This window comes from Sphaerodactylus townsendi, linkage group LG09, assembly GCF_021028975.2.
Source record: "Sphaerodactylus townsendi isolate TG3544 linkage group LG09, MPM_Stown_v2.3, whole genome shotgun sequence".
Lineage (NCBI taxonomy): Eukaryota > Metazoa > Chordata > Lepidosauria > Squamata > Sphaerodactylidae > Sphaerodactylus > Sphaerodactylus townsendi.
This window is the reverse complement of record NC_059433.1, coordinates 89,901,454-90,160,534: the sequence shown is the minus strand read 5'-3', so window position 1 is coordinate 90,160,534 and position 259,081 is coordinate 89,901,454. Positions and strand designations below refer to the sequence as shown.

The following is a 259,081-nucleotide window of genomic DNA, read 5'->3' as shown; positions in this document are numbered from 1 at the left end:
CTACAAATCTTTTTGAGAGAACGGTATGCTCCTTTATATACTAGGCTGCTAGCTAATCTCCTACTTCCACTAAACTCTAGCCACTTCAAAGAAAAAGTTTCCACTATTGGATTGCCTGTAATGGATGTATAAATCGATTCACTTTTGTAATAGAAGAACGTTATTTGTTCCAGAATGTCTAGCATTCTGAGCACCTTGTCCAATTCCAGTTCTTGTTTGGTCTTCAAAATGATCTTGTTTCTATATCTATTCCAAAGTGAAATAGCTTTCATTTATTCCCAGCCATAAAAGCAAAAGGCTGGTTCAGGCCTGCGTACACCATTAAGGCCATTCCTTGCGCGCAGGTACAACCATACCCCAGAAAGATGTATCAAGTGTCCCACTTGCCTCTATATTATCTAGTGGATAATATATAATTTATTTGTGGAGAATCGGTCTGAGATGATTGGAGCATGTAGCTCATTATTGTCTACTGTGACTGAGTGCTGCTGTCCGGATTCTCAAGCAAAAAATGGCTTTCCCAGTAATTGCTACCTCTAATCCTTCGACTGGAGGGACTGAACCTATGATCTTTTGTAAGCAAAGTCAAAACCTGCATTTTTGAAACAGTACAATAAACAACACTGTCAATAATGTGCAGTGTACAAACAGATATTAAAACAAGCATCAGAACATTTATTATCTTATTATCCACCTTCTTGGAATAGGACTTTGTCCACAGAGTCCCCACCTCCCAAACACAACATGAAGGCATTCTGAAAATAACAGCAAAAGGTTGTGTGCTTATTTCAAACAGTGCCATTGCTCTCCGAAATATTGTCATATATTGTGTTCGGTTAGAAATGCATGTCCATGCAGCAGGACACTATTTCAGCATTAGCAGAAATCAGCTTGCTTCTAGCTTACAGATGTTCTGACAGGCTTTTATGAATTCAGAAAAGGAATGAAGCATAATCTGTTTTAGAAATAAAACTCTGCAGTGAACATATCTTTCTAGTGATCTGCCCCGTACTTCTGAAGACTCCTGTTAGAGAGTTACTGTGCAATCCGAAGCATGTATACTCAGAAGGAAATCCCTTTGAGTTCCATGGGACCTACTCTCCGGTAAGCATGTTTAGGATTGCAGCCTTAAGGTATTTTCATACAGCATGAGGTGAGGTGAGGTGAGAAACTGAGATGTTGAAATGGACCTTCATAGATCACAGCACAGGTTCAGACACAGAATGGGTCCAGACTGATCCCCTGCAATATTTTGACAAAGTTGCCCAGAAATCAGTGGATCTTATTCCCAAGTCACTGTGCACAGGATTTATTTATTTAATGCCTTTGTGCTTCACTTTTCTCCCATTTGGGGGCCCAAAGTAGTTTACATTGTTCTCCTGTCTTTCATTTTATCCTCAGAACAACCTTGTGTGATGTGTCAGGCTGGCAGGGTATGACTGGCCCAAGGTCATACCCAGCAAGTGTTGGGAGTTTGTACCCAAGCCTCCAACACTCTAAACCACTACAGCGCTGGCATTATTGGTTCAGGCTGTTTACACTAACCTAGGTGTAAGTTTTATTTAATTCAGTGGGACTTGTTTTCCCAGGCAGAGGACTGTGCTGTCAGTTCTATATAATTCCTGGACAAAAATAACGCCATCGGAAGGATGGAGAAATACAGATTTTAACGTTTTTTATTACACAGTAAAGAATACAACAATACCTGAATCATACTTTTAAAGATTCACAGGTTGACAGACCATACATTACAGTCCAACTAAAGAAAAAAACAGGATAAACAAGAAACCACAGTTCAGACATAGTAGACTTAAAAGCTCAAGAGAATGCTGACAGAAGCATGATGCCTAGCCCCCACCCCCAACCCCAGTGTTAGTCTACCAGTAACTTGTGGTACATGTCTGAATTAAGTATTGCACAACAACTTTTTTCTTTTTTTCCCACAATAATGTCGCAGAACCCAGAATAAAAGTCCAAAATAAAACAAACAAAAAAGGAAATCCGAAGTACTTAAAAAAATCTGCATTTCAACAGTCTCCAATTTATTTATTTTTCCTGTCCCTTGAGGAATTCAGACAACATGGAGTCACTTTCCCCCCTAAATGTTTTCCAGACGTTGGCATGCTTTGCATAAGTAATCCAGCCTTGTAAATTTCAAATCCCCAAGACATGCACCTACACACACACGCACACACACAGAAAAATAAAAGGATAAAAGAAATTGTTAAAAAAGAAGACAGGCAGCCCCTGCCACACACACAGTTTCATGACCAAGAAAAAGAGAAAGAGGAGAGGAAGAGACAGAGAAAAAGAGGACGCCCTAGTCCTATTAGAAATCACCACTCAGATATAATCCAATGAATTAGCTTTTTAATGTGTTATTCCTACAAATTATACTCTCGCATAGCCTGTATAAGAAGTGACAAGCAAAAAAGGAAAGTAACAAAAGGTTTTTTTTCTTTCTCTTCTTTAGGTTTATGAGGTCTGCATTGTTACCAAGAAGTGATATGGTTTGCAGCTGTATGAGCTTAACTTTTGGTATCCTGGTTCTTTTGTGCCCATTTGGTTTGACTAGACCAGTTTTTTGATAGCTACTGGTGCAATATACATGCTGTCAGAGGTAGAGTGAAACTTTTTGCCACTGAGGAGACTGTAGCAAAACAGGAGGAGAGGAGGAAGAGGAGGAGGAAGAGGAGGAGAAAGAGCTCAGAGTTAGGGGGTTATCTCTCTCTTTTTTTTTGTATTTGTTTTTTTCACTCCGGGTGCCCTGAATTATAAAGTAATGAGACAAACTGTACTAATCCTTCTTTCACACACTAATGTTCAAGAGCAACAGTGCTGTTTCACATACATCACAGCTTTTTGAGACATATGGGTTATTATAAGAGAATACCTCTTTTTTTGGATTATTAAACCATTCATAGTCTAGAACACAGACTAGTTCTAGAGGAAAAGACTGTCCAGAGTCGCAAGCAGAACAGAAACCAGAGTGAGGTTGAATGAGTTTGGGAGCACCACAATAAGATAGGACCCATCTGAGAAGGTGGTCATGTGCTTTTGATTTCCATGTAAGGCAAGAAAGCTGGCAAGAATCTATTGTCAGGACATGGAAAAACCAAGTTACCCAGCAGTTCAATAACACTATCTACCCCACAAAAAGGGATATTTGTTTTCTCTGATGATGCTCTGTGTCATCCTCTCTGATTCCAATGTTACACTTCATTGGAAATCTAAGAATTTGAAAAGGACTGCCAGATATGAAAGGTAAAATGTGGCAACACAGTATCCTGCCTTGGCTTGTACAGACAGTAGAATCCATATTCAAATGATAGTTCCTGCTTATATTCATAATTGATATGCATTATTCTTAGGCCATTTGTATTTTGCCCTTCCTTCAAAAATCAGAATAGCACTTAAATAAAATATTATTTAATAATGTAAAACCCCTGCTGGATCAGACCAGTGGTCTGTCTCATCCATCAAACACACATCAGTTATTAAGTTGCAGCTGACTTCTGGTGATCCTGAAGGATTTTCAAGGCAAAAGATAAACAGAGGTGGTTTGCCATTGCCTGCCTCTGCATAGCAATCCTGGACTTCCTTGGTGGTTTCCCATCCAAGTACTACCCAGGTAGGACCCCGTTTAGCTTCTGAGATCTGATGAAATCAGGCTAGCTTGGGCCAGGGCTTGGTTATTTGTTGAGCACCTAAAGCAGGTAGGCACTTTACAATGGTAAGCCTCACTTGCAATCTTGTGAGGTAGGTTTGACTGACAGTGGCTTGTCCATGGCCACTAATGACCCTCCTAGCTGATGTGCGATCTAAACATTAGGTTCCCCATATCAAAGCCAACGAACCAATTTTATGTAAACCTTGCAAAACCAGCCCTTTTTTTTCTTTGAGAATGCTTCGATTGAGACTACAGAACAAAATTTAGAAAAGCCTTCCGCAGTGGCATTCAATGAAAATCTGCATTATGCTTACATGGCTGAAAAGCACACAACCATTTCTTGGGCGATTGACAACTAACAAGTACTTCTGGCCTGGACCCTGGACAATGAAGGGTTAAGTGATAGTACACTATGCCGTTGCTGGACATGTTTAACCAGCTGATCATTTGGAAAGTAGAAATGGTGCTTTTCAGAATTCAGATTTTGGTCCATCAGATCAGTCTTTGGCTGACTTCCCTTTTTTGTAATAGTAATACTGTAATATAACCTGGCATTCAGCAGTGTTAAAGCTGTCAATCTACACCTCAGCATATGGAGCTCTTATCATCATCATCATTATTTCTCTTTTGTAAAATCAGAAATACCTAACAACCTTACAGTGATATTCATGCACTGCTTTTTTTTCTTAAAAAGTTATGATAGCCTGTTTTATTTTTTTTATAAAAACATCCCTATTAGTGAATTTTGCAAAAACAAAAAAACCCAAAAAACAAAACAAAAAAGGAAAATAAGAAAATAACCCACCACTATTCTATCCTACAGATAAACTCGGTGAAATGGCTCTAGCATCTTTAAAAAGAGTTTGCCCAATAATTAAAAAAAAGCATGCCTAGGGAGTCATTGTGACAGTGCAAAATACATTTATGTACATCCCTCTTACAAAAACACCAATATGTTAGCATTCCGGGAAGCATGCTAGTTTTTTTTTTAAAAAAATCCCCTATAACAGAGTGAAATAGCAGCTCCGAAAGATAGCTTTTTTCCCTTTTCTTTTCTTGAGGACAAACAAATTAAAAAAAGGGGGATTTTCTCTCTCTCTTTTTTGAACTACTAGAGAAATATCACTACTACATACAGATATAAAAGCAGCATAGAAAGTTACAGGTCTCTCACCTACTACTAATAAAGAAGACTAAATGTGAGCATGGTTAACTACAATGCATCTTCACATTTGTCCAACACATTTACAAGAAAAAACACCATTGGGAAACCTCACAGGACAGAAGTGTTTTAACACCAATAGAACTACTAGATTTTTTCCCCCCATTTTTAATTTTCTTCTTAATTAAAAACCCAGACAGGATGGGATGGAAAGAATTTGGAAGGGTTCTGGAGCTGGAGTCACCGTATTATCAGCATCATCGATACAAAAATGAATGAGGTGGAAAACAGACCAGATTGTCTTACTCTGTGGAACCTTGAAAAAAAAGTAAATTTTGAAGCTTTTTTTCTTTGAGAGGGGGAAGGCAGCTGGTTGATGTGGCTGCTGCCAAAATGCTAATTAACTGCAGGCTCTGTCCTTATTTCTGTACTAAAAGGAAAAAACCCCACAACCAAACAAAGAACAGAAAAGAAGAGGAGCCGTTTGTACGATGGCGATTCCCCCCCCCCTTTGCTGCTGTTTTATGTCCTACATCCCACTGCAAATCATCTTCCATTTTTCATTCTGTTGACCTGGATATTATTATATTTCATTCAGAAACAAGAAAAAAAATGAACATCTGTGTCTCTTTCCAATCTGCTGCACATCTGCGTGTTTTGATGCAGGTCTTCAGAGTTCAGTCAGTAACCCATGGACGCTATTCATCTTCTTATTAAAATGTCTGCTGCTTTATCCAATGCTCATGCCCTTGAGGGTTTTTTCCCCTTTATTTCTTTCTCTCTCTCTCTCATGTTTCTAAAAAAACTTCCATTATTGTTATAAAGAACATTGTGACTTTATTATTAGCATTTTTGCTTTCAACAGCAATTAGCAATCTCTTGGTTTGCTGTTTGGTAAAGCATCTGTTAATGAGGTCATCTAGTTTAAAATCCCAGCTACTGGAAAATAACAGGGAGGAGGTCAAATCTACCATTTTTGTGTTAAATTATCTGCTCTTTTCAGTTTCCTAAAGAAAAGATATCTTTGTTATCCAGAAGAAGTCACTATGACCCGTTACTGGCCTTCTGTATTTTACTTCTACCTCAAGATACAGTATATAAGTTCTTTTCAAAGTATTGAAATATGACAGTTCAGTAAAAATTTTTGAGCATCTGAGGATGAGGAATCTTTTTTTGTTTTGTATTTTTAAGAAGTTCTGAGTTCAGTCTTAACGAGGAGTCGCTTCTATGGTGGATGGGGTTCCAGGGGTGGTTGACCGAGGAGTAGCTGCTGGTGGTGTATCAATAGGGCTCCCGGCTCCACCACAGCAGGTTATGAGGAGCTGCTGACGGTTGCGTGTCTCTCCTTTTGCTGCTGTTGGCTTTGAAGCGGTCTGTCCACAGATGTGATGGTGCTTCTCCTCGTGTCCTTATGGCAGCTAAGTAAAACGAGCCACAGTGACGCGCAAGTTGTAAATTCATACTGCAGGCTTCACGGCTTAGCGGCCATTAGTTCCAGCAGAATCTGTAGAGGGTAAGTGACAGAAAGTTAGAGAACAATATTGACGAGATTAAAAGTCAATCATTTGGCTCAAATTTTAACATCATGAGTATTTGCGTAACGTAGCTTCATTTACTTAAAAATGTTAACGTCTTAGTTAAAATCCAGAGTAAAAAGTCGTGAAACTCTATGCTAAAAGAAAGTCTTTCCACTTTCGCAGCTTCCCCTGGTTTCTGACAAGCAGTTCTTACAACTCCAAAGCTGTGGTGTAGTGGAGGAAAATGGGGGGAAAGAGTTCAATCCTCAGCCACCTGTGCAAAGGTTTTCTCAAACAACTAAAGGGGTGCAAGCGTGGCTACAGAATATGGTATATAATGGACCATACTCCATAAATACAAATACTTGATGAAATACAAGGGCTTGTAAGACAGTGGTGTTCTGGGCAGCATCTGTTTTTCTATCTTGCTGGTGTCCCTTTTCTCCCTTCTACCTGCCCCCCTCCCAATATGGCTGATGTAAATGCTGGTGAAGGGAGATAATGTTGGTGGAGTGAGATATTGGTTTGGATTATTTTTATCCCCGAACTCATGGCACCAAGTTTTAAGTATAAGGAATTTTATAGTAATTTTATGGTTTTTATTGCATGATGTTGGGTAAGATGTACAAATTCTTCAATGTATGCTGCCCTGAGCCAGCCCGGGGAAGGGTGGCATAGAAGATAAACAAACTAATAAATAAATACATGAGATTCAGCACTGTCATTTGTAATGGAGTAATAATTTCAGAGCAAGGTAAGTCCATAAAAGAGATGAGTATATGAACAGAGTCAATTTGTATTGCAGGTCCATTATTTTAGCATTTTCCAGTACAATTAATCTTAGATGGGTATCTCCTTTTAAACTGTTTTCTGCTCTGAGTTCCTGAAAAGAGCTGAATAGAAATGAACCTAAAGTAAAGGCCTGTCCCAAAAGTTTTTGCAGCGGCACCTGACCATTCCAACTGATCTGAGAGACCCATCCTAGAATGCTTTACATTGTCAGTGTGCTGGGATAGAATTCTTAAATCACATATACATGAGCCAACATTCTCAGAGATGTGAGAATGGTTGCACTGGTACCCCAAAAATAGTGCCACACCAAGCAAAATTAGGCCAGTCTCTAAAGATAAATAAATTAATCAGACATACTAATAACAACATGCTACAAAGCCTGAAAGTACAACTAACTTCCTATGATGGCAGTAGACCAAACATATAACCCTACGTTGTTTGAAAGACCCAGGATTGTAATCCCAACATTTTGATTTTTTAGCTGTGAAGGGTTCCTGTATTTCATCTTGCCAGATGAACAACAGCTTCTATGGAGACAGATGTGGCTTGTCCCCTTGGTAACTCTAAAGGAGTCATGCTGGATCAGACAGCTTGTCTAGTTTGTCTAGCATTCCGATTCACACAGTGACAATCAGAGGGACTGTATGTAGGGCATAAAGCATGGAGGCATCCTCTGCAATTGCTATCCAGTGCTAACAATGCAGATGTTTACCGTCTTTGAACATTCAGGGGCCTGTTAGTCATCATGGATGACTGTGACTGATGGCATTTGTCTCACCACCTTGTAAAATCACCTCAGTCTGAGGCTGTCAATACATACTATGGTAATGAATTCCACAAGTTAATAACTTGTGCTATTGGCATGAGACATCTAATAAGAAATGCAACAAATGCAAAAACAACAACAACAATCCCTGCATATGTAAATCGGATACATATAAACAGAACCAGGATTATCAAATTAGAAACAATGCAAAAAGTATCAGACATGTCAACCAAAGAATTACAGAAGTAGAAAACAATGTAATAGCGTCAGGATTTTAAATACAATAAACAGATGATACATACTGTAAACAGTGGCACAGACTACAGTCCTGATCCCCTTTATTCATAAAAGCCCATTTTCTTTTATAAAAAGGCACTCCTTAACCATTCTGTAGTAGGCAAATGGTGAAGGAAAGGCACTTGGCCTACCCTCTATAATTACTGGCTTCAAGACCAATTCCTGGCATTGGATACAGGTTCTGAAGCTAAACCATTGATTGAGTTGGCCCAGTAAAGTCCACTTCCCACACGCACCCTACTGTCAGTGATCACTGCTAGTTTACCTATTCTGGGGAATGGATGCTTGCTTCTCTCTCAAAGGAAAGGTGCAAGGAACTTGGCTTTGGACAACTACGTGACTGCATTGGATTTTCCAGAATCGGTGAAAATGAACCCAAAAGTGATGGTTCCACTGCAAGGAAAGGCAAGCAAAGCAGCACTGCTGAGACCTAATTTCTTTCTAATAAATCAGGATTTCCTGATTTCATTCCCCATTTCACTTTCATTCCCAATAACAAATTCCCTGTCAAGAATATAGCCAGATGATGGCATCCTCAGTTTCTGCTGCCTTTCACTCTCTGCCAAGTGGGAAGCCACCAGAAAGGATGCCTGCTGCTCACTTCCCTCCAGCTTTGCAATGCCAGCTGGATGGCTGGAGCAAAGCCAGCCGATAAGTGAGATTCCTAAACTACAACAGAAATCCCAATTACCAGGAAAGAACGAAGACCTAAATCCAAAACACTGTTTTAAGGAAATTAAACATTTAATCGGAGTCAAGTGGCTTCTTTCAAAAACAGTCCCTGCGTTAGATTTACTCTCTCTCTCTCTTTTGGCACAGGAATGTTTTGGCAGATGCGAGAGTAGTTAAGTGTCCAATACTCCGTGTTCTCTCTTTCCTTGCTAGATTGAAATCAGATGTATGCAGCATTTCTAACTCAACACAAACCGATTAAGCATGCAGACTAAACCAGGTAATTACAAATGCATGAACTGGGAATTTTTTGGGGTGGGGAAGTGGGGAGTATTGCAAAATTATTCCCATCTTTGAAAAACTCTTCTTAAAAGGTGGAATTACTAGCACAGCAAAACAGATGTTTTGTGGTGGTTAAAATGGTTGAGAATACAGGCTCCTTGTCTATCATCAGCTGGCTTTGATTCATTGTCCATGGTTTCAGGTTTATTCTGCTTACATTTCAGCAGCCGAGACTGAACTAGTATGGGTTCACTATAGTTTGATTTTGAAAAGATTATGATCATCACAAAGGGGGAAAATGCTGTCAAAATCAGAGATAAAGAAACAAAGGTTCACCTTGAGTTTAACCTTAATGGTGTGTGGTGTGTATTCACGTTGCAACTGCACAACCTGTGTCTATCCTGGACCCAGCATTATTGCTAGAAGCCCAGGTCACCTGGATGGCCCAGGCGGCTTTTCACCATCTGCGGCAGGTATGGCAACTGGCCTCAAAGCTCTCCCGTTCTGACCTGGCCATAGCGATTCATGCAATGGTCATGTCCAGGCTGGATTACGGTAACTCGCTCTATGCTGGGCTGCCTTTGACTATGACGTAGAAACTTAAGCTTGTTCAACATGTGGCAGCCAGGCTCCTTATTGGAGCATCCAGCCGGGACTGGACTACACCAGTCCTGTATCATCTTCACTGGCTGCCGATCGAGTTCTGGATCATGTTCAAAGTGTTGGTTTTGACCTTCAAGGCTGTGAGTGGTCTCGGCCCTGCATATCTGAAGGACCGTGTCTTCCCATATTTCCCTACCAGGTCCCTTCGTTCCTTGGAGGAGTACTTGTTGGAAGTCCCTGGCCCAAAAGACATCTGGCTGGCCTCCACAAGGGCCAGTGCCTTTACGGCCCTGGCCCCCATTTGGTGGAACAGGCTTTCTAAGGAAGTTAGGGCCCTGCGAATCTTACTAGGTTTTTGCAAGGCATGCAAAACAGCTCTATTCACCCCAAGCATTCCTATCTGGCCAGCTGGAGTGATTGTCTGTATTCCATCTATGCCTCAGCCTCTCATGGGTGTGGTGGGTTTGTTGCTGTCATCATCTGTTTTTATCTGAGTTGCTTAATTTATTTTTTACTGAGTTGCTTAATTTACTGTTTACTGTTTTAAGTGAGTTGGACTGTGACTATGTTGTTGGTGTTGATTGTTATACACCGCCCTGAAATAATGTGGCTTAGCTACAATATGGATAAACTCTCAAAAATCTCCATGTAGTAGTCATTTTGTGGAAGGTAGACTTGAGCTAAGGTGTGGTATAGATCCAGACCAGCAAATACCTACTGGACCTACTATCTGACAATGGTGGCCCCCTGTGTCCTTGACATTATCCTGTAGAGCTTAGCACAGTAATAAAATCACTTATCACTCATAGATTTAGCTGGTTACTTTGATTTCTAAAGCTTTTACTGGAACCTTGTCTGTTGCATTCAGAGTGTGTTCAGCAAACTGGAAAAAACATCTTAATAGCTTGAGTGACAAATCAGCTTTTTCAAGAAGTTTTTAGATGTCTCTACATTGTCTGAAACACATTTCCCCCTAAGGTTTATTACTACCTTCGTATGATTGGTAGTATAAAAGCATGCAACATTTGTGTTTAAATTTGTGCATCTTGTCACTTATGTTAATGTAGTAAGGCATTGTGTTTAAAAGAACAAGCACAACATTTTTCAACGCACATTAGCATAACAAGTGTGTTGTAGTATGTATCTTCCTTGTGCTGCTGTATTAGCTTTCTTTTATAACTGCCAATATAATGTGAGTCAAGGGCTTCTTTTGCAGTACGAAAAAAGCTACAGCATTATTACTATTAGCCAATTTATTTTGAGGACCTTGGAATGCATACTCTAAAACATTACAGTTCTGATCTAGCAGGCAGGCTAATTCCGTGTGTGAGGAGCAGGGAGACCACATAGAAGGGGAGGCAGCTGAGGCACAGGAAAAGAACGAGAAACAAGGGGAAAGAGATAATCTGTCCTCTGCCTTCACCCACCTGCATTTCATGCTTCTTCCCTGGACTCATAACCAAACTAGAACATGCAGGTATGACTCCATTTGTTAGCCAAAAGAAAGACTGTGATTATACTCAGTTTCTGTAAGACTGTGGGCACTTTCACACATGTAGAATAATGCACTTTCAGTCCACTTTCACAATTGTTTGCAAACGGGTTTTTGCTATTTTGCACAGCAAAATCCAGCTGCAAAGTGCATTGAAAATGAACTGAAAGAGCATTATTCTGCATGTGCAAAAGTGCCCTAGGAGTTGCAGCACAATGGTGTGTACCAATCTGAACAATGGTGAAATAAATACTATACTACTGAATGGCAAGAGAGGGAGTGGGTAAAAAGGGTGACAAGCCATATACCAATCAGATGTTTTTCTGTGACATAGCAAACTATGGGAAAGTCTAGTATGTGTACCGCGGCAGCACGGCTTGGCTGCAGTTTATGCCTTCTTGAATATGGGGCCTTGGGATGCAATACAGCAGAAGTTTGGAACATTTAAGTTCCATCAGTTTCAACTGGAGCAAGATAAAATCCTGCTCCAAATGAAGTTGATGGGAATAATCCATGATTGCTTCAAAGGACATGCAAAAAAGTGGGACGACAAACTATCAATTCCAAAGGTACAGGTAATGATCCCAGAAAAAAAATGACAGTTAAAAAAGAAGGTTATTAAGAAAAGGAGAAAAAGGCCTTTATGAAGATTTATGCATCTGTTCTGACAAATATGTTCATAAAGTACATTTGCTGTGTTTTTATCCATAATTGTACAGAACAGCCACCAAGTTCTATAAGAAATAATCTGTGTGATTTCATGGCCAGACTGATGTGGAAGGAGTTCAATGAAACTTGGCTGGTTTGCATAACTTAAGCTCCTGGATGAAAGATGAAAACACAAAGTTTGTGTGTTGTCCTTCCTAAATGCTATCTCTTTCTCCAAAAAAATGGCAAACAGTTAGCCAAAGGTTTTGCAACAATTCCTTTGGTCCAAAATCTAACTTTTTTGTCAAGATTAAAAATCTTTAAAGAGAAAATAAGGCTGGAGACAGTACATTTACACCACCCTAACCCTCCCTTTAAAATATCATCCCATTGATTCAAAGCTTGCCAACAATTCTTTAAGTCTTGTAGCTCTCTGATGGCCATCATGCATTTCTGTTATTACCACTGCTTAACTACCATGGCCTCCTCCAGCTTGTGAGACTCCAAAAGCTCAGCTGGAAGAGTTATATCAGCTTTTGTTGGCTGGAAATAGTTGTGTTACTGGTGTGCTTCAAATGGCAGTTAAGTCACTGGTGATGATTTGTGATGATTCATGCTGAAAACAGATCTGGATCATATATGAAGCAAGAGCTTTGAGCTCTCCTATGATCTGTCTTCAGCTCAAGAATAGTTTCAGGAGGATAACTGTCTGCAGGAGAACAGCTATAGTCACGTCTAGTAGCATTTCAGATGAAGAGAGTTCTAACAGTCAAAAGCTTATACCCCAAAAATCGTCTTTAAGCTGCTATTTGACTACAACAAGTAAATGCCATATTGGCCTTGGCGTATACAAAACATAATCCACTGGTGTTATCAGAAATTAAACCCTTAGAGGCTTATCTGGTGAACCAGATGTGTTTCCGCACTCCTACATTCCTGCTGGGTGACCTTGGGCTGGTCACAGTTCTTCAGAGCTCTCTCAGCCCCACCTACCTCACAAGGTGTCTGCTGTGGGGAGAGGCATGTAAGCCACTTTGAGTCTCCTTACAGGAGAGAAAGGTGAGGTATAATTCCAAATCTTCCTCCTCTTCTTTAAACTTTGGTGTCAACAATTATAACGGCCTGGCCAGTTTGATCACATCCTTTCTCTTAAATTGCCTCACTGCAGATGTCAAGCTGGGAAATGATGATTACATCTTTAATTGCCATGGAATCCAGCAAACTAAGCTAATAAAATAGGCTGCTTGACTTTTTGGAAGGCACAGAGACATGTGACTGCTAGGTAAATGGGTCACACAATTGATGACAGATATAGCAGTCAAGCTATGCTGGTGAACATCTCTGGGGCATCAGGATGGCTGTTACTGGAAAACAGAATGGTGAGCTGCATGGACCATTGATATGACTCACCATGATAATTAAGAGTTCTTATTAAAAACAACAATTTAAAATGAGAAAAAGTGAGAAAAAACCCATCCATGGACTACAAGGTAAGCTCGACACACATATTCGCTCTCAATAACAGTATAATGTACATGTACATTATATTATTAAGAAGTTAAACATTTATGCAACTTACAAGACATTCTAGGAGACAAGTTGCTCTGTTGTTCCTGAACAGCAATATAATCTCTTAACTTCATCCCACTTCACAGATACACAACACACAAGGAGTATTATTTGTCCCATTTTACAGCCAAGAACAGCCAAGAAACACTAAGGGACAGAGGTAAGTAATTTGTTTAAGGACAACCTGGGGATTAATGAAGACAACTGCAACTCCTTCTGCATCACAATTAGTGTTCAACACAAACAGACATTTCCCTTGAACCCAGAAACCACAGTAGTCTATGTTCTTATACATTTCCATTGGATAGGTGAACCCTAACTACAGACTTAATAACCATATTTTAAAAACAAATCGAGTATGAGAGGTTACTTTTTCATAGCTCTAAATATTGTATGTATTTTTATTATTTAAAAAGCATCTTTTTGAGAATAAAAAAAAACCTTTTGGCCCCAGATCTCCCTATACAATTCATTTTTGTCAATGAATAATCCGATTCAGTTAGGAACATTATTTTTAAAACATTTCACATCCTTAAAAGGCTTTCAAGATAATATCCAGTTAAAATGTGAAAAAGTATTAAAACAATTAAACAACATTTTTTTAAACCGAGGATGGTAAAAACAGCAGCCTAGTCCTAGTATATCAAGCATGGAAATCTAAAGTAATAAAAAGCAGTGATTATATGTACAAACAGAGCAAATATAATCATTGGTTGCATTAAGATGCTACAATAAATATTTGTTTGTTATAAGGGACACAGACATGATTTGTTCTCATGGTTGACTATTCCCCTTACCTTCTCCTCTTATACACCTTGGTTCTAGAACTCTTCAACAAACTAATTTTGATTCCCAGACTGTAACACCAGGAAACTGTCAATCATACTCTATGCGTGAGAAAGTACATAAGCACAGCCATCAAAAGTTTGTGCCTGGCTAAATTAAACGACTGAGACAATAAAAAAGGGGGGGGGGAGTCAACAAAACATCTGACCAATACTAAACAAAAGCTGAGCAGATCTTTGAAGGAAGAGAGTTCTGAAGATGATGCACCTCGACAGAAATTGAATTATCTATGGTAGCCAGCCACCTTGGTTTTTAAGTTGGGGCAATACAGAGAAGTATTCCTCCAAAATATCTTATCCGACAGGGATTTATGTAAGACTGCAGGCAATCATTTAAATATTTGGGCTCTCCAGAAGTGAACAGGTAGCCAGTGAAGGCCAAGGTGGCCTCAGTGATTCTGGGTCTCTGAGCAAAGTCAAAGAGGGGCTTGGGGGCTCTGAACCATTAGGTGGGGTAGGGCAGCAGCAAACACTGAACTGCTCCCCTCTAGATCTTCTAGAGCAGATGGGATGGGTAGTTGGCAAGACATGCATGGGAGGAAGGGTCCTACTGACCACCCTTTACTGCCACTGCCTTTGAACTGCTCCTCCTGGAGGGTGGTTGAACAGCCACAGGGTGGCTAGCCCAGGTACAAGGCAGAGCCTGGTGGTTCACGGCTGGCCTTGGGAGCTGGTGAGTCAGGCAGCGACCATCTTGCAAAATAAGGCACCTGCCTGGCATGGCAGAGATTGCTGAGAGTGAATCAAGATACTGTTGCTGTGACTCAAGATGCTGTACAGCCCAGGCAGAGGCTGGAGTGGGAGCCAGTTGGACAAAATATGGGAAACTCAGAACCCTCCCAGTCTTCAACCACTGCCCTCATCATCTCCCTCTTAGACAAGGCTCAGGGCAGAAGTGACCAATATGCTTTCTCTGTGGTGGTTGGGGAAAAAGTCTTCAACCTCCATACAGTGATTGCCACCGGGGTCACTGCTGCCATGTTTTGAGAGGCACCTGGTGGCAGTGGCAAGCTCCCTCCCTTATCTTCCCTCCCATGTATGCACAACCAGCCACCCATCTCTTCCACTCTATAAGAGTTGCTGGGATGGTACATCAGCAAACAACAATGCAGACGGCAGGAAGAGCAAGCTAGACATATGAAGTCCAGGGCTTCTACCTTGGTTGCTCTGTGCCCCTGGAGAGAAGGTCCTTTCATACTGCAAAGATATGCTTTTCTCAATTTTACGCCAGCCAACAATTTCACTGATGTCTTTTGCAATAATTAAATCTTTGGAACAGGGTTCATGCGCAGGCCCATATAATGGCACAGCAGTAGCCTAGTCAGGATGTGGTAAGAGCATACCTATTAATGGCTTATCAAGGAAAGGCTGCAGCTGACACACTACAAGCCATAAATGAGACTCCATCTGTAAAACCAAACCCTACAATATTCTCAAGCTGTGATCCTGCACCCCATTCAGCAGTGCACCCCTTTCAGAACAGACTGACATTATAGTTCACAATTAACTCTATTACCAGACCACTGCACCTTAGTTTTGTCTGGACCTGTCTTCAATTGTCTGGGCCTTATATTGACACATATTCATATCTAATATTGCCTCACCTGACTCAGATGAAAAAGATGGGCAGATCACCAGCATACTGATGATACATACCTCAAATCTCCAAAAAAACTTCTCCCAGTGATTTCATGTAGATGGCACACAGCACAGGGGACATGGTGGATCGTAGAATCCATAGAACCAAGTGCCATGGGCTGAGCATATGCCCTTTAGCACCATCTTCTGGAACCAATCTAACAAACAAGATTAGAATCACTACAGCATGGTTCTCTTCATTTCCACCTGATCCAGCTGGACCACATTTAATTGTATACAGAGCTGTGGAAATATCCAGGCGAATATTCCATAGAACAGCCAGTGAGGTGTAGTGGTTAAAAGTATCAAACTGCTAGGTTCAAATCTCTACCTGTGCCACCAAAGCTCACTAGGTGACCTTGGGCCAGTCACAATTTCTCAGCCTAATCAATCTCATAGGGCTGAAGTGAAGATGAGTAGAGGACAATGATGTAAGCAGCTTTGGTTCCCACTGGGGAGAAAGGCAGGGTATACATGATAAAATAAAAATCCCTCATCTCTTCCACACTAAGGTAGTATCTGTTCCTAAGCCAGACTAAATAGGCAGTATCTGTTCCTAAGCCATATGGGAGATGGTCCTTTAGATATAGGAGCTCTGGGCCATGAAGGGCTTTAAAGATCATAACCAGTGCCATGAACTGGACTCAAACAAATTGACAGTCAATGCAGCTGTTTCAAGACCAGCCTCTGACTATCGACTACTTTCTGAACCAGCTGCAGTTTCCAAGTGGTCTCCAACATACAGCCCATTGCAGTAATGCTAAGTGTGAGGCCGCAGACATGAGATGCAATATAGTTCCAAAGAGTTATATCATTCACACACTGATGAGGAGGCATCGGTGTTTTGGCCATGATTTCTATAACCTGCTAATGGGTGGGGTGGTGAATGGTAGACATGGTATTTTTTCAGAATAGACAAAACCAAGCACTGCTGCAAGACAGATAAACCTACGTCATATTTTTGGATCAGCTGCACTTTTTATCTAAGCAGATGCTTGAAGGATAGCATCTGTTCTAGCTAAGCAGGAACCCAACAATCGACGCGATCAATGCAGAACATAGTATGTACAAGATTCTCAAATGTTATTAAATGTAGGTACCGGAAGACAGATGTTTTAACTTTTTCAATAGCTTGGCAGTAAGCTCACTAAGCTGTTCACCCTCACTATTCATCTGCACAAAAGTCAAAAGGCAAGCTAAGCACAGCAAGTCACTAAAGGGAAGCCTGTTCACACATGGTTTGGTCTCCAGCCAAACAGTCTTCTGATGAGTAAATTATCTTTTGCCTAGATTCATTTTTTAAAAAGTCTATAGCTGTAAGGAAGTAGTAAAGGAATACTACAAAGACAGTCCTGCTGACAGGTCATACTACGCTTTATTCAAAAGTGTGTTTCTCCCTCAGAGAAATCTTTGCATACCGAAGGCCCCAGATTCAGTTCTCAGTATCTCCAGTCAAAAAGACCAGGTAGCAGATGATATGAAAGATCTCTGCCTCACACCCTGGAAAGCCACTGAGATAGGATATATCTATTTGATAATTGTCTAACTCAGCATAAGAAAGTTAAGTTAACAGAGACATTAAGTTAACAGAGCCCCCGACTTTCCAGTTTTTCCAGCCGAAAAAGTCCACAACTGCTTCATGCTTTGAGCGACTGAAACTTTGTTTTAGAAAGCATTTTGCTCATTTCAAAGAGGTAACATTTCATCTAATTTTGTGTGTTGTGTTTGTGAGACTCTCTCAATTTTTCCTTTGGGCCAATTTGGAAAAAAGGTCAGGCGAGGTAGGAAAAAGTTGCCCCCCCCCCCCATTTCCCATGCTTTCTTGGACTTCTGCATTTTTAACAAAGCCCTTTAATAAAACAATGAACCAGGCAGGGGAGAAGGGCAGAGGCGTTGCACGCCATTTGCTGCCTAAATTTGGTGTGTGTGTCAGTGCAGAACATGCACTGTATATAGAATAAACTATCTAAACATCATGCAAACACACATATACAAGATACAAACAATAACTTGTGAAACAAACGTGATAAACTATACTCTAATCGTGTTTGTTTCACATGTTTGCTTCTATATGCAGTGTGTGTTTTGCATTGACACACATGTTGAATTGGCAGCGGTTGGCGTGCAGCGCCTCTGCTTTCTTCCTTTGCTTTCGCCTTTTTAGTCTGGAGCTTCTGGAAAACAAGGCTAATGCTCCTTAACCACTCTAGATCAGAGGTCTGCAACCTGTGGCTCTCCAGATATTCATGGACTACAAATCCCAGGGGCTGGTGGGATTTGGTGCAAAGATTGTCATGCCCTTATATAAAGCAGTGGTGCGACTGCACTTGGAGTGCCGTGTTCAGTTCTGGCCGCCGCATCTCGGGAAGGATGTTGAGGAGGTGGAGGGAGTGCAGAGAGGGGCGACGGGGATGATTGAGGGACTGGAGCACCTGCCTTATGAGGAGAGGCTGCAGAGTTTGGGACTCTTTAGTTTGGAGAGGAGACGGCTGAGGGGGGTATGATTGAAGTGTATAAAATTATGCATGGGATAGAAAATGTTGACAGAGAGAAATTTTCTCTCTTTCTCATAATACTAGAACCAGGGGGCATCCATTGAAAATGCTGGGGGGAAGAATTAGAACTAATAAAAGGAAACACTTCTTCACGCAACGTGTGATTGATGTTTGGAATATGCTGCCACAGGAGGTGGTGATGGCCACTAACCTGGATAGCTTTAAAAGGGGCTTGGCCAGATTTATGGAGGAGAAGTTGATCTATGGCTACCAATATTGATCCTCTTTGATCTGAGATTGCAAATGCCTTAGCAGACCAGGTGCTCGGGAGCAGCAGCAGCAGCAGCAGCAGGCCATTGCTTTTACATCCTGCACGTGAGCTCCCAAAGGCACCTGGTGGGCCACTGCGAGTAGCAGAGAGCTGGACTAGATGGACTCTGGTCTGATCCAGCTGGCTTGTTCTTATGTTCTAAAGTCTGATGTGTACATGTACTAATCTAAAAAGTTTCAGAGATTTACAGAATGATATAATCCTTACAACATACACATTGTGAGATAGGTGGGGCAAGAGTTCTGAATGAACTTTGACTAGCCCAAGGTCACCAAGTAGGAGTGGGGATTCAAACCTGGTTCTCCAGATTAGAGTCCACCGGCTGTTAGTCACAACTGGCTCTCCCTGTCTAACCATTTCATCAGTATTAATGGGCTCAGTCAGGTTGCCACTAGAACTGCAGTGGATCTGACTTGAAAGGTACGCATTAAGTTGCATCATGAGTCACAGCAGCCTCTTATCAATCATACGTCACAGCTTTTCCCACAGTTTTGTCCTAAGGATGGTGTCAAAATCCCCCTCACGATCAATAAATCCTATGCAAAGGGAGCAGTTTGGGAAATGAGTGTATTTTTCTATCTGGTGGTAGAAAGCTAGACAATTGTCCAAAGTTGAACTCCAAAATCATACTCAATAGTGCTCCCTTTGTAAGGCCTTGCTCCCCAAGAATTCAGGCACATGATTTGATAACTAATGCAAACTTCTTGAATGAGAACTGCACCAAAACATAAGGAAGTGAAGACCAATAATACCTTACTTGTTCCTCTGTGGGAATTCTTGGCTCTTAAGAGATACTACAGACACCTAATAAAGCTTGAGAAGAAAAAGTACTTATTTAGGAACTGGGGATACTTAATGCTGGCTGCAAAAAACAACAATTTGGCATTTTGGACAATTAACAAAATGACCACTAGAACTCAGGGCGGTATTCCCTTTTGTATTCATTCAGAAGTCTGTAAGTCATACCTTCTTGCCCCTGAGATATCTTAAACAGATAACCCCTGTGAGCTGCCGCCTTGCCTGCCTTCTCCTATTGGGTGGATTCCTTTCCTCCGTTCCCTTCACGGTGGATCTTACTACCGTCCTCGCCCTGGGTGGTAGCAGGGAGGCTGGCTGCCTTCAGTTGCTGGAGCCACAGGGTGGACCTCTGTTCTGTCCCTGCCAGCTATAGCCTCCTCGCCCCCTCTTCCAGTTGAGCCTCTTCACCTGGTCTCTCCCTGAGGTCACCCTCTGGCATGGGCAGCCTCCACTAGCTTGCTTCTCCCTCCCTCCTCCCTCCAATCTTGTTCTCCTTCCTTCTTCCCCGTTCTCCTTGACTTTCCTTGCTTTCTCTCTTCCTCCTGTCCCCCACCCTTGCCATTTAAACCTCCAGCCCTTCTGAGATCCCACCCCTTTCCTCTTGCTGCCCCAATCGGTTGTTGCTGTCGGGGCTGACCCCTGGCTGCCAATTCGCACCCTGCTCTTTAAGGCAGAAGCAGGACTGCCGGCTGTCCTCTTCTGGTAAACCAGCTGCTGAGCTCTGCGTCGGCGGACCAGCCGGCCCGTCGCCAGAGGTCCTCATTAGGACAGGGGCAGGCTGGATTGGCCAGGTCTCATCCAGCCAGGATGCTGCCTCCTGCCAGGCTGGTAAATCTAGGGGTGTGTGTGTTTCCTTTGGCTGTCTCTCCATCCCCTTCTGTGGCTGAGGCCTGGGCCAGTCACTCGACGCCATGCCAGGGCCAGCTCTGGGGGTGTGGGGCTAGCTCTGTGGTGCCTGTGGGGGGTGGGGGCAAGGATGGGTTTTGGTGGGAGCTTTGTCTGCCACCCCTGGACAGCACCCTTCCAGACTTGCCTGAGGTGGTCCCTTATCAAGTTGATCCATTGTCTCCACTCAGTAAAAGCCTCTGGAGCAGACATTGTCCCAAATAAATTACTCAAAGGAAATATTTTAGGGGACAGAGATCCTTGCTCTACTGTTTTCACAAATAAATAGGTTTGGGGCCATCCCACGATTTGAGGCCCACAATTAAAAAAAATAAGTTTGCTACACTGGAATCTTCACTGGAAGCATTGCAAAAGATCATAAAAGTAGCTGTGCTGGACCAATAGTTTATTTAATTCAGAATCCTGTTTCACAGTGTCCAATGAGAGGCCCTTGGGGGGCTTATGCATAGGGCATGGATGCCAAAGCTTCCTTCTGCTGTTGCCTCTTAAAACTGGTATTCAGCAAGCTATTGTCTCTTAAATGGCGTCTTTGTTTAGTCATAATTCCAGACTAGCTCTGGAACTGTCACTTGCTGATGCGCTGTGGCTCTAGAAATAAACAGAAGTCTCTGGTTGGGCAAATATGGTTTGGTTTTCCTCCTCCAAGTAGAGGTCTAGTGAGAATCCCCCTGTCAATGTTCTGTGGGAGTGAAAGACAATTTCATTGTAGCACAGCAGCATGAGAATGACCAAGTTCAGGATGAGACTAGTACCTTCATCTAGCCCTGAAACACAGCTGCCTAGACTACTGAGATTTGTGCTGAGGTTGCAAGGAAGTATTCACACAAACCTCCATTCCAGGATGCTATAAAAAGGCTAGCTGCTTACAGTTCTTGTAGGCGGGAATTAATTAGGATCACAGGAAGCACATTTCCTCTAATTTTAATTAACTCTCCATCCCAGATCCTTTTAAAATGGTCAGAGTCTTTAAAAGCTTATAGCATCCTGGATTAATTTTTTTACTACCCCCTAGCCCAGGGGGTTATGAAAAGGTACTTAGGATTGACCTAAATGAACAGAACTGAGATGCAGTCTTTCATGTTATAATTCAATGTAATATACAAGTCCAAGCTGGGGGGAACCTGCTCCCAAACCTCAACCCTCCACAGTGAGCTGATATTCTTATTATTATATGTAAAGTGGGGCGGGGGAGAGAAAGGGTTGAAACAGAATCAGAATAATTAAAATGAGATTTCAAAAGGGAATGATTTTCCACAGGTTTCAATCAATATTATTGTTCAAGCTCTTGAATACTATACATCCGTTAATCCAACACAAATCATAACTGGCTTTTTGGTTTGTTTCTACCAGTTTGGTGCGAAGTTGCTGATTTGTGATGTATATCCTCCTCAGCTGTTCAATCCTCCTCCTGTCCCTTTAGCATTTATAGATTTGGATGTATGTTTTGTGTTTAGAGTTCAGTGTGCAAATTTTCATGCTTGTTGTTTTATTGCCCAGTGCTCCAATTCATCAAGGTCATTTCTACAGCATTGCATAACTTGAAATATGAAACGCATCTCTGCCACTCTTTCTTTCATTCATTGATGGAAACAGGAATAATGCACAATGGGGATGCGCAAGAGCCACTTCAAAAGGCAGATAAAGCTAAAAAGGGTTCTATGTGTTCTACGCAAGCAGCAATGAAGATACCACAGATTGTAAAAGCAGCACCTGCTAAAACCCAATTTATTCTGAGTTCCATTTTCTGCAATTACAATTTATGACTGGATCTTTACCACCCCCTAAAGAAACAATAACTTTGGTAGGAACAGCCTAGGGCTGAGTTTCAATGGCTCCGATCCTTCTCCTTTGCTCCACAGCTGCTCTTAAAGATTAATCTATGCATTCTGGGATCTGATTTTGGATGCCTACCACAATGTGTTATTTGAGCATGAGATTTAACACATTGCTTAACTATGTTTGCAGTGAAAACTACAGACATGAGATACCAGGCTACTAATTGCATCAGCTTGCCAACATTGCTGGGATCCAGTCACATTGACACAAACTGTCATTCAGTTACAGTTCTCCAAAATGTTAATAAAGACCTGTTCAACTGGCTCCATAAAGTTAAGGTGACCTTGGACTATTGTTTCTATATCTCCATGCTACACAGAAATGATTTCTGAAGCAAAAAGTTTCTAAACCAGTCTATGGAAGTCCGGAATGGGTGGGTGGTGCTCCTATTCGAATATGAACCAAATCAGAAATGTCATTGGGTATGCCAAAGCCCTTGAAGCAGCTTTCCCTGGATCCTAATGGCAGGTTATAAAAACATACCCAGATTAATCATTCTGAATCCCATATAAATGACTCTGGGTTGCAAAATGCATTCCTGTAAGCTGTCCTGATGGTCATCAAGAGCTGAGCGTTGCAACCCATGGCCACTAATGACTGACAGGGTAAATTTTGGGGTACATTAACAGATCAGAGGCCCTCTCAAGTTGCACACATGGCAACAAAATAAAGTCCAAACAAAATATATTTAGAATTGATCATTCCAATCTTGATCCATCTTGAAAATCCTCCTAATACAGCCTTCCACATCTGCTTTAGGTTTCTCGATTTAGATTTGACTCCTGTTCTTAAAAAAAATTCTTTGCACATGTTACAGAAAAAGCTAGATTAGAGCGGGTGTGGGACGACGATATGGGAGATGTAGGTTCAAATCCCCACTCTGCCAAGGAAACTTGCTGGGTGACTTTGCCCCAGTCATGCTCTCTCAGCAGAAAATACCAGACAGAGTTGTTGTGAGGATAAAATGTAGGGGGTGGTGGGAACAACACTCTTCTAAGCCACTGTAGGGACCCATGGGGAAAATTAACAGGGTGTAAACACCTCAATAAATAAATAAAAGAGTTATCCTTCTCTTCGGAAGTCAAGTTTTCAGTGAAGGGTGCCTTTCTGGCATGAAAGTGTATTCAGTCAAGCAATTTCCCACCTGCACCTTCAGTGCAGACACCATGTCAGTGAGAATTAGGCCTCCACCACACCCCATAGGGGAGGTGATTTTTTGCAATAACAGTCCCATGCAAGCTTGTACGTCAGTGATGCAGCCATGTGAGTACAACAGAATACAGCGCACGCCCTCTGTGAAATACTCATCTAATGGGCACTCACCATGTGCATGCTGCCGCAGCTATGTGAGATGACACTGCTCCCACACAGCTGGGGTTGAAGGAAAACCTCTTTTCCAGATGTGTGCAGGTTAGGGCAACATCACACAGACAAAAGAAGTGGGTATTCTTCTGCCTGAACAAGTCCAAGAAAGACTTTGTGTCTACCTACTGAGGTACTATGCACTATATGTACCCACATCATCTAAACTTGCCCTTTCCTATTAGAGATTTCATTTTCCAGTGTCCAACTTCCATGGCCACAGGGTGAAGACAATGACCATAACAATCATTATCTATGAAGACAATGCATCTAAGACAGTGTATCTAAGTTACATGCTGTTATTTTTTTTAAAAAAAGGTTGCATTTAATTCTGCAGTGGAACAGTCAAGCACTAAAAAAAATTACACGCACTTCTCTTCTACTCTTCCTGAGAAAACTTTCAGATGTTGAAAATCAATTCCTTTTGTCTCCTCCTCGTTCATCTGCTACACATTAAGTTGAAACTCTGGGCAGCCAGTGATTCCACAACAGCCTTTCATCTCTGGAGATGTCTGGGACCAATTAAAATCTTACTCTTCCTTAAATAATGGATATGTATTGCAGCATGCCTCTGATTTATCTGCCTGTGATTTTTGCCAGTTCTTTCATGATGGGGCAAGGATCTCATTTGAATCTTTTTAACCCAAGTCAGTCGAACGTTATCAGCTCACTGAATACATTAGGCAAAGCATTCCCAAGAACAAAGATGTGGACATGTTCACAGCACAAAAATATTTCAGATGCATAAACACCCCAGACTCTCCTCACAAACAACTGCAGATATTAATTAAAGCTATGCTCTCGGAAAGACTTTATGATGTGCAAACGGCCTTTGACAACATCAAAACAGGCCATCTAAAATGAAAGACCATGAACAGAATCTCTCATTAGCGTTAAACTGAAAAGAATTATACTTAGCATCTGTTTATTGGGGCAGGTTTAATCAAGACTTCCCTTTTCTCATGGATTTTAACTATTCTTTTTCCTCCAAAAGACACAAGAATTCATTTTATCCAAAACACTTCAGGCCTGGCAACAGAATGTATTGCTCTCTCACTCCTGATTTCCTGTAATATAGGGTACCATATGCCCTATACCATAAAATCCAAAGCTTCCCCTGACATGCTGAATTGAGGTTTTTAAGCTTCATATCTAATTTAGCCTTTGTTGGTTTCCCATTCTACTCCCCCGCCCTTTCTGCCAGATGCTGTTTGTCCCATCCTTCCATTTACACATAATCCTGAAACAATAAATTCTAATTAAGGAAACATTCTCACAACTCTGCTAATGCTTCCCCTACCCCCTCAGAGAACCCCAAGGCCTATGCTATCATATGTACAGGGACTCTTCCCCCTTCTGGAAGATCAATTCACTTGCTTCCAATACATAATTATTTCTATAATGCCAGAAGCTATTTTCACTGGCTGAACACTATTCTGAAAAAAATCACATTTTGACTGCTTATATTTCTTTTAAAAATTGCATGCTATATAAATTTTCAGTTGAAAATTAACAAAGACTATGCCTCACCAGACATGTGTTTTAAGAGTGACATTATAAGGTCAATGTTACAGGGAAATGTCATCACAAAGTGATATTGCCTTTCATTTTTTGTGGTTACCTATACTGTGGGTATTCATAATGTGCTCACTCTCCTCCTGAAAAATTGGGTAAAAGCATGAAAGTTCAACAGTGCTGGATTTCCTGTTAACAGTATCTTATCACCTTGGCATGTGTGTATGGATATATTTCCAGAAAAGAAAAAACTTGGGTCATATGAGTTCAACCTATGCTTCAATAAAACCAAGGAGGTTTACTTCCAAATCAATGTGTTACATATCTAAATACATAGTTAAACTGCAAATAGCCACTTAAACCATCCTCTACTCACCCAACCAGTCAAGACGTTGCTTGTCCAAATTAATTTATTTACCCTATCTTTTTCTAGAATATTTATTTATTTATTTATTTTATTGTTTCATTTATATACCGCCCTCCCCCCGAGGGCTCAGGGCGGTTCACAACAATAACAACAGTGGAAAACAAAATACATAAAAAGTTAAAATACAGCACACAATTATCATACAAGAATATGGGAATGATGTAAGCTACATTCAGATTGCATGACAAACAGTTTTGTAAACCACAGCTAGATTATGTTCCAGTTTCATGTAATATCTAAATGTGATGCGGAAATCCCAGTTTGTTGAGTAGTACTGTCTCTGTTAGCTTCCCCCAGGTGGCGAAGAAAGCACCAGCCAACAGCAAACCATGATACATCAGCTATGTTCAACAACCAATGGCACTTTCTAAGGATATACCCTTCTTCTACTTTCTCTTATATAATGATATAATTTGTATACACTCCTCCTTCTCTACAAAAAGGCAGGAAAGGAATGCGTGGGAAGGGGATGAACCACCCTCAAGCATTTTGAGCTTCAAAAAGCTTCTTTGTGACTGCACAAGTACCCCAGTGATTAAAAGCTGGTTGAATCTAGCCTTGTTACTTTTAACTTTAGGAGTAAGCTCATGGTAAATTACAGATCATCTAAAAGATATTAGCAGAGCTTGAATACACCTCTGCTTGAGGCCTGAAGTCTTGAGGACTGGACTTTGTGGACGAATGACATAACAATATTTGTCCATGCCTCCATTCTTAGTCCTTTCAACAATTTAAGACATTTTCCAAAGTTCATTTTGTAAACAACTGCTTGCCAACACAAGCAAATAAAATGCCTATGAGAAGAAGAGGTCACATTTTGCAAGGGAAACTCAAAACAGAGATAGTTTTTACTGAGGTTTATACTGGAAGTGAGTCTGGAAAAAATATCTCACCTCACTAGAATCCTCTTGCTGGTTGATCACAGATAGTGCATCTTCTGCAGCCTGTCGCTTGGCCTCAGCTACTGTCCGCTCCATTTTAGCTCTCTCTGTAGTGATCATGTCATGGGCTTTCCGTTCTGCCTCCGACACTGCTTTCTGCAATTCCGTCATCGCTTGACGTTTTACTTCATTGACTGCTTCCTCTGAAAAGAAGGCCAGAAAATATCATTGGCTCCAACTGTTCCATTAAGGGACTGGATCTAAGGGTCACAATATGAAACATAATTCTGAAGGTTCTTGCATAGCAGACTATGAATGTGAGTCCAGTCCTGCTCAGTTGGGTCAGTATCCATAGTATTTGAGATACCAAACTACTAAATAATTAAAAGTACAATTCTGCTTATATTTACTTATTTCCTGCCCTCCATTGTACTTAATCAGACATGTAGATGTTGGCATTACACAATCCTCCTACTATAGGACCATACCACCTTAGAGAGCTCAAGAGAATTACTCATTTAAAAGCATCTTCCTCTGCATTGAAAATAGAAGGAAGCGTCCAACACAGACTTTCTGAAATGTAGACTTCTGCATAGAGACACATTCTGACATGCATGTAGATCAAACAAACAATCCAGAAATATGTAAGTACCAAGAAACACTATTCAGGATGGTGAAAATGAAGGATGACTGTGAAGAACTCCAGGAGGATCTTCTCAACTTCAAGTGTAGGCTGGCAGGATCTGAGTTGCTGAGACGGAGCGGGGAAAGGATCTTGGGTCATGGTAGATAGCTCAATGAAAGTGTCAAACCAGTGTGATGTAGCAGTGAAAAACCATTAGTAGGAAAGAGATTGAAAACAAAATGGATGAGTTATAATGCACATCTACAGTGCAGCTTCATTTGGAATACAATGTACGGTTCCGGTCACATTATCTCAAAAAGTACATGCCAAAGCTTGAAAAAGCACAGGGCAATCAAGTTTACTGGGGGGTTGGGGCATTTTTTTTTAATGAAGAAAGCTGAAGAAATTGGAACTTTTCAGTGTAAAAGAAGATGACTAAGAGGGGAGATGAGAGAACTTTATAAAATTATCCAGGGTGGAGAGAGTTGACAAGAAAAACTGTTTTTCCCTTTCCCAAAATACTAGAACTCAACAGCATCCAAGGAAATTGATGGGCATTTGATTAACAACCGACAAAAGGAACTACTTCTTTACACATAAAGTAATTAAAATGTGGAATTCACTGCCAGTGAATATAGTGATGGGAAGCTCCATATTCAGAGGCAATAAACCTCTGAATTGCAGTGCCAGGAGGCAATATCAGGAGAAGGCCTCCATCTATGAGATAGGAAGTGGGAGCAGAAGAACCAGAGGTCAGATCCAGCAGGACTCTTCTTAAACATATATTCTTGAATGTTTGAACTAAATCTAAGAAGTAGTTTTGGACAGCTTGGTTTAACACATCAGTCCTCATAAGGAGATTGGAAAGATAACCTTTATCACTTTTAGCGGAGGTGGCCACCTTAGAAATTCTAGAAGTGATAACTTCGTGCAAATTATCTTCATTTTTTAAAGATTCCACAGACTGGAGATTAGAGGTTTTGCTACTGTGTGCCACACATCATTTCCTTGCTTCTTTTGTCCACAGTATCCAACTTGATGGACAGACTGCAGATTGCAGTGGCTCTTACAATTGTGCCCCTGATGGACCCCCCTTGTGCCAGCAGAGACAAACTGAAGGCTTTCAGGGGAAGGTACCATTGTTAGAAATCATTCCCTGCCTTCTATTGGTAAGAAAAAAGGTTAGGATCCAAGCCACTATGTTTAGCAGTTGTAATGCTCACCATGCATGAATCACTTCAAGGAGAGATTTCGTTATCTCTGACCAATGTCAAGGAACAGAAACCTCACTTATGAAGATTTATTCTTGTGGATCACAGTATCAAACACTGAATCCAGATGCTTGTGTGTCAGTGGGGAGATACCACAACTCAAATACTATATCATCACTATCACAACTCTTTGACATTTGATTACCATAAGGTCCCTCACTCATCTTGTTAATGTGAACTTTTGCTAATGTAAAGTATGCATATTAAACACACACTGATTTTTTAAAAAAGAAGATTTGTAAAGAACTGCCCTCTATTCAAATCGTTTTCAGGTTGTGTTAAATGACAGAAATGCAGTGTTCTAAATAAGCATACACACAAGTATAGTTATAATTTGTCGAAGGCTTTCACGGCCGGAATCACTTGGGTGCTGTGTGGTTTCCGGGCTGTATGGCCGTGTTCTAGCAGCATTCTCTCCTGACGTTTCGCCTGCATCTGTGGCTGGCATCTTCAGAGGATCCACTGAAGATGCCAGCCACAGATGCAGGCGAAACATCAGGAGAGAATGCTGCTAGAACACGGCCATACAGCCCGGAAACCACACAGCACCCAAATAGTTATAATTTGTTAGAGAGAAATTAATGTAACACATTATGCTTTTTTCACATTGGAAAACATGACTTGCCATAAATGAGCCAGCCTTTTAAAAAAAAAGTATGAGGAGGAGTGCAAAGATTTCACTTGTTCGATTGACAAGTAAAACAAGTGATTTCTTTTTTTTAAAAAAACTGCTCTAATTAACAAGGAAACTATCCTCCCCTGGTTTAGTGTATCTAATTTTCATCTTTATTCAAAGCAAAATGACAATGATTAATTGAAAATTTAATAAGCAGCAATTATTAACTTGGCAAAACTAGTACCAATTAACACTCTATTAAAACTAATTATGACATGTTTCATTCAAGTGTTTTGCACCTAATTGTTTCACCCACTTAAGAAGCACCTTAATTAAATGTTCTGTTTAATTAAAAACATAAGATTCCTAATAAAAATGTTTTACTGTAGAATAAAAATATTAGAGCTACAAATGTTCTGAGGTTACAGTGGGATATGCAGTATTCCGTGGGACTATAAATCTATTTCTCTTTAACAAAGGACACCAAATCCTCTAACCCATGAAATTGCTGCACTTAAATTAAACATATAGACTAGACTCCCAAGGGCTACTTTAGGCATGCCCAAAGGCTTCCTTAGTACTACTGCTGTCTTTTCCTCCCTGTAAAATCCAAAGCCCCGTGTCATATCACAACAGCTTTTGAAAGCCTGAGTTTCACAACTAGTTTCACCTATGTGTGTCGGGGGAAAGGTGAGGAAGACTTTTGCAGAAAGTTCAAAGCCACTTTGGTATACTTCGTAATAGCTGCATGGTTGTTTGGATTGCGGTCAGAATCTTGGCATTTGATGCCCTACATTATAGAACAGCATCATCTGAAGTCTCTCCCAGTTCTGCCTCTCCCATTATAAAAACCCCAGTTTAACTGATGTACACCAACTGCTATGTCATTAATAAAAGCCCAAAATATTTAAAAAAATATGCTCAGGCAATGTGATGTGCAAAAAGTCACCTGTTTTCTCAGATACGTTTCATTTCAAAGTCTGAAGAGAAAATAATACTATTTCACTGAAACAATTGTTTCAGAGAAAGAAAGAGATGCATGTCCTAATTTTTATGAGAGTTTAAAAAAATGTGCCCTCCCATTACCCTCTCATGAATGTTTGTGGGAGCGGGAAATCAGACCATTCAGCTATGCAAGTGTGGGACTAATTTACTTTGAATATTCAAGGTGAATTACAATTCTATCTAAGTGGCAAAAGGACAATAATTTTTGCTTACGATCAAAGCTGCAGCTTGACTAATTGTATATGCAAATAAGGCAATTTATATTTAAATTATGCATTCTTATTCTAGTCCCACCGGCACACACAGATCAGCAAAGAGAATTGGTAGGACATTTGCAAGGTGCTTGAATATTTATTACCAACTGCAAACATTCCCTGATCCCTCGAAAAGATATATATGGAGACAAGCCCACAGATGCAGTTTTATTATTTATAAAAAGTCATCACTGCAACACAGGACTTTTGTATCTTATGAACTGGATTCTAATAAGCATATTTTTGTTTAGTACACCCTGAAATTCTCTGTTATGAAACTGCCAACATGAACGGGACAAAAATTAATACGTGCTAGCCATTAGTGCTTACCCTCAGAATCTTCTGATTTTTCCATATGTGGGCAGGGAATCACATTCTCAAGTCTTCAATGTTTTATTTATGAAAAAAAAATGTCAGTTCTACTTTAAGAATCCTGTCACCATTCTATTATCCACAGACCAGGAACAGTATCAACACTTTATAACAGTTTTCTTATATGTGCATAAGCATATTTGTGCGCATATCAAAGCATACAAATACACAGGCACTAAATGTTTCCCAAGCTTTGATCCAAACTTAGATGGCTATAAATAAAATATTTTTCCCCCTGGGGGAATTTATATATTTTGATATCTGTAGTTATGGTTATTAATATGTATACCAGCTAACAGAGCAAGGTAGAAATTATCTGAAATTTCAGTATACACGCAACATTAATATTTATATGGCATCTGTATTCTTTATTGAAAAAGAACAGCCCATGCACTAGTTCAGGTTCAAGTAGACCAGCATAAACTATGAATAGTTGGGTCCTGTAAAAGATTCCTTTCCTGCCATCAGCTTTCTTTGGGGTGTGTATGTTGAGGATAGGGAAGCAGGGAACAGCATTCAGGATTCCTGGAACATTTATCACCTCTGTAAACTGAAACTGTAATGAAGACCTGCTTGAGGTTCAATACAAATGCGGGCTTGTGGAGGCAGTTTTTTTTTTAAAAAAAACAACTCCTAAGAAGCTGTACCTGCAGAGCAGATGTGGGGAAAGCCTGTCAATTTCATTTTTATTAAAACATAAGAAGTAAGGTTCACAGTCTTATTCCAACACTGATCCATGTTTGATTACACTCCCTCCAATCCTTCTCTGTTTAAGGGGCAGAAATGTGAATATTCCATGAGGTCTCCCCTGGAAAACGATGAGCAGACAAGGATCTCTTAGTGCAGTGGTTCTCAACCTGTGGGTCGTGACCCCTTTGGGGGTCGAATGACCCTATCACAGGGGTCGCCTAAGACTCTGCATCACTGTTCTCCATCTGTAAAATGGATAAATGTTAGGGTTGGGGGTCACCACAACATGAGGAACTATATTAAAGGGTCGTGGCATTAGGAAGGTTGAGAACCACTGCCTTAGCGGCAGATGCCAATGGGAACTCTTGTGACAGACAGAATAACTTTTCCCCTTCCAGCAGCAGTAGCGGCAATAAAGGGTGTTCATAGAGTTGCCAGCTGAAGTTCTTCCCAGCAGCAACAAATGCTTCAGTTAACAGAGGATAAGCAGGCAGACAAGTTTAATTTATTTACAATATGTATATTTCAAGGCTGCTATCAAAGAAACCTGAAAAAAGCCATAAAAGCTGTCTTACAAAACAAAACAAAACCTGCACAATATGCTACCAGCCTGAACTATTTTCAGAAAAATCAGAAGCAACTAAAACTAAGAGCTGGCCAGAAACCCCAGCAACCAGCTCAGTGAACAGCCCATCCCAAGCAAAAAGACCCAAAGAAACCAATACCCTATAAACTTAGTGGAAAATAGACAGTAAAGGTGCATCTTCCCCCTCTTCAGACCAGCCATTAAGAAGGCCGGGGAAGCAGATATGAGGCCTCAAGCCATGAAGGGCTTCAAAGGTAAGAACCATGCACTGAAATGAACACAGAAGCATACAGGTAAACAGCCCAAGTGTTTTTAAACCACTATCATATTGAAACATACCCATAAGCAAACAGGTGGTCACATTTCCCCCCAGATAAAACTTCCTAGTTCTCTTCAACCATGTACAGCATGTTTCGGTAATCTAGCCTAGGAACCAATATGGTCAAGTCAGTGAAGATGGTGATATTTCCCCAATATAGTTCCCTTTCTAAAGAAGGCAATTTATTCTATGAAGATAGCATATTGTGTAATAGTCTGTCCTCAAGAACTGTGGCTATTTTTCTAAAATATATCTCACTATGTCATGTCTCTGAAGATGCCAGTCATACATGTGGGTGAAACATCAGGAGCAAAAACTACCAGACTATGGGCACATAACTCAGAAAACCCTCAGAAAACTTTCAACAGCAGCAACATAGTAAACTTGGTAACTGAGCAGGAATTAGAATCAAGTTGTCTCCACTCTGATTCCAGCTCTCTATCAATTACACCATAGTCTTACACAGAAAGCAGATAGATTGATTAGCAGAATCCTCTAATGCTATCACTATGTTAGGGTTCAGGTGTTGGACCTCCCACTGATCCATAAATTCAATCCTACCAAAAAGGTAATGCATAATCCCACCAAGTACATTTCACAGAAGCAGTTAAGCATGCGATATTCCTTCCAGGCTGACCTTGGCTTAAACCCCTTCCACATTTTGTGTAAGACTTTGTAAGCGAAGATTTTCTCTGTCGATCTCTTTTTCCAAATTAGGTATTCTACCTTCTAAATGTAAGCAGTCCAACTAATAAGTATACAATCTTCCTCCCGCTTTTCAGTTTGCAGATGGGAAAAGACAGATCCAAACATTTATTGGACCTCTTCACCAACCACATATTTAGGAGAAAAAGATTTCCCATGTGATTTGTGTGGACACAAGGTGATGTTTAAACTGTGCTATAACCCATGCAAAACTTAGATTAATTCCCAAAATTCTTGGGAATATCAGCCCAACGTGCTGAGCACGCAGAGCTGCCATGAATGAATTGCAGCACAATATGAACAAGAGTCCAAGCCAGTGGAAAGTTACATAGGAACGTTCTTCACCTAGTCTTTCTCTCGTGTTGAAACTGAGCCTCAAGTGAAATTTCAGATTGGCTTGGGATAAAAGGGATTTTCCCTTGATCCTCAAAAGAACCTGATGGATTTGCTAATTAGTTTTCCTTTACTCTAGATGTGTGCTCAAGCACATGTGTTCTAGAAAGAAATGCAATGTAACTTCTGAAAATTATCTATTTGTTTTGTTACCCTATTGATATGCTGTCCTCTACAGAGGGAGATGTTGCTATCACTATTTTCTATTCTGATCCGTTTCAGCTTATTAGCTGAAACTTTGGTTTGTTGCTAGTATGCCTTTCCCCCTCATTCCTAATATGAACACATTAACAAATGCACACAGCTGCCCAAATGCTACATTCATGTTTTTAAACAATTCTTACCAGCTTTCTTCCAGATCTCTTCTGGCACATATCCAGAAGCAGGCCTGTGAAGGAATTCACGATGTGAATCTTTAAGGAAAGGGAAGAGAATGGGAGAAGAAAAAAATACCTTGAGAAATGCTGAAATACAACTTTTTAAAATGCTGTTTAATGTTTCAGACAAAAAAGCAAATCTTTAAATAAAATGAAAAAAATAGCCGTTATTTTTAAATATGCTACTTTATGGAAGAAATCCGGAGTTTTATCCTATGTTCATCTGATTCTATGCCACCATAAACTACTATGGGCTATTTATCTCTTGGAGTCGCCCACATGAGCAAGATGCTTCATACTTTCCCTCCAAATGTTGATTATAGTCAGGTTTTAGGAAAAAAAGTAAAGAAAACAATATAATACATCTGAACAACTTTTTTTTTCTGACAGCAAGGTGACAAATTACACTGGTAGTATAAGACATACAATGCTTAGTTTTCCATGTTTTCTTTTCCTGTAATTTCTTGGGAACAAAACTTGAACCTTTGGCAATTTTCCAGTTTAGGCTAACAGCTTGTCATGTGGGAAGTCAGTTTCAGGACTGTATCACATGTGGAGTATTTACTGATTCAATGTTCCTTTCTATATAAAAAACTTCCTGCACATAGAACATTAAGTGATAACGATAAAGGTTGTGGTTTAATGCTCTTCTTAACAGCTCAGTTTTATATGTATAGGAATGCTTTTTATGCAGTTAAGTCTTTAAATGTGTTCACATACCTGTAGTTTGAAGGAGCATGGGCCAAATCCTGTAAAATGTTTTGTCTGGATTGGATAAAAGTTCCACTTTCTATCCTTAAATGTGTGTCCTAGTCCCCCAAAGTCTCTGCCATTCATTTTTTTTAAATAAATAAATTTAGCATTTGGTTAGTGAGTAAATAAATGAATGTATTAGGTCTACGAATGTTAAGCCATTACAACCCCAATTATAAATGTTCACACTGACAAATACTACAGCAACGTGACAATGCCACATTTTGGGGTAGGGCAGAATATCATTAATCTCTGCTTCCCATATTGCACACTTACTGCACAATCCAGTCTTAGGAAAGACACGTCAAACAAGACACTGTACAACACGTATAATATTGTTTGCAGAGATGCTTATGATCTTTCCAATAACATTAAAACCAAATTATATTTCATTAAATTTAATTTGGAATGAAACCACTAATGAGATGGAAATATCCAGCAACTTAAACAAATGTCAGGTTCCTTAGATCTTGTTTTTTAAGTACCCAGGAAAAAGTGATTCATAGCTGAATGCATATCACAGACAGCGTAGCAAGCACACTGATAAATCACATCTGTTGAATATGGCAAGTTTAACAATAAAGCCCATAGTAAGTATCACATGGCATTCATAGAAGAGACCTCACAATTCCACTAATTATGGAGTGTGAAAATGATACTCCATTGAAGTCAATATTGAAGCCATTAACTTCAGTAGATTCTGGACTGTACCATCAAAGAAGGGAAATTAAAGCAAAAACATTTCTATTGAGGTTCACCAGAAACAGCACTCGTCAGTGTAAAAGATTCTACTTTACTTTTAACAACAGGTTACACAGTTATCCTTTCCACTCATGAGTTTCCCTCTTGTGGTTTTGATATATTGTGGGTCAGTATAAGAAATTAAATGGGAATTTGGGAGGGAGTTTTGTAGAAGCTGCAGACAGCACATGAAGGTCAGCAGACAACACAGAAAAAGTTTAGAAACTCAGAAATGCATAAAAATATGCGTGCAGTATTGTATAATATCAACATATTTTATATTTCAATACCATAAATATACAGGAATTCTTTTTTAAAGTTAAAAGAAAAAAAGAAAAAAGTCAGACTATTTTCTGGTACGAAGGGAGGTTAAAATTTTTTTAATGCAGATTTCCAGATTGCAGGGGATGCTGCACCCCTAACCTCAGCAATGTGGAAGGGATAATTGTACACAAAAGTTTGATGACCAATATTTATAATTGGATGCCAGGCATAAAGACAATAATGGAAGTCACGAAACTACAAGCACACATTTGTGTTTGGTATGCACGAGTTCCCTAGCTGCATCTTCTATCAAACCCCACATGGGAGAAGCTTTTCAATAAAATCTTAATGTTTACTAAGGTCTTTGGACATAATGCCATTGTTCATAATACAGATATAATGAGAAATGCTGTGTCGGCTTATTTAGCTATGCAAGAGTCAAACATAAATGGAATTCAATGACATCATTGACTGAATTACCAGCTAATTGGTGCAATTTCCAAGTACAAAGATCAATGAAGCTCATATTTCAACCACAATTCACATAGATATTGAAGCCAGGGCTCTTTAAGAAGAATTGAATCAAGATCTTATAAAAGATTTTCATAGTCCTTTTAAAAATTGTTAGGGAGGGGAAAGCTTTACAAATAATGATGAAAATAATAAGAAACATGTTTTTGAATATTTTTTAAAAAAATATATGAGTATGGATATAATGAAGTTGATTTGGCTGGCTTTGTGAATACAGACAAATGTCTCCCTAGAACTGGTACAGGATTTGAGCAGAAGCAGAAGAATGCTGCATCATCATTCTTTGAACCCAAAGATTTATGAGTTTTGAAAATCTGTGAGCAAACACGTGCAGTGAGTGTCCTGACAAAATGCTTAGTGTTGCGAATGTCACCAAATGTTGTGGAGTTCCCTGGTCATCTTGGGTTATTCAAGAGAGCAGAAGCTGCTGGCTGAAATAGCAAACACGTCCCTCAGGAAGGGGACAGAAGCTCCCTGTTTTATTCCAGGAAGTGGTCATCCACAAAATGGAAAAAATCTTCAGATCAGAATGATTTCACCAGTTACAGAACAATCTAAAACCTTTTCCTAGGTTTTAGGAAAGGACAGCTGAAAATGGAGGAACTATGTCAGGATGTTGATGGAGAATTCTTTCCTATTGACATTTTAGCCTTCTCAGCATGCTGTGATTCAACAAATCACATCAATGCAGCCTGAACTGCTAAGTAGCAGTACTGGAATTGGCTAGAGTTTTCTGAAGTTGCCTGTTGAGCCATTACTAGATCAATCAGACCAGGTGCTCAGGAGCAGCAGCAGCAGAAGGCCATTGCTTTCACATTCTGCATGTGAGCTCCCAAAGGCACCTGGTGGGCCACTGCGAGTAGCAGAATGCTGGACTAGATGGACTCTGGTCTGATCCAGCAGGCTAGTTCTTATGTTCTTATGTTCTAATCCTTCCTATAACTGCTATATGGTCTTCCACAGGACTAATTATATATAACTCTAACTCGCTAACTAAATTACACACACACACGATAATTACATATATACATACAAACATAGACATACATATAACTCTCTCTATATATAAAACTAGACACATATTCATACACATACACGTAAATCAGCTGGGGAAACTGATCTGGAGCACTGAAGGAGTATCATCATGAAGACATCCAGATCTATACTGCATAAACTAAACATGTAGAAGCAACTGTATCTTTTCAGACTTGGTTTAGTAACAAGGTTAAACAAGTTGAACTTAATACAGAGAAGATGGAAGGAATATTTACAGGTAATCCAAATACTCTAGAGGGTGTTTGGGTATTTGACAGATGGTTTTTCTGCCTGATTAGGTGAAGAGCTGGCAAAAGACAGACCCTCTTATATTTTAACTAGTTAAATGCAAGATAAATGTAGTTAGGAGTAACTGGAGGACGGTAAGCTTGTGGCACTGAAATTTTGGAACTTCCTCCCCAGGGAGATTCATTTGTCTCTCCTAGGGTTGCCAAGCCAGATTGGGATTCCTCCAATCTGGGTCCCCTCTCCCAGCACCATTCAGCCTCAGTGGAATCAGCATGTTGACATCACTACCAGAAGTGAACAAGGCTTTGATATTTGGGCAAAAACTCTATGGTAGAAGTTGTTTTACCCTAGACTTTTGCCCATAGAATTATCCATTACTCCTGGATGATGTCAACATCCACAGCCACCAAAGTCTAGGCCTCAATTCATGGCTGGTAAGACATGCCCCCATGGTGGATGGCAGGGGGTACCTAGCAACCCTACTCCTTTGCCACTATCTTCCACCAATGAATGGAGACATTTTTTGTTTCATTCAGTGTATCCCAATTAACTCTTTTTGGCCCTCTTCTCTGCTTGTGTTGTATCTATATATTTTTATTGCATTGTTTAGTATTTTACATACACATTTTTAAATGCTGTTTTAATGTCTTGATGTTTGTCACCCCAATCTGGGTTGAAAGATAACACCGGAATGTTTTCATGAAATACATCATAAATAGTGAAGTCCTTCTAAAATCTGTATTGTCAAGTTTTATTTAATTTGCTCTTAAATGATCTAGAAGCAGGGTTGAGCAATAAACTGGCCAGGTCTGATATAAAATTATCCAGGACAGTGACAATGGATTGCAACATTCAAAAAGATCTCTGGACCCCACATTAATAGTATTACTTGTTAAAACAGAGGATCCCATACAGCGTATCATGTTAAACATCATCTTAGAAAAGGGCCTGAATAAAACTGGTAGAATATTTTTATGACTATCTATTGTTTCCCTTCAAGTGGACTGCAAATGTGAAGAACGTTTGATGTGAAGTAGGAATGAAAAAAATGTAGTCTCCCATCTTCCATACTTATTGTATTCTATATCACTAAACCAACCTAAACCAACTGTGGCTGACAGAAAAATATGAGTAGTGTTTTAGTACTAAATATATAGAAGCGTACTGTTTTCCGAGCTTTTTTTTTTTTGTAGACGTCAATATATAAAGCTATTTGCTATTTTTTAATAGCAACATTTGGATCTTTCATGTAACCTTGTGCTGAATCACCTTATTGGTCCAACTAGAAGTAGAGTTGGAAAGTGTCTTATATGCCATCTAGTTCAATCTCCTGCTCAATCCAGGAAATCTACTCCTAGAGCAAACCTATCAGATGGCGATTTACCTTTTCACTGAAGACCTTCAGGGATGGAAAGTCTCCTTGCCTAGATAATTGGTTCCACTATCAAACAGCTCTTACTGTTAGAACCTTCCTCCTATCATAACGGATCTACCTGCAAGTCCATCCTAAAAAGAAAGTCAGTTGATACTCAATTACACCTCTCTGAGTCCGCTGATGTCAATGGACATAGAAGACTGTAACTGCTTAGGATTGCACTGTAATCCTATTTGATCTAGCCTTGTCCTTGGGAGCAGTAGCAAATAGAGATCTAGCCTGGTGTTATCTGACCTGACCAACAGCATGTTTCCAGATCTCTGACAGAAGTGCTTCATGTGCCTAATATCTAAGATACTTGGAAATGAAGGTGCCAAGCACTGAATTCAATACCTTCTACATGCATACTATATAGTCCTTCACCTCAAAAACCTTTTTGATTATAAATGTCAAAATCCAGAAAAATTCTGCATACACAATAGACAATAACAGAACACAGACATACATGCACAGTAACACTTCTATATTAGAAACAGTATTTTTTTATACAGGCAACTTGGAGCAGAACCTTGTACAAAGAAAATCAAACTGTATCCATTCCACATACATGTTTCACTAAAGAGATATTTGCATCTATGTACAGAGTTGTATAAATAAGGTTTTCTGGGTTTAGCCATTATAACAAGCCTGAAAACAGGCAGGCTATAATAGATTGTGAAAACTGTCCTGTAGCATGGACACTACTATAAACCACAAAGGCACAACAGATGGCTTTCCCCCCCCTCCACCCAGAGATACTTGAAATGACAAGCTGGTAATTTTTACAGGATGGATTAGCTCATTAAAAATGACAAAGGGGAATATCTGGCATTTTGCAGCACACTTAACAAAAAGCAATATTTGTACTTCATGATGGCCTTACTACTTTTTTGTCTTCTTTTTTAAAACATACAGATATTTTACCAGTTCCAAGAAAAAGCGCACCCAGGACTCACCTGGAGCGCTGTTGCGGCAGGGGAGGAGGGAGTGGTTGGCTCGCCTTCCCTGCTCTGCCGATTGGATGGTCACGTGACAGGGGAACCGTCACATGTCGAGGGAGCCGGGCAGGCTATTTAAGCCATTGCCCAGCTCAGCCCAGCCTCCACACAAGGCTGCCTACAAGTGGAACCCACCCTCCCTCCTACAAGTGGAACCGACCGCCCTGAGCCCTCCGGGGGAGGGCAGTCTATAAACCCAATGAAGAATAATAATAATAATAATAATAATAATAATAATAATAATAATAATAATAATAATAATAATAATAATAATAATAATAATAATAATAATAATATTTTGGGCTGCTGTTTTGCTGAATGTTATTTATTGTTAGACATTTGTTGCAGTCTGGGCAGTTTTTCAGGGCATAGGGGCACATCTTTTGGAGGAGGCAGGCTTGCATGCCTGACCTTCCCACGGCGGGGGCCTCAATAAGAGGTCTGGGGTAGTGGAGGGCTTGAAGGTGCAGGCCTGGAACCCCTGTCTCAAGCTCGCTACCCTGGCAGGAGGGGGTGTGACAAATGGGTAGGCGCCCAAGTGGCATCTAGTAACCTCCTGTCCTGATCCTCATGGGGGGACGGTGCCGGGTTCAGTGGTGTGCTGCCCAAAGGGCCAGGGGTCAGCTGTTTAGCTGACCGTGACTAGGTTCAGCGGTGCGCTGCCTGGTAGCCAGGATGTGCCCCGGTATGCTCGCCCAGCTTCCAAAAAGAGTTATGTGTTATTGTTAATAAACTGGGCTGTGGCCATTTCTATTCCAATGAATACAAGTATATACGTGTGGTTAATGAGGGAAGCAGACTCCATACATCTGCACGCAAAAAAGTACCTACTACCACAACAATGTACCATGATGTTTGGCTTCTTACCTCTGACTAAATAGAACTGACTTGGCTGCACTTCTCCATACAATTTATAAAGCAATACAGGACAAATATATTTATTGCTTTCTTGGTAAATATTAAAAAAAACTGTCCCTTTTCCACTCAAGACAACTATAGAGTGGCTCCACTGAACTGTAAATGGAATGAGTTAATGAAATGGATCTTCTTCCCTTTTCAGGATAGGCCCCTGCACTCCCCTGAAAACAGTGACTCTGAGGAATAGAGTGGGGTTTGGCACTAGGAGTTAGAGTAAGAAGGAAGTTAATTTCTTCTTGAGTGCCACCCCAATAAGTCACTGAAGGTCCTCCAACCATTATGAGCAGCTTTTGCGTTGTACAGGAGGATGCAGAGAAAAGAAGGAAAGATCCCATTCTATGAACTTATTCCTTTTATAGTCAATTGGATTAAACCCAGTCATCCGAAGACTGTTTCATTTCCCCCCGCCCCAAGATAAACAAGCAGAAGAAAAAAAATCCACACTGTAAACTGTTCCTGTCCAAATTTCTCACAGATACGACTGAGTAAAACTTGGCAAAATTTCCATCGACGTGTAAGTAGAAAGAGTGAGACTTTGGTGGCACCAGGCAAGATCATCCTTTAAACTGATGGTAATTTTTTAATATCTTATATTAACACAATCAGGATAGATAGATTTAATATGTTAAATATCTTCAGTAACTGCTGATATGCCTAATTCAGATGAATACATGGAACGGCCAAATTTCTTTTTATGGGGGATTTTGGATGAAACTGAGACACAGCAAAATGCAGCAGGAAAAAAGAGAGAACGAGAATAATGAAAGGAAGGAGACATAGACATAGGCAAAATCTATGGAACATGGCATAAAAGGAAAAAAAATCACCTGACATGTTAATACATTTCCAGTTTAAAGTAGAAACAGTACCTAATGGGACTGGATCTGGATTCACTGGACTCTGCTGCCTGGAATGATTACTGCCACTGCCTTTTTTTAAATCTTCTGCGTCACTGTACCGTCGTATCCAGTAATTAAGTTCCTCTCGATCCGCTTCCTGACATCGCCGTAGCACAGTGAGAGATCGCCTTGTTTTTTCTACCATGTCCATGATGCAGTTTAAGAGCTAGATGTCAGAATGGGAAAGCAAAAGATTAAGACCATCATTTATTTCCAATCTAACAAAATGCTGAGAACTTCACTTTCTGAATAACTGGAAACCTGTGAAGTAACAGTGCAAACTCTTAGGGGTTTTTTTTTCTAATACAAAAGTTTCCCCCGGAACACCATGATTTGAGAGCTTATACATTTTAGAGAAGCTAACATGAGAAGTCCAAAGTCCCACAGAAGGTGCCAAAGCTGTGGTTCTCCTGGTTGTTGTGGGTTTTCTGGGCTGTGTAGTCATGGTCTGGTAGATCTTGGTGGAAAAGAGAATTCCACATTCTCTGGTAGAACAAGATCTACCAGACCATGGCCACACAGCCTGGAAAACCCACAACAACCAGTTGTATCTGGCTGTGAAAGCCTTCGTAGTTCTCCCTTCAAGCTAGCATTGGCTTAGTTCCCAGAGATGAACAAAAGCATAAAAATGTAAGAACAGACCTTAGTCAAGACAACTTCCATGAATGTTATTCTTAACTGAATAGAAATGTCTAGGTAAGTTGCATATTGTTCACACAAAACATTTTTAAAACAATATTTAGAAATTGTACAGGAGTATTGCATTTGTATGTATATATGTAATTCATACATATATATACACACACAGTAATACTTACAACAATAGAAGGCAGGACAGTATTCTGGTCTCCATATTGTAGATGGGGAGACAATTGCTTGACTATCCTAACACAGTTAAGACCTCTAGTAGGCTTAGAACTCCATTCTAAGTCCATTGACTTCACCGGACTTAGAAAGCTGTACCTCTGCTAAGGACTACACAGTAAATCAATTTATCATGGCAGAAAAACAGCCTGATCTGGAACTTTTCTCTTTGCAGCTTCATGCATATGTCAAACCCAACTTCCTATCTTTATTTCTGTGGATTGCTTACATGTTAAAATAATGAAATCATATAACCAACTGACCAGTCCATGAGTTATCATATCCATGTGTGAACCTGGACTGGAAGAAAATTACAATTTTTTCATGCTCTCTCTGTGTGTGTAGATCTGAGCAAATTAAAGAATGTCATGTGCCTTACATGGTCAAGGTGTTTCCATTCTTCTGCCCATTCTCTGTCTGTTAGCCTATGGTCAATCATTTCTTCTTGACGCGTGCCATGCAACCCTGCCAAGAACAATATTTTCATCTTCTGCATATCTTTATAAGTTACAGGCATGCACAGAGTTGCCTGGTTATGCCACACAGCCATTATGCAATACATTAACAAAATGCAGACCGGCTTCAGCTGGGGCCTACAGAGCCAGAGGCATACAAATTTTCAAAGTTTCCAATTGGAAAAGGAGAAAGCCCATAAAAGACGATGACAAGACGACAACAGAACTGGTTTGTGCAAGTCACTACAGTTTTGGGAATGTCTTCAGTGCAAGTCGAATGAACTAAACAGAATTCATCACCACAGCTACATACTTCTTTGCACTTTCTTTTTGTTTCAGTGGGTCATGCATAAGTACATTTTGCCTGCACCCGGGTGGGACTTATCTGATTTTTTTTTGAAGAAAAGCTTCATAAAACATGATATACATTTGATATAACAGACTCTGACCCATAAAACCTGGGTACAATAAATGTGTTTGTTTTTTTACAGACCTTTATTTACACCAGGGGTAGGGAACCTGCGGCTCTCCAGATGTTCAGGAACTACAATTCCCATCAGCCCCTACCAGCATGGCCAATTGACCATGCTGACAGAGGCTGATGGGAAATGTAGTTCGTGAACATCTGGAGAGCCGCAGGTTCCCTACCCCTGATTTACACGGTTCTGTGTCCTTCATACTTAAAAAATCTGAAATTCTTTAAATTATGTTCAGAAGGGAGGGGAAGGAAGGGTACAGAACCTATAACTAGGAGCATTTTTCATTTTTGCTTTGAGGAGAAGGGAAGAATGCACTGTATATGTGGAATTCTCTTTTCCACCATACTACAGATCTGAATAGGCATCAATCTTAGGGTTCTCCGATGCTTCAGGTGCCTCTCTAATAATGAAACAGTAACTAAAGTATGAAGTTTAACTCATTTATGGATCTGGAAGAGCTCTGCTTACCCATAGGTCTGTTTCTGTCCCTGAGGTCCCTGTGGTTGGGGTGTCTGTATGAGTCCCTGTAGTGGTGGGCAATGGCCATATCATCCAAACGGTAATGTTGAGGTGGAGGCGGGGTAGGGTGAGGCAGACCATTGGGCTGGTAAGACAAGCCATTATTTGGACTGTACCGCTGGCCTGGGCTAATAGTGCAGGGCCGCTTGCTTGGATGCTCTGAGTGCAAAGGCTCTCTGTCAAAGCCATTTTCTTTGGTTCTGAAAAAGAATGGGGAACAACACATTTACTCACTTGTCATACCTCTTGTTCAGGTCAAAAGGGCAGAGAAGAATAATTGTTATTATGAACAGACTAACAGTACAATCCCAAATACTGAAGTTAGTGGCGTTAGAAGTATGTACCTCTGCTAAGGGTTGCACTGCAAACATGTTTATTCACTGCAGACATTTACTTTCAGTTTAAAAAAAAGGCAAAACAATATTTATTCATACCTATATCCTGGTATCGCATTCTGTATTAAAGATGGTACAAACCTATGTCCATAAACTGGCAGAAATCCTTTGTATATTTCTTAGGGCACTTTTGCACATGCAGAATAATGCACATTTAATCCACTTTCAATGCAGTTTGCAGCTGGATTTTCTGTGTGAAATAGCAAAATCCACTTGCAAACAATTGTGAAAGTGGATTAAAAGTGCATTGTTCTGCATGAGCGAAAGTGCCCACAATCTTACAGAAACTGAGCATAATCACTGTCTTTCTCTTGGCTAACAAATGGAGCCATACTTGCATATCTTTTGAATCACTGCCTCTCGGTAATATTGTGATGCACTTACATCAGATTACAACATAATGTTCATTGTAGCAAAGGGTCACAACATGGTCTGTTGGAATAAGCAATAAATTTCTCAAATCAGATAAAACTGCAGAAAAACTAGTTTGCTTTGGTTGTCAGTAACAGCTTTTCACATACAAACACATAATATTTGTTAAGAAAACTGTACATATTTCTTAGCAGAAATGCTAATAGCACTTCTGTGTGTGCAAAAACCCTTAAGACTGATCTTATACTTGATGAAGTGCTTAGCAGCAAAGGAAGAAAAAGTTACAGTGAAGGAAAGGCTCTACAGTGGCGGGAGAGAAGAATGAGGAAATGACATCACAGGATCCAAGCCTATGTGTTTAGATTTCAAAAACTTTACAGATGCATTGCAGAAGTCCCATATACAAATGTTATTCCTTGTCAACATCTGTACAATAGCAGCAACAGTAGCAAAGATGGGAAAATAATCCCACTACTGTTGATATGTCTACTACTTAAGAACACATACAAGAAGCAAATCACTGGGTGGAAATAAAGCATCACCATAACCTGTTTACACATTGGAATTTTTAAGATGGTCAAGCTACTACTTGAAAGTGAATCCTTTTCAATAAGAATGATCAATGTCCTCTTATTACACAGGCACAAAGCTATGCTACTTACAAAACTGTCTCATGCGCCCTCATTTTCCTGTATTAATTATCTTGTAATTAATTAATTACAAGGCAGCAGTAGGTAATTCTTTCATCAATGAACCTGAGAATGACGAAAGATGCCCCTTGGAAAATATTTCTTCCCCTTTTGTGATAAATTATACAAAGAAGATAAAAATGCATATTGTATTGGATGGAAGTAGGTTATAACTGACTGAAAAGTCTGCATTGCACATTTGTGTGTGTGTATTCAATGCATTCATATACAATAATTTATGAGAAAGAATCACGCAGTTCTTCCCACACACAAGGGCCTCTGGTGAAAGAAATTATTATTGTCAACAGAAAAATGCAATTGATGTCAGTTCTCCATTTCTGAAGTGAAAATTGCATAATCATGCGTGGACCAAAACTTTCAAAAGAAGTATACTGATAAACTTCGATGTTGCACAATTCAATGAACTTCATTCAACATTAGCTGGAAACAGTGCAACAAAATCTGGGTCTTCAAAAATGTTATTGTGCCTTCCACACCTCCCCAGGGGACTGGTTTGGTCTCTCCAATACTGATTACCATGAAAGAGTGGCTGTTTGTAGAGTTGGTCAATACCAGAAAAATTTGGGCTGATTCGGATTAGGATTTTTCTTGGACTAATAGATTTGGATTGGCCAAGGTCCGAATCTCTGGGAATATCTGAGAAATTCGGATGCGTTTTTATTTTTAGGTGTTTTTGCACATTTCGGCCTGCAGGGGCACATTCTTCAGACGAATCAGCACCAAACTCTCAGGAGACTGTCCAGATCAGGGGTAGGGAACCTGCGGCTCTCCAGATGTTCAGGAACTACAATTCCCATCAGCCCCTACCAGCATGGCCAATTGGCTGCGAATATGATCTAGCGCCCTCTCCTGGCTCTACGTGGATGCTGCAGCAGCCTGTAGAGTACTCAACTATTCTGCTACATGGACACTATATATATACTATCATCTATGGCCCAATTGCGAGAGCTCGGCATTTACATTCATACCCATCTTAGGCCCACCGGTGGTATTTTGGGCAATTATATCACATAGTGGAACCCGGACACATATGCTCCCTTCTAATAGTTTAACCACCGCCCATAAATTGCTATTGTAATTGTTATTTCAGGACTGCTGCTTCGTGGGGCTGTAATAGTGGTTAATGTTAGTATACTGTGGGTATTGAGTGAGTTTGCTCAGCCATTACATTGTAAAAATAAAATTGATTTAATTTGGTTAGATTAGGAATAGGACTGAGTCCAATTATAGTGGAGGAGTCTAGTAGGTTTAGATTAGAAATGGGTTAGTTTATTGGGAGTGGGAATTGGGCACCATGGTTAATGAGGGATCCCAGTACCAATGGGACGGGTGGGTATAGCGTAGCGGCGGCCATATGATAGACAGCGGACGAAGTAGATGTGCTCGCTGTTTCTGACCCCAATCTATCCCCAGGGAACCAGGATGGTTGGGTTCAGGGATACCTGCTTCGCCTCCCTGGTGCTGATTAATGCTGTGGTCCATAAACAATAAGACCGCAGTAACCGGGATTTTCTCGAGATCTGTAAATGGATCTATTTGTGTCACCGAAACCTGGGTACCTGAGGGCGTAGACCGTAGGGCCTTAGGCTTAGGTCGCGGCCCCCCAGGTTCGCTGCCTCCACCAGCGCCCCGAACCCAGGGTCAGGTGGTGGTGTAGCAATGTTCATCCGCAATTCCATTCCCTTCAGGGCAGTCCCCGTCCGGAGATCAATTGGCATGGAGTGTAGTCGGCCTGAGGGTTGGTCATGGAGAGGTTGGCGGTCCTTCTGGTAAAAAATCGTCGCCTACGCACCGGGGACGGCCTTCATGGGTTGTTAGAGGTGGTGGGTCGACTGGCTTGAGGTTTCCAGGCTTATTGTCCTGGGTGACGCAATGTCCATGCTCATTAATCGGGCTCAGCGGCGATGGCTGGGCGGACCTAGTGTCATCCATGGCGACTCTAGCCCTCTCCCATTAAATTCTGGCCCCAACCTTAAGGAGGCCGGCACACGCTTGACGGTATTCTTGTCGCCAATCTGGTCGTGATTCCCCATTGGATAGAGTGCCATGGTCCCACCACTATGCCCTGAAGCACATGCTCTGTCTAGGCTTAATGGCTGATTTATGCCCACAGAGACTTATGGATCCAATTGGTTTCCTGAATGCCTATGGACCCCTGAACCCGCCGCACACACCGAAGGAGCAAGGGAGGATTAATTCCCGCCTCTGATGCCATCGACCAGCACCAAGGCCCTTCATACCACTCAATGCAGAATCGGCTGCCAGAGGGAGCTGCGCCCAGATGAAACGGGTGCTCAGGACGCCTTAGGAGCGAAAGTGTGGAGGAAAGTCAGGACGAAGCTGGGCGCCGAACATCCCATAGGATCGCTATGAAAGCCTATGAGATGGCTAATGGCGGGAGGCTTAAGAGGGCTTCTCTCTCTTCCTCGCGATCTGCTGGGGCTCTCGCCCGCTCAATTGTTTCCGGATAATTCGATCTTTGACCCTTATCAGAGGGTTCTACAAATCGTGAATTGGCTATTAGCTGAGGCATTTATGGTTTTTTTGCAGACAAAGTCGTCAGCCCATTTACAGGACCTTCCTGCCACCTTAACTACAATTAGTGAACTGGAGGCTCCCTCGTCAGCCTTCTGGCCCTTTGTTTGGCCCCGGCTTTTCCTGCTCTCCTCGGAGCTGCTGTTGACAGGATGCCGGGGAGAGATTGGGAATTCCACCTGGAGAGCCGCAGGTTCCCTACCCCTGGTCCAGATGATATCCCATAAGTTTGGTGCAGTTTGGTTCGGGGGGCAAAGTTAAGGACTCCCAAAGGGGGTGCCCCCAAGCCCCATTGTTTCCAATGGGAGCTAAGGAGATGGGAGTCCGCCCAAATCAATGCGGCTCAGTCTGAACTGCAGATTCGGACCATCCGCATCTCCAACTCTAGCTGATTGTTTCCTGTCAGTCATGATATGCCCATCTGCTGGCGTGAGCAAGTGATGTGCCTGGAGAAAGCGGGACCATGGCCTATTATGGACAGGCAAGGCCATTCCATGCTCTTCTCACCCAAATGATGATGGCTTCTCCCACCCAGCCGCGTGGTTCTGATTTTTTTGCTGTTGGCATTCCGTTTATGGTGGTGGTTGTTGTTATCTGCATTTCATCTGTCACAACGTGGTAGGTTGTGCATGGGGACTGATCTGTTCAGGGGAGGACAGCCTGAATGCTGGTCCTCCCCATTTGGTGGGAGCTTCCATAAGAGGCCTGGGGGTGATGGAGCAAGCCTAGGTGGGGGCTGCTGGTGGCTCATGCCCCTTGGCAGCAAGGGGAATTCATCCAAAGGCCAACATCCAGATGGCTCCCACTATCTTGCTGCTTCAGGAATTGGTGTTTTCTGCCATGCATGAAGCTGGGGAAAAGTTATTAATGGGGGACAGCAGACATGCTGCCCAGTGGTCACTGGGGGACAGCAGACTGCTTCCTTTTGCCAGCACACCAATAAAACAGCTGTGGCCAAATTTTCTGCACCCTCGGATTACTTCCTCTCCTCCACGGGCAGCATATATCTGCAAAATGAGTGGAGGAAGGTCATGTGATCTCTTGCACAAAAGGCATGCCCACCAAACAAGTGACCCACACAGCAAACCTATAACCAGTCCCAGGATGCTTAGAAATGAAATACACACAGGGACTTTTATATCTGCCATATAATTATCCCATATCCACAATAAACACACATATACCAGTGACTGATTTGGCATCAACAGAAGACGATTCATTATTTTCTTTTTGCCTGAACAAGGAGCGACTGTATACTGTTATGTTATTTAAAACCATACATAGAATTATAATAAAAGACAGTGAGCATTTTGTCTCTGACATGCCATGCACAATTACCAAAAATGTGTTGTCTCCTCAGGTGTCACTCTCCTCTCTTTTAGTGACTGATGACTCCCAGTGTTATTACAGAAACAGATTGATCTTTTTAATGAGCTAGTTTAATAGACTCCAAAATCTCACCGTGGCTGCTCATCCATGTCATACCATATGCACCAAGAAAACATTCAGTCACACACAGAACTCTGCTGTTAGGCTGCTTCATAAACCCCACTTACAATAGAAACTGGTGAGAAACAGAACATGAATATGATAAAAGGATGGATGAACTGCATGATGAAATATATATTTCTGCAAATGGGTACTTTTTCTTAGGCTGCATTCAAATTCCCACCACATGTCTATGCACCAAGCAAAGATCTGGCCTTTTAGGCCTCTGATAAAGATCATTTTAAGGGTGTGTGAAACACACAAAGGACCAATTGGCATTTTATTTTATTTCAATAATTTCTCCCCTGCTTTTATGTATTTACTTGAAAGGCAGCTGTAATGCCGTCCATTTATTAAAAATGCAAAATTGTTCATGGAAATTAAAACCAGAACAAAGCTCACAGCCAAATATCTGTGAGCGTCAATAAAAGCTTTTTAAAAAATACCGAAAGAAAAAGAAAGGTTTTGAAGAAAGTATCTTCAAAAGGAAGCAACCAAATAAACTTCCTAAAAGGGCATTTCAGAATTCTGAGGGCTCAACAAAAACACCTCTTCTTTTTGTGGATGTCTATCTTGATCCCATCTAAGATGGAAGGTGGGACGTCCTTGAGCAGACCTTAACCGTCAGGAAGGTTCAAATAGTGAGAGGCAGGATCAGGACCTCATGTCATGTAATCCTTTTTAAAGGATAAAAGCAAAACCTTGAATTGTGATGATAAATGAATTGCAAATTACTGTGTCAAAATAGGTGCAAAATGTACTGGCAGCAACTGGGTAGAAGAACTTTGCACCAGCTGAAGTTTCTGGGCAGTGCTCATAGACAGCACTTCAGTAACCCAATCTCATAGCCACCAATGCATAAATGACAATGACCATGCCTTTTAGTAATGGGTAAAGCTGAAAATTAATGGAATTAATTAATTTCAAGGAGCAATAGGTAATTCTAATTTTTATGTACGCACACACACACACAGAGGGGGGGCATCATCCATGAAAGCACTCCACACCCAGCAGTCACCTGACTTTCTAGTTATAAAGCCATTTCCCAGAAGTATGCCCAAGCTAATCTTTTCATGGAGTAATTCCTAATCAGCAGTTCCTTACCATCATCCACTCTGATTTATTAAGTTTATTCACCCTCTTCTAACCTATTACTACTTCTTGGCATCTACCACTCCTCCTGGGTTCTAGAAAAACAGAAACACGACAACACCTGCCTGAGACTGGATGACCATCCCTAGCAGTGCTGCATGAGGGCAAATTGGAGACCAGAACAACACAACACTCAGTTCGCATTGGAGAGAGCACTGACTTCAAGAGCCTACCTTCTAGTAAGAAATGGAACCAGTGAAGTGCAGTGACTCTCACTATCAACTGTGGAAGATAGCCCAGAAACAGAAGGCCCTACACAGGCCCAACCTCACACCCTTTCTTTATCTCAGTATAGGTAGTTCACCAACAGCTTGCTTAAAAAAGCAGATTCCAGATTAGATTACAGTGTTTTGATTCCACTGCCTGGCCAGTTAATCCAATCACCGATACTGAATGATGTTTAAAAGGTGACTAGTTAAATGTCTTATATATCAATTAAAAACAGTTTTTTCCTTCCACTTACTCCATGCAGATATACCAACTATCTCTCAGATATCTGCATCATTTTCTTCTCCACATGAAACAGCACTAAAAGTCAGTGTCCAAAAAATTAGAAGCAAACTGTGGCGACCAAGTGATTATCTAGCAGTAGTAAGCACTACTATCTGGTAGTACTAAGGACAAGAAAAAATTAGAACCATAGGAAAATCAATTGCCCTGACCAGGACAGCCCAACCTCATCAGATTTTGGAAGATAAGGAGGGTTGACCCTTTCAGAATTTGGGTCCGAGATCACAGGTGGACACCAGGGTTGCAATGCAGAGGCAGGCAATGGCAAACCATCTTTGAATGCTCTTTGCCTTGAACACCCTATTAAGTTGCCATAAATCAACTGCGACTTGATAGCACAAGAAAAGAAAAAAGGAAAGTCAATTATTCATACAGATATATCCAGTCATTCAGTTAAACGAAATCCTTCCATAATTAAAAAAAAATCCTACAGATCTAATCCACTATGGGTGATACGTTTACATGCAGAGGATTCCTATCAACTCATTTTTTTCTTCTGTGCATAAACATACATACACACATTGCTGAGTTCAAAAAGTGTGTCCTTTTTAAGTTACTGTGGAGCAACTTGGGCCCTTTCCTGTATCCCTCCTTTTTCATAAAGGAACACATCAAAATACTACCCTTGGAATTTCTCAATACACTGTTCAAAATTCTTGACGTCTTCAATGGTCATAGCAGCATTTTTCTTTTAAATTTAAAGAATGCAAGGGACTACCTGCTGAGCATCAACCCGATAAAACCAATTTCCATAGATGTTCTAAAGTTGTTTGAACACAACATCTAAACTACAGTTTTGACTTTTTAAAATTAATTATTTCAAATCAAGTATTTGCTGATATTTCAATTCAAGTATTTGCTAAAAAAATGTCAGTTTTATTTATTTATTTTTACTAAGTGTAAGTCAAAAGAAACATGCTAAATCAGCTCATGCTTGATTTAGGACATGAGATCATTTTCTGATTGTAATTCTTCCCACACAACTGCCTGCAAAGAATCATTCATTCATTCATTCATTCATTCATTCATTCATTCATTCATTCATTCATTCAGTCAGTCAGTCAGTCAGTCAGTCAGTCAGTCAGTCAGTCAGTCAGTCAGTCAGTCAGTCTTATGTATTGAAATATTTATACCCTGATTTTCCTCATGCTTCAAGGCAGCCTACAACAATAGATAAAACATTTCCAGGATAAAATAGCAAACCCCAAGCTCCCCTTATAACCACTGGCAAACAAGTAGTCCTTACAGTGCCTCTAGAAGACCCCAAAGGAGGCTTCCCCCATCTTTTCAAGCAGCCCATTCCATAGAATAGAGGCCATCATGGAAATAGCATGGTCTCAGGCTGATGCCAAAAGGGCCATCATAAGTTAGCCAACAGATAGCTGCCTGAAGACCTCTGATGGTGCACTGGGACATATGGAAACATATGGAAAAAAGTGGTCTTTCAAATCTGTGAATCCCAGGTCTTTAACAGCCATAACCAACACCTTGAACTGAACTTGAACTGGCAGACAATGTAGCTATTTCAAGAACAGTCAACCTGTGTTCCCAGCAATTGGCCCCGAACAACAATCAGGCTGCCACTGTCTGGACAGGTTGTAGTTTCCAAGTTGTCTTCAACAGTGTCCCCACATAGAGTATGTTGCAGTTATCCAACTGTGAGATTATAAATACGCAGATCACCATAGCTGAGTCTAGGTGAGGATGGAATTGGCAACTCAGATAGAAGGTGCTCCTGGCCACCATGCCAACTTACTTTTCAAACAGAAAGGCAGGGTGCATGAGCATTACTAAGCATTTAACTTGCTCTTTAAAAAGCCAACTTCACTTAGATTCAATTTCTCTAGAACAACCACCTTTCCAACCAGCATCACCTCTATTTTGTCTGAATTCCACTTCACCTTGTTCTACTTTAGCCACCTGACCACAGACTCAAAGAACCAGTTCAGAATAAAGAGGGATGCATCTGAAGGATTGGATAATGACATGTAGATCTAGGTGTCACCTACCCATTGATTACATCCAACCGCAAAGCTCTAGGCCAGTGGTGGCAAACCTTTGGCACTCCATGCTGGCAGGGGCTGATGGGAATTGTAGTCCATAACATCTGGAGTGCCAAAGGTTCGCCACCACGGCTCTAGGCAGTCCCATTTAGGAGCCCCTTCCTTCCTTCCTTCCTTCCTTCCTTCCTTCCTTCCTTCCTTCCTTCCTTCCTTCCTTCCTTCCTTCCTTCCTTCCTTCCTTCCTTCCTTCCTTCCTTCCTTCCTTCCTTCCTTCCTTCCTTCCTTCCTTCCTTCCTTCCTTCCTCCCTCCCTCCCTCCCTCCCTCCCTCCCTCCCTCCCTCCCTCCCTCCCTCCCTCCATTGAAAGCAACATGTAGGACGCAGACCGCTCAACACGCTCTCTGCCTATGCCTTACCCTCCTTCCCCAACTGGAATTTTCTCCTTGCCCTTTCTAGCTATAACACTGGAAATGAGCTGGGAATGGACCAAAGTTTCTCGACCAATGGATTACGCATGTCTAAAATGTATGGGAGGGTAGGGATCAAAGAGTGGATCAGTGACATATCCCATATCCTGAGCAGTTACAGAGTGGAAGAGATCAGTGATAAAATATCATTATCAGTTAAAATAGGCTCAACCATTTTGGAATGATCTTTGCCTGAACCTCCTGCCACTCACAACTGACTGTACTGTGCCAATGGATCAAAGAAGACAGCACCTAATCTCAGTAGAGGTTATCTTTAAATTTGTTATGCATGAAATGGTTATTCATGTAAGAATCACACCTTAAAAAGAAAAGACAAGGAACACCTCAACACATTTCACACCATTTAAACACAGGAAGAGTCTTTTGGACCTCTGAAGAAGAATTTGATTAGCAGACCATGGCCCTTGAACAAAAATACAAGAACAATTGTCCATGTCATGCAGAATCCTTTTTCACACAGCACTTAGTATTAGTATTAGAATATACAAAAATAAAAAAACAATTATACAATTGTCTTCTGTAACAGAAAGAGTGAACATTACAAAGTTGAATTTATTGTTTATTATTATTATTATTATTATTATTATTATTATTATTATTATTATTATTATTATTATTATTTGCTATGGCATCAAAGAAGATGCCTGAAATCTTCACCTGTCTGGAGTTCGCCTCTTCCCGTTTTCGTTCACATCGAGAAGCAGCTCTGAGGAGTCAACAGGTGAGGTGGTGCTGGCATCCAGAAGCAGCTGCTCATGTTGAGCGAGGTACTGGGCGGGGTTCTGCTTGGCCAGCCTTGCACAGTGCAGGAGCTCCCGCTGCAGCAGGGGCAGATTGGCCTGAAAGAACAGACAAGCAACAGACATCCCCATTAGTGAGTGTCCTTAGAGCATCCCAGGAAGAAAGCTGTCAAAACAAAAAAGCCAAACCCAGACACACATGGAGCAGATTAACAATTCCTTCTCTCTCTTTAAACAGATGGTTCAGTGACAGTTACTCATTTTCTCATCCGGGCCTAACATTTGTAGCAGTACTATCTACCAGCAATTCTTGCATCGTATCAGGGCTGTAACTCTGGCTTGGTGCATCAAAAAGAATGGATTTACTACTACTCCTGATCTTCAGACTGGACTCTTTGGGTTCAAAACAGGGCTGCTGAAAATAGGGGTGGCATAGCTAAATAAAACCACGATGTGCTTGGCGTCATTCAACAACAACAATCTCCTCTGTGACCATCTGGCACTTCTCCAGTTGCTATGTATTGCCTCAGGCATAAATAGGTTAAAGCATTGGAAGGGGGAATTTTTTTTAAAAAAATGCAGGATTCTCTGGGGGGTATGAAGGTCTAAAGCAGGAAGGCAGAAGATAGAGAACACACACAAACACATTTCCCAGCCTTTTCCTCTTCATCTGGAAAGACCAGCAGTGATTCTGTCTTTTAAAGTCTACTTAGCACAAACACAAGACAGACATTTTATTTCAAAATACAGCTAGCCAATATAAACAAAATTATCTTCCTTTTTACAAATTTCTGTCCAGGAGTCCACAAGTCATATAAATCCAGATGAATTGCAGTTACTACCTCCCCCACGTCCTACTTCCCTTTATCGTCATTTTAGAAGTTATCCTGTGGTGTGAGCTTGCTAGTCAGCATGCAAGTTTCTGACAGTTTGGCAAATGTGCATAGTCTGGTGCCATTCAGGCTACCAAGCTGTGTAAAGTGTCCGCTCTTTGGCGGTAACAACAGAGAGCCCCACGTGTTGTGGGAAAGTGTGCGCCTCCACTCAGCATCAAAGTGGGCTTCTTTCTTTAGGACAACCAAAGAGCTTCGGGCTGCAAACCAAATGCAATCTTTTCAGACTCTACAAGAGAACAAGAGTGCCATTCAATACATGCTTACTCAAGAGTAAGCCCTACTGACTATAGTGAAATTTGCCTCTGAGTAAACATGCAAAAGTCTGCAGTGAAATTCCTGAATGACTCTTAGGAAAATGAAGTCACATGTTGGACATCTTGAGCACAGATGTCTTTTGACAGAGGGCTTCCTGGCTCAAGGCCAGAAGTGAGTTTTAATATGTGTCTTAAAAAACAACAACCTGATGAACAGAATATAAACACACTCTGCACAGGAGTGATGTAATCCATAGGTTTCTAACCTTTTATTAAATTAGAATTAGTGGCTCATATTCAGTGGAAATGATGAAAACTTGGTTTAGATTAGTGTTTGCTTATAGAAATAACAGCAACAACAAAGCACTGAAGTTCTCTTTTGGAAGTCTTGACAGGAAATATCTATTGGGATTAGGGGTCGGCGGTGGTGGTGGGGGGAACGACCCTCAGTAGGTAGCTGTGCATGTTTAACCCACCCTTTTGTTATGTAGCAGAGTAAATAATGAGAAACATGTACATGACCATTTACAAATGTAGATATGCAGAATGACACAATTCATGAGTCTTTCACTTGGTACTCTGCTTAATTTAGCGATTCCATAAACATCTTCTGCCAATTAAAAAAAAATATGGTAATACAAAGCAATGTTGTTTGCTCTAATTCTGGTGCCAGATTAGGTAATTAGAATGGTGTCTAATATCCTTCCAGTAAATGTTTCTCCATAAATGCAAAATGGAATCGTGGGTCTGCGGGTTACATTAGCTTAATGAAAACAAGACTTTAATGCATATTGTTACAGCAGCATTTCAATGCACTTATTAAGGCCCATGTTCCCACAACCATATGGTTTTTGTCATTAATGTCTCCTTTGAGGAAAAGCACTAAAATTAGAAAAACGAAGAAGTTGCATCTTTGATTCCAGTGATCCCAACTAAACGATATGGCAACCATATGGTGTGAAGCTCTGATGGAAGGGTCTAGAAATGTCCTTGCAGCTTTTTTCCTTTCTTCTTTTCTTAAAACTGTCAACTCCAGGATGATGACATTCAGGTGATAATATTCATTGTAAAAAAAATTCTCTCTTAAAAAAGTTCCCCCAACAGCTAATGAAAGAAATTAATCCTATAGTAGGTAAGCTTCTTTCTCTGTGAATGGCCTTATGAATGACTTTTTCATTTTTGTATAGAGCTGTATAAAAGCATCCAGGTCAGCAATCCAGATTTGTCCTGTGTATATTTCACAAAACAGTAACATAAATTTGGTTTTTTTTCCTATCTATAACAAATGAAGAATTCCATGGCACAAAAGCCACTTATTAACAATTAATTTTGAATGAAAAATAAGACAGGACACATTTTTAAAAATAATATTCATTTGTAATTTTAAAATGCAGAAAGTGGCTCACCGTGCCTTCTCCATTTTCAGTTTCTGCTCATTCTGCATCCAAAAAGCATTACAGAGATGTACTTTGAAAACTCATGAACTATATTTTGGCCACTTGTTACCTAATGCATTTATAAATTGAACATAATCAGATTTCATTGCATAGGTTAATTAAAAATCTTCTTTTAATAGCCCAAGGCATAAATTGAACTTAAAAGTGCAAAGGACTATACACAATTAAACATATTTGGAACCAATTTATGAAATGAGCCTACTAAACAGCTTTTAATTATTTTTGTTTACGCTATTGTCTTGGGTTTCTCATCTTTGCAAGAAATCTGAGTGGCCACTAGAGATCAGACTTTTTCTGTAGCAGCTCCTTCCTCAAGGAACTATTTCCTTACATCTATCTACCTGGAGCCAGATCTTCCAGCCTGGCAACCGGTAATAGGGTTGCACATGGGATGGAGGAAGGACACAATGTCCTTGGAGAAAATGTTGTTTTTTTAAAAGCCTCGTCTACTTATAGGAAGTTCTTACCATAGAGCTCCCAGTAATTCCTAGAGCTATCCAGAAGTGACAGAAGAAATACTATGTTAAAACCAGTAGCAGGTTGGACAGTCCAACTTCCTGTAATTCACAGGTGTCAGGGGATGATGGGAACTGTAGTCTATAACATCTGGAGAGCCGTGAGTTTGACACCTGTGCTGTAATGAATCAAATCACTTTATTTATCCAGAATGTTTATGTTTAACTGTTTGATTCCCCCTCTCCATTTTCTAACAGGTTCATAATTTTACAATTATACTTTTACTATCATTATTGGTTTGAACATGTTGCTTTTGTAATTTAATTGTGTTGTGAACGATATATTTAAATTATGGTTTTTATATTTGTTTTATGTAGGGTTGTCAGTTAGCTTGTGCCAACAGTTTGGCAACTGGTAGGAGAAATATGAAGTAAAAAATTGTCATCAGTCCAACGGCATTACATCTGGAGAAAACCAAGAAATGATGTCATGTCACTCTAGGAATCACAGGAAACTCTGTGATTACCATAGAGTTTATGGCCATTCCTGGAGTGGCATGATGTCACAATTAGAGATTTTCCCTGGAAGTTACACAATGCCATTGCACTACCCATGACTCCTTCCCCATGGCCCCCTGGTCTCCTGCTGTTCGATGTCACATGGGTGTGATTTTGGGGAGGGAACCCTGAATTTAAATTAATAATAACCTTTAAATTAGTTTATTTTGAGGTAAGAGTGTGAGCTTCCAACAATAATTATATCCTACAATACAAGTAGAGGATTTTTGAGCGGAGTTACCCAGAGATGAAGCTTCACCTATCACTTGCCTTCTGCACCAACTTACTAACCAGGGGTTAGATGAAATTGTGGTTGACACTGCAGTACTTTAACCAGGGTTCCAACTAACGGCCCTGGTTTCATACTGCACCAGAAAGGAACATTGGTGACATGAGAAAGTCCTGCCATCCCCATGGGGAGTAGAGTTTTAAATTAGGGTGGGGCGCCTTTTATTATATATTATTATGGTTTTGCTGTTTTATGAGTTTTAAGCTATTTTATGGGATGGAACCTATGTGTTTTATATTTATGCGACAGCTCCTGTTGATGTTGCTTGAGTGAATGTTGTTCCTACACCTGGAGCCAGCATAGGGGATCGAGTAGGTATACAAATTAAATAAATAATAATAATAATAATAATAAATCCTTTCTGACCATCTCTTACCTCAAAAACCCTATGATGAGACAATAAAAAAGATATCATGGTGGAAGGTGGAAACTCCAGGTTGGATGGTACTCAATCAGCTACTGGGAAAGAGCTATTGGAGCTATTCTCTTAATTATGTAACTGAACTAAAGCTGAAAGTACAGTTATTGATGTGAACAAGTGCAAACATGGATTCCAAAGTTGCTCAATGTGTTTAACAGAAATGTGGAACATAAGAAATATGAATTAAAGAGAGTTTGAAGTAGTAAAGCAAGTAATGGAATGTTTAAACACTGCAGTCTTGGAAGTGATTAAACTGAAGTAGACAGTATTAAGACATTTTTATTTCAAAAATTACTAAGTGTTTTACTTAGGGAATGGCAAACGTTCAAATACTGAAGTTGCCCTAATAGTGGGGCGCAATGTAGCACAGGCAAAATCTGACCAAATCATATCAGACTTCATGAAAAGCCTATCCACACAACTATCATTCAAGTTTATTCCCCAACTACAGATGCTGATGAGGAAGAAATTGAAAGCTTTTGTGCAAATATCCAAGAAGAAATTGATCACACCCCCAAACAAGATGTGTTGATAATCGCAGGTAACTGGTACACGAAAGGAGGAAACAAAGCAGAATCAAATATTGTTGGAAGATTTGGGCTAGGAGCACGAAACGAAGCAGGAAAGCGACTCATACAACTCTGAAGACAACAGTGTGCAAACTAGTTTCAGACAACCAAACACATCATTGTATACATAGCCATCACTGGATGGCCAATGCAGAAATCAAATAGATTCCATCACTGAAATCAGAGGACAGAGAAGCTCTATTTCTTCTGCTAAAACAAGCCCAAGAACGGATTGTGGTTGAGACCATGAATTGTTAGCGAAATAGTGAAAATTAGAATAAAGCTGAAGAAAAACATCAAAACTTTCATAGTGCCAAACTATAATCTAAGGCCCTTTCCGCACAGGCTAAAAGCGACGGCGGCGGGCTGGTAAAGCAGCATTTTGGCGGGGACTGCTTGCACAGGCACCGCTGCCAAATCGCTGCAGCGGCTCCCAGCTCCCGCCAAAACGGTGTTTTTGAATCTCGCTCAGGAGCGAGGTATTTTGGAAACGCCAGCTTCCATTCGGTGCCATGCGAACGGCACCAGGTGGAAGCCGGCGTTTCTCTCCCAGCCCTCCTAAACGCTCCTTACCTCCAGTCACCTTCTGTCGCGTTGTGCAGGCCAGGAGACACGCCCCCGGCCTCATTCTCCAGCGTCGTCGCTCTGGCAAGGGGGCCGTGTCCCCTGGCCTCCACAACGCGAAAGAAGGCGACCGGAGGTAGGAAGCGTCTAAAACTTGCCGCAACTTTACTGTTAATGGAGGGCTTGCTTGCGCTGCCGCCGCTTCCAGCAGGACCATCCATGCGAACAGTCCCACAGGGGTGCGCCGGTATAAACTATGCCGATGCACCCCCACTCAGTGCCCGTGCAGAAAGGGCCTAAGGAACATTCCTAAAAAGTTGAAAGACTGTGTAAGGAACAGATCTGTATTACTAAGTCCAAGCCTAGAAGAAGACAGAGCTTGCAGAGGAGAGGAACCTCTGTGGATTATAATGCCAGGGAGTCCATCCTCTAAAGTATCCATTTACTTAAAAGAAACTGATCTCTGTTGTGGAGATAAGTTATAACTCTGGAAAATCTCCAGTCCCCACCTGGAGGTTGGCAACCCTAACAGAACTACATGGTAAATGAAAACATGTTCTCGGCATAAGATCTCCACTGAAAGCCACCTTATTACACTGCATGTATACCTTATGATGACATGGTTGAGATGCAACATCAACAGTTTGGTGTAAGCCTCTCAGTCGCACAGTTCTTCTTTATTGCCATTTTGTGCTCACCCACAATTTCCTATCTTTCCTTCCTCTTTCAAGTAAAACGAGAATTTGATATTATCTATGCACTGAAAACTATGCTTTGCACATTCCCAGCAAGCCAGTTTGGAAACTACGTTCTAAATAAGCAAGTTAACATTATAATCCAAATGCATTCATGGTTAAATTTGCAGCTTTAAGAACAGAACAGAAAAAGCTGTACAGTCACTCACAGTACAATGCTGTATCAAGCTACTCCAGTCTAACACCACTGAAAACAATGAGATTAGACTGGAATACGTCTGTATCGGGTTATACTATTAACATCTCTTCCAACTGCTCAACACTATATAGATGACATACATTACAGCTCTCTGCACATAGTCTGAGGCACTCTTCATCTCTGTTGTATCTTCAACTGTTCTGGAGTTCATCTCTGGCACTAAAAAGATGTTCTGGGACTGAGCCATGGTCCAAATTAAGCCTTGGATCCCAACTGACTTTGAAGCTTTCCCAGGAAAACATCACAATTCTTAAATTTGCACACCTTCATCTAAATTACTAGGCAAATGTGATCAATAAACTGGAAGGAAATAAGACAAACCAAACTATATCAATTTAATCTATATATATAAAAATCAAACTGTGAGTTTGTCCCTGATGGTCTCCCTCAGAAGCTGCTGGACAGATCACCCCCAAATTTTCACAGGACATACCTCCCTGTTGCGGGCAGGTAATCGGACCTTCACATCGCTGAAAGTCTAAACCTGAGCCAGGTAAAACGTCTTTTTCCTGGTGCACCAGGCCATGAAGCTGGCTGTGTTCAACTGTCACTCTTAGAATGTCTGTGGCCTGAGGGCTTGGTATGCCCTTAGAATGTTTGCGCAGATGGCCAGAGATGAGCAGTTAAAACAATAAATAGGTAATACTGTTAGGTTATACGAGTGGAAGTGAAACACATGCACACTTTGCCATGTGAGACATCAGGTGGGATTCCCCCCCTCACACGCAGGTAACTTTCACTCTCTGTGCCTCACCCACTGCCTCTGCTGCCTGACTGGGATAGCCTCCTTGCGCCAGTTCTGCCTTACCCAAGCCAGGACTGTGCGTGTCAACCACCTTCATGGACAGCAGGATTTACACTCTGGACAGTTCCGCTGTGGAATGGAAAGGGTTACCTTATACTAAAAAAAACAAGACAGCACCATATAATGATGTGCATTGAAAAGGGAAAGAGGGATTCCATTTGACCACCCCAAAAGGCTATGTTGGGGATCATTGGACCTGCATGGACATCTGTGTGGGTTGCGGACTGTGATGAGAAGGACAATTGCCACAGCAACGCGTGGCCGGGCCTGCTAGTTTTACACACACACACACGCACACATGCACGCACCCACACACACAATCTGCCGAAGAGTGTTTGTTTCATGAACAAATTATATAAATCACAGGAAAGGGCCAATCTGTGGAAAGGAAACCAAGAATGAATGTGTTTCTTCAAACGTACCATAATAATCAGGAACAACTTTTGTACATACAAAGGAAAAGTCCAACACATCCAACTGTTCGACACAGAAGGCTTTCCAGAATTCCAGATGTAAGATTTTGGGGGAGAATCTACCTCCCCAGGTGAGCAGGAAAGTGTTTCAGCATCAAGAAGTGATCAAAAGATTTTAAAGAAGCTTTTAAATTGCTATCTTAATCCTATAAACTTGAGCTCCAAAATTTAACTTAAGAGCACTTTCATCACAAGCCATGTTTTCCAATGCTGGATGAAAAGATATTTTTCTAAGAATCATTACTTGAAAGCACTTATCTGGCCATACAAGCATTAAAAGGTTTAAGTAATCTATGGGCCTGCTAATTGGAAAGAAAAGGTCTTTTCTCTAGGGATGTATTTTAGGATTCTGTGCCAATGTTTTGCACTGTTTTTGAACTTCAATACTGGGCCTGATCCTTAAGTATCAAATTTTCTTAGAGGTCAGCTCTGCATTACTAACAGCATAAAAATATGCCTTTAAACGTGGTCTAAATATAAAATGCTCCACTGAAATCAATGATGAATTCCAAAGATTGTCTTCTACTCTTCTAACTGTGCTCCCATACCCACAAAGGAAGAAATGATTCTGATTAGCTCTACAGCAACAATACAGTTAGCTCTACAGTACAATAAGTCTGATATAGCCAAGGAACACACATCTATTGCATTAAGATGCTCTGCCTGGAGCTACATCATTCTGTCCCACAAACCTACACATCTATGGGCACAAAAGTAGGACATTCGGTTATATGACCTCAAACAGACATTTGGTTATAAGACCTCAACAAATACATGTATGTGTACTTATAGAAAAACAGAAGACTTTAAAACAAATCGAATAGCCCCAGTTAAAATAATACAAAACCTTAAAACTATAGCAGTAGTAACTGTCAGTAAGTAATTAATAATAAGAGAAGTCTGGTATCAGACCCCAGTGGTCAAACCCTGGGAGGGAGGGGGTTGGCGGATGGTCAAATATATAGCCAATGCGCAGGGCAACAAGAGATGAACACTACCATGGCTTCCACCAATAGATGAATCTCTGTGTCCTGTTGTTGGATCTCCAGACGAATTGGATGGACACTGTGTGAGATAAGATGTTGGGCTATGTTATGATTGGGGTTCCTGAGCTCAAGGCAAACTATTTATTTTCCCAAGAGGGGGAGAGCCATGAGAACAGGAACATTGGATCAGCAGGAAACCCAGCTATTTGGCCTACCTGCCAGGGGAGTCAAATGGATGGACATTGTAAAAGGTGATGAGGGAGACAGATATGAAGGCAACAATCCCTGGTGTCCCACTGCAAGAAGAGCAACTCCACGAGGAACAGGATTCCTAACTCTGGATGGGGGAGGGGGTTATACCTAAGATGGCAGTAGTGTTAAAAGGTGAACCCTCCCTTTGTTTGGAGTTCAAACACTTCACCCAGGACCATTACCAGGGATGTGACTCATCCAACTGAAGGTAACCAGCATGATGTAACTCAGATATATGTTCCCTTTTATTTCCTTCAATTCTGTATTCTCCTACATTGGTGGTTACTTCCATGTATGTGTTCAAGTTTAATCTTTAATAATAGTTTCTTTCCTGCTTAAAAGAACAAACTATGCCTGAAATTTCGTCCACATGCTAAGACCACTCACGCACATTATGAACACACACCTACGAATGGAGAAGGGAACATTATCCACCCCAATGAAACACTGACAATACACAAGGCCTGCAGCAAAACTAACATAATCCCCTTCTAGGGATTGTCACCTATTTGTGCCTCTCAAGGGTACATGATGGATTGTAATGTAATAGGTACCTAGTGTTGAGATGTAGTGAGAGAACTTGGCATCACTCCTCTGCTTTTAGAATCTCAGTGGTATTGCTTGAACTGTTGCTAGAACTTAGTCAACCAACAAAGCCTACAAGCTTTGCTGCCACGTATATTGTTTTCTCTATACCAAGCATCATCCCTCAGAGGCCAGATTTAACTCAGGTTGCTCACAGTTTTTAACTCCTATGTGATCAACTGATGAATTTAAACATAACAAATGGTATAAAGCTTTGCACGTAAGGTTAGAATACTGACAGATTCCATGTCTAGTTAGTAGTGGAGAAACGTCACTTCAACAGAGCCTCAGACACTTAAGCAAAGAAAGGAAGCCTTTAAATGCTAGATGTATTCTACTCAGGTCTCTTTAAAAAGACGAGGGAGGGGGAAACCTGTAATACACATCTGTGACCTAGCAACAGTAAGGTTTAAAATAGTTTCCAGATCAGTGATCAGTACAATACCTTCAAAAATGGGATGACAAAAGGTCGCAGTGGGAAGTTAGTAGCTTCTTGCAATTTGGAATGAAATTCTTCAATTGTCAAAGTAGAGTTCTGTCAAATGAAAAGGGAAAAAAATCTGTAAAATGAATAACAGAAATGCTTTGCAAGAGAAGAAAGACCTAAGAATACTTCTACAGAAGAATGTCCTCAGTTGTTGCATGTTATTAATACTGCAGTGCAAAATACATGAAATGTGTACTGTACTGGAAATATTAGTACCATAGCTATTCTATGTCATTGTACTTTACCATGTCTTTCTTTCCCTTCTCTAGATAATATGACTACCTTACCAGGCAAAATTGTAGAGTATCCTTGATGTTATTGTGTGATTGTGTCAAGATCATCTTTGTGCAAAAAAAAAAAGAAAAGAAAAAAAGAATTTGGTTTCAGACTGGGACATGAAAAACCTGAACTCAAATCCCTACACAGCCACAAAGCTCCATGGGCCAGTCAATCATTCTCAGTTGCTATTTTTCAGTCTAACCTACCTTTGCAGGGGAACTGAAGCTAAAACATCACTGTGAACTCTCTGCAAAAAACAGTGGCAAATGGCATAAAAGCACTGAAGTTAACAGTAAGCATCACCCAAATGACAACATTTCAAGGAAGGCAGCAAAACCCACAGTCAGCAATTCACCTCTCTTTGCTTACCACAAGTCCTAGCACGAGGGTGCGCACTCTCTCCCCAATCTCTGGTGAAATGTCATTGCCAAACTGCTGCAAAGTTGTAAGAAATCTCTTCAGTTTGCTCAGCTGCCGAGCTCCACAAGCTGGTGGTAACTGCTGATTGGCCAAAGAGGATGAGGATGATGATGAGGGCCCGTTGCTAAAGCCATTAGGCGGAGAGGGAGCCCCATTCAGTGCTGTTGGTGAATGGCTTGTGCCATTGGTTACTGAAAAGGGGAAAACACAGCATGTTAAAGAAGCTTTATAAAATATGTATAATCTTGTATCAGAATATTTTTAGAAACAGCATCACAACCAGTTAAAAAATAAAAAGAATCAGTACCATTTCAGTTTTTCTGCATTTTGAGCATAAAACCATAAACATTTTGAGCATAATCAAATTCTGCATTTTGAGCAGAATGCATTGTGAGCATGATCCCCATAAACATTTTAAGTCTAGGAAAATCACTGTTTCTTTCCGGTGCTGCTGCTATCTTCCATTAGTCTACACCAAGTATTCATTCGAATTTATGCATTTATTTGGTTGTTTGTTTATTTGTTAAACTTATTATATCACCCATCCCCAAAGGGGGTGTTTCTGAATATTTCTCCCTGACTTTTAAACACGCAATGCCGTCTTGTGGCAGTTTTAAACACACAATGTTGTCCTGTGGCAGTTCTCTTCAATATAGTGCATAATTAATTTCAATGAGAAAAAAAAATCCTAGAACAGAGTAAAACTTCTGTTTCACTCAGAAATGACAATTCTTGTTTTGAATAAAGAGGTTCTCTTGTGATTGATTTATAATGTGGACAGGAAAGAAATTCATCTCTTTTCACTTCCCGCATAAGATTCCATTAGTCTAACTGAAATAACAGCCCTTTCTTTCTCCAAACTTGGGCAATTCTCCTTTGATATCAAGCTCTAGGAGGCAAAAATTATGACATTAACAACCAAGCCAACAAATTCCCAAATATGACTGGCAATGATTTATAAGCAAAAAGCCAAAGTGTAAGTAGGGCACTTCACTTATGGTATTGGCCACAGTAATATTGACTGTTTAAACGAAACTTTTTGCAGTGGAGAACATGCAAAAGCATTAGTCAAAAATAATCTGAGCAAATGCACAGGTCTGCCTTCTCATACTATCCTCCAACAATAGGGAATAAAACAAAGCTGATACAAGAAATGGGAGTAGAGAATAACAGCTCCGTCATTTTAAAATGGGTTTCCAACATGGTGCCCATCAACACCCTCCTGGTGCCTGCCAAGTGTTTTTAGAAAGCTGGCAGAGCCAAGTGGGGGTTTTGCCCAGCAGGCCTTCTGATTGGCTGGGCAGATTAAAAGGCATCCTGTTAAGCAGAGCTTATGCCTGAAATATGAAGTTGCAACAAGACATATGCATAACTTCACTCCCTGATATTTTGTGGATGGCTCCTCCTCTTGCAGCAGCCTCTTTGTGGATATGCTCCCCATTCTGTGTCAGAATTCCAAAGGTGTCCTCAGGGTTGGAAAGGTAAGGAGGTCCCACCTTTAAACCTTTAAGAGCCGGAAGTTATTCGGAAAACTGGACTTTTAAAAAATATAAATGCTTTCTTCCACCATCACTAGTAACTAAAGACACCAGTGTGTAATACTTCAAGTTAATGGATAGCCTTATTCAAACTTGGCAGCAGGCCACAGCGCTGATGTGGTGCCACCCAACCGTTCCCATAGAGCCGTGGTGGCGAACCTTTGGCACTCCAGATGTTATGAACTACAATTGTAGTCCATAACATCTGGAGTGCCAAAGGTTCGCCACCACTGCCATAGAGGCTCTCCAGTGGCGTGGAGAAGTTGAACAGTAAAAAGCATCTCTGCTGCCCAGAAGCCCTCATAGGACTCATGGACTTACACCACCTTTGGGAACTGTAAGTCCGAGAGGGCAGGGCCCTGGGGCACTGGTGTGGCATCCAGTGTGGCGTCCTAGTGCCAGGGAGGGTGGAACTGCCAGCATAGCTGCATGTTGCTTCTACAAGTAGATTTGCCATCCCCTTTGTATGGGGCCATTAAGAACTAAGATCTACTATATAAGCAGACAACACCGTACCAGAGAATTAGAAGCAGAAGAGGACTGGAAAAAGCTAAATCCGTGATCTAGAGAGTTCAATATTTCTGCCTTGGTTACAACAGAGTTGCTTAGGAAGTTGTTGGCCACAGCTGGAGCTCAACCTATTGGTTTTATTTTTGTGGATACAGACTCTGGAGCTGTGAAGGTTTAGAGTTGGCAACGGCCAAAGTCACTTCAAGACAAGCCTTCGACAATAGGTCACTTCAAGAATTTAGTTAAATTCTTGGAACAATTAAAAACCCTTGCTAGATTATTTGAATAAAACAGAAAAAAATAAATGGATGATTAGGGGATTTTGAAGGTTAGGGGATTGTTAAGATCTAATAGAGAAAAGTGTAATGTTTACCAGTAGTAACTTTAAAGATCCACTTTTACTCCGCTACTGTTATGTTTGCCTTGATCAAAGTTTTCATGATTCACTTAAGCAACCTAAGGATTAAACCTTTAAGACAAGAGTGCAAAGGGAAGAGAACAATAATTGTTCCTTTATAGTACACAGAATCTATCAGAGTAACACAATTTCTGAGCTTAATAACCATTAACACATCAAAATTATTAGTAATCCCTTCTCATCTTGGGACCGTTCAGCATATGAATTGCTTCTTTCATGGAGTGGTCCAGATTTCATTTGTCATCCTTTTCTGCTGTTTGCCTCTAGCAAGAATCTAACCTTTTTATGCAGAAGAATCTATAAAATAAATGGTATAATTACATGTTGTTGGTGTGAAAGAACTAGTTCTTGGGGCTCCTTGGGTAGTGGGAGGAGGTGGCATCGTTGGGGGTGTCAGCCTGGATTGTGTCTTCACATCCACAGGTGAGTCTGGCATTGTGGAATGCTTCTCAATGCGATCTGAAACAAACATGAACAATATTAATTCTATTTGTTTCCTTTACACACAGCCAAAGAAATAAGAACAAGAAACTAATACAGCAAAAAACAACAACCCTCAATGCCTTCAGGATCGAGTAGCTTCCCTCGCCCCCCAAGAGCTTTCAACATATCAAACACAGACGGGAAAGCCTCATTTATTACTGTGCTGTATTTCTAATTTCTGTTCTAGCAGAGTTCAGATGCAGCATTCCAGGGAGCCCTGGAGCTAGAAAAATGAACCTTTATTTGAAGGGTGAGTAACCCTAACAAATAGGGGACAACAACGAAGAAGCAGAATGGTAATAAAATGTCATGATGGTTCCTCAAGAATTAGAACCTGATTGTCTGCAGATGAGTATTGGTCATACACCTGACACTGGCTATGCATTAGTAGCCTTCACCTGCTGCTTATCTTTTTTCTTCTAAGGCTACAATACTTATCTGCTTCACAGAACTCAATCAATCACTTTCAAGTAAGAAGGTAGTCTTCCAGTTCAATCCTATGTGATTCTATATTTGGTTCAAACAAAACTAATGGTAATTCTCTCCAAGTAAATGGGTTTAGAATTGGAGTGTTAAGACTGTTGGATACTAGTTCAAATGCTCATGATCATGGTTGACATTTTAACTTCTGGTTTCACATGAAAAATCAAATAATATGTCCTATACAGATTAATGGGTTTTTTTCTAAGTATGTGGATTCATATTAAGGGGGAAAGCAGGGTTGGAAACATCTTCCAGCTTTTGCAACATCAACCATAAGACTATCTTCTCCTAATGTGTGATAAAGTACCAATGGTCATGACTTTCCACCCAGTCTACTGGGTGTCCCTACCCTGATAAACTAGGGTTGCCAGACTTTAGGTAGTACTGAAGATCTTCCACAGTTACAGCTGAGCTCCACGGGCCAGAGATTCACTCACGTGGAGAAAATGACCACTTTGGAAGGTGGACTCTATGGTCTTATATCCCACTGAAGTCTGTCCCCTCCCCAAATCCCATCCTCCTCAGGCTCCTCCCCCCAATAGTCCAAGTATTTCCCAACCCAGAACTGGCAACTCTACTGATCAACATTTATTTAAGGACACAATATTTTCACAGGGGATACACAGAAATTTATGTATATACAGATGAATAGTACATTTAATATTTCACATACTATCTGGGAATCAAACTGAATGATTTGGGCATGTGTTGGATGTTATATATTCCAGTGGTTTTAGAGATGATAAAGGCATGATCTCCATCAGTAAGGTACAGGAAGCAGATAGGGAAGAAGACAATGGGATTAGGGCCTGTTACATTTTATATCATAATGCAATATGATTTCGCCTGTGGATTTCGCCTGTCTTACAAGTCTTGAACTATATATTATTTTAGATTACCTGCATTAGAATTAAAACATGGCTATCAACTCAAAATCAAACTATAATGGACTATTCATATGAGCAGTTCGGTGGAATTTCCTTTGAGAATGAAAGGCAAGTATTTGGTGACTTTAATCAAGCCCAAATGACAATATGGCAAAATGATACTGTGACTTTTCTACAGAAATGCTGCTTTATAGTTTCCAATTTTCTCCATTTACACCTTGATAAACATTTGTACTTACAATTGCTTAGCCATACTACCCTCAGGCATCATGATATACTGTTAGTGATATAACATTTTATAGCAATAAATAGAAAACCTAAATAATTTGGCCCAACACTGAATGCTTAAAAATATAGCTAACCAGTTTGAGCTGCTATATGATTTCACAGTTCAAGGGAGGAGAGAAATTGGACAATCATAAGATTCTGTAAAAAGTAATGCTGAGACCCAGCACATATATGGATGAAAATCAAATTTAAGGAAAACATTTAAGCACAATCCACAGAGAAGAATTCTTGTGTGAATCTCACTGAAATAAGGAGCCACAGGTACCTTGTTCCAATGTGCCAATTCTAAGAAACTATGAGGTCCATTCCTTGCTATTTCAACTTCAAAAAAGTCTACAATCAAACTAATTTTTTTAAAAAAAGTTTTAGGAAGAAAAAAGACATAGAATGAAAATAGAATGGCAATCTCAATTTTATTACCATTCCATCAAAGTACATTTTCACAAACTTAAATATTTGCACTTTTGGGGATTGGGGGAAGGAGCATTAAGACATCTACAAATATAAGAGACAATGGGTGTTGTAAACTGAACAAACAAAAGCAATAAAGCAATTTGCTGGACTGAGCTGTGATCAAATATTTAACAAGCAAGGATGACAAATTCAAAAGAGGAGGAGGAAGGGGGAGGAAATGTGTCTCAAAATGTTAATTGTTTCTTGCACTCACCTCCACCAACCTCAGCAACAAGGCAATAAACAGCTTTCAGTTTTAAGTTGCACCACAGGAAGAGAGACATGGAAAAGGAATACTGGCTCCCCTAAATAAAGGCAAATATTTCTGCCATGCCAAGAAAGGAGAAAGAAAGAGAGGCTTGCCAGAGCTGGCCAGGAGATAACATTGGCAACTGCTGGCCCATCTGGTTTTCATTCTGCTAACACTCACACTGAAGTGTTGGAAAATGTATTCCAGGTATACAAATCTGAAGCAGCATAGCATAAGCACAGTCGTGAGCAGCAAGGGAGTAGTGAATGGTGGAGGAGAAAGTCATACTCCACTAACTTCGTCTGTTACTCATGAAATAATAGGCACAGTGAATATCCTATAACAGCTCTTTATCGCCTAAAAAGCAATTCCTTTCCATGCACACAATCACAGCTTTCTGCGTCTATCTTTTTGGAGTTCGCTGGTGAATGAGTTGACACCAGGACACAGCCAAGAAACAGAATCAAGGAAAGGCAGGCTTTGGAAAAGGCCAAGACCCCAAATAGTTCACATTACATTACATAAACAGATGTATTATTTGTTTGATTTTTTTTACTGAGTTAACTGCCTAACTTTTTAATATTCCCAGATGCTGTTTAAGTTATTCTGAAGAATAAATAGATCCTCAATCCAAAACTTTTCAGAAACTTGTAGGGTTAACAATAGGTGTTATGACTGATCATTCTGAATTATCTTCTATTTAACAAGAAACAATACAGTTTAACTCCGATGGGCAACTCAAAAGTAAATACTTATCAAGAATTGATCCCATCAAAGATGTAATTCTATAATGCTTGTGACATTATCAAGGCTTTTAAAATACAAAATAACTGTCACACTGACACGCTGGAGATGGGAAACAAATTCATTTATCCTTTTCACATCTCATAACTTCACATTCCAAAGAACTCTTGGAGACATGCACAGTGGTTTGTGTGATATATTCCTTTGATTTTTAAACCAAAGACCACTGTCCACTAGGTAAAATAAAATGGTGGCTTAGATGTGCACCCCAGATTGTATATCCTAGAAGGCCAAGTGCAGACCATAAACAAAATACTTCATTTATTTAAAGTAAGTGATTATTGCATATGCTTACAAGTTTTCTGTGACCACCTAATAGTGCTGATGATCACAATTACAAGGCAAGAATTCCAGAGCAGACCTTAGCAGAGTTATACCCTTCTGAGTCCATTTACTTCCATGCCTGTAACTTTGCTTAAAATTATAATATTAAGTAGAGATAAACCCAGTCAAGTCAGGTATATACGGTAATACACAAAAACCCAAGCAATTACAAAGGAATCTGAAGACCTTCTATAAACGTTTACCAGGTTTACATCCAACCAGCTGGTGTAGAAGTAAGCCAAATTCCCCTTTGACTACTAAAGACTACACTGGGTATGATGGGATCTATACATACAACAACCATGAGAAACAGAACCTGTAGCAAGGAGGGGAAACTGGATAAGAAACAGCTGTCTGGATTCAATCCAATTAATCTTTAGTAATGGAAATTTGTCCACGGAAAAATAAAGCACAGGAGATTTTTCTACCCCACATCTCTGTTTATGGAAGGGGAGTTACTCAGATTGTGAAATTACTTGATCAAGCAAACTAGTGGTAAGAATACTCAAGTGTCTCCACCTCGAAAGCAAACTAAAGTTAGATACATACAGAGAGTTAATGAAGCACCAGGTAGAGATGGAACAGAGAGAAAAGAATAGATCCAGGACAGAGAGAAACAGTGAAGGCACAAAATACTCATTGCATCATACATACTAACAGTAAGAAAATGAACATGGGAAGAACCCAAGACTGGAGATACTTAAAGTGATTCACTGCTGTTTCTCCCAGCCTATGGAGGAACTTCTCTTAATAAGCCCACCACCATCAAGACTGACTATTATTTGCTCTAATCCACCTTTGAACATTGCTATATGCTAGGGCGAACAAGATGACCTGTGGGGAGCAAGGAAAATCTCAAGGCAGCAAGTTACCATGAGTAAAGTTTCCAAATGCCTGGATGCAAAGAGCCCCATCCATCTAAACAGAGGTTTAAAAGCATGTTATTCATCAGATGGAATTTACTTCCATGCCATGAAAAACGTTTGCTGCCCATTTTCACACAGTAAACCCTGATTAAACAGACAGGGAGTTTTTTTTCTCCAGGTTTGTTGGAAACACTAGCCATTGGTGCCATACCAGCTGCTTTGCTTTAATCAGAGCTGACTGGAACTTACCTTCATTCAGATCTCAGCTTTCACTGCCAAGTCATTTCAGTGCCTGTGCCACTGTCAAGAAACCAAATCTCAGAGGCTAGGAAACTTATTGGAGGTCATTTTTAAAGTTTAACAAGAGCTAATCCAGTGTATATATATACACATAAGTCTCTGAACTCATGACTTTGGCACCCTCAAGCAGCAAAGTATAAAAGGATGCCCTACAATCAGTGTTCCAAGCAGAAAAGCTGCGATCAGAACTAATATTGGCAGGACAGCTGTGTTCAATCTGAAACCACCACAGCTTCTATCAGCTGATCGTGATTAACATGCTCTCCATGGGGGCGAGGAGCATTTAGAGAAGCTATGGGGGTGTGGAAGGTGTATTGCTTGCTTCTTTAGAAACCATAAGCACTGTACTCCACAATTACTCGGCAGTGAAATCCTGTGGACTAATTTCTGCTCCATGACAAACATCACAAACTAAGACACAAGGATCTTCCTTCATTATCAACAACTCAGAGTGGGCAAGTAACTTAATTATATAATTAGGATTTGCCAGACCATGAAAACAAGCGCACATTAAGGGGTCAAAGTTAAAGACCTCTCTTTACCTACTGGCCCTTCTGAATCAAAGGTCCTCCACCTTGGAGGCCAATGAAATACCTGATATAGGTAGAGGGCTCTAGCTAATCATAAGCAGGTTAGACTTTGCTTGGTGCCTTTAAGAGTTCAGTCATAACATACTGCCTTTTATGGAAATTATTTAAGCTTGACAAAGCATTGTGTGCTCTGTTTAAAAAAAATAAAGTTGAGAATACTTCTTCAAACTGTGTTTAAGCCCAATAAGTAGCAAAGCTAAAGCACAGACTACCTGAAACCGACTTCCATCAAGATCAAACTAAGGTCATGAGAAGATTTGACTGCAGTACTGCAGCTCACCACAATGCCCCACAGGGCTCAATAGCTTCTCAAAATTCAAGGGAGATATGGCTGGAACTTATTCTTTTCTGTTTTCTGCAATAAATTCATGATGAGGGCAGATGGTACTAGAACAGTCCAAACCCAACCTATATGAAAACATGTCTCTGGTAACAGGAGAGTTTTAAGATAAATTCATAAAATATGTTTCAAGCATGCAAATATCTCTTCCATTTGTTCTGGGTTACATTTTAAAAATGAACTATACATTCCTGAATCTCTTTTAGCAAGCAAAGAGCTAGAAGCTGTGATTTAATCACAGAAACATTTTGCCCTACTCTAAATTAAAGAATGCTGTAAAACCAACTCTAAATTATGACGTTTCTTCTGAGGATTGTTTTGGTTTCTGACACTGAACTGCTCTTTGTCATACATTTGGTTCTTATTACGGGAATTATTTTTAACTCTGTATTTAACTTTTAGGTGAACTGTGATATGTATTGCAAGTGTTTCCAACATTATAAAAAATAAATACGAAGACAGAAGAAGACCACTAAGAAAAACATGTGCGCAGCAGAGGAAGGGAAAAAAGAAATCTCTCTCTAGTCAGGAGCATTTACTTCACTTCCCGTATCTTAATGGTTTAATCCATTTTAAAAACAATATGGCCTTTCATATATGGTAAAATTTCAGCTTACATGGAAAACATCCAAGTGAGCACATAAAGGAACACTGATGTATGGAACAAACTACGGAATATGTAAATACACAACTGATGCTTCCCTCAATAGCCAGTTCAATGTCAGGCAGTTCTGCTAGTGGTATGTTTTCAATTTCCTTTTGAAAATAGAAAACGTAGGATATAATAAGCAGTGGCATTTATTTTACTGTTAGCTAGTATAAAGAGTTCCAGATGTATGTCCAGGGCTGAAAGATGCTTAAAAAATACTTTTCATTGATTGTGACCAGTATTCTTCTGCAAACCCATAGAAACTTCTAACACTGGTTGAATTTACCAATGCTAGTTTTCCTGCCATGTTGTTCTCTTTAAACTGCTGTCTAGCAACTAACAATAAGGATTGTTCATGCTTATTGAGCATAAAAGGGAACACACCAGATATATCCTAACAAGCTGACATGTGTGGGACCACTGTGTACACATGTCTCTTCAGTGTCATAACCATACCATTTGTTTTGCATGATGTTACTAAGTGAAACATTGTGATGGTGTTAATATATATATATCATTAAGTCAGAGTTATGTTATTTTCCTGATCATATAGCATGGTGACATAGGGAGCAGGAGAAAGAGAAGATACAAATGTACTAAAATTGGATTAAAGGATTAAACATCTTGTAAAAATGGAAGCAACATGTAATTAACAATTTAGGATGATGAGTAATTAATACAGTTCTTGCATGGATCTGTCTATATATTGTGTACATTTTTATTCTGCCCCTCCTGCTAGTAGCCATGGTGACTGAAGGAGCTATGGTGATTGAAGGGCAATAAACCTCTAAGGTTAGGAGGCAGCATCAGGGGAAGGCCCTGCTCTCTAGGCTCTTCATTACTCCCCCAGAGGAACTAGTTGGCTGCTGTGTAAAACAGGATGTTGAATCAGATGGACCACGCATGTCTGATCGAGAAGGGCTCTCCTTATGTTCTCCCAATTATTTGACAGTGTCATGTACAATTACCTTTTCCCCTACCTTATCTTAATAACAAACCTGTGAGGCAGGTTAGGCTGAGAATGAGAGAGAATTGATTGGCCCAGGGTTAAAAAAAGGTAAAGTTTCCCCTTCAGTTGTGTTCGGCCCCGGGGTACCAGTGCACTTTCCCCGGCTATTCTTTACCCTTACCGACCAAGGAATGGATGGATGCCTAGGTTGACCATAAGCCATCTGCCAGGATATCTTACCCACAGGGGTCTCGAACTCCTGACCATGTGAGTGGCAGTGCAAGCACTTAACCACTATACCACGCGGCTCCTCCAGGGTTATACAATGAGTTTAATATAGGGATGCTAGTTCTGGGTTTGGAAAACCTGAAGATTTCGGGGGTAGAGCCTGGGGAGATTGGGCCTTGGGAAGGGACTTCAGCAGGATATAATGCTGTGGTGTTGTCTTGGTCATCTGGAGATCAACTGTAATAGTGGGAAACCTCCAAGCCTCACATGGAGGTTGGCAACCCTACCTGAATAGAAAAACAGGGATAGCAACCCAGTTTCCCTCATTCGAATTTCATATTTTGACTATTACAATATCAAGGCTGCAATGTTAAGTTTGGGCTTTCTTATGCTAAAGCAGAAGAATACCAAGTAGTTATGATCTTTAAGTTGGCAGTTTCTCTGAAGGCTGAAGGGAAGAACTTCCTTTTTACCTGCTACTGATAATGACTGATTTTTCAAAAACAGGTTTTCCCCATATTTACTGGGAGAACAAATTACTGGTTTATGCAATTATCAGTTAATACCATACTGAAAATTATCTATTTTAAAAATTACTGAAATACATTTTCCATCTGATAATTGCTTTCCTGCAATATGCAAGCAAAATAAACAAAAAAACCCCATCCTGCACCAATTCATTTTTTTCTTAGTTAAGTCAAACAAAAACTGTAAAACTAATTTCTGACTTGGTAAATTGTTTGTTTTGCAAGGCAAGTTTAGCAAACAATAACACAACTCCTGTATTCCAAAAAGATTCTGAGTTTTCCCTTGCTTTTCAAGCCCCTTCATAATACTTGTAAATACAATCCCAAAGTCGTGAAACTAGCCAGTGACACATTTCATTACATCTCAACCCATACATTGGTATATCCATTTGACTTCATTTTTTGTTACCACAACCCAATTATGGCTTGACTATGACCTTTTCCACACAAATTGTTCACAATGTATCTTGCCACCAAATCTACATATTCTTTTAATTTTGCAATTATTTTCCACAGTTTTGAGATCCACCATTTGGTTCTGGAAATGCTTTCCCCTCATTTTCCCTCAATTATTTCCCCAAGCATCTTTTCGACAATGTTTTTCTCAATTCATTTCCAAGCCAGCTTCCCTTGAGCATGCTATCATGTTGGAACAAGCGTTATTTCTCCACACCACCAAACACCTGACCCTTATCTACATCCTTGTGTAATTGTCCAACCTCCCCTTCAGCATTTTCTCCTCCCCATCATCATCTGTTTTAAAAGGAATACATTGTTTTTCTGTCACAGTAACCATGGTACACTACTGAGCATTAATCTGCAAAAAATGTTCTTTGAGGGAACACGGGCAATATGTTTCTGTTCCTTCAGGTGTGGCACCTGCTCCAGGAATTGTTCTGGTTCCCATTTTGGGTTGATAGTTCTCAATAATACAAATGGAGGCTGAGAAATTTATAAATTGCCACTTTTGTAACTGTGCAGTAACACTAGAGTGCCTGTGCAAAAGAAAAAAAGAGGGGAAGATTGCTCTGAATGTTGGATGATATCCCACCACCATCTGGGGTAATAATTTTTTTGCAATAGATGTAGAGGGTAGAATAACTACTGAAAAGGCCAGAGGGAAAAAAAACCCAAAACCATGAGCAGAAGGGACATGTGCGGAACAATTTTACAGCAAACATTTCCAAGATCCAAGATTTGACTCCTGGGAAAATATGTGGTAAGTCATGCGTGCAGAAAAGCCCTATTTCACAAAGCTAATCCACTGTAATATAGTATGTACTGATACAGGGGTTTCACAAGAAATGCTAGTGCCTTGGACACATAGGATTTTCTCAGGGTTGTTTTAAAAATCCAAGATTTAAAACCCACTATATAGCACACCATCCTTCCTGGAACTTATTGGGAGAACCCAATCCCTGGCCTGGACTAAGAGTAAGCATTTGGATTTATACGCTGCTTTTATCTACTGACTCAAGGCAGCTTACAAGCTCTTTTCCCTTCCACTCCCCACAACAGACACCCTGTGAGGAAGGTGGGGTTGATAGAGTTCAAAAGAACTGTGACTAGCCCAAGATCACCCAGCTGGCATGTAGGAGTGCAAAAGCAAATCTGGTTCACCAGCTAAGACTCCACTACTTTTCCCTATATAGATGAAAGCTGCTTCTAATTTCAGAACAATGAGGGTAAGAAGAAATCAAATTGTCATACATGAAATATTTCATGTGGTAGATGATTTTTTTCACCTTCAGTGAGAAACTTAACCACAGATGATCCAGAATCAACTAGCAGTTTCCACCAGTTTCTCCTTCCTGTGCACACATTTCACTTGATGTTCCCCTATTCCTCCAGTGCTGGGGGACGGTGGTGGGAGGAGGAAGGAAGTTCCATTTTACTGACATAAAAATTTAGTCTGGATCCAACCCAGAGTAGCACCACAGTTCCATATAACTCATGAGCTATTCAGGGTGAATGCAATCCACAAGCTACGTACCATGGACAGCCAGATGGCATTACAATTCTTCTATTTTTGCAGTGCCTTGCAGGTAGCCAATAATTCATTGCTGGTGGGCTTTAATCAGTTTGACAGGTCACAAGTTGTGCAGGCCTCTTTTAGCATAAGAATGTAAGAACTGCCTTGCTACATCAGACAAAATGTCTATGACCCTGCAGATTTATGATGCTCATAAATTAGAAACTGATAATATAGATCCATTCTCCATAAATTTAACTCACCATTTTAAACACAACATATGTATTCTAATGTCTGATATAATATACAGTTAGCAATTAATTCCATAAATGTTTTGCTTTGTGCAAAGTACTAAGTGTCAATTCCCCATGATGATCTTGTGTTCTAACAATTTATTGACAGAAAATAATTTGATTCTATTCACTGGTTTAAATACAAAGAAGTGAAAGGATTCTAATGCGAAACAGATTATTTCTGCATCTCCCTTCCTGCTATAGGTGCCTACAATCCAATTAAAAAAACCCTCAAGCATCAGATTAGTCTCACAGTTTGAGATTCAACTTGGACATCTACTATGAGAAAGAAACAGGTGAAAATTACCCTCAGTCTTGCACAACCAGAAATGCCCTGCCACACATGGATGAGAGAATCTGAATTGCATTAATTTTCTCCACATTAGTCATTATTTCATGTATTCTACCATATATATTGTACAATATTTTCTAATTGAAAACAAATCCAATGTGTTAATCATTTATTTATAAGTGCACAAAAACTCAGAAGGTCTTTTATGAAATGAAATCACTAGAAATGAACATATTTACACATAGCTTTATAGTTTTTTTAACACTTATGATGATATTTTCAGTGAATAATGATTCCTACTGGACTTAGGCAATTAAATTAATGTATTTATTGTACTGAATCATATTCTGCCATTGTTTTGCCCGCTCACATTCTCTGAAGAGATACTGAATAATTAGCTGATACCTCTAATGTAAATACTTTAGTCCTTAGATCAGGGGTAGGGAACCTGCGGCTCTCCAGATGTTCAGGAACTACAATTCCCATCAGCCTGGGGGGGGGGGTGGGGGGGGGGGGGGGTGGGGGGGGGGGGGGGTGGGGGGGGGGGGGGGTGGGGGGGGGGGGGGGTGGGGGGGGGGGGGGGTGGGGGGGGGGGGGGGTGGGGGGGGGGGGGGGTGGGGGGGGGGGGGGGTGGGGGGGGGGGGGGGTGGGGGGGGGGGGGGGTGGGGGGGGGGGGGGGTGGGGGGGGGGGGGGGTGGGGGGGGGGGGGGGTGGGGGGGGGGGGGGGTGGGGGGGGGGGGGGGTGGGGGGGGGGGGGGGTGGGGGGGGGGGGGGGTGGGGGGGGGGGGGGGTGGGGGGGGGGGGGGGTGGGGGGGGGGGGGGGTGGGGGGGGGGGGGGGTGGGGGGGGGGGGGGGTGGGGGGGGGGGGGGGTGGGGGGGGGGGGGGGTGGGGGGGGGGGGGGGTGGGGGGGGGGGGGGGTGGGGGGGGGGGGGGGTGGGGGGGGGGGGGGGTGGGGGGGGGGGGGGGTGGGGGGGGGGGGGGGTGGGGGGGGGGGGGGGTGGGGGGGGGGGGGGGTGGGGGGGGGGGGGGGTGGGGGGGGGGGGGGGTGGGGGGGGGGGGGGGTGGGGGGGGGGGGGGGTGGGGGGGGGGGGGGGTGGGGGGGGGGGGGGGTGGGGGGGGGGGGGGGTGGGGGGGGGGGGGGGTGGGGGGGGGGGGGGGTGGGGGGGGGGGGGGGTGGGGGGGGGGGGGGGTGGGGGGGGGGGGGGGTGGGGGGGGGGGGGGGTGGGGGGGGGGGGGGGTGGGGGGGGGGGGGGGTGGGGGGGGGGGGGGGTGGGGGGGGGGGGGGGTGGGGGGGGGGGGGGGTGGGGGGGGGGGGGGGTGGGGGGGGGGGGGGGTGGGGGGGGGGGGGGGTGGGGGGGGGGGGGGGTGGGGGGGGGGGGGGGTGGGGGGGGGGGGGGGTGGGGGGGGGGGGGGGTGGGGGGGGGGGGGGGTGGGGGGGGGGGGGGGTGGGGGGGGGGGGGGGTGGGGGGGGGGGGGGGTGGGGGGGGGGGGGGGTGGGGGGGGGGGGGGGTGGGGGGGGGGGGGGGTGGGGGGGGGGGGGGGTGGGGGGGGGGGGGGGTGGGGGGGGGGGGGGGTGGGGGGGGGGGGGGGTGGGGGGGGGGGGGGGTGGGGGGGGGGGGGGGTGGGGGGGGGGGGGGGTGGGGGGGGGGGGGGGTGGGGGGGGGGGGGGGTGGGGGGGGGGGGGGGTGGGGGGGGGGGGGGGTGGGGGGGGGGGGGGGTGGGGGGGGGGGGGGGTGGGGGGGGGGGGGGGTGGGGGGGGGGGGGGGTGGGGGGGGGGGGGGGTGGGGGGGGGGGGGGGTGGGGGGGGGGGGGGGTGGGGGGGGGGGGGGGTGGGGGGGGGGGGGGGTGGGGGGGGGGGGGGGTGGGGGGGGGGGGGGGTGGGGGGGGGGGGGGGTGGGGGGGGGGGGGGGTGGGGGGGGGGGGGGGTGGGGGGGGGGGGGGGTGGGGGGGGGGGGGGGTGGGGGGGGGGGGGGGTGGGGGGGGGGGGGGGTGGGGGGGGGGGGGGGTGGGGGGGGGGGGGGGTGGGGGGGGGGGGGGGTGGGGGGGGGGGGGGGTGGGGGGGGGGGGGGGTGGGGGGGGGGGGGGGTGGGGGGGGGGGGGGGTGGGGGGGGGGGGGGGTGGGGGGGGGGGGGGGTGGGGGGGGGGGGGGGTGGGGGGGGGGGGGGGTGGGGGGGGGGGGGGGTGGGGGGGGGGGGGGGTGGGGGGGGGGGGGGGTGGGGGGGGGGGGGGGTGGGGGGGGGGGGGGGTGGGGGGGGGGGGGGGTGGGGGGGGGGGGGGGTGGGGGGGGGGGGGGGTGGGGGGGGGGGGGGGTGGGGGGGGGGGGGGGTGGGGGGGGGGGGGGGTGGGGGGGGGGGGGGGTGGGGGGGGGGGGGGGTGGGGGGGGGGGGGGGTGGGGGGGGGGGGGGGTGGGGGGGGGGGGGGGTGGGGGGGGGGGGGGGTGGGGGGGGGGGGGGGTGGGGGGGGGGGGGGGTGGGGGGGGGGGGGGGTGGGGGGGGGGGGGGGTGGGGGGGGGGGGGGGTGGGGGGGGGGGGGGGTGGGGGGGGGGGGGGGTGGGGGGGGGGGGGGGTGGGGGGGGGGGGGGGTGGGGGGGGGGGGGGGTGGGGGGGGGGGGGGGTGGGGGGGGGGGGGGGTGGGGGGGGGGGGGGGTGGGGGGGGGGGGGGGTGGGGGGGGGGGGGGGTGGGGGGGGGGGGGGGTGGGGGGGGGGGGGGGTGGGGGGGGGGGGGGGTGGGGGGGGGGGGGGGTGGGGGGGGGGGGGGGTGGGGGGGGGGGGGGGTGGGGGGGGGGGGGGGTGGGGGGGGGGGGGGGTGGGGGGGGGGGGGGGTGGGGGGGGGGGGGGGTGGGGGGGGGGGGGGGTGGGGGGGGGGGGGGGTGGGGGGGGGGGGGGGTGGGGGGGGGGGGGGGTGGGGGGGGGGGGGGGTGGGGGGGGGGGGGGGTGGGGGGGGGGGGGGGTGGGGGGGGGGGGGGGTGGGGGGGGGGGGGGGTGGGGGGGGGGGGGGGTGGGGGGGGGGGGGGGTGGGGGGGGGGGGGGGTGGGGGGGGGGGGGGGTGGGGGGGGGGGGGGGTGGGGGGGGGGGGGGGTGGGGGGGGGGGGGGGTGGGGGGGGGGGGGGGTGGGGGGGGGGGGGGGTGGGGGGGGGGGGGGGTGGGGGGGGGGGGGGGTGGGGGGGGGGGGGGGTGGGGGGGGGGGGGGGTGGGGGGGGGGGGGGGTGGGGGGGGGGGGGGGTGGGGGGGGGGGGGGGTGGGGGGGGGGGGGGGTGGGGGGGGGGGGGGGTGGGGGGGGGGGGGGGTGGGGGGGGGGGGGGGTGGGGGGGGGGGGGGGTGGGGGGGGGGGGGGGTGGGGGGGGGGGGGGGTGGGGGGGGGGGGGGGTGGGGGGGGGGGGGGGTGGGGGGGGGGGGGGGTGGGGGGGGGGGGGGGTGGGGGGGGGGGGGGGTGGGGGGGGGGGGGGGTGGGGGGGGGGGGGGGTGGGGGGGGGGGGGGGTGGGGGGGGGGGGGGGTGGGGGGGGGGGGGGGTGGGGGGGGGGGGGGGTGGGGGGGGGGGGGGGTGGGGGGGGGGGGGGGTGGGGGGGGGGGGGGGTGGGGGGGGGGGGGGGTGGGGGGGGGGGGGGGTGGGGGGGGGGGGGGGTGGGGGGGGGGGGGGGTGGGGGGGGGGGGGGGTGGGGGGGGGGGGGGGTGGGGGGGGGGGGGGGTGGGGGGGGGGGGGGGTGGGGGGGGGGGGGGGTGGGGGGGGGGGGGGGTGGGGGGGGGGGGGGGTGGGGGGGGGGGGGGGTGGGGGGGGGGGGGGGTGGGGGGGGGGGGGGGTGGGGGGGGGGGGGGGTGGGGGGGGGGGGGGGTGGGGGGGGGGGGGGGTGGGGGGGGGGGGGGGTGGGGGGGGGGGGGGGTGGGGGGGGGGGGGGGTGGGGGGGGGGGGGGGTGGGGGGGGGGGGGGGTGGGGGGGGGGGGGGGTGGGGGGGGGGGGGGGTGGGGGGGGGGGGGGGTGGGGGGGGGGGGGGGTGGGGGGGGGGGGGGGTGGGGGGGGGGGGGGGTGGGGGGGGGGGGGGGTGGGGGGGGGGGGGGGTGGGGGGGGGGGGGGGTGGGGGGGGGGGGGGGTGGGGGGGGGGGGGGGTGGGGGGGGGGGGGGGTGGGGGGGGGGGGGGGTGGGGGGGGGGGGGGGTGGGGGGGGGGGGGGGTGGGGGGGGGGGGGGGTGGGGGGGGGGGGGGGTGGGGGGGGGGGGGGGTGGGGGGGGGGGGGGGTGGGGGGGGGGGGGGGTGGGGGGGGGGGGGGGTGGGGGGGGGGGGGGGTGGGGGGGGGGGGGGGTGGGGGGGGGGGGGGGTGGGGGGGGGGGGGGGTGGGGGGGGGGGGGGGTGGGGGGGGGGGGGGGTGGGGGGGGGGGGGGGTGGGGGGGGGGGGGGGTGGGGGGGGGGGGGGGTGGGGGGGGGGGGGGGTGGGGGGGGGGGGGGGTGGGGGGGGGGGGGGGTGGGGGGGGGGGGGGGTGGGGGGGGGGGGGGGTGGGGGGGGGGGGGGGTGGGGGGGGGGGGGGGTGGGGGGGGGGGGGGGTGGGGGGGGGGGGGGGTGGGGGGGGGGGGGGGTGGGGGGGGGGGGGGGTGGGGGGGGGGGGGGGTGGGGGGGGGGGGGGGTGGGGGGGGGGGGGGGTGGGGGGGGGGGGGGGTGGGGGGGGGGGGGGGTGGGGGGGGGGGGGGGTGGGGGGGGGGGGGGGTGGGGGGGGGGGGGGGTGGGGGGGGGGGGGGGTGGGGGGGGGGGGGGGTGGGGGGGGGGGGGGGTGGGGGGGGGGGGGGGTGGGGGGGGGGGGGGGTGGGGGGGGGGGGGGGTGGGGGGGGGGGGGGGTGGGGGGGGGGGGGGGTGGGGGGGGGGGGGGGTGGGGGGGGGGGGGGGTGGGGGGGGGGGGGGGTGGGGGGGGGGGGGGGTGGGGGGGGGGGGGGGTGGGGGGGGGGGGGGGTGGGGGGGGGGGGGGGTGGGGGGGGGGGGGGGTGGGGGGGGGGGGGGGTGGGGGGGGGGGGGGGTGGGGGGGGGGGGGGGTGGGGGGGGGGGGGGGTGGGGGGGGGGGGGGGTGGGGGGGGGGGGGGGTGGGGGGGGGGGGGGGTGGGGGGGGGGGGGGGTGGGGGGGGGGGGGGGTGGGGGGGGGGGGGGGTGGGGGGGGGGGGGGGTGGGGGGGGGGGGGGGTGGGGGGGGGGGGGGGTGGGGGGGGGGGGGGGTGGGGGGGGGGGGGGGTGGGGGGGGGGGGGGGTGGGGGGGGGGGGGGGTGGGGGGGGGGGGGGGTGGGGGGGGGGGGGGGTGGGGGGGGGGGGGGGTGGGGGGGGGGGGGGGTGGGGGGGGGGGGGGGTGGGGGGGGGGGGGGGTGGGGGGGGGGGGGGGTGGGGGGGGGGGGGGGTGGGGGGGGGGGGGGGTGGGGGGGGGGGGGGGTGGGGGGGGGGGGGGGTGGGGGGGGGGGGGGGTGGGGGGGGGGGGGGGTGGGGGGGGGGGGGGGTGGGGGGGGGGGGGGGTGGGGGGGGGGGGGGGTGGGGGGGGGGGGGGGTGGGGGGGGGGGGGGGTGGGGGGGGGGGGGGGTGGGGGGGGGGGGGGGTGGGGGGGGGGGGGGGTGGGGGGGGGGGGGGGTGGGGGGGGGGGGGGGTGGGGGGGGGGGGGGGTGGGGGGGGGGGGGGGTGGGGGGGGGGGGGGGTGGGGGGGGGGGGGGGTGGGGGGGGGGGGGGGTGGGGGGGGGGGGGGGTGGGGGGGGGGGGGGGTGGGGGGGGGGGGGGGTGGGGGGGGGGGGGGGTGGGGGGGGGGGGGGGTGGGGGGGGGGGGGGGTGGGGGGGGGGGGGGGTGGGGGGGGGGGGGGGTGGGGGGGGGGGGGGGTGGGGGGGGGGGGGGGTGGGGGGGGGGGGGGGTGGGGGGGGGGGGGGGTGGGGGGGGGGGGGGGTGGGGGGGGGGGGGGGTGGGGGGGGGGGGGGGTGGGGGGGGGGGGGGGTGGGGGGGGGGGGGGGTGGGGGGGGGGGGGGGTGGGGGGGGGGGGGGGTGGGGGGGGGGGGGGGTGGGGGGGGGGGGGGGTGGGGGGGGGGGGGGGTGGGGGGGGGGGGGGGTGGGGGGGGGGGGGGGTGGGGGGGGGGGGGGGTGGGGGGGGGGGGGGGTGGGGGGGGGGGGGGGTGGGGGGGGGGGGGGGTGGGGGGGGGGGGGGGTGGGGGGGGGGGGGGGTGGGGGGGGGGGGGGGTGGGGGGGGGGGGGGGTGGGGGGGGGGGGGGGTGGGGGGGGGGGGGGGTGGGGGGGGGGGGGGGTGGGGGGGGGGGGGGGTGGGGGGGGGGGGGGGTGGGGGGGGGGGGGGGTGGGGGGGGGGGGGGGTGGGGGGGGGGGGGGGTGGGGGGGGGGGGGGGTGGGGGGGGGGGGGGGTGGGGGGGGGGGGGGGTGGGGGGGGGGGGGGGTGGGGGGGGGGGGGGGTGGGGGGGGGGGGGGGTGGGGGGGGGGGGGGGTGGGGGGGGGGGGGGGTGGGGGGGGGGGGGGGTGGGGGGGGGGGGGGGTGGGGGGGGGGGGGGGTGGGGGGGGGGGGGGGTGGGGGGGGGGGGGGGTGGGGGGGGGGGGGGGTGGGGGGGGGGGGGGGTGGGGGGGGGGGGGGGTGGGGGGGGGGGGGGGTGGGGGGGGGGGGGGGTGGGGGGGGGGGGGGGTGGGGGGGGGGGGGGGTGGGGGGGGGGGGGGGTGGGGGGGGGGGGGGGTGGGGGGGGGGGGGGGTGGGGGGGGGGGGGGGTGGGGGGGGGGGGGGGTGGGGGGGGGGGGGGGTGGGGGGGGGGGGGGGTGGGGGGGGGGGGGGGTGGGGGGGGGGGGGGGTGGGGGGGGGGGGGGGTGGGGGGGGGGGGGGGTGGGGGGGGGGGGGGGTGGGGGGGGGGGGGGGTGGGGGGGGGGGGGGGTGGGGGGGGGGGGGGGTGGGGGGGGGGGGGGGTGGGGGGGGGGGGGGGTGGGGGGGGGGGGGGGTGGGGGGGGGGGGGGGTGGGGGGGGGGGGGGGTGGGGGGGGGGGGGGGTGGGGGGGGGGGGGGGTGGGGGGGGGGGGGGGTGGGGGGGGGGGGGGGTGGGGGGGGGGGGGGGTGGGGGGGGGGGGGGGTGGGGGGGGGGGGGGGTGGGGGGGGGGGGGGGTGGGGGGGGGGGGGGGTGGGGGGGGGGGGGGGTGGGGGGGGGGGGGGGTGGGGGGGGGGGGGGGTGGGGGGGGGGGGGGGTGGGGGGGGGGGGGGGTGGGGGGGGGGGGGGGTGGGGGGGGGGGGGGGTGGGGGGGGGGGGGGGTGGGGGGGGGGGGGGGTGGGGGGGGGGGGGGGTGGGGGGGGGGGGGGGTGGGGGGGGGGGGGGGTGGGGGGGGGGGGGGGTGGGGGGGGGGGGGGGTGGGGGGGGGGGGGGGTGGGGGGGGGGGGGGGTGGGGGGGGGGGGGGGTGGGGGGGGGGGGGGGTGGGGGGGGGGGGGGGTGGGGGGGGGGGGGGGTGGGGGGGGGGGGGGGTGGGGGGGGGGGGGGGTGGGGGGGGGGGGGGGTGGGGGGGGGGGGGGGTGGGGGGGGGGGGGGGTGGGGGGGGGGGGGGGTGGGGGGGGGGGGGGGTGGGGGGGGGGGGGGGTGGGGGGGGGGGGGGGTGGGGGGGGGGGGGGGTGGGGGGGGGGGGGGGTGGGGGGGGGGGGGGGTGGGGGGGGGGGGGGGTGGGGGGGGGGGGGGGTGGGGGGGGGGGGGGGTGGGGGGGGGGGGGGGTGGGGGGGGGGGGGGGTGGGGGGGGGGGGGGGTGGGGGGGGGGGGGGGTGGGGGGGGGGGGGGGTGGGGGGGGGGGGGGGTGGGGGGGGGGGGGGGTGGGGGGGGGGGGGGGTGGGGGGGGGGGGGGGTGGGGGGGGGGGGGGGTGGGGGGGGGGGGGGGTGGGGGGGGGGGGGGGTGGGGGGGGGGGGGGGTGGGGGGGGGGGGGGGTGGGGGGGGGGGGGGGTGGGGGGGGGGGGGGGTGGGGGGGGGGGGGGGTGGGGGGGGGGGGGGGTGGGGGGGGGGGGGGGTGGGGGGGGGGGGGGGTGGGGGGGGGGGGGGGTGGGGGGGGGGGGGGGTGGGGGGGGGGGGGGGTGGGGGGGGGGGGGGGTGGGGGGGGGGGGGGGTGGGGGGGGGGGGGGGTGGGGGGGGGGGGGGGTGGGGGGGGGGGGGGGTGGGGGGGGGGGGGGGTGGGGGGGGGGGGGGGTGGGGGGGGGGGGGGGTGGGGGGGGGGGGGGGTGGGGGGGGGGGGGGGTGGGGGGGGGGGGGGGTGGGGGGGGGGGGGGGTGGGGGGGGGGGGGGGTGGGGGGGGGGGGGGGTGGGGGGGGGGGGGGGTGGGGGGGGGGGGGGGTGGGGGGGGGGGGGGGTGGGGGGGGGGGGGGGTGGGGGGGGGGGGGGGTGGGGGGGGGGGGGGGTGGGGGGGGGGGGGGGTGGGGGGGGGGGGGGGTGGGGGGGGGGGGGGGTGGGGGGGGGGGGGGGTGGGGGGGGGGGGGGGTGGGGGGGGGGGGGGGTGGGGGGGGGGGGGGGTGGGGGGGGGGGGGGGTGGGGGGGGGGGGGGGTGGGGGGGGGGGGGGGTGGGGGGGGGGGGGGGTGGGGGGGGGGGGGGGTGGGGGGGGGGGGGGGTGGGGGGGGGGGGGGGTGGGGGGGGGGGGGGGTGGGGGGGGGGGGGGGTGGGGGGGGGGGGGGGTGGGGGGGGGGGGGGGTGGGGGGGGGGGGGGGTGGGGGGGGGGGGGGGTGGGGGGGGGGGGGGGTGGGGGGGGGGGGGGGTGGGGGGGGGGGGGGGTGGGGGGGGGGGGGGGTGGGGGGGGGGGGGGGTGGGGGGGGGGGGGGGTGGGGGGGGGGGGGGGTGGGGGGGGGGGGGGGTGGGGGGGGGGGGGGGTGGGGGGGGGGGGGGGTGGGGGGGGGGGGGGGTGGGGGGGGGGGGGGGTGGGGGGGGGGGGGGGTGGGGGGGGGGGGGGGTGGGGGGGGGGGGGGGTGGGGGGGGGGGGGGGTGGGGGGGGGGGGGGGTGGGGGGGGGGGGGGGTGGGGGGGGGGGGGGGTGGGGGGGGGGGGGGGTGGGGGGGGGGGGGGGTGGGGGGGGGGGGGGGTGGGGGGGGGGGGGGGTGGGGGGGGGGGGGGGTGGGGGGGGGGGGGGGTGGGGGGGGGGGGGGGTGGGGGGGGGGGGGGGTGGGGGGGGGGGGGGGTGGGGGGGGGGGGGGGTGGGGGGGGGGGGGGGTGGGGGGGGGGGGGGGTGGGGGGGGGGGGGGGTGGGGGGGGGGGGGGGTGGGGGGGGGGGGGGGTGGGGGGGGGGGGGGGTGGGGGGGGGGGGGGGTGGGGGGGGGGGGGGGTGGGGGGGGGGGGGGGTGGGGGGGGGGGGGGGTGGGGGGGGGGGGGGGTGGGGGGGGGGGGGGGTGGGGGGGGGGGGGGGTGGGGGGGGGGGGGGGTGGGGGGGGGGGGGGGTGGGGGGGGGGGGGGGTGGGGGGGGGGGGGGGTGGGGGGGGGGGGGGGTGGGGGGGGGGGGGGGTGGGGGGGGGGGGGGGTGGGGGGGGGGGGGGGTGGGGGGGGGGGGGGGTGGGGGGGGGGGGGGGTGGGGGGGGGGGGGGGTGGGGGGGGGGGGGGGTGGGGGGGGGGGGGGGTGGGGGGGGGGGGGGGTGGGGGGGGGGGGGGGTGGGGGGGGGGGGGGGTGGGGGGGGGGGGGGGTGGGGGGGGGGGGGGGTGGGGGGGGGGGGGGGTGGGGGGGGGGGGGGGTGGGGGGGGGGGGGGGTGGGGGGGGGGGGGGGTGGGGGGGGGGGGGGGTGGGGGGGGGGGGGGGTGGGGGGGGGGGGGGGTGGGGGGGGGGGGGGGTGGGGGGGGGGGGGGGTGGGGGGGGGGGGGGGTGGGGGGGGGGGGGGGTGGGGGGGGGGGGGGGTGGGGGGGGGGGGGGGTGGGGGGGGGGGGGGGTGGGGGGGGGGGGGGGTGGGGGGGGGGGGGGGTGGGGGGGGGGGGGGGTGGGGGGGGGGGGGGGTGGGGGGGGGGGGGGGTGGGGGGGGGGGGGGGTGGGGGGGGGGGGGGGTGGGGGGGGGGGGGGGTGGGGGGGGGGGGGGGTGGGGGGGGGGGGGGGTGGGGGGGGGGGGGGGTGGGGGGGGGGGGGGGTGGGGGGGGGGGGGGGTGGGGGGGGGGGGGGGTGGGGGGGGGGGGGGGTGGGGGGGGGGGGGGGTGGGGGGGGGGGGGGGTGGGGGGGGGGGGGGGTGGGGGGGGGGGGGGGTGGGGGGGGGGGGGGGTGGGGGGGGGGGGGGGTGGGGGGGGGGGGGGGTGGGGGGGGGGGGGGGTGGGGGGGGGGGGGGGTGGGGGGGGGGGGGGGTGGGGGGGGGGGGGGGTGGGGGGGGGGGGGGGTGGGGGGGGGGGGGGGTGGGGGGGGGGGGGGGTGGGGGGGGGGGGGGGTGGGGGGGGGGGGGGGTGGGGGGGGGGGGGGGTGGGGGGGGGGGGGGGTGGGGGGGGGGGGGGGTGGGGGGGGGGGGGGGTGGGGGGGGGGGGGGGTGGGGGGGGGGGGGGGTGGGGGGGGGGGGGGGTGGGGGGGGGGGGGGGTGGGGGGGGGGGGGGGTGGGGGGGGGGGGGGGTGGGGGGGGGGGGGGGTGGGGGGGGGGGGGGGTGGGGGGGGGGGGGGGTGGGGGGGGGGGGGGGTGGGGGGGGGGGGGGGTGGGGGGGGGGGGGGGTGGGGGGGGGGGGGGGTGGGGGGGGGGGGGGGTGGGGGGGGGGGGGGGTGGGGGGGGGGGGGGGTGGGGGGGGGGGGGGGTGGGGGGGGGGGGGGGTGGGGGGGGGGGGGGGTGGGGGGGGGGGGGGGTGGGGGGGGGGGGGGGTGGGGGGGGGGGGGGGTGGGGGGGGGGGGGGGTGGGGGGGGGGGGGGGTGGGGGGGGGGGGGGGTGGGGGGGGGGGGGGGTGGGGGGGGGGGGGGGTGGGGGGGGGGGGGGGTGGGGGGGGGGGGGGGTGGGGGGGGGGGGGGGTGGGGGGGGGGGGGGGTGGGGGGGGGGGGGGGTGGGGGGGGGGGGGGGTGGGGGGGGGGGGGGGTGGGGGGGGGGGGGGGTGGGGGGGGGGGGGGGTGGGGGGGGGGGGGGGTGGGGGGGGGGGGGGGTGGGGGGGGGGGGGGGTGGGGGGGGGGGGGGGTGGGGGGGGGGGGGGGTGGGGGGGGGGGGGGGTGGGGGGGGGGGGGGGTGGGGGGGGGGGGGGGTGGGGGGGGGGGGGGGTGGGGGGGGGGGGGGGTGGGGGGGGGGGGGGGTGGGGGGGGGGGGGGGTGGGGGGGGGGGGGGGTGGGGGGGGGGGGGGGTGGGGGGGGGGGGGGGTGGGGGGGGGGGGGGGTGGGGGGGGGGGGGGGTGGGGGGGGGGGGGGGTGGGGGGGGGGGGGGGTGGGGGGGGGGGGGGGTGGGGGGGGGGGGGGGTGGGGGGGGGGGGGGGTGGGGGGGGGGGGGGGTGGGGGGGGGGGGGGGTGGGGGGGGGGGGGGGTGGGGGGGGGGGGGGGTGGGGGGGGGGGGGGGTGGGGGGGGGGGGGGGTGGGGGGGGGGGGGGGTGGGGGGGGGGGGGGGTGGGGGGGGGGGGGGGTGGGGGGGGGGGGGGGTGGGGGGGGGGGGGGGTGGGGGGGGGGGGGGGTGGGGGGGGGGGGGGGTGGGGGGGGGGGGGGGTGGGGGGGGGGGGGGGTGGGGGGGGGGGGGGGTGGGGGGGGGGGGGGGTGGGGGGGGGGGGGGGTGGGGGGGGGGGGGGGTGGGGGGGGGGGGGGGTGGGGGGGGGGGGGGGTGGGGGGGGGGGGGGGTGGGGGGGGGGGGGGGTGGGGGGGGGGGGGGGTGGGGGGGGGGGGGGGTGGGGGGGGGGGGGGGTGGGGGGGGGGGGGGGTGGGGGGGGGGGGGGGTGGGGGGGGGGGGGGGTGGGGGGGGGGGGGGGTGGGGGGGGGGGGGGGTGGGGGGGGGGGGGGGTGGGGGGGGGGGGGGGTGGGGGGGGGGGGGGGTGGGGGGGGGGGGGGGTGGGGGGGGGGGGGGGTGGGGGGGGGGGGGGGTGGGGGGGGGGGGGGGTGGGGGGGGGGGGGGGTGGGGGGGGGGGGGGGTGGGGGGGGGGGGGGGTGGGGGGGGGGGGGGGTGGGGGGGGGGGGGGGTGGGGGGGGGGGGGGGTGGGGGGGGGGGGGGGTGGGGGGGGGGGGGGGTGGGGGGGGGGGGGGGTGGGGGGGGGGGGGGGTGGGGGGGGGGGGGGGTGGGGGGGGGGGGGGGTGGGGGGGGGGGGGGGTGGGGGGGGGGGGGGGTGGGGGGGGGGGGGGGTGGGGGGGGGGGGGGGTGGGGGGGGGGGGGGGTGGGGGGGGGGGGGGGTGGGGGGGGGGGGGGGTGGGGGGGGGGGGGGGTGGGGGGGGGGGGGGGTGGGGGGGGGGGGGGGTGGGGGGGGGGGGGGGTGGGGGGGGGGGGGGGTGGGGGGGGGGGGGGGTGGGGGGGGGGGGGGGTGGGGGGGGGGGGGGGTGGGGGGGGGGGGGGGTGGGGGGGGGGGGGGGTGGGGGGGGGGGGGGGTGGGGGGGGGGGGGGGTGGGGGGGGGGGGGGGTGGGGGGGGGGGGGGGTGGGGGGGGGGGGGGGTGGGGGGGGGGGGGGGTGGGGGGGGGGGGGGGTGGGGGGGGGGGGGGGTGGGGGGGGGGGGGGGTGGGGGGGGGGGGGGGTGGGGGGGGGGGGGGGTGGGGGGGGGGGGGGGTGGGGGGGGGGGGGGGTGGGGGGGGGGGGGGGTGGGGGGGGGGGGGGGTGGGGGGGGGGGGGGGTGGGGGGGGGGGGGGGTGGGGGGGGGGGGGGGTGGGGGGGGGGGGGGGTGGGGGGGGGGGGGGGTGGGGGGGGGGGGGGGTGGGGGGGGGGGGGGGTGGGGGGGGGGGGGGGTGGGGGGGGGGGGGGGTGGGGGGGGGGGGGGGTGGGGGGGGGGGGGGGTGGGGGGGGGGGGGGGTGGGGGGGGGGGGGGGTGGGGGGGGGGGGGGGTGGGGGGGGGGGGGGGTGGGGGGGGGGGGGGGTGGGGGGGGGGGGGGGTGGGGGGGGGGGGGGGTGGGGGGGGGGGGGGGTGGGGGGGGGGGGGGGTGGGGGGGGGGGGGGGTGGGGGGGGGGGGGGGTGGGGGGGGGGGGGGGTGGGGGGGGGGGGGGGTGGGGGGGGGGGGGGGTGGGGGGGGGGGGGGGTGGGGGGGGGGGGGGGTGGGGGGGGGGGGGGGTGGGGGGGGGGGGGGGTGGGGGGGGGGGGGGGTGGGGGGGGGGGGGGGTGGGGGGGGGGGGGGGTGGGGGGGGGGGGGGGTGGGGGGGGGGGGGGGTGGGGGGGGGGGGGGGTGGGGGGGGGGGGGGGTGGGGGGGGGGGGGGGTGGGGGGGGGGGGGGGTGGGGGGGGGGGGGGGTGGGGGGGGGGGGGGGTGGGGGGGGGGGGGGGTGGGGGGGGGGGGGGGTGGGGGGGGGGGGGGGTGGGGGGGGGGGGGGGTGGGGGGGGGGGGGGGTGGGGGGGGGGGGGGGTGGGGGGGGGGGGGGGTGGGGGGGGGGGGGGGTGGGGGGGGGGGGGGGTGGGGGGGGGGGGGGGTGGGGGGGGGGGGGGGTGGGGGGGGGGGGGGGTGGGGGGGGGGGGGGGTGGGGGGGGGGGGGGGTGGGGGGGGGGGGGGGTGGGGGGGGGGGGGGGTGGGGGGGGGGGGGGGTGGGGGGGGGGGGGGGTGGGGGGGGGGGGGGGTGGGGGGGGGGGGGGGTGGGGGGGGGGGGGGGTGGGGGGGGGGGGGGGTGGGGGGGGGGGGGGGTGGGGGGGGGGGGGGGTGGGGGGGGGGGGGGGTGGGGGGGGGGGGGGGTGGGGGGGGGGGGGGGTGGGGGGGGGGGGGGGTGGGGGGGGGGGGGGGTGGGGGGGGGGGGGGGTGGGGGGGGGGGGGGGTGGGGGGGGGGGGGGGTGGGGGGGGGGGGGGGTGGGGGGGGGGGGGGGTGGGGGGGGGGGGGGGTGGGGGGGGGGGGGGGTGGGGGGGGGGGGGGGTGGGGGGGGGGGGGGGTGGGGGGGGGGGGGGGTGGGGGGGGGGGGGGGTGGGGGGGGGGGGGGGTGGGGGGGGGGGGGGGTGGGGGGGGGGGGGGGTGGGGGGGGGGGGGGGTGGGGGGGGGGGGGGGTGGGGGGGGGGGGGGGTGGGGGGGGGGGGGGGTGGGGGGGGGGGGGGGTGGGGGGGGGGGGGGGTGGGGGGGGGGGGGGGTGGGGGGGGGGGGGGGTGGGGGGGGGGGGGGGTGGGGGGGGGGGGGGGTGGGGGGGGGGGGGGGTGGGGGGGGGGGGGGGTGGGGGGGGGGGGGGGTGGGGGGGGGGGGGGGTGGGGGGGGGGGGGGGTGGGGGGGGGGGGGGGTGGGGGGGGGGGGGGGTGGGGGGGGGGGGGGGTGGGGGGGGGGGGGGGTGGGGGGGGGGGGGGGTGGGGGGGGGGGGGGGTGGGGGGGGGGGGGGGTGGGGGGGGGGGGGGGTGGGGGGGGGGGGGGGTGGGGGGGGGGGGGGGTGGGGGGGGGGGGGGGTGGGGGGGGGGGGGGGTGGGGGGGGGGGGGGGTGGGGGGGGGGGGGGGTGGGGGGGGGGGGGGGTGGGGGGGGGGGGGGGTGGGGGGGGGGGGGGGTGGGGGGGGGGGGGGGTGGGGGGGGGGGGGGGTGGGGGGGGGGGGGGGTGGGGGGGGGGGGGGGTGGGGGGGGGGGGGGGTGGGGGGGGGGGGGGGTGGGGGGGGGGGGGGGTGGGGGGGGGGGGGGGTGGGGGGGGGGGGGGGTGGGGGGGGGGGGGGGTGGGGGGGGGGGGGGGTGGGGGGGGGGGGGGGTGGGGGGGGGGGGGGGTGGGGGGGGGGGGGGGTGGGGGGGGGGGGGGGTGGGGGGGGGGGGGGGTGGGGGGGGGGGGGGGTGGGGGGGGGGGGGGGTGGGGGGGGGGGGGGGTGGGGGGGGGGGGGGGTGGGGGGGGGGGGGGGTGGGGGGGGGGGGGGGTGGGGGGGGGGGGGGGTGGGGGGGGGGGGGGGTGGGGGGGGGGGGGGGTGGGGGGGGGGGGGGGTGGGGGGGGGGGGGGGTGGGGGGGGGGGGGGGTGGGGGGGGGGGGGGGTGGGGGGGGGGGGGGGTGGGGGGGGGGGGGGGTGGGGGGGGGGGGGGGTGGGGGGGGGGGGGGGTGGGGGGGGGGGGGGGTGGGGGGGGGGGGGGGTGGGGGGGGGGGGGGGTGGGGGGGGGGGGGGGTGGGGGGGGGGGGGGGTGGGGGGGGGGGGGGGTGGGGGGGGGGGGGGGTGGGGGGGGGGGGGGGTGGGGGGGGGGGGGGGTGGGGGGGGGGGGGGGTGGGGGGGGGGGGGGGTGGGGGGGGGGGGGGGTGGGGGGGGGGGGGGGTGGGGGGGGGGGGGGGTGGGGGGGGGGGGGGGTGGGGGGGGGGGGGGGTGGGGGGGGGGGGGGGTGGGGGGGGGGGGGGGTGGGGGGGGGGGGGGGTGGGGGGGGGGGGGGGTGGGGGGGGGGGGGGGTGGGGGGGGGGGGGGGTGGGGGGGGGGGGGGGTGGGGGGGGGGGGGGGTGGGGGGGGGGGGGGGTGGGGGGGGGGGGGGGTGGGGGGGGGGGGGGGTGGGGGGGGGGGGGGGTGGGGGGGGGGGAATGCTGGTAGGGGCTGATGGGAATTGTAGTTCCTGAACATCTGGAGAGCCGCAGGTTCCCTACCCCTGTCCTAAATGAACCAAGTGAAGTTGCTCTGCACCCACTTGGGTAGGCCATCCTAAAGGACTGAAGACCCCCACCTCACCCCCAGACAAAGCCTGTGCCCTAACTGTAATGGCGTAGAAAAGGAATATGGGAGTATGCATACTGGGAAATGCTGCAGAATGAATGCAATTTAACACCAAGTCTTGCACATGAGCGTCTAACTGTTGCTACCATGTTGATTAAGGTTATAAACTGACAAAGTTAAAAACTGACAAACCTGGATCCAGTTTTTCATATCATCAGATATCCTATTGAAAGATTAATTTCTTAAACAACCAGGCCTAGGAAAATATTTCAAATTTTTAGAAATCTGTGTCAGACAGATGGTCCTTTCATGAGGCTGGGTGAGATGGACAATAGATTTAGGAGCATGCTACAATGGTGGGAAGTCATTAGGTATTTACTTTGCTGGTAATGTCTCTCAAATGAAGTCTCTTACTGTGAGCTCCCAAAGGCATCTGATGGGCCACTGCGAGTAGAGCACAGAGTACTGGACTAGATAGACTCTGGTCTGATCCAGCAGGTTTTTTCTTATGTTCTTATGCTCTTACTGTGCAATTGCTTGTTGGATTTTGCCTGAAGTATCTGCTGCTGTACAACAGGAAGAATTATCTAAGGTTAGGATTTCATTTCAACGACTTTGTGTGCGCCTGCATGGTAGGAAGCATGAACAGTGTTTATATGGATTGAGTGGTAGTGCTATAGTGCCTTATAAAGTTTTCTGCCAAGGATTCACTATTTGGTTTTGGGCAAACAATTTTTCATCTGATCCTGATCTAGTAGGCATATTGACCTAGATCTCAGGAATTTTGCAAGGCCCTACATGACAGCAGATTAACCTTCTATTTACAGTCGTATACATGGAATTGTTACAGCAAGAGTGACAGGGAAAGCTGGGTGGAAGACTCTGAGGGTTAAATCTGGAGAAGGGGCTGTTAGATATATTTTGAAGAACCTTCACTGAAGAAAGAAAGTATAAGCAACAGCTGGCACTGCTGTGCTATCTAGGACATGAAATACATAATTGGGGCGGGGTGTGTGTGTGTGTCAAGTTGCAAGCAACTTATGGAAACCCCACAGGATTTTCAAGGCAAGAGACAATCGGAGGTGATTTGCAATTGCCTTCCTACTTTGCTAGTCTAGCTTCCAAAATCAAATGAGGTTGGGCTACCCTAGCCTATACAGATTAGGGCAATCATCTCCTATATACATGTAATTTCAGTGCTGTCACAGAGAAGCTAATCACTTGCACTGCCCCTTATTAATCAAAGAGGGTATAGTTCACCAAGGTATACAAGTATAGTGCATAGAATTACAGATGAAATTTCTTTTGATATTTCTGGACTCTGCTGAAGAGGCAAGCTGCATTGTTAAATTAAAGATAGTCTTTTTCAGCAGAGTGAACAGCTGTCAATTAAATACCAAAGAAACCTCAAAATGCATAAATATTTATTCTTGTTATTGTTGGATCATGTAAAAATTCTATCCATCTGATGCCCTGCCAGCTGCAAAGCCATCTTCAATATAGCCATTCTTTTAAACTGCCTTATTTCATTCTAAGTCATTTTTTTCAATTATTATCCTACACTTAAAACGGTGTAACTTCAATTTCTTTTTTTGTACAACACTTACCAAATTGCAACATGAGAATATGATTCCAGGTAATTATTGTATTATGGCAGATCAAATCAGCATTACTTTGAAATCAAAGACTATGCCAGATCGCCAGACAAGCTGGCTTACTGAACACACATATTCATGAACAGAATAAATTTTAGTTAATCCAGTACATTCCTTACTGTACAAACTATGGCTACTGAGATGACAACCTTTATAAACACTTTTACTAATTTGTTATATGTTATACAAGATATTTTATATAGTTATTTTTGAAAAATAATTATAATTAGCCAATATTTCCATCACAATTAAAGCAGTGTCTGGAAGTGCAGCCCCTCCCCCCGACTCTACACTCCAATGAGGGGCCAGACTGCACTCTGACTCAAAACCCCACCTGCCTGGAGGTGCAGGGAGAGCTCAGTCTCATCCTTGGACAGTGGGAGCCATGGAAAGCCACTGCAGCAGGTAATGGTACACAGATGTAGATGTTATTCCATCATGTCTGGAGCCAGTCAGGGAAAGGAAAGACCCCAGACAGCAGGAAAGCTGCCCCAACATTGGGGAAGGCTCCTGACAATAGCAGTGGCCAAGCATAGGATTCTCAGAGGAAGCCAGATGGGTAAATGGCAGGCACAGAGCAGGCCCAAGCCAGTACTAACATGGAGGAAGATAACATGGATTGGAGGAAGACAGGGGTATTGAGAGATAGGGATAAAAAAAGACCAGGCTGGGGAAGAGCAACACTGGGGAGAGAGAGGGGGGTGGTCAGCTGGGAGGAGAAGAGACTCCTGAATTACCTACACCACAGCAGCTCGGCACCCAGTCCTGGGCAAACAGGTGGGGTATCACAAAGTGGTAGAGAATGCAGAGAGCCTATGGTAGGTGCCCTCTGCCATATTTGCTAGTGCCAGATGGGTGGACAGCAGTCTGACCTTTCTGTACATGGCCTGGCTGTCCTTGGTAGCCGCATAGAGCTGACAAACCCTTAAATAAAAAAAACAATGGATCTGGTCCAGTTTGGCCAATGCTTGGCCAAAAGTCAGGCTCAACTGCCGAGAAAAGTCACCCAGCAACATCAAGATGCTCAAGCTGCCTTGATCTGTGATTTCTGTCAGGTCTTAGGCTAGGTCCAGCCAGGGTCCAGCCAGGAAGTCCGGGGAAGCGCACTCTCTGGGCTGTGCCAAAGCCCACAATTTTCTATGACAAAGTTCAACCTGACAATGAAATTGACATCTATCTGGAAACCTTTGAAAAGACAACAGAGGTTGCACAATGGTCTAAGGAACATTGCACATTTATTTTGGGACTGTATTTGACTAGGGAAGGGCAGGCCACACTGAAAGCCCTATTCAGGGAAGAAGCGGTAGACTTAAAGAAGCCATCTCAGATGGGTCAGAGATCTTGCTGCAAAACTACCACCAAAAGTTTTGAACCATCCTATATAAAAAGGTGAGTCACTTGAAGGTTCTGGTGACAGCCTTAAAGAACATGGCCTGACAGTGGCTAAAACCAGAGTCTGAGGATGGGAATCGGATATTAGACCAAATCATCCTTGGCTAGCTGTGGCAGGAGATTCCTCCACGGACACCACTGGGTGGTGACGGGTCTAGTGTCGCCCAAGGAATTTCAAAGTCATGAAAGGATTTGGACTTGGGTTTTCTGGTCCTGCCCTCACAATCTACCTTATGTATCCTGAGACTACTGTTTGGAGCTGATCTGGCAAAGCTGATCTGGCAAAGGAACAATAGAAGACTTTCTAAGAGAATATTCAAGTGCCAGTTATATAAGTTAAGGGGGTGGGAGGCTTACACTGCAGACTAAACATTAAAATGAAATAATCCTTATTTCAGTACAGATACGTAAAGATCTACAAACTTCAGTCATGAGTGTGCTAAGGAAATAAATTCACACAGATTATAACACAGAGATAACATTCTCATCAGAATCAAGATCAAAAAAACCCTTCCTTTACCTCATTAAAGTACAAGCCAGATTGATCGGCTGAACCCTTCCTTCATCAATCCATAAGCAACTTTCCTGCTACTCAGAGCAAGACCAAAGAGTACTGATTTGACCTTTGTGCCAGTTAGGAAACCATCCCCTCCAAATCAATTTCAAAGTACAAGGAGTGTTTTTTTTAAAAAAATAATCTTTTAATTGGATGAAAACACAGGTGGTGGTGGTGGTGGAATAACACAAAATACATTTGTCAGCTTGCTTATAGCTTGACTGGACACAGGAAAACCAGCTTCTGATTCAGAGCCAAGTACATGTGTTTGTCCAGGAGTGAAGCAAGGGAGAAGCACATCATGCCCTGAAGCATAAGCTCTTAAATCGATTCCTTTTTCTATGAATATCTGTATGCCGAATGAACTTAATAACTATTTGTTGCTAAACTCTACCAAATACTGACCTAGGGTAAATATAAATATAAAAATCTTCCTTCAACATACTATAATCAAAGAATTTATCAGAGGTTAAGGGGAAGTTAAGAGCAAGGAAACAAAATCCATACACAACACAGCGTTTTAATTTATTTATGATTTAGAATATACATATGTAATATTTGAATTGTTTCCTACAGCAAAAACCTGACCTGATGTTTCAGAATCATATTCAAACATTTAGAACTTTGTGCTACCATAGCATCTGTTTGTCAATTGTTGCCATCTGACTGGTAAGAAAAAAAATAAAAGCTGAAAGTAAAAAACAAATTCTTTAGTAAACAAAATGCAGCATATTTTATGTATCATTTTTATTTTTAAACTTTTTAACACTGAAAACACTGAATTCTTCCTCATGGTTTTTATGGTGATCCTAAAACATTCTTCTTCCATGGGTCAAAGAATCGTCAAGAACTTCATAAAGATTGGAAGCATGGAACAAGTCCATTACGTTATTGGTCCCAACAAACACTGTTATGCCAAAACATAGTGAGATTCAAGTATTATTTTTTTCAGATCTGTAGTTTGTATTCCTGAAGTTACATTCTTTGAGATCATCTGGAAGACATCCAGATTTTTGCAGGTATTCATAGCTGTAAGGTGCTATTGATATATTTACATTTCACCTAGAATCCAATAATTTCCATGCACTTTCCTGAACATCAAGATACATTTCCCAGAACAACCAATTTGGCTAGATATGGTTTTTCATGCTCATCAGAATGTTCATCCCCCTTGGAGGCCATTATTCATTACAAGAGGATGTATTGACAAGAACTGTGCTCACGTGGATAATATCACACAATCTTCCTCACTGTACTATTCAGCAAAATCCTCTTATTCACTTGTCCTTGCAATGATGACTTCACTATTGCCACCAAAGACTTCAGCCTATCACTTTAAAATATTGCTGTAAATAGCCCTGCTGGTGTTTATTTTAGGTCTGTTGTAATGAAAGAAAATGATAAATCTTTTTACTGAAAGCCAGCTGGTCCTTTCTTAACTCTGACTTTCCTCGCTTTCTTTCACAATCCAGCTAGAGTACAGCTGCAATAAATGTGACTCCTAGCTAGTTGTGCAGATGTTAACAGTACTGTAGGACATCAAGAAACATTTCAAGATACTTGTAAGTTGCTCCATTATCCACACTGTCTCCTCCACTATCCTGTTCTGCAATATCAGCACCTTCTTGAACATTGAAAGAAAGAAAAATTAACACATCTGGCAATGTTAACGACTAAGTCTAAATGTGCTACTAATAAATAGAATTTTTAAGTCAGCAGACAATGGAAATTTGAATTCTGAATCAAAGTCAAATTTGTTTCTTAGCAATATGTTTAATGCAACCCTGACTTCTTATCTCATAAAGAGTGGTTATTTATCATGGTAAGATGTTTGATACTTTTTTCTGACTTAACAAGGAGCATACAAAACAATGTGCAAAGCAAAAACTTTAAATTCAATGACTCAATCTCCCTAGTTTTTACAAATAATTATTGAATAGCTGTCTGCAAAAAGGGGTAAAGACATGAAAGACGCAAAGTTGAAATATCCAGTACAAAGAATGTGTCTGCCTCTTTACTTGGAAACAGTCCTAGTGATGTGACTAGGACTATATCATAATATGACAAGTCTATATTATAATAAGACAAGGCATTTTGTGCTGGTACCTTTGAGATTGACAACATGGTTTGCTGTGATGTCACAGAATGTTCACTACTAGAAAAAGTGAATGTATAGCAAAATACGAAGTTTTTGTCTCAAGCACAGCTCTTCTGATATTACAACTCCTTATTTGTTTTTCACTCTGCCAAATTATATAGCAACACACATTTAACACATTAAGCAATATCACCCACAGTATAGGGTAGACACACTTTTATGTACACTCTCCAACAGCTGATTCTATAGACAAGAAGGAGGTTCTGTTTTCATACTCAGGGTAATGTGAGATATTTTCTCTGTGAATAGGGGAGAAGACCGCAAGCCTCTTCCCAGCCCAGATATTAACAGTCAGCACATGATGTATCTCATTCCCACTGTCTGTTATGTGGATGCAGAATTTACTGTACTTCTCACACAGTTCCATCTTGTTTTAAAGACCTTATATTATCAGACTTCCAACATGATCAGTCACAGCCAGACTTTCAGGCTAACAAAGAAAGGGGGAACCATCAGTGCAGACTAACGTTGATGCAAATCCTACACTGGAGTTTAAGTCCTGATATGCTGTACTGCTTAAGTGATAGAATGTCCATCAGCATAAGAATGTGCAAAAGCAGGAACATAAACATTAAGCAACAGAGAAAGACAGAAGCTTCTAGGTATAGTTATTAGCCAGCTGTGCCACTGGGCACTCTTTATATATGTGGTTCCATTTGGGGGGAGAGGGTGTCTGGAGCACCTCTTTAATTAAGTACTTTTTTGGCCCCTAATTAGTTACAGCTTCCATCTTTGAACAAAGTGGATTTCAGACCCTGATTCTGTGCAGTTTGCCATCAGAAATTCTGACTTGCTGACAACAACAATACAGAAGGGATTATTCTTATACATTCCATGAGGAACATCTGACGGCAAATAGTGGTAAACATTGGGAAAGCACCCTTTAATACTGGGGGAAAGCTTTTGTTAAGGGTGGGGGCATATTGTCTAAGCTTGTCTAAATAGATTTTAATGATAGAACACTTTTCTCACAAGAAGATGTCAATGATATTTGACCCTAAATGATATTATAGGGTATGGAGTAGAAAAATCGTTGGATTTTTCATCTTATCTTCTGATATGGTTTCAATGGCTTTCAGAAAATCTATGGAATAGGAACTGAGAGCTGGCAGAGTTCAGCAGACAAACTGCACCGTAGGCTGTGGGCTGTCTCCATCATGTGAACAGAGAAATGCGAGGAGACTCCACTACAAACCCAGTGCGTAGTGAAGAGCCCCGAGGTAAGCCTTCCATGCATAATGGGCCTAAAATAAGAATAAGCAGCTGCTGAGATGCAACAAGAACCAGATTACATAAGACTGGGTTCCACATATAAAGGAACCCCCCCCCCCCGACTATTGGGATGCATGATCATGTTATTCAGAAGTACTTTTCCTTGAACCCCAGTCTGAAATTTGTGTCTGGAAAGCCTCAGAATGGACCCAAGTGGACACTTGCAACTAAAATCAACAAGATGACCAATCTTACACCTGGTAAGGAGAGCTAGGACCAACATTTTGTATTGGAATACTAAGCAGGTACTATGGGTATGAGGTTCCACAGTCCCCTGGGTGCCTAGGTAAACACAGAATGAGAGAAAAATTGAGTGATGCCTCTGTTCCCATCTCTGAGGATTGAGGTACACCATGTAATGCCTCGGAATCTCGCCCAGGGAACATGCAGAAAAGGCCAGGAGGAAGGCATACTTGGTATATACAACTTTTCTTTTTAAAGACAGTTGTAGCCTAATCTGTTTAAGGTCCTTATGCTTTGAGGATGTCCTGAGGCCTCCAAAGACCTATCCTCATGCTGCCTCCCCTTCTCCTACTTCCCACGAGTTTCAGGGTTGAGAGACTCACAAGTCTGCGAGTGTTATATTTCTTCAACCTTCCTGGATCCTAGGATAGGCAGCTAATGAATCTGCTTGCTTGCTAGGAAACTGAGCTAAAGCTAGAAAGGTGGTAGGGGTGACAAATAATGGTATAGAATTTAGATTGCATTAAGGTTGCTGTAATGTTTGCAACTTCCTGTTTCAAGTGCCTTGATAATGTCTAGCTGTCTATTAATGCTTTTTCCTATGTATTCTTGGATCATGCATCTGACTCAGTATGCTTGTGTAGTATATTGTGCAGTGATGCCTTCTGATAAACCATTTGATTCATATCAGGTAACACTTTACAGTCTGTGTCTTCATACTGACAGTCACATATCCACTGCTGTGATAAGAACCTGTAAACACAGAGGGATAGGTTTTTGAGAGTCAAAGCACCCTTCAACAGATACTGCACATTATAATGCAGTGGCTCCTTGGAATTAAAACCACAGCAGGCAAAATTGCCAATTTCAAAACCCTAATGCACCAACAACACAGCAATTTTTCTAGGAACTTAAAGGACAAACTTGGACAGATCTTGCCCACCCCATCACGAATCCCAATCAACCAAAACATCTGAAGGATGCAGTGTGAAACCTGTACTTGGAAAAGAAAGCTGAAACTCTACCTCCCAAAAGAAAACTGGTGAGGACAGGTTTTGGGTAACATGACTCTCTGCTTGAGACTGTGGAGAATTGTTTATCAAAACAAGCAATACTGAACTAGACAGATCAACAGTCTGACTTGAAATAACAGTTTCATATGTTCACACACCCTTTCAAAAGATGCATAATCTGTACTATTTGGGGGAACAGATAACAGAGGTAAAACAGTATGTCATATATAGTTGGATCTGTAATAACACTTTGCAGTATGAATGTTCAAAAGAGCATTTTTTAAAAGATATTAGAACTGAAGTAGAATGGAAAAGTCCAGAAGAGCACCTTTATAATGCAATAGGATTGAGGTCCATTGCAAAGAATAATGCAGGTAGCATCTGCTTTTACTTTATTGTCCTATACTTTGTAAGTGTGGATTCACTTTCTGTTTTGTTTACAGTATATCTTGCCTTTCATAGTTTATTGTTTGCATTGCTGTCTACATCTGTATTCCTAGTCCACTTGGATTGTTAAAGTGTTGTTTTATGTGGTCTGTTTGCACTGTTGTATATCCAGTAATCTGAGGAAGTCTAAAGTAAATAAATAGTTTAATGAATAAGGCCTTGAACCTTGAATACCTGAATGACTTTATTCGCTGGTTTAAACAAGGTCTCTCTCTCAGGCTCAGGTGCTAAATAGAAGAGAAAACTTTCTATTGGAAGAGAATTAGGAGAAGCAAAAGGATGAGATGTTGTTGGACTGCAGTGTTGTGGTTGTTTGCTCCGTCCGGCTGTAGGTGTCGTGGGAGGGGGTGCAGGGGGCCCAAGCCCCAGGCACAACTCACAGAGATCACGTGGGGGAGTGTTTGTCTGCCCACCCTTCCCTCAGGAGTTGGGCTGCCAGGCTGAGGACAACGGCAAGAAGTGGTGGAGGCAGGATGGCTGGAATGCCTTCAAGCAGCAACGTAACAGCCAGTCCAAGCCTGGTGTTGGTCTGCCCCGGAGGAGCCATGCTGCAGCTGCAGGCTCAGTTAGGGGAGCAGAGCTTCCAGCCCAGGATGCCTGACACTGCTCCCTGAACTACACGCCCAGTAGGAGAGAAAAGAGGGGGGACTCCCCAAACTTTCTGCTGTCCCTGCTTCACTTTTGCTTTCCTTTTTGCACCTCCTTCCCTGCCCAGGTTTTTTTCTTGGTGCCTGGGTGCAGGCAATGGGGGTGGCCAGGTAATGTCTGCTGCTGCTCCTGGAGAGAGTCACTGTCCTGCTGGGCAGAGCCCATGCTGACGAGTCTGGTGAGGAAGACTCTGGTTCCCATCCATGGGAAGGGGGAGGACGGGCCGGGAGCACCTCTACTGGGCTGCGAGGGGGGTTTCCCGTTAAAGAAAGCTATTTCCCCCTGCGACTGCAGGTGACCCCTGCTGCCCTCTGCCTGCCATCCAGGTTGATTTTAGATACCAAGGTCCACCCTCCAGCTATGGGACAAGTTGAACCAATGGAGCTTTCACCTCTTGCCTTTGGCAGGGGTGCCGGACTGAAGATCCTTGTCCAGACGGCTCAGAAAGGGCTGGGGGCACGTGTGTGTGTGCACACTCCAGCCTCTTCTACTCGGCATCCCACTTTTGCCTCTTGCCTTAGGCAGGGGGGCCAGATGGAAAATCCTTGTACAAGTGGCTGGGAAGGGGCAGGGGGCATATGTGTGTGTGCGTGTACCAGATTGACTAGCCTGTCCTTCTCCTGGGGTGCCAGGCTGAAGATCCTTGCACTGGTAAGAGTGTGTGCATGTGTGTGTAACAGCACTTCCCCACCTGTGAGATGATTATGGGGGGCACAATTGGAGAGACTGCCCCAAGCACCATTTGCCACACCCCAGCCTCTGGCTACAAACCCAGGCATTCTTATTTGGAGTCAGTGAATCCATTGCTCATGAGCAGCAGTGGCGTAGGAGGTTAAGAGCTCATGTATCTAATCTGGCGGAACCGGGTTTGATTCCCAGCTCTGCCGCCTGAGTTGTGGAGGCTTATCTGGGGAATTCAGATTAGCCTGTACACTCCCACACATGCCAGCTGGGTGACCTTGGGCTAGTCACAGCTTCTCGGAGCTCTCTCGGCCCCACCTACCTCACAGGGTGTTTGTTGTGAGGGGGGAAGGGCAAGGAGATTGTAAGCCCCTTTGAGTCTCCTGCAGGAGAGAAAAGGGGGATATAAATCCAAACTCCTCCTCTTCTTCTTCGTCCTTCCTGTAAAAAGTGCCCAATCAAAATGCTTTGGATCATTTAAATATCTAGTCAGAATTAACTGTGAATTAAAGTATGGAACATTTCTAATTTTCTGTGTATGCTTCTGAAGGAAAACAACTTTGCCGTACTTCATTCATCACCAATGGAGACAGAATTATAGAGATGTATCTGAAGAATGCAAATCAAAGCAGGAGGGAAAATGATCTACTTACAACATATTTTTAGTAAATCAAGATGATGATTGGGAACTCCTAGTACCATAAAAATCCTGTATTTAACATGAGATCAGCAGTGCAATATGTTTGTTTCCTTATATCTGTGAAGTCTCCTGAGGAATCCTTCAATGAAATGTGCAAATGAACAGGGACTGAGCTAAGATAGTTAAGAGTGGTCCCTCTATAAGATGAAGGAGCCCACTTGCTTTATGGACAAGGAAGTCCAAGCGCCTGCTAGTGGAGCACATAAGCATTGCGACTGTCAGTGCATTTGGGAAGCTAAGCATTTAGTTGAAGTTCTCTCCACTGCAGTTTCTTAAGTCCACGTGAACTTGAGAAGCCATGGCAAGGAGCACCACTAAATTTTGGGTTCGGTTTTTTTAAAATGAAAAAAAATTGGTAAAAGCACAATAAAGCCAATGTTCGGTATTGGCTGTTCGGCTTTACTAAAAATTTCCAGGCTTTAAAAACTCAAAATATACCAAGCTAAAAACATTATGCACACTTCTAGTCCCCACTCCAAGTTCTGTGATAAAAATGTATTCCTTTGTACATAGGTAACCAACACCATAGATGGAACTTGAAAACGATTACAATGAATGGTTTTAATGCAACAAGACATGGCTGACAAGGATAGGCTGCCAAGAATGGGGGGTGGGGGGGGGGGGATACCAGCTATTAAAATCTTAGTCCTGGAAATCAGAAAGCTGATAAGCTGAAAGTTGATCAGTCTTATTCCTTTTTTTTAAAAAGCCTAGAAGGAAAGACAGTGGTGATAGGGAGGTGTCTATTGCATAATGGTGAGTGGGGTTATGGCTGATTCTCACGTTACAATTTGAACACAGATGCTGATACTACAGTTCAAAGAACACAAAATCTGGCATTGACTGTGATGATGTGGAATGTCCAAAATAATCAAAAGCAGCAGGGGCTTCATTTACCAGTTGCTACTACCACTTTTTAAACAGGACAAACTTTGAGTTTTGTGCAAACCCTTCACACCACTCAAGGTATTTGGCAATGGATGGTATCTCTGACCAGTTATAAAATGTAAAGTTAAATCTGGTTTTTAGATATAACAGATACAAGATGAGATGAAAGAAATACTTTGGGGCATTTTATAAAAACAAACAAAAACAACAAAAACCCTCAACACCCATTATGTCCTGTGTCGTAATGCATAAGAATGGTGTAAAGAGCTAGGTGGACACCAACCCTCATATAATTCGGAAGACCAGAGAATGAAAGCCTATGACTGCTCTGCCCGCTTAGAAGGAATAAACGTGACTGAAATTCAAAAGAAGGCTGTGTAAAAGAGTGTGCCTCAATTAATATGCAAGTGATGCTTTCTCGCCTTGAATATATTATGAACTTGCAGCATGCTAATATGCCATGCTATCATAAGCACCAGATGGAACGGTAGGCAGTAGATGTCTCATCAAACCTCAAGAAGATATATTAATGTTCCTTCTCTCCACCCGCCCCCTTTCTTTTTTCTTCAAACTTGAACCATCCAAGCTTCACCCATAAGATGCACACACTTCTAAGCATCAGTCACCTGCTCCCAAAGCCTAGTACTCCAGGGTACCCATATCATTCTTTCAACCTATTTTACCTCATAAGGCAAAGGCCACATGATACATTAGGCTGCGCTTACTGAACTGTACCGAGTCACAAAGGATGAAAGCAGAAGACAAATGACAGGAGAAAGAAAGAAAGATATTTGGTTTAAAACTAGTGCAAATGGCCTTATATCATGTATGAGCAATGTGGCGTACCCCAACCCCGATCAGAATTTCCTATTTTAAAGGGGGAAAAGGAAAAATGTTTAAGACTTTTTAGCCTAGATTTCTCTCTTTTTTTAAAAAAATTCAGTGTAGATTATTAATGACTTTAAGATATAACAGAATAAAATGAACAATTAAAACCTACATATAATATCCACTAAAACAACTTCAGTTCACTAGAAAACCGATATCGACTGAAAGGCCTATGAAACTCTATATGGTAATTGAGACGCAGTATGTCACACTAGATAGTTTGTAGCTAGTTTTCAAGGACAGTTCCCCAGAGAACATGCTATGGTAGCCCAGCCTAAAGTTTTCTACAACATGCATCAGTATGGTAAGGCAGTGGCATAGGGGGAGAAAATGGCACCCGGCTCCGCCCCTGGCACCCCCCTGCAGCACCCCCCAGGGTAATTGGGGCAGGGGATGCGGGGGGAGGGGAAGGGTGTGCAGGGCGATTTTCTGCCCCCCATATGACTCCAATGGAGGGCACCTAGGTCTCGGCGCCCCCCTGTCCCGTTGTAGCTCCACCCATGTGGTAAGGTTGGCCAAGTCCATTTCCATGCTAAATGCAGACAGAAGAATGTGTTTTAGCTAACAAATTTAAACTCTCTGTCCATTAACTGTCCATTAACTGAAGCATCTAACTTCCAAACATATAAAAGAAGTCAGCTGAAGATAAGAAATGGTGAGAATTATACATTCCAGGACACTGACTGTGTGCCCTATAAAAGGGAATGGACTGAAACTGCTAGTCGAAGTGGCACAGGCTTCCGCTGGTGGGATTGCCTCCCCTGAAGCACCTACGTCAGCAGGAAGGCAATCTTGCCACTGTGAAGGTGCCACTGCCCACCCCCAGTGCTGGATGCTGTGTCAGTGTCATAGGGCTGTCACCGCTACCAGCATAGAAAGGGTGGACCAGGGACCTGCCAGGGGAATGAGCCAAAATTAGTCAGCTTCTTCCCAGCCCGTCACCACGTTATGATGGTGGCTGAGAGTCCCGACTTGCAGGATCTCAGCTGACAGTGTAAGGCAGGTGTGGGGCAATACGGCTTCTCAGTGTTGGAGCCACTGGGAAGCCTCCTTGGAGCAGTGGGGTGGCATGGCTAGCCACCCGGTCCGTGGATGAAGCCATCCATCAATTAGCATCAAATATGTCTGGATTCCACTGCAACCTGTTCCTCCTCAGCCACTATATCACAGCTACCAGACACTATATCACAGCTACCAGACACTGGCCTAAAACAGCAACTTCTAGTGCAGTGATAGTGAACCTTTTTGAGACCAAGTGCCCAAACTGCAACCCAAAACCCACTTATTTATTGCAAAGTGCCAACATGGCAATTTAAACTGAATACTGAGGTTTTCATTTAGAAAAAACGGTTGGCTCAGAGGCGCGCGTTACTCGGGAGTAAGCTTGGTGGTCGTCGGTGGCTTTGCTTTGAAGCAACCGTGCAACTCTTTCAACGGGTGAATCACAACCCTAGGAGGGTTTACTCAGAAGCAAGCCCCATTGCCAGCAACCGAGCTTACTCCCAGGTAAAGGATCACACTTTAGTTTTTCGCATGAAAATCAGTGGGGTTTAACAGCGCTTAACAGGGTTACCTACACTGCTTCCCCAACACTAGGTTTCAGGTTTGATGCTAATAATCAAGCCCAGCGGCCCAGGCCAGCCTAGATGTGTGGGGGGTGGGGGCAACTCTGTTTGCGGGTGCCCACAGAGAGGGCTCTGAGTGCCACCTCTGGCAACCGTGCCATCGTTTCGCCACCACTGTTCTAGTAGCTTAGACATAAAGCTATTGATGAGCTTTTTTAAATATTTCTCATTTATATTTTAAAAATGGGGTGAATACAGAACCTTGTAGCACTTTGCAAGAAACATTGCTAGTTCACATTGCTAGTTCACATGACCAACTAACTTCCCTTGAACAAGGTCAGCTAGAAAAGATTTAAACCACTGCAGTTCACTAAAGTTGGGCAATCTTTTTTTTACTAAGAAAAACCATTACTCAATGCAAATAATTCAAACTGAAGAATGAATATTAATCCATAATTACTATTCTCCAGATGTACTGTGATCTTCATATGATTTATAAAAAAAATGGAACAGTCCCTCACATTCCTTATTTATTCATACTTGTAATGAAGGGTAAAAAGTAAAGTTTTCCATGCTTTTTGCCTTGTTAATTGTCTACTTTAATCAGTTTATAATCTGTGACATCACAATCCAATAAAACATGATTCAGTTTGAATTAGTATGATTAGCAAAAAGGCCAGTTTAAGTTTCTTTTGCAGAACTAAATCTGCATGTGCCTTAGTCAAATTACAGCAGTGAGGGTGACTGCTAACTGGTGTGGCAAGTAAAACAAGTAAGCACACATGAGACTTGCAAGATGTAAAAGTTATAGTTAAAACAGTTCCTGATCATACTGACAAAAACACACTTTGATTCTGATTTAGCAAGCCTTTTGTTTCAGAAGGAGAATCCCCACTGGGTCATCCATCTGAGTACATATTGTACACCTATAGTGGCAGGACAGCAAAAACACTTTACTGAGTAAAAATGCTAAATTATTTTGACAAACTATTAAACCTTGCTGGAGATTCAAAAAGTGAGAAAAAAAATTCCCCTAAAACTTGGTCCAGAATCAGGGCTTTAACCTAGTGAAAGAATGACAATAACAGCATCCTTAGTCCAGAAATAAAATATTAGCACACATTTTCAGTCTAGCAGCATCACATGAGCAGAAAGCAATTTTTAGAGATTCTGCACATTGCAGATGTGAGAATGGGATATGTGATAAACGTATTGGCCTAGGATGCATCTGAAAAGTTTGGACTGCTAAGCATTCAGACCACACACAAAAAAAGTTCCTAAAGCAGGGAAGTATGGGTAACTGCAAGAAACAATCATCACAGAAGAATCTGTACATCAGTATACGAGCAAAATTCTGGCATTAGATTTCAATAATTGTGCTAATTCTAGGAATCTCGTTCTGAGAAGTTTTCATATTTTAGATCTTAATATAAACCTGGCCTGGCCTGGATAGCCAAGGCTAGTCCAATCTCATTGGATCTTGGAATCAGGGCTGACCTTAGTATTTGAGAAAGACACAACCAAGGAATACTAGGGTCATGACAGAGAGTCAGCCAATGGCAAACCACCTCTGAATGTCGCTTGTCTTAAAAACCCCACAGGGTTGCCATAGCTCAGCTCTGATGACAACCCCTCACTTAGGTTGCCCTTCTCTTCTCCTGTCTCACTCAACAGAAAAACAGCTACCTTAAGAGGGTGCCTCAGGTAAACCCAAGGTAAAGAAATAACAAGATTAAATATTTATGGATTATTATCATTTTCTTACAGTTTTTACAGTATCCCTGTAAAGTAAGCAAATGTTCTCATTCCCATACTGAGGACAGGAAGCTGAAATTAAAAGAGAAGAGTTTCTAGGGCCACTGACTAAGTCTGTGGCTGAGGATTTTAGCTGGGGCACATCATGCTTTTACTTCATGCTCTTAATGATTAGGTAAGCAATTTTATCTCTTGAAATTACCAGAATTGTGTGTTTTCAAGCAACACTGAACTGATATGGCCAAGACTCATCCTGAATAGTTACATGCTAATATAGCAAGTCAACAAGCACAAAAGAATGTGACAGAAATTGGGGGGAGATGAAAAAAACATTAAAAACGGCATATATTTTAAAATAGAAACTTGCTCAAACCTCTTCAATCATGAAACCATGACTTCCTTCCTAGGATCCTTCTTGTTACATAACTCACTTGCATTTCATCACCTATTTGGAGTTACTGAAGCAAAATTTATACACACACACCCAAGCCTAATGAACTTTTCTGAACAGCGTGGAGGCTAAGAAACTGAATCCATCTAATACAAAAGAGCTGTACTCACACTGTGGCCCTTTGTATACAATGTATCAGGGGTGAAAATAACGCAGGTGCCCAGGAACAAACTCTGTCCTTGCCATTGCTGACGTACAATTGTGTGCAGATGTGCGGACTTCGCTTTGCCCAGTAATGACAAGATAACTCTTATTTGTTGGAACAGACATGGCCGCAGCCCGGTTTATTAATAACAATAACTGTAGGAAGCTGGGCAAGCATAAATGGAACACATCCTGGCCACCAGGCAGCGTACCACTGAACCTGGTCACGGTCAGCCCCACGACTGACCCCTGGCCCTTCGGGCAGCGAAACACTGAACCCGGCACCGTCCCCCATGGGGATCGGGACAGGAGATTACTAGGTGCCACTTGGGCGCATACCCATTTTGTGACACCCCCTACTGCTGGGGGTAGCGAGCTCGAAACATGACCTCCAGGCCTGCACCGACAAGCCAGCCACTACCCCCAGACCTCTTATTGAGGCCCCCACCACAGGAAGGTCTGGCATGCAAGCCTGCCTACCCGACAAGGATGTGCCGCTATGCCCCCAAAAACTGCCCAGATTGCGACAAAAAGCATAACATTAAATAACATATATAACACTGCCACATCACTTAGGGAGGGAGTGTGGATCTGCTTGCTCACAGCCTCGTGAAGAGGCCGAGCCAAGCCAGGCACCGGCTTATATAGCCTGCCCGGCTCCCTTGTCACATGACGGTTCCAACCGTCACATGACCACCCTCCAAGGCATAAGGGGAAGGAGAGCAGCAGCTCCATCCGTCCCTGCTGCAAAGGCGACCTGGGTGAGTCTGGGTGCGCTTTTTATGTACAGCCTAGGATTGTCTGACTTGGCAACCAGCAGGGCCTGAGGGAGAGGAGCAACCATCAGGCAGACTCTAATCTGGAGAATCAGGTTTGCTTTCCCACTTCGACACATAATGTATACTGGGTGACCTTGGGCTAGTCATAGTTCTCTCTGAACTCTCAAACCACACCTACCTCACAAGGTGTCTGTGGTGGGGGAGGAAGAGGAGGAGTTTGTAACAGCTTTGAGACTTCTTATGGTTGAAAAAAGTGGGTCACAAATCCAAACTTCTCTTCTTCTTGCAATTGGCCCCCAAACAAATCACCTAGGACGGGATGGGGTAATCCTACAGGTCAATCTGCACACAATGTTTAATTTATTTATTTATTTTTATGTCTTTCAATTTGTATGCTGCTGTTCTCCAATGTGGGCACAGGGCAGCTTCCAACATATAAGACAATAATATCAGAATTTAAAACAATTAAAATGTGATGGTGACTAATAATCACTATTTAAACAATCTTCTCTATAATTGATGGCATAAAAGGAATGCTGAGGGAAGAGGGGGATACAGATGGAAAAAAGGAAGGCTGTTTGCAGCCCCTTATGCTGACGGAGGTGGTAAAGATGCCAGTCTGAGCTCACGCCACATCTGACCCGCAATTTACCCCCAAACTTTGGATTGGGGTGTTGGCTGAATCCCTTCCTCCTGCAAACCACCAGCATGTTGTTCCTCAAGATTCCCTATCCTGCAGCAGCAGCATTTTTTGAGAGGCAAGTGGGTTACTGTGGGAAGGAGAAAGCAGGAATGTTTAATTGAACTAATCAGAAATTTAGTTTGGATCTAACTCTATGAACATAAAAATGGAATTCTATGTGGAGTTATTCCATTCTAAACCCACTGAAATCAAAGAGTTTTAACCAGAGTAACTCTCCACAGGACTGTACCACAAATTACCTAACCTAAAATATACCAATGGCCCCTTGAGCAGATGATCCATATGGGGATGGGATTCAACCATAATAAATGAGAAGTGGTATTACACTGTGTGTTTCTCAAGACAGTCTTAACACATGAAACTTGAGTTATTTCACTGTTGATTCTGACTGGCAATGGCTCTCCAGAGCCTCTAACAGAGAAACGTATTTCCCACCACCTGCTACCTGAGATCCTTTAATTGGAAATGTCAAGAACTGAACCCGGGGATGTTGTATACACAAAGCATAAATGTTACCATTGAGCCATTCTTCCATTTTGCTCAGCACTGTTGGAGTCCAAGGAAGGGCCAGTCTGATCTCACAAGACTCTTGTTCTCACAGTGATTTACTGCAGCCATTTTGAAATATTTCCCATCTTGATTGTTTCAGAGATGATTAGCTGGATAAGGAGTGTGTTTTCCTGCTGTAACATTACTGCTGCCAGACTGCAACCCACTGATCTCTGCAAAATGGTGCTCCTGGGGGACAGAGGACCCCAAGGAATGATGTGAGCAAGCTGTGGAGTGGAAAGGAGGAATTCATAGATATTGCCCATTCAGTCTGAATCCCACTCATCAGTTTGAAGAACATGCGCAATGAGCGCCTTCAGAATCAACCCAGTCTTTTAAATGCTGTGAATGGGAAAAGCTGTGTCTACAAAACCAAAACTGCAGCATGCTAAACAACGAGGAGGACAAAAATCAAATGAGCATTCATAACTACATGCATAGTAACACTGCTTGCTGGGAGTGTTAAACAAAACACATGTTGCACACCGCCTAACAAGCAGTCAGCATTTTAAAAGTCTTTTTTTAGAAATTTAGAGTTTTTTAGAGTTTAGAAAATTGCAGCATATTATGTGATATACACATGTACTAGCATAAAATTCTTTATACCAAAACTTTCAGCATAGAGGGGAAAAACCAAACAACAAACTGTAAAATAAAATTATATGCCAGCAGGCTGAAGTAAGGTGGGTCTTTTTTCCTTATGTATTACAGTGCCCAGAAATTACACAAGATGGTGTGGAAATGGCAGCCCAAGTGCGCATACAATAAGTATGACGTAGTTATAAACAGTTACCACCAGTCTTTCTCTTGTATTCCTACTTGCACAAGAGCTCTAACACAAGCAGAAATTTTGCACAGGATTCAGTTCTGTGGCAGGATTTTTTCAGTCCTTCCTTTTAGTGGTGGAATGATCTTCCCCTGGAAGCTTTCTAGGCCCGTGGTGGCGAGCCTTTGGCACTCCAGATGTTATGGACTACAATTCCCATCAGCCCCTGCCAGCATGGTTTAAATTAATTTAATCATAACTGTGTTACAGTAATTTACTTGGTATATGAGAGAAGAGTGCAAAGGACAAGGTAGAAGGACAGGGGCGGATGGGAATTTTAGTCCATAACATCTGGAGTGCCAAAGGTTCACCACCACTGTTTCTAGGCCAACTTTGCTCTTTTTCAGGTCAAAACACTTTTATCCATGATTTTTATTAAGTGGTTCTCATCTTTTTTAGCTGCTTTATGTGGCCTCTGTCTAGACCAGGGGTAGGGAACCTGCGGCTCTCCAGATGTTCAGGAACTACAATTCCCATCAGCCCCTACCAGCATGGCCAATTGGCCATGCTGGTAGGGGCTGATGGGAATTGTAGTTCCTGAACATCTGGAGAGCCGCAGGTTCCCTACCCCTGGTCTAGACTGAAAACCATTTTATGAATATTATTTTAGGTTTCTCAGTGTTTGTAATGATGTGATTGGTTCTGTTGTATTGTTGTAGTTGTTTCAGTTATTTCTAATGAAATAAGGGTGGCATTCAAGATTTTAGTCCATAATTTGTCATACATGCAAAATATAACAATTCCAATCCAACAATCTAACACATTCATCCAACTATCCAACACATTCATCAGTCTAGAAACATGAAAACCTGGAATGTTAGAATATTGACTTTGGACATTATGAGGAAGTTTCCCTGCACAAGTCCCATACTCACGCTTCTACAGGAAAGGTTTCTATAGGTTTGTAACCTTTGGACCATCTTATTTCCTCCAATATTTCATGTCTGGTCCAGGTTCCAAAGCTTTAAAATACTCAAAACAAAAAGCTAATTTAAGTCAAAGTATGATACTGCGTATGAACTGTTGCAACAACTTGTACTAGATGGGGAAGAAAAAATATTATACTTCCTTCCCTGTTCTGCTGCATAAACAAGGAAGAATTATAGGCCAATCCGGACTGGGCTGGCAGGCAGGGATGGTGCCACTCTGGCCCCACTCCACCCCATCCAAAGGGCTTTCCTGTGGCGCAGCAAGCCCCAAAACCACCACCACCAACAACAAAAAGTCTACCAGAATTCTCCATGGGGAAAGTGTAGATATGTCACAGAAAATGTGGCATACCTCCAGGAGTGGCTCTATCAATGCAAGGGAGCTGAATGGGAAGTGGAAGCCGACTGAGGTCGGCTCCACCCTGGGAATGCCCTCCATGGCCCCACAGGGAGCAGATGTTCCAGCAGATGTTCCCCTATGCTGGGGTAAGTCCCCCACGGAAGGTAAATCTGGCTGTGTAGACCCATCCTGCCTCCAGGGGGTGTTTCAGCCCCCCAGATTGGGCTGCCCATTCTCTTAGATTCATAAATGTCGATCTGGAAATTAAACATTACAGGTTTATCCACAACCCAACTGAGGCATGAGGTGCATGATGAACAGGTGGTTTAAATTAATTTAATCATAACTGCGTTACAGTAATTTACTTGGTATATGAGAGAAGAGTGCAAAGGGCAAGGTAGAAGGACAAAAAATGAAGATGTTAACATAATGCAACACACGTCTCTGAATGTTTTAGTTTCTACCTTTAAACTGTTTGTTGCACCATCACATGACTTACGAGTATGAAAGAGACACCAAAGATACACTGGAGACAGAACTTCCATAACTTCTCACAGTCCAATAAACACAATCCTTCTCCAGAGGAACTTTATATGTTTAATGTCAGTTATCAAGTATCCACTACATAAGCACAGAGAAATCATGTGATGCACATGCTTGTGTAAATCAGGCCTGACAGTCAATAAACCCCACCATTCAGTTTGCTGTGAGGATGCTATGGGCACTGTCTTGAAGCACAATCTTTATTGATATCATGACAATGTCAAAAAAGTTCAATCAAAATTGGGGCTTCATACACAATGTGGTGCTCAAAACTCCCTCGGCACAAGGCAAACATAGCTGGAAAGTAACAGTGCATTAGTAAAATGAAGGATCAGAATGGTGTGAGAGATACCCATGTTTAGGAAGCCTAGTGGCTGAAATAATGGCACCCTTCTAGAATGTGCTTGGCACATTCCATGAATGCATTTCATGCCCCCAAACACTCAAAATAGATTTGTATGGGGTGACTCCAGAATTATTACAAGCATACAAGGTGAGGAGTAGAGTCAAATCTCTCTTGAAAAAAAATATTTACACTTGGGGAAATCAAACTACCCATATGTTCCCTGGAATCTAAGAGGCCAAGTGTATTCATCAGGATTTTTACTCACTGTCAGAACTGCTCTGTTTGACAAGGAATTAAGTATGATGAACAAAACAGTGGAACAGCCTTAGTTGCTTGCAGACCTTTAAATATTTCCGGACATACTTCCCACAATTGGCAGAAAACTTGTTTTGTAAAGCACCAAGTTGTCTTGAAATAACAGCATAGCAACGGTGAGTTAAAACAGAACAGAATCAAGCTAATGGAGTGTTTGAGGCTGTTTGCTGCTTTTATATGCGTATACAAACTAAACTACCACCCCCTTAACAAAAATGGATCATCTCAACCCCAAGTTTCTTGAAAACTTGCAATTGTATGTTCCTAGCAACTGTGCTTCAATTTCTTCAAATGTATTATCACTTGCTTGTACTAATGTCAAAACCAGAAAGCCTCTGCAGTACACAACGGTTATAAATGCCAAATCAATTTTCAGCAGATAATAAAGTTCATGTTTTACAATCAGCAATGCAATGTTTTACTACCCAAAATGTAAGATAATAATATATAGTTCTGCTAAATGGAAAATGCAGATACACTGTTAAAAATGGGCTGGCTGTGAGCTGATGGATCATTACTGCAGGGACCTTCTCAAAGCTGTGTGCAAATGTTTTGAAAATATCACATGATGTGGCCATGTGTTAAAAATTACAGCCAGTTAAGTTCTCTGCTAAGAAAAATATGTGGGCAATTTATGAAATGCACTCCAGGATGGAGCTGTCTTAAGTAAAACCAGATTCTGAAAACAAACCCTTTTCTTTTTTTCTTTTTCTTTTTTTTTGGGGGGGGGGCGGCGGCAGGGGAACATGAACTTAAAAAGTTGCAGCTACATCTGGCGAGCAGACGTAAAGAAGGGGTGGTCTGACCTAACACTGGCCATCTTCTGAAAGAACAGCATTATTTCTGGGCTACAATGACTGATCAGCGGTTGTCCTTTTAAGGCCGCCCTTCCTGAATACTGCCACAGGCAATAATAAAGCATTTTGTAGGCAAACATCTGCTCTTCGAAAATATGATAAAAGTTCTTGGTCGGTGTGTAACTCCAAAAAACACACACACACACACAGAGCAAACATACGTCGAGCAAAAAGTTAGCTTGTGTTGGCCTGTTTAAAAAACTTACTGCAATACAGTTTTCATAAAGATGTATACCCATTTGCTGAGGGTTTTATTCAACAATAATGTTCACAGCAAAACTACAGCCTATTTAACACAAGAGTGGTACATCTGATTTGGATTGTTCCACTTCAGACTACGGGTTGGGGACTGTCATGTTTGTATGCTTCTATAGTGTATTCCAAACCTACCAATTAAACAAAAAACAAAAAACAAAGTTGGGCAACAAGCCTCCTTCCTGACAAACTGGTTTTCTGTGAGGTGTAATAACCTAGAGGACCATTCTGAACTCCCTCTAGCCATCTGCCATCGTATATATAGACCAGACACAAGGTTTCAATGACACCTGGGCCTCAGAGTTCTCTTGCTTGGAATCCTCATCCTGCTATACCTTCCATTTTGTTTGAAACACCCACTCCACTGCCATTCTACTCTAACAATTTCTCAGATGCAGATCTCCAGATTTAGCAAACCTTTGTGGCCAATCACATTTAACAACACTTGCTGTCAGTCTTCAAGTACACACTGATTCCTTATGTGCGTGTTCTTGCCACACAAAGCCAGAGGGGAGATTTTCCAATACTATATCTATTTCTAGAATTCCAAAGAATTTCAAGCGCTTGAATTGCCTGACGGATTCTTCCTAAAAGACAATGCATGTTTGCATGTTTGCGTGTGTATGCACGTGCACACAGATAAAACTGCAAGGACATAATATCAGATTACATAAAAACACACATCCTTTTAATCTCCTGAACATAATATGCTTATTTTTAAAATACAAAATCTCCCCCAGATGGCTAATAATGCCCATTTGGGGAAAAAAATCCCAACACCACAATATTAAAAGGCTGAAATATGCTGTGAACAGATTGAGAGGCTGTGCATCCTAAAGGAGAGGGGGGAAATAGTACAGATGGGTGTCAAAAATAGCCAAGTGTCAGATCTGCTCAAGTATCTCCATTCTGGCACATGCTTCCAGTCACAGCTGTTAGTGTATTCTCTGTATCCAAGTGCACGGTTTTCTAACACTCAGAGCTGACATTAAGAGACAAAAAGAGAGAGAGAAAGAAAGAAACCTCACTATACTTCATTTCTGCTGCATCTCTAAGAGCCTGTTGGCAATTAAAAATTTATGTCATTATTAAGTCCTACTACATTGATAAGTGTATATATGCATACGTGTAGCTTCATTTTTATTAACGATACATGACAATTTAACCTGCGGATAGATTAAATAATTTGAGAGCTAACAGCTTCAGAAGAAAGTGAGGTCTTCAAAATCTCCCTCTTAAAATATCTGGAGATTATCTGTTTCTTAAATATGGTGCATACAAATTTTAGAAAAACAAAACAGTAAATAATAGTCCCTACTATGCATAATGTATGCAAAGACTTGTGCTGTAAATGTGAAGAATCATAACAGCCACTGCTACATAAGGATTACATCCTTCAAAATGTGTGAAACACAAATTGCTGTTTACAGGAGAAGGGTTAAATTGACCCTTCCTAGTCTGTGGCTGTCAGCTGTGGAAATTAATTTGCCATATTTCAACCTACACATGTTCTTAGCCTTGCACTTTGAGCACACAGTCCCACTTTGTTGATTCTAGGATTGCAATTGCGACAAGAAACGTGCGAGTGATGGAATATGACCATGCAGGCACATCCTAAAGGAAAAGCATTCTTCAAACAACTGGCAATACCTACATACAACTGTAGTCACAGCAAACTAGCAGATACTGTTTCAAAACACCATCTGTGATGGGCACATACTCCATCAGCCTCTTTTCCTTTTTCCTACACAAATAATCCAAAAAAACCCAGTCTGCTGCGGGATCACTCCGTACCTGGTTTTTGTTTAATTGATTAAAATCATTCATTTTAATTTTAAATCTTCTCTGCAGATCTAACCTATCTATACCTGTAGTTTCCAAAACATACTACCCTCCCCCCAGCCCATCTATCTTCCTCATTCGAGAAAAGATTCTCAAACATTCTTTTTTCCCCTCAATAAAGCCTTACATTGATTTACCTTGTAAAGATGAAATATTTCCACTGGCAGCGTCATTTATCAATTAGGCAAGAGGTCAAGATCCAAGCATAATATTTTCAGGAGAAAACTGGCATGCTAAAATTTCCACTCCTACCACTTTCACCCATTCAGCAAAAATACAAAAGATTTTAAAAGAAAACACATTTCAGATACTTGGCCACCAGCAAGCAAAGGCTGTGAATTTAAGTGAAAGTCTGAAATAATTTGTTGTATTCCCTCTCACTTCATTTCTCCAGCACAAGCAGCTTTTCAAAGAGATCATTCCCTGTGCTTTCCCCATGATCACAAGTCATCTCTCCTGATAAATCTATGCTTCCCAGATACACAGCACAGCTCAATCATAAGAGATAGAGAGAAGCTATATTTCTTCTCGTATCCTCACAGAATCACATGCACGGACTATCTCTTCTTCATTTAGCATTCAGCACTGTAATACATTATGCATTGAGCAATTTCACACACACACACGCGCGTACGCACACAGAGCTTCCTCCATGCATATGTCACAATTAGCATCTACAACCGTTCTTTGCACATGCCAATTTCTACGCATCGTATTTTTGCTATCTGAGTAGTCAAACTATAAAATGACGGTGCTTTCTCATTGCCATCAAGGAGAAAAGGTGGGGGGGGGGGAGCACTCACCAGGCATCTTGAATCAAATAGACCCACTGCAAAAAAAAAAAGCGCCTCTGTCTCTTTCGCGCTCTCTCTCTCGCTCTCTCTCTTAAAAGCAAGCTTATTTGGGACTCTGCGCCTCCTGTTCTGGAATGAAGCACAGAGAAGCAAGGAAGGCCATTCTAACTGGCTGTGGCAGTGTAGCTGGAGGCAGGATGCTGGGCGCATGCATTTGCCAGGCAAAGACAGATGGAGAGCTGACACTCTGAATTGCACTTGGAGCAGAAATGTGAATGATGACAGGAGCACATGTGGCCTTGAACCCAGCCCCGTCTCTTCAGGCAGAACAATGACAGGGATGTGTGTGCAAATTATCACAACCCCTCAGCTGACTCCTCGTACCGTACCTTTCACAGCAAGTTCCAGAGGACCAAAAGAATAGACAGTAAAACGTAGAGTGATAAAGCCAAACGCTGAATTATTCATTTTCGCCCTCTTTAAAAGTTAACCCTTTCTCCCGCAGGCAGCATCTATTAAAAAGCCAGGGTTTCCCCCCCCCCCTCCCCAATTAACAGCTACAAATTTTAACTCTGGAAACCAAACTGCCGCAAAGGTTTGAAATTCACAACGCGTGCGGACGGAAGTTTTGTTTTGTGTTTCGTTTTTAAGGAGCGAGAGGGGAAAAAAGAATTTGCGTTTATCAATGTGTCATTTCATCACAGCAAACAGAGTATCAAAATCATTCCTTTTGTCAGCTTCTCAGTGGTATGTATAAAATTGAACACACTTAGAGGCAGTCCACTTTCATTTTACTACAATGCTTTTAACTCCCCTGGGATTCCGGCATTGATATGCTCCAAACACTTGCAGCTTACTCTTCCCTTTACCTTGCATAGTGATCCATGGGGGATGAAAACAAAATCTTCCCTGTAAAGCTTTTCTCAAAAGCTAAACAATCATGTCCTCCTGATTTCTGATTTCTGCACTCCCCTTCGATGTTTATCCTTCACATGAATAACATATGCCTGGCTAGGTTCAATGCATTCTTCCCTATTAAGCTTTAATGGACACCATGATACATAAAACTACACGTCTTTGTTACAGTGCTTTATCTAAAGCTGGCTATTTTCCTCTCAGCAGTCCCTCTCTAGTCCTTTGTAAACCATCCTTTGCCTCATAGTAGAAACGTTCGGCTGACTCGCATACCTTCTTCGGCACATTTAGGCTCACACTAAATTCCAGGCACACCAAAATGCTCTTTTTCTCCCCCCTCTCCCCACAAGCTCTCTTCCAATTTAAAGTGGCGAGGAAAGCTTTGCAGACAAACAATTTTACAGAATTTGCTTTCATTCTTTGTCTCTATCCATGAACGTTCAATGACATTTCAAGCCTATGCGTTTGTAGCAATCTACAAACAAAACATCTTTTACCCGCTTCCACGTTTAAGGAATAATTGCAAACCTCACTCCGCATTTTTTGTCTTCTCTACATGTTGGCGTTCTCCTTGTGGCAATAAAGCGCTACAAATACCCAGCCTTTACAAAAGTACAATTTGTCTTCATGCTTAGACACAAACTGATTTATCTCAAACAGTGCATAATGAAAACAACCCCCGGACATTTCCAAAGACAACCACTAACTTTCTATGCAGCCATCAAAATCTGTTTATTACCTGTTGTCCAATGTGAGATGTCCCTCAAGAATTATTCCATACTAGCCCTAATAGTGCCATAATATCTGTTTCTGACATTTTCTTTATCTACATCAGAGGTCCATGGTAACTAGGTTTACATAACAGCTTTTGATGTTCTTGGGAAGTAGCAATTTATAATTCAGAAAGTACTGTAAATATCACAGACTAACTTTAGAAAAAGCAAGAAAACTTTAGGAAAAAAATATACAATATATTCTTTAAGAGAGATTCCCAACCCCTCATTCTGTATTTAGTGGGAATTTTAAAAAATGATACTATATTTCCACTGTTATAAAAGCAACCTTTCAATGCGAGTGAGGGCAGAAAGCATTTTAAAAATGGGGGGAAAGCCTTGGCTAAAACTGGAACACATTTTAATAAAATTGAATGACATTCAATTTTAAAAGTGGGTCTTAATATCAGTACATTGTAAATCCTCAAACCCTGGCTCAGAAAATTGAACACCACCATATGCCATGTTATTATGCATCTTTTCTATGTGTAAAAAGGCTTTTTAAGCTGTTATCTGACTACAGTAATTGCCATTTAAATTGATCCACGTCAACAAAAAACGGATCCCTGGAGATTCCCACCTAGAAGACTACTTACAGAAGGGAGTCTAACAGAATGCCTGTGCATCCGAGATCACTTCAGCAGGCAGCTGCAGGAATCATTATCCTCCTCTCCTTATTTAATACTCTGAGGCAAGCAGCAACCCCTTTGGCAGTCCTCCTCAAATAAATATTCCCAGATATTTTAATGCAGTCACTTAAAGATTATTGTAACAATTTTTTTTGGTACTACTTAGTTTTTTTTAAAAAAATGATGGCAAAACATATAACAGGGATAAGCAATAAACCGTAACCGTTCTGAAAATGTCACTGTTCTCTAGCAGATCCGCACAGCGGACACACAACATGCACACAAACCGAGTCTTTTTGCATGCAGCAGTCACGTTTTATAGACGCTAAGGTTAGCAATTAGCAAATAAGAAACAACACAACAGGCCACTGGCTATCTTATGGAAGGCTGTTCTCTTTGCATATATTTAGCCAGAGTATTATCCTGTAATCCAAGACACTTACAAAATAATGTTAAATGATCCAGTATGAAACACATACATAATATTTCATCTCTTCCAATGCTTCCACCCCCCTCCCTTCCCCCCAAAACAGTTGCAATATTAATTTATTTTGGACCTAAGGATATTGTTATTCCATCACATTACCCATAGGGGGACAATGTGCTCATAAGCCACAGCATTCAGCCTGCAACCCTGTGCACAATCATATGAACTGAAATTAATGGGGCAAGAAAGCATAATAAACAATGTGTGTGTCCAGAATAGCAGCCAATAGCTCTGAAGTACACATTTTTCTGTTGCTCACACCTGACTTACCAACAGGGGCTAGAAGGCCTCTGAACTGCACACATAGTTAATGAAAGCACAGGAAGAAACTGACTCAAAGCTTTTCTGCAGGCCTTCTCAACTTCTCTGCCTTCCTTCTAGCAAACTGTTGTGATACACAGTGACTTCACACAGCCAGTATTAAGTGAGTTAATTCAAAGGCACTGAAACCTCATTGATCCTAATTGAAAGCAATACACCCAACCAAATAGTTTTCTACCCCATCTGTTCAGGCCTGCCACCAGCTATTCAATTTAAGACAATTAATAGTTTCAGATATCCTAACTGACCCAATAAAGGCACTCATTTAAGCAGGACTGCATTAACAAAGTGAAAAACCAAGGGCAAAATGGGTTCAAATGGAGCATTTTACTCCTTCTTGGCATTAACAAAGCTGAATAATGCTTATTCTGACTTTTTTATGTGCAAGGCTTGATAAACTGAATGAGAAGGCACTCAATGATCAGGCAACGAGCATTGATGAATGGTCATTAGGACACCCCCCTCATCTTAAAGCAAGGCTATTCCACAAAGTGGCACACCAGTTTGAAAGGGCGGACTCAGTAATGTCCAGATTTCTCTACTCGCTTGTTCCACCTTCATTCTCAGACCACTGGCCACCAAATGAGGCTGACATATTGGAAAATAATCTGTCATGGGTGAATGGTAAATAAAAATAGAAGCATTAGCGGGGCTTTCAAATTCAGATCTGCTAACTTTGTCAGACCCCAAAGATTTGATTTTCCACCCAGCTGGAAGCTATTAGTGTTTTCACAAGGAAACCCACTGACAAGACAACCCTACCTAATACATGAGCAGCTTAAGAGTTTTATTTTTTATTTTTAAAAAATTGGGGGGGAAGTCTCCTTTTGGGTGCTTTCCTAACATTATTCAATAGACTGTCAATGAGATATATACTAAGCGCATCACCACATGAAGATGTACAATAACTCCTTACAGCTGGCAAACACATTTGTATACTAATTTCCGCCTGGTAACTTTTTTAAAACCTGAAGAAGTTCTCTAGTACTATATCTGTGGCATCTTAATTTACATTAATTGGAAAATTCACTCTGCTACACATTTTTAATAAAAAGAATCTATGTGGTAACTGTACTGTAAGCACCTGCATTAAAATACTTCTACTAAACTTAAAAAGCAATGTTCCAGCAGAGATCAGAGACTTAAGTAATTTTCTTTCATGTCGCAAAATGAGACAATATTCACATTTTAAAGGGGTTGTCTTTATTTCTCAGAAACACCATTAGATTATATGGGATTTCAGCTCTGAATACATACGGTTAAATACACGCGCGCACACTCACCAGAAAATGTCAAGAGGTTTCAGTGCACACTTCCTTATTGGCAAGGTTTATTCTGTTTCTTAAAATAGTTAATTGTGAGATTTTAGATCATGTACAGCTGAGTGACATGGAGATTTAAAAACTGTTAATTCAAGTGCTTTAAAAGCTGAAGTAGGAAAAATGCAAAGTTTTTCTTTGTCAGTTGGTGAGTAAGGATAGGTGAGTAAGATCCATGACATTTTCATATATTACTATGTTTAGATGCAACACCTAAAATTCAAATGTACCCTTCAAACATAAAGTGTGAATGTGACAAACATGTTTGCAAGCATATATATCAAACAACTATAGCTGAGAGGGAGCCAGAATTGGCTGTAGCTCTATCTGGAATATGCTCTAGGATAAACCTGGACTAGATTTATGCAACATGTCACCCAGCCCAAAATAAAGAGCTAGCTTTTATTCTGGAGTCAATTAGGGCCATCATATAATCCACTACAAACTAACAAAACACAGAATGATGGAAAAGATGCTCTCACTACCAATTGGAGAATGAGTTGAATACAGGAATAATGTAGACTGGGACAACTTCAGTAGTATTTAACAATAATTATGATATTTCAAACAAATATACATGAAACAGAATAACTGAAATGGTACCATAAATATGGGACTATAAGTGCCCATACTAATCCATACAGTGTGGGGATATTACAGAATAGAAATGGTACACTGCACAGCATGTAGTTTTATGATTCATTAAAGGGACAGCATTAACTTTTACAAAATGTAGTCACTGTGGTTGCAGTTTGAAGGAAAATACATGTGAAGGGGATGAAGGCTTCTGAAACCTTCTCTTTTCCTGTCAAAAATCATGCCACCAAAATGCTTTACACCACTGGGAAAAACCATGTATGCGTCTCTGCCTTCAAACTACACTTTCAGTGGCTACATTTTATAACAGCAAGAATCCTTAAAGAGTCACAGAACTACATGCATGATAATACTTTCACATGTAGATGAAGGAAACCAGATTCCCATTTTCCTTTTGCTCTCAGAGGGTAGAGAATTGTCTTTCTACATCATTTCCCATCTGCTAAGTGGGAACAATAGTGACCTACCCACCTCACAAGCATATCCTCATAGATACAATTAAGACTGCAGCTAGGGTTGCCAACCTCTAGGTGATGCCTGGAGATCCTCTGACATTACAGTGATCTCCAGGCTTAACAGAGATAAGTTCTCCTGCAGAAAATGGCTACCGCATATACTCGTGTATAAGCCGAGTTTTTCAGCCCTGTTTTAAGGCTGAAAAATGCTCCTTCGGCTTATACACGAGTCCTGCTTACCAGCCGGCTCTTCAGGCCTCTGCCGAGGCTGGGGGCACGACCTCCAACCACTTGTTGCTGCCCTCCTCGGAGGGTGAAGGGAAACCCTGGCTGGCTGGGCTTCCACAAACCCTAGGGAGCTCCTTATTTGGGCAGTGACTCCCCCTGATGTCATTGCCCAAATAAGGAGCTCCCTCCACCTCCTGGTTGCCTGGGTTTCCTCAAACCCAGCCGGGAGGCAGAGGGAGCTCCTTATTTGGGCAATGACATCAGGGGGAGTCACTGCCCAAATAAGGAACTCACTCTGCCTCCCGGCTTCCCACCTTCCGCTTATAAGCGAGTCAATATGTTTCCCCAGGTTTTGGTAGTAAAATTAGGTGCCTCGGCTTATACACGAGTTTATACGGTACTTTGGAAGATTGGCTGTATGGCATTATATCCGGCTGAGGATCCTTTCCTCCCCAGCTCTGCTCTTCTCAGGCTCTACTGCCAAAATCTCCTGGTATTTCCCAACTCAGAGCTGCCAACCACAACTGCAGTCTGCCTTGCAAAGTGAAATGCGAAAACGATAACACTGACAACACTCAACCAGCCTGATATCCCATATTGCTAACAGTAGCCATTAGTAAAACAGGGTTAGCCATGACATTTAGCTAAGTAGCGGGCATTGACTATTTCTGCTCTAAAAATCTCTTTTATATTCCATGTGACCAATGAATTCTATTATTCAGTGTTTTGGGACTCTAGTCATAGTTCGTGGCAAGACGAAATGCCCAGCCCCCAGTGGCTTGTACTCTTCTGTCTTGACTAACAATTATTATTCCAACTAACCGTTCAGCCATTTTCTTTTCATTATACAGAGTACTTGTAATAGAGAAAATCCACTGACTTAAGTCTCCATCATCAGCTCTCATAAGCCAATATTGTCTTTTGGATACATACGACACTTTCCTAGTTTCGTTGGAACCATTCGGTTCTCTGGAACTTTCTTTACGACCTGGTACAGACGATTTACACTACACTGAGAACTTTTTTTGTCTGTCCCAGTATCACCATCTCTCCATTTTGACAGATAGCAATTTAGTTTTGTTAAAATGAAAGGGTGATAGTGTATGCTCCAGTGAACTTTCCCCTCCTCTCGGCACCAGAGACAAAAACCTGCAGCTCTGCTCCGTGCTGGCAGCCATCTGGACAGCTTTCTCTCAATGACTGCCCAACACCAAACTGCAGGCAACATTTCAGGGCTTCGGAGCTGTGGAGCTATTCATGACAAACCAATTTCACATTTTCTGCTTGTACACTTGTAACAATAAATGCTAATGAAGACTGTGAATGACATTTTTAAAGACAATAAAAAAGGACTCAAAATCCCTTGCATATGGAGATACTGTTTTCTAAACCTCACCTTCTGTTAGGAAGCCATTAGAATTGGGGGCGGGGGGTGGGGGGTGGTGGAATAACCTTAGGAGAACAATGAGATGATCAAAGCATAATGAAGTCCTAAAGAATTCCAAAGAAAACAATGTTTGTAAGCTAAGTTAATGACACACAGATTTTTATGCCAATGCACTGCAGAACCACCTCCGTGTGCGCACAAGCAACCCTTTCAAATGCTCTGCTGCTTCTTATCAGAAAGGCTCATTAATTATTGTCTGTTTCCAAAGAGCTGCAACTTTCAGTGATTGTGCATAACCTCAAAAGCTGTACATTTAAATGATTTAATTGTTAATCTTTAGTTGAGGCCGAAGGTAAACTGTTATCATTAATTGATTTGAAAAGCTATGCACCCATAAAGATTAAGGTAATAAACAAGCATGGTAAGCAAAACAGTCCGATTCTGAGCTTTTTGGGTTTAAAAAATCAGCCTTTTACAATACCATTATTAATGAGAATTTTAAAAAGTACTTTAGTTTGAATAATTGGTATTCCCTTATAATTTACAAGGATTAAGACATTTTTTGCAAGATCCACCAGGTGGAGCAAATATGCAACTGTAGAGAACTTTCTTTTCAATGTAAATTCATATCATTGTTGGGGGGGGGGGGGGGGGGGATGCAAATAACTCTCCCCTCCCCAAATAATTTTTTACTTTTCTTTGTAAAACTGTTATTGATTCCTTGGCTATGCAACATGACCTAGTTTAGCATTACTCAAATATTTCGGCTACCTGGATTTAGCCCTATCTCTATGTTAGCGTAATGCTAATTGTTTTTTTAAAAGGTTTATGCTGTTAAATTATATATCTTAAGCACCAAGGTTGATACTGCACATATAATTACAAGCTGAATTTTAAAAAAACAACAACAACGAAATGAACCTTGCCCCATCTAGTTTGGTCAACTGAGGTACAGTGACTGAGAAAATTGTATGCTTCCGCATTAGAATATAGTCCGAAATGAATATGAGAACTATCATTCATTTTTATGCACTGCCTTTGCCAAAACCATCGGTTTGTGCTAATGTTATTGAATAATGGCACTTTGATGCAAGAGCATTTATGCCAAAATGTATTTTTACTTTCAAATGTATTGGGGGAGCAGGGCAAGGCACTAGGACACAGACGGATCATTCTACAACAAAGAAAGTCTGGCAAGATTTGCTGTGTGAAGGAAGAATATACAGTCTCTACTATAATCTTACCCAGTTTTGCTAACTCTTGATGCAACTCAGGACATGAGTTTTCTCATGGTCCTGGGCTACTCATGTTGCTTATTTTAATAGTTTCCATGTCTCCCAAATAATACTAGTGTCTCAAATGGGCCAGAAATATGTTGTGTGCTGTCTTTAAGTGATTAAGCCAACTCTTTGCACACTCTGGCCATGCAGTGAGGCTATCATTATACAGCTTTTTGTTTATCTAATTTTCAGATAAGATCTTTTTTGGGAGGGGGGGTGGTTAGGGAGCTAAAGTTAACCGATGACCAACTCTTGATGTAATTGAAGCCATCACTGGGTATTGCCTGCCCACCACACACAAAAGGTCACACAGTTCTACAAAAATTGGAACAGAAGGTCTCTTAGTCTTCCAGAGCCACCGAGTTTCTGTTAATGGACCAAAGGAATAACAATTTCTGCTCTCATTGAGAACCCTCATTTTCCATGTTGATCAGAAAGCAGATATTATGATGGCATCCACATGAGGACAGGCTTGTGTGGTGTCACTGTTACTGATGCAGCTGTCTGTACAGCTCAGATGCAACAGGGCTTCTGCATGGCTGGTTTCCCAATAGTTTCCCAGTCCAGTATGTAAAAGGTGATAACTGTCACCCTCATTCAAAGGGGGGCAGCGGCAAAAGGACTCTAGGGAGCAACTTGCACGAGAGTGTTTGCCGTCCCTGGGTCACTTATCCTGGTGGAAGGGGCAGACACACCAACATCTGTCCCACAGCCCTACTGTCTGGGCTGTGGAAGGGCTGCATTGGCATCCCACTGGCAGGGGGCAGGCCATGGTGTTTTGGGGGACAGAACCAAGATTAGTCGGTTCCCACAGGAGTGAGGGCTGGGAGCATGGTGCTTTTGGTGGCTAAGTCCTGTAAGCCCTATAGGGCTTTTCAGAAGTTGTGCTGGGGGTGTTGGACCTTTTTCAATCTCCTTGTGCCTCCAGAAAACCCTTTAGGAGGCATTAGGGTGCCACCACACTGGGGCCACACTCCACCCTTTCCAGGTTTGGATGGGGCCATCTACCTCCTATCCATTTGTTTCTAAGAAAACTGTGTAAAGGGCTGTATGTAGGCAAAAAAAACCCTTAATCCCACAAAATGGTAGCACGGATCAAGAATAAGGCTGATGTGGAACTGGATATATAACCAAAAATGGGACTCTCCTTGAAGATCAAGGCTGAAACCACCTGATCTTTTTAACTGAAGATGCCAGCATTGAACCTGTGACCTTCTGTATGTCAAGCTTGACCACTGAGCTACAATCCCTCCTTGATTATAATTTTATTTTCATAAGACACAAATTAATGATTTTCCTCAAACATCTAAAATCAAGAAAACAGCCATAGGATCTGTTTGAGCAAAAGCAACAACTTCAGAAACAACCCAGCTTAGTATTGTTGTGAACATTAGAAGCACATCAGTGCCAGAATTATAAAGGGAAAGACTAAGAAGAGCCAAGTTTTGTGCTCTTTTTTTTTGAAGAGGGAAAAAAACCCAAGCCTTTCTGCCAAAGTTGTAACAGCACCAACAGGAACCTCACATTCCTGACCAAACCCTCTCGTACACAATACCCTCTAAATTAAAGGAACCCAGGCCCGGTAGAGATAGCCGGCTGTCAGGAACCAGCCCTGACGTTTGTGAACAGACGGGGTTGACTTTGCAGGATGTCAGAGCAGCAAACTGCTGCTCGAGATACTGCGCTTTCACACACTTTCAACTGGGATGTTTTGCTCTTCAGGTAACTAAATAAGGAAGCAGGGGCTGGTGTGTTTGAGCCTGACCCTGGTGGTATGGCTCCAAGATTCTGCATATCAACTTCCGCAAGAACTGCCTGGAGCATCAACAGAACTGTCCCCCTAGGCAGACTGCCTCTCCTCCTCTAATTCCTAAAGGGAAAAAAGACTAAGGCAATAACCCATCCTGAAGTAGCTGTTTTACTTAATGTTAACAACGTTACTTGCATTGCATGAAAAAGAGCCTTTCTTAAGAATGGGGGGAGGATTTTTGCTCTTCTACATAGTTTATATGGCTGCTGGGACAACAGGTACATTACATATGCAATATCAAAGGTCAAGAGAGTAAATAATCTTGTAAAATTGTGGTACCTCTTACAGCTTCTTACAAAATCATTCTTTTTGTAAAATGAACATGAACACAAGCCTCATTAGCTGAGATGCTTCAGAGATACAAGATGGGGGTCAGCTATGCAACTATAAAGATCTTTTAGAGGCTTCACTGTCTTTGTTCTGCCTCCTTATCCTCTTCCTCAAGAATTTTGGAAATTGTATTTACCCTTACCCACAAGGCTAACAACTTCTGAATTGTATGATGCACAACATATGACTGGCAAGTGATGTGAAAGAATATACGACGACAACGCGGCAACTGACCTAATTTCCTACTGTTTAAAACACTGTCTGAAATGAGATACATTTTAAAATATATATTTTAAAAGGTAACAGTCTTGCTTCAAGAATCTGCTGAATGGAACGTGGACTGAAAGATGAGGGAGAAACAGAGTACAAAAGCCTGCCTGCTTGTCCGTGTTCAACACAAAGAACATTAAATGAAAACAACTGGCATGCCGCCAAATTCCTATAGAGGCAAAGAGATTCAAATAAATTGATTTCACGCATCACACTGACCTGGGATCAGTGAGCAGTGGTACAATATACTCAGAACTCTGTGTGAGGCAAAGCCCATTAATGTTATCAGACCCTCAGTACATTCACCAAGAAAGAAAAAAACATATACCCTCATGCAAATCTCCCTCAAAACAGAAATTTGAGGCTGAATTAATAAAGATATTCATTTAAAAACCAAAGGCACCCTGTATCTTCTCATTTATTGGCAACAATGTTTTAATTCCAGTTTCTATGCAGTCTAATAATAGTCCATATTGTTTGGTATGCTTTCATGTGCTATACGTGCAGTAATGCGGTAACCACCACATTAGCCACTTGAGAAGTGGCTCAGACATCTGATTGGATGGCTTATTTTTTTGAATGTTGGCATAACAAAAGAATGCCCCACTTACTACCGTGTTTCCCCAAATATAAGACAGTGTCTTATATTAATTTTTGCTCCCAAAGATACGCTATGTCTTATTTTGAGGAGATGTCTTATTTTTCTGTGTTCTGTTCGTCGGGCATGCTTCCAAACAAAAACTTTGCTATATCTTACTTTCAGGGGATGCCTTATATTTCGCACTTCAGCAAAACCTCTACTATGTCTTATTTTTCGGGGATGTCTTATATTAGGGGAAACAGGGTAGTAACATGCAACATATACAAAAACAAAAGAAGGGAATGGAATCCCATTCCTGCCCTCGATACAAAATCCTGCAGGAAGATATACAAATGTGAATACATAGGTTTCTACACTTGCAGCAAATCTGACCCTGTTCAGAGAGTGATCTAATGACTTTGCTACCCCATTCCTGCCCTTGATACAAAATCCTGCAGGAAGATATACAAATGTGAATACATAGGTTTCTACACTTGCAGCAAATCTGACCCTGTTCAGAGAGTGATCTAATGACTTTGCTACCCATGCAAATTACAGGTCTGTCATTAGAGTACAACATTTTCAACAACAGCACAGAACCTCAGGTTCCAAAGGCAGTTCGTAACTGACCATAAGCACGCAAGTATCTGTCAGTAAACAAAAGTAGATTAGAGAAAGAAATTCTCCACCACTTTTTTTAAAGATTCTTTAAAAACGGATATATTTGTACTTCAAAACTCTACAGTGTCCCTTGTGAAACCACACAACAAAAACAGCAGCTTCAGACACAACAGCCAAAGACTCAAAAAACAATGTTCAAGTTCATGGAAGCCACTGCTTGATGGGAAAATCTCACAGTGCTACCAACTGGGGCCAATTCCTTTGGTCTGTACAACCAAGTATAGACTTATCCAGAGGTGGGATCCAACCAGTTCTCGCCACTTCTCTGGAGTGGTTACTAATTTTTTTCAGAGTGCCGAGAAGAGGTTACTAAAGCAACCTCCCTGCCCAATAGGGACTGGAGGTGCGTGTGTGGGGCGGCGCCCCTGTTTGAATCCCACCACCATCGGAACCTGTTATTAAAATTTTTGGATCCCACCACTGGACTTATCCTATTCAGTGCCCAGCACTGGAAGATGGCAATGCTGAGACTGACAGAACAATACAATTGGCCATGCCTATGAGGTTTCTACTCACCTTGGTAGGTTCAGATCTTGGCATAGAGAAGTGGCTTCTATGAGACTGAGGAAACATGGGCAGGAGCTTTCTCAAGCTAATTCATAACCCCTGTACAGTATATGAAAACATTTCAGAAGGGTTTACTGATTTTCTTGGATCTTTCATGGGTCACTATGCTATTTTATGGAACACAATTCCATTTTGCTATATGTAACTTGACCTAGCTGTGAGACACACACAGAGGGAATGTGTATAAGAGATTGTTCACCTTTGAATTCACTTTAACCTCTGAAAAATTAAGAGTTCAAAGTTAGTTCCCAGGTTCTTATCCCAGATAACAGACTGTGAAAAACAGTCCTAATTCTTTTTTTGGCTCCCCCTCTATCTCCTTCCTTTAAAATTGTGTTGCTTTGCAAATTAAATGTATCCCTGTTTCGCATGTCTTTCATGTGTTATACAGAACTCTTGTACTATTTTGACTGTCATTTTAAAACTCAACTCCTGCCCAGCGTTTTCTTGTAGATTAAGACCAAAAGTTGCATAGAACTCATTTCTCTTAATTGTTCCAACACTGACACACAGAGAAATGTGTACACCCTTGTGTACAAAATCAAACCAGATCTGCTGATTTTCTATACATTCTTACAGCATTTAATCAGAGAACTGTCCCTGTTGTGCTCTGTTTAAAAGCTGAGTCAATCTCAACCCACTCAGTGCAACAATAGGAACCTGTCTGAGATCTGAATTTCCTGATCAAAGAGATATGCGACATAAATAAACAAGAGCTAGCATGAATACAGATGGGTTTTCTTCACCCAAACAAACCAAGATAGTGAAGAAATTGATCATATATAGAGTTAGCAGGAATTCCTACTCGGGACCATCCTGTTAGCTTACTGTAGCTAAAGCAAGAGAAGTGTTCTGTGACCAATGAAAACATATTTACTGAGGGACAGTGTATGACATTTAACTTCCATTGAGAGAATATACTAAGATGCAAAGATAAATAACTGCAAACAGTAGATTTAAAATGCCATGAGATGCAAAAGGAGATTGACAGGTTTTCCTAATCTCATAGAAAGTATCTTTCTCATAACAAAATATGACTTGACCACCCCAGATATACATTTAAATATCACAAGAAAAAGTACTATCAGTAGACACTGGTCCATTCTGCACATCTGGGGGACATCTTAAAAAGAGGCAATGGCTTCTTTTTATTCCACAAACCCAAAATAAGACATCCGGGGGACATCTGAAAAAGATGCGGCTGTTGGTTTGGTTCTGGACAGCAAAAATGTCAGAGGGGAAAAGATACTTTTTCCCACCCACCGAACCATTCTGCTCTCTGGTCTTTTACAACCTTCTCTTGTGCCCAACATTTTGTGTGCTGCTGAAATAATTCTCCCTGCCTCCATTTGCTAGAGGTTGTACCAAGACGTTTACTCTGCAGGCTTCGATCCTGGGTATCTTTTCAGCCCCAAAAGTACATATTTGTACTCAGCTTGTTCTGTCAATTCCAGCAATATACAGTTTTCCTATTTTTTAAATTTTCAAGGAGCCATCTTCATAGCTATGCAGAGACGCACAACAGAATCTTAGCCACCCAGAGGACTGCTTTGCCTCCCATCGAGAAGCACTGGGTAGACCTACCCTCCACGGACAGTCCACAGTGGGCAGGTCTACCCAATGCTTCTCAATGGAAATTAAAACAGTATTCCAAGCAGCTAAGATTCTCTTATATGTCTCTGTATAGCTATGAAGATAGCCCCTCAACAACAACAACAACAACAACAATAACAACAATTGACAGCAGGGTAGAGGACAAAGAGCTGGAAAAGATCACAAAATACAAGGACCTACAAATTGAAGTTGAACGATTGTGGCAAAAAAGAACAACAGTAATCCCACTAGTCGTCGGTGCTCTAGGAAGAATCCCAAGAAATCTTGAAAAACATCTGGAAAGCCTAAACTTGGACAGAACATCAGTCCACATGCTGCAGAAAGCAGCACTTCTAGGAACTGCACATATTCTACGCAAATACCTCTAATATCCTAGGTCCTTGGGAAGGACTCGATATTCAGAGATGAATTCCAGACACTTGTGCTGTGTTGTTATGTGTATAATAATAATAATAATAATAATAATAATAATAATAATAATAATAATAATAATAATAATAATGATAATGATAATAATAACGGAAAACTATATATTGCTGGAATTAGAAGAAAGAGCTGATTACAACTATGAACTTTTGGGGATCAAAAGGAACACAGGAACAGAGCAAATGTCCTGGGGCAAGCTTTAGCAAATGGAGGCAAGGAGAATCCCTTCACCAGCACCCAAAATGTCAGGTGCAAGTGGAGGGTGAAACTGACCAGAGACTGAAACTGTCAGGTGGGAAAAATAAGACGCCTCCTGACCTCTGTCTTGCACACAGCCAGGCAGGGAACAGCTTGCAGGCACCTTAAGGGAAAAAAGGTGCACTTTCAAGGTTTTTTTTTTTTTTAACAAAAACCTCCTTCAGCTTAAATAAAGTGTCCCAAGGACATCTTGGGAGGAAAGCAGTGCAGAATTCCTTCCCAAGGCACCTTTTTTAGATCCTCGGGACATCTTATTTGTGCTGTGAGGAACAGAGCACTGTTGTTGTGAATAGGTTTTTATTGATATACATTCAAGCTATGCCGAAATATATTGTGGACTTTTTATAATTACATGTTTACATTTTTTTTGCCTCAGTGTATTTATGTGAGTGCATATTAGTGACTTTGTCTGGGATACACAAACATGCTCTTCCCAACTGAGGATCTGACAAAGTAGACGCTAGTCCATAAAACTCCATGACAATGTAAGACTCCCAGCACTGTAGAAAGGCTTTGCCACTAGAAGAACAGATCTGATCCTTTGTTAACAAAGTGCAACTCAGGTCTGTTATTTTCAGCCTTAATGTTGTATCCTATAGATGTCGTCCTGTTGAGGGAAACAGATCTTGCCCTTTCCCCCCGGCAGCCTCCTGTGACCTTTCAAAAGGCCTTGCTAGGAGTCCAGAACCTTTTGTAGACAAAGAGCAAGCGGATAGTAGTGAGGAAGAAGAGAAGAATTGAGTGAAATCATTCCTAATCTCTCTTCGGTCAGCTGATCAACTTTTTATGGCTTTTCACATGAATCCAGAGAAAAAGTGTGGGTTGCTAGATGGAGGGGAAAAGATGGAGGAAACAGATCTGCCATAGATAAGCTGTTTTCATCCCACTGATTTCAGTGGCAAAGTTAAATACATGGTTAAGAGTACAATCTTAATTACTTAGCTAGAAATATCACTGAACTTAGCTTGTGAATAAAGATACACAGGGGCAGGCTGCAAATCCCTCTCTTTGAAATTAATAGTTTAAAGAAGAGCTTAGTGGTGTATGGATTGTGACCTGATCTAAGGATACTGATGTGTAAAGTAAACTTGTTATCATCTGTTCTTATGTTTCATTAATAAGATCACACAGTGACACAAAACTACATTGTATCTCTCACAAGCAAAAGAAAAGTGGAACATAGGAGAGGTAGCAACAGTTCTGTATCTAAACATCCTAAAACATTATACTTCTCTTAGGCAAAAAAGATTCCTGCACAAGTTCTAACTTCTGAATTTAGTAAGGAAGAATTACTGTCAGGCAGAGACTTAAAAGAAGTAATCTAGGAATGTGCTTACTTAAAAAAAAAGTTGAAAGAGTAGAAAACAAAATCGGACAGATTTGATTCTAACAGCCATAAGGGAACAGAATTTTTCTTTCCACATAGTTCAGAAACTCTTATAAACTGATTTTACATTTTATGTTTTCATTACTACTGATTGTTTCCTGATTGCTTACTAGACCTATATGACAATCATTAAGTGCTGTACCTTATGATTAAGTGCTGTACCTTATGATTCTTGACAAATGTATTTTTCTTTTATGTACACTGAGAGCATATGCACCGGAGACAAATTCCTTGTGTGTCCAATCACACTTGGCCAATAAAGATTCTATTCTATTCTATTCTATTCTATTCTATTCTATTCTATTCTATTCTATTATGGCCAGTGAGCACAGTGAATTCCCCTTCTACATTAATGGGACTTCTCATAGATGCACAATCACATGAAGATGCAAAGAAGAACTGGGCCAGATGCAGATGTAGCTGGAAGTCATTTCTTCGAATGTGTTACTTTTTTCACAAGTGCCATAGTAACAGGAATCCTTGCAATTGCATATGTGTGCTGCCAGGCTCACTGTTCTCATGTGAGTGTGTCACTAATTACAATCTGCACTCTGTGTGTGGCCAAAAAAGTATTTGGAATGGCCTTTAGAAAAATGAGTTAAGATGGCAAGGACATTTTACATGGGAGGAATGTTTTTCTCTAAATGTGTGTGTGTGTGTGTATATATATAGAATATACACATATTGATATACAGATATAGCTTTTTATTCATTGTATGGACAGGATTCAGAATTTCTGACAATGGAACTTCATATAACAAAACATGGGGCTAGTGCCAAAAATGACACTATATGGTCCATAATGAGTCTTCTACTTCACTTACCTCCGTAATATCTAGTTCAACTGAAACCATGCATTATTAGCATTACAATGTAAGTTTCTCCACCCCATCAGCCGTTACAAATTACATGGTGAAGGATCAGGGAATTATGCATCAAAATATAATAGCAATGCATGGGCTAGTATGTTACAGATATGGTTGCCAGCCAAGTAGCATCTAGAGATCTATTCTGGTTGCAACTGATTACCAGGCAATCAAGATCCATCAAATCAAAGCCTTCGACAATACAAATCAAGATCAGTTCCCCTGGCTAAATTAGCTGCTTTGTAGGATAGACTGTATGGCATTATAATCAGCTGAAGCCCCTCCTTCCCCAAACCGCAACCTCCCCAGGCTCCATCCCCAAAATGTCCAAGTATTTTCCAATCCAGAGCTAGTTACAGAGCTGATGAAGGAAACTTGACATAGGGTTTCTGTTTTCAGCAGAAGTTGTATGTTCTATGTAACATCCATTTCTACCCTCTTCATAGCACAAGCAATCCCAAGCAACTCCAGATTTTGAGAGAAGGGGGGGGGGCCTTCATAATGCTCAAACCCCATTTCAGCATCCTCTACCTCAGCTTAAACAAGCTACTTTATGAGAGCAGAGGTTAAGAGGCTAAGCTGACTCTCTGGCTCAATTGGCCTTCACAAAATAACCACAGCTTATGGGTTGTTGTAAAGCAGGCCTCTACAATTCGAGAAGAGGCTAAGCTGACACTCTGGCTCAATTGGCCTTCACAAAATAACCACAGCTTATGGGTTGTTGTAAAGCAGGCCTCTACAATTCGAGAAGCCATAACAACTTGAAGCCTGCTTGTGGAGCCTAGTGCTCAACTGGCCCTTCAACCTTTAAACCCTGTTACACAGTTTAAAAGGTGGAGGCGGAAAGGGAATCCTCAGAAACAATGGCCTGCATAACTTGCAGCTATAGTTGAGAACAGCAAATACCTGCTTTGGAGGGGACTATATCCAACTGAAATCGCTCCTATCCCTAGGCTCCATCCCCAAAATCTACAGGAATTTCCCAACCTGAACTAGCAACCCTCCTTGGGGCACAGGCCTAACTGTTGGTAGAATACAAGCTCTTCTGTAAAAAGAGCTCAGTTGCTAATTGCTATCCTAGCATGCTTAGCAGCACAATCATACAGAAGAACAACTTTTGCCGTTATTGGGAACGTCTCTCTCCTTCCACAGCCAGGGGACAGCTAAAGAACTCTGCACTTGGTGGGGTGAGAAGTAAGGGTTGGAAGGGAAAGAGAAAGCAAGAAATCTTTCAGTCTGCAAGCCAACTTTCAGTGGTATGGGAGTAATTCAGGGCACAAATAACAGAGAAGATCATGAATGGCTTTATATTTAGGATTGGATTTCTAATTATATATACAGGCTTATGGTCCAGATTTACTGATTCACTGAAGTGGGGGTCCTGGTTGAAATCTATTGGGTGATGGAGAGTACCTTTAAGCCACAGCTGACTTACGGTGACTCTGTATGGTTTTTAAAGCAAGAGGTGGTTTGCCATCGCCTGCCTCTGCATAGCGACCTTGGACTTCCTTGGTGGTCTGGTCTCCCAGCCAAATACCAACCAGGACCAACTCTGTTTAGCTTCTGACGAGACTGTGCTATCTTGGGCAATTTATCCTCCCCAAAAGGGAATAATTCTTACATATTTTCTTCCTTTACTTCCATTCTTCTTACATAGCAATTACATTAACTTTTTTTTTTAAAAGCCTGAGTCCTAAAGGTGCCACAGGGTTTTTGTTGGCCTAGCTTAGTTCCTAAGATTGGGCTTAGTTCTTGTAGAGAAAGTTTTCAGACTATGCTTTTTGAGGAAAACATTCCCACATGCACAGAAAAATGTGCTCCCCTTACCTCTTAGAGTAGACCCTGGCCTCCTGACATTAAACTTGCTAAAAATGACAGAGGAAAAAAAGATATTTGATACTGATGTGTACAGACTCTTAATTATGGGACTGGCTCCTAGAGCCAAAGAAAAAAATCTTTCAAGCCCTGTTGTAAGGATTACTGAAGTAATAAATGTGAAGCACTTGAAACTCTCACAGTGAACTACTAAGCAGAGCTATTGCAGAAGAACCCCTTAAAAATCAATAGGCTTAGACTGGAGCAGTGCTGTAAAGGACGACACTATTGTCAAAGTACTACTTATTATGTTTAATACAGAATTTTGTCGTCCTTCCCCAAAATCAGGCTGTTTGAAGTGTGCAGGGTAGTTGCCATGGTTCAAGGCCAGAGTGTTGCTTTCCATACAGAAGGTCCCAAGTACAAACTCCAGCATCTGCAGTTACAAAAATCTGGTAGAAGACTATGTGAAAGACGCCTACCTGAGATTGTAGACCACCACCTGAAATTGTAGACAGCTGCTGCCAGTAACAGTAGGCAATGCTAACCTACCGATCTCAATATAAGGGGCTTTCATGTGCTGGTTGACACTTTATATAAGCATATTCGGAAGCCAACTTTCTGACAAAAGAAACCCCTGATTGTACAAGTCACCTGTTCTTTTGACAATTCAGTAGGTTTTACCCTTTATTACATTATCTTTGGCAAATTTGGTTTGCTAATGGAAGGAAAGTTTTGACAATCTATGGATTACTCTTATTTAGTACAACTGCAGAAATCGGTGATGGAGATCTCTGTTTTTCATTAGCAAAATGATGAAATGTGCACTGGTGAATCTAGGGGGCCAGGGGGTCATTTGACCCAAGAGCCATTCACATGGAGGGTGCATTTTAGCTTCCCCACTAACTCTCCTCCACATACCTAATCCCTGGCTGAACACACACACACCCCTCCCCTCCACTGAACTCCTCCCACCAAACTCCTCCCTGGCCTTGTCCCCACATCCAGTGTGTTGTCAGCCAGCACCACTTGGACAGAGGAAAAGATTTGTTGGTAGGTTTTTTGAAGGGGTGGCATGGAAGTATGGGGGCAGGGGGGAGTTTGGCAGAGGGCAAAGGGATTTCAGCCAGGGGCAGGGCACAGCATCCGGGGCTTGCCCCAGCTGCCATTTTGTGGTGGTACACCACTGGAACTCTGAGATGTAATAACACCATTTGAAAGGGCAACTTCTTTAAAAACTGAAAAAAATGCACCAATTAAGCTAAACCTAGAAGATGGCTGCTTTAACACTGTTTCTATTTGGCATGGCTCTGAAATACAAATATTGGGTTCCTGAAGTCACCTTACAGCAGTGCATCTCAATTTGCTAGACAAGTCACCAAACTGCCAAACCTAGATGCTAAATACACATATTTTCTTATGAGGAGATGCATTTAGGGTCTTGATTTTATTGATCTCTAAGGCTTCCTGGAACTTAATTGTGAGCATGATCCAATAAAAGCTACTTATTTTTTATATCCCACTGATTTAATGAATCATGTACAAAACTAAGCAGAAGAAAGCTAAGCATGTGTCTGAGTCCATCATTTAAATCAGTGAATGCTAATGTGCTCAGATTGACTTGATTGTGCTCTTTTACAGCAGGTTGAGTCCTGAAACACAAAGGGTTGTACCAGATGGCAGAAGGCCACAGTTCTCAAAGTTCCCATATGGAATGGACATATGTAGAGATGCATTTGAAAAATGACTCACCCCCTTCTTTGGGTAGAATTATGAGAAAATAAAGCATTCATAGATCGGAGAGAACAGAATGACAGGAAATACTTAGAGTTTTTCATGGATTACCTCCAGTATCTTCAGATCTACTATGATTTTCATCTCTAATAATGCACTTCATATTTTTTGTAGTGTATAGACCAGTTGTGGCGAACCTATGGCACGGGTGCCAGAGGTGGCACTCAGAGCCCCCTCTGTGGGTACACGCAAGCAGAGTTCGTCACGTGGGGGGAAAACGCACACACACATCTAGGCTGGCCTGGGCCGCTGGGCTAGATTATTAGCATTAAACCTAAGACCTAGTTTTGGGGAAGCAGTGTAGGTAACCCTGTTAAGCGCTGTTAAACCCCGCTGATTTTCATGCGAAGAACTAAAGCGCGATCCTTTACCTGGGAGTAAGCTCAGTTGCTGCCAATGGGGCTTGCTTCTGAGTAAACCCTCCTAAGGTTCACCCGCTCGAAGAGTTGCACAGTTGCTTCAAAGCAAAGCCATCGACTACCACCAAGCTTACTCCTGAGTAGCGCACGCCTCAGAGCCAACCGTTTTTTCTGAACTAAAACCTCAGTATTCCGGTTAAATTGCTGTGTTGGCACTTTGCGATAAATAAGTGGGTTCTGGGTTGCAATTTGGGCACTCGGTCTCGAAAAGGTTCGCCATCACTAGTATAGACCAATGAAGCTGCCTTATATTGAGTCAAACCATTAGTTTATCAAATCAGTCTTCTCTAATCTGACTGCAGCAATCTTTCACATTATCATCATCACCTACCGGATCCTTTAAAGAGGAGACTGAACCTGGGATCTTCTGCATGCAAAGAGCATGATTGTATGCCTCTACTGTTACCTCACTGATTTGGTTGTCACTCCACCAGCATTCAATACAGATCGAAACAGGTTTAAAAGCGATATGCCCTTTTCTACATAAATACTTGATACAGGCACACTTGTAATAATGTCAGGAGACGTCCCTCCCACGAATAAGTTGCATTGACATAATGGACAGAACTTTAAAAGGACACTGTCACAGCCAGTTGTCTTTAAAGCACTTCATTTTTCCATGTTTCCATTAATTCTAGTGGCCTCAGTTCTTATTAAATTATAAAGAGTCATTCATATGTACCGTCAAAACACAGAGAGGGCATAGAATGTGGGTTGGAGTCAATGTCTTCCTTTCATCAAGATGTATCCTATCCCTTCCACTAAATCTTTCTCCAGTGAAGTCATTTGGATCACCTTTGTGGAAGAAAGTCATCAGATCCCTTATTACTTGTGTTAGCAGCCCTTACACCTTAACCTCCCATCATACTATGGGATTTGGTTCATTAACAAAGTTGGTTGTAATGTTGGTATTGGGTCCATTTGCATAGATTTCAATGCATGTTCATATGCCTCAATTGTTACCTCACTGATTTGGTTGATACCTCTCCAAATCAGGAAGATAAATTTAAATTCACAGAGGTCTAGCTTGAATAGATGGAACTATGGTGCAGAATGAAGTATACCAACATGGCAGATTTAGGGAGGGCACAGAATCTAGTTCTTCTCACTTTATAAGATTTTTCAACCTTTGGGAAAATATGAACACACCCTTGCTTTTTTTTTTGTACAAAAATTCATCACATGTACAGTCCAACATTTAAAAGTATAATTTCAAATTATTCAAAGGAGCCAGGAAACACATGGAATGACAAGAAACAGATTTAAAACACAGTTTTAAAAGGACAATGCATAATTAGTCAATTATTTTGTCAAATAAGGTACATTAATTACAAGTCTGTTCCTTACCTTGGCAAAATTCAAAGTTCCCTTTTTTCCGGCAGTCACCTATTACTAAACTCAGAGCTCTCCAAGCGTTTCTTTTGACAGATATCATTCTCCACCAAGCGTCCTGCTAATTTTCTCTCTCCTTTCCTGACTGGGACAGATATTACGTTCACCAGCCCAGAGACCAATCTTTTCTATTGACAACAACAAAAGGAAAAAAACAAACAAACGAGCTTATCACAGCCAGTTTGAAGCACCAAGCCGCTCTTTTTACATGATAATACTAATTCTTTAGTACAGTAGCAGAAATTTTTATCCTAAAAACAATGGAATAGCTCTAAAGGTGTTGTTTTGCTTATAGAAGAAGCCTTCTGTGCATGAAGCAGAAGGGTAACTTTGCATCCTTTAGGATTTAAAATTTAATAAATAAATCACCACAGAGAAAATGGTGGACAACACTTCATACTGTGGATTATTTGAAAAGTCAATGAAGACTGGTATGAGATAATGGTCACTCACAATCATAGGAATTTCAAATCCTTTGAAGCAGTACTTTTAAGACCGGCATACCTTCATTAAACTACTCCAATGTTTCAGTGGAACAAATACTTTGGATACCAATGTGAAAAGGGGACAATTCCATATGATTATGATTCACTTATTGCCACAAAAGCAGAGGCATTCAGAGTGGCAAGAGGGAGTCCCAATATGCAGGGTATGCCATAACCTTGTCTTCCCTTTTCCCCTGCCATTGAGGTACTTTTTGCTGGCTATCTTTAAAAAAACCATCAACAAGTATATGATATGAGTACATTTTTTTAAAAAAAAGCCAACAAAAAGCTCTCAGTGGTGAGAGGTGAAAATGGCGAGTGTGAAGATAGATACACCAGACAAATAGCACCAGATGTGGGTGGGAAGTTCAGAAATCCATACCTTCCCATCCACAATGTTTTGACCTCGCTCTTTTCAGAAAAGTTGGAGCTAAGCAGGTTTGGGAAACATCACAGCAAATCAGGAGGAAGATGTTGCATGGATGCTTGGACAGTTTGAGACTACAGCAGAGCAAATCCATCATCTGGAAGAAGCCAGATTTAACTCTAAAAACCTGCAATCATCCAATCACTTACTCTGGAGTAATCTCATTGAATTCAACATCTATTGTTCTTCACAGTACAGTAATTGTAATATTCCATGCAGAGACACACTGATGTGTCATGAGAAATTAACTAATGAAACAATTTAAATACTTTTGTAAGCCCAAGATGACCTGTTCAAAGAGGGATAAAGTGCCACAGAACTGGTTACATAATGGAATTTCTCTGTTCATTTTATGATACATTATTTAATAAAATATTATGAAAATATAAGATCCCATTCTTCTTTTCCCTTCTTGCAGGTCCTGCCAACCAAGTGATCAGTAGTGGCTTGGGGCTGAGAGCATACACAGTGCACTTTCAAAACCAACCTGCTACAAAATACCCAGCCAGGCAATGTTTGGTGCCATTTCTCATAGACCCCTTCCGCACACGCAAAATAATGCGTTTTCAAACCACTTTCACAATTGTTTGCAAGTGGATTTTGCTATTCCGCACAGCTTCAAAGAGCACTGATAGCAGTTTGAAAGTGCATTATTTTGCATGTGCGGAATGAGCCTAGTGTGATAAACGAGAAATGTGTTTTCTACTAGGATTTAGGAGATGAGTCATAAAGGAGAAAGCTTGTAGCAGGACAATATAAGACTGCTGGATGAATAAGTTGCTGGGCAAGGCTTGTATCAGATTGTATGTATTGAATATGCTTATTAGGCTAATACATATTAACTTATCCTCCTGCTTTGATGACACATGGTATTATAATGAATATACAGGAAGAATATGGGAGGGGGCCACATATTAAGGACTAACATGTAAATTGGCAGACCGGAAAGTTGTGATTCTAAGTACCCTTAGACAGTGAGGGAACAGAGTGGGTGTGGCAAATTCAGGAGAAGGGAATAAACATGCCGTGGATATACTGTTTCAGTGGAGTCTGCCAATGTGGGGATGGCTCCCCTTTCTTTGCAAATAAAGCTACTTAAAACTCTCTTCTGTTGGCTTGATATTTGGTAAAGAAATATTGGGCACCACAATAGGATCACTGTTCCTTCCCCATGCCTCATTTTTCAAAGGTTTCCCATGTGCACAAATCTAGGAGTTACTCCTCATTAATATTTAACATACACCTTAAACATTTGGTGCCCCCCTGGAGTTATTTTGATCAGCACAGTGGGGCCACCCATTGCTAATGGACATTTAATTAACTAAAACAGATCTCAGTTATCAGAAGTTTGGGACACACTGCCATACTCTAAAACCAGTAAGTTTTGTATTCCAACAACAAAAGTTATATCTGTATTATTCAACAGCGACATAAGAACCAGTTCTTTTAAATTCACAAATAGTATTCTTAGTTATAATAAACATGGTCCTCACCATATTTTGTTTATTAGCATTATACAAACTCATTGACCAGCCTCCAACCACTTTTTCAGCAAAAACAAAGGGCTACCTCCAACTTCAGAAACCCTTCTCCAACTTTCTACAGGAGGAAGAGCAATGTCACATTTCAGAAGCAGTCTGGAAAAAGGCTTCACAAACTTTGCTGAGTTGAATGGCAAGACAGAGACCCTTGTCCTATACCAGTGGTGGCAAACCTATTGCATGGGTGCCAGAGGTGGCACTCAGAGCCCTCTCTGTGGGCACTCGTGCACAGAGTTCATCATGTGGGAGGGGGGTGGAAAATCACTCCCCCCACACACACACACACATCTAGGCTGGCCTGGGCATGATCCTTTACCTGGGAGTAAGCTCTGTTGCTGGCAATGGGGCTTGCTTCTGAGTAAACCCTCCTAGCATCGTGATTCGCCCAGTTTGAAGCATTTCACGGTTGCTTCACTAAGCTTACTCCTGAGTAATGCGTGTCTCTGAGCCAACTGTTTTTTCTAAACTAAAACCTCAGTATTCACGTTAAATTGCCGTGTTGGCACTTTGTGATAAATAAGTGGGCTTTTGGGTTGCAATTTTGGTACTCGGTCTCGAAAAGGTTCGCCATCACTGTCCTATACTGTGAAATCTCCAGTGGGTGAAAATGATTTGAGAATTTATTTCTTCCACCTTTTAAGCCTACATAGCTTAGTTATGTCCATTTTATAATTCTTGTATCGGAAGAACAGAGACTAACTTTTAACAATTAGTGGCCAACTTTCTCAAGACGCTACTATACTTTTAAAAGGTTTGTGACATACCATGGGTTTTCAGGGTTAGGTAAATGCAGCTACATGAAGAATGGCAATTTAAATTTGAACCTGCACACTATATGTTTGCAAGCAAATCCTACACAAGCACAAGAACAAAGAACTGCTGCATGCACTTGAAAAAAATCTAACCTGAATATATCCCACCAGACATTAATGCTCTGTTGTCCGGCAACTAATGAGATGTGATGACAATCAAGAAACAGACAAACTTAAAAGTAAGAGTTCTGAGGAACCATCACGTAATATTGTATACTTTCCCTGAAATCTCAAGTTAGGCCCAAACCCAAATGTACACATTTTTCAGAGTAATATCATAAAAAGAAATATATTCTGTTTGGATTGTAAAATGTCTACAGATTAAAGTAGCAGGCTAAAAAGTGTCAAATTCCAAATCCAATATTTTTTGTATTTTAAAATAAAGTTTAACTTTTTGCTATTATGCAAAACTATGATTTGCCAAAAGGAAAGTCCTTTTCAAACTATGAAACCTAAAAGATCAACTTTCATACTGGTTATATTTTTCACCTTTAAACTTACTCATTTTATCGTTATTTTTCAAACAAAGTAATTAACAAAGCATCTAATACTCTTGGCAGCATTTGTCATATCACCCATTCAAGGAGTTTCATGAATTTCATAGATCTGTCTTACTGCAGTGAAGGAATCTGTAAGAGATTTATATGAAGATCACAGAAATTAATTAAATATGACTGGAAAGATATTCAGAAAAAAATGCCATTAGGAAGTGCTCTCCATTAAATTTGGGTACTAAGCCTGCTGCTAATGCTGCTTTAGCTCTATATTTGTGTATGTTAACAGTCCTGAATTGAGACAAGCACATACCTGGATGTTGCAATGCATTTCCAACAGCCCACAGGAAGAGCTGCCAGTGGCATAGCGCCAAAGTGGGGTGCACGATGCACTGGGTGCGCGCAATGAACCGGGGGGGCGCCAGTATGAGGGTGTGGCATTCCGGGGGCATGGCGGAGCGAGGCAGGGGTGCAGGGCTCACATGTGCCCTGGGCGCAGTTCCCCCTCGCTCTGGCTCTGAGGGCCACTATTTACAAACTCCTTCAAATCAAAGATTCTGTAACTGTCAAATGAATGTATTTGATTCACCTGTACATGTGTTTTTTAACTGTCCTAAATATGAGGGTGAAAGGAAAAAGTTTCTGACAAAATGGATCATTGAATTTGCCCCCTTTCCAGACATTGCGAAATTAAGTTTGTTTTCAAATGGTCTAAATTAAAACTGTGTAGTAGATGGGGCAAAATTCTACTTTGCAGTTTGCTATAAATGTTTTTAAAAAAATGGCCTATGAGCTGTAGACTCAAAGGGGCTTTCAATCTCCTTTCCCTTCTCCCCCCACAACAAACACCCTGTGAGGTGGGTGGGGCTGAGAAAGCTCCAAAAAGCTGTGCCTAGGCCAAGGTTACCCAGCTGGCGTGTGTTGGGAGTGCACAGGCTAATCTGAATTAAAACTGACAAAGAACTGTTAAGGAAGTAGAATTTCTCTATTCATTTTATAAAATGTAGGCAGGGCCACACTGTTAAGCAGACATCATTTTTAAATATCATATGATCTACATGCACATTTGACCATTTGTTATGAAATCTCGGTATTTCATAAACTTTACTCTCCCTATAACTGGAAGATAACAGTATAACCCTCATACACCTTTCGAAGTCCACGTAAAGTAATCCCTTAGAGTCCCCAGCTGCAGCTTTCTTATGTGCCACAAGAATATTTTCTCTGTCTACAAAAATTCCTACTAAAGTATCTTTAAAAAAATATATATATATATATATTGTTCTCAAAATCTATAGACAGTTTCCCATACTGTGCCTCTAGTTAGATAAGCAATAGCTAGTATTCCTTTGTCGGTAATAGGCAATAAATTATATTTGCTGCCTCATATATTAACCGTTGCAACTGAAAGCACCAAATCTGCTCAAAAGCTACACCTTCCTTTCAAAGAGAATGTATGAAACTATTTGTATTTCTCCAAAAGAGTGGCATTTCAAAAGCTCATCTTGTTGCATAACCATGGAAATAGTGAAAAACATACATTTCCAAACAAATATTACTTTTTCTCAATGGTATGAAGTAATTAAAGCCATATGTGTAAATCCGTGATCCGTGCAGTAGTTCAAGCTGCAGCTAATAGAAAATACAGAGAATGAACTCTGCCATATAAAAGATTCTTGTTACAGAAATATAATGTGAAAACCAGATGCAGACAGAAAAACCCTTAATCACAGATGGGAATGTAATCACTGGCATACAGAATATTTTTTGATCAATCTTAACCATATGCGAAATGTATTTATTTTGCACAGAATGCAATAACTTGAGAGAGCCTTCTATTTGAAATCAGTTAACCTCATAGTGAAAGCACTTTTATCTTATTCTCCCCACTCTTTTCCAAGATATTCAGCTGAGCCAAGGTTTTAAAAAGAGGAGCCATTGGTCCTGGCAAATCATTCCCACATCAGTTTATCTTTCAAAAATTTAATAGGATGTAAAGACTACTCATCCTAGAATCAACCTAAAAGAAAATCAAGTGCAGTTACCAATTCCTGGACTGCTTAGCGGCTGCCAGGAATCCCCTCACCACCTAAAAGCACGCAGGATTATATTACCAATGAGTTAAGCCTTCTTCCTCTAGCAAAAGAGTGCGCAACTTGTTCAGCAACAGAGAGATCCACATGAGAAGTACATCAAAAGCCAGACAGGCTCTTTGCCCATTTTGCTGGCATACTATTAACAAAATTTGCATATCATTTTCGTGAACGTGACAGATATCAAATTACAGTTTGTGGTCATATTATACATGTATTCTTACTCTGAAATGGCTGCCTTCAAGATGTCAGCTGCTCTCAACTCAAGCCTTAAAAAAAGCTTCTATAGACATCTAGCAAACTGGCAGCTGAAACTAGGAACGTCACAATAATCCAGCAGGTCCAATTTGCCACATGGTTCTTGCTTTTCCCTATTTGCAGACAATTATTTCATATTTCCAAATTATCTAATTTGCTTCCCTAGGAGAAAGCAAAAGTGGTAACTAGTCATGCTAACTCATGTGCAAGATAGGCAGAGGGATAAAAACAGACTTGAATGTGAATCAAAATGTTCATTTAAGCAGGATATTTCTTATGCTGCATTGCTCTTAATGGGATGCGCATTATGAAAGCACTGGCAAGTCCATATTTAGTATCAAATGTAACTAGGCCTCTATCAAACTGCCCTTACAATTCACTTGAGCAGTCAGTTGCTAACAGATTTTTTGTGACATCTCAAACACAACCATTTTGGCTCCTGAGTGGTAATAAAGCTTCTTGAGTTCCCTTGGCATATTGGGGGCACAGTCATTTTGTAAGAACACTGTTTTCTCCTGTTTTCCGTTTTCTTTGCACTGCTGGATCACTGCAGTGTTCTGTACAAAATGTCTGGAGTGCTTTCGAAAGGGCTGCTCCCCAACCCCCCCGGCCTTCTTTTAAAAGGTACATACCTTTTAAAAATGCTCTGATATTTGTACTATAGTTCTACAGCACCATACCAATCCAATGCATCCCGATCCTGGTGATATAGCACTGAATTGCCATATCACACTGAGATGCATTGGATTGCTGCGGTGCTATGGCACTATAGCACAAATCTCAGAACATTTCTAAAAGGGGTGAAAAAGAAAGTGCCATTAACAGGAGTGGGGGTGGGGGTAGCGATGCTGTTTTAAATAGCTAGGACACTTTAATAACGGCTCACAGGTCAATTGAAATAAGCTGTACGAAACCCCATCTCTGCATTGCTTCACTCAGAAACAGGCCAACAACAGATGGCATCCTGTTTACCATAGTAATCAAAAAGGGCACAGCTACATCTATAGGCAAAGTCTAGTTTGCAAAACAAGCAAAACAATAATCTCTTCAGGCACTTTCCAGGATCGGTTATGGGCAATGCTTACAAATGCAACCTTCTCAAATTGTGCAATGTATATTGTGCACCCTCTCTCTCACTCTACATGTGTATGAGCATTTATGAGTCAGTTCACCGCTATCACAAGAACCAGTTTGGGCATCTACTGGGGGAGGGGGGCAATAACATCCCAAGCATAGAGGTAGCCTGGAAAACCAAGAATGGCTGAGAGATAGCATACAAAGCAATAAATTTGATGATTTACATGTCCTCATTTGTAACTGAAGACCTTGTATTTCACTGGAATCTAATTTTCAACTTTATTTTCATGGATGATTAATTTTATAATAGTCCTACATCAATTTTTATTGTATCCCTCCATTATTTTGAGGAGCCCACAATGTCAATTGTTCTCTGTCATACCCCTCCTCCATTTTATTCTCATAACAACTGTGTGAGAGAGATTATCAGTCCAATCCAGAGGGGGGCTGAATTCACTTATGGAGGAAGCGTGGAGTCTACACCTGCCAGAGGGTGGCTGCCCATGCTGCTGGGAAACCCTCCTGGAGGCGGTGGGGCAGCACCAGGGTTGAGTCACTGCATCCATCACCAGGGGCTCTAGATTGGACTGCAAGAGTGACAGTGAACAACTGGCCCAAAGTTATTCAGTGTACGTCATGCCTCAGGAGTGAACTGAACTTGGATCTTCTTGTTCCAAGTCTGTCTGGCTTGTGATACTTCTCATGTGGTTCACTCTATTGCTGAACAAGTTGCTTACTCTTTTGCTAGAGCAAGAAGGTTTATCTCAATAGTAACGTATGACATGCTTCAAACTATGCCTTTTTAAAAGCTTTCCTCAATATACTTCTTCACAAACGTAGGCTCCAAATAATCTACAATTTGATTATTTTCTTTAAAAGTACAAAGGCTTCCATTCACTTGATAGTCAAATGCTTTGGTCTAAAGGTCTAAGACTCTAATTTCAGATGTTTGAAACTAGTTATTTAAGAAAAACCACTTTGAAAATTCTCTGATATACTTCATTGTTTCACTAGTAAAATGCCTTCTGTTATGATGCATGGGATGTATATGGAAGAGGGCTTTTATATGATCATTTTCTCCATTCTTTCCATTCAGTTACGTAGAAAAAGGTAAAGAGATGTTCTCTGAGACAACAGTAGCACAGAGCTTCTTTGCCAACTATTTTCCAGGTTACAGTTGGTTGATTTTGTCCAGCAGCATTCATGGGGAACCACCCAGAACAGAGAAGCCTTTGTCTGAATTATCCCATCCCTTCACCTGCACATGTCATTTTTGGTTTCCATTTCTTGGGAAACTTTAGAAGGTGATACCTGTATATGGGGAATGTGGGTAGAAATGCAGAATAGTATAGTCCAGTGTCATCGGATCACGGAAGCTAAGGGCAGTACCTGAATGGGACAGCACTAAATAAGACTTTGCAGAAAAGGCAATGGTTAATCAACTCTGCTTGATCACTTGCCTCACTGCAACTTGATGGCACTTTATAGACACACACATCTATGGACAGTATACTAGTTTCAGTCTGAAGGGAGAACAAGTATATAGGAAGGACTGTTGTATTGCAAGGTTCATGGAGAAGCCCTGCACAATATTTTTGTTAGTCTGGGGTCAGGCTTTGTCTCCACTATAGTGACCCCAAGCTAGCATCTTCTATTTCTCATATAAAACCCTGACTTACAAGTGAGACTGCAAATATGGCTCATAGTTGCCAGAAACACCCAGAAATTTAACTTTGGTTGCAAGCAGCCTACAGAATATTTTGGCATAAGATTTTTTTTCTAAAGCTGCCAGCAACTTTAAATAAAAGCTGCTACCAGCCACCTTTTTTCCTCTCCAGAATAAGCTGACCAAGGATAACTATATTGCTCAGTCTCAGTAAAGGATGACAGTATAGAAAGAAATTCAGATTTTGAACAGGCCAGTAAAAAATGGCTAACATATGAAGCATTCATTTTATATTATAGAATTACAGTGTTATACAAAACTTTTATGAAGACTAAACGATCACTTATTAACACACCAAGGTAGGTTTCAGTCTTTCAGGGCACGTGCCAAATCTCATATTTAATTCAATGCAGGAAAGTTTTAGATTTTTTTTAAAAAGTTGCCAGATCAAAGATTTTTTCACTATAATTCCAGACTGCATTTTTGTGAGAATTTTGTGAGAATTTTGTGAGAATTTGAAAGAAAGAAATGCTACCACGCCTAGCCGAAAATTGTGGAATCTTTAATAAAATATATGGATATGCACTTGAGCACACTGTTCTGCTGAGATCAAATCCTGCTACTGCTGACCCCAACCACTCAGAATGAAACCCAAAGCTACATTGAACTGCACAGTCCTGCCCAAATTCTACAGCATGACAGAATGTTGCACAAACTGGAGAAATGCTGGGAACCAACTTATATATATATATTTTAACCGTGAGCTTTGAGACTGAAATCTGGCACAGAAAACAGATGCTAAGACACAGCTCCGGTTGCTTTGGGGGCGATATCTAACAGCAGACCCAAACTGCAGATAAGTCACAATACAGTGGTTTCTTCTTGTATGCGCTCCTATTCCAGTAGTTCCAATTAAGATAAGAGGCGGAAGCAAAACTTCTCTTTGCCAACAGGAAAAAAGTGGGAAAGAAGCAGCATCTAGCATTTCACAGAATCTCCTCTTCATCTTCACCACAGTCTAAACAATTTCATCCTTTTGTTTGTTTCTGTTGATATTTAGTACTATGCTAAAAAAAATAAGGGAAAGATACATAACTCTCAAAAGACATTTTATATAGATCTGTGATGCTTTAGCTGGGAACAAAAAAAATTGCTATCACAAATCCACAAATCCCATTCCTTTAAAAAACTGAGTTTGAAGCTGGAGAAATCCTCATTCAGAAACACTGGAAGGATATGCTAAGCTCATTGGCAATGTATTTTTATACTGAACAGTGATTCAGCACCCATGAGCAATTATAACATGAAACATCACACCTCCTGTTTATCATCTGGTTTGGAGGACAGCCAACTTTACTCAAGCACCACCACTGGTAATTTAAAGAGCCAAACTGAAAATAAAACTAAACATTATAATACAAAGGGATTACAACATTTCAAATATTTTTGGAATTATTTGAGGAAGAAAGGAGGGGGCTTTTGGTGCCTCTGGGTATGAATGAATGTTTATAAGCACAGAGGGGAAAACCTAGGTAGACAAAAGAACAGCTATGGAAAGACTCACTAAATCACACCACAGCTTGAGGAACTCACAAAAACTCTTCATGTTTACACAAAACTACCTACAATTTCATTGAAAGGTTTGAATCGGGTATGAATGCCAGCTGAGTTCCTAAAAATGTACTTTATTCAATAAACATGTGCTACTTTTTTAAAAAGAGAACAAGCCCGCCATTTTTACTGTACTTCAAGTTCAAAATGGCAAAAATAGCTATTAAAAATAGCAACACTATATTAGAGAAAAGCTACAAAACTGCAAACATGAAGCAAGAACTCTGAGGGCACAGAATAGGGCACAGACTATTTTCCTTTAACTATTCAATTACATATATGTCAATCTAAAGAGGCTTATTGCCTATTATAGTTTTAACCACCCTCCCAAAAATATAAACAGCAAGGTGGCAGGAAAAAAAAGCCCAAATCATGCCAGAATGAAAACATGCTTCCAAGTTTAAAAATTAAAAACAACCCTTGGCCTACTATATACATAATGAAATATAGGAAGAGATGCACCTTTAAATGTTAAAAGGCATTCTGACTTCCAAACAGATCACTATCACATAGTACACAGAAAACACCATAAGAGCTCTCTGTGTCTGCCTTTTGCTCTCTTCACATACCCCCATCTAATTTCATCAACAAGAGACAGTCCCTAGAGAACAAGAGAAAAGAGAACCAATTATATCCAGAGGCTGGTTTCTCTAAAATGAAGGCATCTGTTCCATGCCAATGACTTCCACATAGAAGAAAAACAGAACTTTGAAGGCATCTGCATTCATGGTTGACGGTCACAGATCTTAGGGACTACTGTAATTGCCCAGCTGCAAACGTGGTTTGCTTACTGCTGCTGCTATTGTCAGCTGATCCCATCACACACAACAAACAAAGAAAGCTTACAGAGTGATCATTTATAAGCCATAGTTGAGAGAGCCTCACAGACTTGTCAATGGCTGCCTCGTCTGTCATGCTACTCTCCCTGCCAGGAAGTCTCTCTCACACACACACTGACATATCTTTTGAATGCAAAATCCCCCCTCCACTTGCCATTATGAATAAGCCCCCACTACAATCCTGCAAGCAATTTCACTCTCCTTATGTCACAGGTGGCCAACCTTTGGTGCTCCAGATGTTCATGGACTACAATCCCCATCAGCCAAATGGGCATGCTAGCAGGGACTGATGGGAATTGTAGTCCATGAACATCTGAAGCACGAAAGGCTGACCACCCCTACCTTATGTATACACTTTCATTTCCTTTGAGAAGCTCATGGAGGCTGGCATGGGCCTTCTATACATGTATACACACTTCAACAACAATCAGTCAGATGTACAACTTGTCACTGTGAGAAGGAACATAATTTCCAGGGATAAGAAACCCCACACCCTCTTCACAAACGAAACCAGAAGTCATACGTATGTAGACATCCCAATTCCCCACCACAGATCACTGCCTACATATCAGCACCATTCACCCCCCATTACACATCGCTGAGGACTTTTTTCTCAAACTGCTCTATCTAGTTATTCTAATATCTAAAGCAACAGTTTGCCATCTGGCTATGTAGGTTTCCTTGTCTAAAACGTAAGAATGCATAATGACACAATTAACCTGTGGTTGCAGTTACATAATTTCACACGGATAAAGAGCTGGACGAAGGTGGGACCAGCAGGTGCCGCTGCCCTGCACCATCTAAGCATTTTTCAGAACAAATTGACTTGTTACCTGACAATTCCCACTTAAGGAATGAGAGCTTCTTGTTAGAGTAAGAACAGTTCTAGGTTGTTGTTGGTTTTCATACCAACAATTGTTCTACACACACAAAAGTTGTGCTGTCTGATTCTTTTTCATCCTTCCAAATGAATTAGTGCTCCACCATGACCAGTGCACCCACTTGGCTCTGACTGGATTTTCCAGCGATTTAGAAAAAGTTCAGTTTAGTTTATATGACTATAAGTATGATAGGTTTCTCAAGAGGAGAGAGAGACAGGTAAAAACGTTCGAATGAAAAAAAAAATCTTCTCATTCTTCTTATACACTTTTGACACTAACAACTCCTAGACATGAAACTACATAGACGCCTGAGCTTCTCTACAAGAATATAGAACTTTCTGTTGGCTATGTTGCAGCCACTGATTTTTCTGTTTATTTCTTCAAAGTCCCCCCTGGAAATAGGGCAACCTCACCTAGCATGGAAAATTGGCTACAGCCTGTCTTATGTGAAAGATAACAGACACAGAAAGGAATGCTAGCATAGCTGTTGGTGAGCACTATATCTCACAGATCCTTTAGAAGGCCATTTGTGAAGGTATGATACAATACCATATGCAAAATATCCCAAAACTACTCTGGTCTTTGGCGGCGGCGGCGGGGGGGGGGGGAGGTTCTGACAAGAAAGCTTTCTATTTCTAAAATATAACTAAACTCATAAACATGGTTTTATGAACCAAATACTGCCAGAAGATCTTGGCTTTGTGCTGTTGTAGTTTTGAAAGCAAGCAAACCAAAATATAAACCGCATTTATTTTGCAATCGCCTCTCAGCAGATGTCAGATGCTTGGATTTCTTAGCATTTCAGGTTCAGGTTCAAAATATCACATTTATTTCCTTTGCATAAAGCAAGAGCTTGATACTGTTCAGTTGTGGCCTGCAAATGAGACAGCCTGTTGAGAACTGAAAACAGAAAAAATTCTCAAGAAATTTAGCCAGAGGGCACCTGTACCTGACTTCAGCACCACACCATTGTCACGTGTTTGTCAGTTTAATCCATTTACTTTAAGACAGATGAATCTAGTTGGGCAAGTTTATATTCCACAAGGTTTTCAGTCCCATCCAAAGGGGGCGGGATCTGCCTGCGTATGGCCACTGTGACCCTCCCCAGTGGTGGGACATGGTGCCAGATGCGGCATCAGCATCCCTGCACTTCTGCGGGCAACGCAGCATGGCATGGCCCAGGGGCATGGCCAAGGGAGGAGTCAACGCTAGTCAGCTCCCTTCCAACCATTGCCCACATTGTGCCCGCAGCACAGCCTTCCCAACAGCAGGGCAGCTTTTGTGTGCTTCAAGCCTTCTCATGCCACCAGAAAGGCTCCATGGGAGTGTCAGGTCGAGGTGCCATAACCGAGGTGCCATAGCTGGATGGCTGGTCCATTGGATGGGGCTGCCCATTTTAATGAATGCAACAGGTCATATTTTAAGAGACTCTGAGAAGTCACGAACAGAGAAAGACATGGACTTTCCCTAAAGTAGAACAACAGCATTTATTTGGAAGGGTATATTGTGACCCAGAAAGTGGTACACATCTTATAAGTACCAGTGCAGCCAACCAATTTCAAGTTACCGGTAAGTCCATATATCGCAAAGCAACAGAAAAGAGGAAAAAGATATCTGCCACATGATTGGAAGTGTAAAACTTGCACTGTCCTGCCACTGAATGAAAGCTGCTTTTCCATGGCAGGAATCCTGTCAGTTAACAGCTCAGTCATGAACCAGGCCCTGTTCAGCATTTCCTCAGAGACTACGGCTCTGCTATTGTAAAGGGAAATCCTGACTTTGTGGAGCTCAGTGGCAAATCTGCTTTTAGGTGAAAACCCTATCTTTCTATAATATGCTGCTGCATTTTTTTTCACTTCCAACACCAGTATTAAAAAAATTAAACAGCAACCTGGCGCCATCGTACATAAATGTCTGGGAACACTATCAAACTTCTGGCAGCTGACTAGCGTAATCACTTTGACAAACAATCCTACCTGGAAGTCTCAAACAGCATGCTTTGTTAATCTTCCATAGCACTCTTCCCAAATTTCCTTTGCAGCAGTATCGTAACTGGCTCTCCTTCAATATTCTAATTGTCTTACAAGGGGCAACGGTTCCTTTCTGCTTTACCATCAGACTTCAAAGCAGAACTACATAGCACTCCTATATTCTTAGGAACTGCCTTCTTAGGCAGCTGATACTAGGTTCAGCCTAAATCAGTACTACTTTCTCCAAGTGACAGGATCTTCTCAGAGTATTTGGCAAAGATGTTTCTTAAGCCTGCTGCCCAAATCCTTTACGTTCAACACTTAACACTATATACATATGCCGTAGCCTTCCACCTTCAGGAACTCCCCTCCCACTCCTCATCTAGCACAAGCTCTGTCATCTTATTTCGAAATTGCTTTGAAAACACATCATCCACTTAGCTTGAATATTAAAGGTGACTCCAGTGGGTTTTATTATTTACAAGCCTGAGCCAATGAGAAGAAAGATATGGCAGGCCGGTTTATGTGTCACAATGTTAAGCCTTGATTTTAACCCTAACATGTACACATTAACTTGTCATGATAAAACGATAAAACAGCAGACTGATTCCTGGGGCTCTCAGGCAAATGAGGGAATTTTACATTGCAAACAGAACATCAGCCAGACAGTCCATTGTGGGAATGCTTTTGACCCAGTGAATTGAAACATGACATTTGAACCACCACTAGGGAAGTGACTGTGTGGTCATCATCAGTCAGGCAAGAAATGTAGGCTATAGTTCTTCAGATAAAGTGAATCACAAAGGGAAACTGGTTGGTGGTAATGACTGGTACTTATGCAAATTGCATATTAACATCCAGCCAGGCAGACATATTGAAGTCTCCTATAGCCACCAAGCTAACTATAGGTTCTCATACAACTGATGTAGGCAGTAAAGCTACTTTCTCAGGTGGTGGTCCACATTCCCAGTTTTAAAATGTGACTGAGAATAACCTGTTGGAACCAATAATTTTTAAAAATACACTGCAAGTATCAAGGAGCGAACAATGGCCCTGTGTGATTGTTATTGCTGGTGGAACAGATTTACTCCACTAGATGGAGCTTTGCTCATAAAGGCAAATTTTTAAGAACTGGCTTTCATCATAAACGATGCTTTCTTGTGGAAGGCTCTTTTTTATTTTAAACACCTCTGTGGAGATAACTTGCTAAAAAAAATGCAGTGAAAACTCGAACTTCACTCAGACATAGTTGCACTGAAATCAATACATTATATACTGCATTAAACTTCACATTTTCTTTAGCCTAGTTCTTTTACAGATGCCAGAACTTCTGGTGCCACTGTACTGCCCCAGAAAATGTATATTTTAAATTATTTTAAAACATGACTTATGTGAAAAGTACATACATCCTGTACATACATTTTCATATATTTTAAGTCACCAATTATTATTTCCTCTATGAGTTTTAAGAATCCTACTTCTGCAAATTTCTAGCAATTTATCACTCCTACCCTAATAAGCTCCACCTGTTTTTCACAATTTGTGTCCTACACATTCCATAAAACTTGATTAACAACCTTACTGAAGAGGATTTTTAATGAATGCACTCAAGCGTAATTTAATCATTTTATTTAAATATGGAAAAAGTTGCACTGAAAGCCTTATTAACTAAAATACTCTTGATTACCTTAAAATTTTTGATTTGCTGGTATAATAAGAAACAAGCCACTAGTGTATTTTAGGTGAATGGATTAATAGTACCAAATGAATATGCTATGCTAATGATCAATAAATATTAGTTCTTTGGATGGAAATGCATCAATTCAAAAATAGGATTTTAGAATGCATTCTTTCAAAATTATAAATCTGAGAAATATTAGTACATTATTTAACTATAAGACACATTTTAATAGTCCATCACCACAATAAGATCCTAACTGCACAACACCATTTTTCTCCTACAAATAAAAGTGCCAATAAACAAAAAAAAATGCACATTAAGCTACAGATTTTTCAGAACAGATTTTTCCCCCCAAATAACCCACTCACATTAACAAAAGATTGCAGTGGCTTGCAAATTATAGGGTGTTATTTTTAGTGAAAGTAGTTCAATATTCATATTGGAGCAGATGCAGCAGTTTAACAAAACAGCTCTTCAAATCCTGCACAAATTGAAAACAGGAAAACTGATTGCATTTTCTCTTATCACTTTCCTTTTCTGAATTGACACTTTTGGCCTTCTGAAAATTTCCACATGGCTTTCATCTCAACGGCACCTGCTGATCAAACAGAAACCTAAAGTTTTAATGAAAATGGTATAAAGAACTAGTTTCATCCTTATCATCTTATAGGGTCATCAGCAGTCCTCATCACGCCAACAACTGTTACATTATGTCACAGTCTGAATATATTTTACATTACCATTAAACTTTTTTAAAAGAATAAGTTAAATCAGCAGTGACTCTTTGCATATTAGCTCTTTGTCTGCTTTAAATTAATTTCTGTCTCCATGCGTGCTTAAGACTGATGAATTTTATTGTTCTGCCAGTTCCATTTTATAGAGCATCTCAAAAATTCTAGACAATAAAGCTCAATATGTATTTCACAGTCAATAGGTCTTCAGTAATTACACTCAGACAATACCTTTAATGGCCAGATGAGATCAAGACTATACTATCTTCTCTATGCACAAATCTTCTATGTTCAATCAAAAAATGATGCAGGTTTGGCGATAAATACAAGAACTCCTAAACAACAAATATCAAATTCCTTCAAAATGTAAAAACAGTGAAATTCTAGAGGGGCTTTAACATGAAAGCACCAGGGCAACTGGGCATAAATGCTCATTTGATTCTCTTATACTTTGCACGCTTGATACAAAACTCCTCAATATGTCTGCTTCCACATATACTATGTGACAAGCAAGTATACTGTTATTTTGTTGTTTCCTAGCCCATTTAGAGTTGGTGAATGCTGTCTGGCATGCAACAAAGGCTACCATAATTGTAGGTGTAATTAAAGATGCTCCTAAGAGTTGCTGTGAGTCAGCTCTGTATCTGATAGAGTCCCAAACCTTCTCAAGTGCTCCACAGCCATCCACTACTATTCTGCTTCAGTGACAAGGTAATCTGAAGGCACAGATGACATCCAGTACTATATTTGGCGCTCCAGCCTGTTGGTTTATGAACTGGTGTTCCATCATGTTCAGTGAGGCAAATCGTAAACCTGAAATGTCAATACACCCAGTCAATAGAGAAAGACTCTATTGTCTTACCCTATTGATTTGCTGTTGTCAACATGAAGACATGTTCCCTCCCCCCTCCCCCACCATCTTTAAAAACATTTTAATTAGACTTTAAGCTATTGGATAATGCATCTATACCAAAGTATACAAACACCTAACCAAATGGCAAGAAAGAAGTGCTAATATCCCAAATCTAAAAACATTTATGCACTAATGCTTTCAATTGTATGTGTATCCAAGTAGGTGCATTTAGAGAACTGAGGTCAAAGATCATGCAGTTTTGAATTAGAGTTGTTTAAAAATTACTTCCTTCTGGATTTACCTTAAAGAAGTACAGAATTGTTAATTCATTCCTATTTTAAAGAATGCCAAGTGGTATATTCAAATTACTGTTTGAAGTCTATTTGATACTTTTAGGGCCAGATTTTATCTAGGACCAGTGATAACACTGCATTTCTCAAATTGTCTAGTTTGAAATCAAATTTCCTAAGACATGAAATACAGGCATAACATTCAAATCAGAAATTGTTGATGCATCAATCTGAAGAACGCTTACTGGGAAGGAAGGGATTTATATCTAAGTAAAACCAACAAGATGTTGAGGCACCTTAAAGACTAACAAAATAAGCTTTCGTGAGCTAGTGCTCATTTTCAAGTAAGCAACCTCTAGATCAAGCTGTTAGTTGCACTTCTGTGTGAGGACATTTTCCATCAAAACAATCAGTATAATCCACATGCAGAGACTCCAGCAAAGGAGGAGTGAGGAGGAAGGAGCTCAAAGCTCTTAACTGTCCAGAAAAAAAAATCAATGAGAACATTCAGTAAGTCTCTCTGAATAAAGGCTGGTTTTTTTGCCCATTCTCACCTAATAAAACAGCTAATCAAGTTGTTATGATGTTCATTTTCTCCCCCATCTAATCTTCTTAAAGCCCAGTCAATGAATAATCTATTGTTTCCCACAAAAACCACACTTCCTTTGCTTTATCGTGTGTTTTCATTTAAATCCAAACCCCATTCAGACTTGCCAAACTAAACCCAATTAAAGATAAGGGGGCTATTTGGGGAGGGGGATTAATCTCACCTTTGCAAGTCCTGTTTGAATAACTGAGCTGATAGAAGATTGCAAGGCCAGGCCAGGTGAGGTTAGATGCCTCATCACCCCACATAACAAAAGGCAGATCCTTTTTCTCTCACTCCAAGCTAATCTTTAAATGTAAATTCCCCACCAGCGAAGAGAAGAAGCAAGATAAGAGGTTACATCTTCACTTCTCTGAGCTGTTATCGACTTCTGCATCATGGAGGAGGGGGGTATTTCGTAACAGAAAGAGAGAAGCATCCCTCCCCCCTTCTCAAAATGCTTGGAAATTACCTTCTGGTTGAGGAGACGGGAGTAGAAGCAGCAGCCACGGAGCTAGGGCTTTATATTCATTAAACACACATTGCAGCTTATCTGAAGTAAGAGCCTTGTCAGGATGGCACATTGTGTGTGTGTGTGGGGGGGAGTCAGGCAATGTGCATCAGGGTGATTACAATATCAGCATGGCCCAGATGGAGACAGGAAGAATAGTGGGGGGGGGGGTGAGAAATAAAGGCACTTGTGTATGACTGGGTAATGGGGGGAGGTCTTCTCTTCATTGAGGGGGAAGCCAAACATAAGTGTATAGACAAACAGTAGGTTGAAAAAATAAAGCCATGATTGGTGCTAGCCGTAATCCAAAAAGGTATGCTAATAACAGCCATCAAGTTGACATTTACTTCAGAGTAAGCACTATTGAACTCACATGGGACTTACTACCATATATAGGTTTCCATTGTCAGCTCCTCCCCTGCAAACTGGGAATTGCTGGACTGGTAAGTCAGCACGTTCTGCAACAGCATCCCCCATAAGGTACGGCTGGCAATCTTAAATTCTATATGTTCGATATATATTTGCTGCAGATCATACAGAAGATATGGGACTTAATTTGCACCAGGGCTCACCATCTGAATGATGGGGCACAAGCATATTAAGAATAGATGGCAGAGCAGATACACGGTGCTTTTCTCTTGTCAAAGAGCAAGTTCACAGTCCCAACCTAGCAAGAAGACTTCTACAGCAAAACCTCAGGATCTCTTTTTCTTCTATAAATTAAATCTTGTGTCTTGTATCACTCACTCTCCAACCGAACTGTTTCACTGTTACACAGACAGAAGTTAAAAAAAAAAAGGAAAAGACAGTGAATCCTTTATTGGAGAATTTTACAATGTGTAAAATCAATCCGTACAACAACCAGAGGTTGGCCTTTAATTTACTACCACCTCTCTTTTGAATTGTCCTAATTTAGGGAAAACTTGCCTAAGGATGCAATGGGACAACGTTACTCGGGCCTCTTTAACTATCAACACTGAAAGGTGTTGTTTTTAACACAGTGAGCACTACAGGACACCACCTTAAAAGTGAGGAAGAAAAACTCAGCATTCTGAAAACCCTACTTAAAGCAAGGTTTACAATGCAAGCTATTCAGAATCAATTAGCAGCCTTCAGTGTGTCACTAAATGATTACACATACACACACACACACACACACACACACGTATAGTATTAGTGTTCTCCCTCCCCAGACGTTTCTTTTAGTTTATGCAGAAACTGATGGAATGGTGATTATCCGCCTGATCCAACCTCATAAATAAAGTGATGCCTAATACCGACATTCATTCTTTGAACATGTATGTGTCTGAGTTCATTTAAATATCCAATGTGCTTACGAAATTGTAAATGAAAGAGAAAGGCGCTTTCTAGCCAAAAATGTTTTGTTCCCCTAGGTAAATTATTCTTTCTTCACTTAAGTGCAGCAATTCTGATAAGAAAAAGGTGATTTGGAGATCCAGATCATATATGACTTGTTTTAAATTTTAAAACAGCCCACTGGATGCATCCGTGGAGAATAAACTCAAATAACAAAAAAGAGAATCCATCAAAATCAAATGACTGGACCACAGTATCAGGTACCATTCATGGAGAATAGATTTACCAACAACTACCAGCCACAATAGATAGATACAACTTCTGTGCTCAGAGACAGTATACTTCTGGTGATCAGATGCCCAAGTATGAAGGCAAATTTCCTCCTCTATTGTTTGTGCCAACTTGCAACCTTCCCAGGGGCATCTGGTTGGTCACAATAGGACACAGAATAGATCTTTGGTCTAATCTAGCAAGACTTATTCTCAACTAACAGAAGGGCAGGGAGAATCAAACTTTGCATTACTACATGGACTCATAATAATTATGATAATATACTTCTGAAATTAAACATTTCCCTTAGGATGTCTGCAGATCAACACAGCAAAACAAGAGAGCATGAGGATCCTACAATGATCCTGCCAAGTCTCTTGGTCCAAAAAGAGACCCTTTCCACAAAAGATTAAATGAAAAGCAACTCAACACATGGCATAAGGCCAAAAGTAGAACTTAACACCAAAGGAAGAGATGCATGTGTGTGAAAATTGTGTTACTGTAATAAAGAAGAGTATGTCATAAATCCCCCACTAATCCAATAATGTGAAAACCTCATGTTATCACTGGGACATAGCACAAGGTCTTCTAGTTTAATTCTTAATTCCTCTGAATATATAGCGAACTCTAGGATTGAACTCCTTGCGTCCACATGCATATACTCAGAATATAGTTTTATACACTGATCCCCAGCATTTACTTCCAAACAAATGCTAATAAGTTCACAGGAACTTACTTTTAGTTATAGGTTGAGAATTGAAGTAATGGAAGAAGAAAATGTCTTCAATAGACAAAACAAAGACATTCGAATGTGCACTGAAGAAGCAGCAAATGTTAAATGTGGAGACTGAAATCTAATTTGTTACACAACCTGTTTATTTTACTCTCAAAGTATAGACGCTCCACAACTCCTTACTGTCTTCTATAGTGGTCATGTGTTGAGCAATCACACTGACACACAAATCAGACAATATTATAAAGGCAGTGGGAAAATGTGTAGAGCTCTTTTGAAAAGGAGACAAGTTCCAGGAACATCCTATGTACTTATACCAGTAATACCATCTGCAAAAGTTCAGGGATGGTTGTACTGCAATAATGATCCAAATCCTGCAGAAACTTACCATGTGCCAATCCTGTTGAAACAAATAACAATTGCACAAGCACACCATGGAGTTCCTCAAGCTTTTCCTAGTCATTGTGCAGCACAAAGGCAAGATTCATATATATATATATCCTTCCCCACTCTACAGATTATTTTGCAGTCTCCAAATGTTAGCTGAACATATGCAAGATTCCTTGTACTTTGTGATCTACAGTACATTTCTGAATACTTTCATGTCTATCTTGTAGATATCTAAGAATGGCCAATAAACAATTGCTGTGCTGTGAAAATGTCCTCAAAAAAGAAAGCAATGTGTAGCAATATACACATGGCGGTCAAAGTAAAAATGTGTAACAGACGAACCATTCATAATCACAACTGTCTGAAAGTCTAAGCTTGAGGCTACAAATCTTAATTTCAACTGATTCTCTCTTAATAACGGGTTACCTCCTTATAAAGCAAGAAGGTCCATCTGCCCCAGGCAGAGAGGGGTTTTTTTAGCTAATGCTTAAAAACCTAACATTTCCTTTCTTGCATTGAATATGTGAATTCTAGTGTGTTATAATGTGAGAATGCCGACATATGACCATTATGCCATAATATCTCATTGCTCAGTTTGTCATTACTTCACTTGTAATTCTTATGGTAATTATGTCCATAATTACTATAAACAGATGTGGTAGAAATGCATGTGACCTTTTTATTGCAGAATACATTTTTTACTACTTTAGGCTAGCAGACACACAAACCAGAATTACTAAGTTCGATGTGAGTTTTAATGTATATAGAAATAAAATACAAATATCTTCCCTCCTGCATCTTCTGTACTCTAGCATACTGGGCTGAAGCCTTCTTTTCCAAAAACTAATATTCACAAAACATGAACCAAAAATGAACACTAGATTTGACATTAAATGGAGAAAACACCCACTGTTTAAGTCTGTGATGAAAATACAGCATTCAGTTTTCATAGACCACTGTTTCATTCACTCTGCTGCACAACCATAAATGGATGACAGCCATACAGCAGCTTATTTTCCTTTGAAAATTAGCACAGCTCTCTGTACACAAAACTCATTTACAATAAAAATCACTATGGATTTCATTAGTAGAACGACTACTCAGATTTCATTTCTTTGCCCCCTAATCTATAATTAGTGTGGACAGACAGGTGTGCACCCTTCTCTTGTGCAGATGGCTTCTAGAAATGGTGCAAAGTAGATCCTCCTGTTTAAACAACATACAGATAACCTGCTCTGTTCTTATCACTCACAATTACCTCCATTATAGTGAACTAATGTTTACTTTAATAAAATGTCCACTGCTCTTTAAACATCATTTGAGAACTTTCTTATCTGCTGTAGAAAAAAAAATAATGAAGATGGAAGTCAATGCCTTTCAGATTAAGGATTTTAAAACTGAAATCATTCTAACATATACTTGCTCTTATTTTCATGTGTGTGTCATTTAATTTTATGTCAGTTAACAGCTCTGTAATGCTGTTCATGTAATTTTCCACAGAAGCACAATATAGGCTGTTTCTGCATGGCACAATTATACCGGGTTACAATCGGTATATTACAATCTGAGTCTATTTTATCCTGGTTCTCCCTTCACATGGCTGACCGTTTCTGTGAAAGAATCGAGTGAAGACTGGAAAGAAATACTCCAGTTTGTTTCGCGCAAGCCCGGGTCTTTTGTATTTACACTGCAAGCATATCCGCGCATGCACGAACATCCCTGGTGTCCCACGTTCTGACTGGCTGTTGTTTTGGGGTGGCAGCTTGAATGAACATCTCCGCCTTGCCTTTTGAATTTCTGGCCCACAAAAAACCTGTGCTTCTAATTGGTCGACCCACAGCGAGCACGGAAAAATGAAGCCCTCCCTTTTTTTCAGTTCTGAATAGGGCCTGGCACAGGCCTCAACACAGCAAAATGAGAGACTCTCCCCCGTCCCGTGATATGCCCACTAACATTTGGCCTAAAGTGCACATCTCCCTAGCTATGCGCTTTGAGCAACCAGTACATATACAGAAAAGAAAACAAGGACATTTTGGGACTCCATTCCTGATTAATCCAGGCAAAATAGCACCTAGTCGATACCATGAGCAGAAAACATACTTGGGGGGGACGTTTTGGGAAGGGCTGCAATGGTCAGTCGCTCAGCAGAGTTGAAAACTGACATGACATCAGATGGGGAGATCAGGGGGGGGCGGGCGTTAGGGTAAGGAGATCAGGTGGCTGGGTGGGAAAAATAAACTGGTTCTGCTCTCGTGGTGTTTGCACTTTGGCGGGTTCAACCCAGGATTTTTGAAAAGAATTGCCAAATTGGTGATTTTTGAAAATCCCGGGATGAGGGAAATATCTTGGGGCAAACCCATTTTAGGACAGGGAGCCGTACAAACTTCTTGACCAACCCAGGATAGTTCCCGTTCTCAACCCGGGATATTTGGACCGTGCAGAAACGACCATAGCCAGGTCGGAATTAGAACAGGATTGTTTAAATTATTTTCAAAAGCAATATTTAACAAATACAATTAAGTTGCCTCATGTTCCAGTGTATTTGTACACTAGGTTTTCCAGTTTTCAGTATGTTAAAAGGCATGAGGAGGTTTAAGAAATTTCATGTGAAGATGGTTTTTCACATGAGATGGATAATTTCTATCTTACTACTGACACTAATATCTGTTAATTGCTAAACCCTTGTAACTGCCTACTGTCTTAGTAAAAGCTACTGAAAAGCAGAGGGGCAAAATTTTGGTCTTAACCAAGTGAAACCAATCTATGGGGAAGAAACTTCAACCAAGAGAGATCCCTGTTTTATTTCCGCTGATAAGGCTTTTTGATCTTGAAGGGCCAACCTAAGTTCTCACAGAACAAACAGGGGAAGGTCTAGGAACCATCTCTTAAAAAAAATGAGAGCATGAATCCAGCCACACCTATAACCACCTCTTTTCAATTAGCTATATATTTTAACAGTAACAGGCTGTGGCAACAGGCTCTGAAAGATGAAAATGCCAATTGTAGCAGCACCTCCCTCCCCCCCATCCCAATGCAAATATTACACAGATGCCAATTTTATTCAGAGTGCCTAGCTAGGAAAAGCTGTATAGCCTCCATAGAGTTTCAGTAAAGAAGGCTTTGCATTCAATGCCTGTCAGCTGAACTCCATCTCAGAAGAGTGAGAAATAGGAGTTGACAGAGAAGAATGCCCTCAGCTTGCTGGCCACTGATCAGCACTCCAGGTGGAGCCATCCCCCCCCCCCCTCCATTTTCAATACAAACACTACATTCAGCAGAAAAAGTGGTATGGACAACAAACAGCCATGACATTGTGTGTTAAACAGATACTGTAAAGTATAGAGTAGAACAGAGGCAGGGATGCCTATGGTGATTTAATGGAGTAACACCCTCTCTGAGTTGACATCCCTGGGAGCAGAGAGAAATGAAATGTTTTTTTTCCTGAAAAGATCTCAGAAAAGCGGGACGCCCTTTCAGGAAAAGAAAAAAAAAACCATACAACTTGAGCAGGAGCAGTTGCTACATGGAGTGACCTAACACCACTGTCTACATTCCATTGGAAACAGAATGTCATTTGTTCAGTTTTTCTCAAGCGTTTAGAAACAAAGTGGAATTTCCCATAACTGCATTAATGAAGGATTCTACATTAAGTCACTGGCATAGGATTTCTGTGCTTGTTTACATTTTTCTTACAATACAGTTATATACAGACTGGGGATATGGGACAGAATCAACCAGCCTTATTCACCACGTGCTAGGGCAGTAAAAATACACAATGAAATCTGATACATACTGACCAGAAAAGTTTCACAGATATAATTAAAAATAGATGTCTGGCTTGTCACAATAGCTTGCACTTACGTCTACCATCAGGAGATCTATTCTCTGTGACTATTTTAATGATAGGATCTTTACCGTTCACACTGATAAATAAACAATATTTAGATTATTTCCATGTGCTGTCTATTTTTCTAAAGCTGTTTTTCCAGAAACACTGTACAAAAAGGCAAGGAAGACTCTGCTTAGATGCAGGAAATAGTCTTAGCTGGTTTCTCTTAGGAAATTGACACAAAATGATTTGAATTATGATTTTCAAGTTTCCTTTGAAAAGGTCATGCCAAGACTGTGGCACAACCATTAGAGATCAATATCACCAGGAAAGCCATGTGATTTAGAAATTAACCTATAAGCTAAAATAAAAATCAGGCCAATGATCATCAGCTCATCAGAAGCAACATCCTTCTCTGCAAACTGTTAAATCTAAAAAATAAACTGATAGAAGTTTTCAGTCTTATTTATGTTCAACAGAAGAGCATAACACTGACACAAACACAAACACATTGACTCAAATACTCAGGAGACAAGAAGGTTAAAATGACAAAACAGATTTTGTTTAATTCATTATGAAAAGGATGTATCTTTAAAATATGTATAATTATTAAAGCAGAAAAAACTGAAGTTTGTGTAGAGCTGAAGAAAAATTCTAATTTGATCAGCAACTTAGACCACCATCAGGGGAGAAATCAATTTTCAGCAGCTGTGGACAGCCATTTAAGTCTGGGGCCTGAACAGATTAATTAGAGGAAGCAATGTTAAAAGTTAAAGGGGTCAGAGTTACATTAAGTACACAAATTTTTGCTGAAGCGAAACCCTAGCACTGCATTCCAAGACTCAGAAGTCATCCATCAAGGAGGTGGGCCCTATTAAAATGCTTGTCAGAAAACCATCCCTTGAATTTAACATATAGAAAATGTACTGTTTTCTAACTGTTGGGAGCTCAGTTCTGCTATTTCCAAAAGCTGAACCAATAGCAATTTATCTGCTATGATTTTCTTCTATAACATAAGCAGGAGCTATCTGTAGAGTATATAAATATTGTATATACTGTAATATTAAATTCCACTTTCACATCTAAAAAATACAATGTATGATACGATGCAAGATTCATTGACCATTTACATTACTGAAATACTATTCAAGACAATGAGACTTGAAACTAGTGAAAATGCTTATTAAATGGTCAACTTTGTATCTCTGTGGCTAGAAATCAACCCTCACCACAAGCATGGGATACAGCCCCATCAGTGACTCCTCAGTTAAGTTTTTAAAGCTACATCCAAGTCAGATTTATTTCTAAACTAAGTAACCACAGAATTCTAAATTTGCCAAAATATCAGCCTAATCCAAATTGGACTGCTGAACATTCCCTTATGAGTGTTAATATCAAGAAAGTTTATGAGTTCTTTATTTCTGATTATTATTAATATACTGCGGAACTAAATAAGAGGATCAGAGACCAGATTTTTTTGTAGCATTTCTCCATCATTTTATACTACCCATGATTACACTGCAATTAATTGGGCAGTCTCTTACCTGAAACTAATCTATAGGACATCACCTAAACAGATGCTTATCATCATCTTCATCCATTGTCAACCCTTGCATTTATGCAGGCTGTACAGTTGAATGTGTTTTTCTGTTTCTGTCTTGATGCGTATTTAAACCCAACGATTTCAAAACTGGGTAACGGGAACTTTTTAAGCATTTCAGATCTTGATCACATGAGCTAATATAGGGCACTGGTCACCTTGAAACAGAGGAAACAAATAAAGTAACTACAGAGATGAGCCCTTGGTTTAATCTAAAAGAGATACCAGAGCTCAGAACAGCCCAGAAATACATCCCTCCTTCCTCTCTCAGAATTTCTTCCCTACCACCATCGCCCCAACCATACTCGCCACTAACGGTCGATACGAGAAAACGCTCTGCACATGTTCAGAAAACCTCTTCCGCGTTATCGCTTTCCGGCGGAGAGGAAAGAAAGGGCTGAATCGCATCACTGAAAATAAATTCAGCGTTGGAACCGCAAGCTCCAACTGAAATCCTGGATGAGACACTAACATGGCACGCCTCATCTCTTGGAAGCCTGATCGAGGGAGAGCTTGTTCCTCTGCAAAAAGAAAACTTTTTAGCTGTTTTGCTTCCCCACTTTGTGATGTACGTTAAGCCGGGCAGCGTTGGACAACAGTTCTCTGCTACAGTAGCAACAGCTGTGATCCAAGTGGGGTTAGTTGCTTTCAGTTCGCCTAGCTAAACACCAGGAAAAAAGGGGGTGGGGGGCGAAGCTGGGAATCGCGACCCCTCGCCTACCCCCCACGACCCAATCCAATCTCTCCACCATAAGGCTCCTGGTTCGGTCTAACGGCGCAGCATTTTACTTTTTCCGCACGCCTCGTTGGGTACTTACACTGAAAAGGACCGGAGATTCCCACCATTCGCCACGGGGCTGAGGAGCTGCAAATAAAAGTTCCCGTCCTCCTTGGCGGAGATCCGACAGCCCTTGGCTGGCTGGCTGCTGGCGGGGAAACACGAGGAGAAGAAGAGGGGCTCCGCTTCCTCGCCTTGGCCCCCCGCTCCAAATGATCCGCGCTCACATTCACGCACGCCAGTCCCGACGATGCGACGGCAGAAAGGAAGGCAAAACTCCAGCTGTTCGGATGCGCCTGTGTTGTGTTTCGTGGGTTTGATGAGTATGTTTAGAAACGGGAAAAAAGGATAAGTGCGAGAGCGCTTACTGGTGATGTCAATAATGCAAAAGGGGAAAAAAAGGAAAGCAGCATATAATAATAATAATAACAACAACAACGAAAAGGGCGGGCGAGTGGGTGGCCAAGAAAGTCCTTCAAGTCGACCGATTCTGAAACGCCCGGGTCCTCTGCGGTTGTTTATTGCCGTGGCTGTTGCAGACAAATGGGATCTGAAGTGCAAGCGATAGACACCACGGCTGTCAGTGGCGGTGCGCCTGCCTGCCTCTCTGGAAGGCGGCGGTGCATAGATCTGCAGGCTCCCCTTGTGTCCGCCCGCCTTGGGGAAAGAGCTCCATGCAATGCCTGTGCAGATCCGCCCTGCAGAAAGAGTCTGCCGCTTGTTTGTTTGTGTGTGCGCGCGCGCGTCTCCCCCCCACCCCCTTCCTGCTAGCAGCCACCTCTAAAGTCAAACAGCATACTGCAAGCAGCTGGCCTGGCTCAGCTACCCAGGTGCAGGGGGGAGGTCTTAAAGCAGTGGGAGGTGATAGAGGTAGGAGACATCTGTGTCATGAGCAAAGGGGGGGGGGGTCAAGTATATGTTCACAATAGTCAAGCCCAGTCCCTCTCGGGCAGCCTGCCTGCTTTTTCTTTCCTTTTCGCGCGCGCTCTCTCTCTCTTTTACTTAGTGGACATGTAACTTGGCTCCCTAATGAAGCTTTTCCCGAGCCAGCCTGCTTTAAGGGTCCAGACTGCCCTGCAGTAACCCAAGACAAACACTTTCCCCAGCCATCTGGAGAGCTTCTGGCTTTTCTGCCTGTATCTCGTCACTGTCTGAAGAGAAGGCACTGCTAGGAATCAAGCCACTCTCAGATCTACTCTCTAATCCCCTTCTGTTAGCTGATTTTCAGGCTGCTATTTGCTTTCACATTAAATAATAGCCTTAGAGAAAACAATTATCATTCTCTCCTCCGCACACACTCTGTGATTCTCACCCCCCCCCATACAGTATTAAAAAAGAAATCTTTCTTTTTTAAAAAATAAAAAGCTAATGTTTTTTACATGATGGGGAGGGGGGAAGCTAGCATCTATCAATTTCACACTTGCTAGACGAGGAGAGCCCAGCTTCGTTCGGAAATGCATATGCCATCTTTTAAGCAAACAGGAATTAACCTAGTTAAACAAGGCAGGTGTTTCAAACGCTGCTAACTATTTACTAGCAGAGTAAATAGCTTTAATTGATTAACAGTTACCATTAATCTGTTATTTCATTAATTCTTACAATAGAGATTTTAAATTGTTTTTCAAATTGGAACTGCCACTTGGGAAGGTGCTTGTGGTCAGTGCTGGTACTTTTGTGAACAAGTTGTATGTGTCTTGTGATGTAGGTGGTGGACATGAGATAATTTTTTTTAAAAAACAGTGAATTCTTTCTTATTTATGCAAAGTCTTAACAGTCCAATCCTATAGGCCTTTTCTGCATGAATGGTTTGCATTGTTTCATGCCGTCAAATGCCTGGTTGTTATTTTTTTATTTCTGCACATGTATACCTGTTTAGTTTTCAAAATATTTTTATCTTCGTTTTTCTTTCCCCAAGTTTTCTTTAAGCACTTTAATTGCAATTTTTAATCCTCTTCAGAGCTGACTTTTAGTGCATGAGCAAAATTCCCCAAACTTTTTTGCTCCATCCCACCCAATGGCCAGCCCTTCTCTCTCTCCTCCCCCCCCCCCATTTTGGGTTTTGTTCAGTGAGGGAATGAGAATGACACACAACATTCATGCAGGCTCTTTATGCAAGTTCTGTAAATGTAAGTAAATGGTTTGTTGCAGGACAACAATTTGACAGGGTACTCAGGGTAGTCAGCTACCCAGTTTGCCCCCCCCCCCCAACACATCTCCTTAGATTTCCCAAGGGGGAAAATGCTGGGGTGTGTGTGAAAATTAGACTATATTAGCAAAGGTCTGATAGTTTACTGGTGATATCAGCATGTGCTGACCACTTTCAATATGAAAGGGCAAAGCAGAGCAGACTTGGAACAACAGTGTAGATCAACATTTTAGTGATGGAGGGAGTTATTGAATACATGTTGGTGTTCCTAAACATATGGTGTCTGGAGCTTTGGATTTGGGTATCCATTTTAAGTTGGAAGTTTAATGGAACTCGGCAGTAGCTCTAGAGCAGAGATTTCCAACTCTGGTGCTTCAGATGTCCATGGACTACAATTCCCATCAGCCCCTGGAAACTGTAGTCCGTGAACATCTGAAGCGCCAGAGTTGGACACCCCTGCTTTAGCGCCAGAGTTGGACACTCCTGTGTGCCAACATTTTAAAAGGGGAATTGTCCTGTATTGTCATGCACCAAGTCACAGGTGACATCTGATCCCCACCAGGAAGACTTTTTTTTTTTGCAGTACCATGGGGAAGAAGTATAACTGAAATGGCAAGGGGGGAAAACACCAAAACAGTGGGGGAAAGCCGGAGGGGAGTGGACTGATTTCCCAGAAGGCATCACCAAGCCACATGATTCAGCCTCTGAGAAAATCTGTGGTAAACTCTGCATGCGGAAAAGGCCTTTGTGAGTTGAGGTTCCTACAGAAGTATGTTTCTAGGAGCTACTGAATCAAATTTAATGAAGAAACTAATTACCGTAATACTGTGTCCCATAAAACGTATGAAAAGTATGTTTTGCAGTTGTGCCTTTTAGTCTTCAGGTGGGCAGTCCCTTGAAACTGTCTTAGAGCATGCATTTATCGGCATAATTTACAGAATGTGTAAATTTACCTGTATTAATTTATTTTATTCAATTTGTATGCCACCCTTCCCCTTATTACCTCAGGGTAGCTTTCAACATGTGACAACACAATAAAACCATGAACACTAAAACCATAAATTAACAATCTAATTAAAACCCCAGATAGTGATTAAATTTCAGATTTATTTATTTCATTTATTTATTTATTTATTTATTTATTAAACTTTTATACCGCCCCATCCTCTAGGGGCTCTGGGCGGTATATAGCCCGCTCTCCCTGACAAGTGGGCCCAGAGCAGCTTACTATACTAGAGTTCTGTACATCATAACATCCAACAAATGGACACACCAAGAGGACATTAGGATGGAAGCCATAGCAGTCTCAACCATAAGCCTGGTGGGGTGGCTCTGTCTTATGGGACCTGTGGAACTGTATCAAGTACCACATTGCCCTGGTCCACAGACCTCTCCCTTCCCTCTATCCCTCTAATCTTCTCCTTTGCCTTTTCTCCAGGGTCTTGGTGATTTCCTCTCCTGCTGCTCATTCTGTCCCCAGGCCAAACTCTAACTACATGAGGGAAGTTAGGTACCTGGCTACCTGCACTACATTCTAACAGACTCTGAAGCCTTTTTATCAACCCTCCTCCAATAAACTATGTTTTTGTTTTGTAAGAATGCACCTAACCTAACTTTGTGTCAGTAGTGGGTTTTTTTTCATGTGTTGTATTTAAGAACTAGTGGCTTTCTATTCTAAAATGTGACTAAGGTTTAATGAAACTCTCCAAGAGCTGAAATTTGAAAACTTCTTTAAAAAGTATGAAGGAACTGTATTAAACTTTTCCTGCCTCTTCAGCAGTGAGCCCACCTAATTCCTTTTCAAGAATTTAGTTACTTTCTGAAAAACATGGAAATATTCAACAGCCTAAAGCACCAGTAAGTTATTTTTGAGAGGATATTTTTTTCACTTGGATATATTGAATGCACATCCCCTAAAGCAGTGATGGTGAACCTATGACACAGGTGACATGCCAGAGTTAACAAGCATCCAACAACAACTATTCTCAGTTTAAATTTGAGTCATTTTGTAATTATTTGATGTTTATATAATACAGATGATGAGACTGTATTTTTTAAAATAAATGAACATGTAAAGCATTGTTATGCTTTTGTTGCTGGGGTGGTGGTGGTGACATATCAGCATAGTCAAAATAGGCGTTTTCTGAATTTTTGACACACCAAGCCCAAGAGGTTTGCCACCACTGCACTAGAGGCATTATTTCAGTAGGTAGATCAAGCGGAAGAGGTGGGATTTGCTGTTTGGATGTAAAATGCCACACTTGATGAAACCACCACCAATTTACTCACAGGTAGAATCCCATAGAAAACGGAAATCCCAGTAAGGAAAGGTAATCTTTTTTGATGGTCAAGCAGTCATACTAGGCCTAATCATAATGTGCCTCAACATGCCCTAATGAAAACTTCATCCAAAATAGGTTTTGGCCCACCTATAGGTTCAAACAACAGAGAAGATACAAAAATCATGTGTTTTGGTAAGTTTATAAAATACAAATTGCAGGTTCTTGCTGCCTCATTTTGCTTCAGGGAGAAAAACCTCTGCTTGGTTAAACAAATTCACCTGCTCTGCTATTAGCAGTTCAAAGAAGAAGACCATATACTTTGTCCTTTAAATGGGATCATGCCAGCAGGATGTAAAGTAACGTGGACTGGACTGGTTCTATCATTTCTGTGGGGGAACTCAGTTTCACTAATTTAATTTTAGCATTCATTATTTTACATAAGTAAAACCAAATCAGTCAGCTAAAAACAACAATTGGAATTGGGGACTGATATTCCTATCAAAGCCTCATATATTGTGCATATTATAATGTTTGCATCCTGCCACGTCATTTTCATTTCCACCTTGGGCAACAAATCCATGTACAGGCAAGTGAGATCCAATCTTGCTCAGAAGCCAGGGGAGAACCCAGCCTCCCCAGTAGGGATCGGTTACTGCTCCCCAACTCTCTTTCAAGCGCTTGTTTGTTTGGGTCTTTCCTTCCAGTCATTACCACCACTTTCCGGATTGTACCCATCTTTCTAGTTTGATGCCAGGAAGAGCCCCAAGCAAGGCTCTTTTAGCAATGTTAGTACCAAGGCAAAGCTAACAGGTGGGAATCCAGGCAGTCCCTTCATCTCTTAAACAAGTACAAACTATTGATATTTCTAGATACACAAGCTACAGAAAATATAGTGCAGACACCAATAAAGGAAATGAAAAAAGAGAAAGATTCCTTACTTAACCTGAAAATTACAGTACCTGGCATCTTCCCGCCCAACTGGATTATGTCAACAGGTTACAGTAAAGAGAGTGACCTCCAGCTGTAACTCAAATGGGCACTCTACCTTACATATGCACACACAGAGGAAGAACATCTTTTTGATCCTTTCCTTCCACATGTGTATAAAAAGGTCCTAGCCAATCTGAATTTTAGGTTCTGGTGGCAGAGTCCAGTTAAGACACGTGCAATTAAATACTGAAGGTTGGAGTCCCCTTAGTAGGCGACCACATTGCCATGAGTCAAAATTATACATTTAGACATATGTGTGGTATTATTTCCCAAACTGCTGGCTTAATACTTCGAGGTTAACATCAGTGACCCAGATCGATACAAATTATTCTTTGCTATATTGACAACTACTTTGCATTACAAATGGTGTGTGTGTTGTAGGCTGGGGAAGGGGTGATCATGACATTAGCCAAACTAATTTCATTCTCTCCTTGGTTCTGGAAGGTTTATGCACCGTTCAGCAGAAGTAACAGAGGTGCTCCTCCACATTCCTTCAAAATTAATGTCAAAACAATGAAAAAAAACCCCTCATGAGCATATTTTATTTATCTCTTTACAAAGAATATGAAGTCTTCCTTTTGCTGATCTCTCAGTCCTGAGGAACCCCCCCCCCCCGCTTCCTTTGATTGCATTACTCACATATTTAAAATTGCGCACACAGTGACTGCCAAGCAGTTGCCAGATTGGAAGCCATGCACATTTCCATTGCTTTTAAAATTCCAGAGAGTCTGTGGAGATGCATTTGTTCACAGTCCAGAAAAATGCCTCACCCCTTCACCTATATATAAGGTCAAGAGAACCTAGTAACTTGGTATTTCATAGTTCCACTGACCTCTACAATATGACAACCAGCTTCACTTTTTGCATTAGCTTTCTGTACAAAAACAGGTGTTCAGCCTCTTTCTCCCTTCTATTAGCATGTAATTTTAATTGTTTTCTCCAGTGATTTGCTGGAGTAACAATGAAGTAACAATGCAACATGATGTGTGACATAGTAAATATGCCCCATACAAAATACTTATTTCCTGGTGTACATATTTAGAAATTATGGGAGAGAACCAATGCTTTTCAATGAAAGTCTTCCAAGCAACTAATATTCTCTTATATGTGTCTGCGTATCATCAACAATAAGTCCTTCAAAAAAAGGAAAAAAGGAAAACTATATATATTGCCAGAACTGGCAGAAAGAGCTGAGTACAACTATGTACTTTTGGGACTGAAAAGTCACCTAGAATCAGAGCCTGAGGAGCAAACATCCTGGGGAAATGAAGGCAGGGAGAATTCCTTCACCAGCACATAAAATGTCAGGCACAAGGTGAAGGTGAAACTGACCAGAATGTGAAATGGTCCGGCAGGAAAAATAAGACGCCTCCTGAGCTCTGCATTCCACACAGTGATACAATGGACATTTTGCAGGTGACTCAAGGAAGGTGACTTCAAAACAATTTTAAAAAAAGGTGCCTTGGGCTGAAAGAAGTCATCCTGAGAATGTCTTGAGGAAAAAGCTATGTGGAATTCCTTCCCCACCCACCCTTTTTTATGCCCTCAGGACATCTTATTTGTGCTGTGTAGAACAGACCAATGTTCCTGTTAGTTGGATATGTAATTGGTTGACTGACCAAACCTAAAAAGTGTTCACCAATGTTTCATTTTCATCCTGGAGAGAATTGACTAGTGGGGTGCCACAGGGTTCTGTCCTGGGCCTAATGCTACTCAATATTTTTATCAGTGACTTAGATGATGGAATAGAGGGCATGTTAATCAAATTTGCAGGTGACACCAAATTAGGAGGGGTAGCTAATGCCCCCATGAACATAAGCTTTTGGTCAGTCAACAACTTTTTGAAGAAATAGAATGATTCACTTACCTTGGTAGCACACTGGCCTGTGATGGAGATGTCAAAGCCGATGTGAATTGTAGAATTGACAAAGCATCGGCAGTATTCCAGAGGATGAGCCAAATCTGGTTGACATCTACCATCAATACTAGGATGGAAATACAACTCTTATCGATCTATTCACATTTTTATCCCTCCCTACTCCACATATGTAAAACATCATCACACCAACTGCAATTTATGCCAATGAAACATGGAAGACCACTGCTAGAACAGCCCAAAAGCTGAACGTGTTCCAGCAGCAGTGCCTTTGCAATACTCTTGGAGTCACTTACTGTGACCACATTACAAACGAGGAAATTCTGCACAGAAGTGGTATATGGAGGCTGCAGGACATTGTGACAGAGTGACGATTGCATCTTGCTGGGCACATCCTATGCCTACCAGGTCACTGTCACCTGAAGACCATAATGCAATGGTTACCATCTGGAGGAAAGCAAAAGTGAGGTAGACCATGGAAAACATGGTGCCAGACCTTCAAAGAAGACCTAAAAGAAGCTTGCATCTCATGGGACAAAGTTGAACTCGTTGCAGCTGACCGAAATCGTTGGAAAATGTTTGTTGCCCAATGTGCCCAATTGCACTGGCAGAATTAAGTGTAAGTCTAAGTAAGCTAATATTTCAGAGAATTCAGAATTCAAAATGACCTGGACAGATTAGAGGGCTGGGCTAAAACTAACAAAATGAATTTCAACTGAGATAAATGTAAGATTTATCATTTAGGCAGAAAAAAAAATGAAATGCACAGATATAAGATAGGTGACACCTAGCTTGACAACAGTACATGTAAAAGGGATCTGGGAGTCTCAGTAGACCACAAACTGAACATGATTCGGCAGTGGGACGAAGCAGTCAAGAAAGCCTATGCAATTCTGGGCTGCATCAGTAGGAGTATAGTGTCTAGATCGAGTAATAGTACCATTCTATTCTGCATTGGTCTGACCTCACATGGAATACTGCATCCAGCTCTAGGCACCACAATTTAAAGAAGGATATTGACAAACTGGAACGAGTCAAGAGGAGAGCAATCAAAATGGTAAAAAGTCTGGATTCCATGCCCTATGAGGAGCAGCTTAGAGAGCTAGATATGTTTTGCCTGGAGAACAGAAGATTAAGGGGTGACATGTTTAAATATTTGAAGGGATGTCATGTTGAAGATGGAGCAAGCTTGTTTTCTGCTGCTTCCAAATATAGGGAAATGGATTCAGGGTGCAGGAAAAGAGATTTCAGTTAAACATTAGGAAGAACTTCCTGACAGTAAAGGCTGTTCAACAGTGGAATACAATGACATGGAGGGTGGTAGAGTCTCCTTCTTTGAGAGATTTTAAACATAGGCTGGATGGCCATCTGTCAGGAGTGCTTTGATTATATATTCCTGCTTGGCAGGGGTTGAACTTGATGGCCCTTGTGGTCTCTTCCAACTCTATGATTCGATTATTCTAACCCAAGTACATCTTTTCAAATGGGTGCGGGAAGTTGGAATGGAAGGAATTTGTTTTGTTTCCAACATTGTCAAAGAGCAGTAAACACTTTGCTGTGGAGGTTGCTAGAAGCAACATGTACAGTAATAACTCTAAAACACACACAGAGGGAGCCCATACCTTGTCTAATGGATGGGAACAATTGTCCTGGGTCACAAATCTATACCCTTCTTTAACTTCCACACCTGCTGGGGAGACACCTGTACCAAACAATGGTGGCCTATTATCAGTCAGTAATAAAATAGGCAGTCACAAGCTGTTTACTTAAACAGCTCTGCATACACTCTGTAAAAAACAAACAAACAGCAAAGGACTTAGTTCCTCCTAGTCAAAGGCGGGTGAACTCTTTCTGACAACTTTGAAAGGCAACAGCAACAGCATCCAAGCATTTTCCTTCTGAACCTGCCTGCTGTTTAACTGGGTATGCCAGCCATCTGCAGATCAGTTGTCGGAGGAAAAGCTACTGTATTGAAGGAAGGAGCCAGGTTCCCTCCCTCATGCCTGGATTCAGTTCAACTTTACCTCTATCCAAGGAACATTTGTATTGCATTTTTTAATATGTGTGTATATGAGTGGGCCAGGGGAAGGAAGATAAAAATATAATAAATAGATGGTGAATCCAAGATGTACCAAGCTGTTGCAGCCTGTTCTTTACATTTTATCATACAACTGTTAGTCTGTATCTGGGGGAGGGATGTCTTAACATTTGAGCTTAAATTCAGCTAAACTTAGACATAATGACTAAGTTCTATAGAATACAGTTGGGCTTTAATTAATTCTAGTCTACAGTATGCTATAGCAGTGGTTAGTGGATAATAGACTATATCACTTCAGTCCATCCTCTTCAAATGCTCACCCTGCTTGAACAGTACATCAGAGGAACGATTTTTTGCAAGCCCAGTGCGAATGGAGTGCGCACCTTGGCACAGAATGGTTACGCAGGTGGGAGCTGGGGGCTGTGATTCTCAAGTTTGATCACGGCCTCCAAACGCGGCTTTTAGCCATGGCCGTTTGCTTGGTTGCGGCTGTCAGCCACCTTAAAATAAAAGAATAGCTGAAAACACAATTCTCAAAAAACCCGCCTTGCAGACAATAGCGCCGGTTAGGGACAGGTTAGACCTATGTTAGGGGTAGGAAGCATGCAAAGTTCCCACCCAACATGGGTTTTATCCCCCCTTCACCCATGTTTATTGTCCTGTTTGGAAAAGGCCCTAGAAGTGTAATTATACAAATGATCTGCAGGAATGAAAATGGCTACAACTTTATAGCAATTGATAGAGTCTTGGCATGGCATGGAACAACAGACTGCGATATTGGCTGACCTGCCTGCTGGCCAATGTACTCCACTCCACTGTTCTGCAGCCTGCTTACAGGGTGGGGAGAGCCTGTGGGATCATATGTTGATGGATTCCACAAGGACACCTGTTGGATGGTAGGTTGATGGATTCTACAGGGATACCAACTGCATGGTTTCCCTTGCCATTTAGAGTGAGGACATCTAGTCAGCTCTTAAGCTGGGCATGTCCCCATAAGCTCTCACCCAAGATCATGAGAAAACCTATACAGATGGGGGAAACAGGCACACAGGCCGATCCTCCCCCCCCCCAAATGGATCTGTCTTCATGCTGATACCACCACAAGAGGTGGGTAGAACCCTCCCAGCTCCCGCCAAAGCTACTACAGATGCAGTCAAATATGTAGGTCACACCATATGGTATGCAGCCAGATATCCTGATCCCACACCGAAAAGTGGACCCCATCCAGTCAGAATAATCCCACTCTGAAAGTAAATGTCCAGGTGACTGATCCAGTGAGTGGCCAGGGTATTAGCCATTTTGCCCTACTAGCAAATAACCTTCCTTCTGATCAAGTCCACTTTCTTGGGGGGATGAGGTGCTGCCTCACATCAGGAGTGCCTCTCCAGCCAGTTGGACCAGAAGAGAACCGTGGTGGAGAACTTGGCCCTCAAGGCCCACAGTCTCCCCTGCCAAGCTAAGTCAATGTACAAAGTGACTCCAAGGTCATTTTCGCCCAGTTGAATCACTTGGGCATCTGGAGGTCCCTCCTTATGGATCTGGCAAAGAACAATCAGCATGAAAACAGCTAGCACATCCCCCTCGAGCCAATCCAACTGAGCTGAAGCTCAATCTTAGGTTCTGCCCCTAGCCATGAACATTATGTAGACTCCTACCGAATGGATGATGCTGGGTCCAAAGATCCAGATCAACTTCCAATAAGGTGCTGAAACTAGAAGAAGATGCCATTAATATCTGAGTCCAGATGGCAGCAGCCTATATTAGGGCCAGGAGGGCTGGAAGGAAGCCCCTCCTAGTGGGGTCTCCAGCCTGGGCCCCACCCTCCCTGACCAGGCCAAAGCCAAGCACCATTGGCCTGGGGCAGGAAAGAGGTCAAAGACAGCCAGGGAGGCTGACAAAAGCCCGTGTCTGTGCCGTTGACTCCATTAGCCATTAGCCAGATGTGCCATCAGCCCCAGCCTCAGCCAACCAGCATCACCTTCTTCACTACCCATTCCCTGCCTGCAGACAGAGTCCAGGTATGCCTGTGGCCCATGGCATCTTAAAACACTGTCTGCTGCACTAGTTTTCAACATTCAGGGAATTATTTATATAGGGAACGTTCAAAATGAGATCCACCACTAGTGGTCCACTGTCCTTTCAGAGTCTCTTATATGTCCCCCAACCTGCTTCATATGTAGCTAGGCATTCCTTGCAGTTAACTTTTATCATGTATTTCAATATTTGTCACGATTGACTGGCTGGTTTGTGATGAACAGAAATATGATCCGTTTTATTGACAATCCAGACATTTATCTGTTCCTGTTGTGAAAAAGCATCCATAATTTGCTATTAACTGTAAGATATTACCCCAGTTTCTATAGCTATTTTAATAGAGTGGTGTGCTTGGGAACATTCTGGTTGCAAATTTCACAAAGAAGTTATCCATAGCAATGTCCAATTTTAGCAGCCCAAAACTCCACATTTCCAACTGTGAATAAAAACAAATTGGAATGGCTGATCTCTGATGCAACTGAAAACTCACTCCTCATGCAGCCCAGCCTACTATTTTTAAAGTATAAAACAGATGTGTGTAGGTTTTATTACTTTTCTCTGTATAATTTTTAACAGAAAATTTCATGAAGATGGTTTCCACCCAGATGATTACTTTTCCAGTACCAACTCCAGCTGCATTTCAACTTTCTTCACATATTTCCATAAATGTTAGAAAAATCCCCAGGGAATTTTGGCATTCCTGTTCCTCTATAATTATTCTGACATTGTCATAAGATCATCCTAATTATTTGGTGCCCTATCAAAATCAGACATTTCCTAGCACGCCAATATAGTCATTGCAGGATTGTTTTAGAAAACATTTTCAAGCAATTGACATTTAAAAGTTCGTCCTATATTTAACATAAGTTGGTTAACATTTATTTTTGGAACAGAATGTGAATTCTGCTTTGCCAGAACATAAAACCTGATGATCAATAAGTAAGGTTCCCTCCCATGTGTGTCTTTACTGGGAAACTGCTTTCCTGGATTAGTCATGCATTACTTATGTTCCCAGACAAATACAAAAAGTAGACCTAATAAATTCAAAAGTCTTGTAGAAGGCAGAATGAATTTCTCCTTTATTATGTTTGTTTATCAAACCCTCTTTGCTGTGGTGGGAAAACTAAGTTGTGGTCTTCAAGAAACAATTATTATTATTATTATTATTATTATTATTATTATTATTATTATTATTATTATTTTATTTTCATTTATATCTATACTTTCATTTATAGCCATACTTTTCTCCCCCATGGGACCCAAAGTGGCTTACACTGTTCTTCTCTTCTCAGTTTTATCCCCTGTAAGAGAAGTGAAGGTCATGTGCATGATTGGCGTCCCAGCAAACTTCCATGGTGAAGTGGGGATTCAAACCTGGGTCTTCTGGATCCTAGTTGAGCATTCTAACTAATGCAGGCTGGTAAATTAAACACTCTGGCTCAACAAATTAAGCACAACAGCTTGCCACTCTCTGTTGAAGATTTAAAAAATATTGTGCCCCACAAGTTCCATGTGTGCTTCAAAGGTAGATTATCCTTCTAGTACCACTTTAACAGAGCGGAGAGTTCAAACCATCGATTGCATTATGTTAGCAAAATTGTCTATTGTATACTATAGGATGGAAAAACACTCATTCATATGGGAGTTCCATATGTGCAAAGATAATTAAATGTGAGCAGATACAATGCATTTAATTTTTGCCTGAAGTGGGGAAAGATTTAGTAAGTGGGGAGGCAATTAATGTCTATTTTCCATAGATTGGTACCCAGTAAAAGTTTAAGTTATACAATAAGATCATCTTTTACTGTGGTACAATTATTTTGCACCACATTTGCTTATTTAAATACAGTACTTTATCCCATATTTCTCATAGCTTACAAATTCACATTTTAAAAATACAATAAAGCCTCATCCTCAAAAATGCCTGCAGTCTATACCCATTAAGACCCCTATCAAAGACCCCTATACCCATTAAGACCCCCTACCTTGCACTCTCTTAAAGTTCTCTAAAGACAGGAGGTCAATCCATAGGGATGGGGAAAGTATAGATTCTAGTCCAGACTGGCTACCTTAAGCAGAGAACAACTAGCCTGTGGCAACCTAAAGACTTCAACTGGCACATATGGAAAGAAATGGTCCTATTTCTTTCATAGAAGACAGTCCCAACAAGTATATATTTCCCATGAGGTATACAGTATACTATATTATTTCAGTTCGAGTCAGATTATCTAGCAGCAATGATTGGGATTGCATACATTGTGACATAAATCTTTCTTTGCTCTCAGAGTTTTCCTATTGGCCCATTTCTAATCTATAAGGAGCTGATTACAGTAAATAAATATACAAAGCTGCCTTAACCTTTAGTAATGTTGGCTTCTGGATCCTAGTCCAACATTCTAGTACCAGTGTAGCATACCTAACAGAGGCCGTTTCCACACGGCCAGAATATGGCGGCCTGGGGACGGCAAAAACTCCGTCCCCAGGCCACCATTCGCACAGGGGGTGCGGCTGCTTTCCAGCCGTGCCGCCCTTGTGTCGCCCGCCCGGTGCCGAGCCGGCATTTTCAGAGTGCGCTGGGAAGTGCACTTTTCTGAAAACGCCAGCTGGAAGCTTCCTGGCGCTTCCCCCCCCCCTCCCCACTCCCTGCCTTCACTCACTTGCTCCTTTCCGGCCAGTTAGGCGTCGCCGGGGCCTGGGGACACACCCCCCCTGCTCTGCAACATGGAAGCAGGCGCGCAGGGCAGGGGAGGCGTGTCCCCAGGCCCCGGCAACGTGCCAGAGGGCCGGAGAGCAGGAGTCGAGTCATGACGGCTTCAGCTGCCTTCCAGTTCTTTCTGGGACCATCCATGCGGACAGTCCCAGCATCGTCGGGTCGGCGTCAGAAACCCCGACCCAAGCTCTTCCGCCTCCGTGCGGAAAGGGCCAGATAGAATAATGTACCTTTGTAGAATGGTGGTAAGCTTATCTGGCCTGGATAGCCCAGACTAGCCCAACCTCAGCAGATCTCAGGACCTCAGCAGATCTGGATGGAAAACCTCTGAGGACATCTAGGGCCATTTTGTAGAACAAACCTTAAATCCTGGCATTCAACACTGGCAAGCAGTTTTACACAATATTTCTTTGAAAACTTTAACTTTTGACGTGATGCCCCCCCCACTTCTATAAAATCTATCAAAGTGAAAGTTACCCTACACATGTTTCTGTGTCAAAAGTCCACTTGAAATCCACAAGGTAGGATTTAGTATACATATCTGACCAGCTATGGTAAAAAGTCAGCATCCATTGTATTTTCCTCAGCATATTTTTATATAATCAGAATCCAGAACATATTTATTCAAGGACAGTATTCCAGTGTACACATATACATGTTTAGCTGCAGCTGCTGATTATCTAATAGGATTTCTCTATGGGAATGTGAATTGCTACCATAAGAGATGGTTGTCCTTCTGTTCATGGTTGGTTTACCCATTCCTCGTGACAGAGAATTGGTCCATAGGAGCATTTTGGGTAGACGATGCTACAACTTCTGAATTTCACAACCTCACCAAAGGTGACATCTGTGAGTTACACTTGCCATATTACAGCATGGGTAAATTATTGATGCTTCATCTGTTTTTTGCTTCTGTTGTAATAGATAGATGATCTGTTTGTATTCAGCAAAATATCCATATGGAATACGGCTCCCCAAAAAGGGTTTGAGTCCTATAAATGGACAATCAGAATCTTACATGTTCATCATCAGAAACACTAGTGGGATATCTAGCTACTTTTAATTTATCATCACTTTTTTCTGTACAAGACAGATATACATTCTGCAAAAACTGATCCTTGTATCATCCCTTTCATGAGGTGCGATAGCATCCACTAACCAATGCTTGTTGCATTTTTTAAGCTTTGCATTTTAACACACTTTTAATCTAAGTTCCCTTGGTTAATCCACCTTTGGTGCCAATGTCTTCTCTGTTCTTGATGGGTTTTCTTCCCCACAGTTCCTTTTTATGGCAGTGTTTTGAAACAGATGCTCTGGCTGCTTATGCACTCAATCCTGCCAACTTCATGATTTCTCCGTTTCAAGACCGTAACTCTTAATATGCCAAAGTCCAATGATAAGAACTGATATAAGATAGCAACTGAAGATGAAATGGTGAAAATACAGAGAGTGAGTTGGTAGAGGAGAACAATTTTTCTTAGCTAAATCTATTTGCAATAATCTCACTTTTTCCCGTATCAAAAAACGTTCCAGTCCTTTAACTTATAAAAAGTAGTTTTAAGGGAGAAAATGCCTTGCAAATAAAATAGAGTAAAAAGGGTTCAAAAAATCTGGATTTAGTGCAGGATCTATTGCTGCTGTGTTTTTGATAAGGCAACAGCTTTTATCTAACAATCTGAACACACTACATATATTAGTAGAGATCCAGTGAGTGGCAGAGGTTAGGCTATTAGATTAGGACTAAGGATTCTGAATTTAAATTCGCACTCATCTGTGAAGCTTAGTGGGCAACTTTGAGACAGTCATTCTCCCTCAGCATAATCTCAGTCCAGGATAAAATGATTAAGCAGAGAGCCATGTATAGTTCCTGAGTTCTTTGGAGGAGAAGTGGGATAAAAATGCTATAAACAGATACATTATATCTGAACTGCACGCTGAAACTACCACAATATTCTACCAATCCCATCTTTGGAAAAAAAAGAATTGGAACTCTAGTATAGATCCTACAGCTCCTTACTGGTGGGAATTTCATCTTTTTCTGAAAGGGCTACATGCATGTTATCTCCATCATTGGATAATGTTAGAAAAGTATTCCATTCCGTGTAATGATTCCCTAACTTGATTGATAAGACTTTAAACAATTGATCTGATATACCCCTCTGTGGTTGTACTCACTACACAACAACATTCAAAACACTTGCTTTCAGGTGATGTGGGTCTTTATATTGGAGCACCTGGACAACATGGTTTCAGTACCTTTTCAAATGAGTTTTTTAGTCAAGTTTTAATGTGGCTAGAACTGATGATTGGCGTATAAAGTTAGGAACAGCCTCGATTTTTTGATGGCTGAGGTCACCAAAGGTAGAGTGCAGTTTGGCTGATGTGAGAATTGGTGTTTGAACTGTTTCAGATGAGATAATACCTTGAAGAAGCAAATACACACAGCTCGGGAGTACTTCCACAAGTCTTTTTCGTGTCACTAAGGGGGTTATAAATGCAGGAGTGATAAACAGTTTTAAATGATATATTAGGGTGGTACATTAACTACAGTCATTTCTGAAGAAAGTGGACCTGACCACAGTTACATATGCTATGGTAATATCCACATTAGATTACTGTGACCTGCAGTATGTGGAGGTATCCATGCAGTTGGAAATTTCAGTAGGTAAGTACAAAATGCAGCAGCAAGAATATTTAGTGATACTGTGTGGAGAACATCACACCAATGCTATATCAGGTGCACTGGCTACCACTGTTTCTGGACTTGGTTCACAGTGCTGTGCCTTAAAGTCCTGAAGGACCATCTATGCCTATATTAACTTCCAACTTGGGCAACAAATCCATACGCTGGCAAGTGAGATCCAATCTTGCTCAGAATTATTAACTTGCTTAAATTTTAAAAACCAGATATGGTGTTTCCCTGTAGGAACCAACCTCATCTGAAGTGAGGTTGTTCAGGACCTAAAGGGAGACTTCTTCAGTTGTTGCCCTCAAATTCCACCAGGAGGTGAAAACTGTGGATATTTACAGGCCCTCTAGTCTAAAACAAAGTGGAAAACATTTCTGTTCTAGTAAGCTGAACTGATTGGTTGTGGGATGGAACCAGTTGATTTACTCCATGGGTTTAGGATCAATAGATTAAAGTTGTGATTTATTATTGTTATTTTCTTTGTTGTTGCAGTGGTACTTGGGAAGAAGTTTTGACCCAAAAGTTGCATATAAAAATACCTCAATTCCAAACCACTGAAATTCTTAACATGAAGATCTACAATAGCTACATTGGAACAATTAAAATGCTAGCTGACTTTGGTGGCCTAAATCCCACTTCGATCCATGCATTAAGTTTTATCCTCCAGTGGCAGATACATACAAAGCAAAAGAGAAAAAAGGAAAATGGCTGGAAGGTTATGAAAAGCCTGGAAACAGTATTCCATAGTGGATACCAATGCCTTTTTCTTTTTAATAAGATGGGCTAACTTTTTGTCACTTTTAATGGAAAAATTATTCTGCCCTACCATTCTCTGATGATTAGGGTATCAAGGCTGCCAAAAATAGTTCTCATGAATTAATGCATATATTACCATTAATCATGAACTCATCAAAAAAGGACAGAGAAAACTGTGTTTACAATATGCCAAAACAATTAAAAATAATGTTTTCGCAAACAAGCCTTATTCAGATTCTCTCAATGACAACTCTACACAAGCTTGACTAAAATTCCCTTTCCAGCATAATAGTAGTCACACTCACAAAGAGAAGTCAACAATGGAAAATGGATCACTGACTGCAATGACAAAGGCATGAGAAGTTGTTTCGAAACTTTAAAATATTTGAGTTATTTTGGTTTAAGGTCGTTTGACAATCCAGAGCATAATTTCAGGACAAAGGTACGCCCAAAGGTTTGAGTGAAGATTTTTTAAGATTATATTAACAAAGAAGCTAAGGCCAAACACTCTTTCAAATATGCTATGCAAACACTATGTTTTAAGTAGATTATTACTCATGCAAAATAACTGCTTTAAATCTAACCAACAGCATAAATCTGTTGTCACTGGTCTCTGCCTAGTAAGAGCTGGTTGTAGAATATCTGATGGAGTGGAATCTGGCATGCAGAGAAATATGGAAGACAAATTTGCTATTACTAAAGTTCTACATCTTGGGCTGCCTGGTGGACTATTGGTCCATCTAGCTTAGTATTATCTGCTCTTGATTGGCAGCAGCTCTCCTGAGTCTGAGGCAGAGATGTATGTTTACCATCTCCTGCTACCTGTGATCTTTTAATTGGAAATGGTGGGGACTGAACCTGCAAACCTGTACAGCATGAGTTCTGTACTACTGATATATATATCTTCAATCTAATTGGGTTTGTGTATGCATAGCTGGATTCATATACAAGCTAAGTAAGCTATATTTTTATGGCTCCAGATTATGAGGAGCCTGTAAATTATTATTATATTTTGTTTAATATTACAGCTGCCAGTTCTTTAGCTGGTTGTTGGCCCTTCATTACAATTTGGCACCCTGGGCGCCATTCCAAAAACACTAGGGTGGCACTTGAAATACTTCAAATCAACCAAATCAACATCGGCCAGATTCAGAAGGCTGCCCTGCAGGGATCCACATGAATACGATGCTGATACGTCGTCTTAGGCCTCTGGGTGAGGCTTAAATTGTAATAAAAGGCCAACAACCAGCTAAGGAACTGGCAGCTAAAGAACTGTGATACTAAACAAAATTAAATGATGAGGATGATAAAAATCACTAAATTACTATTTTGGATAATGTCATGGGGCTTCTGAAACTTGACATAGTTTAAAATCTCAATATGTCTTAATCTGGCTTTATGTATACAGATGTTTTGAATCCAAGCTTGTTCTCACTGCTTATTTAAGATATTCATTTTCCACCTTTCAACTAAAATGCACTTGATGAGGCTCATAATCAGAACAATAAAACCAATAACATTAATTAAATGCAGTAGGTTGCCATGAATGGATCAATTCACAGAACTGATTTTTGCCACTACCCCACTGTAGCCCATAAACCTTAGGCAGTGGCCTCTAAGTGGTTATAGGAATTAATATAAAATGTACAGGAGGGATGCACAGAGACCATCCCCCCCAATATCTCTTGTGTGAGTTCTACTGTGACTCATGCAAGAGACATGGGGAACAGTTTCTACCAATTCCCCTTTTGCACTATACCTGAAGTTGTTCTCAAAGATTTCCTGATACTCAGAAGTAGCTCTCCTGGTGGGACTTAGGAAACTGCAGTGCACAGGCGAGATTGCAAAAATTGCTTCTGCAAATTCACTCTAGTCATGAAGGTATAGGATAAAACCCATAGGTTAGAACAGTAAAACTAACACTAACATTTGAGCATTAAAAATGTCCATCAAATATCAATGGTGGCTGCATCAGAAAATGAGATCTCTAGAATGTAATAACAGTACTTTGACCTACTAGACACAAATTAGAAGCCATTGTAAAGGTGCTGCAATCTGGACCAGTTGTAATTTCTGAATGCATTTCAATGGCCATACAAAACAAAATATAGTAATCTAACTTGGACATTACTAAGGCACAGTGCCACTCACAGCTGCTTTTTGGATCAAAAATAACTACAGTAAAGCATTTCAGACTTTTGATGGTACATAAGGCAAAGAGCATTATGAAGTCAACAGACACAATCTTCTATTCACAAAGTGATCATACATACCCATCCTGAGGGCAGTGTTTTAAGATGTATACCCAATTTAGTCATCTAGGTGCAAACAACATAAAATCCCTCATTAGGGCAGAGGGAGAGGGAAGGTGACATATAAGTTATCTTGCAGAACTTATATCAGGATGCAAAACGAGTAATCAGCCCAAATAGGCGTGATTCACCAACATTTTTTCTTCAAGTGAAATATGACCTGTTTCACACCCCTTTCAAAACACTCATAACTGGGTGCATGTAAAGAGAAGAGGGAATGAATTCCTATTGCTGATGTACCCTTGCATGGGTTTAGCCATAGAATGTAGATGGGAATCTGTATATACTGACATGCAGATGTGGGGGGGTTTCTTTGTGATTACCCCCAGGCTTTGGTATAGTCTCCCCTTGGAGATCCACCATGCACCTACCCTTTATGGGTTCATAGTGAAGACCTTCCTCTTTGCATTTGGTTAGCCTCCCTGGAAACCCCCTGTACAGCTGTTGATCTGGAGGGTGGGGGTGAGTTATTTAAATGTTATTTTTATTGGTTTTTAATTATTATATTTCATTTCTGATGTTCTATTGTGGTTTTTATTGTATTTGATGAGTGCAAGCCCCTAGAAATGTGGGTATGAGGTGAGGTAATTTTTAAATAAATAAATATCCCATTTAAAGAGGAACAGTGTATTGAAAGGGGTATGCAATCAGATATTGCCAACCTGTTCAAATGCCCGGTATTCCAGATTGTATTGACAATATCCAATAGTGTAAAAGATTCTCCCAGATTTTTCTGATTGGAATATTTTGCTCCTGATAAATACTGAAATCAGGAATTTTGTCTGGAACACAAGCAGGATCAGCTAAGGACAGGGATGAGAGAGAAAGATGGCTACCTAGTATTCTTTAACCCTCCTTTAAACTTTAAAATGTACTACAGTAGACCTGGCCTCTACACTAGGATGTGCATTCGTGCAGCTAAGAGTATCCTGACATGGAGCTGTACCCAGTCCTCATTCTCTTATCACTGTATAGTTATTATTATTTTAATTTGTCCTATTTATCAATGATTTAAAGTGCTTTAATACTTGTACATCGCCCAGAGCCCTTCGAGGGTAGGCAGTTTAGCAAACCAAATAAATAAATAAATAAATAAATAAATAAATAAATAAATAAATAAATAATCTCATATGTCCAAAATATCACTAAAATACATTTTATTGCATTTTTTTTAAAAAACAACTATACTTTAAAAAATTTCATGACAGGAAATCAGCCTTACAAAGTTGAAATCTACTCTGGTGTCAGACAATGTATTGATAATGCAAGCACTGTAATATTCTGTTGTTTTAACCCTCCTGTGAGTCTGAATTTAAACAAGTAGGCATAAATGTAAATGAGACAAAAAGAGGCTTTGTATGTGCCTGGTTTTGTACCAGAAAATATTTTGAATGCTTGGGTAAAAAGAACTCTGTACATTTGAACAAGTACAGAAGAGCCAGTAAACAGGCACAGAATATTTATTTATTCAAAATATTTTTATGCTGTCATTCCACCTGTAGCAAACCGGGCTCCCAAGGTAGCAAACAATTAAAAAACATTCAAACAAGCTTTGAAATACATTACTCACAATAATAGGTTTAAATTATAGGTGGAAAAGTACTGACTGGCTACTACTTATTTTTTGTTTTTGTTTACAGTAAGAGTTCAATAGCGCAATTGGATATCTAGGAAAGTGGTGAGCTTCCCTTCACTGGCAGTCTTTAAGCAGTGGCTGGATAAATACTTCTCAGGGATGTTCTAGGCAGAGCAGGGAATTGGACAGAGAGAAATTTTTCTCTCTTTCTCACAATACTAGAACCAGGGGACATTCATTGAAAATGCTGGGGGGAAGAATTAGGACTAATAAAAGGAAACACTTCTTCACGAAACGTGTGATTGGTGTTTGGAATATGCTGCTACAGGAGGTGGTGATGGCCACTAACCTGGATAGCTTTAAAAAGGGCTTGGACAGATTTATGGAGGAGAAGTCGATCTATGGCTACCAATCTTGATCCTCCTTGATCTCAGATTGCAAATGCCTTAGCAGACCAGGTGCTCAGGAGCAGCAGCAGCAGAAGGCCACTGCTTTCACATTCTGCATGTGAGCTCCCTAAGGCACCTGGTGGGCCACTGCGAGTAGCAGAGTGCTTGACTAGATGGACTCTAGTCTGATCCAGCAGGCTAGTTCTTATGTTCTTTATTTCCAACTTTATTTCTATGATTCTATGGTATAAAAAAGAACAATAAAACAAAACACGTGCACAGTTAAACAGCAGAGGCATATGGGGAGAAATGGCACCTGGGGGCAACACCTCCTCCGGGCACCCCCACCCCCTGTCCTTGTGCCCCACTTACCTTTGGGAGTCTGGTGGGGCTCGGGAGGCAGCGAGTGGAGCTCCTGTACTCCACAGCCTATATCCTGTACTCCCCATCAAGTCCCCCTACAGGCCAGCTTCTGCCTTCCCCAGGGCCTGGGGAGGGCAGAAGCTGGCCTGCTGGGAGGCCGGCAGGGCAGGGCGCTGCAGTGGGTGGCCCAGACATGTGCTGCTGTTGTCCGCTGCTGAGCCCACCCCCCCTGCAGGCCAGTTCTGCACTCCCCAGGAGGGCAGAAGCTGGCCTGCAGAGGGTGAGGCTTGGCGCTATGTGGCTGGGGCGCATGCCATTTTGCCACATGGGACACCCCCCACATGACGAAACTGCATGCGCCGGGGGAGCTGGGATTTCCCCATTAATGGTACGCACCCCTGTTAACCAGTGACCACACACAAGCAGAATGATCAGCGATGGAATGCAAAACAGATATTTTCTACCTGCTGGCAGGAGACAAGGATACAGGGGAACAGAAGCGAGCAGCCCCTGAAACTTTCAAAGAGTGGGTGATGGGAGACAGATGCAACAGATCACAGTGGACTGTGGTGAACAGGCAGAAATTAGATAGCATCCTACCCCATGCACTTGTTGTACCAATTAAGCCTCATACAACTGCAAAAAGATCACCTGTAGAAGATGAACACTATCATGGCATTTTGGCCAGGCTATTCCTGGATCATCTAGCTTCAGGATTTTTGGAGGGTCTAAGGTTTCTGAAGGAAAAACAGTGAAGTCAGGAAAAATCCACATTCACAACCACCAATGTGTTTGTGGTCCCTAGGACATAATATAGTTTTCAGGCTTGAACTTTTCCCTTTAGTAATGATACAAACAAGGGCTCTGAACAAGATCAGACTATTTAGTGAGACCTGGAATCATCCCCACCAGCTCCATCTGTAATTCAAATGGCCACGTACCCTCTACTGCCAAGTGATGGCACTATGCCTGGATTGCTGAAGATGTTCAGTATCTTCCCCCCAGACAACCAAGGAGCCACCTGGTATCACTGAAGTCCTCATTATATTTGGACCATGGGAGATGGAGCCGTGTGTTGCCATGTCTTAATATAACAAGGTCGTTTGTTATCATTATAATCAAGTGATCTACACTACCTGTTCGAACTATTCCATAATTTAGTATGAATCCCTAAATATCAGTTTCATAGAATAAATAGCTTTGGATAATCAGATATATGATATTTTTGATGGACTCTTCAAAAAATCACAGATGAGAATATAACAAGAAAAGATAATTAAACTTCACTCCTGTATGATAAGCTAAAACTACAATGATTCACAAAAGAGATAACATTAACTTGGGAGTTGCCACAAAGGGTTAAGGCAAATCTGTGTGGTATCAAATCTATTGGTATAATGAGCTTTTCCTGAAATAATTAAAATTTGTTTATAATTAATACAGATGAATTGGTTCCTGCACAATACTAGTTAGGAGATTAACAAAGGCCACATTTTGGCAACTGGGCTACATTCTTTTCCAAGAGCTGTGGGACTTTATCCAATGAATGTCTGTCCAATCCGGCTGATTCTTCAGAGATGCCATATGGTGCTGCTATCCATTACATTCCCCCCCCCCGCCCAATGACATAACTGATCTTCAAAACATTGTCAGAAGGCATTACCTGGGCATGCTGTGAGCTGCTTTCCAAAAAAACCTAGCAGGCACAGGGGCTATTAATTATGAGCAAAAAAAATAAGAAGTGTGCATGCATCCTAGAAACCTGGCATCATGTTCTTTGCTGAATTAACTGAGCATCTTAAACTGCTCAAGCTAAGAATTGCTGTTCCTCCTTCCACTGCCTGCCATACTGTAGATCTTCTTCTAACACATACATGCCATAAATTTTACAATCAAATTATCCCAAAGAAGGCAGCACACTAGATCTCCAGGGGCTTCTGAAGAGATGCCAAATGTCCTACGTCATTCTTGAAGGCTGGGGATCATCAGGAATACCATAGGAATACATATCGGAGGGTACTGCAAGGAGAACTGGTGAAAACCCTCTCAGTTCTCACACCATCTCTTCTATGGACAGAAAAGGAATTCATACAAAACCAGCGAGGAGGCAACTGCTGTATCCCACTTTCAAGAGTAGGGTTTGAAGGAATGCAGAAGCGGGAGAGAAAAAGAAAGACTACTAAAATCCCTTCCATGAGTTTCCTTCCATTTATGGAAGCCTGGAGCAATAGCTCTTACCATCACCTTGTAAAGTAGGGCTTGGGTCCTAAGAACTGCAAGCACAGTCATACTACAAGAAGACGCCTCCTTTTTCCGACAACCTTTTTTTTTTACCACTGAAATCATGCTTCTTTGAGCAAATTGGGAGTATGAAGCCAGAGGGGGAAACTGGCAAAAATCCCTCTTTCCTCCTCCAGAAATGAATAAGTTGTTCTGTCAGAGAAGCAGCTGCTATTTCAACGGACTGCTACCGCTGAAACAAAGTACAAGTCATTATTATTGTGTCACATAAGTGTTCTATGTGTGTTATGGTGGTAGAATGCGCCATCAAGTCACAGGCATCTTTTAGGTGATCCTGAAGGATTTTCAAAGCAAGAAACGTGCAGAAGTGTTTTTGTAACCTCTTTCTGTGGGTTCTGTGGGGCAGTACTTGGAAGGAGTTGCAAAGAACCAAATTTAAACAAAACAGTTTACTTCTCTTTACAAATAACATTAAACATCAACATTTAACATTACAATTCAAGGTCCTGTTCAGGTTGCATTTCAAGTCCTTCTAGTTACAGTCTACTGATACTGCCAAGTCCAATTCTTCTTTGCAAGTGGGTTGGCTCCTGAAGACTCCAAGGGCTTGATGAACAGGATGCAACATGATGAAGGTTTCCAGGAGAACTCTCACCCATTACAACCACAAAAAAAACCCTTAACAAGGTGTTAAGGGCTTATAGAACCAAGGTCCGAGTCTGGTAGCCTTGTCTTCTCCAAAGAGCTCTCTCCTGCAGCCTCTTGCTGCTCTGAGTCTCCACCCCTTTCTGGGTCAACCCATTCTGGGCCAACCCATTCTGGGCATGGGGGTTACATTTTGTCATTGCCTGCCTCTGCATAACAATCCTTTGTGGTTTCCTATCCAAGTACTAACCAGGGCAGCCAAGATCTGACGAGATCAGGCTAGCTAGGCCCATTCAGATCAGGACAGGTGTCTTATTCAGACAACCAATTGTACTATATAAAAGGTGTCATATTATGGATTTTATCATTTCTGCCCTAAAGTTCTGGTTCCCTTTTTTCACTCTCAGGTACAGTGAATATGGACATGTGAACCAACATAGGAAGCAGGGGAACTACCTGTTACGGATACCATCTCAGCAGGATCGTTTAAAACTACTGGTAATCAAGACAGAGATGTTAGGACTGGCTTATTGTTAAAAAAAACCCCCATAAGCTAAAGTGATTTTATTTTTCATAAGTTCTTATACTGCTTTCAACTATTTGTACTTTTTTTTAAAAGACAAGGACAACAAACAAGTCTTGGCAGGAACAACATTGGACTATTTTTATGAAATGTTTCCATTTAGTTTTTGTAATGCATGTAGAATTTTAAAGTTGAAAAGTTCAGATCTTCTGCATGGAATTAATTGTAATATATCTCATTCCCTGGTAGGGCAGCACTTAGATATTAAGAGCATATCTACTCTACAAATGTATGTTGTTCATAAAATACATGACGACCGTGGCTTTCATTCCTCCATTTACCCATAGAAAGTGCAGTTTAGATAGAGTGCTGCAAATTCCTTTAGTTCTCCTCACTGAGCTAAAGTTCCCAGGATCTATCAGAGAAAGGGAATGAATATTAAACCTGTTGGAAGTCATAGCAAAGATAGGCTCTCTGTCCTTACTGCAGCATCCTTCTGATGAACGCTTCACCAATATTTTGTCACAGAGCTTTGGCAAGTGTGTTAGAAAATACAGCTGGAAGTTAGAGTCACCAGATGTTCTTCCTGGCACTGTTTCCTTCATTTAACCAGACATTCCTGCATCAGTATTTGATCCTGACATTGTGGGTTTGGTATGTTGTAGAAATAAACAGATCAGATACTATTGTCAAGACGTCAGTTTAGTAAGCCTCAGACAAGTATGCAAAGTGATTTTACAGTGTTTGCACAGACCATCTTCTGTTGTCGTGGGGTTCTGTGGATGCTGTTGGTATTTTTCTTGACTGTTGCTAGCAAATGAAGATGAATTATTCCAATTATGTGGAATGGGTTTTCCTCTGAAAACACACAATGTCGCACATTTGCAGCTGCCCAGGCTTCTCAAGCAACTGGACAACAGGGGGCCTAGAAATATTTACCAATTTCTGGTTGCTTTGTATCATCAAAGGATACTATAAAATTGGAACAGGTATCAGAAAGGAAAACCAAACTGATAACCACAAAGAAGGCTGGGGGGGGGGGGCAGATAAAGAGGAGCATGATTTTAAAACATGCAGATTATAAAAAAAATAGCTAGATATTTACTCTTCCCTTATTCACAATACTAGAATTCAGATCAGACAAAAGGAAGAACTTCTATATACAATGTTTAATTAATTCAAGGACTTTGCTGCCAAAAGATGCAATAATGGCAACTGTTTTAGAGAGCTTCCTTTGTACATTGAGCAGCCGTCAATGACTTGGCCAAAAATCCCATGGAAGTAACTTGTACTGCCAGTAGCCACAGAACTGGACACTGGCCTTGGTACCTCCCTTCTGTGCCCCAGAGGCTAGGGCATCAAGCTGATGATGTCATCTCTGAACACCATGACTGGAAAGATGAGCAAGCCTCAGAGGTCAGTTGGTAAGCATGGAGGGAGCAAGCAAAAGTCCAACAATGATGGGGGCAATGCAAAAACCCAAGAGGAACCAGGCAGGGAAACCCTAGCTTAAGGTCTCACAGGAACTGTCACTGAATGAAAGGGGGAGAGTCAGAAGGATAGAACAGGAGATGGGGGGATGGTGTGCTAACCTCTGGCCCAGATAATGGCTCAGGACATAGGATTGAGCCAGTGGGTGGGACTAGAGCTGACTGGCAGGAGCAGGAGAGAGCATACATGGCAGTGACACAACCAATCTGGGAAGGAGAGGAGAACTGTACTGTCCAGACAAGGGTGATACTTCAAGAAGGGAGGAGTGAAGTTGGGTGATGCAACCCTTTCCCCACTTTCTATTCAGTGAAAGCAGCATAAAAGGTGAAGGCCAGGGAGCAGTGGGGGTGAGGGAGAAGCCTCATAGTAACATTGCAAAGGATTCTGAATTGAACATCCTTGTAGTGCAATATCTTAAGGCAGTGAAAATAGGTTGCCCTGAGTTTGGTTCACCTGTTTAAATTGATATGTACCTGTTAGATTACAGTACAAAGTAAATTCAATATTTAGTGGAAACAACTGGTTCAGAGATCTAGATTATCCACTACCTTGGCTCATGTCCTGCTCTCAGGTAGAAAATATAGGAACTGAAAGTTTGATGGACTATTTGTTTGCATGCGCACAACTCCAAAGGATCAAAGTCCAGGCAAAAGACAGTGTGTGCAACTGCTGCAGCTTCCTTGCACCTGCCAAGCCCTACTGCATCAAGCACAGCCAATATTTCTGACTTAAAAGGCACAAAGGAGAACAAATATTAAAAATTTTTCTTGACGTTTCCTTTTTGGTGTCTCTTGAATTGATATGTCAGTTGCTCGTCAGAATTCTTTACACACTAGTGCTTGACCCATTCACTAGCCGAGGTGCAATTTGTGTGATCAGTACCTGTGGTCCTGAAAAAATACTTCCAATTTTACAGGTGCAAATACCAATCAAGTCACCAACTGTAAGTTGTTCAAATGAGGCACTGTACATTGCAAGCAACAGTGAAAGGCAAATCAACCTAGTTTTAATGCCATCTGGATTGAATTATCAGACACTACTGTAGGCTGTATATGTATTATACCGATTTTATTGTATTATTTTATGTTAGAAGCTGGCCTGAGCCCATAAGGGGAAGGGCAGCTTATAAATAGAATAAATAAATAAAACCTACTGTTGAGAATATAATTCATTATACTGTTTTGCAACAGGTGTATGAATTTACTACTAGTGAAGTATAATTTTATATACAAGTAGGTGTATGAATTCACTACTAGTGAAGTGTAATTTTATATACAAGTAGGCCCTTTTAAAACCAAAAAAGTATTGTTCCTAATTAACCATAATTTCTTAAGTGGGTCACATTCACTCATACCAGCTACAGTCAGGGCACGCTCGCACATGCAGAATAATGCACTTTTAATCCAGCTGCAAAATGCATTGAAAATGGATTGAAAGTGCATGTGAGAAAGTGCCCTGTTTAATTAACCTGTGGTTTCATATGATCTGAACTCTCTCTGCTCAGTTCTTGGAACTATAGCTGTAGCAGCACCAGCAATAGAGAAGGGTTTAGAGCAGGGGTAGGGAACCTGCGGCTCTCCAGATGTTCCGTTTCCAATTCCCATCAGTCTCTGTCAGCATGGCCAGTGGCCATGCTGTTGTCGTGGTCAGGCTGTCCTAGGCCAGGGATAGTTTAGAGCATGTCCCTGACACTTCTGCCCTGAATATGTATTCTTTCCCACACTGATTTATAGCAGAGAACTGGCATTTGGTATTCTTTTGCTGCCAAAAATTTACTTTTAGCTTCAACAATCAGCTTAACGCTATGTACTTTTCTCCTCTTGTAGGTCTAGAACTCGTGGTTGTTCTCAGCTATATCAACATCCCATAGATCTCACCAGCCAGATTCTTTACCCCTTATTTATTACTATCAGTGATTCAAATGTAGCCATTTTTTCTGTTTTAAACAGCTGTGCTCCAATCATATCTTCCTTTATTGAAGAAGCCACAGAGCTGCTAGACTAACAAACAGGCAATTAGTCATCTAACAGGACAAGAGCCATTACAATGTTAATTATCTGTGATTATCTTACTGAAGGAAGAGATTATATAGCCAAATAACAAAAGAAATGTGCTCGGGGAAGTCAAAAAGATACAGTACTGTAAGCTAATAAAAACAAAGACACCCATTGTTAAGTTAGAAATAGCCTACTGCAGCTTATGTTTTCCTACAACAATGCAATAATAAATTTAGCACTCTTTCTGGCCCCACTGTTAGGCCCATGTCACCAAAAAGATTCCAAGCCTTACCCTTCACTCTCACTTCTGCTAATTGCCATCAAAGTGGGATAGACAAGATACAGTTCAGCCAGGAGTGGCATGTCACACCCTTAGGCAGAACTGATTAAAGCAGTGAGCTATGCTGTAGCTGCCAAACCATGACCCTGTCCTTATCAAGTGTCTCCCACTTTCCAGGATCTTCCTGTCCCTTAATTCATAATTAGATATTGAAGGCATGAATCTGTACTACTTAATAGATCCTGAAGAAAGAAAAAAATCCTACAGGATGATATTCTAGACCAGAGTCTCCTTTTCCATTGTAACTGGAGTGTAGTTTTATTTTTATTTTTTTTTTAAAAAAAATCTTACTGCTCCTTTTCATCATTTTTGGGAACAGGACCAGGGAATTCGGGAAAATAGGGAGATTATCAGCGTCTAACAGATCACAAGCAGCCGACAATCTTGTTGTTCAAGGATGTATCAAAACCACATACACTCTCATGTGGAAATGTCCTAAATCAGAATTGCTAGGATTCTTAGTAACTACCTCCGCCCCCGGCACCCCGGTTTCTGAGCTTCTTTTAACTCCTCTTAGCTCAATTCATAAGCCAAGAATTAAAAACTACAGATCGCAGCATTTTCATCAATTATTGAGCAAGCTGAGAAATCTTCATTTTGTCAGTGAGAACTTAGTGAATTTAAAAACGGACCATCTGTTGACCCTGGCCATCTGGTTGACTCCTTTCAAATGTATGGGGAAAGGGGGCAGGTTTCCATCAGCAGTGAATATGGGGACAGTGCATTCAAAATTTGCCTTTGTGAGTCAATGCCAATGCTTCCTGACATAGAAACATGTTCAATTTTCAATAGAGTTGTCCTAATTTGGAGACACATATATGAGTGAAGTGTCTGTCTGCTTTCATGTGTTGCTCCATTGGGTCTGTTACCTACATAAGATGGGCAACTCCATCCAGAGCCCTCGGGCAGCCAGGGATGGTGCTGCTGTGGTGCCACCTCGCCACCTTCAGAGGACTTTTGGCATCACAGGGAGGCAAAACAAAAAAACCCCTCCCCACCTCCAAAATGCCATCCATTGAACTTTGTATGCTTACACACCCAAAATTCATCCAGGAGGCAAAGTTGGGGTGAAAGCTGACTAAGGTCAGCTCCACCTCTGCCCATGCCTATGGAATGCCCCCAGCCACTCCGACATAGCATCCTGTGCTGACGGGGCTGGGAAACAGTGGCTACTTCTGGGACTGTGTGTGCAGAACCATGCAGCTCTGGGGAGCCCATGTATGTGGCCCCTCTGCTGGTGCAGTTGCCCCTTGTGATGGCAGGGTGGGCACCTGTTCAAGCACAAGGTTCTGCTGATCCAGAGGTGGGTCTGCCCTCTCCAGATTAGGCTGCTACTGTGTCATTCCCTTTCCTTTCAGAAGAAAACTGAATGAGCTAAAAGGCTTGTGTATATGAGCAATTATGCCTGAACTAGCATACTAGTAATAGCAAAAGGAGATCTGGGAACTTTTGTGTTTGTGTTGATTTAAATTCAAACTGAAGTTGAACCAGGCCCTGATTTGGAGTGAGGCTGTGGTGCAGTAGAATGGAAAATTTAAATATTTCTTCCTGTGGCATTTTATGATCTAAATACATCCATCTTCCCAATTGTTATCTGCCTGCAGGTATAAAGGTACAATAGAGCCCAATGTGATGTTAAAAAATAGTGGGGGATCTATTCATGGTTTTCCCATTACCACTCCCCATATGGCCTTAATGCAGCTATTGAATAAAAGGTAGGTCCCTTTGAGATGCTTATTCTCTATCTTTAGATTCTGTCCCATGTTGTTCACTGCCAGGAGTATAATACATTTAAGTTCAGGACTTAAGTGATAAGGACTTAAGTGATAAGGCTTTTTTGTTGTCCTGAATTTAGGGGGGGGGGGGACAAACAAACAAGCATTGATTATTTCCTGAATCCAATTTGTGAATGTTAGTTGAGAGTTCCACTTTGATCTATACATATCTTAATTATGTCTTATTGGTTTTTAACTACATAATCATAGTTTTCTAATATACATAATACTGGTTGTACAAGTGAACCAATTTTACCTTGATATTACTTTAATATTTATCAACTGTTTATTAATTAACTTCAGTGCAAAGGCTGATACAGTGAACTTCAGTGCCAAGATGATACAGAAATCAGTGACTGAATAACAGCTATGAACAATTGCTGAATCTCTAAAATTTTACTGCATTTCGTAAACATATTGGGTTAAATGTAACAGAAACATATGCCAAAAATGCAATCAATTAGCGTGGTGAAGATGTATTAAATGACAGCTCTGCTGGAATGAGATGCCTTTTGAAAGACAAAGTAAATTTGTTTGCACAATGCAGAAAGACAGATTCTGATACCAATATCATACCTTGAAACCGTCCTCCATTAGAAAAGGATTGCCACTCTTGGATTGTTGCAGTAGGAAAAACAGTGAATCCAAACTGGTCCAACTCATTTAATCCGTGATACCTTTTGAAGGTCTCTAAATATGGAATGAGCAGTCGGAGGGCAAGGATCTGTTTGAGGAAGACATGATTGATGACCTATCATCCCTAATTCACTGTTTATACTGGTAGTGAGCCTTTGGGGAAAATACCTCATTCATCAGGGTATTAGCAAATTCAACCAACGTATGGCACCTTCATTTTAACAAACTAAAGGAGATAAGCTAAATGGGGGCAAATTGACAACCATCTCTGATTCTATGATAATGCAATTAGGCTGCTCCTCTCCAGAGCTTTTGCTAATTCACCAAACTGCTTCAGTCGGCAGGTCATAAAATATACGATCATTTTTCACACTTTGAAAAGTAATGATGCCTTGACGTGAATCAATAAATCTCGGTGAAGTCATTGATGCTTTTAGGTTATATATGCAAGTCACTTTTTAAGGCTAGTCTATATTGCACTTCACTTTTGTTTTTAATTTGAACTAAGTTTATATAACTTCATTTTGCAGCTCCATGATAACTAATAATCAGTCCCATTCAGCGGGGCAACTTGGCACAGGCAAATAATCCTGAACGAAGTCCACCTCCTTTGTTTCATCAATCTCTAAACTGAAACTGCATGGCTCAAACTTGTAGGGTCTCTACTGCTCATTTTCCTGGATATACACCTGTACCTTTTACAGCAGCCTGATGCACAGAAACTATGTAGCCATATTCACACACCAATAATCTCCAAGCAATTTTCTTCATAATTTTTGTGTATGTTTGATACTTTTCTAAGGCAAGTAGTAAAAAGAATGGAGATACCTAAAAATTGAATTGTGGCAGCACTGGAAATTATTGTATTGGGAGAGCAACATACTGTAAGAAAAGAACTAATGTAGTAGTAATAGTAGCAGTAATAAACAACGACTTCATTTACTAACCACTTTTTTTTCAGTGAGACTGAAGGCAGATATATTGCAGCATATTAAAAGCATTTCCATTAAACAGCGAAGATCTCCAATAGACAGTGCAGGAAGACAAGGATTACAAAACTGAAAACAATGCACCTTAACAACTATGCAAGGTTTAAAGTTAAGACTGAGGAAAATCTTATATACAAACCAATTGAAAACTGATTCCAGCTTGTCCTTTTATACTTAGTTTTTCCAAGAGTTTTTTAATTAAAAAAAAGACTGTACTGAAAACTGTTTGCCTGTTGTCAAGTCACTTGTGCTGCAAAACTGCTGTAAAGCTGCCATAAAGTACAGTTCTGGGAAATGCTCTAAAATACAATACAGGTAACTACAGAACTTCCAGTGAAATCCTAAACAGAGTTATGGGCTTCAAAATCAATTCAAGGTCTTAGAAGGGCATATATGTCTGTTTAGAGTTTTTAAAACTATTATTATGGTGGATTGAGGCCTTCCAAAAATGGATGCTCATCCGCCTCAGTAAGTAGCTTTGCCAAATTTCAGTTCCAAATACCTTTTATTGAAATTGTAAAAAACTTATCATACAAGTCAATATCTACTATAGTAACACTAATAAAACTATATAATCTAAAATACAATATTGTCTCAGTGTGGTTTGAACCAAGAATCAGTTGTTCAGTGAGTATAAACATCAGGCTCCTGTATTAAATTGTGAATGTTGTTGAATAGCAAAACACTAGAACCTTGAAACTTTTCCAGTTACAATGCAAGACTTGTTATTTAGTAACAAGCAGATTTTCTGTTGGTCCGTAAATCCTTCTTTGCTGACCAAAAAATCAGTCAGCAAGGGATGTCTAATTGTGCTGTAAAAAGGACAATATAAAAGTATGTGATCAATAGTTTCTACATGGTTTGCATTGAAAGCACATGTCCTTTCCTGATAGGGAATTTTTGAACATCTCCCTAGCATAACTGCCGATGATAAAACATTACATCTTGTGAGTGACAGTGCTCTGCGGCTGTTGGGCAGAGTTAATTGGTGTAAGTATTTGGCATGCTAGCTGCACTAAGGGGAATTCCTAAAAATAGAGGAGAGCAAGAACTGATGGCATCACTAATTAGATTCTGATTTTCCTGATCGAATAGTCTCAACTTTAGGGTTCGGAGAATTTCTTTGGCAGGCAACACAGCCAAAGATTCTAATGAGAAGCCTAAAGGTAATATTTTTTCTCTATCTGAGCCCACCAGTCTGAAGCTTGCAATGTAACTGCAGCTTGATAAGTTAGACTAGTACCCTCTGGGTTAAAGCAGAGGTGAATCCAGAATCTGAAAGTGGCCAGCCATGCTCTGGTCTATAGGAGATTCTGGCCAGTCTGTAAACAATAAACATAGGACAGCATAGGGTACGCAGTGGGGTAGACCCAAGATCTTATATAGAAAGCAGGATTGGACCCTTTAACTGATCGATTCCAAGCATCTATCCATAATGGGGCGCCATAATTTCTGGCTCCCCCTGGCATTGAAGGCCTTTGTTGCAGCTGGTACAAACTCGTGGCCAAAGAATCTCATCAGCAAATGACTGTTGATGCTGCCATCTTCCTCTGGCTTCAAGGGAGTTTGGCTCATAAAATAGTTAAGATAAAACTCAGCTCATAGAACAGGTAAAACAGCACAATTCTTTATAGTTATGTATCTATATATATATAAACCTTTATTAGGCATAGAATCCATATAACAGCCAACATTGTCCAAACAAGTATCCCATACATGAGGACCATCGCAGGTAATCATTTCAAAGTTTCCATAAGGAACCTAACTACAAAAGTTAAAATCTCGGAGGCAGAATTGTTTAATAGGAACGTAATCTTCCCCACGGTAGAGTATTCATTAAAGATTACAGGACAAAGAGCAAAAAGTCTGGTCCTAGATCCCTGCCATTATTTGGGGCACTTGGTCGAGCAAATATATGTTCCATGGTTTGAATCATGCCGTGGTAACAATGGGGACATTTCCTCGCTTTCCTTGCAGGTCGATTTTTCGGAACCTTCCTTGTAGCATAGAGCAAGGGAAGGAGTTACATCGAGCCCTAGTGATTATCCATCTATGCTTGGGCTCCTGAAGTAAACTCAAATAATCTGCCATATGATTAATTTTAAATTTGATATTAAAAAAGAGGGGGGAGCAATTGCTTCTTGCCTTGTCCTGCAGAACTTGAAACTCTTGATCTAGTAGTCGCCTTTTTAATTGAGAGAAGATTTCAGGAGCAGGCAGCATTTGCAAGGCTTCCCAGGAAAATCCCAGGGAAAGTATTTTAGTTTCCACTGCCCGCCACCACTTAGATTCATGAAGCTGAGGGAGGATAAGATATATAAGACTGTCAGTATCTGAGTTAAAGCACATAGTTATGTATCTATACAACAAAAAACCATTAGTTTTTAAAATTAATCAATTAAAATGAAACCAATTGAAATAAAACCCACTTTTTAAAAAAAGCCCAATTAGGATGAGACCAGCTTGTTGGCTCATATAGTGCTTAAAATACTTCAGATAAAATTCAATTTGTTAATAAGGCAGATAAAATTATCTGCCTTATTATATATCTGTGCAGTTAGGGTTATATATCTGTGCAGTTAAAAACAGTTAGTTAAAAGAAGAAAAAGGTCTTAGTGAGCTTAAATGCTGAAGATAATATTATAACCTTGGAGGAGAAATAACTCACGTTGCTGTCCTGACGCCCAGCCGGAAGTCATTCAGATTGTAATGCAGAGTAAATTATATCAACTCAGACACAATAATTTTAAAAATAAAAATGTAGTTTTATCATAGAATGTCAGTCATTATGACTTTTAATAAGGGCTGGTTCAGTGGACTGGGAAAAAGAACAAAATGTGATCTAAGACAACCCTGGTTCAAATGCCATATGTAGGGCTGAGGATATCCCCCTAGAAATTGGCGAGGAATCGGGGGTGGGGGGAACTTTCTGCAGCAAACTGAGGCCTAGGGCTATGTAGCTGGTAGTGATGCCTATCTCCAGGTGATTGCTATTGCAATTAATATCTAGGTGACAAAGATCAACTCAGAGAAAATGACCACATTAGAAGGTGGACTCTAAGGCATTATACTACCCTGTTAAAGTCCCTCCCCTCCCCAAACTCCAACCTCTTCATGCTACACCCCCAAAATCTCCAGGCATTTCCCAAGTTGGCAATTCTAGTAGCTGGCAACATGGTATAGTGGTTAAGAGCAGGTGGACTCTAATCTGGAAAACTGAATTTGGTTCCCCACTCCTCCACACGAGTGGTGGACTCTTATCTGGTGAATTGGATTTGTTTTCCTACGCCTACACTTGAAGCCCACAGGGTGACCTTGGGCTACTCACAGTTCTTCAGAACTCTCTCAGTCCCACCTACCTCATAAGGTGTCTGCTGTGGGGACAGGAAGGGAAAGGAGTTTGTAAGCCCATTTACAAGGAGAGAAAGGTACGATATAAATCCAAACTCCTCCTCCTCCTCTTCCTCCTCCTCTTCTTCCGGCATGCACTGGAAGCAGGGGTGGAGCAAGGGGGAACTGCACCCGGAGCACGCATGAACCCTGCGCCCCTGCCACAACCCCATCTGCCCCTGCCCTGGAACGCCCAAGAACACCACACCCACACCATGGCCCCACAGGGGTGCGCACCCGGTGCATTGCGCCCCCATTCCCTTGGTGCTACACCACTGACTGGAATTGATGTCATATGTTGTCAGTGACATGAACACAATCTGGTATTGGGGCAAACACTCTGTTTTGGCCATAGTTTTTGCCCAAATACAAGAATGACCACGTGTTGCCAGCAACACATTAATGTCACTTCTGGTGAGTGTTGGAAGTGACATTGAGTGCATTGGTGAGTGCATTGCCTAGGCCTCAATTTGCTACTGGTAAGTCTCCCTGCTGGCCAGCTTAATGGTCCCAGGGGAGGGATCCCAAAGCGTGGGTCCTCTGTTCCTGGTGGGGGTCTGGCAGCCCTATTTACAAGTGCCATGAACTTTCTCATTCATTTTAGGCAAACCATTGTGTATCAGGCACTCATTTTGGCCTATCTTCTGGCATTTTCTAAATTGAGATTCTTTGCCTAGAAGAAAACTGCCTGCTTATCTGAGCAGACTGATACTGTGTTTCCCTGAAAATAAGACAGGGTCTTATATTAATTTTTGCTTCAAAAGATGCGTTAGGACTTATTTTCAGAGGATGTCTTCCCCCCGCCCCCCCCCCATGATTTTGCGCTCCCCACGTGACCAGATCAGCTGCACCAGGGAGTCTGTAACTAGGGCTTATTTTTGGAGTAGGCCTTATGTTCAAAGCATCCTCCAAAAATCCGAAGAAATCATACTAGGGTTTGTTTTCGGGGTGGGGCTTATTTTCAGGGAAACAGGGTAGCACACAACACAATATCTACTAAGGTCTTTAAACACTAAACATCTTACATACATGTTATATATGTTATTACTCAAAAGCTATTTTGAGACATTCCACATTTTCTACAGATCTCCTATTTTTTTACACAAATAACTGAAAAATGCCTGCTAGTGTAACTTTTATCTTATTGTATCTTGTTACTATATGAGTTTTGAGAAAAAACATGTCCACTTAGGCTTTGTTTCTGGGACAATGTTATGATGCTCATTCTTTCCTTTTAAAAAAACACACCCTCACACTGCGTATCTGAAGGGCTGATAGCTGTTCTACTGCAAGCTGAAACATTTACTCTCTGAAAATATCTGACTTAGCTATACCCATTCCACATACTATATTCCTTCCACCATCTTCTCTGCTCCCTCAACAAAGATGCTACATATATTTTCCTGGCTCCTGGACCCCTTCATGGGCTTGCATGGAATATAGTTATAGATAATTCTGCATTCTCTGTTTTCTCTAGGCCTCCCTCTTTATTATTTATTTATTTATTGTTTAGATTTCATAGGCCGCCTAATCCCCAAAGGGCTCTAGGCGGTTTACAGAAAAACATCAATTCAGTCCAATAACAACAGTTAAAATACAGTTAAAACCCCATTAAAACTCAAGCAGCACATCAAATCCTAAACCAGCCAGCTGAAACCCATAGTACTGGCGTCTTCTTAATGTCTTGCACTGTGTTTGGATGCTTGGAGCAAATATTTGGGCCTTCTGCTATCCATGTTTGAATATCCTATATTATTTTGATCGCTTGAGATGTCTAATAGATATTTGTTTCATTCCCGCAGGATTTTAGCAAATATTCTTTAAAGCCCTTTTGTGGGACTCTGGTCAGATTAGAACTACTCCCTAAATTGGATGTAGTACCTGCAGAAAGACCCAGGTTTGATCCTCAGTATCAGTTCAAAGGATCCAATTAGCACATCTCTTTGGGCCATGTGGTACAGAAAGGCTTGTATAAACCTTCCAAAATAATGATCTGGTATATGTGCAGCAGTTTAGCAAAATAACTGATAATCAGTTGGATCTAAAGATTCTGCTTCACAAACAGAAGAAGAGTCGCCAGACTGGATTAAAGATGGAGACCATTATTATTTCTTGACTTTATTTCACCATATATTCTGGAAAGGATATGTCCTGCTTGTGATAGCACCTTCTTGCAATACAAAGAGCCTTCCATCAATGCAAGAGCCTGATCTGCTAGCAAAGATATATTTCTGTTGGCAAAATGCTAGTTGTGCTGGGGAAACATTCTGGTACTTGTGAATCATACCAATAAATTAGGATACTGCCTACTGAACAGTGAGTAGATCTGTCAGGCCAACACATTGTGTTTAATTGCTGTGTTTAATTGCCCTCTGCCTCAATCCCTGCTTGTCCCAAAGCAGTGATAGGCACCCTGCCACATGCCACCCAGGACTTCCCCTGCCACAGTGTGTCATTCCTCCTTCTCTTGCCAATGGAGGGATCAGGGCTCTGGTTCCCAAGAGCCCTGAGCCTACCCAATCTGCCTCAGTACTTAACCCGGTGGCTGGAAAGGTAGGAGAAGATGACCCAGTGGGCATGAGCAGAAGCAGTGGCAGGTGAAACTCTGCATTCAGAAGGAAAGGCCAGGAGATTGGCCCAACTGACCCAGGTGAGCTGAATAACCTGTGCCAACTACTTAGGAATGCCAGGGGAAGACAGGAAAGGCATCTCTGGGGCAAGAAAGACAGCCATGGAGGCACCAGACCCTGGCCAGGTAACAACAGAGCCTGCAGGCCTCAGCATCTGAGTTTGCTGAGGAGTCAGAGCCCTGAGGAGATGTAGGAGACGGAGGATTCAGAGATGGACTGATAGGCTGGGCAGCCACTCAAATGCCTGGAGGGCAGATTGGGGAAAGAATCAGGGATGTGAGCTGGACACCAGGATTGGGGATGGAGCAAAGCCCTATAAGAAGAGGGGTTGAAGGAGGCCAGGGAGGAAGTTAGTGGCTAGATTCCTGCAAAGCTGAGGAATCAACCCACAAGAGGTGATGAGGATTCCTCTGACTCCACATCTGAGGCCAACTTGCAGGACTTGGAACTGGAGCCAGGAGCAGCCGGTCCCCGTAGCCAGGGTACAACCCCAGGAGAAATGCTTATCCTGCTGAACGGCTGTAGAGCTGTCCTATAGCTGTGGTGGTGGAGTTTCAGTTTCTTGACTTAGTATTTGCATAGCTGGTAGAATCCATTCTGGCCTAGAGGCATGAGTCAGGCAAATAAATGACACATACGCTACCAAGAAGGTTCTGCAAAAAAGCACATGTGCAAATAACCTTTATAACACAGACTGGAACAAACATCAAATATCAAGACTTTTTATAAAATGGCCAACTGATTTGCTGACTACATTTATGTATATGATTGGCTGCTGAGGCATGTACAGTAGGACAGGTTCTGGGGGATTGAATGTGGCTAGAGCTTTTATTGAGATATGCTAGAATACACTTGTATGAGGGGCCATTGATTGCTCTGTGCTGCAGTGTCTGAATGTTCAAAAAGTTATGTTGTAGCTAGAAGTGTTCACAAACAGATTAATGAATCGTTTATTGTGCAGTGTTTGTATGAACAGGAATGTTGGTATTAGTGGTTGTAGCAGATCCTTTGGTTGGATTTTTATTTGAAGTAGCTGTACAAACTTTCCTGGATCTTGTATTAATTTCTTAATCAGTATTTTCTATTTAAAAATCACCTTTGTGTTCCTGACCAGCAGATATAGCACGAGAGAAATTGGTGGTTGCTTGAGTCTTCCTGCTGCTAAAATCAAGTTGGTTGTTATAGATAATGTCATCATGGATGAATAGGCAAGTGAAGAATGTTAGAAGTGGGATGGGTGCATACAGAGCAGAGCATGAAGTAGGGCAATTACTGTATTGTGCATTATCAGGAGGAGTGTGATTGTACAACAGGAACTTTCTAAAGTGCGTGAGTGACCACAATGTTTTGCTTAAGATCCCAGAAGCCTAGTTTAGATGATTGTACACTGTGTTGTACCTGCTCAGTGTGCTCAAACAACAAATGAAGCAAACCTGTGCTCCATCTAACATCCCTGATGTCTTAGCTAGCTCTATTAACCAAGGAAAAAATACTTCTGGAAAGCATGCAAAGCTAACACACTAATGAGGAGGGGAGGGTATACGTTAAATGAATGAATGATTACGGGACGATATCCTGTCGTATACATTCTTCTGCACCCATGACTGCCAGTGCTCGTAGCTTTATTTATTTTATGAGGAACACAAAACATGAACCTGCTGATAAATACTGCAGCAGCAGTTGATGTTTGCTTACAGTTTGAATGATTCAAATACCTACAAATAGCCAATTTGTGGTGGTATAACATTCTATGGTTTATGATGTTTTTATTTTTTATGTGTGGCATGCTTGAAAATTTCACCATGTTCAGAATGAAGGGTCACTAAATCAGAAGCATACCTGCAGTGCTGTCATTCTCATTAAACCTCACTTTTGTATGAATTTATTCACTATCTTCTGTGTTTCGAGAGAGGTTTTTCTCAGTAAATGCTCCATAATTAGGATGGACAAAACAGTGGGGGGAAACACCAGTCTCCTGAGTCACTACTCACATCTTATAAACATTTAAAGCTGTCACCTTGGTCACACTACAATGTATATTTTAATTTAAAGTTGAGTGTTGTAAGGGTAACAAATAGCCTGACCAGTGAGTCAATGCTTGGGTGATTATCTGGACCCAATTCTATATATATACCCCGTTCTGTATATCAAACACAAACACAATATCTAAGCAACTGAAGAAACATATAAAGCTTAATTAAGAACTGTACTTGACTTCCATCCATTTGAAATATCTCCTAATGCCATCTTGTTTGCTTAATAAATTTTACTTTTGTTTGATGAACTTGCCTTAGTTCTCCGTTGCCTTGAAAATGGGAATTTGCCCTAAGAATAAAAACAGACCTGAGCCTAGGACAAAAAAATTAGGAGGGTGAAGGACCTCCAGCACGATATGGCTTGTGGAAGCGAAGAGGGGCTGGAGCCCAACACGCAAGTAAGTGGGGCTTACTCACGAGCAAGCCACACTTATTCATGAGTAAGCGGGGCTCCGCATGCGGTGTGTGTGTGGGGGGGTGCGCTCGGAGGGGTTTTTGTCTCTGGGTGCCATTTGGCCCTGGTAAGCCTCTGTTCTAGGCCCTGTTACTTTGATGGATTTAGAACAATATACCTCTGGTTGTGGTGGGTTTTCCGGGCTGGGTGGCCGTGGTCTGGTAGATCTTGTCCCTAACATTTAGCTTGCATCTGTGGTTGGCATCTTCAGAGGTGTATCACAGAGAAAAGTCATCTTCACACTGTGTCTAGTGAGAAGGGAAAGTTTAGTGTCTTATTTCTTGTTGTCTCTTCTTGTTGAAGTTGTCTCTTCTTTCTTGTTGAAGTTGTCAACAAGAAAAGAAGAAGAGACTCTGAAAATTAGCAAAGCTTGGTTCCCAGTACTTAAAAAATGGACTGATAAGCCCACCCACAATACAATGCACACAACCACACCTTTGCATAGCAAGTTCCACCCAAGCACTTAATGATTGGTTCCCCACCCTGGGACATGGACAATATACCCCACTAAACTTTCCCTTCTCACTAGACACAGTATGAAACAGACTTATCTCTGTGAAACACCTCTGAAGATGCCAGCCACAGATGCACATGAAACGTTAGGAGCAAGATCTACCAGACCACGGCCACATAGCCTGGAAAACCCACCACAACCAGTTGAATCCGGCTGTGAAAGCCTTCAACAATACAATGTAGCTCTGCTTAGGAATTTATTCATGGAGAACTGCGTGCAGAGTGCCAACAAGATTCCACTTGAGTTTGCTTCACTTGTGACACTTCCTACACAATCTGTATTTCATATGAGTACTATCAGGACTATGCACAGGTCTCACTTGTTTTAATGGCAACTTGTGTAGGAGACTTGCCAACTGAAGTTTTGTCCCAGAAGGTCAAGATGAAACACAGCATCAGCATCAAAAGCATCAGCTATAACACTGATGATGGTTATGGTAATAGAAATGACTTAAAGCATTTTTTGGCCAAATTCTCTGCTGAAAAAATGCACTGCTTCATTCATAAATTGCATATTAAGGTTGCAATTTTTATACATGGGTTGCTTATATGTACAGAAAGTTAGGTATACTTATACCCAATTGAAACTGATAGGGGTAATTAAATCCCATGGATTTCAATGGGACCAGAACAAGACAGTGCAATGCTAAGGAGAGTTGCACCCTTCTAGGTCTATTGAAGTAATTGCAGTGAGAAGGGGTTAACTCGATATAGGTCTGCAACTTTCCTGGACTGGGGAAATCAACTTCAGTAGGATCTAAGCAATAACTACAGTTGAAAGGATTTTTGGTGGAGTATTCCCATGGGGTTGAAAAAAAGACATGAAAAGCAATATATTGAGCTACTTAAGATATTACCTGCACTAAGCAAGGAAGAGGAATTAATCTCAAATGGCAAAGCCCTGGCTCAGAATTCAGAAGGAAGTGGGATTAATGGCTGCACCCTCCACTTTATTTGAGGGGGTTAAGGCTCAAAGGTAGAGCATATGCTTTGGTTGCACCGCAGAAGGTTCCAGGTTCATTTCCTGCCAGTTCAAATGAACTCAGATTGCAGGTGTTATGGCAATTTCTCTGCCAGTCCGAGGAAACAATGGAAAGCTAGATAGATCTGACTCAGCATAGAGTCAGCCTCATATATTCAGTCTAGGGTTTAAGAATTCAGTTAATTGTTTAAAACTTTTTACTAGAAGGATTTTCATTGGCTCATAACTTTGTATCTGTTGATTGGGGCAGTAATAAATACCAGTCCTTTTCCCTGTTCTGGAAGAAATGCTAGAGCTATAAAGTTATACAGTGTGGGGTCGATCAAAGGATTTTGTGTGCAGGGTCCTTGTTTTAAGGTTTTAACAAATGAACAATCTGGAACAGTGACTGCCAGCCTAACCTCACAAGGGTGACAAAGATCTGAAGAAGGAAATTGGTGGGATATTCTTGGTCATGGCTACTGTCCTGGCATCAGGGAAGCTGCAGGGGGTCAAATGGATTGGCATTGTCACTTTCTCATTCATCAAGTGGGCCAGGCTTCCTGAATTGTTTACCAGATGGGGCAGCTCATCAGTTTAAACACCTGATATGAAGCAATCTGTCATCCGATAACATGATCGTTTGGCTGCAGCTGGCTTGGCACTCTGCAGCCTGAATGCACATGTGATGGACTGGAGCCAGGGAAATGGGCTTATAGCAGTGCTGTGTTCCCCTGATAGGATTTGCAGTCCTCCACTGGACCATGGAACAGGTGGAGCATGGGACAGAATGAAAAAAATACCATGTGTTGCAGGGATTAGAGAGGACACACTCACCACTCCACTTGAATACCAATCAAAGGACAACCTTGAGCCAGACAAATTTGAGACCATCTGTGATGCAATCGGAAAAAATATAGATGTCTACATATGCAAATGCAGCTATGTCTTCTTACTGCTTTACCTTTACACATATCTATTCTCCTCTGCTATGAGTAGAAAATAAAAACAAAATAAGTGGTGTTTTGAAATGTGTCTATTTCTTATAGAGCCTCTTTCTTTCTCTCATTTGTGTATTCATACACACGCACAATCTCCAGGGTCTGCCTGATCTTTGGTGATGTTATTTGGTGCTCACTATTAAAAAAACAAAAGAAAGAAAGGAAACAAATGCTACCAATTTTGGTCACATTAGCCAGGATTACAATGAGAATGATTAGCATAATGTAAAATGAAATTATGCTGATTAAACTGGAGAGTTGCATTAACTTATTTCAGTAACTGAGATGCTGACCTTTCCCTCTGAGGTCATGAATCAAGTCCAGAGTGTTCTGAGATGCTCAATGACTGATTATATTAACTCTCTCCTGTGACAGAGAGCAAGGCAAGTAAATTATATTTTAGCCAAATGGAACTGTAGGTTTGATCCTGAAAGAACGGCAGATACTAGAGGAACTTGACATGAGGATTAGGTTTATCGCCATGAAATCCTAAATGAGTTTTTGTGTATAATATTGCTCAAACTTAGATTAACTAATCCATGTAATTGATCATTCTCTACCTCACTCTTAATGCCTTCAGATCTTAGAGTAAATTTTGTTTTATGTCTACACATATTTGATATTCAGCTGGCTATCACCATTTATTCACTCCTCCTCCAAGAAAAAAAATTGGGGACAGCAATAATGAATTGCATTGTATTACATGAAGCAGATACAATATGTACAAGCAATATAAAAATATGTTCCCATTTAATTGGATAGCCTTTGACTGTCTCCTGTGACCATCTCTGCATTTAGGTAATCAAACAATTGAACCAATTTTAAAAAGGGAGCTGTTTTGTCCAGTATTTAAAACTGAGAAGTCCCCTAATTTAAGTTTTTATGACACCAGGAATCCTTACCTGGAGAAGTACTTGGAACAGAGGAAGAAAAAGGCAGCACAGAGAATTAGAGAAAAAAGTGCACAAGATTAGCTCTCTCAGATCAGCTGAGCCATAAAACTTTATGGTGTTAGTATCCTAGAATCCTAGACCTTGAAGGAGCCATTCAGGGCATATAGTCCAACCTTCAGCTCAGTGCAGGATCAGCCAAAAGCATCCCTGACAAGTGTTTGTCCAGATGTTGCTTGAAGACTTCCAGAGAAGAGAAGCCCACTTAGCTGGATGATTCCACTGCTTAACTATAAAAAAATCTTCCTAATAGACAGTCAGTATCTTTCCACCTGTAATTTATACCCATTATTGTGTGTTCTTTCTTTGCTGCCAACAGCTCCCTGCTCTAACTGACCACCTTTCAAAAAGTTAAAGAGAGCAATCAATCGTCTATTTTCCAGACTAAACATTCCCAAGTCCCTCAGACTTTCCTCATAGGGGTTGGTCTCCAGGCCCCTGATCATTCTCTTCACTTTCCAATCAACAGTTCTGAAGGGCACTATGCAATGATCTGCAGAATTACAGATTTAAGTGTCTTAGGGCTTGATACCCTGTCCCCCAAGCAGAACACGCAAGTCTGGAGAGGGAGATCTCTATACACAATGCACACCAGTTGTGCATTTCCTTGTTCCATCTCCCTGGCAGCCCCTAGTCTTTCCCCTTCTCTCCCAGTCAACCACATTTTTGTGTTTATCTCCCACTCTTTTATCTCCTTTTCCTCCATTCTCCTTTTCCTCTATCACTCCCTGTCTTTCACCTTTTTTTCAGTTCCTACCACAACCATTTTGGATGATATTAACCAATACCTGAAAGGCTAGTATTGTTGCTTAAGATTTCCTAGCAACCAAAAATTGGCCACCCATATCTCACATGATCTTGGATAGATGTTTATTTTTGTTTGGCTGCAGAAAGTGCTTTTATCATTTGCAAACATGATGTTTTTGCAAAACATCTTGCAAACATGATGCTTTGCAAAACATTCTACCCCTATTCGGCATTTTGATCCACAATCTGGAAACAAATCTGGAATTAGATACACAGTTTACATTGGGTTAACATAACGAGACCGAGTCGTTCACAGCTCCAGAAGGGAGTATATCATCTTGTGCTAACAGAAGTTGAAATCAAGGAATGTGATCTTTTTTTCTCTCACCAGATGAATAGCATCATCTTACTGATGGATAAATGAAGACAACCAGCTTGCAGTTGTATGGCCTGACCTCTCATGTTCACCCACATGCGCTGCAGTGGCTGTCCTTTCTGTCCCTGCTGCTGATAGGGAAATGAGCAAGAGTTGGACCCATATTCCAGCAGTGTGAGACCTTGTGTCTAGGGTCTGGTCCTGAAGAATGCAATAACCTGTTAGACATTTATAAAAGGACCATTGAAACTGAAAGTCTAGTGAGGATAAAGTATCCAGGTGCTCTAGAGAGCTGGGCAAATTGTCATTTGTGTGCATACTTACATTCAGTAGTCTCTTTACTAAGAGAAGAGGAAATGGAAGTAATTATTTTTGTCTCTTCTTTTCATCACAGCCTAAAATACCTTACATGGTTGTGAGGATAAAATGTGTTGTTGTGAGAGTAAAATGAGCTTCTTGAAGGAGGGTGGGATATAAATGTGAAGAGTTAAAACCCCTATGAATCAACTGAGCATTCCTTAACAGCAGCAACTCTTGTGACATGTTTTCATATGACAATTCAGTTAGGACAGATGGACCCATGGTGGCTTTCAGTAGCCTTTCTGCATGCAAGACATATGGATTATCTCCCCTCCCCCCACTTGTGCAGTGTATGAACGCGGTCACCATGTTCCAATGCATTCCCTCCCCCACTCCCACATACAGTCAGTTCTTCAAACATGATTGTGCTTCAGATCTCTACTGCTGAATCATAGCAACCATGTTCCATGGACATTGTTGATTACTACCATATACATATTTGGTCATTGACCGTAAATAAAGTATTCTATTCTATTCTACTACTATATACAAGCAAGCCGGGAAACTAAGAATGAAAGAATCCAAAGCTCAAAAAAGACCTAACAAGTCAAATAGATAATCTTACAACTATGGCCACTCAAGTCTGTCAAACAGACAAATAGGTCTCAATGACTGAGGGGAAAAAAAACTCCTATGACACTAGAAGAAGAAGAAGAAGAAGAAGAAGAAGAAGAAGAAGAAGAAGAAGAAGAAGAAGAGGAGTTTGGATTTATATCCCCCCTTTCTCTCCTGCAGGAGACTCAAAGGGGCTTACAATCTCCTTGCCCTTCCCCCCTCACAACAAACACCCTGTGAGGTAGGTGGGGCTGAGAGAGCTCCGAGAAGCTGTGACTAGCCTAAGATCACCCAGCTGGCATGTGTGGGAGTGTACAGGCTAATCTGAATTCCCCAGATAAGCCTCCACAGCTCAAGTGACAGAGCAGGGAATCAAACCCAGTTCCTATGCCACTACATGAAATAATTAACAATTTGATGTCTTTTAATAGTATCTCACCTCAGATCTGCCAACATAGGGATTAATAGGGCTAGTCTTGCAATATATTTTGGGATTTTCTTCCATCTTCTCCCCCCCAAAATAAAAACCTGATCTCACAAATCAAATTATTACTGGTTTCCTTTGGAAACAGCAAAGATTCAGGTAAATAAAACAAAATTAAAATTAAAATTGTAGATGAAGTCTTGGTCTTCGGTTTTGTAAACTTGACAAACTAAGTTAGTATCCTGATGGTAACCTTGGCTCCAGTACAACCACCATTTCATCTTTATTCTGCTTCGTGCTGCAGCATTTTGTCTGTGTGGATGAGCAGTGAAAGAGTACAGTCCTCATATGTAAATGGTAGAATCTTTGCTGTTCTCCTCAGGTGTGCATGCCAGGTTTTCATTATGAAGGCTCCCTGCTGTGAAAAAAGGTACATTTTCACTTTCATGTGTCTTTCCTTTTGTGGTAGAGTCGACTGAAGCATTAATGAGTAAACTAGACTAAAACTGCACAGACACATTCCTACAGGAAATTGGGTAAGTTTCAGAGACTGAGAGAAAGAAATTCAACTAGGTCAACACAAATTGCATGATTTTGACACAGCCAAGGCAGTTGTCACTAAGGAGTTACACATGCATTTTCTATTCATGTTAATGGCATTTTTATGCCTTATTCCCTGCTGGGTTGATTTTGAACATTTATCCCCCAAGCACTGTAATAATCAAGGGGGCGGGGGGAGATAGTGATGAGAGAAAGAGAGAGACACAGAGAGAGACAGAGAGGAAAACTTTCCTCACAATTCAAACTGTCTTTCTTTGAAGTTATGTCTATAGCAACTTTCCTTGCTTGTCATACCATTCCATTAATGCCTCACATTCTATTACACTGACTGTAATAAAGTACATGATGAATCATTTTATTTTATTTATGTAGCTTTTGAAAGGGCATGACAGGTTAAATATTCAATGCCAGCAAACCACTGATGGCCTACAACATAACATCCATTTATTTATTTATTAGACTTTTTATATCGCCCACCCCCGAAAGGGCTCTGTGTGGTTTACAACATATAAATATAGCAGAATAAAACCCAGTGCAATATAAAGAACCACTTTAAATCAACAAATTAACAGATTTAACATGAAGATATGATGGAGATTACTGATAATCAGATTTCTAGGGTACCAACCTCAGAGGGGCCTGGAGAATTACAACTGATCTCCAGACAATACAAATAACTTTCCCTGGAGAAAAAAGCTTTTTTGAAGCATGGTTTCTATGGCTCATTCCGCACATGCAGAATAATGCACTTTCTGCTTTCAGTGCTCTTTGAAGCTGTGCGGAATGGCAAAATCCAATGGCAAACAGTTGTGAAAGTGGTTTGAAAACACATTATTTTGCGTGTGCGGAAGGGGCCTCTGTTACTGTGCCTTCTGATGCCCTTCCCTTTCCCAAGCCTTGCCATCCCCAGGTTCCATGCTCTAATCTCCAGGAATTTTCCAACCCCGAACTGGCAACCATATGTCTGTTGGTTGAAATAATTTAACATTTAAATTAAACAGCAAGAAAAGGTGAATTTGCCTGTTCACATCAGCTATGCACGTCAAGCAATGGTCTGTGTGTACTTGTTTCCTTTATTCTTCTTATCTAACAATGCAATCCCATTGACTTTAATGGATTTAAAATGGTGTAACTCTTTTTAGGAGTACACTGTTAATTATTTAAAATATTTATTTCCTACCTTTTTAATCTATCAGGTTCTCAAGGTGGCTCACGATTGTATAAAATCACAAAATATCAATCTATTAAATTTTCACCGTGATGCCATCTGGGGATACAAAAATCTGGAGAAAAATCTGAAATCTTTAAAAAAGTACACACACATGCACGCAGGCAGAACATTTTGTGTAATTTTCATCAGTTAGAAACTCTAGAACTGGTCCAAAGTATACAATAGGTTTAGTTTAGCTTAATGAGCATGACCAAGACCTATTCCTGTTACATTACCCATTCTTATTAATTTGCAGCTCTGATTGCCTGCTTCTGTCTATATGTAGTTTAACAAAATTCTGTGAAATACAGACACATTTGTCCCTGCCTTGTCCCTTTGTCATATTAAAATGTTCACACAGGCAAATGTCTTCTTCTACCTTCACTTTTTCACCCATTTTGATCAGCAGGCAGAGGAACAACTCTTCCCTGTCATAGCTTAACCTGCTGGGCTCCACGGGATGGATTAACCCTTGGAAGAGACAGCTGTTGTTTTCCTTGTGTTGTCCTTCAGCAACAGTTCAGCCAAAGCACAAAACTGTCAGTTTCTGCCAAGTCTCCAGCTTCATTTGCCAGTAAAAGGATATCCAAGTGAGGCTGATAAAGAACTTCCTCAAACCACCTTGTCAGCCTGGTTCAAGGGATGTGTAGGGCACCTTGCTTCATACTAGTGGAAGGATGGGAAGCTAGAATTGTTAAACAAAGACACTTAGGGCATGTCTTGCGTGCAAAATGGCTAACATCAATTGCCCATTCAAGGGGTTTTCAGAACTTTAATATAAACACAAATGCCAGATGATCTTACCTTGATCACACTACTCATAAAGTGAGTTACTGGGCCTTTCCCCACTTACCGTAACCTCCGTGCTACTTGAGGAGAGTAGCGCGGGGTTCCTCCTCCCTCCCCACGGCAGGGGCGGCCACAGTGCAGCCGCCCCGACGCTGCCGCTGTCGCGCCCCCTTAGCGCGCGGCATCCCAGGCGCTCTTCTGAACGGCGCCTTTTGACGACCCCGCACAGAGCGCGGGGTCGTGGGGACGCCTGGGCGCGCCTGGGATGCCACGCGCTGAGAGCAGCGCGTGGCATAGGGAGGATGGAAGGGAGTGGGGAAAGGCCCCTTCAATGATTGGGGGGGGTTTTTTGGCTGAAATTTGCCTTGAGCTCCATGCTTTGTACCACCTGCACATTGGCTACAATGACAGGCTTTATACTAAGTAACCAAATAAGTAGCAGCTTACGGCTATGTTAGCAATTGCAGAGTCTATAAATTACTGGAGAAGAGGCACATATCCCCTGAGGTCATGGTTAAGTCATGAAATTGACTTGCTTGCCAGACTGCTTATATTTTGCCCCCTGACTGTGCATGCATAGTTGGATGCATGTATCATTCTGTACTAGCTGCAGCTTCTGAACATTCTTCAAGGGTAGCCCCTAGTAGGATGCATTGCAATAGTCCAATCTAGAGGTAATTTAGGCATGGATCACTGTGGCTAGATCTGACTGAACTAGGGATGGATGGAGCTGATACACAAGCTGAAGCTGAGCAAAAGCAGTCCAAGCCACTCCAGCCGCTTGATTTTCTCAGTGACTATTGTTTCAAGTAGCACTACCAAGCTACCAGCCTAGTTTTTCAAGAGGCGTATAACCCTATTCAAGGCAGAAAAGATCTCAGATCCGCAGTCTGTCATTCTGCTAACCCAGATAATCTCTGTCTTGCCAGGATTAGGTTTCAGGTTGTTCACCTTCATCCAGCTCATTACTGACTCCAAGCACTGGTTCAGAACATCAATAGCATCCTTGGAATTGGGTGGAAAGAAAAGGTAGAGCTGGGTACATTTGCATGTTGGTGACACCACAGTCCATACTTATCCTGAAGACCTCTCCCAGTGGCTTCATGTAGACATTAAATAGCATGGGGGATAAGACTGAATCCTGCAGAAGGCCTGGCCATGAAGCAAAGGAGGAATTCCCCAGTACCACCTTCTGAAACAACCTCCTTCAGATAGGACTCAAACCATTATAACACGTGCCCCTTAGTCCCAGCAATGAGAGGTGGCTTAGTAGGATACTATGGTTGATATCAAAGGCTGATGACAGATCCTGCAGAATTAGAAAGATCACATTCCTTTTGTTTAATTCTCGTTCGAGGTTATCAAACTAAGTCAACCAAAACAGTCTCTGTTCCAAATCCCAGCCTGAAATCAGATTGAAATGGATCCAGAAAATCAGAGTCTTCAAAGAACACCTGGAGCTGAGAAGCAATCACTCACTTTAATCCCTTGCCCAAAAAACAGATTATTAGAGACAGCCCAGAAGTTTTCCAATGACCAGGTCTCCATCATCATCATCAAATCTCCTTCATACCTTTCTCAAACTTAATATAAATTTGGAATACCTATGATTTAAAGCTGCAGATAATCTTTGTGCACTAAGTTCCAGAATTTCATTGTGGTTGTAGAGGATCCCTGTTCAGATCCTTTTTCTGCCATCAAGCTCATTGGGTAACTTTGGGCCAGTCTCTCTCTCTCTCTCAACCTAATTTACCTCACAGGATTGTTGTGAGGTAAAAAATGGAGGAGAGGTGAATCATGTATGCCGCTTTGAGATCCGTGAAGGATGAGTGGGATGAAAGTGTTTGAAATAAATAAATTCACACACATAATGACAACACGTATGTTTAACTTGGATTGTTATAACGATAAAAAATGGAGGAGAGGCGAACAATGTATGTTGCTCTGGGCTTCACGGAGGAAGGATGGAATAAAAATAAATACATACACAATGACAGTGCTTCTGTTTAACTTTGAAAAGCAATTTCATGATAAGAATAAAACACTGGCCTTAACGGAACTAAATATACAATTTCCCATCAACTCCATAGAGGGCCCAGATTGCACACTAAACACTGCCAAACCTTCACTGACAGTGAAACAAACAACTATGTCGGATGTATCTTTATGAAATAATCGTTTTGCCCCACCTTTTGGAATTGCCATGATGTGAGGGCAATTAAATTCTAACAGCCTGTCTGGATTGGCTGATCTGCTGCATTTATTCCAGGTATTTCCATGAATAATAAGCCCATTCAAATCCATAGGGAGTTCCTAATTGCTTTTGATCTTCCTATGACAGGTTGGTAGCTCTAGCTCTGTAGCACTGATTTAGTGTAATTTATCTTAAAAACTTCTATAATGGTTTTCCTGGTTTTGTAATCTTTAAATAGATTTGTTTTAGATGAGAAAGCACAATATGAGCGCTTTAGATCACAATTTTTCTTAATGTTAGAATTATTACATATTATCTCAATATATGAGGGTTTTTAAAGAGAAAAATATCACACATGGCTGGTTCTTTTAACCCCAGTTCTCACTTTGGGTAAAACATTTTTAAGGGAATTGGAAATGCTCACATTTCAGTTTTCTTCCAATAATTTACAATTCACAATTCACCAGGATTCTTCTTTGGAGATTTCAGTTCCATTGTATCTTGCACAAAGAAAAAAAAATGGACAGATTCAAGTGGTGCTCCAATGGTGTGTCATTTCAGTACAGCATAAATTTACTGATACAACTTTGCTGGATCATTTGTTAAGTCTGTGCAGCGGAGGCCAGGCAAAACCAAAGATGCCAGTTGTGCTGATATAATGTTGGAAGCCAGATTTTGAGCATCAGCATTTGAAATATGTCACAGGAAGATCTGTGCCATAAATCAGACTTAACAAACATCAAGTTGGCCAACTCAGAGTTTACTGCGATTTGATAGTTGGGCAGCCACATGCAGAGGGAGGGCAGACCCCTTTCTGGAGCCAGCTCAAGAGACAAATGCACTGGCGGAGGGGCAACTTACCCAGGTAGCCAGGCACAGGGACCCACACCAGACCTGGAAACCGCTGCTTGTCCCCAGGCAACCAACTGCACCAGCGTGGCTGGAGGCATTCCAGGGTCAAGTCAGGGGTGGAGCCAACCTTAGTCAGCTTCCACTGCCTGCCCAGTCCCCATTGCACAAGTGCAGTAGGCATCAGAGCTATGCCATGTTTTTGTGGCATAGTTCCATTATCCCCTAAGGAGGACTCTTGCAGTGGTTTTTTCCTCTTTTGGAGGCTTCCCGCACCACAGGAAAGCCCTTTGGAGAGGGTGGGGTGGTGTCAGATTGGGCTGTTAGTCTCCCATCAGTTAATTTTAATATTCCCCTCTTTTAGGTTCTAGGTTTTTTGGTCATTTTTTATATTTATGTTTTTATCCCACCCTCTGTATGCTTCTATGTTTTTCTGATGCTCCCATTGCTTTCTGCAGATTCTTTCAGATGTATATTTATACCTTATGATTTTTATCTGCTGTATCTTATCCACCCCATGCTGGTCTAAAATTGATTTGATTTTCAGTGTTGGACCCTCACACCCAAAAGCAGAGTCTTATAATGAAGACATTTAGTCCCACTGACTCCATTGTCATTTGGAATAGGATATTTTTGGTCTTGAATCTATATTCCCTGCAATTTTGTAACAGAACAATATGGTTGGTTGTCAGAAAGTCTGTCTTGGTTCTTATCTGCCTCCTGATGGCTAAATACCTCTTCAATTCTTTTGATTCAGCCTGTCCATCAAAAGGAACATGTGATATTTGTGAGAATGTCTGGTTTCTTTCTTTTGGTTGTGGGGTGGTCCTTTTAACCCTTCAGTGCTAAACCTTTGTCATTCCTCTCCATGAAAATGACTAGGTTAGATGATGATGTTAGGTTCTCATTCTTCCGCACCATATGAGGTTCCCATGGGGGTTGCCTGAGAAACAGATGCAGCCCACCATCCTTGCATGTGCTAGGACTTTGCAGCCCTCTTGAGATCTCTCTTCAGTGGTCTTAGTCATGAATGTGTTTGGCCCTCAAACTGTTGCCAAAGTTTATGCCTATAGAAATCTGGCAGGACAAGAATATATTTTGAAAAAAATAACACTGAATTGTTTAGCAGTTGGCTGATACTGTGAGTTTAGAAGGTGTTTTATACAAAGCTGATATTTGAAACAGCCCAAACTTTACAAAGCCAAGATTTCCAAAGTATAAGCTAAGATTTTCATTATCCAGCTGCCTGCCTTCCATTCCTTACAGAGATTCATAAAATGAAGGGAGTGGCTTGCTTTCCTTTTTTCCCCTCAAGAAAAATTTTTGGTTGCCAAGATCAGGTTATACTGCCACATACCCTTCTTATAACTCCCTTTGAGATATGCCAACAGAGACTGACTCCATTTCCCTGCTGCCTAACCTTCATGGCAAGGCCTGATTTGGAAAAAGGCTGCTGTGGAGTGTCATCTTTTTAGCCACTGGCCTCTTCCTGTCATTGTAAAGATGACTCATCCAATCTTGATAGTATTAATTCTTGGTCATTAAAAATGTAAAACATTCACATTCTTGATAATGTCATCTGTCATTTCATTAACGCTCTGGGTACATTCAGCATGTATGTTTGCTCAGTCCTTTTGTCTTTCCTGAAATGCTCATTCCTGTCATATATTTCCTGTCCAGTACTGCCAGTGATTACAGCTTTGGCTACAGTCCAGACTGTGTTGTTCAGTCCATTACAGAGCTGTTTGAACCCTGGAGAGTTGAGTTCACAGAAAGGCTTGTTAGTTGGGTTTGGGTTTTTTTTGGTAGTGATCAGGCAGGAGGAAATTACCTGCTGCTACAAGGATAAATCTATGCCCCCTTCACTTGCAAATAAACAATGGTTTTGGCCAATTGATTAGCTTTCAGCCCAGTCATTCTTTCTCAGCCTTGATTTGTCAAATGAGGAGGTGCTGGTAGAAGGCTAACTCAATGTGAAATATTTTGCAAATTAAGATTGGCAAATTAAGATTGCAAATTAAGTAGTTGGAAATAATATAGAAAGGAGACAAAACAGTAACACTCCAAATGGATTTGGTGTTCAAAATGTATCAGTTATGTACAGAAATTAAGTGAAGGAGATGAATTATGCCACTCTGAAGTTATGCAGGTCAGACTGATGACTTTACTTCATTTTTAGTGTAAAAAACACTAGAATATCTTAAATGTTATATACAGAAGATAAATGTTTTTATTGATTAATAGCATTCATACTAGAACTAGGTAGGACAAGATTCAAATCAACACAGTCATGAATGGTAACACTGGGATAGTCACTCACTGTCAGCCTAATCTATTGCAGGACTATTGGAAATATAAAATAGAGGAGTAGAGAACTATGTATCACCTAAGGATACAGTAAAATTCTCAAGAAAATATATTTAAATACATGGATCAAGATCCTTGCTGGGACAGACCAAAAAAATCTGTTTCACCTAGAACACTGTCTCCAGCTGATACCTACCATATCTGTGACAAAAGATGTGATCAGCTTGAAACTTCCTTCTTGTGCAGCCTGACCATTTGCATGTTTACTCATCAAAAAAATCCTATTGAATTGACAGGTGATCGATCATTCCCTAGTAAGCATGATTTGGATTACAGCCTTAATGTGATGTGATTCTAGTAAGACTTGTAGACAAGTATGAAACCCAGCCATACATAAAGCTGCTCTAATTATTCTGACATAATCCAGTCCTATATTTTGAGAGTATTTTCCAAGGAGATTCCTTAGAATTTTAAAAAATGAGATTGGTAATGTTAGGTTTGCCATCTGTACGATTATTCATCCATAGTTATTAGGTGCAAGGAATTTCCTGAGCTTATGATGTTGATCTGGGGTAAAATTCAAATGAATTTTGCAGAATATCATCATGATTCACCAAGCACTCAGTTACTGTACCTTATGTGGGGCTGTCAGTTCTTTAAGCAGGCTCAATCCTTTCTCCTGCTGGTAAATGAATACACAAATGAAAAGCCTATAAAAACTTGGCTTCATAACTTCAGTTTTACTTGTCATTTACTTTGATATTGCAAATGTCAAATGTACACTTATTCACTAACAGCATGATTCAGCCAAAGTTAAATACTTTTAAGACTCATTGATTTCTATCCAACAATCAAGCACGCACACAGCTGCAGTCCTAAGCACACTTTCCTGGGAGCTGGGCCCATTGAAGACACTGAGATTTATGTACAAGGTCAGGCTGTCAATCTCTCCCCTGGAAATGAATGAGACTTAATATTGCTAAACAGTGGATTGATGGCAACATTACAGTGCAGTTTTGTGCAGATAACAACAATATAATAACAGTTGGATAAAAGTAAACATTAATGAACCCATACAATACATGAAAACCATATTAAAGACCAACCTGAAAGCACTTTATGTCCTACTAGCAGGGCATTCCTTCTTTGGCAAGGGTTGGCTGCCTCCAAAGTTCTCCAGAACAGCTCTAAAAGCCACTCAACTTCATCTAGGAGGGTATTCCACAGAGGTGGGTTATAAGCCTGTTCCCAGACTTTGCAGAACACACCTTAGGTAATGGTGTCAATAGACCTTGCTAGGGAGCATCAAGCTGCCCATGGGAACATGACAGTGGTGCTAGTCCTTAGGACTTTTGGGCCCCCAGCCATGAAGGGTTGTAAAGATAAGCAGCACCTTGAACCCAGAAATTAATTTAGGTGGGCTTGGACTGGAATAATTTTCTATAGGACTGACTCATTCATGAAGTATATTATCTCTCTGCTGAGTCTATAGGCCAAACTAGACATGCTTATTGTTACAGTTCCCTTGCAGCCTCATAGCAACTGTGGGGCATGGCTTGTGAAGAATAAAGGAGAGCCCATGTGGAGTTGGAATGCTGCTGTGGAGAGAAGAATTGCCTCCACCCTCAAGCTGTTTTTCCACCCCAAAACAGTGCTGGTAGGGAAATATTTTTCCCCTTTTTTGCTGATCCAAATGCACAGAATATGCATTTCATGATGCAAAAACAGCTGGAGAAGGCAGGAATTGTGCCCCCCCCAGCAACATTTCAAGCCTGAAGTTCTCCTTTATTTTTTAAAAGTCATTTTGCACAGTTGTTGTGTGGTTTCAGAGAAACTCTAAAAAATAAACATGTCTAGTTTGGACCCCAGTTATGAGTCTGCTGTGAGGAAAAGTGAGGGAAAGGATGTAACATCACTTTCTATGGTGAAACGTTTCATACAAAACAAAACCTGGAATGATTATGGTGTGCAAATACTTTCCTACATATTGTGGGCATTTGGGCATTATTTCATTAGAAAAAGAATGAGGGGCTGATTGGATTAGGAATTGCTCCTCACTGAAGAAAAAATGAAGTGTAGATCCACACAATTGGGGGGGGAGAGATTTTGTCTGAGGGCAATATTTAACAGGTATTTAACAGTTCCCCCATTTCAGTCTGACTTCAGGAAATTATTTGTGAGGAATTCCTGTATTTCCAGCCAGCTCCAAGGGATGTCTTTAAAAAGTTGGCTTTCATTTGTTTTCTGGACATCACGGGTGTCAAAGGTAGGAAGAGGGTTTTTCCTACCCAACCAGTAAGCTTTCTGGTCAGTTTCACCTTCAACTTGCACCAGACATGTTGCGTGCTGATGAAAGGATTCTCCCTGCCTCCATTTGCTGAATGTTGCCTCAGAACATTTGTTCTGTAGACTCTGGTCCTGGACGCCTTTTCAGCCCCAAAAGTGCAAAGCTGTAGAAGAAGAAGAAGAAGAAGAAGAAGAAGAGTTTGGATTTATATCCCCCCTTTCTCTCCTTCAGGAGTCTCAAAGGGGCTTACAATCTCCTTGCCCTTCCCCCCTCACAACAAACACCCTGTGAGGTAGGTGGGGCTGAAAGAGCTTCAAGAAGCTGTGACTAGCCCAAGGTCACCCAGCTGGCGTGTGTGGGAGTGTACAGGCTAATCTGAATTCCCCAGATAAGCCTCCACAGCTCAGGCGGCAGAGCTGGGAATCAAACCCAGTTCCTCCAGATTAGATACATGAGCTCTTAACCTCCTATGCCACTGCTGCTCCTCAGCTCTTCCTCAGCTCTTCCTGCTGATTCCAGCAATATAAAGTTTTCCAGTAATATATATGGCGTTTTTTTTATTTTGGAGGAGCTATATTCAAGGATAAGCAGATACACATATGAGAATCTTAGCTGCTTGGAGAACTCCCATTGAAAAGCAGTGGGACTGTGGAGGACCTTGAATCCTCAGGATGTTCTGTTTGTGCTGTGCAGAATGGAACATAATATACTGGCTTTTGGGACCTTAAACTACAGCTGAAATGATACACTCCTTGAAACTTGCTCAATCAATACAAAATGGCCATTCCACAGCCAAGAGCCACTTTGATCCAGTTTTTTGAACGTTTAATAAAATATTTGTACAATGTCTCCTGAAATAGTACATAAATATCACACACTTCTACATTTTTTGACTCAATATAGTGTCATCTGTGTATGACTAGATTTTAAGCATTAGATTGTAACAACAGTAACACCCGCTGCCTTTTATTGTGTTTCTCTGCAAAGGGAAAAAAGGAAATTCCCAGCTTTCAAAATATCACTATCAGTGGAAACCCTAATGCTCTATACAAGCTCTGACCTTGAGGAGTCAAGAGAGGTTGATAATAGTCTTGGAATGGGAACCCCACAGCTAAGTGCCCAGATACAGGTTAAGGCCTATAATGAGTGTTATTTTTTGGCCTTGGGTGCACAGCATGGGAAGATGCTGCCAGTTGGGCACCTGCACCTGCTTCGATTGCCGTGATAAGCATATTGTCAAGCACATGATCTTAGCATTAGACACTATTGCTATTCTTCCATACACATTTATTTAATGTCTTTTAGTTAATCATCTTTTATTTTGCTTAGCAAAAGAAGCTAGCTGATTTTGATCTTTGGCATTCTGTTACTGGTTTCCAGTTTTAGGATTCTGCACACTACACATTTGATTATCTCTTGATTATGTTATTTAAATGCCTGGGTAGATAAAGGCAAGGCAATGCTGTGTTTCTGTTCATGCTTCCAGAATGAACAGAAAACTAGTTGGAAAGCAACATCCATTGTTCATTTGCTGAACTGGGCTGCCCCCAGACTGTGGTACCCCCAGACTGTGAAATCTTGTGCAGGCACACAGTCTGGGAAAAATATCAGAAACAAAACTCCAGTATTTGAAGATTGGTATTAAATAATACTCATTAAACCTTATCCCAATTTTTGTTAAAGCTCCAGTTGTGTCTAGCATATGATTCATGGGAAATGGGATTGGGCTTCACCAGAAAGGCACCTTTCTCTCTCTCTCTGTCCAGCATGTGTATGAATAAAAGATTAAAAAGGGCCATTATTATGACCACATACCCCAAGAGCCAATATGGAGTCACTCTGGAACATGTGTGGAAGTAAGAAGTGAAAAAAAAAGGCAAAAGTGCCCCAAAGACTGTCACATGTGAAAGCCATATCACCGCCACTCATGGCTCTTAATTTGCAACAACAATGAAATGACGTGGACAATCTTGTTCATAGGGCAGTAGCCCTGCTTCAGATTCTTTTGGGTAATTTTTATACACTCTTGATCAACATAGCTTATTGAAGCATAAGGCCTATTTTATGATACGTGAATTTCTTAAAGACAGGGCTAGGTTGCTGTTACGTGACATGGATGGTTAAATGGGACAGTGTCATGAGCCATTACAGCCTGAGTCTGGCTCAGAGTCCCTAGGGGAGGGGCTAAAGTCAGTCACCGAGTAGAACCCGAGGGACCAGTAAGGGCCTAGCAATACAGAGCCACCTGTAGAAGATGCCTCAGCAGTGCAGGAATCTTCAAGGAAAACCTCTCCACCAGCCCTGGAGATCGTCTCCAGGTTTCTGCTGTGCAGGACCAGACACTGGCCCTGTACCTCACCTGGACCATCCATCAGTTTGCAGGAACAATGGTGGTGGTGGGGGGGTCTGCGCTGAAGTGGTACAAAGAAGACAGAGTGCCAGGCTGGATGCATGCAACCCCATGGTAGAGAAATGCATTGAGGGTGAGTATCTGCAGAATCCTGACCAGTGGGCAGAGCTGCCTTGGATAGGGTTGCCAGCTATGTCACCTGAAGACTTGAGGGAAGGAACCTGGGGTGGGTGGGGTTTGGGAAAGGGAGAAATCTCATTAGGGTATATTGATGTAGAATTCACCCTCCAAAGTGGCCATTTTCTCCAGGAGCACCAATCTCTGTAGTCTGGAGATCTGTGGGTGATCTTCAGGTGCCCCCTGTAGGTTGGCAACCCTAACCTCAGGTACTCAATTACCTATCAGCAATTCAGCCAGTCTGTATTACATCCCAGGCTCAATTACATTCCAGTTGACTTAAGCTGGGGCCTGAAAAGACATTCTTGCTAGATCAACCAGCTTCCAGTTAAAGTTGCCAAGTAAACATGGAAGCCACTTTTACCATAGAGTATTTGCTGATGTTGCCAGCAATGTGATGACCAGTGCACGCTGGAAGTGACATTGCTCCATTGCTGGCTATGACTCAGATGTTGGTGCAGACCTTCCCTGCTACCAGTAAGTCCTCTTGCCGGCCAGCTGATCTGCAGGAGTGGACAGGTGTGGCTAAGGGTAGGGGTTTCATTCGTGGTGAGACGACAATTCTGTTTACAATCCTTGCCTGCTATATCTGGCTCCAGATCCTGATGGCTCCTGAGCATCAGTCCTTACTTACTTCTGAAGCCCAGACACTGCTCAGTGACGATCTGCATGACAAGTCCTGATTCTTGGGGAGGCCAGTGCCTCTCTTGCTCCTTGAGGACAGCTATATCCTAGGCTACTTTGATGAGATGGTTAAGCAAAAAAGGTAATTAATCAGTCAGGGGATCCACAACAGTTGCAGACATCTGCGTGACCCAAGCCAGATATCTGAATACTGCGAGAAAATCTGCCTTCTCCTGTTATTGTGGTATTTAAGAATGACAACAATGCAAGTGACATACATTATATAAGATACTACTTATAAAGAACTCAGCTAGAAATATTTCTTGAAATCCTTCCCAAGAGTTTGACATGGATATAATTATATGAGCTCAGCAATGAATCTGTATTTATTTACATAACAATTGATAGAAAATGCAATTTGCAATCGAAGAACCATCCCATTTTATACAACAGTATGTTTTTAGAGACTGTGATTTAGGTAGTCAAGGAATGAAAGGTTTAATGTTTTGAATCACTTACAACTTTGTTTATGTGTACTCTTTGGAACATTGATTATTTGGCCTTATTCAGCAGTCGAAAAGTGGCCAGCCTAAGCAAGTGTACTTCACAACCAGAATTTAGATTCAAATAATGTGAAGGAATGTGTCTTGAATGGGGAAACCAAACCAAAGAAAGTTAGTCATCACTCCCAAGCAAATAATTGGGTTGGATCCAATAATGCCCTTCTGCTAAGTTGGATCCAATTAGTTTGATTCTGCGGCAAACACACAACATCTTGTGGAGGTAGAGGTGGCGTTCTTCCACCTTTCATTTTCCTCTGCTGAAGGTCAGAGAATTGTCACGAAAATATTCAGGAAAGTAAAGAAGGGGACTAGTGCAGGATTCATGAGGACTCACAAGAAGGTGAGGCATCACAAAAGGATGCAGGATGAGTCTGATTATCCTACTTCTCCCCCTCTTGATTTTGTTCTTTGCTTCTCCATCCTTGCAGCCTCTTGGCATTTTCTTCTCTCCAACCCACTCACGCACCTACATACCTGCCTTTTTTGTTCCCCTTAGGCAGTCTCTGGCTCCCCTCATTGATATATTCCATTTAACCATCTTCAAATTCAGTCCTTCAGATTAGAGCCCACAACACTTAACCACTACACAATGCTGTGGCCAAAAGAATGTGCTGGCTCAAGCTCACTCAACAAGTTTTATCGAAGCATAGGGATTTAAACCTGGGTATCCCAGATCCTGTCAGTCTTACTACCTCTACGACACTTCATTTCAGTACAGCAGCAGTGGATACACCCAGGCTATACTTGTGAGGGGGTCTTGTTCCTTGTAAATGAACCCTATGACCAAACCAGTCAACTCAACACCAATTTTTTTAAATTTTCCATATTTTCTGTACCAAAACTCAATGTACCTCTTCAAATGTAACATTAAAACCTGGAGACATAATAGGAATCAAATCTTCATATGTACCACAATAGAATAAATTAAGAAGTGATGTCCAACTATCCCATTCAAAAAGATCATAACCAACCAGTAGGTAAATCCTCACATTTTATGTTCTAAATGAACTTCACAACATTGCCTGAAGCTACCAGTGGCACATTTAGAGGGAAGTGATTCGGTAATCCTGAGGCCGCTACTGAAAAATCCCAGTTCATTGCTTCATTTGACATAACTTCCTGGATCAAGAACTCCTAGACCAGGCAGAGTCAATTAGACAATAGCATTTTTGAATGTATGTAATGTCAGATCACAAAAAACTTTCAATTAGGGATGATTGTGAAATCCTGTTCGGGCAGATTTCACAATCAAATAATGATCTTTTTCTATAAAACATTTTTCTTGTCTTGTAGAAAACTGTTTTTAAAATTAGCCTTCTCTGTGTTGAAAAATCATATTTTTGTTTTGTTTTCGTTATTTGGAACATAAAGGACTAATTTTGAAGGAGATTCAATTTGTTTTGTTTATGTGGTACAAAAAGGCATGGGCTCATTCTTGTGGACCATAGGAAAAATTAGAAGCCTCTTCAAAATTATTTCTTCATGTTCTAAAAATCTTGTTGTTTAGCTTTTTTTGAAAAATGTTTCTGATAAAAAAATAAAAAGGAGTTTCAAGTATTTTGCTGAGGTTGTTATGTTGCCTCAAGGATGCATATTTTTCACAATTCCTCATTCTTTGAAGTTACAGAATTGTATATCTATGAGACTTAAGTCCCCCATACTTTTGTTTGTAGTCTCTACTAAGAAAATAAGAAAGAATATCATTTCATTACTTCAGTTCTGTTCTTTGAAGTTTCATGAAATTCTACAGAAGATCATGGAAATTATACTTTAGGATTAAAGATGACACAAATCCTAACTGGAAAACAGTTGCTTGCTTCACCTTTTTGACATAAAAAACAACAACACTTAAATAAAGACCGAACAAAAACCGGTAGGCAGTACTATGGCCACATAAGTAGCCAAGCATGATCTACAGTTATGGCAGTTCTTTACTAAGGTTGTACACAGAAATCTCATATACATCTGGCTTGTTTCATTTATGACATTTTTGTCCAGGTTCTTAAAGATTGTTAGATCATTATTATATTTAAATTATCTTTGAGAAGGTTTCAGTGAGAAACAGTACTATTGGTAATCCCTTTCACTAGGGACAGTAGCACTTACCTTTCATCCAGATTTTAAGCTGTTAAGAGAAACTGTTCCCGGTCTCGAGGCAATAAAAGGCAAACACATTTTCAGCTCTAACCCCTGCACCCCAGCTACACACATCTCCATCCACAAGATGATATTCTCAGGATCTATAATATTTATTCAACAGCTTTTCTCTCCCAATCTAAAGAAGACAGAAGAAAAGATCTCTATTTTACAGTCCACTACAGTTCTCTTTTGCAGAGAAGGTACACAAGAATGTGTGCTGGGAACTGGAAAAGTGAAAGCAGAATGCTGCCGCAGGCATTATGGCTTCAGTAGAAAAATGCCCAGAACTAACCCAGCTGACCCAAGTTTGTGAGGGGATTAGTGAACAAAAAACAATTGGGGGTGATTTATCATTCCAATTTATCTTCTGATGGTAAACAACACATAACAATTTATTTTAACGTAAGAATTACACTTAGCAATAGCACATTTTGTAACCGCAATCTGGGGTTCTGAGGGAATGAAGATTGTTCTGGAGACAGAACAATTTCTACCTCAGAAATACAGACGGACAGACAGACAGACAACATAATGAGCCAAGGGAGAAATAGGAACCCAGGCAATTTAATGAGAATGGGGTTCAGACTGCACTTTGAAGGTGTGCACATAGAAAAACATTTGAACAATCATTTTCTGGGCCGTCAAAAACATGAGAAGCACATAAATGTACTTTCCAGACACACTATTGATTTCTGACCTACAAATTACTCTTCATCAAGGAGGGCTGGAAAGTAGAGACTGGGAGGGGGCTGAAGTAGGCTGAGTCCCTTTTCCATTGCAGTCTGCAGAGTGTTTAGTATTCAGTGAGTTAAAGCACACAGTGAAAGGGAACTGTCAGCACAATCTAGGAGATATAAAGAAACGAAGGGTTAAAAAAAACCGTATGCTAATAATCCACTCAGTAATTAAGTGAAGATCGCTGCCAAGCACCACTGCCACTTTCAAAGGGTAATTTGTACAGGAAATCATAGAGTCATTGTCAAATCATTTCAGGATAAAAGGAAAGTCATCAACTGAGATAAGATAAATGCTGGGTGTCTGGCAGCATGTGCCCTAGGAAATGCCTTTGCTATTTTTTATTTATTAAAAAAAACTTGCACAAGTGGGGCTGCGAAAACTTGACAGGTTGAAATGTGCATTTACTATTAATAATAGGGGTGCAATATGCATAGATGCATTATTAAATAGGTAACAGAACAAAAATGGTAAAATATGCCAGTTACTAGGGATTTAACTTGAAACAACCATATGTGGAGTTTTTCCCCCTGTTATGATCTTTCTGTACAGGGGAATTCACTTAACACAGAGATACACACATTCTATTTTGTCTAATATATTTTAATAGGGTAGAGGAGGATGAAAAAATTGTGACAGAGAGAATAATACTCATCTCTCTATATTTTATGGAAGAACTGTTCTGTCGTGATAGTGCCATGTGTGTATGCATGTGTGTATATATATTTAAAGTCCCTTTAAATGTTACATTTAACGCAATTCCATGATGAGAGGATGGTTTGGATTCCCTGTGGAATCTTCAGCTACAATCTTGTACCAACTATTTTGTGGAAAGAGAAGTAATTAACTCACAAAATTTTGCTATTAATGAAAAAACAAATTGTTCTTCTAAGAAACAGGGTTGTAAAATCCAGGAGATAAATTATTATAGTAGTACTATATTGGACAATGCCTGTATCCAACCATTATCACACAATATGTTATTATATTGTGCTACATAATTAAATAAGCCTGTGCAATAACGAGACATGCTGGTCTGCTGTAGAACAGTTAGATTCAAATTCAGTAGCACCTCAGAAACCCTCCAAGATTGAGGGGTCAAAGCATTTGAGAGACAAAGTTTCCTTCATCAGATAATGACAAAAGCTTACTCCCCAAAATCTTGTTGGTCTTTAACATGCTCCTGGACTTAAATCTAGCTGTGCAATTCCAAAAGCAAAAATCCCTTTTCTTTTCTTTTTTCTTTTTTTAAAAAGATGACTGCTGAACCTGGAATGACAGCACTGTTAAGATGATATGAGGTGAAACAGCATAATCACAAGTGCTCATACGCTTCTGTTTTTAATTGGAGATTTGTATTATATTTGGTCAATGACAGTAAATAAAGTCGTCGTTGTCGTTGTTGTCGTTGTCGTCATCATCGTCCTCCTCCTCCTCCTCCTTCCCCAAGGTCACCCAGCTGGCATGTGTTGGAGAGTACAGGCTAATCTGAATTCCCCAGATAAGCCTCCACAGCTCAGGTGGCAGAGCGGGGAATCAAACCCGGTTCCTCCAAGTAAGAGTGCACTTGCTTTTAATCACTACGCCACTGCTGCTTGATTTGGATCAATGTGAACAATTTATTTTTATTTTATTTTTCCACTTATATCCTGCCCTTCTCAACAGGGCTCAGGGCACCAAACAATAAAAACAGCCATAAAACATTTCATACATAAAACCAGTAAAAAGAACCACAGACATCCCTCTCTCCCCACTGTACCCACAGAAGGCCAATTATGGTAACAGTCAAGTCAGTCCAGCTGGCCAGATGGGGATGCCTGGTGGAAGAGCTCCATCTTACAGGTCCTGCAGAAACAATTTAGATCCTGCAGGGCTCTGATCTCACTCAAGACTTTATCCCACCAGGTAGGGGCCAGGGCCATAAAAGGTCTGGCCTTCGTGGTGGCCAGCCAGTTATCTCATGGGCCAGGGACTTCCAGCAAATTCCCTTCTGACAAATGGAGGGACCTAGTGGGGTAGTATGGGGAGATGTGGTCCCACAGGTATGCAGGTCCAAGACCACTCACAGCCTTAAATGTTAACGCCAACACCTTGAATATGATACAGTACTCAATCGGCAGCCTGTGGAGTTTGTACAGGACCGGTGTAATCCGGTCCCTACTTTATGCTCCAGGAAGGAGCCTGGCTGCAGCGTGTTGAACAAGCTTAAGTTTCCGGAGCACAGACAAGGTTAGGCCAGCATAGAGCGAGTTACAATAATCCAATCTGGAGGTGACCGTTGCATGGATTACTGTGGCCAGGTCAGAACGGGAGAGATATGTAGTCAGTTACTGTGCCTGCCGCAGGTGGTAGAAAGTCCTAGCAACCTGGGCCTCAAGCGACAATGCCAAGTCCAAGGTCAATCCCAAGCTTTTGACAGAAGAGGCCAAATGCAAGACCTTGCCATCCAGTGTAGGCAGACAAAAGTCAACTGGTCTCTCTCTCCAACCCACCCACAGAACCTCTGTCTTCGCTGGATTTAGTTTCAGCCGCTCATTGTCAACCAGCCAGCCATGGCCTCAACGTTGGAGAGCCCCCAGGGCCAAGGCTGGATGACTCGCCATCATGAACATGAGCTGGGTGTCATCCACATATTGGTGACACTGCAGCCCGAAACTCCGGACCAGTCCAGACAGAGGGAGCACATAGATATTAAAAAGTATCAGGGTGAGGATAGCCCCCTGCGGCTCCCCACAATTCACTGGATGACGCCTGGATTTCTCTTCCCCTAACGTTACCTGCCATCCCAATAAACTCTAAGGGGGAAATATGCTTTGCACATGTGCTTTAAAGGAATGTCACCTATTCTCTTCTGGCACAGTTCTATGAGTTGGTGGTGTAGCAAGCTCCCCTTTTCTAATTGAACTAGAAAAAAAATCAAAGATTAATGTTGCAGTAGGCAAATGTAGATTATGCAGGTTTTCCATTTACAACTTTTTTTACTTCCATACTGATGAGCATAACTTTTTGTGCTGTGATTTAATCAATGTACATTTGTGCAAATGTTAATAAATGTGTAATTGTGTTCCAGCACACTGATAAGCAGACAGGGAAAGAAGACATGAATAGCAAGTTCCAGCACTCTGAGCTCAAAAGCCTGAAATCTGCCAATCGGACACAGGAACAGAACAAGTTAAAACATGCATGGTTAGATGGATACAAAATTTCAAGGAAAAAAATTCTTCAACAATGGGAAACATTATGAATGAAAAATATAAAATTTATAGCCAGTCAAATGATAAGAGAAAACTGGTATAAGATGTTTTATCGGTGACATATTAGTCCAAAGGATATTGAAATAATGGACAAGAACTGTAAAGGGAAATGGGGTGCTGTGTGGTTTCCGGGCTGTATGGCCGTGTTCTAGCAGCATTCTCTTCTGACGTTTCGCCTGCATCTGTGGCTGGCATCTTCAGAGGATCAGATCCTCTGAAGATGCGACCACAGGCTCTGGCCAAACATCGGCTGCTGATTCTCCGCTAGCTCAGTCCGAAACCATACACCTCCAATGTTCTGGCTGTGAAAGCCTTTGACAATGTAAAGGGAAATGTTGGAAATGTAAAGAAGTGGATGGCACTTTTTATCAATGTGGTGAATGTGAAGAAAGAAAGAAAGAAAGAAAGAAAGAAAGAAAGAAAGAAAGAAAGAAAGAAAGAAAGAAAGAAAGAAAGAAAGAAAGAAAGAAAGAAAGAAAGATTTTAAAATTAAGTTTTTTATGAAAGCTAAGATATGCTATTGGGCTATTTGTCAAATAATATTCCAAAAGTTTTGGAAGAATTGTTTAGTTAGTGGTCAGAGTTACATTTGTAACAAAATGGAAAGCAGAAGAGTGTCCACTCTGGGATAAATGGGAAGATAAATTAGCTGAATATGCAGAAATGGCAAAATTAAGAAGAATTACGTGACTAAAATACTGCTAGCCTAAAAAAACAGGGAGCAGAGAATGAGGTTGTTGAAATGACTATATAATATGAATGACTTATAATCCCCTAAATATATCTGTTGTATTGAAAAGGTATTATAAGGGGAAAAAATAGATGGTAATATGTGAACTCAATTTTCAATATTCTAAAAGTGTTTTTAGAAATGTATAATGGCTATCACCACTGAAAAGTTTTTTCTTTCATCTATATTGTTACATTAATTCACCTCATTCTAACATAATCTTTATCAATTATTGTACAGGGTAGCTTATGATTTATGCTAAGATTTATTATTGTGATAATTACCATGTAATGTTCATTATTATATTTTTATTTACTGCTCATAATTGTTACTATTATCATACATTGTCTACTGCTCATTACATAATTGTTTATCACATGTATATGTTTTCTTCTCTTTTTTGATGTAATTGCTAGTGTGATATTGTTTCCATTTCTGTTCCTTTTTCCTGTTCTGTTTATATTTATTACAAAGAATAGTAAAAAAGAAAATAGAAAAGAAAGAGTGGCAACCTGCAAATGCATTTGATGCTACGAACACGATCAGATCATTCATAACTCTCCTGTTCACTGAGAAATTCATCTGGGACAATGTCATAAGCCGCTCTAGTGTGCGCAAGCCATTTAGAAACAATATTATTTATTTACCCTAAAAATCAAAGCTATTAATTGGAAAATATTCTATGTCTTGGAATAGTGTGTCATTTTTTTTAACTAAACAAATACTTCAGTGCTCAAGGATTTCTGCAAGACCTATACTCTGTTCAGAAAGTCTCTGTTCCCTGTCTAGTAGCACACATGCAACTACCACTTAATTAATTTGATAGGGATTTTTTTTAGGGACATTGGTGTGCCTGAATTCACCTAAATAGCTAATAAGCATGATTACAACTATGTTTACAAGCTTACAAACATACATCCCCATTGGCTGGGATGGACTGGAATATCACATGCGCAGCTCCTGTTTGAATGCAGTTTGTTAGGGCTAAGTGTTTGTTTTCCTTGTGTTCTATATGGGCAGAATATCTCTTGAATCAAACAAACAACAACAACAAAGCAGTCCTCGTGATAACTGATAATAAAAGATCCTATCTTTATTGGTGTTTTTCTCATAAAATCCTGGAAAATTGTTCATCTGGAGTTGTTGCCACTGACAACAATGAGAAAGAAACAAATTCAAGTTCAATGGGGCTTTTCTGGTTTACAGACAGTTTCCTGCTAACTTTGAAACAAAATGTTATTCTCAGTAGTCTAAGGATGCTTGTTGTTTTGGAAGGTACTTGATACCTGAAGCACAAACACGCTTCAACCATCTGATATTTTCCACTCCCTTGGTAGATGCAATATAAATAAAATGATAATCTCTATACTGTGTTAGAAATAATAGACTCATGGCTGCTCAACAGCAATTGTGAGAGGTATCTTATTTAAAGCTGCCACATTCAATATTAGAACTAGCCCATGGTTTTCGAATACAACACAGACAAATGGCAGAAAAAAACTTCACGTTATCCCACTTCTGATTTCATAAAAGCACCATCAATATGAAGGTTCCTGTGAGTACAAACTAATTAAAAAAGCAAATAAATTAACAGGTAAATAGCAGGCAAACAAAACAAATTAGATGCTCACAAACCATAGGGTACCTCTTAATGGAACCTGTTTATTTTGCATTCCATAGCAAGAAATGAAGAATTGCAGAAAAACAATACATATATAGATACAAAATACTTGAAGCATAGCATAAAAGACTCTGAAACGTATTCCTGACCATACGGATTCATCATGCAAAAAACTCATACACGTAGGTTGCAAAAGGGGGAATAGTAAAAATATGAACATATATTTCAGTCTTTTTACATTGTACTTAACAGTATTATGTATTTATATATGGTATTGTTTTTCTGCAATTCTTCATTTCTTGGTTTTGATTTCTTTTGCAGATGTTCCCTTTTTCCTTCATTTTGTGCTTTACTTTCCAAATCCAGTTCTGTTGCTACATTTCTACCGGTATTCTTTTCATCTCAGCATTACAAACATATTTACAATGTGTGGGTGTACCTATATGCATCCACACACATTGGTATTTCACTTTAAAACCTTGAATCCCAGCAATCCTGTTGTACTTTGCCAATAAAAAGAGATTATCAATGTATATGGTAACTATCAGCCAAGGATAGGAATAATAGCATAAAGCTCGTGCTTGCAATTCTAGTATAATAAATATTTTTTTATCCTACTCAAACAGATCCTGGCTCTAACTAATTTCAAGCTAATTTGAATGCCTTTTAAAATATATATATAAAGATAGAAAAATGTCCCTTTTCTGTTTTACTATAGCACATGAAATCAAAAATGGAATCCAGCAGCTAGTTAATCTCCAGATACAAGGTCTTCCAGTGATCAGTAAATGTGTCAGATTGGTTTCAGTGTAAATAACAGGCAGAAAATAACCCCAAGTATGGTAAGCCAGTTTTAATAAAGTGTATGATAGATGTTCAGAAACCCATTTTCAATAGAAGCATTCACAAATGCATTTGGGCAGAAGAATATTGCATTTTCTCACTCAATGAGGTGTCCAACTGTGTGAAAAGCCTCTTTGTATGCAAAAATTGAGGACGTTCAAATATATGTTCCTAATTAGTTCCTATTGGGAGTTAGATTCAACAACCTATATGGACAGAATGTCCCCCGAGTTTAAAAACAATAACAATAGAATAGCCCACATGAGTACCGATTGCAAAATAATTGCCATACAGAATGTACACAAAAACAACGTGATTTCTAAAACCTAGCCGAAATAGAACATTTTTTTCCTTGCTGTGCATTCTTATTTGTCTGTTGTCTACACTCTCCATTATTTGGTATTTATTATCTTCGTTAAGCCATGGTAAATAAAGCATCCAGCACTATCAATCATAAAGCAATCTAAACAATTAAAAAAGCTTCTACCTTACTCTCTCCCCCCCCCATTATTTCCTTTTCTATCTCTTTCTCCCCTCAGCCCCCAATTACAAATGTACACCATATGCCAGGCTGGTCCTTTATAACCGACTGTTGTTACTGTAGTAATCAGTCTAAGTCAGAGCAATTACTTAAAATCATCCTTCCTGGTTGTTTTTCACAATCCATCTCACACTGTGCAAAACAATGCATCTGACAATCTGAACGGCACAGATGGAATGATCATACCCCACACACTGACTGACAGTTACCTGCATGAAGGAGGAAGGACCCTATCATCTAAATGTGTCGGGTATTCACTGTCAACTTGACTCGAGCAGAGGCTGTGTAAAGGAAAGTGAGCTGGGGTTTGGTTTGCTGCAATTTCGTCTTTTCAGAAAGATAGGATTAAAAACTTGGCCAACCATATCAGCATAGCACTGGTATATTTCTGACTATCGGATGAAGAGGCATTTCTGTACTTTTGCAAAATTATGTTTTGTAACTTCAGAACACCAACTTGTGATATACAACCATATTGAGCAGAACAAAAACTTTTGGACTAAAGCCCCTTGGACAATCATACAAATAACAGCAAAACAACAAAGGGATACTAAAACTGAACATTAGATATTTTCAAATTAATTTTTAAAATAAGAAAAATACTGATATTAACTGTGCAATTCTAAACAGAGTTGCATCCTTCTATATCCATGTATTTTGAAGTATATAAACCTGCTTAGGACTGTATAGTAAGATAATTCAATATGTGGAAACACAGTAGATTAACAATAGTGAAGTCCCTTGTATAAACACAATGGTGCTGTCAGAAGATGGAACAATGAGATGCTGATTTTAGCTATCTTTAATATCCATACTCTCCTTACAACTGAGAAATAAAAAGATAAATGGGAAAGCCTGTTTAATTTAGCCTGGGGTTCAGAATAAATATGTATTAATATGTTATTTAACAAATAAGCTCTATTAGAAGAGAGCTTACTAGAATATTGATTGGTAATTGAAATTATATGTATGCATTGATTTGCACAATCAATGCTAGGAGTCTATTGATTAACTCTAAGTGAGACACAGTTTATAGAAGTATATTTGTTACCTTTATTTTATCATTTTATTAAGTTTTACTATCACAATAAATCATAATGCACTCTAACAAAGAGGAACGCCCCCAGCTTTTATAAAACGATTGGTTTTTCAAAGAGAAAAACAAGCTACTGTTTAAAACTTCTTTTTTGAGTTGTCCATTGGATTTTCTGGTTTAAAGGATTATTCATTACAATTTGATCCTATGTTATAAATACTGGAATGGAGATTTTCTTTGTATTGGATTTTAGTGTTCTAATGAAGACTTTGGGATGCTTATGTGATATAACTGCAATAACAAATAGTAATTGCTATTTCTAAAATAAAATGCAAAATAATAGAAGATATAAATGTATATTCAGAAATTTGACTTCCTACACATTTATATAAAAGTGAAGTATAAGTCGAGGCACCCAATTTTACCACCAAAAACTGGGAAAACTTATTGACTCGTGTATAAGTCAAGGGGGGGAAATGCAGCAGCTACTGGTAAATTTCAAAAATAAAATTAGGTACCAATAAATTTACATTAATTGAGGCATCAGTAGGTTAAACGTTTTTGAATATTTATTTCAAAGAAAAACAGTAAACTAGCTCTGTAAGTCCTGATTCTCCCTTTAAATCCACTCAGAAGGGGGGGGGGAATCTGGAGAAAAGGGAGAATCTGGAGGGAGAATCTGGAGAAAATTTGAGGGTGCCTGTGAGGGGAGAAATGTTTATGTTAGCAGTACCAACATTTCAGAGTATCTTTAGGAGACCCTTCTGATGGTACCACCCAGGTTTGGTGAAGTTTGGTTCAGGGAGTCCAAAGTTATGGACCCTCAAAAGGATAGCCTATTAGCTTCCATTGGAAACAATGGGTAATGGGAGCACCCACTTTGGGGATTTATAACTTTGGATCCCCTGAACCAAACATCACCAAATCTGGCTGGTATCAGCAAGAGATTATCCTGATGATACCATCCAGGTTTAGTGAAGTTTGGTTCAAGGGGTCCAAAGTTATGGACTCTCAAAATGTAGCCCCATCTACTATTAGCTCCCTTTGGGGGGCCATAACTTTGAACCCCCTGAACCAAACTTCAACAAACCTGGCTGGTATCAGCAGGAGTGTCATCTGATTATACCCTGAAATTTTGGTGCTGCTAGCCTAAAAACTGCACCCCCAGGTGACTGACAAAGTAAAAACCCTAAATATTTTTTTAAAATACACCTCACTCGCGTAAAGTCGGGGGGGGGGGGGGGGGTCCAGCACAAAAATGTGCTGAAAAATTCAACTTATATGTGAGTAAATACAGAAAGCGGTGCTCCCATCGATAGACAAACCCTCTTCAAAGTCTGTTCGAATTACACTTTGATGTAAATTTGAGCAACATCTTCAAATGCTGATTGAATTATAGCTATAGAACAATGACAATGCAAATGAGATGGTCATTGGTGACTGGTTAGTCAAAGGAAGAATTTCCAAGATTAATACAAGTTCCAGGATTAATACTGGCAGGAAAACTTGGGGCAAAAGATTCTGGTGGGTTTTCTAGGCTGTGTGGCTGTGGTCTGGTGGAACTTGTTCCTAACCGTTCCTAAGGATCTTGTTCCTAATGGTTCCTAACAGCCCGGAAAACCTACCATAACCAGTTGAATCCGGCAGTGAAAGCCTTCAACAATACATTGGGGCAAAAGCATTAACAAGTCCTTTGTCTTTGCAGGGTGTATGATCCAGAGCTGGAGATGGGAATGTTCTCCAGAGTAAGAGTATTGCATTCACTTAATCCCTTCAAAAAGAGTGTGATATAAGTCTGATATGGGCTAGAGTAAGTCCAGACAAGTTTTTACTGTGTCCTTGTGGGTATACAAGCCAATGCAGAGAATGGGTTCCCCATTCTGTCACTGCATTGCTAGGCACCACAAGGGTTGGGATGATGGGTACAGGCACCAGTGTCTAAAAACACAGCCCCCCCATCCTACCCCCACTGGGTTGGTCTAGTAAAAGAGGGGGTGTCAAGGGAAGGATGATATTTTCTAATCTAGAAGAGGTCCAAGGAGGCAGGAACCAGTACCAGTGCTGTTACAGGAAAATAACATCATGCACAATGAAGCAAGATCCAAGGGTGGAACATGGTTCAAAGGCAAATTACCCTTGTTGTGGGGAGGGGGGTTCATTATAGGAAAAGTTAACTTTCTGGCAATGATGGGAGGAGCTATTTTCCAGAAACAAAGGCTGCACCTGAGGGAGACCAGAGCCAACTCCCAGCCCTTCCTTGCCTGATGACATGCAGGTGGAGGAGTCTGCAGATCCTCCTAGGCAACCCAGTAATGAGTCAGCTGTGCATAGGAGACAGAAGCAGAGGCAGCTGGTGCAGAAGCAAAGGAGGAGTGCTTGTATTGCAGCAAATATGGGAAGATAGAAGTGTCTGCATCTGATGAGGATTAACTCCTTGCAGAATCCCTTGGACAAGACTCTCTCTATAAGTCTTGCTGTGAGCTTGCTTCTGCCTGGCTGCAACAAGTGTGATTCCTGTTGCCTCCATGTGCCTGGTCTACTGCTGATTCCCAGCATGTTTACCTGATCTCCTGTGCTATGACCTGTTGAACTGACCCGTGACTATGCCTTTGCCTGCCTTGACCCACTGGACTGTCTTCTGACTACGCTCTTGTCTGATGCCTGTTCTGCCCTGTGAGACTGGACCTGACTATGCCCAGCCTACCTACAACACAGTTTGGATTGAGTTAATTAAACTAACATTAGGGAGAAAAGGATTCAGGGGGTCTAGCTGGTTCACTGATAGGCTCAGAGTGTGGAACATTTTCATGTTCTTTGTGAAGTCAAAGACAGGTGTGCCTTCTCAAGTCTGTGTTGTTATCCAGATTAAAATGGTTGAGCTCCAGGAAAGGCATTGTCTGCTGTTACACATTATTGAATTGGGAGGGGGAAAGCATGTGTCAGGCAAAACAATCTTAGTTTGGACTGTACCTATGTTACCAAGATATGACTGGTAGGGCATTTTAGAAAAATGCCTCCTCCCTCATCTTGCAATGGGCTTGCAGGCCAACAAGGGGACCATGTCTCCCCATATTGCCCCGCTAGATCCCTCTGATCATTGGAGGAGAACATGATGGTGATTCCCAGCCCAAAACATATCTGGTTGGCCTCTACTAGGCTTTTACAGCCCTGGCCCTGCTCTGGTGGAACAAGATTCCTAGGAAGACCAGGGCCCTGCGGGATTTACAAGCTTTCCACAGGGCCTATAAAATGGACCTGTTCCAGGCATTTGGCCAGCCGGGTTGATGGAGAACCCATATGATCTAAGCCTCCAGTGGGCTCGGTTGGGGGGTGAGGGTGGGCTTTTATTGCCATCTGCTACAGATAAAATTCCTTTTAGTCTTTATTATTGCTGTTTTAAGTGTTTTCAATGATTTTAATCTGAATATCTATCTATCTATCTATCTATCTATCTATCTATCTATCTATCTATCTATCTATCTATCTATCTATCTATCTATCTATCTATCTATCTATCTATCTATCTATCTATCTATCTATCTATCTATCTATCTATCTATCTATCTATCTATCTATCTATCTATCTATCTATCTATCTATCTATAAAGCTAACAGTGTTTTTGTTGATGACAGTATACCTCAGTAACTGCTGGGCCAATTCCTCTGAAAATTCCCAGCCACTATAGCCAGCCAGGAGAGAGTGTTTTTAGATGGTCACATACCTGAAATTTCACACCTGGCCCAGGTAAAATGCCTTTTTCCTGGCACTCCCTGGTGAAGGACATGCAGCTGCCTGTGAGTAACTGTCACTTTTAGAATGTTCGTGCTGCTTAGAATGTTCACTCAGATGGCCAGATATGAGCAGTGAAAACAGCACATAGGCAGTAACTCGAGTGGAAGTGAAACACATACACACCCATACACACAAGGGAGAGGAAAGGGGGGAAAGGAGGGAGGGAGGGGGAGGGGTGGCATGCAAGGGAAGAGAGGGAGGGAGAGGAAAGGGACGGAGAGGGAGGCATGCAAGGGAAGAGAAGTGAGAGAGGGGAGGCAGTGAGGGATGGCATGCAAGGGAGGGGAGGCAGGGGGGCCAGCATCTTGATATGACCCACCCACCCTAGCGGAGGGAAAGGGAAGGGAAGGAGGGGGAGGGGTGGCATGCAAGGGAAGAGAAGTGAGGGAGGGAAGAGAGTGAGGGGTGACATACAAGGGACAGGAGGGAGGGGCCAGGCACCCTAGATTCCCTGAATACTTCGGTTATAGTTAAGAAAACCAGGCACGCATTACTCAGGAGTAAGCTCGGTACAGCAACTGTGACATACTTTGAATGGCTGCTTGTCCAGCCCCTCAGAGGAGGTTTCCCCTCAGAAGCGTGACACCCATTACGCCACCAACCAAACTTACTCCCAGGTAAAGGATCATGACCAGCCAGCCTAGATGTGTGGGAGGGGTGCCTTTCCATTCCCCCCCCCCAAGGAATGTGGGCACACACATCAATGACATTGCACAGTATCAGGCTGTGTGTTTGCATGAGCACGTACTGCTGGCCTCTGCAATTGATTTGCTGCTACTGTTCCTTTTCCATTTCACCACAATAAGCCACAGCAACGCGTGGCTGGACTACGCTAGTTGTTTTATATGTGTATTATATAGTTTATACTATACTCTATGTGTACTGTATAGTTTTATGTTGTACACCACCTTGAGCTCTTCAGGGGAGAGCAGTTTGGAAGGAAGGAAGGAAGGAAGGAAGGAAGGAAGGAAGGAAGGAAGGAAGGAAGGAAGGAAGGAAGGAAGGAAGGAAGGAAGGAAGGAAGGAAGGAAGGAAGGAAGGAAGGAAGGAAGGAAGGTGCATGCTAGAGTAGAAAGGAATTAGATGAGCCGAAGTGAAAAAATCTGACTGGATTCAACCCATTTTATTTTAATCAAATATCCAAATATTTGTTCCACAGTCATCTCTATCCCCTCTTTCTATCCAGCCCACCTGACAAAAATTAGCTTACAAAAGAGGTTCTTTCCTTGTTTCAATGCTAATTGGTATGTGTGTGAGAGAGAGAAAGCAAGAAAGAGAGAAGTTGTGTGTCTTGTCTCTGGTATTCTAGCCTTGCATCATTTTTTTCCTGCCTGACTCCCAAAGATGACTTTGTTTATGTTAATGTCATATATTCTAAATTGGGTTGTAAATACCATTCTCATGTACTGTTTGTTACCTGGGAACTGTTGTTCAATTCAATAAGTTCTGAACATGTGCCAGTAAGGTGAATGCTGCACAGCTAAAAAGCATATCATTCATTTGAGATGAATCTGATTTTAAATTATGCATGGCCTGCCCATGATGACTGTGGACAATACATAATCCAGGCAAGTTAATAAATTGCAAGCACGTGTCAACAGTGGCTACCCAACCAGTTACCCGGCTGAATCTGCCAGCTGGACAAAATGAAATCTTCTCGAAACACTGCTGATTTTAAATTGCAAACAAATCATTGTGAAAATGTTAAGTCTGATTTTTAAACAACTTATTTATAAAAGTCAAATCTTCACTTCTACAACTATTAGAAAAATAAGTACTGAGGAGTCTTTCTTTCTCTGTGGGGCACTGGGATTTTTTTTCAGGGCCAGAGACTTAGGGTTCAAATGCTTGGGAGTTCAGTGTAGTGGTGAACGATAAAAGTCTACAAGGTGGCTCATTTGGGACAAAACAAGTGAGAATATGACTTCTAAAATGCTCCCCTTTTATTAAACCTTGGCTCAAAGAGCTAGAGGCATTCTAGGAAACTAAAATTGTATTTGGCATAATTTGTAAGAGTGTTCACAAAGGCCTTTAAGAAATATGCCAAGACTTCTATAAAGAATTCACAGCTGATCTGGGGCAGAACAGGTTTGTCTATTTTTCAATAGGAGATCTGCCACAGTAAAATATACTCAGTGGTCAGTGGTGGGGGATACAATTTATGGGAGGATTTTCATTAGTTCCTATTAGTTCCAGGGCACAGAGATACTGGTTTTATAATATGGTTGATTTTATTATTGTAATATGTAACTGGTGAACTATCTGGAGCCCATTTGATGGGGTAGGGTGGCCTATAAATCAATCAAACAAAGAAACAAACAAACATTATATTCTGTTTTCAGTTTTACACAGAAAAATCTTTCTGCATGTTCTGATTTCAGTTTGAGCTGCTCATCAAAATTGCCAGTTGTTCGTGTTTGTTAAAACAAAAAACAAACAATTTTTGCTTACTGGCACAACACATCATAAATTTGGTAGTTTAATGGACATGTAGAAAGTTTTGCTCTGGATTATGCTATTTCATGATTTGTGTTGTACTAAAGCAACTTAGGGTGCATACAATTTTTGTTATGAAATTTCTTGAGATTGCTTAGTGCAGAAGTGTTACAATATCATGAAACAGCTGATCATGTTAACAGAGTGGTTATTGATTTAAAAACGGAAGTAGATGTCACTTGCCTACCCTCTCCAAAAAACTATTATATAGAAAAGGGTATATCCATTATAACATTGTGCCCAGGATCATTTGAGGACGACAACCTGCTCCTACTGTTGAGGCATGTAAGGAATGAGCGTCACTCTGCTTAAGTACAGATGTAATGAACAGCAGTGCTGTCCTTAGCAATGTGATACCATTCTATGGTTATTGGCTCTAATGGATTTAGAAAGATGTAGCCCTTTTAAGGGTTGTACTATCAGTGCCTTTATTTTCCAGTGTAAATGCTGTACAGATGCACCACTCATTCATTGACATTTATTTAAATTTATGTATTTAAAATATTTATCTCACCATCTTTCTCCTGAATATCTCAGGACCCTAATGAAAGTAGATGCCTTGAATAGAGGTAGGAAAAGAAACCTAGTGGGGAGAATTACATGAAAATGTGATTTTTTTTACTTGACTAGAAGTTAGGGAAGAAAGACTATGTTGCATCTCTTCATTGCTACAAGCAAGTAAATAACTCTACAGAAGAGTTCAGAACTAATTGGGATTTAGAATAATTATAGAAGATGATAAGCCAGCCACCAGAGAAATGCAATATTCAAGATGTGTGGTAACAAACACACTGATTAACATAAGTCAGGGCAGCAAAGATCACAGCTTAGAAATACCATGTAAAATTTATGAGCCTATGGAACATAAATTGCATTTCAGCTACAGAAAGGCATCATCTTCACAATGAAATTCACAAAGCCCCTTTGCAACTTCTCTCAGGTCTTTGCAAATGAAATATTTGCACACAGTTCTCTTCACAATAATGAGTGGTTTCCAAGTAGATGGCACATTTAAAAAATACAACACATAGGCCAAACAAAGCAATGTACACAGATGCACAGAAAAAAATCAAATAGATCATTCAACTGGCATTCCTATGCACAACAATCATTTCCCAATCACTGCACAAACTCTGCATTTTGGAAAGGTCCTCAATTTTGCCTGCACTGTTTTATTTTCACCACATGTATACTAGATAGGCAAGAACAACATCTTGCTGGGGATAGACTGCAGGCTTTCTTCCATTCCCCAACAACAGGAAGCTCACTTGCCCTGAAGAATGGATAAGCCAGAGACTTAAAGCTTTTTTTTCCCTAGGCCGTTTCCGCACGGCCCATTTATGATGGCCTGGGGGCGCCAAAAAAGGCGCCCCCAGGCCGCCGTTCGCACAGGCGCCGCTGCTGCAACGCAGCAGCAGCGACCTGACTCTTCTTCCCTCCCCCCAGGGCGGCGTCAAGCCGCCCTAAACAACAACCCTTTAAAGGGTTGTTGTTGGGGAGGGAGCGTCTTCCCTGCGGCGCGGTGCGAACCGCGCCGCTGGGAAGACGCTGTCTCCCGTCTCCGCCCCACTCACGGTGTTGGGTGGGGGGGGGGGGGGGGGGGGTGGGGGGGGGGTGTGGGGGGTGGGGGGTGGGGGGGGGTGGGGGGTGGGGTGGTGGGGGGGGGGGGGGGGGGTGGTGGGGGTGGGGGGGGGGGGTGTGGGGGGGGGGGGGGTTGGGGGTGGGGGGGGGTGGGGGGGGGGGGGGGGGGGGGGGGGGGGGGGTGTGGGGGGTGGGGTGGGGGGCCGTCTGCGGGGGGTGGGGGGGGGGGGGGGTGGGGGGGGGGGGGGGTGGGGGGGGGGGGGGGGGGGGGGGGGGGGGGGTGGGGGGGGGGGGGGGTGGGGGGGGGGGTGGGGTGGGGGGGGGGGGTGGGGGGGGGGGGGTGTGGGGGGGGGGGGGGGTGACGGGGGGGGGGGGGGGGGGAGTGGGGGGGGGGGGTGGGGGGGGGGGGTCCTCCGACCTCCAGGGGTCGGAGGGCAGCGTGGGCGGGGCTGTGACGCCCCGCAGGCGACGAGGAGGACACCGTGAGTGGGGCGGGGGAGGGCGCAGAGGCGGCTCCGTGCGGAGCCGCCTGCCATCTGCCGGCCTCCGCTTCGCCCGTTCGCATGCTTGCATGCGAACGGGCTTCCGCCCCCATGCCGCCCGCACTCTTGGCGGCGTGGGGGCGGCAGGAGGCCGTGCGGAAATGGCCCTAGAGTGAAGAGTATAGTAAACATACACATAGAGGTGAATGATAATGAAAGATTAAAGAATCTCCCTATGAGAGAATTACTGATTCAGGATCCGACATATCTCAGTCACTGTAGTAAAACTGTAGTAAAAAACTGTAGTAAAAAAACAGCTGTAAGGAAATCTGATACACATGAGTTAACCCAGTCATGTCTGAAGTGTAATGATCTAATGTGTAGTGTAGTCGTTGGAGTGTCAGACTAGGATCTGGGAGATGCAGGTTCAAATCCCCACTCTGCCACGGAAGCTTGTTGAATGACCTTGAGCTAGCCACTCCTTCTGAGCCCAACCTACCTCAAAGGGCTGTTGTAAAACAAAAGAGAAGAGAAAGATGTTGTAAGGCCCTTTGGGGCCCTGTTGGGGAGAAAGACTGTGAATATTTAAATTAATAACAAACAAATCAAAAACCTCTCCTGCCCATACCAACCTGGCAGAGCATATAGATAAATGCAAACATTTTCCCTGCTCTTAGTCTAGTCTTCAAGGGAAATCTTTGATTATTTATAGAACTAGGATTTCTCCTACCTGCCCAAAAGTTAGGAAGGCCAATCCCTAAGGATTTCATTATAATTCTTTCCAGTCTAAATCCATTGAATGTTCACTAAAAATATCAAAAAGACATTTTAAACAAACTGAACCCACTCCCACCTCCAGTTTTTGCATGTCACTAAAAAGATCCCTGTGATAAGGCAGTTACAGATGTGAGGCCCTACCATGGAAGAATTTGGAGAGGCTGCGATGTTAGGAGATTTCTGTTAAGCAGATTTTGAGGTTCTATGTTAGAGAGATGAGGCAGAATGCTTTTTCTTCCAGATTCCACTTCTACTTTTCCTTACTTATTTTTGCAGCCACATAGATGCAATTGCTCACTGCCATTCCCTTGACTGTTGTTGCCTGAATCTGTAAAAATGCTACCCTTAATTGATGCATATAATGTGGCTTAATTGAAGCATATAAAATAATACAGCCTCCTCCTTTACTGCTGCCGAAGGAACCTACATTTTAATAACTATTTTAATATATGGCACTATTTCAAATGTATGGCATTATAAATAATGCCAAATAAATAAGGTTGTATAAGGTTGTATTGGCGATTTTTGATTTTTAAAGGTTTTATGATTGCATTATAAATTGTGTTGTGACCTGCCCTAAGCCCTGGAGGGATAGGGTGGGATAAAAGCCAAATAAATATATACATACAAATATACATGCATGCATACGTGCAAGAGGACTTTCCTCCATATCTGAAATGACACTGCACAGATTTTTTTTTTAAAAATGCTAGTCCTATTAGTAGTACTGGCCCCAGGATACCCAGTTTGTCTTGGGGATGGGACCACAGGTAGGCTGACAGGGGAAATCACAGCTTCTTCTGAGGAAGTGACATAGTGAAAGGGAAGCCTCATCTTTTTTTTAAGTATTACTCTCCAGACCAGCAGAGCTTATATATCATTTTGAACAGAAATAAACATCGGAAACTGACCCATTTTGGTCTGTGCTCTTTGGAGGCAGAATCAGCGGCCAAACAACTTCTGTTCAGGCTCAGCACACATACTTACTCCTTTATTGCTGCATTTTAACATTACAAACCTAACCTCTCAATGTTTTAAAAATATTCACTTGAAGCATAAGCTAGAACCTTTAGAGAGCCAGCATGGTGTATTGGCTAAGGCGCCAGACTAGGATCTGGGAAACCCTAGTTTGAATCCTCAGTCTGCCACGGAAACTTGCTGGATGATCTTTGCCAGGCACACATTTGGATAGAAGACCTCCAAAGAATATCAGGGGCATAACACAGAGGCAGGCAATGGCAAACCATCTCCAAATGCCTCTTGCCTTGAAAATGTATGGGGTCGCCATAAGCCAGTTGTGACACACACAAGCTAAAACCAAAATACAGATTTATTTATTTAGAGCCCCTAGGGGATGGGGCGGTATAAAAGTTTAAACAGTAAATAAAATAAATAAATAAATAAATAAATATTTAAAGCATTTATATCCTTCCTGATCGCCTTGAACTTAAAATGAAAAATGCAGCAAGAAAGTTGCAAGGACGTAAATAACTTTCCAGTTAACCAAACAGAAACAGATTCAACAACACTAACTAACAATTTAAAGTAATTCCAATTGGAAGCACACAAGAATTAAAACATACCAGATCAGCACACTCACAAATCTGCTAGACATTCACACTCTGCTAAGGATGCTGCAGTCCCCTCCTGTTTCAGCTCTCCTGTGGTCTGTCACACACAAGCCTTTATTGCCATACAAAACAGGACAATACAGGACAAACAAGGAGCTTGGTTTTTTATGGTCCATGCAACTGTCCATTATACAGTTTGTGGATATTTGGCAGGGTGCTTCACTAGATACCTTTCTAACCATGCAGCATGGTGCGATTGGCTTTTTTGCACATGGACATATTCTCACATCCTGATAAATTTCTGTTCTTCCTCCTTGCTAGGTAACTTCATGTAATTGTTACAATGGACCAATTAATTACAAATTATATCATTTTTTGCTGCCAACGTGCAGTTGACTTTTAGCAGCCCTTTGGGGTTTTCAAGCCAAGAGATATTCAGAGCTTGTTTGCCATTGCTTGCCTCTGCATAGCAACCCAGGTATTCATTGATCTCCCATCCAAATACTAACCAAGGGTGAGCCTACTTAGCTTCCAAGATCAGATGAGATCAAGCTATCCTGGAATATTCAGGTAAGGGTAAACTATAGATTAGTGATAATTAAATGCTGTATTTTAATAAAATCCTATTCTTTGGTATTTTGTCTAAGTCTGTAGTGACTCCTTAGCATCTTTGTGCATGCACAGTATTGCAAAAACCCAACACAAACTTGTTTAGCAGTTTTCACAGCTGTTCAGCATAACAAACTGGGTGACTGGCTCATATTTAGGCTATACCTCTTAATGTGGTAAATTTGACAGCTGACTATTTTAATGGTGAAATTTGCAGCATCCCTCTCAATGGCTTTCCAGCATAAGGCTGCCTTACATGGCTTCCTAAATGTAGCAGGTGGCAACTCTTTCCTAACTGAGGTACTCAACATGCCTCAACATTAAACGAATGAAGGAATGAAAAGGACAAGCTAAGTAAACTTTGTGTTAATCCATTCTGAACTGCAGCTATAGAATAATGAATATAAACAGTTGGAATACAGGTAGAATGGAACACCAAACAGGCACAGCCAACCAACAGAAGAATTGACGGAATAGAACAGGGGAGATCATTATATCCCTAATAATTTTCAGAACTGAAGGCAGTTGGATGTTGTTCACCTCCATCTAGCTTTCAGATTCTAAACTCGCAAGGCAGATTAATTCAATTGTGTACAATGGCAGCAACACAGTAAAAAAAAGTAAAAATAAATCAATACAAAATAGCAACAGCAATCTCAGCAGTGAAAGGACAGCTATAATTCAGTTGTCAGTACCTCAACTGACTTTAACAGAATCTCACTCTTGACTCTCCCTCCTCCCCCAATATTCTAGGAAAAGTAATCAACAAAAGAAGGGAGAAATGTGTGAAAATAGGGAACAGAAGGAGCAGAAGGAAGACAATATGGTTCCACATGGCAACTGTTCCAAGATTTTCGAATGTCTATCTTGTACTATATCCCATTATGTTAAACGACATTCTGTTTATTTTGGCTCATTCGTTCATCTGGTGCTGAAATGTAGAACTCTCACATACCAGGCACAAGTTCAAGAATGAAGCTGGCCCACAGGAAAATGGGTCCCACACAGGCAAGGCACAATCAAGTCTCCTATGGCCTAGAAAGTGAAAAGAAAGGAAAACCTCCAATGAAATGCTGCAGCCAAAGGAAAATGCAGTGTGCTTGATAGATTTATTTACAGAATTTTACAGGCCTGAAACATCCCAGTATTCATCTTTACTGGCTTCCTGACGAGAATCTTCTTCAGGCAGCTACCTGCTCTTGATCCCTTGACATACAAGATACTTCCACCAGATGTTCATTGTCATTCAATTCCTTGTGCTTAAAACTGACCCAAACTCTTCTGTTCTTAAGGTGCTTCACAATATTCAACAATTCCTACATTTTCTTGTAGTTTACAGATGCTTGGAATATTCATGTCTATTTTATGCTTTGTGTCCTGATTACTGCTTTGGGTATATATTTTTTATTTTTATTTTTATTAAAACATTTGTATCCCATCTTTCCTCTTGGCTGTGGATATATAACTGCTGTGTAAATAGAGAATCATTACAAATAGCAACTATATGATGGCACATTTTTCTAAATGACCACTTCCAGTAGAACCCCAATGAACGTCCAATGGTGGAGCTTTAATTGGACTATACCACTTCAGATGGCAGGTGTAGGGTTTCATATTTGAATGTTTTCTCATATGCATACACATACAAAGATGCATAAGAGAGAAACACCTAAGAACATTAGGGAGCAAACTACTTGATTTCAGTGTGCAACCCATTCACCACCACCATTTCTGATCCTGGCTCAACTCCTCCCCCCTCACCTCTTGAGCCGACCACACATTCTGTTGTAATCCCTTGTTCTGGCTTGTCACAAAAGTGCTCAAGGGCTTTATCTTCTCCCCATTTTTTAAAGTAAGATCCTCCTAAAGGCCTGCCCCAATAGACAAATTTGGCAACAGGTATGGTAAGAAGGCAGTCCTTGGCTATTAACCAGGCCCAGGCAAGCAGCCAGCCAGCCAGATAGAAACAGTATGAGTATGTATGTATGCACACGCACATGAGTGAATAAATAAATAAATGAATGACGAATAAGTGAATTACAAAATTGAAGGTTAAATGTTGTAGTTAGATGTACTACTTTCTTCATGAACCATTGGCAAATACAGCTCTGCATACATTACACTGTCAACCTAACTTTTCTTAGGTAGGAGCAGCAGTGGTGTAGTGGTTAAGAGCAGGTGCATTCTAATCTGGAGGAACTGGGTTTGATTCCCCACTCTGCTGCTTGAGCTGTGGAGGCTTATCTGGGGAATTCAGATTAGCCTGTGCACTCCCACACATGCCAGCTGGGTGACCTTGGGCTAGTCACAGCTTTTCAGAGCTCTCTCAGGCCCCTTCCGCATACGCAAAATAATGTGTTTTCAAACCACTTTCACAACTGTTTGCAAGTGGATTTTGCTATTCCGCACAGCTTTAAAGAGCACTGAAAGCATTTTGAAAGTGCATTATTCTGCATGTGCGGAATGAGCCTCAGCCCCACACACCTCACAGGGTGTTTGTTGTAAGGGGGAAGGGCAAGGAGATTGTAATCCCCTTTGGGTCTCTTACAGGAGAGAAAGGGGGGTATAAATCCAAAATCTTCTCTTCTTCTTTTTGCCATATTATTTTTCAAGAAAACATTTTTGCATTATTTTGCTTTTGGTTGGTGAATATTTCATTTGGTTCCACTGAATACATAAATTGGTCCTACATTCTTTACCATCAAAGCCACATGGAGATTAGGTCTGTTTCTGATTAGTATGTAGATTATGGACCTCTATAAAGTGTTCTGCCTATCCATACAGAATTCCCTTCCACAGCTCACACTGACACTATTCTATCCCTGAAGGAAATCTAAATGGACACATGAGGCAATTTATCTTCCCAGCATTGTTCTATTTCCTATTCTAACAATTTCAAAAATCAGGGGAGGAGGGAAATATGTTTTAAAAATTACTGATATAACTTTTGATTGTTATGATTTATTTTTAATTATCCCTTTCTCTTTTTGTGTTAATTGGGCAGAGGCAGTCTAAACTTGTTCTGTGCAATTAAGAGCTGTTGCATACATAGACACCTATTTTAAATCTCATTTCAACTAACTCATAGTTTAGTTTGTAAGATGAAAATTAGAGCAAGAAAATATTTTAAAAGCTAATGGGCTTTTGTTTTTAAAGTGGGGGGGAGAGAAAGGTACATGCTAAAGTGGTAGGCTTGTACATTTTTTTAACATTCACATAAAACCGTATATCGATTTTCTAAAATTATTATTTGCATATCAGACAGAATACTCCAGGAACAAAGACCTGTTATACTTAGCATTCTTTCATGCTACTTGTGGCTGCAAATACCGTGTTATCAAAGCTTCTTAAAAATCAATTCAGGACTATTTATTTCCAAGGCAACTAAACAAATATTTTCCAAATAACTCATACCTTCAACTCACATGGTGGCTAATTCCATACTTGTTAATTTCATACCTTTCGCAAATACAATTGGCACTCCGTGACTGTAACAATACACACTCCAATAGCTTATGTAACAAAAATGGTACGTACCCTGCATAATGCCCATTAGTGTTAATAGGAGCTTGGGAGACAACATCGACAGCTCTCATAAAAGGTCACATGCCGTTCCGAATCAATGTACAAAACAATTATAAATTAGTAAACTAGTTTGAGAATAATAATTTGAAATAAACCCACAAGCAAATATTGGTACTTCGTATTTTTAAAAAAATCTTTATTATATGGAAGACTAATATATGAGATGGTTTTACAGCTATTTCAATTGGGGGGGATGAGCTTCATCTCTTGTAATAGAAGGAAATTATACATGTAGAGACTTGTGCAATATGTTCTTAACTTATACATTTCACTTAAAGTTTGGGTTTTGGAGAGGGTTCTACTACAGAAGAAAAAATGTAACAAAGGCCGTTTCCGCACGGCCACACTGGGGGCCGGGTTAGCGTACATGATGCCGACCCAACCTCCTACCGGGAAGACGGCGCCATGCTGTGCCGTCGCCCAATCGACCTACCTTCCCTGCGACCGTCTGGCGTTTCGCCGAGGCCAGGGGACACGCCCCCCTGCCCTGCATGACCGCTCCGGAGTTGCAGGGCAGGGGGGCATGTCCCCAGGCCTCGGCGACCCGCCGGATGGTCGCAGGGAAGGTAAGTTGATTGGGAAAGGTGGGAGGGAGGGCACCTTGCAGCTGCTCCCATTCGCATGGCAGCGGTTGGAAGCTGCTGTTTCCCTCGGGGAGCGAGGTTGAGAAACAGCAGCTTCGTGCCACTGGGGAGGAGTGAGGGCGGCGCGGCTGCGAAGCAGTTGTGCCCCCCTTGTGAACAGCTCCCTGGGGACGGCGTTTTTGCCATCTCCAGGGCGCTGTTTTTGGCCCATGCGGAAAGGGCCAAAGACTACAGAAAAAAATGGAGGTATGGCAAAGAGCAAACATGTTGTCCTTTCTCATCTACCACTATTCCTTATGGCTTCTTCATCCAATGCAGCAAAGATGTTCTTCATTATCTGGAGCTAGGGATTCCAGCCTCAAGAATTACAGTTCATCTCCAGACTAAAGAGAAAACAGATGCTTTGGAAAGTGGACTCTAAGGCACAGTACCCCAGTCGGATCTCTGAACTCCTTAAACTCTACTCCCAAGTCTCCGGGAGTTTCCCAATTTGGATCTGACAACATTTCTCTCCCATCTCCCACTGGAAGCTGAGGAGACTTGGCAACCCTAGCAGTAGCACATGTATCACTTGCAGTCCGGGGCTCAAATCAGATGCACATCCAAGCGTGCATATGTGCCGTCTGTTTATACTGCATCACTTACAGTGCAATCCGAGAGTGGAGATAGGTGCGCGCAGGCAGGGATTGCACAACCATGGTGCAGCTGCACCAATGGATTTAATTGTTCGTTTCAATGGAAAGCACATCCTGGTATGATCAGTATGCACCCTCCATGGAAATCAGCACTTTACATTACATCTATGTATATATGAACATTTGACTGCACATCTAATATATTTCGCAGTTTTTAGAGGTTGAAGGATATGGGGCTGAGAACATACATTTTCTTAGGAGCCTGTTCTCTGGGGTCAATTTCTCTTCCAACATGGCTGTAAAAAGTGAAAGGATCATTCGAAGAAGGAGCAGGATGCAAAATCCAATGGGGATAATTTCGCAAAGTTCACAACTCAGGGTGCACAATCTCTAAAACCAGCTCTTTCTCCACTTTCACATACACATATGCTAATAAAGCATATACTATCCTGTTTAAGGGAATGTTTCAGGGAAGAAATTCTAGCACATAGGTCATATTGGTCAATTCCAAAAGCAGAACAGTTTGGATTTATACCCCACCTTTCTCTCCTGTGAGGAGTGTAAAAGTAACTTACAAATGCCTTCTCTTCTTCTCTGCACCTCAGACATCTTGTGAGCTAAGTGAGGCTGAGAAAGTTCTGAGAGAACTATGATCGGCCCAAGGTCATTCAGCCGGCTTCATGTCTAGGAGTGATGAAACAAATCCAGCCCACAGATAAGAGTCTGCCGGTCATATGGAAGAGCAGGGAATAAAATGCAGTTCTCCAGATTACAGTCTACTGCTCTAAACCGCTACACCACAGCTCTCAAAAGATGAGAGAATTAGCATTTATTTATTAGAAATATGTTGGAGCCCATCTTTCTTCCACCAAACATAGGGTCCAAGGCAGGTGGCAGCATAAAATAAAAATAGAAATAAAATAATAAATTAGTATAACCAACAAAACAACATAACAACAATAAAAATTCCACCAGCAAAATACCAACAACAATTTAACTGTCAGTATTTCAGCTTGAATTTGCCTTGGCCTAAAGCAATGCTTAATAGGTCCCAGTGACCGCTGCCCCCCGCCCCCCACAACAATCGCTCTGTTCAGCTGTTCTAGAATGAGGACAGCCTTACTACCTCTAGGAGGCAACTTTTCCAGAATAAGGGTGGGGTGTGTGT

The 259,081-nt window shown here is 43.7% G+C and overlaps 1 protein-coding gene across 6 annotated transcripts; it reads right to left on the bottom strand.

Moving 5' to 3' along the window:
- Positions 1–16,040: 16,040 nt before the first annotated feature.
- RUNX1T1 (RUNX1 partner transcriptional co-repressor 1) lies at positions 16,041–170,576 on the bottom strand. Of its 6 annotated transcripts, none has more exons than XM_048507447.1 (12): positions 169,836–170,576; positions 142,028–142,200; positions 67,720–67,857; positions 64,882–65,123; positions 64,192–64,281; positions 54,146–54,327; positions 43,786–44,036; positions 42,763–42,848; positions 41,490–41,685; positions 33,685–33,753; positions 26,517–26,707; positions 16,041–16,111 (listed from the first exon to the last, which is right to left on the bottom strand). In XM_048507447.1, the coding sequence occupies exons 2-12, from the start codon at positions 142,113–142,115 to the stop codon at positions 16,088–16,090; spliced, it is 1,557 nt and encodes a 518-aa protein (XP_048363404.1). In that variant the 5' UTR covers positions 142,116–142,200; positions 169,836–170,576; the 3' UTR covers positions 16,041–16,087. The 6 variants fall into 6 exon arrangements, with proteins under 6 accessions (XP_048363404.1, XP_048363405.1, XP_048363408.1 ...); XM_048507448.1 differs by lacking the exon at positions 169,836–170,576 and adding an exon at positions 159,300–159,445; XM_048507451.1 differs by lacking the exons at positions 142,028–142,200; positions 169,836–170,576 and adding an exon at positions 159,300–159,445 and having other exon boundaries at positions 16,043–16,111.
- Positions 170,577–259,081: the final 88,505 nt, after the last annotated feature.

Excerpts from the sequence above, each read along its gene's own strand:
- RUNX1T1 (XM_048507447.1), bottom strand. The coding sequence starts at position 142,115 with ATGATATCTGTCAAAAGAAACGCTTGGAGAGCTCTGAGTTTAGTAATA. Across the intron at positions 65,124-67,719 it reads TTCTTTCACACCAACAACAT|TAACCAATGGCACAAGCCAT; the intron begins GTAATTATACCA and ends TCCCCTTTTCAG. Across the intron at positions 64,282-64,881 it reads CCCTCGTGCTAGGACTTGTG|AACTCTACTTTGACAATTGA; the intron begins GTAAGCAAAGAG and ends TTCATTTGACAG.